A 284988-nucleotide genomic window follows, 5' to 3' on the forward strand; every position below is an offset into this window, starting at 1 on the left:
GGAGGCAGGTAAATCCATAAACGGCGGTCCTGTCAGTTTCCTCGGCCAGGGGTGGGGGGAGAGTGGGCTCTTAAATTCAAATCTTCCTAGGCTCCATCTTTTCGTCTGCCTTCCTTCCTCTCTCAAATAATAATGTCCTTGTGAAGAAAGACTTAAAAATTTTTTTCCTTTTTGCTTTTCTTTTATTGATTTTTGTTTTCTTTGGCCAGGGTTGAGGGATCTTAGTTCCCCCGAAGCAGGGATCAAACCCTTGTCCAGGCAGTGAAAAACCCCTGATTGCTAACCACTGGACTGCCAGGGAATTCCCAAGAAAGGTATTTTAAAAATTAAAGAACAACAGACAACAACAACGAAAATCTCCAAAAAAAGGGGGGGGAGTGGACTTCCCTGGTGGTTCAGTGGTTGAGACTTTGCCATGAAAGACATTTTAAAAATTAAGAAACAACAGACAAAAAAATCTCAAAAAGAAAGGAGGGGGTACTTCCCTGGCAGTCCAGTGACTGAGTCTTTGCCTTCCAATGCTGGGGTTGTGGGTTCAATTCCTGGTCAGGGAGCTAGGATCCCACATGCCCCATGGCCCAAAATCCAAAACATTAAAAACGAAGAAAAGAAGAAGCAGCAATATTATAACAATGAAGAATTTAAAAAATGCTCCACATAAAAAAATCCTAATAAAACCCCAGCAGAGGGTTCTGGATGCCTGTCTCACACTCCTGCAGGCACCTCCTACCTCTCAGAGCCTGCCTGCAGTCCAGGGCTGGGTGAGCAGGAGATTTAAGGCTGTCGGGGTCGGGCTGCAAACCTGCTGGCACCCTGGCTGATGAATCAGTAGTAAAACACGGTTCGGTAATATTTGTACGGAAAATGCAATGTTTGCACACTAAAGCTCTCCAGATTTTTAAGCCGTAGGAGCGAAGCCAGTTTACAATCAATGATAACAGGTTTCCCTTGTTGCCATTACCACAAATAGTATCTGATTTCGGTGAAATGGTGGCGGGCAGCAGGAGACCCAACAATGCAGATTTTAATCAGAAAATTTAATTTTATATACAATTCACAGTCTGTGCACGGTGAGAAGTGTTTCTCACTGCATGAACTTTCAGGACTCGGCTCCAAGCAAAAGGGAGTTTCAATTGATGTAACGCCTTTCGCAGCACACAATACCCCCAAAGCACTTCCTGGTAATACAGGCTGGTGCTGCTGCCATCCACATCTTTCTGAAAATCACCCAGCAGATTTATTCAAAGCAATTAAAAGAAGCGGCTGCTCCCCACGCAAATCCATGGTTAATGTAGATATTAAGTTGGCCGAGATTTCAAGGCTGCGTGGCCTCCCTGGGTTCTCTCTGGGCTGAGTTGCTCCCTGGTAAAAGGCACCTTTCCGCCTGGGCTCTTTGTGTTTCCCAGTTGACTTGTAAACTGAACAGAAACCTGAATTGAAAATGCTGATGGAGCCTTTAAGAGAAGGGCAACGGAGGAGCGGCCTCTCAGGCTGAGCTCAGGAAGAGTGGTAGGTATGGGGTGGAGGGTCTGGGAGGCTCGCTCCTGATTCACTCGCTGGACTGGAATGCTGGCTGGGTCCTAAGGAGTCGAGGCTGGTTTTTCGGATTTGGGGGTGGGACCAGAGCAGGCCCTGTGTGATGGAGCGGGGTGGGGGGATGTCACACCCACACTTGGTAGGGCTGTTGGTAAGAGTCAGAGGGAGGAGGCAGAGGCAGAGTGGGGGAGGCAGGAGATGGAAATGGCCCGAGGCTGAGCATTGCAGGGAAGTTCAGTTCAGTTCAGTCGCTCAGTCGTGTCCTACTCTTTGTGACCCCATGAACCGCAGCACACCAGGCCTCCCTGTCCACCACCAACTCCTGGAGTCCACCCAAACCCATGTCCATCGAGTCAGTGATGCCATCCAACCATCTCATCCTCTGTCATCCCCTTCTCCTGCCGTCAATCTTTCCCAGCATCAGGGTCTTTTCAAATGAGTCAGCTCTTCTAATCAGGTGGCCAAAGTATTGGAGTTTCAGCTTCAGCATCAGTCCTTCCAATGAACACCCAGGACTGATTTCCTTTAGGATGGACGGGTTAGATCTCCTTGCAGTCCAAGGGACTCTCAAGACTCTTCTCCAACACCATAGTTCAAAAGCATCAATTCTTCAGGGCTCAGCTTTCTTTATAGTCCAACTCTCACATCCATACATGACCACTGGAAAAACCATAGCCTTGACTAGATGGACCTTTCTTGACAAAGTAACGTCTCTGCTTTTTAATATGCTGTCTAGGTTGGTCATAGATTTTCTTCCAAGGAGTAAGTGTCTTTTAATTTCATGGCTGCAGTCACCATCTGCAGTGATTTTGGAGCCCCCCAAAATAAAGTCAGCCACTGTTTCCTTTGTTTCCCCATCTATTTGCCATAAAGTGATGGGACCAGATGCCATGATCTTAGTTTTCTGAATGTTGAGCTTTAAGCCAACTTTTTCACTCTCCTCTTTCACTTTCATCAAGAGGCTCTTTAGTTCTTTTTCACTTTCTCCCATAAGGGTGGTGTCATCTGCATATCTGAGGTTATTGATATTTCTCCTGGCAATCTTGATTCCAGCTTGTGCTTCTTCCAGCCCAGCGTTTCTCATGATGTACTCTGCATATAAGTTAAACAAGCAAGGTGACAATATACAGCCTTGACATACTCCTTTTCCTATTTGGAACCAGTCTGTTGTTCCATGTCCAGTTCTAACTGTTGCTTCCTGACCTGCATACAGGTTTCTCAAGAGACAGGTCACATGGTCTGGTATTCCCATCTCTTTCAGAATTTTCTGCTGTTTGTTGTGATCTACACAGTCAGAGGCTTTGGCATAGTCAATAAAGCAGAAATAAATGTTTTTCTGGAACTATCTTGCTTTTTCGATAATCCAGTGAATGTTGGCAATTTGATCTCTGGTTCCTCTGCCTTTTCTAAAACCAGCTTGAACATCTGGAAGTTCACAGTTTATGTATTGCTGAAGCCTGGCTTGGAGAATTTTGAGCATTATTTTACTAGTGTGTGAGATGAGTGCAATTGTGCAATAGTTTGAGCATTCTTTAGCATTGCCTTTCTTTGGGATTGGAATGAAAACTGACTTTTTCCAGTCCTGTGGCCACTGCTGAGTTTTCCAAATTTGCTGGCATATTGAGTGCAGCACTTTCACAGCATCATCTTTCAGGATTTGAACTAGCTCAACTGGAATTCCATCACCTCCACTAGCTTTGTTCATAGTGATGCTTTCTAAGGCCCACTTGACTTCACATTCCAGGATGTCTGGCTCTAGGTGAGTGATCACACCATCGTGATTATCTGAGTCGTGAAGATCTTTTTTGTACAGTTCTTCTGTGTATTCTTGCCACCTCTTCTTAATATCTTCTGCTTCTGTTAGGTCCATACCATTTCTGTCCTTTATTGAGCCCATCTTTGCATGAAATGTTCCCTTGGTATCTCTAAGTTTCTTGAAGAGATCACTAGTCTTTCCCATTCTATTGTTTTCCTCTATTTCTTTGCATTGATCGCTGAGGAAGGCTTTCTTATCTCTCCTTGCTATTCTTTGGAACTCTGCACTCAAATGGGTATATCTTTCCTTTTCTCCTTTGCTTTTGACTTCTCTTCTTTTCACAGCTATTTGTAAGGCCTCCTCAGACAGCCATTTTGCTTTTTTGCATTCCTTTTTCTTGGGGATGGTCTCGATCCCTGTCTCCTTTTCAATGTCACGAATCTCTGACCATAGTTCATCAGGCACTCTGTTTATCAGATCTAGTAAATCTATAGATCTATTAAATCTATTTCTCACTTCCACTGTATAATCATAAGGGATTCGATTTAGGTCATACCTGAATGGTCTAATGGTTTTCCCCACTTTCTTCAATTTAAGTCTGACTTTGGCAATAAGGAGTTCATGATCTGAGCCACAGTCAGCTCCCAGTCTTGTTTTTGCTGACTGTATAGAGCTTCTCCATCTTTGGCTGCAAAGAATAAAATCAGTCTGATTTCAGTGTTGATCATCTGGTGATGTCCATGTGTAGAGTCTTCTCATGTGTTGTTGGAAGAGGGTGTTTGCTATGACCAGAGCGTTCTCTTGGCAAAACTCTGTTAGCCTTTGCCCTGCTTCATTCCGTACTCCAAGGCCAAATTTGCCTGTTACTCTAGGTGTTTCTTGACTTCCTACTTTTGCATTCCAGTCCCCTATAATGAAAAGGACTTCTTTTTTGGGTGTTAGTTCTGAAAGTCTTGTAGGTCTTCATAGAACTGGTCAACTTCTTCTTCAGCATTACTGGTTGGGGCATAGACTTGGATTACCATGATATTGAATGGTTTGCCTTGGAAATGAACAGAGACCATTCTGTCATTTTTGAGATTGCATCCAAGTACTGCAAAGGACCCTCCCAGTTGAAGAGGAGACAGGAGCTCATAACTGAGTCATCCATACTGAGGTCTAGTTGGAGGAGGTAATGAGAGACTCCAGAAATAGACGGACTTGGTCTGAATTAGGGGCTTCTCTGGTAGCTCAGACAGTAAAGAACCTGCCTGCAATGCGGGAGACCCAGGTTCCATCCCTGGGTCAGGAAGATGCCCTGGAGAAGGGAAGGACAACCCACTCCAGTATTCTTGCCTGGAAAATCCCATGGACAGAGGAGCCTGGTAGGCTACAGTCCATGGGGTCACAAAGAGTCAGACACGACTGAGCAACTTCACTTTAAATGCTTATTCTTTTCCACAGACAGGAATCTTAACTTTCCTTCTCTGAGTAACATGAGCGAGTCCATGGTTTTGGAGTTACACCCCATCACAAGTCCTATTAGGGGCGACTCATCAGGCATGCACAAAGAGAAAGTCAAACAGAGTTCTTAATGAGAATGTGTTTCTTAGAACACAGGAGAGTTTAATTTATTTATATTCGGTACTTAGTACAAGCTTGCTTGTAAAAAATCCTGAGTTTTACAAATGTTAACTCATTTACTTCTCATAACAACCCTAGAAGATAGGTTCTAGCATTAAGCTCATTTTACAAATGGGAGAATTAAAGCCCAGAGAAGCTAAGCAACTTGTCCAAGGTCACATAGCTTTGTGAACTCAAGCAGCCTGATGCCAGTCTGCATGATTAAATCAACTGAGTCCACATTTCTGTTTTGCTTTCCTTGTGGTATTGTGCCTTCTATGCTTCATGTTTGTTTTCCAGAATAGACTGTGAATTTTGAAGGAAGGGATCACATTTAATTTAATTTTTTTTCCCCCCACACTGTGCAGCATGCAGAATCAAAGTTCGCTGACCAAAGATTGAACCCTCATAGTAGAAGGATGCAGTCTTAACTGCTGGACTGCCGGGGATATCCCTTAATTTTTTAAAATTTAATTTGTTTTAGGCATGACATTTTACTGTGTATAAGTATCTGACACACAGGAGGAGCTGAAACATGTCTACTATTAGTGGTATGATTTTGGGAATCAGTCATTTTGAATTTGAATCATTTTCTATTAGTGAGTCTGGTTCCACCACTAGAGTGAGTTTCTGGGGGTGGGACTGTGAGTTATTTCTTTCTATATCCCCATGATCTAACACAGTAGAGAGGGGACCCTCTCTCATTTGTTCATCAATCCATTCAACAAAAATTGATTAAGAACAAGCATCATACTTAGTGCTAGGAATGAACAAAGTAGAAGAAATTTCTGTCTCCGTGGCTTAATTCCACTTGATCTTAGCCAAAAGGCCGAGAAGCGATCCGTGGCTTAATTCCAACCTCGCAAGAACAGATATTAAAAAAATGATGCCGACATTCCTTAACTTTGACACGTTTGTGCATTTTGCCAAAAATAATACTAGATTATCTGTCGTGGCAACTTACAGTTCCTTCCTTTCCACACTGCGTGATGAAGTCAAGTCACCGACAGCTGTTTACTTCCTCTTTTATGGACCAGCAGCACTGGTAGCCCACTGTTAGTCAGATCTGATGTTTAAAGGTAAGAGCGAGCCCTTTTGGTGTAGGGCCGACGAAGAATGATTGGGTTCCCACAAGGCGAGGGGGAACCGCGTCATCCCCTTTTGTTATATGAAAAGCTTCAAGCCTTATTAAGTGATGACAGAGAGTGCACTTGGCTTCTGGTATTTCTTTGAAGGCTTGCCTGTGGCCTGCTGCCTGGAAGCAGGAATGATTCCACAAATGGTCTGGGAGCCACCCTCCAGACCGCCCTTCGCACCAGGTCCAGGTGTGTAAACAGAGCAGAGGGGCCCTCCCCCCGGGAGAGGGAATTCCGAGGGTGGACAGCTGGAAAGAGCGGCAGTCGGGATCACTTTTCCTCCCGCAGTTTCTCAGACATTCCCTCGACCGCTTTGCCAGTTCTCTGAGGCTGCTAACGGCATCACGATCCTCCTAATGGAGAAGGAGCAGGCTTTTTCCAGAACTCACCGGGAGTGGGTGGCCAAGGCGGGGGCGGGGATCAGGTTCCTTTCATGCCAGTCCTGGGCACGGTCCATGACTGGCCGGAGCTGAGTCCATCCTCCCCGTGCCCGCATCCTGGCAGCAGGAGGTTCAGACCCTATGAAAACTTCCTGCCAGGGACTCTACCCAGGGCCTTCTAGGCCTTCTAGGTGACCGCAGTACCATCAAAAGCGGTGTTTCATAGATTCTGTTTGTAATTAGCTCCAACTTGTGTTTTTTTAAAATTTTTGATATATATATTTCATGAAAAATTTGGAAACACAAAAATGTAAAAAGAAGTCAAAATGAAAATCAGCAATAGGCTCTACCTCCAAACACAGTAATTGCTAACATTTTGGTGGATTTTCTTCTGTTGTGATTTCTTATTAACACTGTTAGAGAAGGAAATGGCAACCCACTCCAGTATATCTCGCCTGGAGTCAGACACGACCTAGCGACTACACACACACGCAATCACATTGTAATAATAATAACAGCTAACACTTGTTGAGGGCATACTATGTGTCAGGTACTCATCTTTATACGTACTAATTCAGTTAAGTCTCATAGCCATCCTATGAGAGAGGTACCACTATTACCCCCATTTCATAGGGAATAAAACCGAGGCACGGAGAGGCTAGTTTCTTGCCCAAGGTTCCTCACATGTAAGAAGTAGGAGTCAGACAGTTCAGCTCCAGACTGCATGTACAGCTTGGTATCTGTTGTGAAATGAAGCTTTTCCTTATTTTCTTCAGAAACACAAGCTTTAAGTGGCTGCTTAATATTCCATCATGGTTGCCATACTTCTCTAATTTGATTGATGCAACTGTGACTTGAGTTTGTGAATGAGGCTTTTTCTATATTTAGGATCACAGAGTTTCCCAGATCCAGATGTAAAAGGAATAAGTAAATGACAGTAAGTCTGTGGACACACGTCGCCAAATATTTTCCGGGAGGACTGTACCTAGTTACACTGCCGCCAGCCTTGTAAGTGCTGGCCTTGGAGGTCTGCCCTCAAAAAATGATTTAGTTTGCTAGTCAAAAAACTTATTGCTTTAAATTTTCTCTGGTCCAGTTTCTGACTACTCTTGTAATAATAATGAACTTTCTCTCTCATCCAAATTTTGATTTTGGGAGCCTTCCCTGGCAGTCCAGTGGTTAGGATACCATGCTTCCACAGCATAAAGTGGGGGCCTGGGTTCGATCCTGGTCTTGGAACTCTGATCCCACTAGCTTCGAGTGGGAAACAAAAAACAAAGCAAACAGAAAGAAACAAAAAACAAATTCTGATTTTTGCCTAGATTTATTTTGCTCACCTCTGGTCATCCTTACTTAAAACCACAAAATTAAATGCTAACAAACATTTTTCTGTTTACAAAGCTTCCATCTATTTTAGAAAATAAGGAAAAATCCAAAGTCCCACATTTGGGCTTCCCTGGTGGCTCAGATGGTAAAGAATCTGCCTGCCAACGCAGGAGACTAGGGTTCAATCCCTGGGGAGGGAAGACCCCCTGGAGAAGGAAATGGCAACCCACTCCAGTTTTCTTGCCTGGGAAGTTCCATGAAGGGAGGAACCTGGCAGGCTACAGTCCATGGGGTCACAAGAGTTGGACGACTGAGGGGACTGAACAACAATTTTATCATTCATCTTACTTCTTGTTTATCACAGTGATATGAGTTCATTGTAGCCAATTTGAAAGGTACAGAAAAGTGTAAAGGGGAAGAAAGTAACCGAGCAAGGGCAAATGTTTCACAGTTCTTGTCATTAAATGTTTTAAAAATCTTTTCATACACATTCTTTTTTTAAGGTTGCATGAGAATCTACCTCTAAGATACTCTTGATTTCTTCCTTACTTTTTGGTCTCAGGCCTGGAGCTATGATCTTGGTGCACGTTTGTTAGAAAGGATAGGAGGAGTAATTAGAACAGGATGGGGGCCGGGGGGCCAGAATGAGACAGGCTTTCACCACCCACGTTCCTTCACTCTGATGGATCTATTGGACAAGACCTTGGGGCCAGCCTCAGGGTGACCCTTCGAGCCCATCACTGACACAGTGATGTCACTTACTGCAGGCACACCATAGAAGCTCGATTAATATTTGCTGGAGGAGTGAATTACTGAGCGTATTCTATGTAGGTATGCCTCATATTAACATGCCATCTCCCCGTAACTCTATAGCTTTAATCATTGCATCTCGGCATTCCTTTCGTTTAAAAAAAAAAAGAAAAAAGGTTTGCCTCTGGGATCCCAGGTCCTGGCCTTATTAGGACCCTTGAGGAGTGGCCAAATAGAGGTCTTTCAGCCCAAGGCAAATAATTGAGATCAAAGCTCCCTGGATCTCTCCTGGGAGGTCCTTGGCCCTCTAGTCCAAATGACTGGAGCGCCCCTTTTCCCTTGGTGACCTGCAAGCATGCCACCTCCGATGCATGGGGAAGGGGGAATAGGAGGCAGCTAAGGTGTGGGAAGGGTGAGGGGGTGCTCTACTTGGGGGAGGTGGGGTGAGGGCCAGCATTGACCAAGCTGGCTCAAAGGGCCGAGGAGACCCCAGCTGAGACTTCTTCCTAGAAGGAGCCCTTGCTCTCAGCATGGTTTCCCTCGCTCTCTTGAGGCCATCAGAGGTGACAGCTAAGCTCACTGCTGCCTTCGAAGGACCCTGGGACTCACTCAGATGAGCTGTTATTAGACGTCCCTTTGCTTCTGTTTTTATAAAACCAGTACGTTGTAAAGCTCTATGGTTTGAGTGTTTTGAGATCGTCAGATGACACTGGGAGAAATACTGCTTTTGCCGAGATATTTTATATATATGTAGGAAACATAAATTCGCAGAGTATCAGTCATGGAGCATGACATTGCCCCTGAAAAGCCAACTTAATTGCGTTCACAGGAAGGGCAGACATCCACACAAGTGTACCTTATTTCAAAAGTTAGAGTGAGACATCTCAAGACTGTGACCCTTCCAACCTATTCTGTGACCAGTCAGGGATGCGAATGTGGATAAAATTCCAAAGTGTATCATGGGAAGAATCAGTCAACTATTGTTCAAGTGGTGTGGCCCAAAACGTAATTACGGAAACCCAAGTTTGCCTTTTAAAGTTTAGCATGGCCAGGAGTTGCCGAATCATGTTACGATGTTGTACCTTAGACCTCGAATGGAAGAGCCATCATAGTTTTGTTTGGCTGTTTCTCTTTTTAACCTGCAAAATGATGGGTTCGACTGGGGTAGTTACTAAATATTCACCTGATAATTCTAATATGTGCCAGGGTCCAGATCTTTGGCTAAGGTGATCTTAAAAGTCCTTCTTTGACATCAAAATGCTGCGATTTCTACAATTTTAAGTCATAATAAATAAGAGAATCAGATTCCCCTAGCAGATAATTCTGCTTGAAAACATCTTCCTAAATTCAGAGGTCTCAGAAATCCTAAAATGAAACTTACTTAATAAGTGGTCCAACCCTCATGAAATGTTTTAGGCGGAGCTTATGAATTTGGCAAGTTTATGTTTGTTCCAGATTCCAATATGCCTATATGAGTTTTAAGTCATTACCAGAAAAAAAAAGGTATTTTTTGTCTTTGAGAGTCAGAATGTGGTCAAAGTGTTTGATTTCCAAGTGGAAATCAGAAGGCTCAAGTGAAGCTGTTTATGGATAAGAAGAGAGGAGAAAAGAAGATAGTGAATCTTTGCCCTTAGCTCGAGATGACAACTCTGTGTGTGTGTGTGAGAGAGAGAGAGGGAGAGAGACAGAGTTCTGGGAGAAGCAGCTGATGCTGGGGACTATGTCAGAGAAATATAGGGACAGATGGTGGCAAACTACAACCGTGGGGCCAGCATGCTACTGGTTTCAAACTAGGAACTTTCAAACTTTTCATTGAAGACTATGTCCCCAGAACCATCAAGTTTTAAAATGTAGTTCAACTGGAGATGGTTTTTATTTTCTTGCTATGAAGCCTGGGGTCCCATGTTCAAGACTCAAATGACCATATTCCGTGTCTACCGGAAAAGAGTGTCTGTTGCAAAGACATGTGACATTGAAGCCTCTCCATGAATAAGTCGGGAAACAGAACCATCGAAGTCTGGTATTTAGATTAGAAATACAAGTGAAGAAGGAAGGTTACCGTCAGAAATGTGCATTTCTAAAGATATTCATTTGAAAGTTTTGAAAAAAAGTAAAGCTCAGGCCCTGAGGCTTCTGGGTGTATGCACAAAATACAATAATTAAATTAAGTCCAGCAGTTAAAATTCCTCATAAAAAGAAAAAGCTGGAGCACTTCCCAATGGGGAATGCTTGACTTAAAAGGAAGGTTTTACTCTGTGGCCTGAAGGTCAACAAACTGCGACTCTGTGGGAATGTATAAAATTTCTTACAGGGGTTCTCCTGTCTTTGTTTTGTTGAAAGAAAATAAAAGAGCAAAAAGGGACAAGTTTTGAAAATTCAAAAAATGAAGGTGCAGTCCTAAAATCATCACAATTTTTATAAATGCAGCACTGGAGGCTATGAAAACACGCCCTTTTCTGACTAATGCAACACATATGCTCTCTGAGAAGTAAGGAAAAAGGCCAATGGCGCCTTTGGAGCAAACTGCTTTCAAATGTGCTCATTTTCAGAAGCGGTGCATGCAAATTCATGACCCATTTATTTGCTACTTATTTTGAAAATATTCACCTGAAATAGTCTCATAAATATATGTCACAATTTAAAATTCCTTAGATGATGCAAAGACGGACTGGTTTTCACAAAGCTCTTTACAAAGCCAAGTTGTGATAAAGAAAATGATTTGGGGGGATTCCACCCTCAGTCATCCAACGTGGAATGTTTATCATAATTTGAAAATAACCTATTTTTTTTAAATAAATAATCATTTACTGTTACCTTTCTGTCAATGTCCTCCCCCGAAGAAATAAAGTTAAGAACGGGATAGAAAGCAGATTTTTATCTCTTTAAGCTCTGTTATTTGTCAGCAGCCTTCTGGGCTCCCATGTGAGTTGCAGGCTGCACACTCAAATGATGTCTCCTGAAACATAAAGAACTAGTAACCAGTTTGCCAGATCCGCATCTTCTTGATCGCTTAACGGGAATCTGAATGTTGGCCCTGCTTTAAGAGCACAATCAAAATGCCGGACATGAGAAATAGCAGCTTTGGCAGCAGTGTTTAATTTACTGAGTAATTAGCAGCCTCACTGACATTTCTCCATGGATTTCCAAAGTACAGTATTAGCTCTCCTCTGCACTCCGGCTCTCTGCAGTGAAATGGGCCAATAAACTCCCCTTGCCAAGTTCACAGTAAATGAAGGCCCACGGAGGGTCCTGGGGGGGGAGTTCACAGCTTAAGGACACTAGACTTACTATTTTCCAAACACAGACACGTCATTGGAAACATTAATTTTTACCCATTTTGTTTTCTTCCCTACGTTTGTCGATTATTTTTTGGTTTGAGAATTTGCTATAAGAAGGAAGGTCAAAAATTATAAGGAAAAGGGAAATAGAAGGAGAAGAGGGGCTGGATGGATTGAGAGGTGATGCACAGAAGGGTGGGGGCCACGGGGGGCTGCAGGAGTTGGGGGCGGCCGAGAGGAGGCCTCATCCTGGAGTCCGGGTCCAGCTCCTTCAGCCCTCTCCTGGAACCCCTTTCCTTATACCAGCCAGGACACCGTCCAGCCGTCGGACCCGTCCTCCCAGGGGGCCATCCTGGCAAAGTGTGCGCAGGGCTCTTTAGTCTGGGAGGGGCTGGGGGGGGCAGGAAGCCTCCCTAGAGGAGCTGGCTGCACTGGACGACTGGCTGTTTGAACTCTGAGGACCTGGCACACCCTCGCCAGGGTCAGGCACTGTCTCTGAGGGAGGCAGCTGTTGAAAAAGAGGCTTCAGCTATGTTCTCGTTGCTTCAAAAAACTCTGGTGCGTCCTTTGTGGGGAGCGTAACGTGTCAGTCGGGGGGGTTCACGTCTGTGCACCGTGTGGTTCAGCAATTTCAATTCCAGACTGTCGACGTCTTGGTTTCGCCAGCTGTGTGACCTTGAGCAAGTCCACTGGAAGGGCCAATATTTGTACACATCTGGGAGGCAGGATGTCTGATGGAGGAAACTGAGGTCTCGGGGCCTACTTTTAGTGAAAACACCTTCCTGAGCTCCTGTGGGGGGGCCCGGGGGCTGAGTGATGGGCAGGAGAGGGATCTGGACATGCGTGGCAGTGTCCTTTGTTCAGCGCCCCCACGCTGTTTCCGGGACACCCAGCCACCCCTGTATACAAAGTATTACGACAGAACTCTTGACCCAGTGCAGTGAAGAACCAGGGGAGGGCCAGCACCTTGTCTCTGGGGAGCTGGGCAGACTTCACACAAGTGCTCTTTAAGCTGCGTCCTTGCAAAATGGTTAGGAGCTTGTTGGGTACCACGAGAGGCAGGAGTGACGGCTTGTGCACAGCGCACCGCCTTTGCACTGCAGTGTCAGGCCCTGAAACCAGACAGACCGAGTCCAGCTGCCCAGTGGCCAGGGCCCCCCCGGGGGGCAGGCAGCATGTCGCTGGGCTGGCGTGGGAATGCCCGAGAGGCTCCTGGTGGCTGGCGCTCCCTCGCACCACGCTGGGAAGAGCATCACAGAGCCGCCCTGGAAGCCGCTGCCTGAATTCCAGTCCCTGGAAATTCCACGGAGGAAACGAATGTGTTCTTCTCCAAATTCGGGAGTTTGCATTATTAACACAGTTTTCCCAGAGATTCTAAGCCAGAAGTTCATGCTGGTTTAACGCTCTTCCTTCCATGGAACCCAAAAGAGCCCATTAAAAAAAAAAAAAATTAAGATGCCTAGAGTGGGTAGTCTCCTGAAGGAAGTCTCCACACCACAAAGCTATGTCAGATGGAAAGTTCATTTTTCTCTGGACTCTTTTCTGTGTCTGAATCACCAAAGCAACTGGATGCATTGTTTCAAGTCAAAACAAAACCCAAACCAGCTATGTGGCACTGTGTAGACAACAAACAAAAACAAAAAACACTCAGCTTTCTTTTCACTGGATTCACCTCCTTAGCTAGGTAGTTTTTTTAAGAAATGTATTTATTTTTAATTGAAAGGTAATTGCTTTACAATATTGTGTTGGTCAGCATTAGCTACATATTTTAATGCCAGGATATAGTCAGTGTTTGGTCTTCTTTGGTGTTCAGTGTATCGACTCTCTTACTGATGTAATGAAGGGGATCTGTGAAGTTCCTTCTAGGGCTTAGACTAACCTCTGGGACCATGTCCCGTTTTCTCTATGTCTACATGCTGCACACAGCGTGACAGAGAAATTGATTCTGAGCAACCGAGAAGTCTGATGCAGTTGCAGGACTCCCCCCTGGGTCAATAGGTAGGCACAGGTGATCTGAGCGTGGGTGGTTCTTCCTGGTGATGGGAAGCTTTGTCTTTGACTCAGGGTTTGGCGGTGATACTCCAAGAAGTCTGGTCCCCTCTGCCCTTCCTGAACGTCTGTCCTGATTCCCGAACAAGAACTCCTATTGGAGAAAAACACCCTGAGTTGGCCAAATTCGGCCCTAAGACCGAGCGCAGCTTTCCAATTCCCGGTGTCCGGCCAAGGGCAGAATGGGGCCAAGACCCAGTGTGTTTGATCTCTTAGCAAATCTGACAAGCTGTTTACAAACACGCAGAAAGGCTGACTTCATTCCTCAGACCTCAGGCAGGACTCTGGTGTCAGGACTGCAGCCTGGCTGAACTCGTAGGGGCCAAAAGAATTGGGGAGAAGGAGATGAAATAGGTGGGAAAAAAAAAAAGTGGCTGGTTTTCAAAGCATATGGCGTGTAGTTTTTCAAAGGCTTCAGATTCTTAATTCGCACCTCTCTCGTTACTGTCGCTGCAGTAGCCAGTGGCGCTTCTTTTTGTTTTGACATTTGACATTATTTTATGCCTTTACTCCTCTTTTCACTTCACAGAAGGACATTTTAATTTTAAAAGAAAAGTGCGCCCGGAACCAGTCCTGCGGCTTTCAGACTAGCTGTCTGGCATCCAGTCGGGCTCGAGAGGTGTTTGTTGAATGAATAAGGGAATGAATGAAGTGATTCTCTAGAAAAAGTTATGAGCAATCTTTACCTTTAGCAAAGGTTGGGTTATTTTTCTTCCAGAAACTCGGAATTATCACTTAAAGTATCCTCTATGGAATCTGATAAGAAAATTTAAAAAGAGGCTTTTCGAGCAAGTCACTGAAAAGCTCTCTGAAATGGAATGTTCTTTTTTCTCTTGATTCTAATATCGTGCTTGATCAAGAGGGCAGTGCCCCCCACCCCCTGCAATGACTGAAAAGCAAGGGGACCCCGATCCGCCACGGGTCCCCCGGTTAGGGATGGGCTCCGCGCTGGGCAGGCTCAGGGCTCCGGGCTTCGGTCAGGGACCCCTGGACCCAGGGATGCGCCTGGCGCTAGCAGGGACTCCAGGGCCTCGTCCCGGCACCCGGCCGCGGCGCCGACCTGGGAGGAGGACACAGGGGCCCGCGGGTCCCCGGGGCGGGCGTGAGGGCCCCGCGCAGGTGTCGGGCCTGTGCGCGGGGTGCGGCGGGGGTGCGCGGGGGCCTGGGAGACCCGAGAGAGACGTTATTGTTGCACTGTAACGAGTCTGATTAACATGCTCCTGACACTTTCTCTTAGTTTCTCGGGCTCCTAGCAACAGCGCACAAAGGCGCGGGATTGTCCGGGCTCCGCGGGGACACGGGGCAGCCTTTGATCTGCCTCCACTGCAGCGGGGCTGCGCGACGGGCTCGGGGCGGCCCGCGGTCCCGGCCCACTGCGCGCCCCCGCCCGCCCGCCGGCCCGACGGCGCAGCCCCGGGAGCGGCCACCGCGCGGGCCGCCCCGAGCCGGCCGGGCCCCGCGCCATGCGCCCGGACCCCCGGCTTGGGGAAGCGCGGGTGGCGGCGACGCGGACTCAGCGCGCGGTAGCCCCGCGCACGCAGGTCCTTCCGACGGGGCGCGCGGTCCCAAAGATCGGCCGCCCTTCCCGTCGCAAGATGCAAACGGTAAAACCTAGCGGGTCACTTAGAGTAGAAGAAAAAAAAAAAAAAAAAGAAGAGACAGGCGTGAGCAACAAACAAATCCTCGAAGATTTTGTAAAACATTAAAAATTGTAAAGAAACATTCTGCAGGCTTCAGCCCGTTTAGCTAAATCTGCGCTCGATCGGAAGGCGCTAACGATGATTTCGGTATCCTCCTACAAATCACTTTCTTTTCGCCGCTGGCAGTTCTTATAGATTCGTAAGGAAATGTGCTGCCAAATAATTGCTGGAATTTAAACCAACTAACCACCACCACCACCATTCATCACAGAGCAGTAAAAAGCAGCCCGTTCCCACCGCGCCGGCTTTCAGGTACTAAGGTCTTTGCAAGTCATTTATTTTCCGTTTTGTTCATTCTCTTAACCCCCCACCCCATCCCGATTTAAAATAAAGCGCGGAAAGAAGGACTAAGGTTTTAACATTTCAATGCTGAAGTCTGCTAATTACTTTCCCCCGAAGTTGCCACGTGGAAACCTCGCGGGGGTGGGTCTTGCGCCGGGAGGACAGTGTCCCCCAGCCTGGGGCTCAGGCTTTGCGGTTACAGAAGGTTCGGTGGCCGTCCGCAGCATTAGCAGGCACAAGATCCTACTGTTACTCTCAGGGTCCCTTTTGTACCATCAACTGCCTTCCAAGTGCCAGAAGTAAAAATCAAAATCAAAACGGAAGACACTTAGCTTTCCAAGATAAAAAAGCAGAATGCCCTTCAAAAGAAAAAAACGTGTTAACTGCTCTCAAGACATCACTAGAAAGTTAATCTTCCCTGTTGAAGATCATTTTCCTGACGTCCCAAAGAATTACTAGGGGCTGAGGTGTCATGATAACAACACGCATGTTTTAGGAGAGAAAAAGAAAACCCTACATGGTTTGTTCCATTTATTCAGCAAAATATGCCAGGCAAGGAGTTACTTTGAAATTCAAACTGGAGGCGGCAAGTCTTGGTTCTAGAGGACACTTTTCCCTAGTCAGTCCCTGAAGGAGAGGATATCCAGGCGGTTGGGGATTCAATACTTGTAAATCTGATGTCCAGGAACTTCCCAACTTGTACTCAGGACAGTACCTGACTCCGCTGGAGTCCCCTTCACCATTTCAATAAAACATGATTATACTGATATAATCCTCTATACATTAAAATGAGGTTGTCACAGATTGTCATTAAGACCTCAGTAAAACAATGAAGACATTATTGGGCACCCCCCCTCAGGCAAGGTATTAGGGGATAAAACAATCTACACCACGCGGGTCCTATTGAGATTAATGAAAAAATTATGCAAAAAAAAAATCTCAATTTCATTTCCCCGTGACGGGGCTTTGCATACATACAGTCAGTCTTGCCTTACACCTGATGATTTATTAAACTAATCTGTGGTGATCACCACTGATGTTCTCAACTCAATCTTGTCCTGGCTCATTTTCTAAGTAATTGTTTCTCATTAGTTCTGATAATGTTTTAATAGTGTTACCCATAATTTAGCCCCCAAGAATTAATAACAGGGGGGTAATATGGCAAAGCAGCTTGTGATGAGCTGCACAAAATAGAAACAGGTATGGTTTTTAATTAATCAAATTACTGCAAGTTTCTCTTCTGATAGCCAGTCCACGCCTAGCTGGGAGGAATTCCCAGGTTGGACGTTGTCATGTGCCAAGTGGGGTGAGCTCACCAGCTCCCATTACCCACCCTGGATGACCTTAACCCACAGAGGCACCAACGAGAAGTAGGTATGGAAACAGTGGGGATACCTCTTGCCTCCCAACATCTTTGTTCTTCTTTGACCCTGACTCAGCCCTCTTCTGCGTCTCTCCTTAAGGTATGTGCGCAGAGAGTGGGGACCTTGGCCCAGATTTTTGACTCGAGTGGGTCCTAATGTCATGAGCTTACCATGGTTGGGACCCTGGAGCTATGACAAAGATGATAAATCTGATCCTTAGGGAGACTTAAACAGCAAGGTGGTTTTGTTGGAACACAGTGTGGTTTGAGATGAAGGGTGTGGTGACTAGTCCAATATGGCCCGAATTCTGGGAACCTGTAGGGATGGCAGTGGGGAAGACCTTGCCAGGCCCGGCTCTCAGGACCACCTGGAGATCCTGCTGAGAGCATTGCTTTTCTTGAGGTCCGCATGCCTTTGCCCTGGCCTCTGGGGTCCCTTAGAGTGAGGGCCTTGGCTCTCAGGAACCCCCAGGTTCCAGGAGGTCCACCAGTCAGGTTCGGGGGTTGCCTGTGTAACAGGGGTGAAAATGAGGATGTCTCCCTTTCATGCTGTCAAAACCTGGGGCTGGGGGGAGGTTAATCTGGACCAGCCTGTGAGGATGGGCAGGGCGGCTGCATTGAAATGGGGGCTGCCTGTAGAAAGAACGAAGAAAGGCTTTTATTACCTTCTTTTGTTTAAGATAGGCTCTGCCTATGCTTCTGAAAACTAAGATCATGGCATCCGGTCCCATCACTTCATGGCAAATAGATGGGGAAACAAAGGAAACAGTGAGAGACTTTATTTTCTTGGGCTCCAAAATCACTGCAGACGGTGACTGCAGCCATGAAATTAAAAGACACTTGCTCCTTGGAAGAAAAGCTATGACCAACTAGACAGCATATTAAAAAGCAGAGACATTACTTTGCCGACAAAGGTCCGCATAGTCAAGGCTATGGTTTTTCCAGTAGTCATGTGTGGATGTGAGAGCTGGACCATAAAGAAGGCTGAGCACCAAAGAATTGATTCTTTTGAACTGTAGTGTTGGAGAAGACTCTTGAGAGTACCTTGGACTGCAAGGAGAGCAAACCAGTCAATCCTAAAGAAATCAACCCTGAATATTCATTAGAAGGACTGATGCTGAAGCTGAAACTCCAGTACTTTGGCCACCTGATGCAAAGAGCCAACTCACTAGAAAAAATCCTGATGCTGGGAAAGATAGAAGGCAAGAGAAAAAGGAGACGACAGAGGATGAGATAACCAGCGGATGGCATCACTGACTCAATGGACATGAGTTTGAGCAAACTCCAGGAGATGGTGAAGGACAGGGAAGCCTGGCATGCTGCAGTCCATGGGGTCACAAAGAGTCGGACACACCTGAGCGACTGAACAACAATAAATGCTTCTGATATCCTGATGGTGTTATATTGCAGGACAAAATGAGAGGAAGCCTCCCTCTGCCTCCAAGCAGTCCTCCTGGATTTCAGTGTTCTGAGAAGCGGGGTCCAGCTGCACAAAAACTGTGGTTTTTAAACCACAGGTCGTGATTTACCCTGCACACACCGACAGCCAGCCTCGGTGGGGACAGCTGCTTAGTAGGTTGGCGGGGAGGGGGGTGGCTTCTTCCGTGACTGCTGCCCACTGCCACTGTCCGAAGTCCTGAAGCCCAATTTGGCTGGAGGCTTGTCACCTCCAAGTTGGCTGAGACCCCACCTTCATCCTTGCATCCCCTCTGAGGGAGGAGGAAGCAGGTTCCCACCTTTTTTTTTTTTTTCCCCAAGTGGACACCAGCCAAGCACATCCCATCTCAGTTAAGAAATGATGTCTCCGCCCGTCCCATGTTGGGGAGAATATTAGTTCATGTCTCAAGCCTGTGTTTCCCAGGACTTGCCCAGCCTGGATCACGTTCCTCTGCGTGTCTGTGGCAACCGCCCTGCCCAGGTGGGTGGGTGCTGCGTGACCACTTGTGGGCCTCTCCCACTTCGCTTGGGCTCCATGGTGCCTTTCCTTGTATAAAACCATCAGCCCTACTCCCCTCTCGGGCTTCCTGGAGTGCCTGGAAGAGGTAGGAGGAAAGCAAACCTCCGGTTGGGGCACAAGGTAGCGGCCACGTAGTAGATAAAAAGGGCATAGGAGAAGGTGAAAAATGAAAATTAAAAAAAAAAAAACAACTGTTTTCTATTTACAAATTTAAATAAACAGAACAGCCTTCCCCGCGGTGTTTGTCTAAGAGTGGCAGCTTTGCTGCTGTGTAGGTCATGAAAAGGTTGGTGTAGAGTTTAAAACTTCCCATTCTGTTAATTTCTTAAAGAACAGTCGTCCGGAGTCTCCACACAAAAGCTCATGATTTAATGAGGAGCAGAAACAAAATCTCTGATTGTTGGTGTTTCAAATTTCATTGGCGTCCTCTGGCAAACACAAGTTGATCCTTCGCGGCTTCAATACCCTTTAGCCTTCAATATAAGAGCACATGCTGAATAGGGAAGAATGGGTGGTTGTTATGTTTATTTACCCTTACTACAAGCTGGGTTAACCTCTTCAAAACAGCTTTACTAAGCCCGTTAACCACACCACCCATATGACCTGTAGCCGCATCTCTAATGTGATGCAAATCTCACAGGGGACCATATGCACCAGCTCGGAGGCATTGTGTCTTCTCAGAGGCTACAAGTTTATTGCTGAGGAGGCCCTGTCCCAGCCATACATTTACCGGGGGGAGATGGCCTCAGTGACAAACAGTTAAACAGGGAAATAAAGGGAGAGAATGGATGGTCTTGAGTTTCTGCACATTTATATTTTAATTGCTGGTAACAGTTGACCCAAAAGCATTCACCCAGGATGAGGGCTTTCAGAGTCATCACCTAGCAGCTTGAGGAGAGGGAGGTTTCATTTTGGGGGAGAGGGTGGAGGTGAAAGCAATCAGTTTTGACAATTTATTTTTACAAGGTATCTATATAAACCTGTATGGTCCTTAACTTTTCTATGCCATCTCTGTTGTTTTACCAGGTTACTAGTGAAATAAACACCATCCCTTCATTGAGTTGTAGTTTTTTAAAAGGTCGGCCTTTCTTAAAAATTATTTACGGTGTCATGTGAACAATGAACAATGTGGGAAACATCTAACATCAGCAGGGTGAAGGGAGTTTACGTATTCAGGAAAAATATGTTTTGTTAAAGACTTCACTTTCACTCACAGCCCATTTCTCCCCACTATTTTATCTCCCTGCGAAATCAGAAGTCCAAACTTGGAACACATCCGTGAATAGTAAAATCACACGCGTGGAACCAAAAAGAAGAAAGTTCATTTTTAGAGGAATAACTGGCCCCAGTGAGATAACCAAAAAAAAAAGAAAAAAAAAAATGTGATTAACATGAACTGTAAATGGGGAAAGGCTCCAATCCAGCATACTAAGAAGTTGCCTTGAGTATAGTGGTTTGTCTTTAAGAAAAACCACTGTATATGTTCGGCCCACCTGATGAGAGCTTCATTTAGCAGATCATTTTTCCTTGATGGATGTGGCAAGCGTAACAATGTTCTGGGCCTGCTTCAGTAACGGCATGTCGATCATACTCCCTCGGAAAGTAAAGGCTCCCTGGAAGACAGAGAATACAAACTTCCTGAGAGAATGCTCGGAAATTATAGGCTTCCTTTCTGTGCACACTTGTACGACAAGAACATTTCAGATTCCACCTGAATTATACTGACTTTCCTACCCAACTTTTGAGAAAGCCAAAGTAAATTACAGGGGACAGACTTCTTTTCTTCCTCCTAAAGAGGGGGAGAAAAAAAAAAAAAACCCTTCAGCATTTTAATGGAGAGGAAAAACCATCAGACACAAGATATTGGAAACTGTTCATTTAAATCTTGAAATCAAGCAGAAAACAAGGGTGGAAGGAAAATGTAAATACTTCCTTATATGCTTTTTGAAATATTGCATAGAAGTGTGAAAACAGTAATACACTCTGGCAACTGATTGTTGTTGAAGTAAATAATTGTATGGTCGGGTTAACGGGAGAATGCTTCCTTCTTGCTGTAACCTAATTGTGGGGTAACACTATCGTGTGATGGGAAGATATAAGGTAGAAATACACTGAGTAGAAAGAGATCCCTCTGTCTGTCAGTACACACTCTGCAGGAAAGGATTAAAGTGACAGGGGCCGTGAGTACGTAACAAAGAAATCATCGCTCTGTTGAATGGTGAGCCTGGAAAGAACCTGCAATCTCTTGGTTTATCCCCATTTTAGAGACTCACTTTTTAAAATCTGTATTCTTATTTATTTATTTATTTGGATGCACCGGGTCTTAGTTGTGGTCTATGGGATCTAGTTCCCTGACCAGGGATCAAACCCTGACCCCTTGTGTTAGGACTGTGGAGTCTTAGCCACTGGACCACCAGGGAAGTCCCCCAAGGCTCCCCCTTTTTTTTTTAAACCTTTTGTAAATACTTATTGAACGTATCACATGATCCCAGTCCTGTTCTAGGTGAGGACTCTGAGGCCCAAAGAAGTTAACACGATTTTCCAACGTCACTTCACTAGGAAAAGTTAGAGCTGGGGCTAGTACTTGGGTCCCAGAACCCCAAGCCTTTGTTAGAGACTCACACGTTAAGAGGACAAAGAAGTTTCTTTAGTGCCTCAGAAAAAAGAATTAAATGGACAGAAGCAGCATGCCCAGAGTCTGAAGTTAATGTCTCGTTATCCATGTTCTTTTAATCACTTCTTCTTGCCTTTTACAATCATAGCTCTTCTTTTTCCAAAAATATTCCCTGATGGCTCTGATGGTAAAGAATCTGCCTGCAATGCAGAAGACCTGGGTTCAATCTCTGGCTTGGGAAAATCCCCTGGAGGAGGAAATGGTAACCCACTCCAGTATTCTTGCCTGGGAAATCCCATGGACAGAGGAGCCTGGTGGGCTACAGTCCATGGGGTTGAAAAGAGTTGGACACGACTGAGCAACTAACACTTCCACTTTCACGTTATTTATTTGGCTGTGCTGGGTCTTAGTTGCTGCATTTGGAATCTAGTTCCCTGATCAGGGATGGAACTCCAGGGCCCCCTGCATTGGGAGCACAGAGTCTTAGCCACTGGACCAGCAGGGAAGTTCCGTGATCGTCGCTCTTTTTAATTCCTTTTCTTTCTAACTGTTGGTAAGTTTGTGGGTGTGAGTGGGGAGCAGGTAGTCTTTTGGGACCTGGAGGTGTTTGGAGCAATCACAGCCCTCATGAGTGGTCCATTTGTATATTGTTGTTGTCATTTATCGCTCAGTCATGTCCGACTCTTTGTGACCCCATGGACTGCAGCACAACAGGCTCCTCTGTCCTTCACCATCTCCCGGAGCTTGCTCAAGCTCATGTCCATCGAGTCAGTGATGCCATCCAACCATCTCATCCTCTGTCGTCCCCTTCTCCTCCTGCCCTCAATCTTTCCCAGCATCAGGGTCTTTTCTAATGAGTTGGCTCTTTGTGTCAGGTGGCCAAATTATTGGAGCTTCAGTTTCAGCATCAGTTCTTTCAGTGAATATTTAGGATTGATTTCCTTTAGGACTGACTGGTTTGATCTCCTTGCAGTCCAAGGGACTCTCTAGAGTTTTCTACAACACCACAGTTCTAAAGCACCAATTCTTCAACGCTCAGCATTCTTTATGGTCCAACTCTCACATCCATACATGACTACTGGAAAAACCACAGCTTTGACTATACAGAACTTTGTTGGCAAAGTAATGTCTCTGATTGGTATATACTGCCATTCATATATACTGCCTTCCAGTTGTGGATTTTACAAGTATCACACCTCAACAGTCAGTATTGTCATTATTCAAGACTTTGGGATGGTCTCTTGGGCTCCCTGGAAACCCTCACCCCTTATAATAATATAGAGTTATACACAGAATGAAGGTTAAAAAAAAACTGGCAGGGACTCCTTAGCAGTGACTCTGAAATTTATTTACTTATCAAAAATTATAATTATATAATATGGAGAAATAGAAAACAAAATAAAATTATTGGAGGACAATTGCTCTACCATATTGTATTTGTATGAAATTTATTTTTTAATCAAGAGAGATTTAAAAGTCATTAGGATTAGAATCCTCCCCAGTGCCTAACCTTCTCAGCCTTGGGATGAGAAATCTGATTCAGATGAACACCTGCGTGGCCAAAAATCCTACACCGTGAAGTCATCTTCCAACCTGCCCATTTTACTATTTGTACCCCAGATTTGGTCTTTGCCTGATTTCATTCAGCCTGGAGCTAATTTTTATCATTTCTGTGACCGTGATGAATTGGGTGACTTTGGTTAGAAGTTGTAAGATACTCTGGGTTAGTGTGACAGGTGGAGTCAGGGCGTGGGGCTCATGCTGCTTTACACGCCAATCGTCCGGTTTTCTTATTGGAGTAAATGATGAAGACCAAGGGCCTCCTGGTTACCCGCCTACGGAGTGGATTACGGCCCTGTAAAACAGCACATCTGTCCTGCGAACGCTTCAGTAATAGGCTGGAGAGATGAAATTAGCATAGATGGACATGAAATCAGAATGCTGTACAGAGAATCAAGGTGATGGCTTTGGGTCTACGCCATGTTCCCTGAATCTGCTTTGAATTTCGTGTGCACCTTGGAGATGCAAAATATTTCACATAGAGTTTCAAGACAGGGAGATCATTTCATTCTTTTATGGTGGCAGATTTTGCTTGACTTCCTTTGTTAAGCTTAAGCTGGAAGACAAAAGTTAACATTTTTGTTCTTTGTGTCCTTCATCTCTGCAAATTGAGGATGTCAGTGTTAAGAATCTGGCTTCCTAGTATGAATGTCCTCCTGCTTTCGTGTATCAACCTAGAAGATGGTTGGTCTTTTGTTTTTGTCTTTTTAGCATACCGGGCAGGCACGTGGGATCTTAGTTCCCTTACCAGGGATTGAACCGTGCCTCATATAGTGGAAGTATGGAATCTTAACCACTGGACGGCCAGAGAAGCCCAGGGTTGGTTTTTTTTAACACAGGGATCCACAAGTGAAGTTGAATAGTCTGCTGGTCAAGATTCAGAAAACTGAAGACTGTCAAAAGCTATTTGCATTTGTGGGGAGGGTTTGAAACATTCCTTAATGAGTGATTTTAGATAAGTTTTGGTTTCACAGCTCAATGCGTTTCTGAGAAATTGGTGGACCATTCTGGAAAGAAGAGGTGGGGCTTCCCTGGTGGCTCAGTGGTGAAGAGTCTGCCTGCCAGTGCAGGAGACATGGGTTCAGTCCTGATCTGGGAAGATGCCACGTGCCAAGGAGAAACTAAATCCAAGCGTCACAACTACTGAGCCTGTGCTCTCGAGCCCAGGAGCTGCATCTCCTGAGCCCACCTGCCGCGACTGCTGAAAGCTCTGCAACAAGAGAAGCCGCCGCAATGAGAGGCCCCGTGCACCACGAGAGTTGCCCCCACTTGCTGCAACTAAAGAAAAGTCTGCACAGATCCAGCACAGCTATAAGTAAATATATAAGTAAAAAGAAGAGGGAACTTCCATCAGCTTGAAGTGTTGGGCTAAGATTTGGTTTAAAAATGCCTTTAAGAGTCAGAAAGAGAAACTTCGTATTCTAATGCATATATACGGAATCTAGAAAAATGGTACTGAAGAATTTATTTACAGGGCAGCAATGGAGAAACAGACATAGAGAATAGACTTATGGACATGGGGAGAGGGGAGGAGAGGGTGAGATGTATGGAAAGAGTAACACGGAAATTTACATTACCATCTGTAAATAGATAGCCAACAGGAATTTGCTGTATGGTTCAGGAAACTCAAACAGGGGCTCTGTATCCACCTAGAGGGGTGGGATGGGGCAGGAAGTGGGGGTGAGATTCAAAAGAGAGGGGATACATGTGTCCCTATGGCTGATTCATGTTGAGGTTTGGCAGAAAACAACAAAATTCTGTGAAGCAATTATCCTTCAATTAAAAAAACAAAAAGCCTTAAGTAGTAAGTCATTCATGGTAACCTGGTGTGCTGCAGTCCATGGGGTCGCAAAGGGTGAGGCATGACTTAGCAACTGAACAACACTCTTGGTTAAAAACCTTAATAACCATCACTACAGCAATAAGAAAGAAAGAAAGTGAAAGTGAAGTTGCTCAGTTGTGTCTGACTCTTTGCGACCCTATGACCTGTAGCTCACCAGGCTCCTCTGTCCACGGGATTTTCCAGGCAAGAGTACTGGAGTGAGTTGCCATTTCCTTCTCCAGGAGATCTTCCTGACCCAGGGATCAAACCCGCGTCTCCCACATTGCAGGCAGATGCTTTACCATCTGAGCCGCCAGTGATTCGGTGCAGCAACAATAACAGCTCTGATTTCCTGAGCAGTTCCTAGCCCAGGACTGCGACTTGCTTTATATCATGTAACGCTCTCAACAACCCCGTGAGGTAGATACGATGACCCACACACATTAACAAATTGCTTTCCTTTTTCTTTTCAATTATAGAAAAAACAAATAACCTAAGTTCACCATCTTAACCATTTTTAAGTGTGCAGGCCGGTAGTGTTAAGTAGATTCTATGCAATAGACCTTGAGAATTTCCTCAGCTTGCAAAAGTGAAACTCAGTCCCATCAGACAGCTGCTCTCCATTACCCTTCCTCCATCCCCTGGCCACTCTGGTTCTATGAGGATGTATCCATTCCCATATTATAACTGAGGAAACAGAGGCACAAAGAAACTTCTATGAGTCTGCCCTGTAGCTCTTAAGCACAGAACTGGGATAACACCTAGCTCTATTTGATGCAAAGTGTGAGTTCCAGGCCTGCATCCTGGGTTTGTGGATTGTTCTCTGGGTGGGTTGCCTGGCCACCCAAATCAGAATCATCTGGTGGGGAGGCCGCTTGTTAAAATGCAGACTCTTGGGCTCCATCCGATGAGGTTTCATGCAGAAGGTTCAGGGGTTGGCAGGGAGCCCTCTGATGATTTGAATGCTCACTGAAGTTTGAGAAGCTCCATGTTTTAGCTCTCCTGGGTAGCAATAGTTAGGCTGGCTTCAACATGGGTACAACTCCGTCTTTGCTCTCAAGAGATGCAGGTGCCATACAATGCAGCAAGAATTAGAGAAAAAGCCAGTGTGGTCCGCAAAGAGATTCGAGGCCTGGAAAGGCTGCCCTTCTCCCCGGTCAGGACCACGTCTGCCAGTTTGCACTGCTGACTTAGATGTGATGCTCTGTACCTAGTGACTCCCCCCAGTGTCTTCCCCCAGTGCCTCGTACTTCCCCCTAGGGCTGCCATGGGGCTTCAGCTCCGTGCACGACAGCTTTTGTTCAGCCATTACCTACTGAGTTATTTGTTGTAATAAATCACTAGTCAGCCACTTTGGCACATCTTTCTATACTCACGTAAACGGCTTCAGCCTCCTGTAAGTGAAGAGCAGTTATCACCTTAGCATAGTTGTTATCTGCATAGGAAGGGAAACAATTATTTATTGGGCTGTAGGTTTTCTAACATCTGGGTCATTGCCTGGTGGTGAGATAGGCATTGAAGTAACATGAATGTTTTCAGACCCTGATGTTCCTCAAGGGGGGAGAATCTGACTTACAATTTGTTGGCAAAAGGATGGGTGACGATGGTGGTGACAGTAGTAATCACATGTATGGGAAATAGTCACATGTTTTGCATTTCTGGCACTTAGCACTTGCAAATTTTTTCTCTGGAGTACTAAAAGAGTAATTTTCTAGCATCCATAAATGAATATTATTCTTTCCCTACTCGATGTATTTTCCAACAACATCTTCGGGCATTCAGGGAGTTCTCTTTGGCACATTCCCATGATGGTGTTGCTTATGTCAGAATGAATGATAGTATGTGAGCACAGTTGTTACAGTCCTTTTTTCAGAGTAACATTCCCTTTTTTCCTCTATGATGCTGTCTCTTATTTTAAATTAACTTTTATTGGAGCTTAGTTGCTCTACAATGCTGTGATGCCTTCTATGGTAGGCTAAGTCTTATGCCCAGTGAATTATTTACCTCACTACAGTTCCTAGTGAATTCCTAGAACTTTTAGTCAGCGTTGACCACTATGGAATTTGTGGTCTTGTTTGTGTCCTCTTCTTGCCAAAATCTCTTAGGCCCAGCCCTGACATCCCGTCACATAGCTCTTCCTTACTCCCAAACTTAGCTGTTCCTGATATCCCTCGATGGGGGAAATGATGCTCTCACAGAGACTCTGATGGGCAGTTTCATTCTTTCTTCCCCGCTTTCATCCTATCACACTTGGAGTCCTTGGACAGGTCCTAGGATGGCCTGGGTCCCCTCACAATTTGGTTAATGGTTAAGGATTTGAGCTTGGGTACCAGGCACCCGAAGTTCAGTGGGGAGGCTGTCAGCCCCCAGGCTGGCTAGCAGGGGTCTCACTGAGAGAGTGCTGGGACATTCACAGGGGAGCTGCATCTTCCTAACTGGGACCACGAGGTTATTTTTCTAGAATATCAGATAAGATCACCTACTTCCTTAAGCCTTGCTTTGTCTCCCTTTGGACTTACAGAATCAAGTGCATCCTCCTTAGCAGGGAGCCCAAGGCTCCCTGTGATGAGACCACACCCTGCCTCTGCTCTCTGCTTTGTCTCCTGCCAGTCCACACACACACACACACACACACACGCACACACACGCACACGTGCGCGTGGGCTCATGTGCACCCCTCCCACAGGCTCTGCTCTCTGATCTGATGGTCCCTTCCCTGACTGTCCAGCAAACTGCTGCTTATACTTCAAGAACCAGAAAGATATCATGTCTGTGAAGCCCTGGTTGGGCTCCTTTCTCTCCCTCCTTCCCTCACACACCCCCTTGTCATAACCCTTGTCACGCTCTACTGTGGAGAAGGAAATGGCAACCCACTCCGGTGTTCTTGCCTGGAGAATCCCAGGGATGGGAGCCTGGTGGGCTGCCGTCTATGGGGTCGCACAGGGTCGGACATGACTGGAGCGACTTAGCAGCGGCAGCGGCACGCTCTACTGTAATTATTTGTTTACACTGCCTTCTTTCTCACTGAGAAGCCCTTGAAGACAGGGTCTCCTATATCTTTGAATCCCCAGCATCCAAAACAAGGTTTTGAGCAAAGCTTGGCTCTTTTGTGGGGCCCGAGCTGGGTGACGGAGGGGAGAATGACTTGGGAAGACAGGATCAACCTTACCTTTCTGCTCTCCTTTATCTGCAAGTGTCTTTGTTCCATGTGATCCTTCCCTGGCCTGGTCATAATCCCTGGTGAGTTGGCTGAGCCTCCAGTAGGACACAGGGATAGACCAAAACAAATGCGATGCTGGGTTGGGGTCAGGTTAACTCATACAAATGACTTAACGGTTTAAAGTGCAAGCAAGTCCATCTGTAAGTGGTGCTTAAGGAATTAGAAGCTACAGAAAGAACCATCACATGGGGTGGTTTGGCCTGGGAAAGGCTTTGGGGGACCTGGAACTTTGAAGGTCACCTTTAGAAGGTTAGGGATGCCCACTGAAGGTCAAGAGAGGGGCAGGGGGAATGGAGCAGTGCATCCCCATGTGTGAGTGGGGTTGGCCTTCTGTTCTCTGCCTCCTGTGCCTCTGGTCACCAGTGACTCAACAGATCAAGCAATATGAAGGACAGCGGTATAAGCTACTGGCTCAGTCTACTGAGGAAGGGGTTTCTCCAGGGCCTGAGGAACCAGAGCCTACTTTCGCATCAGTGAAAGCCATCCGGAAGAGGGATAACAGACTTCCCCTAGGACAAAGCGCATGGGACTCCATCTCTGCTCGATTCAGTGAGACTGCAACCCACAGGACTCCCTCTGTTCTCCCTGTCTGCCCTGGCAGGCCCGAGACTCACTCATCCCTGGACCCCAAGGAGGGGAAGTTAAAGCACTTGTTTTTTCCTTTATTCTGAGTAATTTTTCCTCTGTTCTAGGATAGTCTGGGGATCCAACAATTTGATTTACAGATACAAAGGTAAATCTTATGTATCCGTAAAAAATATATATCTTTTTAAAGGAACTCCTTGGTGGCTCAGGTGGTAAAGAATCTGCCTGCAATGCAGGAGACCCAGGTTCTCCCTGGGTCAGGAGGATCCCCTGGAGAAGGAAATGGCAACCCACTCCAGTATTCTTGCCTGGAGAATTCCATAGACAGAGGAGCCTGGGGGGCTACATTCCATGGGGGTCACAAAGCATCTGGGTGACTAACACTTTTGTATGAGTAGGACAGGACTAGAATCTAGGGTTTTTCACCCCAAATCCCAAACTCTTCCTACTAATCAGTATACTTCAAACTATGACTGGTAACTATGGTACTTAAGATGATTATAGAAAAATTAATATCCAAAACTTTAATATATATTATTTTACATATACTGTATTTTAAAATTTTATTTTGATGTGACATAAAAAATGTCTAAACTGTTATTTCAGAGATATCATTACTTGAAATGAGGCTGAAAAGATTAATGCTATACAGAGAAGGTCCAGATAAACACATATGTTAAAACATGATTTTAATAACTGACTTGGGAACAACTGAAATATAGTGTGCTTTCATTCAGAGTTCCCACTTGGAAGCTCTTAACTATAATTATTATGACGGCAGAAACACCAAAGGATATTTTCAGTGAGAAAAAAATTCAATAATAAAAATGTGAATGACATTTTAAGTCCTCAAAATACCCAAAGCATTTGTAAGAAGGATTAAAGGAGGTGACATTTGATCCTTGTATGTGCTTCTGAATATCAGTAACCCTTTGTGTTATGGATAAACATCTTTTAAAACTGCCATGGACAATGAAAGAATACTATTGAAGACTTGGGAAATAGAAAACATGTTTTTCTTTTATTAAACACTTTAAATTGGAGTGCTCACTTGATAGGTATTTTAATATTTTGAATTAAAATTCAATGGCCATTTACTCCTATGACCAGAGAATTTGCAGATGCTCGTGTATCTCCACGTGAAATTTCTAAAAGATCAACTGAAGTCATTCAACATGGGCAATTCACATTGGGCTGATCTGTCATTACTCCTGGCACCCAGATTCTGATGGGTGATGTTCCTCAGCCTTTGATGGGGAGGCCCTTTAAATGATTCATAAAAATGTAACAGTTGGAATATTTGAAAGGGGTTCACTTTGTTCCTGATTGGGGAATACAGTGACCATTTAGGCCTGTGGAACTGGTGCAAGAGGATCCCTTCTGCCCCTGCCTCGGAGCATGGTCTCAGAGGGGGTGTCCGGAGCTGGCAATCGTGCGCCCTGGGCAGCCTGTCAGGTTTATCTTCTATGTTCTAAACGGTGGAAAAGCCTGGAGAAGCTCCATCCTTAGCCCTTGCATCCTCCCTCCTGTCTTTTCCCCTGGAGCTGTCTGGCTTGAAAAAGAGAGCACAGAACCCTCCTTGGAGAATGGGATGAAGGGGTCTGTACGCCGCCCGTGCAGGTCCACAGCCAGGTCAGTGCTGCCCAAGAGGGCATGCGGGTCGTCCATTCAAGCAGCCCTTCTGTGACTTTCTACCAAGCAGAGAAATGGGCAGCTCCCCAGGTGAGGGCATTCTCAGCGGCACAGGAGCCTGCGGCTGAAACAAACAGCCATGCACAAAGACACACTGGAGAAGGGACCTGCTTCTCAGGGGTCTCTCACTTGGGGCAGTGGCTAGGAATATGGGCTTTCTGCTCAGCTCCACCTGAATTTGTTTTTTTCCCCTGCACTGGGTCTTTGTTGCGGTGCACAGGCTCTTCCTTGCAGTGTGAGGGCTTTCTCTAGTTGCCTCCAGCAGAGGCGACTCTCGAGTTTCGGCGCCCTGGATATAGAGCATATGGGCTTCAGTAGCTGTGGCCCGTGGGCTTCGTTGCCTTGCAGCAGCATGTGGCATCTTCCCCGATCAGGGACTGAACCCGTGTCCCCTGCACTGGCAGTGTGCGCACGCTAAGTCGCTTCAGTCATGTCCGATTCTATGTGACCCTGTGAACCATAGCCCACCAGGCTCCTCCGTCCATGGGATTCTCCAGGCAAGAACACTGGCATGGGTTGCCATTCCACTCTTCAGGGGATCTTCCCGACCCAGGGATCGAACCCAGGTCCCCAACATTGGCAAGTGGATTCTTAAGCACTGAACCGCCAGGGAAGTCCTCCAACCTGAATGTGAATCCAGGCTCTGACTTTTTCTAGCTTTGAGCGATCAGAGCATCTGTAAAATGAGGATGATGATCCTACCCCTTGTAGGGTTGTTGTGAGGATTAAATAAAAGAAGGTACATCACTTGACCGGCTCTCAGTGCGTGGGAGCTGCGACTGCTACCACCACTACCATCACTGTCACCGCGGCTGTGGTCCTGCCCCCAGCGAGTCGCTGCCACTCCCACTATCAGGGCGATCACCTCCACCTGCAGCTGTTTCCACCACCAGGACCGCTACCACCACACTGCCGCTGTTACTGCTACTGCCGTTGTTGTCAGAGAAAGTGTCATCCGGTTTATCCCAGAAAGGGCCAGGGAGAAGCAGCGCATCGGATTATGACCAGATTTGAAGATTCCAGACTAGCTTTAAGGGTTCTGAGAGTCATCCGCATTCTAGGAGATGTCTGAGTACAGGATGACTCCCTCCTCCCCAAGGCTTCCTGTTCCCTCTGCTGCTGCTGCCAAGTCGCTTCAGTCGTGTCCGACTCTGTGTGACCCCACAGACGGCAGCCCACCAGGCTCCCCCGTCCCTGGGATTCTCCAGGCAAGAACACTGGAGTGGGTTGCCATTTCCTTCTCCAATGCATGAAAGTGAAAGTGAAGTCGCTCAGTCGTGTCTGACTCTTAGCGACCCCATGGACTGCAGCCCACCAGGCTCCTCCGTCCACGGGATTTTCCAGGCAAGAGCACTGGAGTGGGGTGCCATTGCCTTCTCTCCTGTTCCCTCTAAACGCTTCTAAATCACAGATTGATTTGTCCCTGTAAGAAATGAGACTCAGAGCTGCTATGTATTTGACCCAGCACCAGTATTTGAAAACAAATGCATTATATAGAATTAAAAAAAAACAAACTTGGAATATCTGCTGGAGGAGGTTCTAATCAAAGGCAAGTGACCAGAAGTTGGGAGCCAAAATCAGGCCAAGTATATACCACATGGAAAACTACCTATCAAAGGAAGCAACTGGATTTCTAAGCATATATTTATAAGCTTGAGGCATCGGTCAAACAGTACAGTTTTCAGTAGCCAGTAAGCAGGAAAAAGGAAAGGTATAGAATAAAAAGAGGAAATTCTTGGGAACATGGGAACTGAGTGGATGTAAAATGAAGATTATCATTAACATTTTGCTTCTTAATAAGGAAGCATGAAATCATTTAGCTTGAGCTCTATACAGGAAGTAGAAACACTCATGTGTTGGACACTAGTAAGATTAATTTGAGACTCTGCCATAATTTTAGGAAACTGGTGAAGTAAAGGAGAATTAGCAGAAGACCTGGAAGATGAATGTGGAAGGGAAGGTAGAGGTGGCTGAACAGTAGGGAGGAGAGCTGAGGTGAATGTTTGGGTCAATTATCTTAATACGTGACCTGTCCTGAGCTGTCTACTTGCACAGATGCAGTGTCTCCATGGACCAGAGCCTCTTTACTTCACAGACAGACAGGGAGACCAAAGGTGCCTTCTAAGATTCTTCTCAGAACCCACTAAATGTAGGCAACAAGCTTTACCTTTTAAAATATTCAGGCAGAATGATCAGGACAGGAATTGAGAAGGCTTTAAATATCTTTTGATAAGGAAATCTGGAAAAATCAGGCCAACTATGCCACATGGAAGGCTACCTACTGAGGTGAAACAATTGGATTTAAAAGCATATTGCAATCTAAAGGAGTTTCAGCATTTGCCAGCAAATTAGAGGGTGTGCTTAATTTTCTGTTTTTTAAAAATAGCTTTATTGAGGTATAATTTGCATACCATAAAGTTCACCCATTGTTAAGTATATAATTCGTTGACTTTTACTAATTACATAGAATTCTGCAACTATCAATGCTCAGATTTTTTTGAAACTAGAAATCTTGTTGGAAAATATTTTATTTTTTAATACTGAGATAAATGTGTAAATACCTTGAATTTAATATTTTATGTCAGAATATTTTATGTCAAATTTAAGCTGATATTACTATGAGAAAAGCAGAGAATGAAGGCCATTTTATAGCAGCTTGAAGCTAAGACCAATAATTTTAAACTTCTTCTATTTTATATGTTGTAGTCTTATTCTTTCTTTGGAAAATACATCTAAACAAACTAACATTAACTAGAAGGCACTTTAAAATTTTTTTTTGGCACTTTAAATTTTAAAACACTAAAATATAAATGATGAATAATAACTAATGAAATAATTAGTGAAAATTTTTTTCTTTCAATTTTTCTAGAAGGGGAAAAATTTCAGTATCATATATATTGTTAAAAAGTACAACGAATAATTTCTTTTTAGCACTGTCAGAAATTTAGAAACCAGCTAGCTAAATAGTATTTACTAAATGTGTATTGTGTACTGATTTCTAAGATGCTGCAGGAGGATGTACAGTAGGGAAAATTCTTTACTCTCTGGGCTAGAGGTAGGAAATGCCCCCACTTTTTTTTTTCCCATTGAGGTCCACTAACTTAAATGGAAAAAAATAAGAGAATTCTAGAAACTCTTGCTTTGTATTTTTTAGTAAAATAAAAGCTCCATTTGCCTGCTTTTAATATTAAAAAGAATTAAAGAATTCCTTAATAAGCACCACAAAATATCAAAGGAATGCTCTGAGCCTCTCTAGTATAATCAGCAGAAGGAGAGAAGGCAGGGGACAGGGGTGCAGTGGTGGAGATGATGTGGTAAGAAAGGAAGAGAGAGAGATACAGAAAAAGAGAAAACCAAAAAGAATCCATGGAAATGGATCAGGGAAGGCAGAGGAAGGACATGTACAGAAACACACGCAGACCCATGCATCCTGAGAGGGAGAAGTCCCGTAAGAGGGAATGAGAGAGAAAGATGTCTGAGAGTAAAGCCACCCTTTCATGGCCCTTGCTTGGTTCTTGCTCTTAAAGGAGCTAAAAGGCATGGTGTATTTCTGCAACCACAGGTGTAAGTGAGAACAGGACTTTGGGAACTTGTCCTTTGAGTGAGATGAAACCCAGCTCGGGGTCAGACAGGGCCTCTTTACCAAAGGCCCCAGACTAGCTCTGAGAGTTTCCAACTTAGCTTAGGAGGTCGAATGACTAATAAAACAGAATGAGGTTTGCAGTGATCAGAGCCAAGATGTCTTTCTGGGGCAGGGCAGGTGGGCAACGCCAAGACAGAATTGAGAAGGAGGGAGCCACGTGGGGAAGAATAGCTGGGAGGTTACATGGATTTTCAGTTTTCTTTCTTTTCTCATCATTTACTGCTCATGCAAAAAAAAAAAAAAGGTGTATGATGAAGAAAAAGATTCTAATCTGAAGTAATCAAATTCACATTTTGTTTCTGAGTGAATACTTTTTAAGGCTCTATCTAGTTTTGGTCATTAGCGTGCAGATTCATTGAGACCAAATTGAAACCAGATTAAGTTAATTCTGCTCATATCTTTAGTTACAAAGTGAGCCCCGAATTCTGGTAGGGGCTGGATCACCACCTTGGGTGTGAGTGACCTTGGGTAACTTCCAAACCCTTGTTGGGGCTCAGTGTATTTTTTAAGTTGTAAACTGAAAGGATTTAACTAGAAGATTTTCTGAAATTTCATCCAACAGAATTACATTGTTTTCAATTGAAATTGAGCAAGGAAAAAAATCCTGATAAATATAAGACAGAAGAGAAGTATTTTGATTAAAATAACTTTAGGAATGTGTTATAAATTAAGAATGAAACAACTTTAAAAATTATCAGATTTAATCTACATACAAAATCTCTTATCCTCTAACACTAAGCCAGCCACTTGCCACTAAACCTGTGTGAAACAAGGATATGATTAGCAGTAAAACTGTATTGCCTTGATATAAATGCAATTTGTTGTTAATCAGATCAACCTTAAAGTCATCGTTGGCAGACTCAATTTTCTAAGAATTTGACTTTTTAAAAGTCAAAAGTATGGCATATAGTTCTAAAGATTTTTATGAACAAGGAAATAAATGGAGAAATGCAGTAACTAAGCATCTCAAAAGAAGAGTGATGTCCCTTCCTCTCATTTTCACGGGCAGCCTCTCGGTTCTGATTTCGAGTGTTTCTGCTTACAAATAAGTGGGGCAGGCTGTGGGTGGTGGGGTGCAGGAGTGCAGGAGGGCACAATGCTGTCTATTAGTGGAATCAACTCTTTCCTTTGACAAAGACAACAACCAAATCTTTGGATGGTTTATTTGATCTGCGTGAAAGAGTGGCAGTGGGATTTCTGGCACTTGAATAAGCGGAAACAATATTTTTGGCTAGAGAGACTTCTGAGTTCTCTCAGGGAGCCTTCTAGAAGGCCATCTGGACCAAACAGTATTTCTTTTGTAAAGCCCTGCATTTGGAAACACAAATGAAAGGTGTGTGAGCCACAATCAGATACCTATGAAAATAACTTGCTTTCAATATTGGGGAGGGGGTATACTTTTTGGATTTTTCTAGATCAAAAGACTTATATGAGGAAAAAAAACCTCTTTTTTCTTTTTTATTAAGATATAAGTTCCCATTTATATTCCTATAGAGAATTTGCTTATTTATGTAAACATATTAATCTGTATTATTGCTCTCTCTGGAGTGAAGTTAGAATATTTCAGTCATATGTGTTGTTTATAGTTGTTATGTCAGCTAATGACCTTGCTTTTGACCTTTATAATTACTAAAGGAACCTAGATTTTAAAGGTGGAGACTTTTCCTTCCTTGGTTTTTAGCCAGCTTGCAAAGCTATAAGAAACAAAAAATACTGAAAAATTTAAACAAAATCCTTCCAAAAACCAAACAAAGCATTTAAAGATTTCATATGAATAAAACAGAGTGCTTAGAACACTGAAAATGTAGCAAAGTCATATTGGTAGCCAGACACTGCAGAAATATGAATATTCTAGCAAAGAACCTTTAAAAATCTATCTCATCTAATACATGTTGCTATTCTTAATATCTTCTGCTACTTTTTCATATTTTTTCTTTTTTTTTTTTTCATATTTTTTCTGTAAGAGCCTCTATACGGAAAGAAACAGTAAATTCTTAAATTAGAATTTCCTGGCATTATCAATCATTTTAAAAAAGCAATCGACTATTTCCTTTAGCTGTCATTTTTGCTCAAGAAGTGATGAAATTAACACTGTGTTTAGAATATAGACATGAAAAAATACACAGTATCATACATATATGAATGTATATTTAGTACAAATATGTATATGTGTTTATATACAAATTAAGGTTTCTATTAATATTAGCTAATTATTTTCTTGAGATGGTTTCAATTATCCAATTTTCATACTATACATAATCCTTAGTTGACAACAAAAGAACTGTGAAAATCATATCTTAAAATAAATAATACTAAATTCAGGTCTAAATGGAGAATTTTCAAATAGTGAAATCATTATTGTAAAAAATGACATAAAAAATGATGTAAACTTTTAAGAAAATATAAATTTAAGACAAATCACATGGGAGTGATTTATCCTGGCTAAAATATTTCACCAATTTGGGGCTAACATAATTAATGACATGTATCTCAAAATGTATTTTTCTAGAAGGATAGAAGAAAGACTCAAGTTTGATTAATAGTGTGGATATATACCTCACAACTGATGTCAGCTGAAGCAGAAATATTTTAGCTTATGGGAATTAAAACAGGAGCATAGAGTATGTGGAATGTTTAAATTACTTCCAACAGATTTTAATGAGTCCCCAGTATTAATCTGTAGTTCTAATTCTTATGCTGGGAGCTGTTACTATGCCAGACAAATTTTTTTAGCTTGAAAATATCTTTAGTTTCCTTAAACAAAGCAGTTATAAGTATCATTACCTGCCCTACAGTGACAGATTATATAAGCAGATTATTTTTTATTATTTCAAAATTATTTTTAATGTAAAGTATTTTTTATCCAACACTAGGATGAAGTGTATGAAACTTTATTTCCTTAGAATTTTCAATTAATATAAAATAAAAAAATTTCCCATGATACTAAAGACTAAACCCCAATAATTTATCTACTTTGGATCTAAGTATTCTCATGAATTTTGTTCTTTGGAGGGGACAGGAAAAAAAGATAGAACTTTAATTTCTTAATAATATTATTATTATAACTACTATAGAAAATATAAATGACTCAGCACTGTGAACTTTAGCTATACCTTTCGTCTTAGGACAAAGTATAGTTTAAGATAGGAGTAGGAAGTAGAGAAAAGCAGTGATACATAATTTTGCCTTCTTGGGTCATTTCTACTTGAAAGCATTACTTGAATGAAATTTTCATCAAAGGGTGAAAAAAATATCTTTTAGAAATTTTAAATATCTCCCTAGGACACAAACCATCAGCTTCCCATTCGTTGAGAGAGTCACCTGTGCTTTGGACAAAGTATCCGAGGGTTTATGTTTTCATCAGTGAATCACATTTGAAATAAAACAGATTAGATGTTTGTTGGAAGCAGTAGTTTATACAACTGAGCGACCTATTTATACTAAGTCTTTACAAACAAAACCTACATTATTTAAACCCCAAGACCCCTCAAGACCCAGAGTCACCTACCTGGCAGACCCAATTTTTGTGACCAGTCAATTTATAGGCAAAGCGAAAGAAACATGCGAACTGGATAAAATAACCATATGTCCCCACTGGAAGCCCCATTACTTGAATCATTTAAACCTTGCTGGACAAAGCACCAGGAGAATTTGCTCTAGGAAACAAACCTACACGAATGAGGCAGGGAAGAAATGACCTAATAGTAAATCTCCCTTCTGCTCTAATTTCTATGGTTCTGTGTTAAGACAGGCTGTGCTACCACAATGTTGTGAAAGCTTATGCCTCAACAAGAGGGCATTTCTTATTTAAACAACAACAACAAAAAACCCAACAGTTCATAATTTAACATGTAAGTTGCCATCATCAAAAGGCAAGAACACTTTAGGGCAATTTTCCCTGGGAACAGCACTTTCACGATACAATGGAGAAGTGTTGCTTTTCCCCTCGTTCAAGAACTTAAATGCCAGTAAAAGAGTGTGTTTCTAGTTTGAATTTTGTTTGCTGGCAACTGAAACTTAGGGAAGCCTCTCCCATACCGCTAGCTGCTTATAATGCCAGTGGCATCCTTTGATTTTACTCAATGTGAAACCCAGGATAGACAGTAAAGGGAGGCATTGTTGGCCCAGACTGGAAGTCTACTTGGTCTGCGTTTTGATGGTCCCCATCCTGCCTCAGTTTATGTCAGGAGGAAGTACTTAGCAGGTGCATATCCTTAGCTGGCATAAGGTACACTGAGGTAGAGAACTTTTAGTCAGTGTGTGCACAGGCAAGCAGGCAGGAGAGGGGAGTGGATGGAGTTATTTTGCATATATAAATGTAAAAGTACATGGCTCTTCTCTCTAGAGAAATGTATTTATTCATGGAGGAACTGAATTGGGGGGTCAAGATATAGAAAAAATATTTTTATGAACTGCAATTTTTTTAATGGTTATTATTGATTTCAAACAAAAGGTTGCTATTTATCCTGAAAGTGGTGTAAGTCCTAATGGGATGTTTCCAGTGTCACATTTTCTGCCTTTTGATTTTAAGTGCAAGTTTGTGCATAGAGGAGCCTGCAAGTGTGTGAGGGCAAGCATGCGTGCATGGTTGGGATTGAAGACAGGTAATGAGAGGGAGGGAGTGACCCATTTAATATTGTTACCTAGTTTTGAAAATCTTGGGATTTTTAGGTGTTTTTAGTCTAATGAAAAGTATAAGCCACACGTTTCACATTGATGTCACCGGTTCACCACTGAAAACGAATTTTGTTCTTTTTTGGGGGGGAGGGGAGGGGGGTACTATTTAACATTTAGAAACTTTATAATGTTTCAACACTCTTTCTCCCCTGAGTAGTTTTGCATGCTAGGCATCAAAACTTCACTCTTTATGTAAGTAACAAGGCCGAGTTTAGACGTAACCTCTAGGGTAGATTTATAAAGGCAACTTTCCTCCCATCCCCTTAAAAAGAGGCAAACGGTATTATTGCAAATAACCTTTAAGATAATTAACTGACAATGCTGCAACTAGCATAAAATCTTCCTTCGGGCGACACCTCATTTAAGTGTTACTGGCACAAAGTGGAGACAGATTGTGCATCACCACTGCAATATTTACACAGCAGAAACCCACAGAGCAGGAAACGCGAGGCTCAATGATGCACTAAATTAGGAACAACCGTACTCCAGTGTTAATTTGCTTTCCATTCGATCCAAATCTCAGGTCCAGAAATTGGTACTAACACACAGACAACCTCCCACTCTTAAATGACTAAACCGGAGGAGATTTTTGTACTCCCCCCCCCAAATTAAAATAACCTGAAATTTATTTCTTCTCTCCCCAAGAATCATTTGATCAAACTGTGTTTATTTCGTTACAACTTGCTCTCATTTTGATCTAAAATTATTTTCATATGAATGCCGCATTGGAGTCTGTAGAGTAAAACTAAACAGACTTCTATTTTCTCAAAGGCTGCCAGTATAGCTTATAAAAAGAATAAAATGGGAAACTTAAGAGCCAGTGAGTGAAATATTTAGGAATGAGCAACAAATTTACCTTAAATGGATTTCTCACTGATAAATGATGTCCCCGCCCAAGCCCACACAAATCCTCCTCCCCCAAATAGGAGTTTTTTTAGAACCACGCAAACAATATATATTTTTTCATTCTTCCCCACAGTATTTTAAACATGAGTTTCACCCACCGTTTTGGGGCATTTTAACACAACGTTTACCTTTCCTAATTGTTGATGTTCTTTAAAGGCAGCAATCAATTCTTCAGCCCACTTAATTTTTTCAGCAGAAGGAGAAAACTGCTCCTGGACCACCGCAATTTGATTCGGGTGTATCACCTGCTTACCTAGAGAAGATTAATAACACCAGAAACACAAAACAACAAACAGATGTTCAAACAAAATGTCTCACCCACGCCAGGCTCCTGAATGCCTGCCTTACAGACTGTATGTAAAATAACTCATTCTGTTTAGAACTTTTTAAAAAGAAAATGACCACAATCAGGCAGGCCTTTCCAGAATGCCACAGAAGAACAAATACAACAATGGCAGTAATTGTGTTTTGGATACTATAGAAATGTCACCTTAGTGCAGATAATCTCTCATTTTTAGTTACAGGTGGATTGACCAGGCAGCTCACTGATTGACTGCTTTGGCTGGAACTTTAAAGGATAATGTCTGCAAATTAGAACAATTATTTTGAATTAAAGTAGAAAAAATTACATGTTAATTCTTTCCAATTCTGTAAGTTGTCTTTGGCTTTTTCTGTACCATTATTCCACCTTCCATGATTTCTTTTAAAAGCAGTCTGTTGGTTTTCATAGCGCTTACAGAAGCAGGTGTTATAACTACATTAATATCAAATGGTGTCTTACAATAATACATTTAATTTTCATCCTTTCAGATGAATATGGTGCATCTTGTCTAACCACTAATAGAAAAGTGGATTTCAATTAAAAAATTTTATCCAGTATAGTAAAAAAGAAAGAAGAATTGAACACTGCAGTCTCTAGATTACCACATTTTAAAATGTCTAAATAAAAAATTACAAAATGTTTTTCTAACAACAAAAAAAAAGCCCCAGATTTTCCCTTTCTGCTTCTGGAATGAAGATTGGATATTTCTCCTTTATACAGATTCTTAGACACTGCAGAAGAAATCTTATTTCTACAGCAATGGCTTTAAAAAAGCTTTAAGAATCTTAAATAAAAATATTACACAAGAGTCACAGGATTCTATGAAATCATGTAGTCATTAAAAAAAATAATTTAACAATCAGGGAAGACTGAAATCTAATCAGGTCATTAATAAAGTGCAACATAATTTAATGTTGTAATAATGATAAGATTATATTTTATTACATGATAAAATTATAGACATATTTGGTTCTTTAAAAATGAATGTATGCTTAATGATAATTAACTCTGCCAAGTATATTTGCTGGCATATCAATTTGCTTTGCTTTTGAAATAGTTGTTTTAAGTACAAATTATATCCTTGATGTTTTAGAAAAGTCCATTCCTGTTACCGTCATTATTCTGTCGAATAGGAAAAAGAACAATGTTTCTAAAAAAAAATATTTTTAGCATTTCATGAAAAAGAGTTTAAGTGAATAAATATAACAATATCTTGTCTTCAGAGCAGCTTAATTAAAACATCCTCACGTGTTTCATTCTTATTTGAGAGCATACTAATAAAACATTAAAATCTTATATAAATAAAGATGTTTTAAATTATTTGAGGGATAATTTCTGGGAACAAATAACATCAGTGATGACAAATTAGAGTTTTTTCAATATCAGATACTGAAATTATATTTAAGTAATCTAACAGTTGTTACAATGTGATCAATAAAGGATGTTAGTCTGGTCATCATTTTGTACTAATTGTTAGTCCTGAATTTTATAATTTATGTACATAACTTACACTGATGGGTAAAAAGTCAGATTTCAGGGGAACTTCTTGGTACAGATACCATAAATTGAGAAGCAAAACATAAGCTATTCACAATGCTGTGAAACTAATGGCGGCTTTCAAGTAGCCATATTTTGGTAATGAGGCTAATTTTAAGATATGTGTTAGGTTTTAGAAATTTATGAACCTCCATATGTGAAGCTACCTTTCGTTGATCTTATATACTCCAACAACTGAATGGCAGACTTTAATGCCATGTGGGAGCCAAGCAAATATTTTATACAGAAGAGTTGTTATTGACAAGTTCCTGAGAGGGTGCAAAATCGGAAGACATTAAAATTTATGACCATGAAATCCTTTTTACAGTACCACTTGATATATCGTGCTTTAAATCAATACCTGTCAAGTCTTTTAGGTAACTGTATGATGGTGTCATTTTTGTCTTCTACAAAAGACTGCAAAAAAGAAGAAAACCCATAGTGCTTCATATTTTTAATCTTTCTTCTCAGCATGTAGTACTGGAATAACTATGATGCCTAAGTCGGCTGTTAAAGCTTTATTCCAAGATTTATTTTTGGTTTCTTTTTATAAAAATAATTCCTAAAGTTAATAGTCATTTATACAGCTAATGCATTGATTTAAAATCAATCTACATGGATTGTGGCCCTGTGAAACAATGATTACAGAAGAGAAGCTGTAACCTGCTGTCTGAGGCATGGTTAAATGTCACAAAAGTACAACTCATTAAAAAAAAAATCTAATTTTTTAAAGCCCGGAAAATTCTTATAGCATAGATCCTTATCAGTGTTATAGACAACACAATACTTCATTGAATTTTAAAACTTTCAATCTTTTGTTTCAAATAGGGTATGCAGCTCTCTTTTCCTGCCCTCCCTCCGTCCTTCCCCTTTTCTTCCTTCTTTCCTTTTCTCCCTTTTTGTGTAAAGCTCAAAGTATGGCAATTACATGACAAATAATTAGGACAAACAGATCATGAGTGGTGTAAAATGCTCATTAAAGCATTCATTGTTTAAAAATACTACCAATAATCTCTTATCTTATTATCAGACCAATCACCTTTTATTGGTGTAAAGTTGGGACAAGAAAGACCTTTCTTTCTAAAAATTGCAAGATGGCTCTGAAGTTTAGCTTCCTACTTTCCTGACGTGTTCCCTTGAATGTATAATGGGCACTGTACCCTCCCTGCCTCCCCCTCCCTCCCACTTCCATTTTTGTGTGTGTGATTTAATACTCCCTGTTGTTGAGAAACAATGGTGCCAAGTCCATAAGCTCCTCACACTGAGTTGGGCACAGTCTAGAAATTTAAATCTGATTTGAAATAACTTGCCTGCTACGATTGAATTAGGGACCCTCTCTCGTGGAGAAACTCGCGAACTCTCTTACAAGTTCTGGAGTAAACACTTGCCCTGGAGGAAGCAGAGGACACCCAGGTTATCCTGAGTGATGATCAGAGAGGCCCCATCAATTTGGTGCTTTCTATTTTTTTATTGCATTAGTGCCCATTTCAGAGCAACATCTGGCTGCTTGGCAGCCAATGCCACATAGTTTAGACCAACAACATCAGGGTCTATTAGATAGATTTCATGGAGTCTTTCTCCAACTTTTCCATTTGGGTCACATCCTAACAGGTCATTGGAAAGAGGCAGGTGTCACAGGTACAGAGACAAGGACAATCAATGCCAGCGACTCTTTCCTTCTGGGTCACTATTAAATGTAGGGGCAATTCATTTATTAATAGTTCAGATGATCGAGAAAATAGTTCTCTGTAACAGACATCTTATTTATTTAGCAGATTTGGGGGAATCACATTTTTAACTCTTTGTGTTAAAAACACCAGCACATAATATTTGTTTTATTTAGACGGAAAGATTTCTGGTCAGGCACCTTGCCTATATTATGCACGCTCTCAAATGCAGAGTGTTGGCATTACTCCTACTGCCACAGTTAAAGCAAATAATGATGCTCTTTTAAGTAAAAAGGCCCCTGGAAACCCTAAAAAATAAATAAAAACACAAATGCAAAGGTCAGAGCTTTATTTAAGTCTCCTATAACACTAACTTTGTTTCTTCAGTCTTTCCATTTTACTTTGGGTTAAATTATCATCCATTAAGGTATCTTTTATATTGAGAGTCATTTTATGAAATGTTTCAGTCACCTCTACACAAACACATTTCAAAAATACTTACAAGAAGAATAGCATGGATGCTTGTCTCTTTTATTTTTTTTGGGTGCATTTCTGATCACGATATTCTTAGAACTTGCAGCAGAAGAACAAATAAGAATAAAAGAGATTATGGTGCTTTTTACCCACAGTTTTGTGTGTGTGTGTGTGTGTGTGTGTGTGTGTAACTGCAGACATGTTTGTGTATAGAATCCTATTGTGGTTTTTCAAAAAATAGATTCTTATTCCAAAAATACAATTTTCGGTTGCTCCCTGGGCTCCTGGGTATGAGTGACCGGACACACCAGTCAACAGATATCTATCTGCCTGCGCTCCGGGACCGGATTTCAAGGACCCGCTGATCTTAATGCCAGCCAACGCCCGTAGGTGTCACCCAGTGCACAGACGCTCACTGGGTGGTGGAGGGAAAGGAGGGACTTAAAGTAGCAGAAAAATAAAAAGCTGGTTACAAGTGGAAAAAAAACAAACAAAGAAGATATCCCTAAATGTTTTTCAGAAATAAATTAATATTTTGGATATTTGAGTACATTTTCTTTTCCTACCCATCAACTCAAATTCTTAAGGCAATTCATTCAGAAACACTGCTATAACGGCCTTGCTCTTCCCTTCACATCGGCAAGCAAAAACTGCACAAGAATTATTATTAAGAGGACAGAAAAACTGGTAGGTGTTATCAGGAGAAACTAAAATGAGCGCTTTGTTTTTTGACTTGCAGAGCCAAAGACAGATGTGACCCTTTGGCAGCTTCCTGTTGTGGATAACTTTTTCATGTTTCATACAGTGGGATAAGTATATGAATCACCTGGCTACATTAAATACACCCAGTTCTTGGTTACATTTCTATTTTTCTGGAAAGTTTGCATAATCTAGATACTGCTTTCTAGGGTATTATCGAGAATCATACCAGTAAATCCCATTGCAGCTCCTTCTCTTGACTGCCTGAGGAGCCCCTCTTCATCCCGGAAGTCAATGTACACCAGATCTATGGCCTGTAGACCGAAGGCCTTTGCTACAACAATAATCTTTTGTCGAGCGTAGAGGATATCTTGGGTTTCCTTACTACTTGTTGCACCTGAAGTGTTGACAGAGAAAGCAGATGTTAACTTTGGAAACTGGACCTAGACGCCTAATATTACAAAAACTCAAGTGTGTAAAGACTTCTATATCTACCTGGGGATTTCATCCTAGCAAGAGGATGATGCAAATAAAAGAAAGAGTTCTGCATAGGCAGACTCTCACTTGTGTCTCTTTATTGTGCAAGACATCTTTTCAAGTAATTACTTGCACATGCATTAAGAGAAGGCCCCTCCCCTATCCCACAAGCTGGACACAAATGACTCAATAGGTCACAAAGGACTCCTGGTGTATTCTTTTCCTTCTTGCCATTGCTCAGAAAGTGTCACTCCAAAGTCAGCACTATACAAGGTGGCCAAATAGCTGTGCGTGGAAATAGTTAACTCCCTTCACTGAGCACAGAATTTGGGTGCTGTGGCTGCAATGCTGTGTCATAACCGAGGTTCTGAGCCAAATACGGCAGCTTTGGGGTGTGGATGGGGAGCTGGGGGAAACGAAAGGACACTCGTTTTGAGGGAGGCATAAAGTGTCCACTGAGCTGTTGGATACACAAAAGTCTCCTGGAAAGAGTGGTATTAAAACAGGTTCCTTTCTTTCCCCCCAGGAAGGGGGGCAAAGTGTGTTTATATCTGGACCATGACACTGCTTAGGGAATGCTCTAGTTTTCAGGTCACTGGGACTGGGGTTCCGAAAACGCTTTGTGGCCGAGGCCCCTTTTCTAGACACATTTACGGCCTCTAGTGATACTGCCCAGACCAAAGACATAGTGCCCAGGGGAGGAGGAAGATCAGTGAAAACCAGCATACTATCTCAATAAATATTTCATAATAAAGGAGCTCAGAAATATATTTTAGGGTGGATTTGAGATCTATGTTAAATATTTACATACTACATTCAGTGTAGAAAATGATTCATTAAAGCAATGTGAAATTGCTTTAAATTTGTGTTACAAGTCTAGACAGCCCTCAGACTAATGGGAAAACAGCATGTTTAAACAACAGAGAAGTTGTTCACATACTGTACTTATTATGAACAACATAGACGTCATATAGACCTGAACACGTCTGAGGCTATGACATGCTTTTTATTAGTTATTTTATAAATGAATGGAAGTGTTGATGTAGGGTTCTGGAAGCAGGACAGCTATGAGGTGCCCTAAATTATCAGAAAGTGTTGCCCGTGGTCATGGTTGGCAAATTGATATTGCCATGTAAATGCCCATTCTTGAAGGGGCAAAGAAAAAATATATACACATAAACACAGCGAGAATGAGAGGAGAAACGTGTCTTTGACACCTATGCTGGCTCGAAAGTCTTCTCCTCCAAAAACTACAGCATCTAGAAAAAGACCCACTCGAGGCCCGTTCCTTACTGCTTCTTCACACACTGCCTGTAAAAGAACAGAACAGAACCATACAAACACACATTAGAGAGAAGCAGCATGGTATATTTAAGTAACAGAAAGATGCAACTCCTAACACCATTTGGCTGAAAGCTGTCCTGAAAATGCAGCCTCAATTCACCCCTTTCAAAAGTACTTAATATTGTCCAATGTAAGTTATGTTGCACATATTTGCTTTACTTAATGGATTATATTAATATAGTTGTAAATATGTTATTAATATTGATATAATGTTCACATTTTAGTTCATCCAATCTTTAGAGAAACTTTGAAGTTCACTCATTTTGATGGTACTAGAAGTTACTTCTGTTCTTCCAAAATTTGTTTCTGCTTTAGGAGACCCTCCAACAATAAACATAAAGCCGCAGGAGAAAATGAAAGAATTTAAAAATCAAACTAATTGGATTATTTACATTGGGATCAAGATTTCTCATTAAATGGTCTCAGGATTAAAAACAAACAATACAAAACTCTACAACTCCAGAAGAGAAAATAAAAACGCAGTAAGTCATCCAAGATGTATTAATAAGCAACTTGGACATTTCTTGGTGAAAATAAAGATGAATAGCACTCATCTTAGACACGACTGTGACTCTGGAAAGGTGAAGAGTCAGCATGCTAATATATGTGGATGGGGAAGACATGAGGAATGGGTGAGAGCACTGTTGATCAGTTTCAGGGGCTGTGAGCGCTTCTAAGTATATTATAAATAAAATGGCAAACCAGTGCTTCAAATGAAATCACTGTATGAATCTAGTTGCATCTAGGAAATATGCATCGATTATATTCTCAGAATTCTAGGGCAGGCTGGGAGAATTTGTGGTTCCTGGTGTAAACGTGCTGATGCAGCTCCCCAAGCGTCTGCACTCTGCCCCTCCTGCACGGGCCAGCAGGTCTCAAAGTTTCCTCTCCGAACACTGGTTCATATATTCCCTCCCCAGTACAGCTGGACTTTCTCTTTTTATTTTTAGGTATTTCTCCTCTCCTGCCCTCTGAGATGGGGTGCTACAGTGATGTTCACAGGTCAGATGGAACGTGAATGAGGCATATTTGGATAACAACTTAGATGGCCACTGATAAACAGGAAGAAACAAGCTGGCTATGAATTTGTTAAGGCATATAGTTCAATGCGATCATACAATGCTGAAAAAGCTTGGCTCAGCTAATCTTCTTGTATGTACATTAGGAAGTATTTTACATTCTAATGTGGCAAGTTGAAATAACATAGAACAAATTAGTGTGTACACTAACTCAAAAATGGTAATCTCGGCTATTAGACATTATAGTTAATGTTGCTACAAACAGGCCTGAAAATTTCCCAGTAGATGGCAATTGTCACAAAAGAATAATTGAAAGTTAATTCATAAGGGTGACATATGTTCATGTACACTTACTCTATAAATGAAATAATTCACAGCAAAAATTTACAGTGATTAATTAAAATTAATGCCAAAAATATATAAATATTTCATTTAAATATTTAGGACTAGGAAGTTTTTTCTTGCTACTTAGCCAGTTCCTTTGTTTTCTAAGATGCTCACAATCTGGTTTTTGGTTGTTACAGATAACACATGGTGGTCAGGTTTTACTGTGCTTTATAAATCTTTCTAGAAAAATATTTTAAGCAGATGTCAAGATTGAAAACCAAAGTTCTTTTCAGGTAATAAATAAAATACAAACTTATTAACCACATTATGGATTTCTTACCTTAAAATTGAGCAAACCCATTGCAGTTTCCACAAAAGGGATTAAATTCATAGGTAGTTCAAGTTTTCGGTCTTTTAAGTAGAACGAAAATTTGTCTGAAAACTAAAATAAAAAGTGTCATAGGTGACTAGTGGGGGCAAAAATGTACAATCATTGAACTCTAGAATAGAAATAGTATTTAAGTCTTTGACCTGAGGAAGTAATAATACACAAAAGAATTTAAAAAAAGAAAAAAAACGGAGGAAAGACTAAGGAGAAAAGGTAATAAAGTTTCCACCAAATGAAATAGTAAAACCCCAACAGTATCATATATATTTTTTTTTCCCTGAAGGAGCAATTTGAGGCCTAGGAGTTAGAGGTGGAAGGAGAGATTCTTGAGTTTAAATACTTTCCTTGAAAACATATTTACTTCAGACCTCGCGCCTCCATTTCGTCCAGTGCAAGTGTCAGGCCCCTAAAACAATGAAGGCTCGCTCTACCTGCCATTCTGGTTTCGCTTCCAACCCAGAAGGACATCAGTGTGACTGTTCAGCAGCCTTCTACGTGGAATCCATGTTATTCATTATAGCGACACTACCCTTTGTTCTGAGGTTTTTCTCCATAATTTTTTAGCTTACCTAGGAAGACCTTAAAAAGGAAGTTTAATTCTTTGAAGACCAAAGCTCGCCAATTTTTTCCATGAGACCAGTTCACAGCTAGCTCTGTGCTGTCAGTGGGGTAGCCCAAATTCCAAAATCTATCATCTGGAAACATACAAAAGCTCTCACACAGATCTCCCCCCACCCCTTTCAAAGGGGGGAAAAAAAAACCCCACCACACTCTAAATTGTAAATCTATTATGTCCATCTAGATCTAATAAGATGTGGGAAGATATAAACACACACACACACACATACAGGTATGATAAAGATATTTTTGTAAATAAAGATAAAAACATATATATCCATTTTAAATTTAAGGAATATTCAGCCATTAATGGATATCAAAGGAAAAGGGAATTTTAATCATCTCTCCATTCAGTCTCAGTTGGGTAAATCATATCTAAGAGATTTGCATAAATATAAACCATCAAAGACTTTTCATCTTCAAAGGGGGTTTCAAGACCCTATAAGCTTTGTACTGTAATCATCGCAGGTCACCGCCCTGCAGGAACAGGGCTGCTATGGCAACATAAAAAAACTAATGCTTAAGGCTTAGCATAATATTCTGACTAATAGAAAGGAAACTCATTTTAAAAGCTGGCAGCCTATTTACCAGAAGCAGGATTAGAGGTGTTATTTCCCCTTTTAGCTGCCCCCTCCTTGCCTATGCAGCGTCCCTCCCCCCCACAACCACCAAAAAAATCTAATCACTGGGATCTTTAAAAAGCTTTTGAGCAATTTGCAGTAACTTTACAATTAGGCTAAAATAAATCACAGCTTTCAGTAATGAAGAATTATTCCCAGTTGCACCCACTGCCCCTCCCTTCCTCGACACCATCATCATCACCTCCTTAGCAACTTTACAAGGGAAGGAATAACTCAACCAAAATAGCAAGGAGGAAGCGAAGCCTACAATTTCAGGGGACAAATGTATAGTATTCCACGAGAATGGAAAGAAAACATAATTTATGTCACATTTAAGCTAGAAAATGGGTGGTAAAATATTAGTGGCTTTGGTGTTACCTGTGCAGCCAAAAAAAAATTTTCTTTTCTTGTTAAAAAAAAACAAAACAAAACCTTGAAATGTCACTTGTCCCATTCTTGGTGATAATAGTTATAACTACAAAACCCATAAAAAACTGGGTAAATCTTTTACAACCCCTTTCCTGGTTCCTAGTGAGAAAAATCTCTAATGCCTTTTGTTTTTAAGCCAGGAGGGGCATTTAAAAATTAAATATTCTAGCCCATCCTCCTCCTCCTCCTCCCCTTCTTTCTTAAAAAATTGCATTAAGTACTAACACAAAAGGTAACTAGTGGAGAAGTTTCAATTAATTTTTTCAAAAGGAGACGATTAAATGTTTCCGGCCTGGTAAAGTGTTCATTTCAGCGAGGTGGAGGGGACTGGGGGGGTGTGGGGGGGGAGGGAAAGAAGGGGGAAGATCACAAAGAGACTGGGGAGGAGATGAAGTAGCCAGGCTCAGCGATTCTTTCAATTCCAGTGCACACCCAATAGTGTGCTGGAAGAATGCACCCCGTTCGGGATTTGTGGGAGAATTGTCCCACCACAAAGGAGGCAGAGTCACGCTTGTTATAGTCCAATAAGCCGTGCCAGTCAAACAAGAACCCACACTAGCGACAAAAGGCCAGTAAGAGATTCTCACACAAAAGAAAACAAGGAAGCCCATCTTTCAGTTGCGCATCAGGCTCTGGGTTTTATGCTTCACATAAATACAAACGGAGAGCAAAAAATAAACAGCCCCAAAGACTTCTGTTAACTAGAAATCCTATTTAGATTTCGGTACTTTCCTCACAAGCCAGGGATTTAAAACAGCGAACAGAGGCTGTGGCTGAAGGCTGGGGTGAGCACTCCCCTCTCAAATGAGGGCTAATAATGGTGATAAATAGGCATTAACTAGGAATCCAAAAGGGAGCAGTGACTTCAGATTCCATTTCAATCAACCTAGGACCGGATCGGTCGAACCTGGAGGATGTGAACCTGCTCTCACCAGCACCTCCCAGCTTCTGAGGGGTGACCTAGCCCAGGAAAACTCTAGTTTGGAAAGTAACCGGGGGCCCTTGAATGCAGGTATTCAAGAAGACGCTGCACGGAACTGTCCAACAGAAAAATAACGGCAGCTGCGATGTCATTCTAAACTTCGCAGTCGCTGCATTAAAAGAGTAGGATGAAACAGGTGAGTTTCATTTTAATAAGAGGTTTATTCAACCCAGTGTGTCTTAAATGTTATCATTTCAACATGTCATCGACATTAAAAATTATTGAGATGATTTACATTCTCTTTTTTGCAGGGGGGTGGGTGTGTGGGGAGGGTGCTAATGAGGTCTTCGAAGTCCCGGGTATATTTTACACTGACAGCACATCTCAATCTGGACTGGCCACACTTCAAGTGCTTCCACCCACGTGTGGCAGGCAGCCACGGCACTGGAGGCACAAAGCCGACACAGCTACGAGGTTGAAAAGGTGAGCGGTGTTTGGGTGTCATGCCTAGGACGCAGTCATAGCCATCCCCTTAGAGGTCACCTCGGACATGGCATCAAGCCGCTGCCCGCACGCCCTTACCATGCCTCCAGCACCTGGGTGCCATGGGCCCCCACCCCCGATTGGCACAATGGAACCGCCCTATATTCAGCAGAGATCTGCCACGTCACAGAGACCCCTAAATAAAATCTAGCCCCACCCAACCCCCCAGCCCGGGTCCTGCTTTAACAATGAAAACAATCATAGTATAATTAGGCCCATTTCAAAGTTTTCTTAAGTAATTTGACATGCCAGGGTTTTATTGGCTGAAAAGTCTGTCATGAAACAAACACACCTGTCAGCAATTTAAAAAGGATGAACTAGGGGACTGTTCAGGAAATAATATCTCTGCTAATTAAAACCACTAGTTAAAAGCTTCCTGTCTCTTCCTCCAGTTGCCCTAAGGAGTGACCTTTTCCTCTCCTTTAGGCTCATTTTTTTTTCCTTCGCAGTTAATGTGCTTTCGCCGTCCACGATGACTTCAAATCAATCTGCCCGAGAGCCACGCACGTCTCTGCTCCTCCAGGTGCAGGGGCAGGGCCGAGCTGTCTGTGGTCCCGGGTAGGCCGGTTTCCCGCGTTGCTCTAGAGGAAGCTGTTCTGTCTACACCACATATCTGTGCAGGCAGCAGAAGCATCATTTCAAGTGTAGAGTGTTTTCTGTTGAACACTTAGGGCAAAGCCAGGTTCTCCTTGGATACTGAAAATGGTCTGTGTGGTTCCTTTTTCTCGGTTCCATTTTCCTCTGCTCTGGGTATACATTTTCAAAACCTGAAGGATCCAAACCCTTCCTTTCTGCTACTCCTTCTTAGCCACTCCCCACTTAATTGAAGCCACTTAGTCTTTAATTAAAGCAAAGTATATGAGCTACTCACCCACTGGATTTCTTCAGGACCTTCGACCTTCGGGAGCATGAGGCTGGAAGGAAGGACCCGAGACTGCAGGATGGCCTCCAGGTCTTCTTCGGCCAGACCACTGGACACCGAGTTGATCCTCACACACTTTTCAGTTGGGCCCAGGTCAAAGTCTTCAAGAGTTTTTACTATTATCAATCTAGCTTCATCCTATAAGTGTAGATAAAATGTATCTCCTTAGCGTATGTACCACTGAGGGGAAACACAATCCATGAAATTCTTATGTGGGTTGAGAGTCTGAGCACCTATTACAGTGCCTACTATAGCCACCAAGTAAATGATGTTTGAAATGATGGGCAAGTGATTGATTTCCAGACTTTATTCAAGTTGACTATAGCAGAGATGAGAACCATTGTAATGCATGCTGGTGAAACTCTAAATATTTAATAGTAGTCTCATCTTGCTCATTAGGGCTTCCCCTGTGGCTCAGCAGTAAAGAAACTGCTTGCAAAACAGAAGATGCAGGAGACGTAGGTTCGATCTCTACGTTGAGAAGATCCCCTGGAGGTGGGCATGGCAACCCACTCTAGTATTCTTGCTGGGGAAATCCCATGAACAGAGGAGCCTGGCGCATGGGGTCGCAAGGAGTTACACATGACTGAAGTGACTGAGCATGTACGCACGAACTTGCTCATTAGCATTACTTTTCCATTGGAAAGATAAAATAATTAATAGGTCACATTTATTGAGCATTTACTAAGCACTAGGCATGGTACTATGGAGAAGGCAATGGCACCCCACTCCAGTACTCTTGCCTGGAAAATCCTGTGGACGGAGGAGCCTGGTAGGCTGCAGTCCATGGGGTTTCGAAGAGTCGGACACAACTGAGTGACTTCACTTTCACTTTTCACTTTCATGCATTGGAGAAGGAAATGGCAACCCACTCCAGTGTTCTTGCCTGGAGAATCCCAGCGACGGTGGAGCCTGGTGGGCTGCCGTCTATGGGGTCGCACAGAGTCGGACACGACTGAAGCGACTTAGCAGCAGCAGCAGGCATGGTATTAAAGTGCTCTACCTGAATTTTCTAATTTAATAAATACAAGAAACTAGATAACTTATGGACTAATGGTAGTCTTGACTGCCAGCATATTCACATTAGGGAAAAAATAAGTTGGTTTTTTTTTTTCTATACCTACAGGCTTCATGTTTTTTATTCGCTTAGAAATTATTTTGCAACTGTGTTGAATCTTGACATTCAATTAATAAGGCACTCACAGGAAAATGACACTCCCCACTACAAAAAAGCTCCAACTTCTTCACATGGAAGGCAATAATATCACCAAGAAGAAATCCCTTCATGAAGCAGTAGACAAATACATTTTTTTCCCCTTTGATTTGACAGGCTTTGCTCCACAGTTAAGTAAAGCTGAAAGGTTGAAAATCTGCTTCAGTATTTGAATTGTCCACAGAAAAACTGTATGAAATGAAACATGTTATTTACTGATTTGGGGTTGGAGGTGATGAAGGTGGGGTAGGGGGTGGGGAGAGAGGAGTGCATTGAGCCCGTGGGGGCTGAAATCAAGAGGAAGAAAGCATTTGGGGTCATTACTTCCTGCCAATTTCAGTTTCAAAAACAAATTCCTCCCACTTGCCAACAGCCCTCAACAAATTCTCATTGTCAGAATGAACACTTATCAAAAGTAGTTTCATTTGAGAAGGGTTTTTATGATACTAATAAAACTTTAAAGCTTCTCACTGCTGATGAATGTAGCGTGGGGGAAAAAAAAGTCTTAACAATATATGGTCATTTGAACAGCCATAGTTATCTAGGAAAATCACAAACCAAAGCAGAGAGAAAAAAACACTTATTTGAGCCAATATTGAGTCGAAGGCCAATCAAGGAGACCAGCCGGGACAGTAGATTTAAACCAGACGGATGTAGGTCTGCGACTGGGTGGAAGCAGGGAAGACCTCCAAACGTGGTCTGAGTTAAACTAGGAGGAAACTAGCTTAGGCTTGTCAGCTCAGAAGCAGAGTCCAAGGGAGCAGTTTAAGACAGCTCCGTGCAGTCCTGATTTACTGAGCTCTGACTGCTAATAATTACGCCGAGCTTAGACGAGAGCTCGTACTAGCTACTGTGGAGGAGGACGCAGTCACGGTGGCTGGGCTCCACCACGCTGTGGGCTGTTCCGCAGGGACAGAATGTTTCCACTTGCTCTACCGTGCCCTCTTGCTACGATCACTGAATAAGAAAATCCTGATGGTGAAGAGCAGAAAACTCATTAGGATGGTTCCAAGGCTGTCTATGACTGTCGGGAGAAACGATGCCTGGGCGTATTTAGATCCACGGCCTCAGAGAACCCAGGATGTGCTAATGCTCCTTTAAGCCTGGTTCAGCTCTAGAACTCAGGATGGCTCCAGCTCAGAAACGTTTCAACTTCTGGGTTTTCCCAGGGCAGGTCGGGTGTGGCTTTAAAGGGTCTCCTGGGACAGACTGAATGAAAAACGGGAGGGAACTAGCCAGATTGTTTAGGCTGCAGTGTGTTTCATTTACTTATTTATCACTGTTGGGTTTTTTGGGTTTTTTTTAACTTTTTACTTTGTATCAGGCTATAGCTGATTAACAAACACAGTTGTGATAGTTTCAGTTGAATTGCAAAAGGACTCAGCTATATATATATGTGTGTGATCCATTCTCCCCCAAACTCCCCTCCCATCCAGACTGCCACATAACACTAAGCAGAGTTCGCTATGCTAGACAGTAGGTCCCTGTTAGTTCTCCATTTTAAATATAGCGGTGTGTACATGCCCATCCCAAACTCCCCAACATCCCTTACCCCTTTCCTTCCTTCCGGCAACCATAAATTCATTCTCTAAGTCTGTGAGTTTCTTCCTGTTTTGTAAGTTCATTTGCATCATTTCTTTTTAGATTTCACATGGACATAGAGAGAGTCACACTGAGTGAAGTGAATCAGAGAGGGAGAAACATCACATGAAGTGCAGATCTGAATTATCACTGCCACCCTCCTAGTTTAATCTGTACGTGTGCCTGAGGACGTAGGATCCCCGGCAACATCCGCTTCCTAAATCGTTAATGTTGGGGTCAAACAAAATCTGACCTCTAAGCTGTTTAGTCATTTCACTTGGATTTGAAGGGGACTGTTTGTTCAAAGCTCATGTTTTAAACCTGTCTGTGATTTTTATCTAAAGTCAGATTGCCATGGTTTCAGCACATTCTGGTTTACTTAGTAAAATTCAGCCCTTGTGAAATTGGCTGCAAATGAAGTAACCCATTCCAATTTTAGGCATAATCTGATTAGTACTTTTCATGCTATAATAATGAGCAGTGAATACTCAGCATTTTATTAAACTCTTTTTTTTTTTTTTTCCTGTTTCTGGCTTAGAATTCAAACCAAGCTCTTTCCAGTTCATCATTCTATACCTTTCCAAAAAAAGATGGTCGCTTTGGAGGTATATTGCCACACAACACCCTTATTAACAGGCTGTTGCTTGTGACAATTTACATAAACCAAGTGTGCATCCCTCTGCTATGTATCCTAAAATATCCAACAACTTCCCTGAATTTACACCAACCAACAACCATGTGGATTTTTTTTTTTCTTTTTGGTATTTTAATGGTGAAATATGTTACTGTGCTAGCAAACACACCCATGCCATCTGTTGGGTGAGAGGAAGGCAGTTTCTAAGAACAATTAGGTTTAGTTCTGGGTGTTTAGCTAGAGAGAGCCACAGTCCACCAGTTGTGAAAATAAAGAAATTCTGTCTGTGCTATTCTCTCTCCCTTTCTCTCTAACACAGACCTTACCTCTTGCTACCAGCTCTCTTACATCTCTCTCATCTCCATCACCTCGCTCCCTTTTCACTTGCATTCTCTTTCCCTCTCTTTTTCCTGTTTGGCCCTGACCATCCTTCCAAGTTCCATCTCATTAGGGGGATTAGTAAAACTCGGGCTGGCAGACACTACCTTCTCGGAAGGGCTATCTGGATGATCTGCTGAGATTCCTGGGAGGTAAGTGGTCCCTGGAGAAAGGAGGAAAAGGAAATGGAGGCAAAAAGAGGCCACTCAGAAATGAAATTTTTGGCGGGCTGGGGGCCTGGGGGCAAGGGTGGAGGGGGGTCTTACATTCTGGTAACAAAACAGGTCTTCCAAAATAAGGTTTAATAGGAACTGAATTCTAAATGTGTGAACGCTACAGGACGGCCTTGGTCAGCATTTCTCAGTGTAGGATAAACTTGTCCTTCTACAACCTGAAAAGAGGGAATAATGAATGTAAGGCCTTGCTCAACAATTACATTAGATTTTTGCAGAGACTTAATTAGCATCGTGCATTTGGAGTAGATCTGATTCCAGAGGTGGGGTCTGCAAAGGTCACAGAGCAAGCTGGCACAGGTCAGAATGTTCACAGGCCCCAGGTCAAAAAGGTGATGTTACCAAAGTTCCCATATTTCAATCGATATTTCGTGCCATGGGCTGCTCAGTGCAGTGGACCAGGGGCTAATAAACTTGTCCTTATACATAAGCCACCGGATTATGTGACTCTGTCTGGGCCAGGAACCAAGGCGTGCTATGATTTCAGAGACCGGGTTCTTATCACCTGGGGAAGAGAGACACGCTCTGCTGACGTAAGAAAGCGAATAAATCAACCATCCCGGAGACCTGCAGACTTCGAAATGAAAGGAGAAAATATGCGTGCAGTTGGTTCACTTGGCACCCATTAGAGCTAATAACTAATCATCCTCGCAAGTTTCGAGCTCAGAATGATCAAATCTGCAAAGAAAACAACATCCGTCCACTTTTACACTCCAGTGGAAGAGGTGGTCCCTCGCGGCGGGGCGGCACAGTCTCGCCATCTGGAGAATAAATCGAGTGTGAAGTACAGTATAGTTTGGGACCAAGCTCCGTGGCGGGGGCTCAGCAGTCAGTTCATTAGTTCCAAACTTGCAGGGATTAGAGCGGCGTCACTTCTACTGTCGGATAGGAAGAGACAGACAGGACCCAAGATGCAAGGAGGATGCTGACAACCAGGAGGAGCCCCTTGGGGTTATTTATAAAACTACAAAGTATAAACATACCCAAATAAGTGTCTTAAATAATAGCATTATCACTGTTTCATAACATCTGAATTAGCACCTTTCTCTTCTCCGACCCGCCCCCCCCCACCCACCCTCTGAACCTTGTCTGTTAACCTATAGTTTGTTTTCAGAGGAAATCCAAGACAACCCTGAATGCAACAGGAGCAGAGGGAAAGCCATGTGGTCAGAAGGAGATTTGGGAATTAAGAAATACAGAAGGGTTCCCTGCTCCAGAGAGATGCTGAATCTGTGAGATTTTTTAAAATGAGCAATTAATATTCTTATCCTACAAAAGGCAAATCACCACGCCACATACCCAGAAACACTAGTGAATTGTCTTTTCTGAATTTGTCCAGTTCACCTCACTTCCATGTTACCTAATTCATCAAATGATGTCATAAGCATGGCCTGGAACAAATTTGGGGCAGAAGGCCCTGATATCAGCATCTATATGAAATGATCTTTTGGAAAATTTTGAGATCGGTTGGTTTAAAATAAAAGGTTCTGATGCATTGTTCCATTTAAGGATGTTCTTTTCCATGTAAGTTCTTTCTAAACATTAATATTAAAAAACAGAAGTGCCTGTGACATAAACAAGTCATCATTAGTAAATTATTGTATTTCTCTGATAAATGTATCATAATCACAGAGACTGTTGTAGTGACTGTATTAGAAAAAAAGACAAATTTTAATTGATTATTGCAACCTGGTTGTGTTTCTTCAGGTAAGGTGATAGTCTTGAATTTTCTGGCCCATTGTTTTTCCCACATGGAAAAAAATCTTGGTTTACCTGAGTTTTATTTATTTATTTATTTATTTTGAGCTGCACCATGCAGCATGTGGGATCTTAGTTCCCTGATCAGGGGTTGAACTCATGCCCCCTGTGATGGAAGCACAGAAACTTAACCACTGAACTGCCAGGGAAATCCCATGGTTTGCCTATTTTCAAAAAAAGAAAATATACAGCAATACTGAACATACTATAAGTTCTCTGGCACAACAGGGAAGCCTGGTGTGCTATAGTCCATGGGGTCTTGAAGAGTCGGACATGACTAAGTGACTGCTGAACTGAACTGAACTGGCTTAAAATTTTGTTCATTGATAACGCCAAAAGCACAGGTAACAAAAGAAAAAACAAATTGAACTTCATGAAAATTTTTAGATGTTGTACATCAATAGAATAAAATCAATATTAACAGAATAAAGACGCTATCAATAGAATAAAAAGGCAACCCATAGAATGGGAGAAGATATTTACAAATTATATATCTGATAAAGGAATACATATTCAGAACATATATGGAACTCCTAAAACTCAACACCAAAAGAAACCAAACAAGTCAACTCAAAAACAGGCGAAGGACTTGAACAGACATGTCTCCTAAGATGTACAAATGGCCAATAAGCACATGAAAAGATGGTCCATATCATTAATCATTAGGGAAATGCAAATTAAAACTACAATGAGATACCACTTCATACCCATTAGGATGCTACTACCAAAACACCACCAGAAAAACACAAGTGTTGAGGAGGACGTGGGGAAACTGGAAGTCTAGTGCGCTGCTGGTAGAAGTATAAAATGGTACAGCCGCTGCAGAAAATAATACGGCAGTTCCTAAAAAAATTAAAAATAGAATTAACATATGATGAAGCAATTTCATGTCCGGGTATACACCCCAAAGCACTGAAAAAAGCAGATCTCCAAGAAATTATTTGTACATCCATTTTTATAGCAGCATTATTCACAATAGTTAAAATGTGGAAGTAACCCAGGAGTCCACTGACAGAAGAAAGTGTGTTAGTCACTCAGTAGTATCCGACTCTTTTCAATCCCATGGACTGTAGCCCGCCAGGCTTCTCTGTCCATGGGATTCTCCAGGCAAGAATATTGGAGTGGGTTGCCATTTCCTTCTCCAGGGGATCTTCCCAACCCAGGTATCGAACTTGGGTCTCTGGCATTGCGGGCAGATTCTTTACTCTCTGAGCCACCAGGTACTCAGAAAAATGGACAGCAGAATGTGTTGAATGGAAATGTGCTGAATGTGTACAATGGAATGCTATTCAGTTTTATACAGGAAAGAAATGTTGACACATGCTACAAGACAGATAAACCCTGAAGACACTGAGTTAAGTGAAATTAGCCAATTACAAAAGGACAACAATGTGAATGTACTTAATAATCACTTAACAGTGCACTTAAAAGTAGCTATGATGGGGCTTCCCTGGTGGTCCAGTGGTTAGGAATCTGCCTGTCAGTGCAGGGGACACGGGTTCAATCCCTAGTCTGGGAAGATCCCAGGTGCCACGAGGCAACGAAACCTGTGAGCCCCAGAGCCTGGGCTCTGAAACAGTAGCCACCACAATGAGAATCCCGTACACCACAACTAGCAAGTAGGCCTCACTCACTGCAACTAGAGAAAGCCCTCACCCAGCAACGAAGACTCAGCACAGCCAACAAATAAACAAATAAACTTTTAAAAAAGAAAGAAACACACAGTTTAAAAATTGTGTATGATGGTAAATTTTAAGCAATGTGTACTTTATCACAATAAAAAAAAATGAGGAAAATGTTCATTTACTGATTTCATCCCATAAGTTATTACATTCTAGGCACTCTGCTCTGAAACTGTAGATTTTGGTACAGCAAAGTTTCTGATGTGTTTATTATGAGAGATTCTTTAAAACACATGTTTTCTAAAATGTCAAATCAGCTTCCATTCAAAGGACTGAAAAGGTTGAGGATGTGTATGAGAGCATACTTTGGCATACAAGTAGCTCTTTAGGTCTCTGTTCTTAATTCTTCTGGGTATATACCTAGGAGTTGAATTGCTGGACCATTTAATAATTTTATGTTTAACTTTTTGAGGAACTGTCAAACTGTTTTCCATAGCAGTTGTACATTTTACATTCTCATCAGCAATGTAGCAGAGTTCCAAATTCTTCCACACCCTTGCCAACACTAATTTTTCATTTTATTTATTTGTCTGTTTCTGATAATAGCCATTCCAGTGGGTGTGATAACATATCTCATTGTGGTTTTGATTTGCATTTCTCAAATGATTAATGATGCTGAGCATATTTTTATGTGTTTACTGGCCATCAGTACACGGATCTCCCTTGACTTATGATGGAGTCATGTCCCGATAAACCCATTGCAAGCTGAAAATATTATCAGTTGAAAATGCATTTAATACACCTAACATACTGAACATCAAAGGTCAGCCTAGCCTACCTTAAATGTGCTCTGAGCACTTAAATTAGCCTACAATGGGGCAAAACCATCCAAACATGATAAAAAGTGAAAACTGAATGGTTGTCTGGGTAGAGAAGGGTTGCAAGTATATCAATAGTTGACCTCAAGCCCACGTTGTTGACTGGGAGCTGTGCTTCACTGTCGCTGCCCAGCATCATGAGAGAGGATCAGATTATGTAACACTTGACCAGGGGAAGATCAAAATTCAATATTCAGACAATGGTTTTTATTGAATGTGTATTGCTTTCCCACAAGGTGGACCACTGTAAGTCAGGTCCCACCTGTACCTTCCTTGTAGAAAAGTCTATTCTAGTCTTAAATTTAAAAACACGGGTTGTTCGTCTTTTGGTTGTTGGATTATAAATGTTCTTTATATAACCTAGGTATTAAATCCATATCAGATATCTATGATTCACAAATATTTTCTCCCCGTCTGTAGGTTGTCATTTCACCTTCCTGATGGCGTCTTACAATGCACAAGGTTATAATTTTGCTGAAGTCCAATTCATCTACTTTTCTCTTTGGCAGCTTGTGCTTCCGTGATCATTTTGTGATCATTGCCTAATCCAAGGTTACGGAGATTTACACCTAAGTCTTCTTCTAATAGTCTTACAGTTTTTACTTTAACATTTAGTCTTGATATACTTTCAGTCTACACATGTGTATACAGTGTGAGGTAGGGAGGCTTGTGATAGTTTTATTCTGTGGCTTCGGTCCTCATCGCTTAATAAAATACAATGAAAATTCCCTGGAAAGAGAAAACTCCGGTGGAAAGAAGGGGCCTACTCGCCTGGGACTCTTCACTCAGCTCTGCCCTCGCCCCTGATTGGAGAGTGGCTGGTGCTCAGCCTTCCCGTCCCCAAGGCCCTGTCCACTCCACATCACCATCCTGCTAGCTCTTCGTCTTGCCCTTTGCCCTGTCCCCACCTGATAGCTCAGTTGGTAAAGAATCCGCCTGCAATGTGGGAGACCCCGGTTCAAGTCCTGGGTCAGGAAGAGGGAGACCTGGGTTCGATCCCTGGGTTGGGAAGACCCCCTGGAGAAGGGAAAGGCTCCCCACTCCAGTATTCTGGCCTGGAGGATTCCATGGACTGTATAGTCCATGGGGTCACAGAGAGTCGGACACGACTGAGTGACTCACTTTCACTTTTCCCCACCTGCTCCGAGTGGATTTTCCTCAACTCTGCGTGACAGGCCCTGTGTGTGTGTGTGTGTGTGTGTGTGTGTGTTTCTGAGGCCTCCCCAGACCGCCCCATGAGCCTCTGAGGGACCTTAAACCCACACCCACAGGGAAATGTCGAGCTAGTCCTGAGAAGGTGTCCTGCATGGGCAGAGCGGTGTTTTTAACGTTTCTTGTTAACTTTGTGATTTAATAGTGAGGCTTTGAGGTACACTTTGCACACGACACTCTGAAAAGACAAAGCATTTGCTTACTAAAGGCTGGCATAGCCTTTCTCAATGTCAAGAACAAAGACCACACTCATGTGGCTGGAACTCTGGAGTCTGCAAGTTCACGGCTCTCTCCACTCATTCTTTTCTTTGTTCTCACTCACTGCTTGTTCTTCGCCTCAGAGGGGCAGTGGTATTTCTGTCTTCCAGCTGGGAACACAGGGAGCCATGAGATTTGTTCGAAGTGGACTACTGGAGGGAGGAACGGGGGGCTGTGACTGCTCTCTCCTGGGGGGTGAGCGTGGGGGACTGGGCAGCAGCCACATCTCCATGATGGGAAGGATCCGGAGGAAAACTGAACAAGGTCTCATACGTGAGGTGTTTTATGTACTGAAGACCAACCTTATAGGTACTTGGAAACATTTCAGTTCAGTTCAGTCACTCAGTCATGTCCAACTCTTTGAGACCCCATGGACTGCAGCACACCAGGCCTCCCTGTCCATCACCAATTCCTGGAGCTCACGAAACTCATCTCCATGGAGTCGGTGATGCCATGAAAACATTTAGATAACTGATAGGGTTTGTCCTTTTTAAAAAATGAGTGCTTGTGATTCTGAAAAGAACATTTCTTGAATACTATTCTCACATTTCTGCCCGATGTCCGTGATCTGGAGCAATTAAAATTTCTTAACAAGCAGGATAGGAATCAGTCAAATGTTATCCACCATGCTGTGGACAAGTGTGGAGGAATGCAAAAGACACATGTCACTTTATACATGCCTGCCAAGTCACTTCAGTCATATGCGTTCTGTGACCCTGTGGGCTGTGGCCCCCAGGCTCCTCTGTCCATGGGACTCTGCAGGCCAGAGGACTGGAGTAGGCTGCTGTGCCGTCCTCCAGGGGATCTTCCTGACCCAGCGCTCGAACCTGCGTCGCTTCCTCTTTCGTCTAACCTGCTTTGATAGGCAGCTTTTTTACCACTAATGCCACCTGGGAAGCAAGTCACTTTATATTGACATGGAAATCAAGGGAGGAATGTATCATCCAGTTGCAGAGTCACAAGGCACATTGGATGAGAAGTGAAATAACAGTTCGAGTCAGTGGCACAGACATTAGGACGTGGGACTCAGAGGCAGGAGGGAACACGGCGGGCTGAGAGCGAAGGCAGGGGCACTGAGGATTTCTGTAGGTGCAGAGGAGAAGGGATAACCCAGCAGAGAGCTGGCAAAGGGCAAAGGCAGAAAGAGTGAGTGAATGAAAGGGCGGATGATCAGTATCTGTGACGTTAGGGAAGGGAGGGGATGTGCCAGGAGATGGACAAAAAGCCAGGAGATTCCCAAGCTGGCAGAGGAGAGCCCAAGATTTAGGAGGCCCTGTTCCACCGGGGGAGGAAAGGGTGATGGGGTGGGTTGGACAAGGGTCACAGTTCAGGGGGGACTTCCCTGGTGGTCCAGTGGTGAGGACTCGAGCTTTCCGCTACAGGGGGTGTGGGTTCCATCCCTGGTCAGAGAACTAAGATCCCCACGTGCCGCGTGGTGGGGCCAATAATAATAATAATAATAATAATAGCAGTTCAGTTCTGCCTCCACAGCAGAAGCTGTCTGGTGTTCAAGCCTGGATTGCCAGAAGGTCCACCCTGCAGCTCCTTGAGCACTAGGTGGAAAAGGGTCCTGCTTGAGGCTGCCCTGGGCATGCTCGGTTTGGGGGGCTGGGGCACACGCTTCCAGGGAGAGAGGGTTTCCAGTCCCAGAGCCACTGTTTTTACCTTCGAATGGGTGTTTGTACCCATTCTGGGATCTGAGTCACAGTACCTTGAGAGCCCTCGAAAGCGAAATGGAAAGTACATGTGGGGCGGGAGGGCCAGCCCGCCACCCTCCCCGCCCCTGCTAATTGGTGTCTCCCCACCTGGCCTCCTTCGGCGGAGAAGGTGGCCTCCTGCCCACCTTGTGCAAAGCAAAGCTGCCCTCTCTCTCTCAAGGGGCTCTGTTTGTGTTGGGCTGGAGGAGGTAATTAACTGTTTTGGTTTAAAAGCCCTCCTGCTGGGCTGCAGTCTTCGTGGGAGAATAAAAGTAAACAAGTGAAAGGGGAGTGTGTCATCAAAGGACTCTGCCCTTACCTGGCTTCATCATAAGGGTGAAAACCGTGCCGCTTGCCACAGGTGTCACCGATTCCCCACGCAGGGCAGGGCCACGGTTCTTTCTTTTTCTTTTTTTAAACAATAAATTGAGAGCGATCGGTTCATAGTTTAATGAGGCAGCCTTGCCCTGGTTCCACATCCGCACCAGGTAACAGCCGTGTCACCTGAATCCTGGCTGAGCAGTTGTACTGTGATGCCAACATATTCTGGCTGATGAGTTTCTTTACCTCTCAAGCCAACAGTGAGATCCATGGTTAGAAAGGGATCCAAATGGTCTGCATGCAAATATGAAGAAACAATTTTTTATGGTCCTGATGAACCTATCTGTAGGGCAGGAACAGACGCAGAGGAAGAAAACGAACTTGTGGACGTGGTGTGGAGAGAGAGGGTGGGACAAATTGAGAGAGTAGCACTGACATATACACTACCATGTGTAAAGCAGACAGCTAGTGGGAAGCTGCTGAGTTGCAGGGAGAGTTCAGCTCCATGCCCTGTGATGATCTAGAGGCATGTGAGGGAGAGCAGGGAGGCAGGCTCCTGGGGGAGGGGGTATATGTAATACATAGGTTGATGCACTTTGTTGTGCTGCAGAAACTAACACAACATTGTAAAGCAACTGTTCTGGTTTAGTCGCTAAGTCATGTCCTTCTCTTGTGACCACATGGACTGTGGTCTTCCAGACTCCTCTGTTCTTGGGATTCTCCAGGCAAGAATACTGGAGTGGGTGGCCGTTTTCTTCTCTAGGGAATCTTCTCGATCCAGGGATTAAACCCAGATCTCCTGCGTTGCAGGCAGATTTATTACAACTGAGCTAGGAGGGAAGCATGCTCCAATTTAAAAAAAACATTTAAAAAAAGGATAAATGGAACAGAATAAAGAGTCCAGAAAAACACCCACAACACCCAAACAAATATAGTCAACTAAACTTTGACAAAGGAGCAAAGATAATTCAATGAAGAATGCTTAATCTTTAAAAAGAAAAACAAAAAGCAGTTTTTTCTTTCAAGCCAAGTTTCTTCAATTATGGGGCTTCCCTGATGACTCAGTGGGTAAAGAATCTGCCTGCAATGCAGGAGACCAGGGTTTGATCCTTAGGTCAGGAAGATTCTCTGGAGAAGGAAATGGCAACCCACTCCACTGTTCTTGCCTGGGAAATCCCAAAGATGAGGAGCCTGGTGGGCTACAGTCCATGGGGTCGCAAGAGTCGGACACGACTTAGCAACTCAACTTCAACTTCTTCAACTCTGTTCAATTATATGGAAGAAAACATTTGTTTCCCTGTCCATCACCAAATTTTGGAGGCAGGTGGGGCTTTTTCTCTCTGAGGCCATGCTAAGGTAGGTTAGGATGGAACTTGGCTGCAAAACTTCTGCCTGAGTGCCAAATCCTTCAATATCACTTTGCTAAGGTGCTGACACAAAGGATCTTGTCTCCATAAATAGGAAGTTATAAAAGCTTACAGACAGAAGTATAAATGTCTAATGATAAGGCACAAACAACCACACAATGAAACAGACTAAGCTAACGGGAATTTGAGCTGGCTAGGGGTTCAAGGTCTTGACTCCTATTTTGGGCAGGAAGCTCTACCCCTGTGGCAGAAGAGCATTCCCAACAGGATTCTTTCCATTCCTTAGTGTTAATTAGTCTTCCTGGCAACTATGAGTGAAGAAATCAAGTAACTGAATAAGCTCTGGGATGGCAGAAACAGAATGTAAAGAAGTCTTTCTTGCAGTACGTTAAACCCATTCTTCTCACAAACTGCTTTTAAGGTAGTGAGGCTTCACAGCTAAAAGGAATTTTAAAACTCCTCACACAATATCACCAATTGGTCCTACCTTTGTTTCTTTTGATTTCTGTTGCTCAAATGTATACTCGCAACCTCATTTTTCAGTAGCCAATCATTTATTTTTCATGGCTTGTTATTGTTGCTTGTCTCGCTTCCTAGTTATTTCCCAAAGAAAGTGGTAATTCAGAAAAAGCTTTTTTCTTTTAGGTAGCAGATGTAAAAGTACTATGTTTTAAAGGGTAGAACTTTCCCATCTTATTCCTTATACATTTTATTTTATTCTAAAATCAATGAGGAAGGGAATTCTCTGGCAGTTCAGTGGTTAGGTCTCTGCACTTTCACTGACGGGGCCTGGGTTCAATCCCTGGTTGGGGAACTGAGATTCCAAAAGTTGTGAGGCACAGCCAGAAAAAAGAGAGAGAAATCAACAAGGAAAGAAAAAGAAAAGAAAAATACAATGTGCAAACTGGAAGAATGGAGGGTGATGATAGCCATCAGAAGATTCTATTTTTACTTCTATAGTTTTGTTTTTATTATTTTGCCACACTGTGGGGCACGCGGGATCTGAGTTCGCCTTCCAGGAATTGAAGCTGTGCCTCCTCCAGTGGAAGTGCAGGTTCTTAACCACTGGACCACCAGGGAAGTTCCAGAACGTTCTGTTTTTCAAAAGGCAGATTCCGCCCTATGAAAACCAAGCTTTGGTTACAGTGAAGAACCTTTCTTCAAGGACCAGGCTGCACGGAGGCTTCTCAGAAAATGGCTACCATGGAGAGAGTGGCAGAGCCCAGCGTCATCTTCCCTAGCTCATGGACACCAGATCTTCTATAATTAAATGTTTTCCTCGAGAAAATGCTAATAAAACAATGCAATGGCTGGCATTGCCACACTCGGTTTTCATTGCGTTTTACACCTTTTCCTCTTGCCAGCTCTTCACGTTGACTTTCATTCCTTCACTGGTGCCAGGCAGGCTCACTGTGGAACCACTTGGGTTTTCTTCCCTCTTCCTGCACCCGGTGAATTTTCATAAAGCATTTAACGTGAGAACAAGCAGGTTAATCTGCTGTGCCGGTGAGCCAGGCTCTCGGAAGGCCCCCTGCAACACTGCCATGTTTTGGCGTCAGAGTCAGAGGCCTGGGTCCCAGTGGCAGGGACGCTTGCCAGAGCCTTCTCTGTGCAGACACCAGGTGTGATTTAGCATAACAGATTGTGCGGACTCTCAGCGGCTCCTGTAACCCGTGCATCAGAACCAAATCGCAGCCTTCGTGCAGGATGAAGATGAAGAGTCTCATGGGCTAGAAGGTCTGCCAGGAAAGGCTTCTGGATACAGAGGAAATGGAGAACCAATCCCCCTCCCTGCCCCTGCCCTTGCAACAAATGCCTGGTCTCAGGAACACTGATATTCTCCTTCATGGTGTCAGTTCAAATCCCCTGTCAAATCACAATGCTATTTTCCTCTACTGACAGACAGGCAATGAGAACCAAAGATCGTTTTCATATATCAAGAGAATACGCAAAAAACAGAATTATAAGGAAATTTAAAAGCTCACTGAATGCAGGAGACTTCTACGGTGGTCCAGTGGTTGAGATTCTCTGTTCTTGATGCAGGGGCTTGGGTTCAATCCCTGATTGGGGGACTAGATCCCACATGCCGCAACTCAAAAACCTGCATGCTACAACTAAAGATCCGACATGGTGCAATGAAGACTGAAGATCCTGAATGCCACAGCCAAGGCCTGGCACAGCCAAATAAAGAAAATAATAAATTTATATTTTAAAAAAAGCTCACTGAAGCCAGCCTTTGCTCTGTATCAGTTGACACTGACTCCCAATGCTGATGCTCTAGGTGTCAGCTCTCGTGGCAATAATGAAGGCGACTGAGGAGGACTCCCAGGGAAGAGAACTTTCGTGGTGGCTCAGACGGTAGAGTCTGCCTGCAGTGCAGGAGACCTGGGTTCGATCCTTGGGTCGGGAAGATCCCCTGGAGAAGGAAATGGCAACCCACTCCAGTATCCTTGCCTGGAAAATTCCATGGACGGAGGAGCCTGGCAGACTACAGTCCACAGAGTCGCAAAGAGTTGGACACGACTGAGCAACTTCACATCACTTCCCAGGGAAGAAGCCAAGCCTGGTGGCCAGCACAGTGTAGATCCCAGGGATGAGAAGAAAGAGCTCCCTGAGGACAGCAAGCACAGGGGGCCTCGAGAAAAGGACTGGCTCAAAGCAGAGGCACAGGCTGCCCCCATAGGGAGAGTGGCTGCAGCCACCCAGAAGACAATCTTAGGACAAACTTAGCAAACACAACTGCTGGAACTACCTGCCGTTTTGTCCAGATCACTGCCACCAGGCAACTTACTGCTCAGCAACATACAGTGAGTTACTAGAGAGATCCAGTGTGTTCCAATGCTGAGCAATATGGCTTTGGAATGATGTCTGTGTGCTCAGACATTCAAAGTCCCTTGAAAACAATGATGTAGGGGCATACACAGTTCAAAGGACTTGTCTCTCATTTTCCATCACAGCACCCCTGAGGTGTAGGCAGGGCAGGTAGTATTACCCATGACCGTCTGAAGAATGTGGGACTTATCCAGAGAGTCCACACTAGTCAGCAGTCGAGATGAGGATGAACTCAGATGCCAGGCTTCTAATCTTGTGCTTTGTGTGTAGAACTCCTCTTTGCATATTTTATAGTCTCTGATTTACCCAGTAGCCTATAATCAACTATTTGTGTTCTGCTCAAACTCAGTTGATTCTGTAGTTGGCTACCGGGAATCCTGGCCAATACAGGGATCATATACACATGCAAAGATCTCATGTCTTTTTCACACGACAGGTAGGGAATACCTTTTGTACAGGACAATCTACATAATCATGTGTAATGACTACAGAGTCTTCTATTGCATGGGTATGCTATAATTTATCTAATCAATCCCCTTATGATTAAGATTTAAATTTCCCCCAACTTTTTCCTATTAATTCACTCATTTTATTCAACAGATATTTACTGAGCACTCTTCATGTGCCAGGTACTATTTTAGGTAATGAGGACAACAGCTCCCTGTCTACACAGAACTTACATTCCGGTCAGAAAACAACTAATAAGCAAGTAAACTAATAAACAAATGCAGGCTATGAAAAGATCTAGTAAGAGAACAGAATTTAGTAATGGGAGAGCTGTATATGAATATCAGAGAACATTCATCTTAGAGCATTTGTCTGAATAGTCCCCTAGGATAAATCCTAGAAGTGCCAATGTAAGCTCAAAACACAGGCTCATTTAGATACCAAAAGAGGGTCATGAAGTTCTGTCACAATCCCCTTCTAAACTGGCTTTGAATCCAGCACGTCTAGGTTCCAGTCCCAGCTGGGCCGGTGACTGACTCTCTAAGAGACTGGAGAGGCTGCTATCCACTGCACATCTCTGCACTTCAGTGTCCTCATCTGAGAAATGGGGGCAATAAAAGTGCCTGACTCAGGAATTGGTAAGGATTGAAAACGATGTGATATAAGTAGTTAATAATGTTAGATGGAAAAAAAAAAACATACTCATTTAAACATGTACACTAAAATTGCTTTTTCAAAAAGGGGTGGGCCTACACTGGTGATCCAATGGTTAAGAATCTGACTGCCAATGCAGGAAATGCAGGTTCAATCCCTGGTCCGGAAAGATCCCACATGCTTTGGAGCAACTAAGCTCATGTGCCTCGACTACTGAAGTCCACACTCCAGAGCCTGTGCTTCTCAACAAGAGAAACCAGCAAAAGGAGAAGCATAGGCACTGCAAAAATAAATAAATAAGGGGCGTACAAATTTAAACTCCCATTTCCGGGGTGCCCACCAACTTTGGGTTGGCTCTGAGCTCAAACTAGCTTGACCTGTCTGTTTTCTAGAACCCAGCATCCACACACCAGACCTGCAACCACGTGAGGACTGGGATGGGATCTTGTCCCAGTGGCTGTCATGTCCCTAGTGCTCAATCCAACGGGAAACACAGGGCACTGGTCTCTTGGCGCTGAAGAGAGTCTCCAAAGAAGCCAACATATTCACGGATGGTTGGGCAGCCTGCCTACCGAATCTTAGACCTTTAATTTTGTAAGAAATCACATCTTACATACCAAGTCTACTTTCCTACAAGTGCCATGGCCTCCTGTTGGCTGGATTCTTCAGCAGGGTGGGTAGGTCTAGTGTGCTCACCGCTACTTGATAAAAAGCACAAATAGCAACCTGCTGAATGCCTTCGTTTCAATGTAGAAACCCCAAACTGGAATCTTGAACCGGTGCCTTGGCAACACTGGAAGGCCACAGGTTGCAGATGGCAGATGACTCACTACTATCTGAAAAGGTTGATGCCGTTGGTCCAAAATGTGACCACGTCCCACTTCTTCCTTTGTCCATCTGTTGTGGTCTAGGAGTGACAATTTTAAAGTTTCAAATTTGGACTGTATATAAGCTGATTTCTCAAGCCACATCCAATAAGGTTTGGCAACCAGTACTATTCTGGTGTGGTTTGACTAAGAAGGTAGTAAAGAACATGAAGGTGTCTATCTTTTTCCAAGCTGTATGCATAGGTCACCTCTTTGAATGGAGGTGATCGGGATGAAGGTGGCTGGCCATGTGGTTGATTCATAAGAAGGCTGGTAAGAAGTTTTGCTTGATTATGACATTAGACTAATTCTTCACCTGCTCAGTGTGAACACTATAGCTTTCATTGTTGTCTTCTTAAATCCAGCTATTCTTAATACCAGCTTTTCAGTTTTTCAAAAGCATGTTAGAATGTTGTTTAATAACATAGGAAGACGGAAAATCACCATATATCATAAAAGTCAGGCTTTGACTTCTTCCAAAGCCAAACAAGATATGTATTCAGAATTTTTTTTTTGACATTTCACCCTTTTAAAAAAGAATGTTTAGACTTTTCTCTTTTTTTGGCCACGCCATGCAGCATGTAGGGTCTTATTTCCCTAACCAGGGATTGAGCTCTCACCCCTTGCATTGGAAGGAGAGTCTGCCAGGGACCACCACTGGACTGCCAGAGAAGTCCCTGACAACTCACGCTTAACTGCCATGGAACATATGCCACAAATGGTAGCATTCCTGAAAAAAAATTCTATGTGTTTAGGGCCTGAAAAATTGGTTTCTGGGTTTCTATCTGGCTTTAACATTCAACATTCTCTATATAGCCCAACTCTGGTCAATTGTCTAAGAGAATCCCCTCCCTCCAATAGTAGAAATATGTACACTTATGACTTCCTTTTGGATAAAAATAATAACATACTGCTGGCCTAATATTTTAATGGCACAAAATACCTAATGTTTGAGTATTCTTTTGCTTTAAATATAAAAGCTTACAATCTTTGTCATTTTAGATGGAATAGGTTTTTTAAATTTTGCTGAAATTTATTATTTACCTTTATAAATACATCTAAAGTGCTGCATTCAATTTGCCAGAAAATTTGGAAAACTCAGCAGTGGCCACAGGACTGGAAAAGGTCAGTTTTCATTCCAATCCCAAAGAAAGGCAATGCCAAAGAATGCTCAAACTACCACACAATTGCACTCATCTTACACACTAGTAAAGTAATGCTCAAAATTCTCCAAGCCAGGCTTCAGCAGTATGTAAACCATGAACTTCCAGATGTTCAAGCTGGTTTTAGAAAAGGCAGAGGAACCAGAGATCAAATTGCCAACATCCACTGGATCACTGGAAAAGCAAGAGAGTTCCAAAAAAACATCTATTTCTGCTTTATTGAGTATGCCTAAGCCTTTGACTGTGTGGATCACAATAAAATGTGGAAAATTCTGAAAGAGATGGGAATACCAGACCACCTGACCTGCCTCTTGAGAAACCTGTATGAAGGTCAGGAAGCAACAGTTAGAACTGGACATGGAACAACAGACTGGTTCCAAATAGGAAAAGGAGTACGTCAAGGCTGTATATTGTCACCCTGCTTATTTAACTTATGTGCTGAGTACATCATGAGAAACACTGGGCTGGAGGAAGCACAAGCTAGAATCAAGATTGCCGGGAGAAATATCAATAACCTCAGATATGCATATGATACCACCCTTATGGCAGAAAGTGAAAAACTAAAGAGCCTCTTGATGAAAGTGAAAGAGGAGAGTGAAAAAGTTGGTTTAAAGCTCAACATTCAGAAAACTAAGATCATGGCATCTGGTCCCATCACTTCATGGCAAATAGATGGGGAAACAGTGGAAATAGTGTCAGACTTTATTTTTTGGGGTTCCAAAATCACTGCAGATGGTAACTGCAGCCATGAAATTAAAAGACGCTTACTCCTTGGAAGGAAAGTTATGACCAACCTAGACAGCATATTAAAAAGCAGAGTCATTTGAATCAGATCTAATGAGATGGATGAAACTGGAGCCCATTATACAGAATGAAGTAAGCCAGAAAGATAAAGACCAATACAGTATACTAACGCATATATATGGAATTTAGAAAGATGATAACGATAACCCTATATGCAAAACAGAAAGAGACACAGATGTACAGAACAGAATTTTGGACTCTGTGGGAGAAGGCGGGGGTGGGATATTTCGAGAGAACAGCATTGAAACATGTATATTATCTAGGGTGAAACAGATCACCAGCCCAGGCTGGATGCATGAGACAAGTGCTCAGGCCTGGGGCACTGGGAGGACCCAGAGGGATCGGGTGGAGAGGGAGGTGGGAGGGGGGATCGGGATGGGGGATCGGGATGGGGAATACATGTAAATCCATGGCTGATGCATGTCAATGTATGACAAAAACTACTACAATATTGTAAAGTAATTAGCCTCCAACTAATAAAAATAAATGAAAAAAAAAAAAACAAAAAAACCCAGAGACATTACTTTGTCAACAAATGTCCGTCTAGTCAAGGCTATGGTTTTTCCAGTGGTCATGTATGGATGTGAGATTTGGACTATAGAGAAAGCTGAGCGTCAAAGAATTGATGCTTTTGAACTGTGGTGTTGGAGAAGACTCTTGAGACTCCCTTGGACTGCAAGGAGATCCAACCAGTCCATCCTAAAGGAAATCAGTCCTGGGTGTTCATTGGAAGGACTGATTTTGAAGCTGAAACTCCAATATGTTGGCCACCTGATACAAAGAGCTGACTCATTTGAAAAGACTCTGATGCTGGGAAAGATTGAAGGCAGGAGGAGAAGGGGACAACAGAGGACCAGATGGTTGGATGGCATCACCAACTCAATGGACATGGGTTTGGGTGGACTCCGGGAGTTGGTAATGGACAGGGAGGCCTGGTGTGCTGCGGTCCATGGGGTCGCAAAGAGTTGGACACGACTGAGCGACTAAACTGAACTGAATGTATAATTGTGTGTTTTGTGTGTGTTGGTTGTTCAGTCGTGTCCGACTCTTTGTGACCCCATGGACTGTAGCCCACCAGGCTCCTCTGTCCATGGGATTCTCCAGGCAAGAATACTGGAGTGGGTTGAACTGAACATCTAATTATTTATCCATAATAAAAGAATATATAGATAATGCCTATCAATCTTTATTGTTTGTTTTTAAAATTTTTTGGCCATGCTGCATGGCATGCGGGATCTTAGTTCCCCAACCAGGGATCGAACCCATGCCTGCTGCACTGGAAGTGCAGAGTCTTAACCACTGGACCACTAGGGAAGTGCCCTGCCAACATTAAACTGCATTAAAGAAGTGTTGGGCTTCCCTGGTGGCTCAGTGGTGAAGAATCCACCTGCCAAAGTAGGAGATGTGAGAGACGTGGGTTCTAGCCCTGGGTCGGGAAGACCCCCTAGAGTAGGAAATGGCTACCCACGCCAGTATTCTTGCCTGGAAAATTCCATGGTCAGAGGAGCCTGGAGGGCTACAGCTCATGGGGCCGCAGAGAGCCAGACGCGACTGAGCAGCTAAGTACACACGCACAGAAGCATTAAAGGGAATAGAAGCACTGGCATTTTGAGGACTTGAAATCAGTTGATTTGGTGGAGGGCAAATCAGACATATCAAGTAAGAAAAAACCAGTAAGTAGTTTTCAGGATCAATTTTTCATTCATAGTTAAGAAGCTCTATGATAAACCTTTCCAAGTATTTAGCAATGTATTTCTCTGCTCTTCCTTGAGTGGATTGGTTTGGGTGGGGCATAGATGGGTATTTTTCAAGGTTCCCCTGGTGATTCTGATGGACAGTCAAGGTTGAGAATCCTTTCCTAAAGGCATATGCAAATGTCTTGCCTGCTGGACACACAGCCCTCAAAGGACAGGTGAAGAATAGCCTGCTGGGGAAGTGGAAAAACAGCAGCCTCTTAGCATTTGCCAGAAACCTTCAAGTAGCATTTTATTTATCACATGAATCCTCACAAGCTAGTGGTGAAGAACCCATCTGCCTAATGCAGGAGACATAAGAGATGTGGATTCGATCCCTGGGTTGGGAAGATTCCCTGGAGGAGGGCATGGCAACCCACTCCAGTATTCTTGCCTGGAGAATCTCCATGGACAGAGAAGCCTGGCAGGCTATAATCCACAGGATCGCAACACGACTGAAGTGACTTAGCATGCACACAATATTGTCACAAACACTGTGAGCTATTCACCCACAACTGTGAGCTAGCAAATTGACTATAATAACAATAACAATATAATATAATAATAATATATAATAATAAAATATAATATAACAATATAACATCATATTCTAAATTTGAAATGAAAACTATATTGGAAAACAGTTATTAAAAGATGTACTGAGACAGAGCTCTGAGAATATGTCAATAAATTTGGGCCAAATGACCAGAGAGTCACCTGTTTGATAAATGTATACTAAAACAGCAGAATTTTACTGATACTATTACTCCATGAAGCTGAAATACCCTAAAAAAGAAAGACTAACAAAGAGCATCAATCTGGTTCAGAAATGAAGATACCAAAACAAGCCAGGGGTGGAGGGCTGCAGCTCATTTCTCCGATACTGGGGTGTTTTTTTTAAAAAAAAAAAAAAAACCTTAAGAAAATGGTTCATTCAGAAGGTGTTATTTCTACACAGCTATTACATGAACAGAAAATGTTAATCTCTAAAGAGATCCAATATTCCAATTGAATAATACTATTAATATTAATGCTGTTTTAAGTCGGCATTCTTTGATTTTTATTATAGTAAAAGTGACCACGATGTTACTAGAAAAAGAGAGGTCATAGCTCCCAATTAATGAAGTCCATCCTTTGAAATATACTCTTCTGAACTGTGTTAGTCCCTAAGGCTGCCATAAGCAAATCACAAAGTTGGCTGCTTATAACAATAAAGACTTCTTCTCTCACAGGTCTGAAGACCAGAAATTTGAAATCAAGGTGTCAACCAGGCCATGCCCCTCCCTGGAGAATCCTTCCCTGCCTGTTCCAGTTTCCTTGGGCTGTTGGCATTCCCCATGGCTGAGTCAGTCTCATCTCTGCCCATGTGGACTTCTCCTCTGTGTCTCTGGAACTTTGTTCCCATCTGGGTGATCTAGGATGGTCTCATTTTGACACCGTAACTATATCTCTGAGAACCCTTTTCCACATAAGGTGGCCTTTATAGGTTCTGGGGATTAGGATGTGGACACATCTTTTGGGAAGCCACCAATCAATCTGCTATGGGAAGCATATTCCATGAATAGTGGAATGAAAGGTTCTTCAGAAGAGCCACTACCAAGTCGGGTGTTAATGAAGAAGAATTCTCCCTTTCCCATTCTCTCTAAATTCTACACTAAAGATCACAATGCTGTCTGGAGCCATATTCAGGCTTCCCCTTTGTCCTGTGCATCACTGCCTGTTCTTGTCCTTTTTGCTTCTAGCTTCCACTGCAAGAGTACGTGGTGAAGGAGAAGAGGATGAGAGTGTAGTACTTCTGAATCACTGCTTTTTGGATGTGTGCTTGGGTTAATGCTTTCCTCCAAGAAAGCTGACTTTTAAACTTAGGTCTAGTAGAGATCATCCAAAGAACACACTTTTAGATGATTGGTTCAGGTCTGGAATCATAAAAAAACACAATTGTGAGGATGAAGGGAGTTCAGTAATTATCCAGTTATTTTAGAAACAAGGAGACAAGAGTCCCAAGGAGGTCAATAAATCACTGAAAGGCATCAATGCCAGGGGGACAGAGCCGAGACTGTAACTCAAGTCCTCTGACCCCTGCTTAAGCGTCGTCTGCTTAATTCAGGGTGTGATGCAGAGCTCTGTCCTCTGTGGACTGCTCAAGTTGGTGCCTCACGGGCGCCACCCAATGAGACCATCAGCCTTCTGTGAGCTGAACATCTGTTCCTCTAAAACGGTTCTGCTGAAGCCCTAACCCCCAAACATGATGGAATTCGAGAGAGGGCGGTAGTTAGGTCCTTAGTGTAGAGCCCTCGAATAGGATGAGTGCCCTCATAAGGAGAGACACGAGGCTTCCCTGGTGGCTCAGATGATAAAGAACCTGCCTGCAGTGCCAGACATCCTGGGTCGATCCCTCGGTTGGGAGGATCCCTTGGAGAAGGGAATGGCAACCCACTCCAGTATTCTGGCCTGGAGAATTCCACAGAGGAGCCTAATGGGCTACAGCCCATGGGGTCGCAAAGAGTTGGACACGACTGAGCAACTAACACTTTCATTTTCAAGAAGAGACACGAGAAAAGATGTTTCTCCCATGTGTGGGCATAGCAAGATGCTAGCCATCTATGAGCCAGGATGAAAGCTCTTACCAGGAAGCAAACTGTCCTGCACCCCTCGATCTTGGACTTGCAGCTTCCGGACAGTGACAAATAAATGTCTGTTATTTAAGCAACTCAGTCTGTAATATTCATTATATCAGCTAGAACTGATGAAGTCACAACCCAGTGAATATATTCCAAAATATTTACTGAGTGCGCACTATGGGCGGAGCTTGCACACTCAGGTGAGTGAATGACTGACAGCACCTGAAAGGCTGCAAGGTTCTGATGCAGCTTTCACATGAGGGTGTTGGGATGACTCTTCACTCCACTCTTGGAAGAAAAGTGAAGTGCCTAGAGTTTATGTCCACACTTAGAACTGCCTCTTAACTTGGCAGGTATTGTTGTTTGAGTCAAAAGAACCTCTTGATCTAGAAAATAAGTCTCCTGATTCCTCTCTAGTGCTCAACTCTAAGAAGAAGCAGGATCCTAAGGTCAACAGCCTAAGCTTTTTTTTTTTAAATTAAAATACACCACTGTCCATAAAATAAAGTATCATCTCTAGGGAATGGTAAAGCCATCAACTAGCTACTCATAAATGAAAGAGTCATTTTCTGGTGGACACAGTGAGCAAAAAAAGACCCAGATGGTGGATCCTTTTGGCATAGACTTATCTGCTCTGGCTGTCTAATACATTTCTTCACTGTGTTAATTCTTGCATCAGAACCATCATGGCAGTGTGCTTATTTCCAAGGAAGAAGAAAATGGAGAGATTTTTGTCTGTAGGATTCTCGCTTTCCTCCTTCAACATGGGGGTGCCCTGTTCACTGCAGCAGGGGGCAACTGAAATGACCTGGATCGTTTGGTGTAAAATCTCAAAGCTCTGGCCCATGCAAGACTCAACATAATCTCTTCCCCATGAAACAGGAAAGGGGATTAGACTTTTTGGGGGTAGGGTGAGAGGGTGGGGGGGTAGTATTTTACCTGGACTGGACCTGAAGCCTGAGGAAGATTCAGAATTTATTTTAAAATGAATTTGGCTGCCTGGGTAGAGCATGTTGCATTGCTGCTGGCTGGAGAGTGAGTCCTGCGGGCTTGCGGCCCTGCCTCCTTTCATGAAGAATCCCTGCCAATCCAGGATCTGTGAACTGCTTCTGCCAGCCAATCTCTAATTTAGCATATGCACAAAGCCAATTTTTGGACACCATGATGGTGCCTGGCACCTCTGCGGCCCACCATGTTTGCAGAGCTCACAGTGAAATAAGTAGCTTTCAAAAGAGAGGAAAAAACATGCCATGCAAAGGCTTTTGAAATTCACAGATAAATCGCCTATGTATTACACATGTATATGTGTCTCTCTCCTGCTTTTCCAACATAGACTTCCCCCACGCCTTTCCTTGTAGTTATTTCATTTAGATTTTCAGTCTGGGATGCACTTAGCAATAGTCAACACTGACAAAGATAAAACCCGGCTCCCCGCTGAGAACATCTGATTTTTAAAATGTAGAAATGCTGCTCTTTACAAAATAGGACATTTCCCTCTTAATTAGCTTCCAAATACACCCAAATAATTTGCAACTAGGAAATGATGCCATTTTCGAATACTTAAACGATTCCGAGGCATTGCACCACCAATCTCATGAGAGGCACAAGCCAGTGAAACCTTCCATTTTGAGATAAATTCAACTGTTTCTTTGGGAACAGCTGTCACAACCATGGGCTCATTCACCTAACCCTCTGGCTTTGATCATTGTTTTTTCTCAGAAAACCCTAGTGTCTAAGGTGTACTAGCTGAAATATTTGGGAACAAGTAATAGAGGCTCAAGTGCACCCATGTAGATCTTCCTGCCTCCCCCCGTTCCATAGATTTCCTTGCCAATCCTCTAGTTTTCAAACAGTTCTTCAGGAGACAAGGTAGGCGCAAAAGCTCTCTGGTGTCACATCATGCTATCTTTGAAAACAAATACATGGACGGTGCTCATCCTGCGATGTGCTGGCTCTGAGTCCCGAGGAGGGGCTTTTGACTTTTCCCTGTGCGTAGGTGACACCAAATCTCTGGACAGAAGGTAGGGGAGAGCCGTTTGATTTTCTGATGTGTCTCTCTCCCAATGCTTAGACGATGACAAACGGCCAACGTCTGGACTCTTGCTAAGTGACGTCCATGCTCTTTTGGCCAGGTAAGCCATCGCTGATAGGTTTGCTAAGTGTGGGATGCACGAGCCCTTCCAAACTACACCCAGACCTTACCTGCTATGGTTTCTGTTGGTTTAAATAAAAAAAAAAAAGTCTGAGCCCTGCCAGTATAAATATAAATATTTCAGGAGCTTGGCTGATGGCAAGCCTCGCACGACCGTGTGGAAGCCAGGCGTGATTGCCCTGGCCTGGTGCGGGTCTCCCCAGGTGGCAGGGGCTGCCAGCGGGCCACGCCGGTGGTGGGGGGCAGACCTGAGTGCCTCCAGTCATTCCGAGTAGCCCCTGGGCTGATTGGTGACGAGGGCTGACAGGCTCCTGAGGGGAGGTCCTGTCCAGTTTCTCTCTGAAGCAGGCATGATGGGCCAGGCATGGGGTCCTGAAGCCGAGACTGGGGACTTTCTCGTGTGACTGTGTGTACATTCCTCCTCCACGAGGCCACACTCATGGTCTCTTTGGAGGCCCTTGGCTCGCCGGAGGATTACCATTAAGAGACGTCTGCTCAGCGGCGCCAGGTTCTTTCCCCACCCCTCGGGGGCCAGCATGGTGCCTCCATGCGGCTTCACCCAAGCCAGACAGAAGGGCAGGCCACCAGGTCTGGGAATTAGAGAGGGCGATCGATATGTGTATACGGAACACAGTCACGGACAATTGAAAAGGCTTACACGTAACCCCACTGGGAACGGCTTAAAACTGAAGCCTGTGATAAGTGACTCACAGAACCCAGACCCTGACGAGGATGCCTGGGGATGACCAGAGGTGAGGTTCCTAACATCTGTGATTCTCGGAGTTCAAATGGCTGGAAGTATGTAAATGATTCTAGGACTGGTTCTGCGAATAAATACAACTACTTAAAACAGGGAAGCACTTTTCACTCCTGAGAGATCCTGAAACCTGGAAATACGTGATTATCACTTCTCAAGTTTCATGTCAAAGGCAAGACTCCTTCACTGAAATATAAAGCTTACAGTCCCACTAAGTGCCACCTCAGAGGTATACTGAGGTTCTTTAGTGATGGGCACGTGTTCAAGTGGGGAAACCACCTAAGGGAATAATTAAGGATTATAAAATTATGATAACAAAGGGAGATAGGGGATTCAAATACAGATATTTTGAACTTCAAACTTCTGATAAGATACAAACAATAAGGATTTTTGAAAGTGTGCTTTAGTTCTATCAGGGTTTAGTAGATTTTAGGAAGATCTGAACTGGATTGTAATTTGGGATTAATTTACATAGCTTGTTGTTTTACTAACGCAGTTGATTTTCCTAGTGTAAAGAAAACATCTTGTATCCTGGACCACTGACAGCTGGGTTTATAATAGAAACCAAAAAAAGGCAAACTCAAAATAGAAAAACGTTGTATCGATCAGGGCTCTCCAGAAAAACAGAATCAAAAGGAGATAGAGAAGTGACAGACAGACAGATAGAGAGATAGACAGATTTATTTTAAAGGATTAGCTCATAAGATGACAAGTTCCAAATCCATCAGGCAAGTTGTGGGCTGGGAACTTGGGCGGAAGTTGATGCTGTAGTCTTAAGGCAGAATTTCTTTTTCAGGAAACCTTAGTTTTTGCTTCTAAGGCCTGCAATTGATTGGATGAGGCCGACCAACATTACCCAGGGTAATCTAATTTGTGTAAAGTTAACTGACTGTAGATGTTAACCACATCTACAAAACATAGTTCCAGGAACATCGATATTCGTGTTTGATTAAATAACTGGGTATTATAGCTTAGTCAAGTTGACACATAAGGCAGATCATCACAGTAGCTTTCTTCCAAACTGTGAAGAAATAGTAACTGCCTTCAGTCCATGAAGATTCAGCCTTCTTTCTCCCCTTTGGGAGAGTCCAAGCAATACCCCATTATATCAGGTATGATCACTAGTGATCCGTAACTCTACTGTCTTCCTCACCAGATACCCACTGGAGGAAGGTCACAGATCCTGAGCCTTGAATAGATGAGGCTCAGAAAGGGGACTGGCAAACAAGCTGAAACGGAGGGAGGAAGATCCACCTGTTCTGCTTCCACCAGCATCTCTGAAGGAGGTCCTCCAACTACAGCCAGCACACAAGTGGTTGTCTGTGCTGCCCACCTGACTGGTCCCTGGCACATGCCCTCCATTACCATCACTCTCACATAGTCACTCAATATGCCCTTTGAACATGGTGTGCTCTTGACGTGTGAGATTATGAACATACTGTATTGGGTCAGCAAGCCATGGGTAGTCTTATCCCGGAGAAACATAAGCTTCCTTTTCTGCTAATTATACCCTAAATCTTTCCTGTCATAATGTTTATATTTGTAAAACACTTTAAACACAAAGCATCCTTCGTCTGTATGTGCTTAGTTGCTCAGTCGTGGCTGACTCTTTGAGGCTCCCATGGACTGCAGCCCACCAGGCTCCTCTGTCCATGTGATTTCCCAGGCAAGAAGACTGGAGTGGGTAGCCATTCCCTTCTCGAGGAGATCTTCCTGACTCAGGGATCAAAACCAGGTCTCCTGCACTGCAGGCAGATTCTTTACCATCTGAGCCACCAGGGAAGCCCTCATCTAGAGAGGACTAAATCAAAAGCAAAAACCAAAACAAAACACGGAATAAGAACGCATCCTTCTGGGACTTCTCTGGTGGTCAGTGGCTAAGACTCCAAGCTCCCAATGCTGGGAGCCTGGGTTTGATCCCCAGTCAGGGAAATAGGTCTCACTTGCTGCAACTAAAGATCCCACATGCCACAATGAAAATCAAAGATCCTTCATGATGCAACCAACATCCGCGCAGCCAAATAAATAAATAACAAATTCTAAAAGAATGCATCATTTTGATCTCTGAGGTCAGACAATAGTAAGTAACATTTACATGGTACTTTGTCATTTGCTAAGTGCTTTCACATACATTTATTTTATTTTTATCTTGGCAGCAACCTTGGGAGGTAGATGGTATTACCACCATTTTATAGATGATGGCACCAAGGCTCAGACAGGTTAACAGACTTTCCTGATGTCACCCGGCCATCAGGCTATGAGGTAGGGACAGGAGCTGGGATCTTCTGCTCCAAGCTCCATGGTGGGCTGCCTAGACTATTTTGGGGTTTGTTGCTGGTGACCAACTCAACTCACAGACCTTAGTTTATGGGGTTCCATAAATGTGGCCAGAATCTGATTGTCCGATAAATCATGAAGTGACTATTTACCTTTGGAAAACCGTTGCTGGAGGCAGTGTTCCCACATATGGCCAGGTACCTTTCCCTCCAGGTGTCTTACTTGGGTGCAGAAAGTTCTATTGGAAATTAGTGGGAGCCTGCACAGTGAAGAGTGGGGAGTGAGAAGGGGGATGTGAATCTATTTCATACAGTGGAAACTTATGTCCTAACAAATAATTAAGAAAAAAACCCGAGGTTGTTTCCTCAGCTGATCATCACCAGCAGAGCCAACTTTGGATTAAACACTTGTGCTCAGTGGTTTTGACATTCTCAGTCAGGCATATCTTGATGAAATTAGAGATGCAGAAAATATTTTTTGATGGAGTGCAGGGGGAAAAAATGCTAGAAGGGAAGCCAAATCTGTGTGCAAACTTGTGCAGACAGAGATAAAGAGAAAGTAGGAGAATGAGAAGTGTGTGCGTGTGTGAGTGTGTTTGTGTGTATAAAATAAATGAAGGAAGATGAAAGCAAGTGACAGAAGAGGAAAGGGGAAGCTGGGGTGATGCTAATTAATTAAACTTTAAGATCTTGGCAGCAAGAGGTGTGTTTATAAACAACCTTCACTAAAACATACCTTTCCAACTATTAACTGTTTTATTTGCCAGAAATAGTCTCTAATTATTCTCTGCTTGTTTCAATCCAAAAGTGGAGAAAGAAATGTTAGTAAGTGAACATAGCCACCCTTATGCTATAAAATATACCTCTGCACGTTAATGTTTCAAATGCTCAAATAATGAAGTGTAGCTAATTCAAACTATTAAAAAAAAATTAAGTAGAGGGGGCTATTAGTTTGATAGCTTTTGAAACAGTAGAAAAGAAAAACTAGACCAAAGATACAAGAAATAATAGGTTAACCATTTCAGAATCTCTAAATAACATGCTTATACTAAGCCAACAGCAAGTCAACTTGTTTTCCTCTTAGGATTTAAGTCTAGAAAAGTCTGATTTATGAGGATAGAATAAAGACTTGCAGACATGTCAAGTGTTTTTAAAAACTTCTCTCTCATGTATCCTATCTGAGGTAGTTAATAAAGGATATACCATTAAAATAAGAGAATAAATCAGGAAAGAAAAAGACATGAGATCCAGTAAACAGAATATTCAACTCAGAAATTAAGTCAAAGAACTTCCCAGGAAGGAAGGGAAGGTCCCAAATAACAATCTAGTGAGCAATCGACTAAAGACTGGAGCAGTAGATGGTGACTCTGTTAGAGAGTTTGTGATTCAACTAGGTGAGAGAAATGTAGAAAATAAAGCAAATTTCATAGGTTAAGGGATAAACTGTCACACACTCACACAGTGGAATACTATTCAGCAGTAAAAAGAAAAGCCATTAAACCACAAGAAGACATGAAGGAAACTTGAATGCATGTTGCTAAGTGAGCAAAGCCAATCTAATTCCAACTGTACGACATCCTGGAGGAGGCAGAATTCTGGAGACAGGAAACAGATCAGTGACTCCCAGGGATTCCCTGGGAACAGGTGGAATACAGCAGAAGGGATTTTTTAGGCCAATAAAATAGGATTGCCCTAACCCTAACTAAATGGATCCAGTAAACAGAATTTCAACTCAGAAATTAAGCCAAAGAACTTCCCAGATAGGAAAGGAAACTCCCAGATAACAATCTAGTGAGCAAACTGGCTCAAGACTGGAGAATAGATGGTGACTCTGTTGGAGAATTTGGGATTGAATTAGGAGAGAGATAGGTAGAAAATAAAGCAAATTCCATCGGTGAAATTAACTGTGGACTATAGTTAACATCTATGGTATCTGTTCATTCATTTGTTCACAGAATAATGTGAATTAAACCAATTAAGTGCCAGATATTGGGTTAGATGCTGAGAATCCAAAGATGACTACGTTATAGTGCCTATCTTTAAGGTACTCAGAGCCTAGTAAGAGATACGGACAAACAGAGATATACTTCAACATCCGAAATCTAATCCATCCCTTGAAAATGGCCAGATAGCAACTTTTAGGAGCGCATGAGCCTATATTCCATCATTATGGATAGAATGAAGCAACCCAGATGCCCATCAGCAGACGAATGGATGAGGAAGCTGTGGTACATATACACCATGGATTATTACTCAGTCATTAAAAAGAATTCATTTGAATCAGTTCTAATGAGATGGATGAAACTGGAGCCCATTATACAGAGCGAAGTAAGCCAGAAAGATAAAGACCATTACAGTATACTAACACATATATATGGACTTTAGAAAGATGGTAATGATAACCCTATATGCAAAACAGAAAAAGAGACTCAGATGTATAGAACAGACTTGTGGACTCTGGGTGAAGGCGAGGGTGGGATGTTTTGAGAGAACAGCATTGAAACATGTATATTATCTAGGGTGAAACAGATAACCAGCCCAGGTTGGGTACATGAGACAAGTGCTCGGGCCTGGTGCACTAGGAAGACCCAGAGGGATCAGGTGGAGAGGGAGGTGGGAGGGGGGACTGGGATGGGGAATACATGTAAATCCATGGCTAATTCATTTCAATGTATAACAAAAACTACTGTAATGATGTAAAGTAATTAGCCTCCAACTAATAAAAAATAAATAAATAAATAAATGGGAAAAAAAAAAAAGTATTATATTTTCAGCCCACCTGAAAACCTTTAGAAAACATTTTTGACAGTTTAATTGCCCACATAACCACCCACTATTCTACACAATGTAAAGGATTTAAAACATTGATTACAATTATTTAACAATGAATGAGTACTCATGGGTGCATTTTTTACAGTACATGAGACTATATAATAGCAGATACAACTTATGTTTTCCTTCTATACCATATTAAACATGTATGGTAATGTACTTAAACAATGTAACTACATGCTAACAAACCTCTCTTGGAAGACAATAACTTGAGATGGATTGGATGTTAGTGATAACATACATATTTAAATGACATGCAGTGTGATTGCAGCAGGAATACAGCTGAATACACTCTGATCTGAATCCATTCGAAATCCAAACCTTTTTTGCCAGTACACACATACAAACCCACGTTGGAATTTTGATCCAGATGGTAAATGCTGGGTTAAAAGTTTCCGCAAGTTGTGACTTACAAGACAGTTCTGCAAGACAGTGACTACTTCAATGGTGAGAGGTTAGACAGTGCAGGAATTTTATACTAATATTGAGACTATGAAACAATGTGAGGATGTCTAGGGTTATTTGATGGAAGTAGGAGACAAAACTGAACTCAGGTGAAAATAAGTAGGCATATATTATGTGTGCATACGGGCATGGTAAATAAAGGGTCTTGAAGTAGCACATCCGCTGTTACGGAGATGAATTTCTGAGTGATGTTCTCCTTTTCTATTATTCTATTATTGCTGTTAAACTGCTGTTTGCTGTTGTATTGTTGTTTTTGCAGTTAAGACATAATTTTTTAAACATGGGTACATGCAAAAACAATGGATGCAAACATAAGCCTGAGCGCCCATGAATACACCCCCTACCCCATGATCTTCAGTGCCTGGTCAGACCATCAAAAGTAGAGGAGGTCCAACACTCAGGAAACATCACCCAGATCAGGTCTGCTTTAGGGAACCTGCAACCAGCAGCCAAGAATGCACGTGTCAACAATTGTATAATAAAATACAGGTATCTTGCTTTGCATAGTAGGTGGCTGAGGGTATATTACATGTTTGTAATTTAAATTATACCAAAGAAACAGAAGGGAACTCAGTATTTAAAAGTCCCTTGCAGAGATTTCTTTTGATGAGTAAAAATGTCTTTAACTTTAGTACTCACCCCCCTGATTTAACTGTTTTGATAAGCTGGATTGTTTCAAAGCAGGGTATAACAGCAGCATCTCACACTTGTTTTAGACAATTACGGTACATCAGCTTGATGGAATATTAAACAGTCATTAACATTTATAATTACGAAGACTGCAGCGATGCAGAAAAATGCTTGTGGTGTGCTAAGCAAAAAAGAGCTAAATATAAAATTATATTGAAACTATTACTGCAACTAAGTAAAAATGCATGAGGAAGGGCAGGAAGAGAACATGGAAGAAGAAAAATATTTTTACACACGTCACATTTTGACCTTAAGGGGATTAAGTGGAGCTTTTCAAAAAAGTAAATCCTACCTTACAGCTATAGTGATTGAAGAGGGCAGACCTCACATTTTAACTACAGCAGGATGAGTTGCTATAACAGATACCCACAATCACGGGGGCTTACACACTAGTAGTTCCTTTCTTATTCTTGTCAAAACTAATCTGTGGTGGGGTGGAGTTGGGTGCTGTGTCTCCTGGGACCCAGTGTATCAGTGGTTCTCATCTTAATCCACAATGTCCAAAGTCTCTTATCTGGCTGTTAAATGGAAGATAGAGAAAAGGTTCTGTGGGTGAGAGTTTTCTGGGCTTTGGAGGTGGCACAGTGGTAAAGAATCCGCCAGTAATGCCAGAGACTCAGGTTCAACTCTTGGGCTGGGAAGATTCCCTGGAGTAGGAAATGACAACCCACTCCGGTATTCTTGCCTAGGATATTCCATGAACAGAGGAGCCTGGTGGGTGACAGTCCATGAGGTCACAAAGAGTCAGACAGGACTGTGATTGAGCATGCATACACAGCTGGAGGTATACATCACTTCCATCCACATTCTGTGGGTTCAAAGTTCACATGGCAATATGACACTGCAAAGGAGGCTGGGAAATATCATCTATGTACCAGAAGGAAGTAGAAGAAGGTTTTGCTGACTAACTGGCTGATGTCTACCACACAAATTCCCACATCTAACAAGAGGGAGGGCAAGAACTGGAACCGAGGTCTTCCTATCTTAGCTCAGCACTTACATTTTTATCTCTCATTCATATTCTCTGTGTGCGTCACACACACACACACACAAAGGAAAAGACTTATGTGTTGAAATCTAAGCAGAAGACAGTGCAAGTTGCTTAGCAGTGTCCAACTCTTTGCAACCGCATGGACCTCTCCATGGAATTCTCCAGGCCAGAACACTGAAGTGGGTATCCTTTCCCTTCTCCAGGGGATCTTCCCAACCCAGGGATCGAACCCAGGTCTCCCACATTGCAGGTGGATTCTTTACCAGCTGAGTGACAAGGGAAGCCCAAGAATACTGGAGTGGGTAGCCTATCCCTTCTCCAGTGGATCTTCCCCACCCAGGAATCCAAATGGGGTCTCCTGCATTGCGGGCAGATTGTTTACCAACTGAGCTATCAGGGAAGCCCAAGCAGAAGACAGCTGTTTCATATTTAAGTACAACCAATATAGAATCTAATTCTTTTTAGGAAACACACTACATTCTCAGTGAAAATCAACCCTGGGAAGGAAATACCAGGGATGAACTCAGGTCCTTAAGCAAGAGAATCTGGTTAGGAGCTGACCTAAAATAAGCAAATGCCTAGGTAATTACGTGGCCCTTACATTTCCAGTGTCACTCACATCTTTGCATAAGCATGATCCCATTGTAGATGGGAAGGAAGAAAATCCAATCCTACCTGTTGTATACATTAAGACCCCCCTGCCACTTCCTACAAAATCCCAGCCAGAAGGCATTAGGGGAATACATGTAAATCCATGGCTAATTCATTTCAATGTATGACAAAAACTACTGTAATGATGTAAAGTAATTAGCCTCCAACTAATAAAAATAAAAGGAAGAAAAAAAAAAAAAAAGAGTTGGCATATTTATCTTCTTTGCGGCCTTCTTTTACTCGCCCTTGCTCAGCTTTTCAGGTCTATTCCACTGTGGCCGTGACCGACAAACGTAAGGGCATAGTCACTGGGAGTTATTTTTGAGCAAAAACATCTTCAACAGTACATTAAAGTATTATTTGGGGTTACATCCTGAAAAACAGATTTCTGTCCTAAATTTGGCATTTTAAAAATTTATTTATTTATTTGGCTTCACCAGGTTTTAGTTGTGGCATGTGGGATGCAGTTCCCTGATCAGGGATCAAACCCAGGCCCCCTGCATTGAGAGAGGGAAGCCTTAGCTACTGGACCACCAGAGAAGTCCCAAATTTGGCATTTTTCATATTAAATGTTTTCATTTGGTGAGAAATCAGTTCAAACCAGGACGAGTTGCCAAATCTTATTGGATCCTGGTGGAGCTTGGTGAGTGCTATTTGTGTCAAACAAGCCAGAGCTTAAACTGGACAATGAGAAAAATAAAATGGCTATTTTATATTCCTCTGTCCCCTGCCAAGACTCACCAGTACAATGCTTTGAACATTTATGCACTTGGTAAATACTGAGCTAATCATGATGAACATAATTATTATGTTATGCTGTTTGACTACAGTTTAGAAATGATTGAAGTAAGAATGGATAACCGTACCTACAGCAAATGCTGCCAGGCTGCTCTGCTTGTAGACTTCCTCTGAACTACTTTTTTCTTTTTGGCTGCATTGTGCAGCATGCAGGATCTTAGTTCCCCAACCAGGGATTGAACCCATATCCCCTGCATTGGAATCACAGAGTCTTAACCACTGGACCCCAGGAAAGTCCCTGCTCTGAACATTTTAAGGTTCACCCATTCTCTCATTTACACATTCCCTCATCACCCACAACCTCTACATACTCTCCCCCATGTATCTACACACCCATCCATCCACACCATCCACACACAAACATATCATTCTCCTAGAGACACAACACACACACACACAACTCTACACACCCATCCACACAAACACATCTACATACAGCATCTGCATAAACACCATCTATACACACACACACACCTGTACATACCCATCCACACACAAAAGTTGTGCCCTGAAGCTTGTAGGGTTTCAGGCCTCTTTTGGAACTGTGACTTCTAACCTTTATCCCTGGGAATGCCACTCCTCACAGGTCGTTCCACGGGGTGATTCTACGGGTCCTGGTGAGCAACTGGGGCTGAAGTGTCACCCCGAGAAGCAGAGCGGGATGACCCAGGCCAGGCATGCTACCCTGGGGCCACTAGAGAAACTTGTGCTTCAGGAGCCCCACCTTGGCTCTCTCCCAAATTATTTTTTTAATATTTATTTATCTGGCTGCACCAGGTCTTAGTTGAGGTATGCAAGATCTTCAGTTGCAGCATGTGAACTCTTAGTTGAGGCATGTGGTATTTAGTTCCCCGACAGAGGATTTAACCCAGGCTGCCTGCATTGGGAGTGTGGAGTCACAGCTGCTGGACCACCAGCAAAGTCCCTGTCCCATTTTTTCATTTCAGTGTTTGACAAAACCTTGCCTTTGGGATAAAGAAACATCTAGAAGTCTTAATTCCTATGCTCTGAATTCAGTCTCTGTTTCCGACTCCAAGACCTGGGTAAATTCCTTACTTTTCAATGGGTTTGCCAGCCCTTGAACCAGGACTTGCAGTAACCCATAATATCTAAATGCTGAGGAGGAGGAAAGGGTAACTTAAGAGCTGGTGTCAGAATTCTTCAAGGAGAAAACAGTCTTTAAAAATTTTTTTATTTTAATCATTGCCTTTGATAAAGTTGGTATAGAAAGGCTAAGGGTAGAAAGAACTGTTTCTGTTTGTTTAAAAACAAGCAAAAAAAAAAAAGTGGTTAGGCCATTTGCTAGTGGAAAGAACCCTCAGGGCAAGGTGGGGATGAACTAGGAATGAGACAGGAAAACCAAATTTCTCTGCAAAATAAAATAAGAATGGAGAGGAAGCAGGGAGGGAGTAGAAAAGGTGGAGTGATTTTGGCCAATAACAATGGCCTATGGAGTTTTCTGTGATAGGAAATTTTGTGCTCTGATGTGATTCCCAGGAGCTGGAGGATCTGGGGACGGCAAAGTGTCAGTCATCTAGTTTCAGGTTAAGATATACTGAGCACTTACTGTAGGCCAGGCACTAGGTTATGATGTCAATGTGCACGTTCTTTTTTTTTGGCCATACCACTTGGCATGTGGGATCTTAGTTCTCTGACCAGGGGTCAAAACTGCATCCCCCACACCGGCAGCATGAAGTCTTAACCACCAGACTGCCAGGGAAGTCCTGACATGCATATTCTGATTTAATCTTCAAATCTACTCTGTGATAAGCCCAGGGCTTCCCTGGTGGCTCAGCAGTAGAACCTGCCTGCCAATGCGGGAGATGCAGGTTCGATCCCTGGGTCGGGAAGATCTCCTGAATGGAGGAAATGGCAACTCACTCCAGTATTCTTGTCTGGGAAATTCCATGGACAGAGGAGCCTGGCGGGCTACAGTCCTTGGGGTTGCAAAGAGTCAGACACGACTGAGCGACTGAACAGCAACAACAAATCCTCATTTTACAGAGGAGAACTTGGAGGCTTGCCGAGAGACAGATACCCAGTAAGTCAGAGTCCAGTCTGAGTTTGACTGATTCTAAAATCCATCCCATTTATTAGTCACCGGAGCATGCTCTCCTTGTGAACGCTGAAGACTATAGCACTAAACTATGGAGCAGAGATTATTTGTGGTTTACTAATTAAGGGTGATAAAAGCATCCCAGAAATGGCAAGCACTGAATAAGTACTAGTATCATTGTCTTGGAGCATGACCACTGACATCTGAAGGAAGCACTGTCATCTAAAATGGAAACATGACAAGCCAACAAGGGCTTATTAATGTCACATGAAAATGACACAGTTAAATACTCGTGTTTGCAATCACTGGATATTTACATTCTGACAACCATGCTTTCAGGCACTGGGCTCTTCATTAAAGTCAGTCAGGAACGTTTGCAAACCCAGTAGAAAATACCGCCATATCACTTCTTTTTTTTTTTTCCCTGGGACAGTAAGAAGGAAAGTGGTGCATCATTTTGGCGCAGATCTGTAAAGCAGAAATCATGGTGCCTTTACCACTCTTGCTTCAAAGAGAAGAAATTATAGCCTTTCGTTCTCCTAGCAGCATGTAACTAAGGTTTAGATGAGTGAACAGATGCATGCAAAAATCAGCCATGCACATAGAAAACATTCATTTTCACAATCTGGTAAATCTGCTAGGTACGCATGAAATGGAGCCAAATTGATTTCAGCAGAACGCAGTGTCACAGCCCCGACACGACAGGGATCCTCCTCAGCCTCACTCCTTGCCAGGCCCGTTGCCATCCCAGATCCTGGGTGTATCGATCACCCAGCACCAAGGATGTATGAGCGGTTCCGTACATGGTGGCATGCTTTGCCCAACCCCAGCTGACCGGCTGTGTTATTTCCATCCCTAGGAATGGACTGGAACAGGCACCTTTGTCCTTGCTTTCCCCACTTTGAGGCCTTATCTGAGCTTCTTGCTACCCAGCCCCTCATCCCTCCTGTAGGTAGCTCATAGAATTATGGAATATAAAAACCTAAAGTGTCCTTAGGGACCATCCTGTCCACGTCTTTCATTTTATGGATGAGATCCAGGGAGGAGAAAAGTCTTGCCCAAGGCCACATGGGTCATTAATAATGGCCCAGGCACCTTCTGACTCCAAAACCCATGCTTTTTTCACTGCATGCAGTCTCCATTGAAATTTGGACTCAGACTATGGAAGAGGGAATTCCCGCAATTCCATCAACCCCAAACATTTCTATGGACATTAAATATTTATAGCGCAAAGGGCTCTATTTAGTCTGCCCTCGGGTTTCCTAATTGTCCACTAGACCACAAGTCCTCAAACCCATAACAATGCAAGTTTACCATCACAGGTTAGAAAGCCTGGGAGACAAAGGTATTTTAGAATGAAGAATCTTTTGGGAAAGCCAAAGGTTACACAGGCAGTTTATCTTATGTCACCCCACCCAGAAACCTGGAACAAAATGTAGGAGTAGTCACACACAGTGGATGGAGTCGACCAGTTGCCCCAAGTCAGTTTCGGGCAGATTTTGCTCCCAAGTGAAATCAGCTGAAAACTTATAATAAAATTTTTTGGCTTTCAGAACTCTTTGAATTTTGAAATATGAATCATATAGGTTCTGGCATTAGCCACATAATTAATATTGTTCATATTTAAATATGAATAATAGGGTTGTGGATTCCTATTAGTCTCTTCACACAAGTGGCCTTAAATAAGTATCATGGACCAGTCGAATAGCATCACTCTATCCACAACAGGGTGGTTTGTCACTAGAATTTTCATGGCAGGACTTCGGTTTCTCTGTAGGTTTCAGTTATGCCAGTTGCCTCTCGGTTAAATCCCAGATATTAACAGAAAATGGAATGGCCCTACACTGGCCAGACCTCAGGGAGCTCGGGTTCAGACGCTGACGGCCCCGTTGGTTTCTTGGATCTTTTATAAAACAGATCCAGCTGGGATCACCGGAGGGGCAGGCACGTTACAGGCAGCTGCGGAGGCCGTATGGGGACTGGCAGCAGCAGCACCTGTCCTCTTGGGCTTCGGTAAAAGCACAGCAGAGCCGACTTGCCACCGGGTCCCCAACGGGCAACTGATCGCGCCTGCATCCCGGGGCTTTCTCGGGCTCCAACCGCTTCTCAGCTTCCTCCTTCTCATCAGATGGGCAGGTTTCCAGAGCTGTCAGATTTTCTTCTGCCCAAGTTAACAGGGACATTGATTTTGGAGGAAGGGAGGCCCTTCTCCGCCAGCCCGTCCTTGCCTCGCTCCTGGCTCAGCCACGCCAGCTCCGTGGCATTGTCCGGTTTGATTAGCGCTGCCTGGATGAGGCCCCCTTTCCCAGGCGGCCCCGGTGCTTCCCAGAGCCTCTCTTCCTGGCATGTGGGCGCGCACTTCTGCTCTCCCATGGAGAGCCCGCTTACCTGGGTATAATGGGCACTTGACCCCCTGGTTTCCAAAGTGGACTTCTGTACCACAGCAGGGCCTGCATCTGTTTTTATTGTTTTCTGGACGGTCGCTGGGAGGGAGTCCTGTAAACGTGACCTTGCTCGGCTGGCTTTGGGATTGATGGAAATCAGATCACTTTGGGGGTTCAAATGGGCCTAGGCAGGGGGCTCTCGGGGTGGCGCAGGAGGGTCTACTGCATTTATGAGGAAGCCCTTCACTCCTTCAGAACTGAACATGGCTTTTCTAAAATCTTTCCTCTGGCAGAGAATTGTAGGTACCTGTTTCTTTGAGGAAGTTCCCCATAAAGATAGGAAGATGGAATTTTACTTGAAAACTGTAAAGATCTTCTAAGAAAAAGAGTCCATTTCTGTCTTTTGGAGCAGAGAATGTGGATAGGTTTGGAGGGAAAGGAGGGAAGAAAGGAAGGAAGGAAGTGGGGGGAGAGGAAGGGAGGGTAGGGGACTGGGTTTCTCATATCCTCTGCATCCCTCATCACCTCCATTCTTCCCACTCACCATTGTGATGGCACACGATGGCCTCACCAACCACTCCGATCCATTCCACAGCATCCGGAATAATATTTTTATAAGACTCTCATCTCTGCTGCTTAAAGCCCTCAGTGTCCTTACTCTCTCCTTAGAATACTTGTGTAGATCTGACGGTCGTACCCAGGTCTGCATCATCCCGTCCTGCTGCCCCTCAAGCCTCATTCTGCATGACTCCTGGGCTCTGGGCATTCCAGCCACACAACCTTCTCCCAGGCTTCCTGCTGCCCCTGGGCCTTTGCACATGCCTCTCCTCTGGCCCCCAAGGCTTTCCACTCCACTCTGCCCCATATCCCACTCTCAGTCTAGTTATCGCTGTTGGATCCTAGTGCAAATGTCATTTCCATAAGGACTCCTCTCCAGCTTGTAGTCCTGTTTTATATGCTCACAGCACGTGCACTTTGTCTTCCCATCATTTATCACAACTACACACCAAACATGGTGGCCACTGGTTTGATGTGTGTGTCTTTCTCCAGCCCATGAGTTCTGTGAGAGGAGGGACCGCATTTTCTTTGTTCACTTCCAGCATCAGTCTTCCCTTGCCAAACAGTGTTTTCTCAATAAGTACTTGATGAGGACTTCCCTAGTGGTCTAGTCATTAAGAATCCGCCTGGAAATGCAGGGGACATGGGTTTGATACCTGATGTAGGGATGTGAGAGTTGGACTATAATGAAAGCTGAGTGCTGAAGAATTGATGCTTTTGAACTGTGGTGTTGGAGAAGACTCTTGATCATCACTTGGACTGCAAGGAGATCCAACAAGTCAATCCTAAGGGAAATCAGCCTTGAATATTCATTGGAAAGACTGATGCTGAAGCTGAAACTCCAATACTTTGGCCACCTGATGTGAAGAAGTGACTCATCTGAAGACTCCAATGCTGGGAAAGATTGAAGGTGAGAGGAGAAGGGGACGACAGAGGATGAGATGGTTGGATGGCATCACCGACTCAATGGACATGAGTTGGAGTAAACGCTGGAAACTGGTGATGGATAGGGAGGCCTGGCATGCTGCAGTCCATGGGGTCTCAAAGTCAGACATGACTGAGCGACTGAACTGAAGCAGGAAGATCACACATGCCGTGGAGCAACTAAACCCACACGCCACAACCACTGAGACTGTGTGCTGCAATTACTGAAGCCCGCTTGCTCCAGAGCCTGTGTTCTGAAACAAGAGAAGCCACTGCAATGAGAAGCCGGTGCACCATAACGAGAGAGTACCTGCATCTAGAGAAAGCCCGTAGGAACAACAGAGATCCAACAGAGCCAAAAAATATATAAATAAATAATTTTTTAAAAAAAGAATCTCAGTTCAAAAAAATAATGCCCTGATGAGTTACTGAGTGAATCATTTTTCTAGCCGGTTTGACAACGTCACCAGCAACGCTAGGCCTATCTAAGAAAAAAGCCCCCTTGTTACTCGAGTGGACCATGGGAATTTCCACTCGCTGACAAATTCAGGGATGGGATATTCTTGAAAGGCAGTGGATGAGCCTGTGTCTCTTACTCCCTGGGGACAAGTCTGCTATGGTGGGTGGCTACACCCAGCTTCACGTTTCCCCCCAAGGGCCCTCTCTCATGGCAGACTGGCATGTCTTCCCTGAGTTTTCGTGTCGGCCAAGAAGAGCATGCCACATTTGTAATGATTTCAGTAAACTCCGAAGCTGCCAAGGAGAGCAGCAAGCGAAGGCCAAGAGGAAGCCGGCAGAGCTTTAAACACGAAGCCCTGGAAATCATCTCATTACCAGAGGTGCCAGCCGTCACACCCTGGCTGGAAGGGCATAATTGCTGAAAACAGCTCGTCACTAACAGCCTGACAGCCAAGGGCCCACCGCCGCCCCTTTCTTCGCTCCCGGATCTGCCCCACCACGAGGGGAAAGGTGCCAAAAGAGGAATCCATGCGTGAAGACATGGCTCCCGCCTTGAAGAGAGGACATTTCTGCCCCCAGCTTTCTCAAGATGCTTTGGGGGCCCTCTATTTGTTCCCTAGCTTGAATCCTTGATTCTTGTTGTTGTTTAGTCGCTAAGTCCTATCTGACTCTTTGTGACCCCATAGACAGTAGCCTGCCAGGCTTCTCTGTCCATGGAATTTCCCAGGTCAGAATACTGGAATGGGTTGCCATTTCCTTCTGCAGGGGATCTTCCTGACCCAGGGACTGAACCAGCCTCTCTTGCACTGGCAAGCAGATTCTTTACCACTGAGTCACCAGGGAAGCCCTGAATCCTCGATGCTTTTGTCCAAACACAGTGCCTCTGGATTCAGAGATGTGATCACAAGTTCAGCACAGCAGAGACAGTCTTCTGTGTGACGTTGGCCATCCAAGGAAGGGAGTCTCACAGAAGCAACATTTTTCTCTCGGGAGGCTATCGGGCAAATATGGATCAGGAACTCATTATGTAGACATGACTACATAAGATCCTTAGGGGGAAAATAAAAATAATAATCCAGCTGATGCGAAGAGCCAGCTCACTGGGAAAGACCCAGGTGCTGAGAAAGATGGAGGGCATGAGGAGAAGAGGGCAACAGAGGATGACATGGCTGGATGGCATCACTGACTCAATGGACATGAGTCTAAGCAAACTCTGGGAGATAGAGAAGGACAGGGAAGCCTGGTGGGCTGCAACTCATGGGGTCACAGAGAGTCAGACACAACTTAGTGAATGAATAACAACAGAAAAAATAATAATGGTCCTCATAATTTCTTTGTCCAGTTATACTTGTTATAATGTATTTATAGTAATCCATTAAAGTAAGTAGACAGATTCATCTAGCAAACATCCACGTAGATATCAAAACAGAAGTTATTGCAGGTATCTGGGCAGGTAACTGCTGCAGGTTGTATGTGTACAAAATTAGCAAGCATAGCGCTTGGATAAATTCAAGCATCTCTTTTCCCCCTAAGCTACCTCCTTCAACCATCTGTTGGGCACCTTTTGTGTGCCTGGCGCCATACTAGGTGCTTAGGACACAGATGTGGTTGTGGCCTCAAGGAATTTGTGTACTAGTGGAAAAAACTCACAGATAAATGAGCAAGTGTGCTGTGGAGTACAAAGTTCTAGAACTGACTGGAGCAGTCAGTATAAATTTTTTAAATGTCTGAGGGTAGCTTTTGTGCACAGAAAAGACCATGTAGGTAACTTTGGTTTTTAAAATTACCATCTTAAAACATCTATCTTCTTTAGGCAGTGGTGTTCAGTCTACAACCTTATTATTCTATTTATAAAGAGAATGGATTAACTCAAGTTGACTAGGTTTAAACAAGTTCAAATCTCAACTGGTACCATTAACAGCTTTATTAAATTCCCTGAAACTTTAAAAACCGTATTTATGAATTTAATACATTCAATACATTCAATTTCTTTTTAAGTGCTTCAAATGCTTGCCCTAACAAGCTGTGAGATGTGAGAGTTGGACTATAAAGAAAGCTGAGTGCCGAAGAATTGATGCTTTTGAACTGTGGTGTTGGAGAAGACTCTTTGAGAGTCCCTTGGACTGAAAGGAAATCCAACTAGTCCATCCTAAAGTAAATCAGTCCTGAATATTCATTGGAAGGACTGATGTTGAAGCCGAAACTCTAAAACTTTGGCCACCTGATGCAAAGAACTGAATCATTTGAAAAGACCCTGATGCTGGGGAAGATTGAGGGCGGGAGGAGAAGGGGACGACAGAGGATGATAGTGGATGGCATCACTGACTTAATGGACATGAGTTTGAGTAAACTCTGGTGATGGACAGGGAGGCCTGGCGGGCTGCAGTCCATGTGGTCGCAAAGAGTCGGACATGACTGAGCGACTGAACTGAACTTAACAAGCAAAACCTTTCCAAATACTTCAGCAGTGCTTGCAACTCTTAAATTACTGATACTATCTGTAGGGACTGACATTCCCTGCAGGCCAAATATGACCTCTGGGCACATAGATGCCCAGGTGATTCTTTGCTAAGAAGCTCCCGACCCCTCTTAGGGTTGCTGCGAAGATGGGGAATGTCAATGTCTACCCTTCCGACAGAGTTGGTTTTCTTGAGTCTAATTTACAGTCTAACTCAATTCTTTCCTCTCATTTGAGCTGTAGGCTTCTCACCCAAGTTGCTGCTAACTTTTTTCAATGAACCTCTTTTCATGTTCTTCATATTCTTGGTTGAATCCTGATTTTTTTTTTTCTTTGACAAAGTATTTTATTGTGGTAAAATATACCCAATGTAAAATTTATCATTTGATCCCTTTTAAAGTATATAGTTTAGTGGTATTAAGTAAATTCTCATGGTTGTTCAGCCATCACCACCATCCGTCTCCAGAACTTTACTCATCTTCCCAAACGGAAACTCTGTACCCATGAAATAAGAACCCCCTATTTTGTCCTCCTCCAACCACCATTCTACTTACTATCTCTATAAATTTGACTACTCCAGGTGCCTCATATGAGTTGAATCATATGGTCGTCTGTCCTTTGTGACTGGCTCACTTCATTTAGCATAAAAACTTCAGAATTCATACATACTAAGCATGTGTCAGAATTCCCCTCCTTTTTAAAGGCTGAATACTATTCCATTGTATGGATATACCACATTTTGTTTATCTATTCATCTGTCATGGACACTTGGGTCATAGCTATAGTTTGGCTATTGTGAATCATGCTGCCACAAACACGGGCGTGCTGGGTTCTGATTGTTAGAGACACTTTAATGCTACCCAACTGGACTTTACATCAAATCAGACCTCTGTGGCTGAGTCATACTCATGCCAGGGCTTGAGCCTGATTCTTGGGAGCCTAGAGGAGAAGCACCTAAATCAGAGTGGAACCCTGAAGCTACTGAGAGTCAGTCTTCATAAAAACAATGGGGCTGCATCAGCAGACGAATGGATGAGGAAGCTGTGGTACATATACACCATGGAATATTACTCAGCCATTAAAAAGAATTCATTTGAATCAGTTCTAATGAGATGGATGAAACTGGAGCCCATTATACAGAGCGAAGTAAGCCAGAAAGATAAAGACCATTACAGTATACTAACACATATATATGGACTTTAGAAAGATGGTAATGATAACCCTACATGCAAAACAGAAAAAGAGACTCAGATGTATAGAACGGACTTTTGGACTCTGTGGGAGAAGGCGAGGGTGGGATGTTTCGAAAGAACAGCATCAAAACATGTGTATTATCTAGGGTGAAATAGATCACCAGCCCGGGTTGGATGCATGAGACAAGTGCTCGGGCCTGGTGCACTGGGATGACCCAGATGGATCGGGTAGAGAGGGAGGTGGGAGGGGGGACTGGGATGGGGAATACATGTAAATCCATGGCTAATTCATTTCAATGTATACAAAAACTACTGTAATGATGTAAAGTAATTAGCCTCCAACTAATAAAAATAAATGGGGAAAAAAAAAAACAATGGGGCTGGACTCAAGTCAAAAATATGGAAAATCAAAAATAAAAAACAAAGGAGACAAAAGGAAAGAACGAGAAATAAGTACTCATGAGAAGGAATTTCTTTCTACTATAAAAATATACACTGTACTATATCTTCAAATATCACATACATGAAAGATGACTAACATGCAGATGAGCTATGCAGTGGAGAGTGTAGGCCTTGGAGTCACTCAGAGTTCTTAGGGCAAAGCTGCCGGACTTCTTGCACATCTCAGTGAGAAAGCTTATATATAAAGTGCCTGTCGAGGATTAGGTGATAAAGACGTGTGGACTGGACCTCCTGCTCCTTATTGCTGTCTGAGGAGAAACAGCAAGCTGTGGTTTGCAACTGCGGCAGCAGAGCCTGAACCAGCGGGAGGTGAGGAGGCTACTTTTCCCCACAAACATCCTTGCCTGATAGGGGCTTCCCTGATAGCTCAGCTGGTGAAGAATCCCCCTGCAACACAGGAGACCCAGAGATTCTTGGGCTTCCCTGATAGCTCAGCTGGTGAAGAATCCTCCTGCAACACAGGAGACCCAGAGATTCTTGGGCTTCCCTGATAGCTCAGCTGGTGAAGAATCCCCCTGCAACGCAGGAGACCCAGAGATTCTTGGGCTTCCCTGATAGCTCAGCTGGTCAAGAATCCTCCTGCAACACAGGAGACCCAGAGATTCTTGGGCTTCCCTGATAGCTCAGCTGGTGAAGAATCCCCCTGCAATGCAGGAGACCCAGAGATTCTTGGGCTTCCCTGATAGCTCAGCTGGTGAAGAATCCCCCTGCAACACAGGAGACCCAGAGATTCTTGGGCTTCCCTGATAGCTCAGCTGGTGAAGAATCCTCCTGCAACACAGGAGACCCAGAGATTCTTGGGCTTCCCTGATAGCTCAGCTGGTCAAGAATCCTCCTGCAACACAGGAGACCCAGAGATTCTTGGGCTTCCCTGATAGCTCAGCTGGTCAAGAATCCACCTGCAATGCGGGAGACTTGGGTTAAATCTTTGGGTTGGAAATGATCCCCTGGAGAAGGGAAAGGCTACCCGCTCCAGTGTTCTGGCCTGGAGAATCCCATGGACTGTAGAGTCCATGGGATCGCAAAGAATCGGACACGACTGAGTGCCTTTCACTTTCCCTTTCACCTCAACAATCCCAGGCGAATGCCAGCTCTTGTAGGAAGCCCTGATGAGAAGCACAGGGCACTTGAGACGGGGTGTCTGTACATCCTTCCAACTCAGCAGTTCCTCTATTGACCATCCACCCCTCAGAATGGAGACACAGACAACCGGAGTGACAAAGATGTTCAGTCAGATCAGGTCATGTCTATGTGTGAACATGATGGCAGGGCTGGCCCTGTACAACCCGTCCACACTTACCTGTCTCTCAGTCACTCAAAGGTGGGAGGTAATAGGGAAAAAAGGAAATATAAGATGATAAAGAAGGAGAGAGGAAAATCAGGTAGGGGGATAACTTGAAGCAGTGAGAATGAAGATGGTTAAAATTAACTGAGCATATTCAATGTACCAGGCCCTGAACTAAGGTGATTCATATACATTAGCTCATTTAATCTTTGCAATAATCCAAGGAGGTAGGTACTATGAGTGTTTTTGTTTTTGAAAATGAGAAATCTGAGGTTTAATGAAATTAAATATAACTTGTCCAAGATTAAGAAGTAACCGAGGTAAGAACTGAATTTATTTTTGCTTCCAGTTTCTAAGGTGTTCATTTTAAAGCAAAACTGCTAAAGTCACATAGGAGATAACTGGGCAAGGGGTGTAAAGAAGCAAAATACAGGAAATTCCCTAGCGATCCAGTGGTTAGGTCTCAGTGCTTTCACAGCTGTAGCCCGAGTTCAATCCCTGGTTGGGGAACTAACATCCCACAAGAAATAAGTCTTAAAAAAAATGTCTAAAAGGAAAAAGTTACATAGATGAAGCACTTTACTGCTAAAATTATAAGATGTTAAGCTATATAATAATTACACAATAAAATTATATAATAACTATTATAAAACTGCAGTGAAGAACTGGAGACCATGTACATTTTTAGCAGTAGGGGAATGGTTAACTGAATTGAAATGAAACCACTTGATGCATATATACATCTATTAAAATAATAAACACAAAGATTTCTATACCAATAAAAAAACAGAATAGGAAATTATAACTATTCAATCATACAGAAATTATGGCAAAGCCTGAAAAAGAACAGGGAAGTATTAGAGTGAATTTTGTGTGAGACAGGTAGATTCAAAATGATTTCTTCCCTTTTAAAAATATTCTCTATGGCTGTTAGAAGCAATAAAAATTAAAAATTTCAAGTAGCTGACAAGACTTGTCCATAAAAATAAGAGCACCTGCTGAGTTGTTTTGATGACTAAATAAGTTAATGGATGCAAAAGCTCCTAGGAACAGCCCCTGCAGCACTCCACAGGTCTCCCTCCCCACCCTCTTGACCTCACCTTTCCTTCCTTCCAGCTCCAGCATCCAGAGGCTGCAGGATCAACTCTGGGCTCAGGGCACCTCTGCACTCTCTTTCTCAGTATGAGAGCTTCTTTCGATTTCTTATTGCTTTTATCTGTGACTTCCAGAGCTCAAGAAGATCTGGTCACGTAACACTTTCTGATTTTCTCATCAAAATAAACTTCTTTTCTCTTTGGTTAATATATATATATATATATTTAAGCATTTAGTATTTAACAGTCTGGGGGTTCTCCCAAAAATTAAACATACAGTTACCATATGATCCAGAATTTCCACTTCTGGGTATGTATTGAAAAGAAGTGAAGGCAGGGACTTGAACAGATATTTGTACACTCATGTTCATAGCAGCGTTATTCACAACAAACAAAAGGTGGAATAATCCATGCCCAATGACAGATGAGTGGATAAACAGAGTGTAGCATATATATATACAACAGGATATTATTCCAGCCTTAAGAAGGGAAGAAATTCTAGGGTCTTACTGGCTCCGTGGCATGTGGGATCTTGGTTCCTCGACCAGGATCAAACCCATCTCCCGTATATTGCAAGGTGGATTCTCAATCACTGGACCCCCAGGGAAGTCCCATGGGGGAGCTTTCGGGCTGGCAAAGCCAACAGCTCAGCAATGTCGAGGATGCCTGTTTCTTCTGTACTCCCTTTCCACCCACAGTGTTGGCTTTGTCCTCAGGCAGACGGTCCTTAGCAGTAACTGCTGTGACACACCCCGTTGTTGTTATTAGCAAGCAAGAAAGACTGATCTTCTCTCTTTAAAAAAATATATATATATTATTTATTAATTTGGTTGTGCTGGGCCTTAGTTGCAGCACGTGGGATCTTCTATCTTTGTTGCTGCATGTGAGATCTAGTTCCCTGACCAGAGCTAGGACCCATGCCCCCTGCACTGGGAGCGTGGAGTCTTAGCTGCTGGACCACCAGGGAAGGCCCCTGATTCTCTTTTAAGAGGAAGCAAAACTTTACTAGAAACCTTTGGCAAACCATTCCACATACCACACTGACAATGAGTAGGGGTCACTGGCCAGGAGACTTAATTAGCCTTCCCTGGCCTAGCTGGGCTTAGCCCTTGAGTCGGGGTGGGTTCCGCAAACTCGTTTCCTGATGCTCAATGTCAGAGGAGAGTCTACCACAGTCATACCTGTCCCACCTCCACTGAGACCAACAAAGAGCACATGCGGAAACACTGCTGGTTGCTAAGGATCCAGGCTGAATTCCTGCCCTCATGGGGCTTCCAGTCTAGAGACAAAGAGAAGCACTATACAAGTATTACAGGGGGATGCACGTTACAGAAGCGAAAGTACGTACGGGACGTGGAGCCAGGGAAATCACCGAGTCTCAGTGGTCCTGGAAGGCCTCTAGTTCAGATACTCCCTGTCAGATGCAGAGAGGATGCTGAGCAGAAGGAAGGGCACATGTGAAGACTGGAGTGGAGAACAGACTGTACAGCACTAACCCTAGACCTTAAGTCCTGGGCACACCTCCCGGCCAGGGGCCAATTGGTCAGTCTTTCATTCATGCATGCATTCATTTCATGAATATCTACCTGCAGCATATGAGAGAGACCATGTGTACATCACTGGCAAAAAGGAGTTACTTAAAAGATGATTAGTCTGTGAATGAGCCAAGCCTTTCCCCCTCATTCTCATTAACCATCAACTGTTTATTTGAACTTTGCTTGGAGTCTACCCGCTAAAAATGTGAATTGGACTGGCTAATGTCAATTGGACTGGCTAATCCCCCTGAGTCAATCACCGTGGCCAGTGGCATGTCGCTGATTGGTTAGTCTTGAACCCCAGATTCCTTGGGGGCTGAGATCACACGTAGATAATCTGAGCTGGAATAGAAATGAGGAGCTGACCTTTGAGGAAAGAAAAATAGCTGCTTAAGGGTAAACCACAAATGCCCTCTACACTGGTTCACATTCTTCCTGGGGAATGTTTCCACTCTTGCAGGAGACAAAGCCTTAAGACAAGAGTCTTAAAAGGCTCTTTTACCATGGGGTTTCTGTGCTCTACTGGGGAAGCCTTGTGGACGGCGCTGTTTCCTCACCCCCCCAAGCCACCAGCCCTGGTGTGTGCCCAGGACACGGGTCCTCCTTGCCAACACAAGCAAACATATGACACGATTGCTCTGCATGTAAACCTCTACCAGAAAACCAGCGTGTTGACATGATTGATATCCACATAATTATCCACATTAGTACATGAGACGGATATGCACAGGATTATCTACCTCAATACCTAAAGTGATTGATACCCGTGTGATTATCTGCCATGAAGACACGCCCTCCCCTGCTTCTAATGCAATTACCTTTGTCCTGATACATGGAATCGATGCCCACGTGATGACCTGCTTCAGATACACACATGATTGATGCCCGTGCAATTATCTCACACAATGATATGCCACTGATTGATGCACATGTGATTATCTGCTAAGATGATACCCATGCAAGTGAAAATTGGCAAAACCTGCCAGCTCTAATAATAACCCTCACCAGCAAGCCAAAACCAATGGCTAAGACTTACAGAAGTTTCTTCTTTAAAAATAAAAAAGCCACTCATCCACTATTAAGTATATGTTTGTATGTGCGTAAGAAAGAAAGATCCATCTTCTTGTGGTGCTTATAGCGAAACTTGGACTAGGACTACAAAAATTAAATAAAATAAATGCCAAAGTCCTTCCCAGCTCTAAAATTCTCAGATTCTCAGGGTCTAAAGGTAACTGAAAAAGTGTTGGTGATTTTGCAAAGTAGCAAAACATTTCTTCCACCGCCACTTTGTGCTGTAATTCATGGATTCTTTGTGCCCTTTAGTGAACATATAAGGAAACCAGGAGCAGGGAATCACTGATGCAGATAACCATCCACAGCCAAAGCTGGGGCGCTGACATGGGAATCAGCAGGGCCACACGTCCAATCCGAGAACGCGAGCCAGGATTACAGACACGGCCACGCTCAGCTTTGCCTCCCAGCCTCCACTGCTCTTAGCGAAAAGGAAACAGTCTAAGTCATGGCACGTTTGGTCATTTATCGTGTTCCCTTTCCCCAATTCGCCGTTCTGACTTTTGAGAAAGGCATGTAATATCCCCATAGAATGTGATGATTTTCTTTGTTATTGAAAAAATGCTAATCCATGAAGAGAACCTTCCTGGGTAATGTTAATTCAGCTGCCTGTTTTATAATAGGATTATGTTTTCCAGGATTTAAAAATCCCACTTGTTAGCTACCAAATAGACTTCTACAACAGCTATAAAATCTAATTTAATCCCTACTGGCATGAACGAAAGAGCTGAGGTACAATTTGTGTCTAACTCCACTTAACACCCTACAACCTCCAATAAATATGTAACATTGCTTTTGAAGTTATAAAAGGAAACTGTTCAGTGGGATAACGGGAGTCTCGTGGGTCCAATCATGCAATATCTCTAAGGCAGAACAAATGTTGTTTACATATGGTGAGGATTATGGGGAAAGTTTATTTAAACAGATTAATCCATGTTTACATGTATTAATGCTCCCTTTTCCATCATGCAAATTCAAGTTAAAATGATCTTCATTTCTTTCATTTGAAAATAATTATAGGGAGGGAGTCAACTACTCGGTCTCTTACCATTTAGTTTAAGATCCTAATTAAGTTAGAATAAATTTCAGAACACTGTACCAAACTCAAGGTAGAAGGCTAATACTGTGTTTCAGTTTACAAAGGTGGAGGGCATTTTCTGGAGGATAAGTGAAGATAAGAGAAAGACAGGGGACCCAGAAATGATCCTGTGGGCCAGAGAGAGTAGTGATCAGATTCCCTTTTGTCTTTGGCTGTTCACTCTCCTATCATCCTTTCTTCACAAGTGCAGTAGAGTCGGCATTAAAGGGCCTTCTGGGAATGTAAAATTCAAGGGCAGTGAAACGGAGACATATTTCTTCTCCTGCCCCTGCCCACCCCCTCCTCCTTCAGACAGGTGACTATCGGGAAGCTTATGGTAGGCCAGATGGGACCAGAGATGCGCTGGCAAATATTGTTTCAAGATGAAGGAGAGGAAAACAAGGAGGCTGGCATGTAACATATCAAAGACTATCCAGGCACGGGGAAGTTGAACATGCATCTCAGGGCAACCCAACCTCTTTAAAGATGCAAATTGCAGTCAAACACAGAAAACAGTAGGGTTCTGTTTATCCTTTCACAAAGGGTGCAAACTGCTAATCAGGCTCCATTGCTGGGCTGGCCACTTTGTTTATCAATAAACAGGAAGACAGTTAGACTATAATTTTCTTGCCTAGCACTGGTAGCCAAAAGGAAATGCTGGCAGCTTGGTAGTACTGAGTTCCAGTTGCATCAAAACCCAATTATTATTATAATAATGTATGGGTGTTTGCAAGTTGCACAGGCGTGCTACACATGTCCCCAGAATCATGTGAAACATATTGGCAGAGAACAAGCTTGGTGATACACGGACTAAGGGGAGCTGTCAAAATAGGCCGGTCCTCCAAGGGCTCAGCTGCGGAGTGCTGTTTAAAAACACACACACGCTGGAGTGAACGTGGCAGATATGGAAGTCTTCTACATGTAAGACAACACAACAAAAACACGGTTTGACAAATATAAAACTACACATAAGCTCTGAAATGGGAAATTTGATTGGAATATGCTATAATTGCTACTACAAACTCTGTTACCACAGAACAGTACACCCTTTTAAAGAGATGTTCAAAGTTACTTTCATGTCAGTGGAGCTCCCTGCCTAAGATACTGTAAAATCCCAAATCTAAAATATAGCGCAAGATCTCAAATCTAACATGCAATAAAATTTAATCACACATGTGTTTAGGCATTCAAACTGCCTAAACCATGACCTTAGATGTTTGCTTCATGTTGTCTGTATAGATGCTCTATAAGAAATTAAGAGGGCACCTCCCTGGTGGTCCAGTGATTAAGAATCCGCCTCACAATGCAAGGGATGTGGGTTCAGTCCCTGGTCTGGGAACTAAGATCCCACATTCTGTGGAGCTACTACTGAGCCCAAGCACTCTAACTCGAGTTCATGCACCACAATGAAAGATTCCACGTGATGCAATGAAGACCCCACGTGCCGCAACTAAGATCAGATGTGCTCGTCTTAAAGGAAGAAGGAAATAACTTAAGATACACTTAATTAAATAAAGAAAGAAATTAAGATACACTCCAAGGTTCACATAGCTTGCAAGACAGGGCATGTCAAATATAAAGTACAAAGGAACTATAAGTCCTGTAACAATGCTTCTACTGATGTTGAAATACTAATGATACATGGGTTAATAATAGTTAATATTCTATTGATCACGTGTAACTCACTTGTTCATCAAATGTTTGCTGAGCACCTGCTACATACCAGGCTCTCTGGTAAGCTGGGGGAGGGGATACAGTGACACCCTCTTCACAATGCTGACAGGGAAGCCGACACGGGACACGTCATTACATTAAGGGGTGATGACTATTATAACAGGGTGTGTGAGCCACTCACTCTTATATGCACCCAAGCAGTCTTCACTGCTATGCCTGGCTCTCCAGGGTGCCAACCCACAGCTACCTACCTTGGCAACTTGAGGTAGGAAACTGTGACTCAATTCTGTCAGGGCAATACTTGTGAAAATGTAGCAGGTTCTCTGTGGCTCTGTTCATAACCCTCATTAGCAAGTATGTGACCAAAAGTGCATCACAGGGTATGAACTGACTGGCCTCCCCATTCCTGAGCTGTGTGCCTTTGGCTAAGTTTGCTAACCTCTCTGTATTTCACTATGCTTGTAAGTCAACGGGGACAATAACACCTCTTTCACAGAGTTTCTGAGAGCATGAAATAAGCTACTCCATGCAAAGCAGTTAGGAATAGTGCTGGCACACAGAAAATACTACGTACTCAGTGCATGCATCCTCAATCGCTTGGTCACACCCGACTTTTGCAACCCCAAGGACTGTAGCCCACCAGGCTCCCCTGTCCATGGGATTTTCCAGACAAGGGTACCGGAGAGTGGGTTGCCATTTCCTCCTCCAGGGGATCTTCCCAACCTAGGGATTGAACCCATGTCTCCTGCATCTCCTGCATTGGCATGTGGATTCTTTTGTCACCAAACCACCTGGAAAGTCCATATGTACTCAGTAAATGTTCTCTTTCTCTGGGCTGTGCTCAGATGCTCAGTTGTGTCCAGTTCTTTGCGACCCCATGGACTATAGCCTGCCAGGTTCCTCTGTCCATGGGATTCTCCCAGCAAGAATACTGGCGTGGGTTACCATAGACTTCTCCAGGGGATCTTCCCGAGCCAGGGGTTGAACCGGTGTCTCTTACATCTTCTGCACTGACAGGCAGATTCTTTACCATTAGCGCCACTCTTTCTCCAATACTGTTCTAAAACCATCTTCAGCACCTTGGTCAGCTCCAAGAGACCTGTCTTCCTTGTTAGAGCAGAGCTGGAAAGAATGATTGCGGTGAACTGCCTTTAGGCCCAGGAATGGCTAAAGTTGAAAGTATGTATACAGTATGTCTCCAGGGGAGATATGGAATAACCCGGTCATGGCTCAGTCCAGAGAGGCGTGACTGGTCTGACCAGAGGCAGTTCTTGATCTGGTTCCCCCTAACCTTCTCATGACTCCAAACTTGAGTTCATACCCACTTCAAGCTCCCTGTGCTCTCACAGGCTATTTGGAATAGTCTTTTTTTTTTTTTTTTACATTTATTGACTCTGTCTACTTTGCCTTCTTTCAAGCATTTATCCATCCACAACTCTAGGGAAAAGAAGCTCTTGACATCCCCTATGCCCTGACACCTGCACCAGATGGGTCAGACCATCAGCCTTCCCCTGCTGCTAGGGAAGGGGGGTTAGACGGTGTGGATAAAAGGCTTAGCGGAACAGCCTCGTGGTGCTCAGCCCTAGCTTCACTCGTCTATGACGTACTGGGAAAGCTTGAGGAGTCCGACAGAAGCCCATGTTGATTTCAGGCCAGCCTTCTGGCTCATCTTCCTCTCTTGACTTTTTGCTCTTTTGACCAACGTCTAGGGAGTTCTTTTTGGCCCTGTTATGTGGAGCCAATTAATACTTTGCCCAAGAATATGCTGCTGTTTAGACTAGATCTGGCCGAGAATTCAAACTCAAGTGCTAACTTTTGGAGGTTAATTTTTCACCAGTGAATGGGGAGTCCAGTCACATCAATGGGAAAAAACTTCAAAAACATATCTGAAACAGACAGCATATCTTCAGTAGAAGGCATCCTTGAGTTAATTCATGACTTGACATTTGCTCCTGACTAATCCATACTTTCCTTTTTTTCTCCCTTAAAACACCATCTTTCCTAAGCTACAGAGCAGGTATAGAATAAGAATGAAACTACGACCACCCTGGGAAGCTCTAATGTACTTATATCTGGCAAAAAGTAGGATATTATTTCTTTTAAAAATTTTTATTGAAGTACAGTTGATTTACTACATTGTATTAATTTCTGCTGTATAGCAAAGTTACTCAGCTAAACATACTCTTTTTCATATTCTTTCCCATTCTAGTGTACAATAGGATACTGAATATAGCTCCCTGGGTTATACAGTTGTTGTTGTTTAGTTGTATCTGACGCTTTGCGATCCCATGGACTGTAGCCCAGCAGGCTCCTCTGTCCATGGGATTTCCCAGGCAAGAAAAGTAGAATGGGTTGCCATTTCCTTCTCTAGGGGATCTTCCAGACACAGGGATCATTCCAAGTCTTCTGCATTGGCAGGCAGAATTCTTTACTGCTGGGCCACGAGGGAAGAACCATGCTAAACAGTAGGGCCTTGTTATTTATCCATCCTATATACACTGGTTTGCACCTGTTAATCCAGGCTCCCAATCCTCCCCTCCCCCACCCACTCCTCCCTGGCTCTCTACGCCTGTGAGTCTCTTGGTGTTTCATAGGTATGTTCATTTCTGTCATTTTAGATTCCACACATGAGTGATATCATATGGTATTTGACATATATATATATAATTTGGAATCAGTCCATTGGTTCATGTCTGGTTCTAACTGTTGCTTCTTGACCTGCATACAGATTTCTCAGGAGGCTGGTAAGGTGGTCTGGTATCCCCATCTCTAAGAATTTTTCACGGTTTGTTATGATCCACACAGTCAAACGCTTTAGAGTAGTCAGTGAAGCAGAAGTAGATGTTTTTCCCAAATTCTCTTGCTTTTTCTACGATCCAACGGATGTTGGCAATTTGATCTCTAGTTCCTCTGCCTTTTCTAAATCTAGCTTGAACATCTGGAAGTTCTTGGTTCACATATGGTTGAAGCCTAGCTTGGATAATTTTGAGCATTACTTTGCTAGTTTTCTGAGGAACCTCCACATTCTTTTCCATAGTGACTGCACCAACTTACTTTCCCATCAACAGTGTAAGAGAGCTCCCTTTTCTCCATACCCTCTCCAGCATTTATCATTTGTAAACTTTTTAATGGTGGCCATTCTGACTGGTGTGAGGTGGTACCTCGTTGTAGGTTTTATTTGCATTTCTCTAAAAAGTAGCAATGATGAGCACCTTTTCATGTGCCTATTGGCCATCTGTATGTATGTCTTCTTTGGAGAAATGTCCATTTAGGTCTTCTGCCCATTTTTTGATTGGGTTGTTTGTTATTGAGTGATTTGAGCTCTTTGTGTATTTTGGAAATTAAGCTGTTGTTGGTTGCATCACCTGCAAATATTTTCTCCCAGTCAGTAGGTTGTCCTTTTGTTTTGTTTACAGTTTCTTTTGCTGTACAGAAGCCTGTAAGTTCGGTTAGGTTTTATTTGTTAACTTTTTTTTTATTTCTATTGCCTTGGGATACTGACCTAAGAAAACATTGGTACAATTTATGTCAGAGGATATTTTGCCTATGTTCTCTTCTAGGAGTTTTATGGTATCATGTCTTATACTTAAGTCCTTAAACCATTTTGAGCTTATTCTTGTGTATGGTGTGAGGGTATGTTCTAATCTCATTGATTTACAGTCAGTTGTCCAACTTTTCCAACACCGCTTTCTGAAGAGACTGTCTTTTCTCTTTGTATGTTCTTGCCTCCTTTGTCGATGATTAATTGTCCATAGGTGTATAGGGATATTATTTCTTGTCTCCCTAAATCAGAATTTTAAATTCTGCCTTAAAATACACCCGCTAATTCATTATTGAAAACACAGTGGTATTTAATACTTTGATATGACCTGCTATTGTTGTTCAATTGCCCAGTTATGTCCAATTCTTTGCAACCCCTTGGACTGCGGCACGCCAGGCTTCTTTGTCCCTCACCATCTCCCAGAGTTTGCCCAAGTTCATGTTCATTGCATCGATGATGCCATTTAACCATCTCATCCTCAATGCCCTCTTCTCCTTCTGTCTGTCCTCAATCTTTCCCAGCATCAAGGACTTTTCCAATGAGTCAGCTGTTTGTATCAGATGACCAAAACATGGGAGTTGCAGCTTCAGCATCAGTCCTTCCAATGAGCATCCAGGTAATATGACCTATGGCCACTTAAATACGAAAACCTGAATAAAACACTGTCCTTTGAAATCAGGCACTTGCACTGCAAGACTTCCAGCTGTGTCCACTTTCCGGCGGTGTCCCCGTATGCTGGTGGGGGCTACGTATGCTTGGTTCTTTGGTCACTGAGACTCAGCAAACTGAAACATCGTGGGCTTATTTTGTGAAAGTCACCTGTGGTCCCCTGATTAAAAAGAACAGACTTTGACTGGTAACCAAAGTTGGAATAAATAAGTCTACTGGTTTTCACTCTAGTCTCCAAGCTATTTCTTACTTCATTTCAGAGGAAATGGCTACAGTTCCCACTTTGATCAAGTTTTGGTTTATTTAAGCTAAGTTCCTTTCTTTCAACTTTAATTTTAGACCTGGGCTTTCCACAGTCAGGTCTATCATGTTATGGATACTCCATCTTACCTAATTGGATTTTTATAAATTGCTGGAAAAGATATAACCGGCAACTTGAAGCCTGTATCTCTTTGTATAAAGAGATTTTGCTGAGCTTATGAAATGGAAATTGCTGACTATTATGACTGTAATAAAGGTATTTGAATCTTTGCATTAAGAAGATGCCCAGTTTGAAGAATAAAACAATGGGGGTAGAGGGAGGTGAGTTTTTGTTGTTGCTGTTTTACCAATTACTCCACAAAAGGGAAAGACTATTTAAGGGTACAAAGAGATTAATAAAAGACTGGAAATATTTGACTGCTTTTATGAAAACTTGGATTGGTTTTTATATCAGAACCTTTAAGGATCAAAAAGACCTTGCAGAGTTCCTAAGCACATTTCATCTCTCCATACTGTTCCCAAAAGACTCACAGACACCAAAATTCCTATTGAAGAATCTCCCAAGCTCTCAAGTCTTTTAATAAAAGCAAGGTCCCTGGGAGAGGAACCTTCCCATCCTAATTTCACTCCCCTATTGAAGAGGCGTTGGCTCCCCACGCCTTGTATACATTGAATCATTCACTGAATGTCAGTTAGCTTTCTCCCTGTTGGGACAACACACCTCCTTGCTACTCTACTATTTTATTTCAACCAAAGTGAAAGCATTGGAGTATTTAAAATTTAACCCAGTAGATTTGTGTATGCATATAGTAAGTGTAAATGGGGGCTTAGTGTCTATGTACCTATGTGTGAGAGCACACACACTTGCAAAAAAGGGAGCCAAATGAGAGAGCACAGATTAGAATACATAAGCTCAGGGAAGGAAAAAAAGGTTAGAAAAAAAAAGCAATTAAAAGTTCTACAGAGGAACTCAAGGGTTAACTGATTTAACATGAAGAGTGTCAGGAACTCATATTTATATTACTTGAAGATTAAAGATAAGTCAACAACTTTGATTGATATTTGATATTGATATTTGCATTTTGTTTTTGTTTTCTTGGCCAAGCGGCATGTGAGAGCTTAGTTCTCCGACCAGGGATGGAACCTGTGCCCCTTGCAGTGGAAGGGCAGAGTCTTAACTGCTGGACTCCCAGGAAAGTCCAATATTTCGTGTTTCTTAATGAGGAACTCATGACTGCTCCCCTGGTGGCTCAGACAGTAAAGAATCCGCCCACAGAGCAGGAGAGCCAGATTCGATCCCTGGGTTGGGAAGATCCCCTGGAGAAGGAAATTGCAGCCCACTCTAGTATTCTTGTCCGGAAAATTCCATGGATGGAGGAGTCTGGTGGGCTACAGTCCACGGGGTTGCAAAGAGTCAGACACGACTGAGTGACTAACACTTTCACTTTTCACACTTGCAAATGGGCTTCCCTTGTGGCTCAGAGGTAAAGCATTCACCTGCAGTGCAGGAGATGCAGTCCATGGGGTCACAAAGAGTCGACACAACTGAAGAGACCCAGCACGCACGCACACTTGCAAATGCGATGACCCCGGGGTTCTGCAGAGTCTGACAGGTACAGGAGTCCTGTATAGTCCGTATACAGGCATATAGTCTGACAGGGCCATAGCAGTGCTGGTGACTCCTCTGTAACGCTTTTAATGGCCTTTTTTTCTTCCCTGAGCTTATGTATTCTACTTTGAGCTCTCTCATTGGCTCCCTTTTGTGCAAGTGTGTGTGCTCTCAACACAGGTACATAGACATAAGCCCCCAGGGTACTTAGAAAGTGGCTTATTGTGGGGAACAAAGCCGCACTCCCCTCCTCTCCATGGTGTTATTTCCAACTGCCTCTCTCCAACCACAGTCCTTCAGGCCTTACAGAGGTCCTTGTATCCAGGATGGATGGAGGGAGCTGAAGCAATCAAATAACGTGGCCTAGGGCTCCCTGGTGGCCCAGCGGTAAAGAATCCGCCGGCCAGTGCAGGGGACGTGGGTTCGACCCCTGATCCTGGAGGAGCCCCACGCCGCAGAACAGCTAAGCCCGTGCACCACAGTTGCTAAGACCCTGCTTCCTGGAGCTCGTGGCTCTGCAACAGGAGAAGCCACCGCAACGAGAAGGCCGAGCTTCGCAACTGAAGAGCAGTCCCTGATCACTGCAGAAAGCCTTGACAGCAATGAAGACCCAGCACAGCCGGTGAGAAGTCTTTAGAACAAACAGGAGCAACAAGGAACATGGCCCCGGGCGGGGGGCAGTGTCTTCTGGGGTTTCTGCAGCACTGCTGGTTACTTAGGAGGCAAATAGCTTCCCCTTGCTTTTCACAAGCAAGATAGCCCTCCTGGCAGCCCAAGGGAGTAATTCTCCAAGCCCTCACCGACCAGGGGCTGCCCTCGACAGCTAAGCGCACCCCTCCTCCAACACCCCAGCTCCAGCTGGGGCTGTCCTGGTCTGTTCCCATAACAGAGAAGGGCGCTGTGCACCAGCCCCCAGCCCCCAGCCCCTTGCTTCCTTGCTCTGAGCTGCTGGGGGGCAGTGGAGTTGGGGAGAAAGGCTTCCAGAGTAGGCCACCTGCCTCCACCCTTCTCTTACTCCTTTCTGTTAAGGACCCAGCACAGAGATGCAAAGTGAAAATCTACTGCTTAGCTGCTTGTGAAAGATAATTTTCTCTTTGTTTTCCTGAGGGAAAAAAAAAATAAGTAAGATCTTTCTAAGATAGGTGTTTCGAGCCCCCTAGTGTTAAGAAATCTGTGAAGGAGCTTGAAAGAAAAGGTGGTTATTTTGCTGTCCTAGAGTCTTTTCTTTGTCTATCATAGTGGAGAGAGAGGCAAAAAAAAATAAGCAAAACTGGCAAACTCTGCAACGTTTAGAGCAAAAACTTACCTGTGCCAAAATATTACCCCGTGAGAGTCAGGAATCTAGAGTACAAACCAATACCAGTAACCCTCGACATTCTAAGCAAACATCAATGACTTGAGTTAATGCATCAGACTCGGCCAGTGTTGCAGCTAAGACAACTGCTCTGAGGTATTTATCAACTACTCATTCAACACATTATGTGCCACGCACTGTCTTAAGCACTTTACAAGTACCCACCCACTTAATATAATTCTGTGGGGGTAGATACTATTGTTACCATTATTGCCTTCATTTTACAGATGAGGACACGGAGGCACAGAGAGATGGGCTAATTTGTCCAAGGTCACACTGTTAGGACAAGCTCATGTCAGACTCCAGACACCAGAATCCAACAGTCTGGCTCCATAGTCTGTTCTTGACCATCAAATCACTTGAAAGAGACACCTTAAGGAATATGCTAAATATCCATTCTCTTAAGTCTTCTAAGCTTTATTATTTTAAAAATGACATCGAAACTTCTTCTTTAGAAAAGCAACATTTATCTAGCACTTGCAAGTTTGCAAAATGCTTTTTGAAGCTGGCCCTGTGGTGGGTAGTACAGGATTCATTATTACCAACCTCACGGGACAGATAAAGAAACAGAGGCTCAGAGCTTACAGGACTCAAGTTCCCTGGATAAACAGTATTGAAATGGGGACTGTTAAGTGGGTCGTCTGTTGCCAAGCCCTCTGCCCTTTCCACTGAACTGGGCTGCTGGTCTCAAACCAAGTTGCCTGTGAGTGACAGCCCAGATTTCACTAGCTCTGGCATAGAAAAGCCTTCCTCAAGTCACAATTCAGCTCCTCCTTTGGCTTCCTGAAGGATCCATGTAAGACCCTCATGATCCTACTCCCCAAACATACTCCTGCTCTTTACAAATCAAATTAGGAAAAAAATCAGACTGTACGTAAGTCGCTTCTGTCCTTCACAGGGGAACCTCCTCTCAGAAACTCCCGGAGGATGTCCTCACCGAATGGTACTCAGATATAAAAAGTCAGAAAACAGGATATCCAACCCAGCTGAGAGGAGAAGGCAATTCCCAGGGTGGGGGAAGGGTGAGTTTGGGATTGCAACTGTGCTACAGGTCTGAAGGACAGCTACTTCAGACTTGAGGGGATCAGAAGAGGAGAGAGTTCTCCAAGAAGATGAAACTGAAAAAATGCCAGATGCTTTTAAACATATTAAGAGGAGATTCAGACAATTAGGAGGACGCGGGCTTTGAATTAGCGACAACTGAATAGAAAAATAAACCAGAGGGAAAGAAGATAACTACGAACTCCAGGGAAAACAACAGGCTGGCAGAAAAGGAAAGGTGATCAGTTTATTACTATGTAACTCAACTCTGATACTTTTTACACTGAACACCAATCTCATCAAAGTTGCATATAACTGTATTAGGACAAGTGAAGAATGATAAAGGTTCACACGTAATGGGGAGAGAAATAACTCCCGTAGCACAGGGGCAATATCATGCCTGAAATTGAAAAAATAATTCAAAAAGTGTATTATTTAGAGACATGGGAACTTGCAACTCTCTGATCTCTTCCTGCTTGCCGTGGTGACTGGTTGAGTAGGTACTCAATATTTACTGAGTATTTCAGTTTACACATTGTAACGTTAAACAAATTCAAATATTTACTCAGCTAAAATAGCAGCCCAGGAGCCCTGCCTCTATCTATTTCACTCCTACCTTCTTGGCCTCACCCAGCGTCATGGAGATTCACCAGAAATCTGTGCATTACTTGGCTTCTTTTCAGTGTGTCCCAGCAAGCAGTGGCTTAGACAGCCTTGTATCTCCTCATGTATTTAAGAAGGAAAAGGAGAAGATAAGAGGGGAGTGGAGATGGTCTTTTCATCATCCATGCTTGGGAAGGTGAGCTGGTAGGCCATCCCTGACATGAAGGAGCTGCTTAAACACAAATTGGATTAACAGGACAGGATTAGAGACTGCTGGAAGGTATTATATACTTATAAACTGCTCTGCTGAAGTGCCTCTTGTTTTCATTACAAGCCCACACTCCACAGAACCAGTCAAATGAAATATGGAATTGGTCAATTACTAAAAAAAGGAAATAAAATGAAACATATAAAATGAAGTGACTAAGCTTTAATAATGCCAAAAAAGTTGAATTAGGCAATAAGAGTTAAGTTTAGCAAAACCATAACTAGATCATTTGAAAGAGTTTTAACATGGCAAGAAGTAAACATTAAGATGGTCTCTATCTCCTCCATCAAGAGGAACAATATTCAACAAGAAATATGATTAAAAGGTGACTTCAAGAAAGGAAAAAGAATAAGAGCTATATGAGAAGTTTCAGACTTATCTGGCATTTCAAATGAATTTAAGTTACCAGGTCTAAATGCACTAAAATCCTAAAACATTGGAAGAATTTTCAGGTGTGAATATGATGCTTCTGTTGGTAATCTTTGAGAAACTGCAGAGTATACAAAGGTGACAAAAGATAAAGAGAAGCCAGGTACTAACTTTCAGAGAAAGGAGGAAAAGGTTATATAATATAAGCTATGTAATATGCCAACAAGTGAACTTCAGGCTGATTCCTGGCAAAAATTCAGGAGGTTCAAATCTTGGTTCTGCTATTTAATGGCAGTGCGTCCCTGGACCCTGGACAAAACTTTGATATAAGGAGTAAATAAGATAATTAAGGTATTTATTATAGCACCTCTTACATTCTCAGTACATGGGAGCTATTACCATTTTTGTATTTCCAGCACTTCAAAGTGAAGGTGGTAACAACTCGGTAGTACTGACACGGTTCTTCAAGGTCAAGTCTCATCTACTTAAACTCATTTTTCTGGAGAGATGGGGGTACAGGGAGAGAGAGGGGGCATTGCTAGATCAGAAAGGAATCTTGATCTTGAAACGCACTAGGTAAAAATCTCTTATCTATTCTTGTGAAAAGACTGGATTTTACGAATTAGGTGACTGAATAACCGTATTCACAGAACTGATTCATGACCCTGACCGCTCCACGGTTCAGCTTTCTTATACGTGCTGTGCTTAGTCACTCGGTCGTATCCAACTCTTTGCAACCCCATGGACTGTAGCCCACCAGGCTCCTCTGTTCATGGGATTTCCCAGGCAAGGATACTAGAGTGGGTTGCCATTCTCTTCTTGAGGGGATCTTCCCAACCCAGGGATTGAACCTGAGTCTTCCGGGTCTCCTGCATCACAGGTAGATTCTTTACCCGCTGAGCCATTAAGGAAGCCCACCTTATCTGTATATGGAGTATAATGATACTAACTCATTGGGATGTTATGCAAATTAAAACCTTTAGAACAGTGTTTAGCATTTAGTCACCACTATATAAATGCTTGTTAAAGGGACTTCCCTGGTGGTCCAGGGGTTAAGGCCCTGCACTTCCAATGCAGGGGGTATGGGTTCAATCCCTGGTCAGGGAAATGAGTCCACATGCTTCCTGGTGTGGCAAAAAAAAAAAAAAACTTTGTTAAATAAACTTGAACAGAAGTTTCTAGCAGCATGCTTGCATAGCACTTGGCTCCAACCTCTTCAACATCTCTATCAGAAACTTGTCAAATTTTTGTACACTGCGCTGGTCAAATTCTCAGATAACATAAATGTTGGACAAGGAAATCAAAACCCAAAAAGACACTGACAGACTGGGGCTATGAAATGAAATATATGAGAAAAAATTAAGTCCTGGGTAGAAATTTTAAGGAAAAAAATGTGTTTTACAAGTACTGGCCTGGCTTGCCAGAACTCTCTGTGGACAAGAAAAGGAAATTTGGTTGACTCCAAGTTCAGCATGTGTTCATCATGTTAACATGATTAACATGTTAACATTAACAATCATGTTAATCAGTGTGTCTGGCAGTTAATGCAAACTTTAGGTGCACTGAGAACTGCAGAGTTCTGACTGTCTGGACATCTTCACCAAGCTAGTGGGCACAACTTGCCCATCCTAAACTCTTCTCCCGCCACCCCTCCTTAGGTTCCTCCTAAGTAGTGGCTCCAGGTATTAGGATGCACTTCAGAACACAGATTAACAGTAAGCAAACATGATGCAGGAATGAACTATATTTCCAACTCATCTGGGTAGCTGGAAACATCCTTGGGTGGGTAAAGGAAGATAGCCTCAAGGCTTGTGAAGAAATATAATTGGAAGTTTATCAGAGCACCAAATGGCTCACTGTGCTACACGCTAAAATAAATTCCTCTCTAATCATGATTACTACAGGATTTATCTAATCTATTTCCTATAGGAAATCAAACTACTCGAGGGCATTTTATCAAACTTATTCCTTGCTATAATCCCTGTCCCTGACAAAAGAAGATTTTTGTCATCCCACAGTACAGATAAGACATTGAGGCAAAGAAGTAGAGTGAATTGCCCTGGGTCACAAAGAACTAGAATTAGTTTAGTATCTAATCTTAGAGTGCGCTATGTGAGTTTTGGAAGGGAGAATACTGGAATCATATTACATCCTTCAAGAAAAGCCCTATTTACCTTAATCTGTGGGAGAAAGAAAATTAATTGTATTTTCTTTGGTGCATGCCAAAGATGTTGGGTAGACGCTTTTAGATTCCACGTTTATTCTAATCCTTTACCATATACTTGTAAAGCCTTGGTTTCACCATTAGAAAGATGCTGGAAACTAACTTAAAAAAAAAATAAGGCCACTATTTGCTAGAATCACCAGGGAAAGCAATTAATCAAGAAACTTGTATAGGACAAGCATGCTGTTTTAGATCACCAAGGAAAAGAAACTATCCACATAGATAAAACTTCAGATGGCCAGCTCCTCTGTGCCTCCAGCCCCATAGTCTATTCCCAACCCAACCTCACTGTCTAGGGACTGGACAGAGGAAGGTCGAGGAAAAACATGTTTTTAATTTAAAAAGTTCCGTGCCAACATCGGTTATTATAATGATTTATGTATTTTACCCAATTATTTGAACAAATCTGTGTTCATTATAAAAACCTAGAAAATGAAGATAAGCAGACCAAAATGAAACAAAAAGCACTCATCATGTTACCAGCCAGCAAGAACCTTTTGTATCTGTTTACAAACTGGGTGTTTTTTAAGACACATTTCTCTGATCAGGCCATGAGAAAATCAGCTAGAAGCAGCAAGTTTGAAGTTCTGTGTGTAGTTGCCCTTTAAGTATGGAGGGAAAATAGTGACTTATCCATTGAAGACTATTAGTTATTGGCACTTGCCCCAGAAGAGATAAGGTCACTCACTACACTGTATACCTAGCGGTAAAAAGAAAGAAATTCCTAATTTCATCTTATTGATCTGAAAAATTCATACCACAAGTCTAGGATTAACTGATTTACTTAAACCAGCAAACATCACAGCCAAAACAGATTGGGAATCTAATTCTCTTTCTTTTTAAGCATATATCTCTTTATCTATACACACATACATAAACATATATGCTGAAGATCACAGTTTTAAATATATTTTGGCTAGATTCCTCCTGTCTCTTGGAGGAAGGAACCATATACATTCAGAACCCACACAAGGAGTGGTCAAGAATATAACGCGTGTTGATATATTGTGCTTAGTTGCTTAGTCCTGTCCGACTCTTTGCAACCTCAAAGACTGTAGCCCACCAGGATCCTCTGTCCATGGGATTCTCCAGCCAAGAATACAGGAGTGGATTGCCATTTCCTTCTCCAGGAGATATTCCTGACCCAGGGATCAAACCTGGGTCTTCTGCATTGCAGGTGGATTCTTTACCATCTGAGCCACCAGGGAAGCCCATGAATATATTAGTAATCAGTAAACGATGAATATGAATATGATTCTTTCCAAATAGTGAGCAATGCTACCAAATTTCAATGTATTTCTTTGTCCCACCGTAAGGAAAAATCATGCCGTTACCTTTTTGTTCACAGCCACACCATCTTCACAGTCAAGCACCGCACAGTCTACATTCAGGGAGGGAATCTTGTTTATCTTCTTTTCATCATTGCCAGGTACATACAGCACAGCCCTCCGGGGGATGTATTTGTGGCTGGGTGAGGAACCGCACCCAAGCCTGGACACCTCAGCTGCCAGGGACGCTTTCCTGTGGGAGACATAATTCGAGTTAGTCCAGAATAGAATTTACTTACAAACTTACTGAATTTACTTACAGACTTATAGAACTTACTGAAAGACCTTATTTAAATGCAAAATTAAAAGAGAAAACATGAATAGTTTTTTAGAATTACTGCAGAACATAATCACACATAACGACTAGGAAAATAATAATAGAAATAATCAAGAAACAGAATGTCATTTTTGCTGAGGTCTAAAAAATACACAACACAGTTTACTGACACAGCCTTCTGAGAAAAGAAGGAGGGTGTACCTATCTCTTGTTGGAAAAACCCTTCCAGCATTAATATACTGTCCAGGTGGCATCCATGGAGAAAAAGTAAGGAAATTTATATCCAAAAGCTCACAAAGAGCAAAACTACAATTATATGAAAGTAAAAAGTAGAAAATAAACAATCTAGGGACTTCCCTGGTAGTCCAGGGGCTAAGACTCCACGGTCCCAATGCATGGGGCCCAGGTTCGATCCCTTGTCAGGGAACTAGATCCCACATACTGCAACTAGAATAATCCCACAGGCCACGCAAAGATTGAAAATCCCAAGAGCAGCAAGCAAGACCTGGAGCTGCCAAAATAAATTTTTTTTTTTCTCTATTTTATCAAAATAAATATTTTTAAAAAGGAAAAAGAAAGTAAAATATACATGTAAGCAAAATCTATGGCTCTCTCCCTGATAGTGAATCTTTTTAAGTTGACAAACAAGTGATTCACGTTCAATTTTAACAACAGACAAAGAGGAATGGCTATTTCTTAAGTCAGTAGAAAGGTGAATAGGGAAAGACCATGACTATTAACAGTTCTATAATTATGGGCAACTTGACAGCTGAAAACTTCAGATTCTTCATGTGTAAAAATAATACTCATGTTGCAGTTTGTTGAGAGAATTCAGTGAAGGGAAATAATGTACCAGAAGCGATCAGTTAGAGCCTGGGGGTTATCAGCTTCATGTGGGTGTGGGTGTGGCAGGCATGGCAGCCTTTGCTACTGCTCTTCCTGGAGAAACTCCAGTTCCAGCAGCCTGTCTGCTTGGAAACCCTGCTCTCTCCTCACTTCTCCTACTGTACTAAGTTTAGCCTCCTACGGAAATGAGAGGCGTTGGCCGAAGGCTCCTGTAGCTCACCGCAGCCCTCACCCCTAACTTTAGTTTGGTCCTGTGGACAAACCATGTTTTAGCCCATAATATACAGCAAGAAAAGATGAAATCAGCTTTCACCAAGACCGGTTAGATCATTTGAGGGACCCTGTGTAAAGGGCTTTCCTGGTGGCTCAGTGGTAAAGAATCCATCTGCCAATGCAGAAGACATGGGTCAGGATGATCCCCTGGAGAAGGAAACAGCAACCCACTTCAGTATTCTCGCCTGGGAAGTCCCATGGACAGAGGAGACTAGTGGGCTACAGTCCATAGGGTCGCAAAAGCAACAAAACAACAAGAATCCTGTTTAAAATGAAAATGCAGAGCCCTTGTTCAAAATGTATGTGGAATTTCAAGATGGAAAGAGAAGAACATCACACGAAGCACCAGACCCTTCTAAAGCACAGGGCCTCTGTGACCACGCAGGTCACACACCCATGAAACTAGCCCTGCCCATGAGAGATGGAGTTATACATCTTGAAAACTCCGGTTAAGGAAAGGTTAAAGCCCCAGCAAACTTGGGAACACCCTAATGTGTTACTCCCCCAGGGTGAATAGTATCATCCTTTTAAAAGTATGTCAGCTATACGCTCCATGAAAGCTCTTGACACTTGATAGTTATCCTAAGTTAATTCCATCAAGTATTTTACACAGTTGTAACATTTTGCCATATTAGTGCAGCTTGTGACAATGTACACCAAGAAAAATCAGCATCTCCTTGGTAGCCCATCAGTTTTGTGAGGGCCCCCTTATTTGCTTTTTTAGCAGATCTGAATAAAACTTGAGTCTGAGTCTTATTTTTCTATAACATAAGCATTGTGCTATATGAGGTATGGTGACATATAGATGAATTTCAAAAGTGTATGTGTATTACAAAAGTGTATGTGTATTATATGGTTTTAGAAAAGGCAGAGGAACCAGAGATCAAACTGCCAACATCTGCTGGATCATCGAAAAAGCAAGAGAGTTCCAGAAAAACATCTATTTCTGCTTTATCGACTATGCCAAAGCCTTTGACTGTGTGAATCACAATAAACTGTGGAAAATTCTGAAAGAAACGGGAATACCAGACCACCTGACCTGCCTCTTGAGAAACCTGTATGCAGGTCAGAAAGCAACAGTTAGAACTGGACATGGAAAAACAGACTGGTTTCAAATAGGAAAAGGAGTACATCAAGGCTGTGTATTGTCACCTTGCTTATTTAACTTATATGCAGAGTACATCATGAGAAATGCTGGACTGGAGGAAGCACAAGCTGGAATCAAGATTGCCAGGAGAAATATCAATAACCTCAGACATGCAGATGACACCACCCTTATGGCAGAAAGCGAAGAGGAACTAAAGAGACTCTTGATGAAAGTGAAAGAGGAGAGTGAAAAAGTTGGCTTAAAGCTCAACATTCAGAAAACAAAGGTCATGGCATCCGGTCCCATCACTTCATGACAAATAGATGGGGAAACAGTGGAAACAGTGGCTGACTTTATTTTTCTGGGCTCCAAAATCACTGCAGATGGTGACTGCAGCCATGGAATCAAAAGATGCTTACTCCTTGGAAGGAAAGTTATGACCAATCTAGGCAGCATATTAAAAAGCAGAGACATTACTTTGGCAACAAAGGTCCGTCTAGTCAAGGCTATGATTTTTCCAGTGGTCATGTATGGATGTGAGAGTTGGACTACAAAGAAAGCTGAGTGCAGAAGAATTGATGCTTTTGAACTGTGGTGTTGAAGAAGTCCCTTGGACTGCAAGGAGATCCAACCAGTCCACCCTAAAGGAGATCAGTCCCGGGTGTTCACTGGAAGGACTGATGTTGAAGCTGAAACTCCAATACTTTGGCCACCTGATGTGAAGAGCTGACTCATTTGAAAAGACCCTGATGCTGGGAAAGATTGAGGGCAGGAGGAGAAGGGGACAACAGAGGATGAGATGGTTGGATGGCATCACCAACTCTATGGATATGGGTTTGAGTGGACTCTGGGAGTTGGTGGTGGACAGGGAGGCCTGGCGTGCTGCGGTTCATGGGGTCGCAAAGAGTCAGATACGACTGAGAGACTGAACCAAACTGAACATTTCCTTTAAAATGGCAAAAAATTCAATCAAAAGAGATAAAATTTTTATTAACCAGGAAATTCTTAGGGCAATTCTCAGGAGGATTTACTGTAACTGCATGCATAAAAGCCAAAGAGACCTTCATTTCATGAAAACTGAGATTTCCTCCGTGTGAAATAGCTTCTGACTGCCAATGTGGATCCAGTCACTGTGGTCTCCAAGCCACACCACCTGAATGTAAAAGTCTGAGCCACACAGATGGCTGACAGGTCATACTACTATCACATGCTAAACATCCTTAGGGCAAATCATTCTTAGGATGTTTATATGATGTATAACTTTTAAAACAGATAACCATTTCAAAAAATCTTCTGCTACTGCTCAAGGTGTTTCTGGTTTCTCAGATAAAGACTACTATGATCACTGAAACATTGTTTTCCTCTTATCCCTGCTCAAACACTGTCAACAGCTCCCCATTACCTGTAGAATTCAGCTCAGTCTCAACTGACAGCCCTTTTCTGAATTTACATCCCAGGCTGCAACTGTCTACACTAGGAAAATTAGGTTATGACTGTCTCCACAATATGCTGTCTCATTTCCACTGTACCTGTGTTCCTGCTGGAAGTTTATTTGAAACTTAGGGATCCTTCCGGCTTAGCTCAGGGTCCATCTGACTGCAGAGCCTTTTCTGACCATTCGTTTTGAAACTCTCGCAAGTTCAAAAACAGCATTTATCATTGGTAACCGAACCGGCATCAGCAAAGGACTGGCTCTGTTATCATGGCTAAAGTTAATCAAGAGGCATATGCTTTCTGGAAAGCCAATGGATGCTACAAACCAAGAGACTTAAAAAAGGTTCCTAAAAAAAAAAAAAAAGGTTCCTGCTTCTGATCCAGTAATTTCAAGTAACTCAACCCAGTTCCTTCTGGGAATTGCTGTAGGTTAAATTCTTGTGTCCCCCACTCCAAAATTCATATATTGAAACATAATATCCAATATGATGGCATTTGGAAGGGGGGCATTTGGGAGGCAATTAAGTCATGAAGGAGAGAACATAGGAGATTAGTGCCCTTACAAAAGAGACACCAGAAAGCTCCCAAGCTGGCTCTGCCATGGGAGGACATAGTGAAATACGTGCCATCTACTAACCAGGAAGTGCATTCTTGTCAGACACTGACTCTTCCAGAGCATTGATCTTGGACTCCCCAGCCTCTAGAACTGTGAGAAATAAATTTCTATTGCTTATAAGCCACCCAATCTATGGCAACTTTTTACAGCAGCCCAATTGAATTAAGACAGAAATTTATTTTTTAAAAAGATCAGAAATAAAATTAGATATATATAATATTAAGAACTGAAAACAATCTTTAGGTCCATCAGCAGGATAAATTATGAAACCTACAACCAATGACATATTATGCCATCATTAAAAATTGTGTTAAAAACGTTTAATGTTATGTGAAGATTGTTCTTTTTCTAAACAGAGAATATAACATTATATATGCAATAACATCTCAACTTTATAAAAACTCCAAAGAAAAATGTCTGGAAGGAAGTACATCAAAATGTTCTTAGGGATGCCTCTGAACTGTAGAGTTTGTGATTAAGATTTCTCTGCTTCTGCACACTCTTTTCCTATTTTTACAAACTTAAAGCATCACTTGGAGAAGGCAGTGGCACCCCACTCCAGTGCTCTTGCCTGGAAAATCCTCATGGATGGAGGAGCCTGGTAGGCTGTGGTCCATGGGGTCGCTAAGAGTTGGACACGACTGAACGACCTCACTTTCACTTTTCACTTTCATGCATTGGAGAAGGGAATGGCAACCCACTCCAGTGTTCTTGCCTGGAGAATCCCAGGGACGGGGGAGCCTGGTGGGCTGCCGTCTATGGGGTCGCACAGAGTTGGACATGACTGAAGTGACTTAGCAAAGCATCACTTTATTTTTCTTACACAAATTTATTTTCTTAAGCCTTTAGTTTTGGTTGCTTTGATTTTCATGGGCTTTCTCTAGTTGTGGTGAGCAGGGGCTACTCTCTAGTTGCAGTGTGTGGGCTTCTCATTACAGTGGCTTCTCTTGAGGAGTGCGGACTCAGCTGTTGGGACACACAGTCTTAGTTGCCCTGTAGCATGTGGAATTTCCCCGGGCCAGGGATTGAACCTGTGTTCCCTGCATTGGCAGGTGGGTTCTTATCCACTGTACCACCAGGTAAGTCCAACCATCACTCTTTTCTAAAAAAATCCTTTTATAATAAGCTTGAAGTAAAGTGAAATGAAAGTCACTCAGTCATATCTGACTCATTTGCAATCCCACGAACTGTAGCCTGCCAGGCTCCTCTGTCCTTGGGATTTCCCAGGCAAGAATACTGGAGTGGGTTGCCATTCCCTTCTCCAGGGGATCTTCCCAATCCAAGGTCGAACCCAGTCTCCCGCATTGCTGGTGGATTCTTTACCACCTAAGCCACCAGAAAAGCCTTCAAACAAACCAGTAAAATCACTTTAGAGGCTTCAAGTGGCAGCATAATATTGTGGAGAGTGTAAGAACCACCTATATGAAATTGCTGGCATCTGACCATTTTGGCCACCAAAAATGCTAATTTTGTGTGGTTCAAGCCCATATTGTGACTGGCAGTCAGAAGATAGAGTGAGAAGCGCCATAATGGCCGGCTGCCCCATACAGGGGAGAGCCACGTAGGATGTCTGTGCCTAGCTACTATGATGATCTGACACCCGTCACCCCTGGGTGGTGCTGGTCAGCACAGCCCCGCGTCAGGAATCTGGTTGGACACCAGAAACCCTCGGTTAGATCACAAGCTTGCTGATGGAAAGGCAGTCTTTGGACTCCCCACCCTTGCTTAGCACAGGGCCTTGCTTACAAAAGGCACACAATTCCTGTTACCTCATTACCCACCCAAAGCCAGCTCTCCAGGAAGTGGGACTGATCTGTGACCACACTGTCCTTACTCTTCTTGGGCAAGAGTCAAGCTTAAGTGTTGATTACAGCTAGGAGGCCGTTTTTTATTCCTTCTCTCCTTTGCCATTCTGGGAGCTTGAACCCAAGCCATGGACTGTTGCTTCTTCTCCCTTGTTTACTCCTTCTATTTATAATACAGTGGATGTCCTCATTTGGGGCCTTCTTCACCTTTACCTAGAAGACTGTGGAAGCATCTTATTTACCCTCCCAGCATCTACTTTGTTCTTCTGTTCATACATTCAGCGAGCACTTGGCAAGCACGCACTGGGTGACCTGCATCAGGTCTCTGCTCACACCCCTGGCAGGTCCCTTTGTGCAAATTAGAAGAAGGTGCTCCCTGGAGCCTGCCAGCAGGTGGAAGGGCCAAGAGGTGCCTCCTGCTCCCGAGGCGGCAGCTTTGATGCATAGAGATAAGCTGAAACTCAGCCCCACGCATGACCTGTTTGGTAGGCGCCTTGATCAGGGCACACCCTGCACAACCGCTCTGGGCGGTCCTGACCCGCACTGTCCTGGGCACTGCAGGGAGGTGGCACAGAAGATGCGGGTCAAGTCCAGTAGGTCCAGGGAGGAACACCCAGAGGATGGCCCGCGAGCAGCTCTGGAAGACTAAAGGCCCGTACAGAATGAAGCGTCAGGGAGAAAGTTCACAGGTGGTTAAGACTGTCTGGAATAATAAGGAGGAGAGAGGTGTAGGGGGCACGGTTCAGGCTTCGGGTTATGTCGCAGACTCTGAGGTCCCGGCGGGGGCTGTCGCTGGGCAGGTGTGGCAGGAACCTGTCGTGGCTTCCCCAAGCCTCCCTCCTCCTGTCCTCCTGGAGTATCCTCTCCTTCCCCCACCTCCGGCTGTTTCAAAATCTGTTCCCAACTTCAGTTGTGCTCAGCACAGACTACTGCGTGTGAACACAATTGCGGTAGGTGCAAGATCCAACTTATTTTATTTTATCTTACATATTTGGAGTTAGGGCCTCCTGATAGTCAACATGTAAATGTATTCAAACAATATGCAAAACAAGGGCATAAGATGAGTGGAAAAAAATCTGGTGGCCTTATGGTGAGTTCTTTCTACAGAGGGACCTTATTTTAGATAAGACATCCCTTGGTAGGTTTAGGAGCTCTTCTGGCCGGAGGGGGCTCCCTCCTGGTCTTGTTTTGGTCTTCTCCCTTTCCTCCTCTAGCAGATACCATTTATTAACCATGTATCTCACAGGAGGCATGAGCCAGTCCCCAATGCTGCTGGGGTTATCCACCTAGGACTCAACATAACCATCACCTGAGGAGCTTGTAAAATTTGTCAAGTCTTGGACCCCACCCAGTGCGATCAAATCAAAATCACTGGTAGTCTTCTCAGGTTTAGAATATATCTCTCTCTCTCTTTTTTTAAAGCTCTCTAGGTTCTTGCCACTGAAGTGAAGTGTTACTACAGACCAGCACCACTGACCTCTTATCTGTTCTCCCATCAGATAAGAGACTCTCCCATCTTTCCTGGAAGCAGGTACCATCACCATGTTTGAACCTGTAAGAAATGCAGAATCTAGAGCCCCCACCCCAGCCCCACTGAATCAGAAGCTGCGTATGAACCAATCTCCAAGGGATGCTTATATCATGAGACTTTGAGAATGCTGTTCTAGGTTGACTCAAACTCAGGGGCATTGTGGAATCACTGGGGCGCTTTCAAAGAAGCTGACGCTAAAGCGCAGTCACAGAAAGTTTGAAGTCATAGGTGTCGGGTCAGATTGAGCCTCTGGAACTTCTAAAAGCCCTAGGGGTGATTCAGTGTACAGCCAAGCTGGAGGACCACGGCCCTGATGACCCCAATGTATAGCCATTGCCCTGATGGAGGAAATTTTCCTCCAGAGAAGACTTCGCTTCAGTGACTCCTGTGCTACCATTATATACAAGTGAGTTGTGCGCGTGCATGCTCAGTCGTGTCCGACTCTTGGCAGCTCCGTGGACTGTAGCCCGCAGGCTCCTCTGTCCATGGGATTTCCCAGACAAGAATACTGGCGTGGGTTGCCATTTCCTCCTCCAGGGGATCTCCCCAAGCCAGGCGTCCAACCCGTGTCTCTCTCCTGCATTGGCAGGCGGATTCTTTACCACGGAGCCACCTGGGAAGCCCACATATACAAGTAGATGCTGTGAAAGTAATAAAATCATAACTGAAAATGCAGCAACTTGAAAAAAAAAACACAAAACCTATGTTTAAAGAAAGTCTTTCTGATAAAAAAAAAAGATAGTGTTTGAAATAGCAGCAATTATCAACTAAGCTAACGTCCATTTGAGGCTCTGCAGCTTGGTATGAGACTTCCCAACCAAGTTAGTGGTTTCTTTACTTAGCTGACAGCCAGCACCAAGGTTTCTACTTTGGCTGCACGATACAAGCTGGGGAACGTAGAAAAAGAGAAAACCCAAGGCCACAGTCCAACCCAATTAGATCAGAGCCTTGTGGTGAATCCCAGGAATCAGGTTTTTTTTTAAAGTTTCCAGGGAGGTTCCAAGGTGCAGCCAAGGATGAGAACCTCTGCATCACGGTTTCAGAGTACCACCAAAGTGTCTTATCGACCCTAGAAAGGATCGGGGGTCACTGGACTTTGAAAGTGGCCAGCATGTAATCCTACCTGCCCTTAAGCTTCTGCCCAGACTCCGCTCATCTCTTCTGGCCCAGGTAGCTGAGAGTCTGGAGGGCCCGGATGGGGGCTCCACGAAACTTACAGCAAACGCAGATAGAGAAGCAGCTCGCCAGAGCCCAGGCAAACATCCGGATCTGGTTGAGTGGGCAGCGTGGGACTGCGGGTAGAGGCCTGGGCTGAGCTCTCTTCACAAGCAGCAGAGCTCTCTGAAGCCAAGGCCAGGCGGAACATGCTGATCAAAGTCCAGAGACCCTAAGTGAGGATCCCACATCAGCCTTGACCTTGAAACCTGGCTCAGAGATGCTCTTGCTTCACCCGTAGGTGACTCTTAGCCAGCAGTGTAGGCTGGAGGGCTCAGATGCAAGCAGGGAAGGACACGGGATTCCCACGCTGTTCCCCTTGTTATACAACGCTATCACTTCACGAACAAAAATGTATTGATCCTGTAAGCTTTGAACCTAATACTTTTTTTCAATTATCTCAATGGCAGTCCAGACTTAACCAGGTGCAGAAAAGAACTTGATTCAGGACTTTTCATAATGTCACTCAAATTCAAAGCTTAGTTAAAGAGCAATTTGGACTACAATAATGATTTGGGCAGCACAATTAACTCTAAATTATTTGAATAGATAATACCTTTATGGTTAATGTTATGTGTCAACTTGGCCAGGCCACAGGGTGCCCAGACGTTTGGTGAAACGTTATTCTCGCTATGTCTTGCAGACATATGTGGATGAAATTAACATGTGAGTTAGAAGACTGAGTAAAGCAGACTGCCTTCCCTAGTGATGGCGGGCCTCATCCGAACAGTTGAAGGTACTGAATAAGCCAGTGGTGCATACATGCCATGTCAACTTACTCCCCCAATTAAAAGAAACTCTTCCTACCCGAAAGCTTCCAGCTAGGACATGAGGTCTTTTCTCCCCCTGATAGTTCAGACTTGAACTGAAATACTGGTTCTTCCTGGTTCTCAAGTTTGCCAGCTCCAGATGGGAACTTACACCAATGGCTCTCCTGGGTCCCCAGCTTTCTGACTGCCGCTCTTGGGATTTGTCAGCTTCCACAATCATGTCCATAATCATGTCAGCCTCCACAATCTTATTGGCCTTATAATACATCTCTTATGTATTACACACTCACACACGTACAGATGTGCCCTATGGTTCTGCTTCTCTGGAGAATCCTGACAAAGACACTTCACATTACTAACTAGATAGTTAACACATATTGGTCAGGTGCTTTCCACACACCTCCACACCGCGCCTCCCTGTCTGACCCAACACAGCTGTGTGCAGCTCTGACCCCTGCCCACCCAGCACACTGCGGGGCTGGACTGGACTCTCAAGCAAAGTGGAGGAACAAATGAACTCAGGGGTAGATGGGTGGTGGACTGGCAAGCTTTTAAGGAGAGAGGGCCACATATTTCCATTAGCTGCTGTCCTCAGAGGGTAGATGTGGTAACCACCATGCTCTTCACAGACTTCCCTGCACTGTCTTCCCAAAGGGCTGTGCTAATTTACTCTCCCACCAGCAGTGCATGCGGGTGCTGAGCTGACCAGGTGCTCATGCAAAGCCTGGCACTCCTTACCCCAGGCTTTTGGACATTCCAAAGGAAGAGGCATGATGGAGTGAGTGAAGGTGGCCGTGGAAAGGGGCTGGAGATCTGAAGCCCTGGGTCAAGTTTTATAGCGGCCTTATTTGAGCAATGATGAAACAATCTATTTGGTGTTGTTCGGTCACTAAGTCAGGCTTCTCAGGTGGTACTAGTGGTAAAGAACCTGTTTGCCTATGCAGGAGACGTAACAGGCATGGGTTTGATGCCTGCGTCGGGAAGATCCCCTGGAGGTGGGCATGGCAACGCACCCCAGTATCGTTGCATGGAGAATCCCATGGACAGAGAAGGCTATCAGCCATAGGGTCGCAACGAGTTGGACACAACTGAAGCGATTCAGCACACATGCACAGTCACGAAGTCGTGTCTGACTCTTCTCAACCCTGCAGATAACAGCACGCCAGACGCCTCTCTCCTCCACTGTCTCCTGCAGTTTGCTCAGACACATGTCCATGGAGTCAGTGATGCTATCTAACAATCTACTGGCCATGTTAAACCTTCAAGATTTAGTATTTGGGAAAGATCAGTATTTCCCACCTTGAACTGATCTGTATTCCATCGTTTTACATCTCTGCTGGTCAAATATTACTTTTTTATTGTGGTAAAACAAACATAACATAAAATTTACCATTTTAACCATTTTTAAGCCTACAATTCAGTGGCATTAACTACATTTCCATTGTTGTATAACCATCACCACCATCCGTCTCTGGAACTTCTCATCTTCCCAAACCGAGACTTGCGTGTCCATGAAACAACCACCCGCCATTCTCTCTTGTCCCCAGCCCCTGGAAACCACTATTCTACTTTCTGTCTCTATGAATTTGACTATTCTAGGTACCTCATGTAAGTGAAATAATATAGAATTTGCCCTTTTGTGACTGGCTTATTTCTATTAGCATAATGTCCACAAGGTTCACCCATGTTGTGGCATATGTGGCATATTCCTTTTCAAGGCTAAATAATACTCCATCACATGTACATACCAGATTTTGTTTATCCATTCATCCACTGATGGACATATGTTATTCCCACCTTTTGACAATTGTGAATAATGCTGCTATGAACAAGCGTCTCTTCAAGGCCCTACTCTCAATTCTTTTGGGTGTATCTCAGAAGTAGAACTGCTGGAACATATGGTTATTCATTCTTCCCCCCTGAGGCTACACTGCACGGCATGCCGGATCTCAGCTCTCTGACGAGGGGCCAAACCCCTGCAGGGCGAGTGCAGAGTCTCCCACTGGAAGCCCCTAACCGCCAGGGAGTCCCTCACTGATGGCTCTCTGTTTAACTCTTTGAGGAAAAAACCACACTGCCGTCCATACTGGCTATACTACTTATATTTCCACTCAAACATTATTTTAAAATACTTTATGCTGCAATCAAGTCCAGTTATCCCTAAAAGGGTGTTTTTGAAGCAAAAAGCAAAAAGTAGTAATAATAATCTTTCATGTGCCTTTCCCCTTTAGGAACTATCTTCACAATTTCTAATAAATTTTGGTAAATTCCCATTTGTTCATTAACATAAAAAATAAGAAAACAAATAAAGCATCCCTTTAAAGTAATATATCAATACATTTCTATTTAGGACAGCACACAGAAATCATACAGCCCTTTAAGTTCTTTTCCAAAGATTATGACTCTAAGAGCTGATAAGGTTGAAAATAAAAATTTCTCACAGTAAAGTATGCACAAATCCTGATTCTTAAAGGACTCCTCTATTTGGGGCTGTATCTTCAATCTTTTGAGGGGATTGGAGGAGCATACCTACACTCTGTCACTGACTAGTCTATATATTGGGAATATAAGAACTTGGAAAAATTGAGTTCTCTCTCGTAAAATCCATGGCCTGATCTTGTATGACAATTCTGATGCTCATGGAAGAATGTGTGGGACTATAGTGAAGACAAGAGCCCATTCCTCCATCCTTTGCAACCCACCCCCACAAATGACAGTAAAATTCAGCTACAAACTGCAGCCGTGCTTATGACTATTAATAACTAGGTGTTTACACCAGCATCTGTAATAATTGTGGCCTACGTATGTTCTCACTTTGCTAGGTTCCCAACTGCCCAGAGAGATTCCTTCCCTGTTTTGAAGAACGATGTTTCAGTTACTATGGCAACAGGGCAAGGAGAAGTGCGGAGATTTGCATGGGCACCAGAGCAAAAGAACAGCTATTTGTCCCCCCACCAGCAGAATAGGGCCATTCGTGAGATTAGCATGGGCGCAAATACACACAAGCGTGCGGCCCGCTTCAGAAACGCCAAGACACTTTCAGGGCAAACTCTTTCACAAAGCAATTATATCACACCTTAATTGAGTGCTCCATTTTGCACTGAAAGGAAGAGACAGTCTTTTGTGTCCAAAGCAGACACACACGCACAGGACTGCCGTTTGCGGCCACTGTGGGTTCCCTTCTAAGGGAGGAGTCGGGGCACACAGTGGGGAGACCCACGGGCTGTGGCTCAGCCTTCAGCCACTGTGGGGTGCATGGGGAGAAGGAGGGATGCTGGTGAGGGACGTCTTCCTGGCCTACCCCGGAAACCCCAGGGAGAGAAGTGAGTGTTGAATAAGGGACAGATTTATCAGAAATGGAGAAAAGAGCGGAAATCTTATTTTTGCTCACTCTGGTAAAATGGGTGTAATTCTGTTTCACTGCAGATCTCTTCCTCCTTAGACCACCAGAGCACCGAAGGGCAAAAGCAAGTGACCCCAGTGATGGAAGTCTTTTTTTTTTCTTTCACACAGAATAAGAAAGCAAACAAACATCCAAATCAAAAATTATTACTATCCTAAGTGAAATAAACCAGACATACAAGGGCAAGGGTTGAATGACTGCACCTCTGCCAGGGAGCCGGAGCAGACAATTCAGAGACAGGAAGTAGAATGTTGAGGGGGGAGGGGAGTCATCATTTAGTGAGTACAGAGATTCAGTCCAGGAAGATGAAAAAGTTCCGGAGATGGATGGTGGTTGATGGTTGCACATACTTCATGCCACTTACGCTTTACATAGTTAAAATGGTAAATTGTATGCTATGTACATTTTACCACAGTGAAAAAAATGAAAAGTTAGCAAATCTGTTTATAACATATCTGTTATATCTGTGTTATTGTTTCATAAACACAAATGTACTGATCCAAATAAATACGGATAATGTTCGGAGTCTACCATGAGCTGACCCTCAGATCAGCAAATATGAATAAGAAATTATGTGCCCAGAGACCCTCACTGGTCACTGAATCCGCTTATTTGTCCACAGAACTGTAGTTCTCCAGGTAGGTGAACGGGTGGGGTATGTCCCAGAAACTCGGAAAACACCATACAACTGGGTGACCATTAAAGCTTCCCACGTGGCACTAGTGGTAAAGAACCCACCTGCCAATGCAAGAGACAGAAGAGATGTGGATTCCATCCCTGGGTCGGGAAGAGCCCCTGGAGAAGGAAATGGTAACCCACTCCAGTATTCTTGCTTGGAGAATCCCAGGGACAGAGGAGTCTGGTGGGCTACAGTCCATGGGGTCGCAAAAAGTTGGATAAGACTGAGCAACTAACGCTTTCAATGGGTCCCAAAGAAGAGAGCAAGTTTTCCATGACAACAGAGATCCATGTTTATATCCCAAACGCATTAGTCTTTCTAAATAAATGTGGCGGGAGCACCACTCTGCCAGGAGGCACCTGGGAGCCCGGAAGCACTTGGAAGGGCAACACTGCCATTTCACCGAAAGGCAAATGAAGAGTTTGACGCCGGCGAAGGCTGAGTCAGCGCAGTAGCCTACGGGGAGGGAGAGAAGGGCAGGGCTGAGGGTGTTTGAGGGAGAGGAGGAGAATGGGGGAAAGAAAGGGAGGGAGGAGAAAGGATGGATCCTGGAGTTAAGCAGGCGGATAAGAAAGTGGGACGGGGGGCGGGGAGGCGGAGGTGAGGGCCGAGAAGGAGGGTGGGGGATGGGACGAGTGGAGGGGCGCGGAGCTTTGTTTTGCGGCAAAGCCCCTTGATTCCTGTTGAAGAGGGGACGACAATAGAGCATGTGCCTGCTAGTGGGCATTCACCGTAATCCCACTTTCTTGCTCTACTTTTGGTGAGAAGAGGAGGAGCAGAGGTTTTATCTGAACGGAAAACTGGAGGGATTTTTTTTTTTTCCCTCCTCCCGGAGTGACACTGAGGTCAAGAGGGAAACCTGCTCTCCTTCACTGAACACGTTTAAGAACACAAAGCGATTAGCATCTCTTCTGTTTCTGGGCTGCTTTTCAAGCCGGGGCTTCGGGAAACACAAAGAAGTCTAAAGGATGTTGTTTATTAATAGTTAACTGTCGATGTCGCTGAGAGCTTGGTCCAGGAACGATGCTCAGGACCCTCTACCATAGTGATTTGATAGATGGATTTCCCAGTGTTGGGAACCCTGAGAGGAAGCAACTGTCAAGCACAGAACGTGGAGCTTTCCCTAAATTGTAATTAAAATTTAAAGGACACGCCAGCCGACTTCCCTTAGCCTCTGTAGAGACGATTTGGGGCTTTGGATGGTGAAACTCTGATTGTAAGGAATAAACAGCTTATTTGTTCCACTCCTGGCCAAAGCTGAACACCCAAGAACAGAGCCTTATGTTTAGACTGTTCACTGCTGGCATTCCTGCCAGAGATCTGATTCCAAAATGAGTTGCAGAAAAGACAATATTTAGTAGTTAATGTATCCATATTAAAACAGGCAATGGAGAGTATAGGAAATATTATTACCACCAGGTCCATGAGAAAACAACATAAAAAAGGTCATTTACAAAATTTCTCCACTTTGAGATTCCATTAGTACTGGGTTATCCTATCTCAAAAAATAATTTAAAGCTGAGATGACTATTTCCTGGCTTAGGCAGAACTTTAGAGGTAACTGAGCAAACGTGAACTAGACAGATAAATTTCTCCTTAACTTTTTTTCAAAGGTCACAAAAGAAGACTGTCAACCTGACAGATGTAACCATGGATTCATTTACAGAGTCCTTCAAAAGCTCAGAGGCTGCTAAAAGTGTCAAACGAGGCATCTCCCCCATGCCCCGGGTTCTTTGGTATGAAAGTAATCAAGGGAGAATTTCTTTTTTCTCCAGAAAATGAATCACAGTTTTGAGAAAACATTCTCTCCGCATCTTATGTATTTTATTTTTTTTAATTTTTTTTTTTGGTAGCTGTCATGAAAATCATTTAGGTTAAAGGAATCTTCGTTTTCTCCCTAAATTCTCTCAAAAATTCCTTTCAACTGTCAATCACAATGAAATGAGGGCAAAATGTTATACAGCTTAGAATTTTGGTATTTTGTAAGCTATCGTCCTCTGATTATGCTGATTTGTAGATTTTGGGAAATTTTAATATTGATCTCTCTCTAGCACTGAATAATTTTTAGAAAAAACCCAGTCTGAGTCTAATTGCAAGACCTGTACCACACACACGAAAGCTGTGAATACAAGCTGTGATCACGAATCACGTGTATGTGGCTTTGATTGTGTGGGACCCACAATAAGATTAAGATTGCTTTTTTCCTTCTTAATTATTCAGAGCTAAGTGTGATGAAAATTAAAACTAAACATATGGATGTAATCATGAATGCGTTCTCTAATATAGTTGTTTTTTCTTTTTTTAAAATATGTTTAATGTGCTACAGGGACTAACCCCTTTAAATATTTAAGGAAGGATTTTCTAGAATTTGTTCTAATTTTAGGGGAGCTTACAATTTTTTTTCTTATTCAATGCCACACTTTGCAATGCACCAGCCCCCCTCAAATGCACTCTTACTGAATATGTATTGTGACTTAGTTTTCTGTGGAATGAACTGGTCAGACTCAGACAGTAATAATACTTTTTATTGTAAATATAAAAGGAACAAAATTTAAAATTAAAGGTGAATCTTTTCTGGAAGCTATAGGCCCATAGCAATCTATGTTATAGTTTATTTGTGACTTGATGCAGGGGTTTTTTATGATAAAGGGAAGAGAGATGGAATAGGTTATCCAAAGACCAAGATAAGGAGACCATTTTTCATGTTTGTCTTTGGAACGCACTAATTTCAAAAGCGAATTTAATCTTATTTCTATCTAGAGCAGCACCGATATTTGTCCCCCACTGGTATGTGTGACTGATATGCTAAAGGATAGGTGGCTCAGAAGTTGCTTGGGTGACAAGGACAGACCACTCGAGACTGAAAAGTTGTTGCAGGTTATCATGGCACCATATGGACTGTCTCCAAATGGTGCTTCCTCTGATTCTGGCTTCAGAAATGCAAGCAGGGGACAGGGGAACTCTGAGCTACAAGTTAGGAGGCCTGAAACAACCATTTGTAGATAAACTGACACTGGATTTTGGCCTTTGCCTGCCTGGCACAGTTCCCTGGCACCCTGGTTGCCTTCCTCCCTAGCTCTCTCACTGACTCCACATTTAGCTGAGCTCACATTTCCTAACTAACCCCAAACTCCTAGATGCACTTCCACGGGGAATTCAACTGCAGTCTACCTCTCTAAACTGGTCCTTACTCCAACAGCCCCTTCTGTCTTCCTCCTGGTTCTGCTCAGCTAGGTTGAGGCTGGGGGGCTTAGCAGGATGCTGACTGTCTGTAGGAGCCAAGCAGCTCCCAGTTACTTTAGTTTGACTAAGTTCCCGCTTGCCAGGTCTCTGACTGTAGCTCAAACGCTCAACACAAGAGGATCTATTTCGGTTCAAAAACCAAATAAGAGAGCAAACTTAGTCACAGTCCTCCATGTCATCCAGCACTTTAAAGAAAACGGAGCAAAGGAGGAAAACTCAGGAACTCAGTTTATCTCATCCCCTGCAAGATCAGTAGACTGCAATAACAACCCAAAGGCAGCAGAAAAAAAACATAGGATATTAAATTACAAAACACCAACATTTACATAGTAATTCCCGCTAATTACGAAAGAAAGATATAAGTTGTTTGTTATAAACATCACCAGGTCTTGAGCAAACACCGAGAGCTCACCACAGAGCCAAACCAAGCATTTGTCTAATCAGAGCCACTTCCCCAAGCGTTTTATTGGTGCAGCTGCAAAGCACACGTTTGATCACACATGCTAATAATCCCAGTTATGACGCCGACATTTTAATCATTTGTTCTGGGCTTGTTTCTCAAACAATTAGCACTAATGAATGGTCAGAATACCTCGGATCATATATGTCTAATTGCAGTCAAGAGCGGTTCTCGTCTGCATGTACATTTCAATTTACCTCTGGGGATAATGTTTGTTAATTGTATTTCTTTATACGCAAGTGAAGAAAAAGGCAGCTCAGGCAAAAAGGGACTAAGTGTTCTCCTCTTTCCCTTTGTTCCCACAAGAAGCTAAAGTCACTTCAAGAGGCACTTAATCCCATCATCCCCGGTTACAATTGCCTTGCAGCATCAATCAAAAAGAATCTGAAGTAAAACGATGCAGCTATATTGTGTAATTAAAAGCAATTCAGGTACTTATTGCTTGGGGCCCTTTACGGGTCCAAATACTTAAAATGGCCCTGCAGGGATCCTAAACATTGTAGTGTTTTAAATTTGGACTGCAATAATATCCAAAGGAAAGGAAGGAAGATGAAAACAAAAAAACCTGAAAGACACAAACAACACAAAAAGCCCACGACCCTGTCCTTGTGTGACTTGTAAAGAAAAAGATCAGCAAAAGTCTGAAGTGAAAAAACCCATGAATCACAACTACAAAGTGAAATAAATGTAGAAAAAAAGGAAAGAGAAAAAAAAAGAATTGATGTTTTCCAAATTCAACAGTCCCTGTGCCAATTCAACTTTTGTATTTAAGGGAAAAAAAAAACGTGTCATAATATTGGTTGGGTCTCTTCAACCTGAGATGAAACAGCCTTTGACGATCTGTAACAAATGGATCTATATTATAACAACCAAAGGCTGTCTGAAAACTCAAAATACAAAGTAAATATATGGTGTGTCTGATGCTAGTCACTTATAAAGGCAACATGTTAAAAGTACTTTTTTAAAGTTTGGCACAGATATGTAAAAAGTGATTTATTTAAGTCATTTAACAAAACTAAGTGCCTTGGCTTTTAAGGCTTCATATATGACTTTTTAAGCCAACAAGAGTTTAACATACTATTTTCTGTTGTGTGCTTTTAACAGAGAGCCATCACTGACAGGAGGCTGGGAAAAGGCATAATTCTCTGGTTTTGATTCTTGGCTAAAATATATTTAAGTAAAAACACAATTCCTCAACAGATGTAAGACTAGATGTTAAAATAACAACGTATGTTTAAGTTTTACCATCATTTCCCCCTTTATAATAAAAATGGGAAGGAAGGCTTCCTGTTGATTTATGAAAGAATTTCAGGGGAAAATGCTAAGTCTGTGCCAGAGTGAGCTATTGGATATTAAGGAACTTTTCATGAAAGACACCAGTTTACTCCCAGGATAAGGAGCATTCTGGAAACAGATGACCAGAGGAAATACTCCACACCACCAGAACACAGCACTTCACAGCAGCATCTATAAATACCAAAATAGAGCTTAGTGGCAAATGTAACTGTGGCCTGAAAACCATTATGTGTGCATACACGAGGGTTGTATGACTTAACATTCACATCACAAAATGATCGTCAAGTAAGATATCTGACAACAGTTCATTTAAACATAGAACTGACCTCATTTTCCACACAAATATTCTACCAATTTGAGTGCAGAAGTCTACAGCTGAAAAATGCAAAAGTACTTCCACAAAGCTTAACCTTACACGAGCTACTGGTGCCAAATGGCAGAATGGAAAGGATTCTGCTTCCCTGTTTAATAGAACCAAACTTTAAAACAAAAATCTGTCATTTAAAAGTCTGCTGACCATGCTTATTCAATTATATTGATCATAGTGTTAGAGATGCTATACGTGCTCAAGCAGTTTCATGCCGTGAGTTAAGTGTCTCCTATAAATTTAAATCAATTTATTATTATTTAGCAGTCTTCACATATCCATTCAAAATCATTACCCTCAATGGGTGGTGAGGGTTTGGGGGGTCTGACACACCCTCTTCACTGCAGTATTCTTATCACCTCTGCCTTCTACTTGCCCTGGTGAGGTGGCACACTCCAAGGGAATAAGAAGAAAATGTGGGTGACAGAAGGGCCCTGGGTTTACCTGAGCTTGGTTCCCTGTCTTTCCATCACCACCAAACTGCCCAGGTAATTTACTTCATAATCAGGTACAAGTGCTTCTTTGTCACAACTGTGTTGCCCTACTTGAAATGGGCTTCCCAGGTGACGCTAGTAGTAAAGAACCTGCTTGTCAATGCAGTTGACATAAGAGACTCTGGTTCAATCCCTGGGTCAGAAAGATTCCCTGGAGTAGGAAATGACAACCTATTCCAGTATTCTTGCCTGGAGAATCCCATGGACAGAGGAGCCTGGCAGGCTACAGTCCATGGGGTTGCACAGAATCGAACACGACTGACGTGACTTTGCACCTGAAACAAACTAGAAAGTACCTGAAAGACAGGCACCAAGCAGAAAAAAAAAAACAAAAAAAAACTTTTATTTTTGATCCACCAAAGTATCTATTCATGTCCTACAGTTTTTATTTCACTAGCCTTTGGATTAGGATAGGCAGGTACCTAATCTTAGGAAAATGAAGTGTAAACTTTTAACGAGGGACATTTTAGGAACCTAAAACTGCACTAAGGAAGGAGGAGAAAAACAGATTCATTGATAATGAATATCAGGCAAAAGTCTGCACTGTGATCTATCTCCTGTAACGTTTCCCACTGACAGGTGCTCATCAATATCATATTTCTTTCGTCTCGCGCCCCAGGTCTGTTCACAGCTCCCCTGTCCCTGGTGCTCCCCTGGAATTCCCCGGGGATGGTGCCCACCAAGGGTGCCAGGAGGAGCCCTACAACCGGCCCTTCGATTCTGGCCATTGATCCAGCTGTGCGCATGCTGGCTAAAGGCTACCAGGTTCAGGCTGGAGAGCAGGATTTGAAAATTCAGTGCTAATTACTGTGATTACAATCTGTGTCTCAAGCAGCCAGAGCCTCTGGGAAGTTGTCTACAGGAGACCTGTCTCTGTATCCAAAGTCTCAGTTTGAGAGATGAGGAATCTATATACCCGAGGACTTTTCTAACTCGTTAAGTTATAACATGGGCATCAAGTTGTTCATGATACCTTCTCGTGCACCGTATGTGACTGAAGCAAGCCCAGAAAGCGGAATGTAAGAGACACAGAGGGGAAAGGACCAACAGCAACCACGGAGCCACATACATCGCAAACACCGGCCCTGCAACCTGATGCTAGGATGCTGATTCTCTTGAGATGATTTGAGATTCTTTGAACTCACTGAGGCAGTGAGTGGGGACTTAAGGAGCACGCTCACAGGCATCCTCCGTCCTCCAAGAGCCGGGGCCCAACTTGTCCTGAGAATCCTGAACCTCTTAGGATGCACATCAGTTGTGTATTTACCACTGAACTCCCAAAGGCAGATGTACTAGAGTCAGAGAAAGTGATTTCATGAAGATATTTATGTGACATTAAAGAATCCAAAAAAATGATGTGAGAGCATGCTAAGATATCAGTTCATTTTCCTGGGCTCACCAGTGTTTCTTTACATACACGTGACTCCTTTGGAAATAGGCTGGGGAGCAAGGCAGCTAGTTCTTCTCCGGACCACGAGGCTCATTTTCCTTTCTCCACAGATGATGTGCAGATATGCTTGTCCCTGATCAAATGTATACAAATAGAATTCTTCCCGGGGCATGAACATTAGAACAGAATTAATTGCTCTGAATCCTCTGAATTCTAAAGGGATTTCTATTCTTGTGGTGACATCACAATGCTAGGTTTCTAGATGCTGCCAAAGAGCTGAGTGTGATTTCGCCTCTAACCCATCACGGGGGCCCTTGTGCAGCTGGCGGGCACCACACGGGCTTTCTGATATGTGCCCAAAGCAGGGCTTCTGAGAAAGAGAGGTTTTTCAGGGGACACTCAGGCGGCAAGTGGGGCCCCAAGACAGTAGGCAAAACCTGAACTGTCATTTCGAGCCTGCCCTGAATCAGCCAACACATGTCAAACACTGCAGGGCCTTTATGAAAATGTGACTTCAAATATTTTTCTTTCCTCCCCTCATTTCCTTCTTTCAAGTACTCAGCTCACAAGGTGTGTCTGTAAGTGTTTATTTGGAAATGAAACCGCCTTTAAAGGGCTCAGTCGTTTAACATCAAGAACCCTGAAGATAGAACATAAAATATTCAGTATGAACTCATTCTATAGAACACCATTATTTGATGACTTCTTTGCTGATTACTCAATCTACATACAATTTTAAAAACAGAAGTGACTGCATGTTTTAAATTTTTGGTAACTTCAAATGGGTGCTTTTTCTCCTTTTAAATGAAGTCACAGTGTTAGCAAAGCAAACCATTTCTGCATTTAAAAAATTTACTTAGCTCTATGTCAGGAGCTCCTGCCACTCAAAGTGACCAATCCTGTTAGTCAAAATTTGGGAATACTTTAAGTTTTCATTTTTTTGTTGTTTTTTCTGTGTATCATGAGAGAGCAAGCAAATCTCCTTAGTCTGTTTCTGAATCTGGGTCTGTTTAGTTAGCAATAAGAACTCAGCCCTTTGATTAATTTCTAAAATACACAACAGCTCATATAGCTCAATGTTCAAAAAAAAAAAAAAAAAGCAACCCAATTGAAATGTCTATTTAGGGCAGAACACCTAAATAGACATTTCTCCAAAGAAGAAAAAAAGATGGACAGCAGACATGAAAAAATACTCAACATCCCTAATTACTAGAGAAAAACAAATGAAAACTACAATGAGGTATCACTTCACACAGGTCAGAATGGCTATCATCAAAAATGGTAACGATAACCCTATATGCAAAACAGAAAAAGAGACTCAGATGTATAGAACAGACTTGTGGACTCTGGGAGAAGGCGAGGGTGGGATGTTTCAAGAGAACAGCATCGAAACATGTATATTATCTAGGGTGAAACAGATCACCAGCCCAGGTTGGATGCATGAGACAAGTGCTCGGGCCTGGTGCACTGGGAAGACCCAGAGGGATCGGGTGGAGAGGGAGGTGGGAGGGGGGACTGGGATGGGGAATACATGTAAATCCATGGCTAATTCATTTCAATGTATGACAAAAACCACTGCAATGATGTAAAGTAATTAGCCTCCAACTAATAAAAATAAATGGAAAAAAAAAATCTACAGGTAATAAATGCTGGAGAGGGTGTGGAGAGAAGGGAACAGTCCTACACAGTTGGTGGGATGTAAATTGGTGCAGCCACTACAGAGAACAATATGGAGGTTCCTTAAAAAACTAAAAATAGAGCTGCTATATAATCCAGCAATCCCACTCCTGGACACATACCTGGAGAAAACTCTCATTCAAGAAGGTACAGGCATCCCAATGTTCGTTGGAGCAATATTTACAATAGCCAAGATATGGAAGCAACCTAAGTGTCCATCAGCTGATGAATGCATAAAGAAGATGTGGTACCTATACACAATGGAACACTACTCAGCCATAAAAAAAGAACGAAACAGTGCCATTTGAGCAACATGGATGGACCTAGATATCACATATTAGTGAAGTCAGTCAAGAAACAAATCTATGATATCACTTACATGTAGAATCTTTAAAAAATGATACAAATGAACTAATTGACAAAACAGAAACAGACGCACAGACATAGAAAACAACACATGGCTGCCAAAGGGGAAGGCGGGAATAAATTAAGAGTACAGAATTAACAGATGCACACCACTATGCACAAAATAAACAACAAGGATTCACTGTATAGCACAAGGAACTATATTCAGTATCTTGTAATAACTTAACATGGAAAAGAGTCTGAAAAGGAATATACGTGTACACACACACACATATATGTGTATAACCAAATCACTTTGCTGTACACCAGAAACGAACACAACATTGTAAATCAACAATACTTCAATAAAACAATAAAAAAGAACTCAGCCCTTTGGCTTGTGGACACTAATACAAGTTGATTAGCATACAGCAAGGTGTGGCTTGGGGCCACACTCATGGGTGTGGACCAACTTGCTTACCATCTTCCTTCCTGGTTAATTGTGGGGACCATCCACGTCATCAGCACGGGGTTTTCTCAATGGCCAGGATACACTTAAATTTGTTCCCTTTCTCAGACAAATTTCTCTAACAACTGTCTGCCCCATACCATACCATACGCATAAATCTGTCCCCTGCAGGCTGAAAAACAGCTTACTCTACAAGCCCATTAAATATAAAATGCACCAAAAATAGGCTGTGATCAATACAAATAGGTCCAATGAAGACTGCTCCAGAAATAATTTCAATCAATTTCATACAATTGATTTGTTCTTTCAAGGAGCCCTTAATTTACTCAATCCCTGATTGAGTTGTTACATGAATCATGAAGGATTAACTATGAAGATAAAGGCAGATATTTCAATCAGGGAATACCCATGATGGTTTAATTAAAGAATTTTTGCATCTCACTTACAGAACAGTGCTGCTTAAGTACAGCGTGGCACTTATTTAAAGTGTCCCAGAGGTAATTAAGCCCTTGATTAACAATAAAATTTTCTTCCTTAACTTCATTCTCAATTACCATGAAGCTCATTTCTCATTGCCGGGAACTTCCAACACGTGGTACCCAGTGGCTTTAACTTGCATGTGATTCCACAAAAGCCATCAAAAACGGTGAGGAGGAACCAAGGTACATAGGAACCAGCCTTTTCTAAAAGTTGGAAGTTTTGTTTGGCCGCTTGCTCTCTCGCCTCCCTCAGCTTGCAGCCTAGCCACGTCTATGTATGTGTGATCCCCCTACTTCGAGTTATGGTAGCAACAAGGGAATGTGGTGACTAGGACGAAATTCCTCTAAGAGTTCAGCTTTTCTTGAACTCAGAGCAAACCTGAATCTGGTGACACCTTAAGCGTGTCAAGCACCTCGCACACACAGGAAGTCCAATCAATAATAGCTCCTGCTCAGACTTCCCTGGTGGTCCAGTGGTTAAGACTCCATGCTTCCACCACAGGGCAGATGGGTTTGATCCCTGGTTGGGGAACTAGGATCTCATATGCCACAAGGCATGGCCAAAAAAGAAAAAAGCTACTACTATGAAGGATAAGACACCCCCTGTCTCTTCCCTGACCTCCGTGAGCTAGACACGTGGGTCTGGGATAGACTGTCACCTAGGCTTCTACACAGGCATGCCATTCACACACCCACACAGACAGATGGAACGGGGCACTCTGTCACATCTGGGAAACACCCCTGCCAGGGCATGAGGGAGCCCGCCTCCATGCTAAGGGTTGGCAGCACAGAAGATAGAAATACCAGATTTATACCTCCTTTCTGATGCCCCTCATAGCTGGACAAGCTATATACACATTTGGGCTTATCTGTGAATTTGTCATCGGCTTTACAAGAATGTTTCATGATTATGCACATTAATTTACATCTAAAAGAGAGAAAAGTCAAAACGATTTGGCCACTTTTTATTTTAATGCTAGTGATATATATGGGGCTTCCCTGGTGGCTCAGAGGTTAAAGTGTCTGCCTACAATGCGGGAGGCCTGTGTTCGATCCCTGGGTTGGGAAGATCCCCTGGAGAAGGAAACGGCAACCCACTCCAGTATTCTTGCCTGGAGAATCCCATGGACAGAGGAGCCTGGTGGGCTACAGTCCATGGGGTGGCAAAGAGTCGGACACGACTGAGCAACTTCACTTCAGTGATATATGGAATAAAAATTTGTCTGACTCAACAAATAGATACTGGACACGTAAGCCAGGCAAAGAAATTCGAAAGCAGAGAAGAGGGTCAGCCTGGGAGAAGCTGAAGTCTAGCTAGGGAGTCTGGGATCTCTAAGGTAAGAGGGCAAATTCTGACACTAGTTGGAACAGTGGGAGGGGCGATTCTGAGAAAGCTTCTCAGAGGTGGTGACAATAAACGGGGCCTTGGAAGAGGGAGGACAAACTCCAGAGGCAAAAAGTGCCTTGTGGATGCAATACAGTGAGGAAGAATGAGACCACCTCCTCAAGAGTCACCAGTGACTTTCTTTCTTTGTAAATGCCACGCCTGCCTTTAATTCTTATCTGTTGCCCTCCTGCAGGTGGGGATGGATTTTCAGGTGTAAACACCAGCTATGTGAAATACTAAGACAGTGTCCTGTTTCCATTCCTGTAGTCTGTCACAGATGGTGACCAAAACACTGACACTCAATATCCTAAAATTTTCTGACCTAAAAATCTCCCTTTTTTACTCTCCGGTGAGAGAGATTTATGTTTTAAAAATCACCTTGGAATATACTGGACTTAAGTAATAATTCTTTTTTTTTTTTTCCATTTATTTTTATTAGTTGGAGGCTAATTACTTTACATCATTGCAGTAGTTTTTGTCATACATTGAAATGAATTAGCCATGGATTTACACGTATTCCCCATTCCGGTCCCTCCTCCCACCTCCCTCTCCACCTGATCCCTCTGGGTCTTCCCAGTGCACCAGGCCCGAGCACTTGTCTCATGCACCCAACCTGGGCTGGTGATCTGTTTCACGCTAGATAATATACATGTTTTGATGCTGTTCTCTTGAAACATCCCACCCTCACCTTCTCCCAGAGTCCACAAGTCTGTTCTATACATCTGAGTCTCTTTTTCTGTTTTGCATGTAGGGTTATCGTTACCATCTTTCTAAATTCCATATATATGTGTTAGTATACTGTAATGGTCTTTATCTTTCTGGCTTACTTCCCTCTGTATAAGGGGTTCCAGTTTCATCCATCTCATTAGAACTGATTCAAATGAATTCTTTTTAATGGCTGAGTAATATTCCATGGTGTATATGTACCACAGCTTCCTCATCCATTCGTCTGCTGATGGGCATCTAGGTTGCTTCCATGTCCTGGCTATTATAAACAGCGCTGCGATGAACATTGGGGTGCACGTGTCTCTTTCAGATCTGGTTTCCTTGGTGTGTATGCCCAGAAGTGGGATTGCTGGGTCATATGGCAGTTCTATTTCCAACTTTTTAAGAAATCTCCACACTGTTTTCCATAGTGGCTGTACTAATTTGAATTCCCACCAACAGTGTAAGAGGGTTCCCTTTTCTCCACACCCTCTCCAGCATTTATTGCTTGTAGACTTTTGGATAGCAGCCATCCTGACTGGCGTATAATGGTACCTCATTGTGGTTTTGATTTGCATTTCTCTGATAATGAGTGATGTTGAGCATCTTTTCATGTGTTTGTTAGCCATCTGTATGTCTTCCTTGGAGAATGTCAAAAATATACAAGCAACTCCTCCAGCTCAACTCCAGAAAATTAAATGACCCAATCAAAAAATGGGCCAAAGAACTAAGTAATAATTCTTAAACAGATAGGGTGTTCCTTTAAAATCAGAATCATGTTGAAAGGACCAGATTATATTTTGCATTATCTGAAGCTTATGAGAAAATTATTTGGGGGTTTCCTGTGGACAAGGGACAGAATGTCTGACACAGATACAAAATGTTTAAATGAAAGGTACCACGATTCATACATACTAAGGAAAACAAACAAGTTCTCTTTTGTAGACTTTGGTTTTGCTTTTTTCTTTTTAACATCTGTTGTGTCCTTTACTTGTATTATCTCACTTAATCCTTTCAAAAATCCTATGAAATAGGTCTATTATTGCCATCTATTTTATGTAAGGAAATAGGTTTATTTTATCCTATAGCCTTAAATTTTCAAACAGGCAGCAGCTGACACTATTTTGCCACATTTCACAACTGATACCAGTTTTTTCAGGGCATTGCACAAACCAAAGAATATTAATTCACACCCATACTGGCTTCATGCTTAAAAAGAAAACGGAAATGGAGATTCAAAGAATGACAGTGAAGATATCTTTTTCTCCCCTTCAAAGTTTCTCCGTGTGACAGTTCAGAACAGGACTCAACAAACTTTATCTGAAAAGGCCAGATAAATTATTTTAGACTTATGAGCTGAGAGATGAACTCAAGGGTATTTAACAGGGACTTGCAAAGAGTCAGACATGACTGAGCGGCTGAACTGAACTTAACCGAACTGTGTAACAAGAGGGAACCCAAATTTCCACACACTTGGTAATGACAAAATCCAAAATTAAATTGAGTACAATTTTTTGGTCATAACGTTCTACTCATGAGAAGAATAGCACTCCTTTGCCCGGAACGGGGGTGTGTGTGTGTGCGCACGCGGGTATAGTCAACTGAAGTTCAAAGGCAATGTTCCCTCTTCTCAATTCATTCATCTGGAAAAACCATTCTTAGTTTGAAAGCTGAACAAAAATAGACAGCAGGCAGAATGTGGCCCAATGACCCTGGTTTAGAATATTTCTCTGAAAGTTTAGCCACAGACAACCTCATATACCCTGGTGTGTGTGTGCTAAGTCGCTTCAGTCGTGTCCAATTCTTTGTGACCCTATGGACTATCGCCTCTGTCCATGGGATTCTCCAGGCAAGATACTGGAGTGGGTTGCCATGCCCTCCTCCAGAGGATCTTTCTGACCCAGGGATCGAATCCGGGTCTCTTAACGTCTCCTGCACTGGCAGGTGGGTTCTTTACCACTAGCGCCACCTGGAAAGCCCATATACCCTGGAGACTCAGAGTTTTAGAGACACAGGGCCCAAGTCACAGAGGAGTACCCAGCTCTGAATCGCAGGCCGGGGTACCAGTCCTGGTTATTATTACCCAGAGACATCAACAGGCAGAAAGCCTCCAGGGCCCCTGGCTCCCTTTGCACAGCTTCTCGTTTTTTAATATCACTTGTTAACTTGGGAGCTTTGGAGTCACTGCCACACCTACTAGGCTGTGCTGTCCTAAAGAGAGGTCCATTTTGTGTAAATCACAAATCAGTTTGGTGTATATTTATCTGTATTTATGGCATTAAAAAAACTCAATTTCTTTTATTCCCCTCATCCTGACACCAATAAATCTCCTTTTGGCAAAGTTTTAACAGATCAAATTTGTGTTCCTAAGTGTATGCAGCATTTCACCATCCTTTTAAACATAAACCCTAGAAACTTAGTCCTGTGTGGGTCCCCTGCTGTTTGTGCAACCACAGGGTAGGGGTAGGGGAGGAGAGGGGAAGGAGGTGAGGAGGAAAGATACTGGCTTACAAAGTCCAAAGAGTATTTGACTAAAAAAACGCAGATCAGGGTAGAAGACACGAATCAGAAATCCTGCAAACAGAGGAGGTTATTTTTCTTTGAAAGGATTAAGGATTGTAGGTTTGCATGCTTACTCAGATGGAACAAGAAAATATTGTAACTTCTTGCCTCATTCAGTTTGGGTCTGAACAAGATAAAGGTTGGGCCCATTCAAAACTCCTATTATAGTTACCTTCTTCCCTTTAAGATAATGGGACATTAGGTGAGAGATTTGGGGTTATACTCCACTCAGGAAACAACCACGGAGAAGAAAAGTGGGAAACACACCCAGAACTCGAGGGGAGACTGACCTGGTACAACTTTTCCCTGCCTTTCAAGGAGACAGACATTCTAGGTAAAGCTTGCTCACCCTTGAGAGCTAAATTCCAGTTCTAGCATCAAGCCAGACATTCTGATTCCAGTTGTTCAGGACAAACAGGGAAATGCACACAGCTAATTTATAAAAGTGTCCAAAGGAGCATGAGCTGTTTCTTTTGAGGAGAGGAAACATATTTTCCAAATTAGTCCAACTTCTATTTGATAGGCTGAACGCCCATATATCTCCATCCAGAAGGAACGAGGGCTCCTGATGATTAATCATGCTTTTAGGAAGTAGTTAAACACCACTGTGTTGCACACTGGTAGTGCCCAAGATAAAAAGCCAGGGCAACAGGCAAAGAAGGAGAGGGAGGAAGTTAGGGCAGTAATTTTGACAATAAAGTGGAAAGGGCTTCAAGGGTTCAAATTACAACAGGGTCCGTTCAATTCAGCTTGAGCAGCCCTCCTTGTCTACACCAGTAAGTCTGTTAATTCTCCTGATACAGCCAACTCCCCAGTAATTAAAATTTCTTAAAGATTTTCTCTTCTTTAACTATCCCTCATGCACAGTACATCACTGGGACTCCAAGGTCTTAAAGACTTAATCTAAATGTCTGGCCACAATGATAAGGAAGAACAGGAGGTAATATCTGAGAGGGGGAAAGAGAGACAAAGAAATAAGTTTAAGAACCACGATTTTAAGGAGTTGTGATTTTAGGAAGCAAAACTCTTTGTTTTGCTTCCCAACCCAAGAATCGAACCAGGGTCTCCTGAATTGCAGGTGGATTCTTTACCAACTGAGCTATCAGGGAAGCCCATACCTTGCATACAGTAGATGCTAATTAAACATATAAATGAATACAAAATGAATTTGTAAAAGCCCCACATCTTAAACTAGCTTTATATAAATATCTGCCCTTTAATCATTTAATAGTGATAATAATTATTTGTAAAGCATTTTAAAAATTAGAAGAGCAAGTGTAATTACATTGCCTACCTACTAACCAATGTACTCCGTTAATCATGCAAATGAAAACAGTGACTAACACAATCAGGAAATTTCTGAGGAAGTTGATGTGGTTTTAAATATCTTTGCGTGAAGTATAAAGCTGTCCTGTAGAAACTGAAGGGTGGTGGGTGAAGGCAATGAATGCCTCTTTGACTACACACTGTGTTTTTATATTTTAGCTCTATTTTTAAGCTCACAAGATATTTATAGCACTGAGTTTATGGGTATGTTCTCAGAAATCAAGAACAGGGGGTACAAGTTTTATTTAAAACTCACTTAAAATAGCAAAGTTATAAAACAGTGATTCATTATCATAATCCTCCTGTGGACATAGATCAAAATACACAGGAAACTGATTTCTCTCTGAAAAGTGAAGAAAGAAAAGACCTCTTTAAAAGACTGCCCTATAAAGCTGAAATCCTTAAAACAATTTGGTCTGAAAGATGTAGGCATCTTTACATAATATACTGCATCCAGAAAAGAGGGAAAAGAAAGAAAAAAAGGAATAGATATTCCCAGCAAAAACAAAGCCCCAGCAGAATATACTGCAAAAATGCAAAGCTTCTGATAGTGGTCATGCAAATATACATACACTTTCTATGTTTGAAAATGCATCAACCCCTTAGACTCCAACAGAGAAGCAAGTAAGTCACAGGTTCACTGAAGAATGGCGTAGAGGTTCCTGAAATGCTAAAGCAATGTGAAACCATTTCGGGGTGGAGTTTGGGGTGGAGTTTCCTTTTTAGCTAGAAAACAAAGAAGTCAGAAGTGACATCGCAGGCCTTCTGAACATCAGGAGAGTCTCAGGCTCCCCCAGGCCCTTCCCTCAGCATCACACCATCTGTGTTTCCCTACACTGTGTACATTAGACACGTCCATTACTGCTCTCCTCCAACCTTTTCCCACCTCACGGCCTCTCTCTCTTCACACTTCTGAAACCAGGGCGTGGCCTCCTCCGTCATTCGTCACACTGAGAGCTGCAATATTTCTGTTCTTTTGCTGGACTCATCAGTGGTTTGATGCTTTGAGGCATTCTCTCTTTTTTAAAAGCAAACTGGAGAGGGATTTCCCTGGTGGTCCAGTGGTTAAGACTCCGAGCTCCCAGGGCAGGGGGCTAGGGTTTGATCCCTGATCAGGGAGCTAGATCCCACATGCAGCAACTAAGATAGAAGATCCCATGGGCCACAACTAAGACCTTGGGCAGCCAAATAAAGTGAAAGTGAAAGTTGCTCAGTCCTGTTCAACTCTTCGTGACCCCATGGACTGTACAGTCCCCGGAATTCTCCAGGCCAGAATACTGGAGTGGGTAGCCTTTTCCTTCTCCACGGGATCTTCCCAACCCAGGGATCGAACCCAGGTCTCCCACATTGCGGGCAGATTCTTTACCAGCTGAGCCAGAAGTGAAGCCCAGTAAATTTAGTAATTAATTTGAAAAAAGCAAGCTAGAGAGTCATTTATTCTGCTGTGAGGCTTTTTCATTTAAGTAATTAAAGTCACCTCAAGCTTATAAACAAGGCTTGCTAGCCCCATTTTGACCATGCCAATCCCTCTAACTTTTCTACCCATGTTCATGTTTCTTTACAGAGTGTGACCTGCCTATATTGACAAAGTACAAGGTACAGAACCCTCAACGCCCCTCCCTGAAGCCCTCCAGTGACGCTCTCTGGGCCCCGGGGGGGGCCCCCTCTCACACACAGGTGCTGGGTGGACTCCCTCCCAGCCATGGTTCCCACGGCCCTCCCCTCCGTGGCGTCTGCCGCTTGGTGTCCTGAAGAAGCATCTGGGGCTGGTGCGCTGATCCCCGGGGCCTCTGGGCCCCCTGTGCACCACTCTCAGAGGCAGCCCTGACCCTGAGTCTCCCTGTCTCCACTTGGAGAGGGACCCACCTCGGCCCTCCTCTTGGGCCAGTTCAGCCAGTCCAAAGGAAAGACGAAGGGCAAGCATCAATTCTTAAAGTGGCAGTCCCGGGTTCTGATTAGCAAAGAGGTCAGTAAGGTGGCCAAATGCTTTCTGCCCAGACTTGACCAGTAATGGGGCTGTCCCTGGTAAGGCCCATTTTCTGTGCCTCCTGCCTGCCACTGGGCCTGCCACTCTGTCCTTGCACTTGCAGGCTGTGGTGGTAATCATTTCATGGATTGTAATCCGGCAGGCTCCTCTGTCCATGGAATTCTCCAGGCAAGAATACCAGAGTGGGTAGCCATTCCATTCTCCAGGGGATCAAACCCGGGGTCTCCTGCATTGCAGTCAGATCCTCTACCATCTGAGCCGCCAGGGAAGCCTATTTCTACCACATCTGCTAGTCAAATTTTAAAAGGCAAACTCAGATGCTGAATAAAGCCTATTAACGCAGGAATGAAAGGCCTCGGCCACCCACCTGAGAGGCTGGTTTCCTGAGCACCCGCAGGTGCACCCTGCGATCCGCGGCCAAGGTGACAAGCCTTGGAAAGATGGGCCTTAGAGCACCTGCCGCCTCCAGCCAGGGGCTGGTCTGGGAACAGCACTAACAGCGTAACCCAGCCCTGACTGGGGGTGGCAGGTGGGACAGCCACACGCTTGAAATTCAAGGATGGGCCGAAAGTGGCATAGGGTGTAGGGCTCCTCCGTCTCTATTCCTAATCCGTATCCAGGCTTCCCCGGTGGCTCAGTGGTCAAGAATCGACCTGCAAAGCAGGAGCTACTGGAGACACAGGTTCCATCCCTGGGTCAGGAAGATCCTCTGGAGGAGGGCATGGCAGCCCACTCCAGGATTCTCGCCTGGAGAATCCCATGGACAGAGGAGCCTGGTGGGCTACAGTCCATGGAGTTGCAAAGAGTCAGACACAACTGAAGCGGCTTAGATCATATGCAAACTGTATCCACAGATGAAAATCTCACTTTGCTAATTGACAGAGAAAGAAAAATAACCTTTTAACAACTCTTGAGTGCCCCACCAGTGGGCCAAAGGCCACCTGTAATTTCTCTGATCCCCTCTGGGGGAGGGAAGGAGTGATGATGTACCTGCTGGCCCCTCTTCCCATCTACATACATTTCCAAAGCTCATCAAACTCTGAAGATATTCAGCCCCAAACTGACCAAGGAGTCCAAAAGTACACACCTTACCAGATGGAACTATGTCTCAGAGAGACACTGATGGCTAGCACCACCAACCTCCACTTCCGGTGTCTTTTCCTTAAGCCTAATTGATACTCAAGCAGATGACTGACCAAGGAGTCTGAAAGGTCATGGAAGAAAGATTCAGTAGCTGACTTGTAAGTGGAGGCCCTAAGATCACATATACATGATTTCCTTAGAAACAGCGGAATACATCTGCTGGTCACCAACAGTGTGTAAGGAACACAGCAGCATGCACACCCTCCGCCACTTAGGGCTCACATGTTTATAAGACAGGAGAAATCAAGCAGAAACATTCTGCTCAGGGCTACTTGTCCTGAACTTACGATGAGAGAGAATGTTTAATGCACTCCTTAATCCTAATCTACAGGAAGAAGACAATTGGATGGCCTTTACCACTATGCTTTCTCAAGCTCTAAAATAACAAGGCCCCATAGAACTTCCGGTTCTATCACTTCATGGCAAATAGATGGAGATAAAGTGGAAACAGTGACAGATTTTATTTTCTTGGACTTCAAAATCACTGTGGATGGTGACTGCAGCCATGAAATTAAAAGACACTGGCTCCTTGGAAGAAAAACTATGACAAACCTCACTAAACAGCACATTAAAAAGCAGAGACATTACTTTGCCAACAAAGGTCCATCTAGTCAAGGCTATGGTTTTTCCAGTAGTCATGCATGGATGTGAGAGTTGGACTATAAAGAAAGCTGAGCGCAGAAGAATTGATGCTTTTGAACTGTGGTGTTGGAGAAGACTCTTGAGAGTCCCTTGGACTGCAAGGAGATCCAACCAGTCCATCCTAAAGGAGATCAGTCCTGAATATTCACTGGAAGGACTGATGCTGAAGCTGAAGCGCCAATACTTTGGCCACCTCATGCTAAGAGTTGACTCATTGGAAAAGACCCTGATGCTGGGAAAGATTGGGGGCAGGAGAAAAAGGGGATGACAGAGGATGAGATAGCTGGATGGCATCACCGACACAAGGGACATGAGTTTGAACAAACTCTGGGAGATGGTGAAGGACAGGAAAGCCTGGTGTGCTGCAGTCCATGGCGTCGCAAAGAGTGGGACAAGACTTGACGACAACAACAACATAGAACTTCCAGAACATACTTATCCAGAAAGTTTTCAGCATTACAAAGCAGAAGAAACAACTAACTGTCTTGGATATTAAAAATAATAAATAAATAAATAACTGCTATTTTAAATTAAATATTAAGAAAGACCCATATTACACCGAATGGGTTTTTAGAAACACTCACCAAACACAGTAAAAGCAGTATAATGGGATCTGTAATATTACTTCTAACATTCTCTGTAAATAAAGACCAAAAGGTATCATTTCCTGTGAGATCTATTATAAGGTAAAAGGACAATTTTCTTCAGCAAGCACTTTGTACAGTTAGCTGTGGGAGAGTGAACTGGGGCTTTTTCAAGCCTCGATCTGTTACCAGGCCTGTGTTTCAGAGGAAACGATTCACTTGCTCGGTGGCCTACTCCTGGTACTTTCTGGATCCCAGATCTGACCCAAGGGTGGTTTGGCAGAGGCTAAAACGCACTTCTGTTGACTCATTTTTGCACTTGGTTTCAGAAGACAAGGTGCCCAGATGACCACAATCATCCCATTTTACCAGTGACCTTCCACCCTGCCTGCCCTCTGATAAGACCTTTATCTGAAAAGAAGCTGTAGCCCTGGAAGAAATGTGGCGTGGTTTTGGTGAGAAATTAAGGCTGTGGCCTCTTCCTTCTCAGCAATCACCATGCTGATTTTGGAAGATTTCTATTGTACAGAAATATTTCAAACAATTATGCTTTTTAAATCTGCAATTATGCTTCAAATAAGCAAATGAGGCAGGTATTCCCTGGATCTGAAAAATCTTTGCGGTCTTTTCCACTGAATGAGGTTCTCAGTATACATCCTTGTTCTCTATCTGGTTGGGGCACAGAGAAGGAATGAGCAGGTAATTTCCTAGCTCCTGAGTGTGCATGATGGGAATAGGATGCTGATGCTTGAGGTCCTGTGGGTACCTCAGGGTCCCCTCTTTCTGGGGAATTAGGAGTGAGATTCCCTGAGGATTCCACATGGGACAAGCCATGCTAGCCACCCTTCCATATTCAGAGAACTTTGTTCATGCACCAAGCCCTGAGCTCCTGCCTTTCAGGTGAGGAAAAGTGCCAGCTTGTGTTCTTTCCGTGACACCATTCTGCCTCTAGGGCTCTCTCGAGTTTCAAATCTAGAGAAATCCATCAGTCAAGCAACATCAGCATTCCAAGAGCTATGGTCAGGCTTGAGTGATCTATTCATAGACAGGCTGGTGGCTCAGACAGTAAAGAATCTGCCTGCAATGTGGGAGACCTGGGTTCGATCCCTCGGTAGAGAAGATCCCCTGGAGGAGGGCACAGCAGCCCAGCCCAGTATTCTTGCCTGGAGACTCCCTGCAGACAGAGGAGCCTGGCGGGCTGCAGTCCATGGGGTCGCAAAGAGTCAGGCATGACTGAGCAGACAGCACGGACAGGCTTCAGAAAGAACACACTCACCCTCACAAGGAGTGTAAGCTTATGATAAAGAAAAACTAGGACACTTAAGGGTTTCCAGTATTTATAATAATCACTGTAGATATAAATAAAGAACCAATTACACTGATAATTATAATAATGTTGATACAATACTATGAGTCCAGCATAAAGCAGGAGTTTAATAAATATGTGGTGAATGAACAGGTTTGTCTTTGGGTTCTTAATCTGGGAACAATAGCCAAAAAAAAAAAAAAAAAAAAAAAACCGAGAGGGAGCTAACATCTTATTCATTTCAAAATAACAATTTTTGGGCTTCCCTGGTTGTCCAGTGGTTAAGATTTCACACGTCCAATGCAGGGGGCATGGGTTCGATCCCTGACTGGGAACTAAGATCTCACAGGTTGCGTGGTGCGGCCAAAACAAAACAAACCCCAGATAACAATTTTTAAAACTCTTATGACTGGCCATTAACCATTAGCAGTATCGCAGCAATGATCATGAAACATACTCTAAAATTAGTGGCCATTAACCATTAGCAGTATCGCAGCAATGATCATGAAACATACTCTAAAATTAGTTCTGAAATCTTGCCTTAACTTCTTTACATAAGCATATCTCACATATAAATTCATTAAAATAAGCCCAATTACCCCTTTTTCAAACGGAAAACCCAAAACCCAAGCAATTCTATCCCCCCAGACCCCAGACTCTCTTCTTAGCCAGGACTGTTAACCTGTTGCCTTCATGAGCATGTGCAGTGGCTGAATTAACAGGACAGGAAGCAGCAGCCCTACCAACCGACTCGGTGTATCTAGTGAGTAAACCACAAAGGAGAGGGGATTTAAACCATCACAACGAAGTTCCCCTGGGAGCCGTTCCAGGTCATCAGAACCCAAATTCTACATTTCAATGGCGCTTAAATGCATGCACACCCAGACTTTGCATTTGCAATAAAGAAAATTATATACCTTTCCAAAATCAGCTCATAAAATACAGTAAATACCTGATTGCATTTTTAGCTAAACACATCCTAACCTGTTTCTGGATCGCAACAGCCAAGAGAGTGAATGCCCACCACTGGGTTTCTATAGCACAGAACTCAAAGGTCCCCTTGCAGCTCTGATGGCCTCTTGCAAACAAAGCTGGTAAATAAAAGAAAGCGGATGACTGGATCTCTTAATCCAGTTTCCTACCTGATCCTGACCAGCCAGCCCAGGGCAGAGCTTCAACTCTCCCAGAGCAGCCTCGGGGAAAGCAAGCTGGTTGTCCTTACTTGCCTCTTTCTTGCTTTTGTTTCCTTGGAGAGTCATGCCTGCAACTTCCCCAGGATGTGAGTTTCTGAGTCAGAGGCAGATCCAGTACGTTCAAGAGAGTTCACCGTGGTAAGGCACCATCGTACTTACTGTTGGTTCTCTCCTTCTCTTACGTCAAGATTTCTTTCTGCCACCAACCTGACAGCAGGCTCTTCCCTGAGCCAAGATCTCAGATACCGGTCATGTTGAAAGGCTGGCCCTGCTCGACAAAGATTAGCGAGCTGTCTGCAGCAGTCCCTTCTCTTCACCATAGCCAAGTAGGCCCGATAAATGCTAATACTCAGCATGACGCATCAAGAACTTTAAGCCTCCGCAATGGCTAAGCAGAAAGTATCACAAATTTACTGAAATTATCTGTGGCACAAAAGAAAAGAGAAGGAATTAATCAAAGTCTCTCTCTTAATGCAATGCTTGATTGAACTACCCCAATCCCTTTTTAAATAGGATACTGGTGGCAAGTGACCCTGACGGCAGGCCCTAGTGAGACACACAAGGAACACTTGTTCCATTTTTTTCTTTTATGACCTCATTAAGGAGGATTTTGAAGATTGTTCCTGAATATGAGAACAAAGTGTCTTAAGACATCTCTAGCTTTTTATGTCTTTTAGCCTTTTACTGCTGGGATGGCCTTTAGGTCTGTGTTTATAACTAGGTACACTTATGCTCACACTCATCTCCCCCTCCTAAAACAAGAATCAAGTAAGAGGATCTGGAGGAAAGGAGTCAGAGCTGTACACCTCTAGATGCAGAGATGCACTAGTTTCTTACACCAGAAAGTTTTGCCAAGACCAACTTGGGATCCACTCTTTTTTCATCTCCTCCGAGTTGGAGATCCCATTAATTAGCCCTGGCGGCTGTTCGGAGGCTCTTACCAAGGGAGGGCACAGACTGCCAAATCTGCTGGTGTGAAAATAGTCCACCGCCAGCAACATTTTTTCTGCGTGTTTGTTGACTCCACGCTTCACTTTAATATGGAAGATTATATTTTAAGATCAGAAACAAATAAACAGATTTACAACCGAAGGCTTGAAAGGCAAACAGCAAAAAAGCCAGCCAAGGACTGAGCCTAAATGTAGTATTTTTATTGACTTCTTAGAAACCAAATAACCTGGCATATTAGTGTGTGCATTCTGCAACAGACATTCAGCCCCATTGTACTACTTAGAAGAGAATAAAAAGAAACCCTACTGTTTGAAACCCAGCGGAACATCCCCACAACAGGGCACAACTGTTCCCTCATGCATGAATGGGAAGGAGATGAAAGAAAAGATGGACTTCTGAGGTACAGCAAAAAACAAAGACAACAAAAGTGCTGATCGTGAGGGAATGACACAACCCATTGCAGCAGAAAGGATGAGAGAAAGGAGCTCAGACAATGGTGAGGACAGCTAAGTGACACGTAGGAGAACTGAAAAATCTACACAAGTGTCTTTTCTCTCCACCCTTGATGAAAACAATTAAATGTTGGTACATCTGGCATAGAAAAGATCACTGAGACCTGTTACCATCATTATGGACGGTAAACTCAACTGCCCAAACTGTAACTCTCCAATTAAACGCCGCCACCTCTGTCTCTCACCCTTGCTAAAATGAAAAGTGTTCACTTCTACGATGCTTTACAACATCTGAATATGTTGAAACAGATGATAAAGGCTGAGGGGTACTGAAAATGTGTATGTATGCATGTATGTGTGCATAGAGGTTTAAAATACTCTATGTAAAAGATGGGCTTCAGGAATTGGTATATAAACTCAGCTTTTGTTTGTAAAATAGTCTCTCCTTGACTCACATTATAGAGATATTTGCTCTAAATTTTGCATTGGTTTTCATCCAGTAGCAGCTCCAAATATTTTGGGATTAAGTTTGTTTGTTCTCAAACCCCACTACCAAGAAGATATTGTTTGTAAATGCCTAATATGAATGAAGCTCACAATTGAATGCTACTTTTAGGTAAATGCTGTCATTTGTAATGGGATGGGAATAATTACTTTGGGATGTTTCTGTTTTTCTTAGGAAACAGAGGCATACCTGTCCACACTTCACTCATGTGGAGCCCTCCTAATAAAGTGTTCAGTGAGAAAATCCTATCAACCAAATATATTATCAATTAAAAAAAAAACACCATATGAAATCCTCACACGATGCTCATTGCTCCGGAAGTCCACCAGCCTGGGAAGTCACACTGTTTTTAAGTGAGCTCCTGAGCATTACTCCTTGCTTGATAACATGCAGCCCCTCACAAAACCCCAAAAGCAGTTATTGACCCTGTCAGGATGCCTGATTAATGGACAAACGCAGTAATTGATTAGCAAAGAAGTGTGAATTAAAAGGGGGCACAGCATCAATAACCAGCTTCTAACAAAAGCGGTTGACGTAAAATGTAAAACAAGAGCCCTGGGCTATATCTCATCAAAGGCACACTTTCCTTTAAAAGGGGAGAGACTGAGAAGTAAACAGGCCTAGTGTCCTGCGCCCTGTGATTCTTTAATCCTTCCTCTTGGTGAGGATGCTGTGTGGAGTCAGCAAGCAGTTTGGGAACTGCCTGTCCATCCACTTTCAGTCTACCTTCAGATGTCGAGCAGATGAGCCAGTTAACTGCTCCCTTTGTCCCAAGACTTAAGAAAAAGCACATAAGAAGTCCTATTCTCTCTTTATTTTGTTTACTGCGACTTCTCTTCACTTATGTCCTCAGAGAAAAATAAATTCTGCTTGCTCGGGTGCCCCTGGACAGACAGGCAACATTACTCACTAGAATGTTGCTTCCACCTGCTTCTGAGCATGAAAAATAAATTTATTCAGTCAATCAGTCAGTCATCCAGCACCTGGTACAGGCCAGTTATTCCTCTGAGCTGGGTGGTACAGAGATGAATAAGGTTTACGGCAAGCTGAGTGAATGCAGACCCCGTTCCTGCTTAGAATGCACAGAAATATTGCATAACCTAAAGCAAAAGTTAAAGGGAACCCCCTGGTGGTCCATTGGTTAGGACTCGGTGCTTTTGCTTCTATAGTCTGGGTTCAATCCCCGGTTGGAGAACTAAGATCCCACAAGCTAAGAGGCACGGCCAAGAATAAATAAATACATAAAATAAAGCAAAGGTTTAACACAGATCTCAGCTTGAAACAGAAAGGAAATCTTCAAGTGCTGAAATAAAGCAAGAATTTCAGAGCCGGACTTCCTGGAGCTGATGCTGTGTCTACAGAGTGGCATCAGCCCTGGAACAAAGACTAGGGGCTGGAGTGTCAACACCCTTGTGGGACAGAAGACACCAACCTGGGCTTGTGCAAGGTGACGGAACTGGACAAACTGTACCCCTTTAAAAGCAATCTAATCCACAAATAGGGAACTAGAACCTAGACAGCATATTGAAAGGCAGAGACATTACTTTGCCGACAAAGGTCTATATAGTCAAAGCTATGGTTTTTCAACTAGTCATGTACAGATGTGAGAGTTGGACCATAAAGAAAGCTGAGCACCAAAGAATTGATGCTTTGGAACTATGGTGTTGGAGAAAATGCTTGAGAATCCTTTGGACAGCAAGATGTTCAAACTAATCAATCCTAAAGGAAATCAGTCCTGAAATTCATTGGAAGGACTGATGCTAAAACTGAAGCTTCAATATTTTGGCCACCTGATGCAAAGAACTGACTCTTTAGAAAAGACCCTGATGCAGGGAAAGATTGAAGGCAGGAGGAGAAGGGAATGACAGAGGAAACGATGATTGGATGGCATCACTGATTTGATGGACAAGAGTTTGAGCACACTCCGGGAGATGGTGAAGGACAGGGAAGCCTGGCATGCTGCAGACCATGGGATTGCAAAGAGTCAGACATGACTGAGCAACTGAACTGAACTGAACTGAGAAGAACTATGTCCACAAAGAAACAGCAAGCTAATCTGAGGTCTGGCTTGGGCTGTATGAAAATAAATAAAGCCTTTTATATGATCATCAAAATCATAATCCTGTGTTAACAGCAAGTACAGGCATGAAGTTTATACCACCTGGATGGGTTTGAAGTCACAGACAGAGAAATTAAAATTAAAAACTTGAGTTCAAGACTCTGAAACAACTGAGTCTTAGTCTGCAGAAAAGAAATGCAAAGCAGTGCTGCAAGAATGTATCCACAGTCTGGAGTACATTAACTCCCAGAGGCGAAAACAATCCCTGCTGAAGATGAGCTCACAATAGAGCTCCCAGCCATGGAAGGAAATAAACCACCAGGAGGGAGGATCACTAGGCACAACATAAGGGTGAATAGGTATCTGGCAAGAGTCCCTTGGACTGCAAGGAGATCCAACCATCCATCCTAAAGGAAATCAGTCCTGAATACTCATTGAAAGGACTGATGCTGAAGCTGAAACTCCAATACTTTGGCCACCTGATGGGAAGAACTGACTCATTGGAAAAGACCCTGATGCTGGGAAAGACTGAAGGCGGGAGGAGAAGGGGACAACAGAGGATGAGATGGTTGGATGGCATCACCGATGCGATGGAAATGAGTTTGAGTAGGCTCCAGGAGCTGGTGATGGACAGGGAAGCCTGGCGTGTTGCAGTCCATGGGGTCGTAAAGAGTAGGACACAACTGAGAGACTGAACTGGACTGAACTAGAAATGAGTGAAAAACCTGAGTAGGAATATGAGATATATATTTGAAGTTATTAAAAGTGACACAGGAAGGATTAGTAACCATTGAAAGACTGGGACAGTATTGGAAATAAAAATTAATTCAAAAGAATCAAATTTAGCACTTTTGAAAGAAAAAAATATAGTCACAAAATGAATAAGTAAAACAGTAGATTAGATATGCCTGAAAAAAGAATCAGTGAGTTCCAAGGTCACTTAACAGCACATGAAAGAACAGCGTAGGAAAAGGGCAATGAAAGGGACCAGGAAAACTGGCAGAGTTTAGAAAAGCAACATGCCTGGAGAGAGAACCCTCTCCTTTACCTCTCTCTCCTGCCTGGGTAAACATTCACAAATTCCCTCAAGTGCTGTGTTGACTTCGTAAGTCTCAATGACAAAGACCACTGACAAAAATGTGATGCAGTGTAAATAATAACAGCTTTATTATTCCCCCAGCTCCACTGGGGCAGAGAAAAGCAGCAGACGGTCCCCGGAAAGAACAAATGTTAGTACTGCCCAGTCCAGAATGCAACCCGCCACATTGCTCTGGGCCTCTGGAGGAGAAAAGGAGAAACACTGTCCAATCTCAAGTTTCTTAAAAACAAACACACAAAGAAAAACCCAAGCCACCCATTTAGAGATAGTTAAGAATGAAGTTGCTTACAGAAATGCAGTAGACTCTCTCCTCCAACTAGATCTTTCATCTTCATTTCATACAGATGCTCATCTGCATTTCTTTTTTATTGAAAGAACATACACATAAAAGCCTACAGATAAACTCCTACCTCTTGTTAAGAGTTTGGAATTGGGGCAATCTCTAGGAGTTACCAATTTATAAGGGATTGTGATCTTTCCAAAAAGAGAACAGTCAAGCTGAGAAGTTGAGAAGAAATGTGGGAAGAGAGAAAAGGAACTTTTCAGCTACAAATTTTTCGGAACAGACACAGGAGTGAAGGGCATGGAAATTTTCTTGAATACTTGTTCTTGCTATGAATTTTTTTTTTTTTTTTTTTTTTGCATGCTCTTTCATGAGACAGAAAGAAAAGGAAAAAACTACAAGCTGAAAGGGAGCAAATGGATTCCCCATTGGCCAGGAAATAGAGGCTGGTTCTCAGATCTGTGAGAGATACAGTAGGCAGAGGATGACATCAGCTGTATTCGCTAGCTGTGCTGTGTGCTATGAGCTAAGTTGCTTCAGTTGTGTCTACTTAGGTCCACATGGTGTATCTATGGGCTAAGTGGCACATGGCGGGGAACACATCAGCCGAGGAGTCTGACAGAACCTGTTTGGTGGTGGCAGACACAGACGTTGAGGATTTGTGTGTGCTCAGCTCTAAAGAAACAATTCTAAAATGATTTTTGAACATAAGGGAAATGATGAGTTTTGAGGAGCTAGCCTGGTAAAAATACAGCTTGGACAAGTACACACATCATGCAGCTCTATCAACCCCCTAATTCAAGGTCAACTGTCATTTCAACAGCAACAAGATTAACTGCCATTACAAAGAGAACTTTTTTAGTAACTAGTGTTTCAAACTTCTAAATCTGTTTTATCATAGATCATATCATTGTAAACGATCTCTCAAAATCATTAATCCAAAAATCAAGGCCAAATCTCTCTCTAAAAAAGTCAACTCCGTCTTGCACTTAAGTACTCAAGTTCAACTGCATGTGCTTGGAAGAAAAAAGTTGAAAGGAAATACTTTAAATAGTATAATTTATGCCTGGTTCCGCCAGCCACTTAACCCACTAAGAACAAAGATGTAAATCTGCCTATGAAAGTCCCCCAGGTTCCCTGAGCCTCTCATCCTGTCTTGGGGGCTAAGTGTGATGCCTGGGTTTAAAACTGAATTGCAAAATATTTATTTTTCCAAAAGTCTGCCTCTAAATGTAGCCACCCTCCCCTCTGGCATTTAGTTGAAGGAATGGAGATCTGCTCCCGTGCTAGAGAGAAAAATAAATCTGTGGTCAATTTAAAGACATATTATTTAACATAACAGCACAAGAGATTTGAACTTGACTGTATATGACTATCCCTTTTCCAACTGTTTTTAATGCCAAATACCCAAGAAAGGTGCAATTACTCCAAGTCACCCTTCACACAATGATGCCGTATTGATAGGTTTTTCTCTCAGAAGTGCAGGACACAGTCATCCAAAACTACTAAGAAACCAAAATCCATCTGCCATCTGCAGCCCCAGTGCGTCACCCACGAGAGCCTCATAATAACTGGAGCCATTCAATGAGGGACCTCTCAGGATGAGACCTGGCAAGAGACCTGGAGGCTGGTTGACAAAGCTTTGAAATGGTTTTATATTTTCTGGGCGTATTTAGCCCAGGAGCACATTGTATATTTTCCAGCGGCTTTGTCTTCCTTGTGTGTTATTCTTTTAATTGTGGTTAAATATACATAACATGGGCTTCCCTGGTGGCTCAGATGGTAAAGAATCTACCTGCAATGCAGGAAACCAGGATTGATCCCTGGATCGGGACGATCCCCTGGAGAAGGAAATGACAACCCACTCCAGTATTCTTGTCTGGAGAATCCCATGGACAGAGGAGCCTGGTGGGCTGTGGTCCATAGGACTGCAAAGAGTTGGACACGACTAAGCAACTTTCACTTTCATTCACATACATAACATACAATTTACCATTTTAATCATTTCTAGTTGTATGGTTCTGTGGCATTAAGAACATTCTCATTGTTATGCAAACATTACCACCATTCACCTTCAGAACTTTTATCATCATTCCAAACTGAAACTCTGTACCTGTTAAACAGTGCTTCCCCATTCTCCGCCTCCTCCAGTCCCTGGTAACCATTATTCTATGTTCTGTTTCCATGAGTTTCACTACATTTGTACCTCAGTTAAGTAGAATCATACAGTTTTTGTCCTTTTCCATCTGGCTTGTTTCACTTAGCATAATGTTTTTAAGGTTCATCCGTATTGTAGCCTCAGTCAGTATTTCCTTCCTTTTTAAGGCTAAATAATACTCTGTTGTACAGATACACCACATTTTGTTTACCCATTCATTCATCAGTGGACACTTGTGTTGCTCCCACCTTTTGACTATTACAAATAATGCTGCTATTACCTGGGTATGCAAATATCTGCTCAAGTCCCTGCTTTCAATTCCTTTGGGGCTATTTGGGGATATACCCATAAGAGGAATTGCTGGGTCATATGGAATCCCATGTTTAACCCCTTCATTAAACATTCAGGTAATGATGTAAACATGGTAAATGTTGTAAACAGATGCGTCCTTGCAGCGTGTGCCAGGTGCAGTGTGTGGTGAGGTTTCTAAATGTCAATTTTTTAAAAGCTCTGAATGAGTAAATTAAGTTAAAAAAGCAAATTTAAAAGACAAATGTGATGAAAACACTGCCTAACACATAACAGATAATCAATAAGTAGTTGCTGAATGAATGTGGAAGTGACTTTAAAATCTAACAAACCTGGGTTCAAGTGTTGGCTGCTATTTACCAGGGGTGTGACTGAGTCCTGCTTCACTCCTTTTGATAAAATGGGGATAATCCAGCACAGCTGCTGTTATGTTGTTGGAATTAAATGAGACACTCTATGTGAACTGGTGAGGATTCCCCATGCGCACTAAGTGCTCTATAAAAGGCTGCTACCGTTATTGCTGCCATGAGTATTCATGACCTCTAGCTACTTATGGTCACAGAGATCATTTGGAGATTTGGTTTCCGGACCCCACCTCCCCCCACCAAGGGCACCCACGGCTGTCACTGAAGCACCTCTAAGCTTGCACCACGCTGGGCTGAAGTGACAGCAGACACGGGCTTATGGCTGTCTTACAGCATCCTCCACAGCATCACCGAAGCAGCGTCAACATCCTCTGCACTCAGAAGGGAAAATACACACTCTGAAACCAACATCAACAAAGGAATCTTGACAATCAGGGTGAGAAAAAAAAAATCTGACTTTCCCGTAATGAACAGTAAATCACTTGTTTTCAAGTTCCTTCGTGCTGTGCTCAGAGACAAGAGAATATATTGACAAGATCCCACAAATACCTTCACACCGAAAAGAAGAGTATTACAGTGTTGATTCTTGAGGCATAAACTGTATTACTGTGCAAATATACATCTGGGTTCATGGAAACCTTGGTCGAAAGGCCATCCATAAAATGCCAAAAGCCAGGACCAGCCATGTCTTCAAGCATCACAGTGAAGAGGAACATAAAGCCTTCTGCACCCTCAGCTGCTGTGTAAAAGTTGTCTGTTGTGATTCCTTGTAGACGGGGGCTGTCAGAGCATTGAACAGGGAAGGAGTCACAACTCCAGAGTTTACGACGCCAATACAACGGATGGCAAGACTGTCACTCCTACACGGTGGGTCCTGTGCCCAACAAGGGGTGTTTACAAGTAACCATTTAGCACCTTCCTTGCAGTATTTTTACACCACGCTCCTGCCTTTCCTGTGGAGAAGAGAAGCAAGGAGAAGACACTTTCTCTTCAGTGCTGAAATTTAAAATTGGAAAATGTAATCACATGAGGGTTGGGTTTTTTCTTTTTAATGGCGATGCTTAAAATCTCTTCTGTGTCAATGATGCAGGGGAAGAAAAAATCTTACTCCTTAAAATGACTCTTTCATAGAACATCAGGGTTAGTTTGTGAGTGGCACGTTTTAAAAACATTTAATCAGTGATCTGAATATACGTCAACACCTTCTGGCGGCGTGCTATAAAACTTGAACCTTGTCAACAGCAACAGAAAAAGGTGACACTCTTGGGACACAGAGCTTTTATGCTGACACGCAGTAATAATATAATTTTAAAATTTATCATCTGTTTAGCTGCAAGCAACAACAATTAATCTTTTTGACAACTCATATAATGCTTTAAATAACACCTGGGAAGAAAAACAACGCATTCTAATTTTTACGTTCATTGTCTCCCAGGCCTTTGTAGCTACAAGTGCATATAAAAGCCATACACAATAAATTTTGTGATTAGGATTAAAATGTTAGCAAAAAGTATTTCCCTTGTCACCTCATGTCCCCCTTTGCCACGGTTAATAAAATTACTTAACACAAGAACCGTAAGTGAGAGCGAGTCCCAGGGGATGTGTGGGCCACCGAGGGTTCATTTCTGTCACGTCAAATGACATTTTATTCCCAAATCATTTAACCTACGACTTCACGTGACTACTTATAGCTTGAACGGAATTCTAGTGGGGGCCCAGAAATGACACTAATCCCTTTACTGGAAACTCCATCAGGGCCTGACAATCCCAAGCCCATCTGATACCAACAATTTAAAAACTACAGCCAGGCAAATTGTCTTCATAACGTTCAGAAGCAGGTGAACATATATGTGGTGTATGGTTTGGTCTTTTGCATGTCCTGTGAAGCTTTATGGAATTTAGATTAGACTACATTAACACCTTTAATTCATCTTATTTCTATTATACATTAAATCAAAGCATTTTTCCTAATATACCTGCTGACCCAGTGCCCTGTTAACCCTGAGATTTGAAGGTCTGTGGGTTAAAGCAAAGGCAAAAACACCACCACAAAAGAGGGCTGATGTTATTCTCACTAGTAAATCACAAGCTTGTGACATTTGCAGGTGAAATGAAATGTGAAGGTTGTTGCAAATCACCCCACTGTCCACACATCTCTTTTTTAAAAAAATATATTTTTATTTATTTATTTGGCTGTTGTTGCAAACCACTTCACTGTCCACACAACTCTTTCCTTTTTAAAAAAAAAAAATTTATTTTTACTTATTTCTTTGGCTATGCTGGGTCTTAGTTGCAGCATGCAAGATCTTTAGTTGTGGCATGTGAACTCTTAGTTGTGGCATGGGATCTAGTTCCCTGACCAGGGATTGAACCTGGGCCCCCTGCATTGAGAGTGCAGAGTCTTAGCCACTGGACCATCAGGGAAGTCCCCACACACCTCTTTCAACCAGTCTTCCAAGACTCTGACTGTACCCATTTAACAGATGAGGAAACCAGAGTGCTAAAACCCTAATTCAAGGATTTGCGAAAGCCACATCCCAGGTGTTTTCTATTGTCACACACCCTAAACTACAGCCAAGACTCAAAAATAAGAAACTAGCTCCAAGAGCTTGGCCAAATGGGTCTGGACACTAGAGTAGAATGGCTTATGCTTTGGGAAAGTACCGGCAGCAGAAACACAGGAAAAATATGAGCTCTCCTGCAAAGCAGAGAGAAGACAGTGTCAGAGGAAGACGCAGGTCACGAGACCTGTGTGCACGTTTGTGAAAAAATAAGAGGGTTGAGTATGTACAGCTCTTTGTCTATGGGTATTTTGTTCTTTTGGGGTCTTCACTTTCATTCTTTTCTTTTTCCTTCTTTCCCAAGTCTAGGCCTCCTAGGAAGTGATCAAACTGATTTTTACCATGTGCCGTGTGTCTTTTATGCAGGTTAGGACTTGAGCCATGGATTTTAGGGAAGCCCTAAGAGCTCAGTGGTAAAGAATCCACCTGCCAATGCAGGAAACACAAGAGACATGGGTTCCATCCTTGGGTTGGGAAGATCCCCTGGTGAAGGAAATGACGACCTACTCTAGTGTTCTTGCCTGGGAAATCCCATGGACAGAGGAGCCCGGCAGGCTACAGTCCATAGGACTGCAAAAGAGTCAGATATGACTTAGTGACTAAACAAGAAGTAGATTTTAATTCCAGTACTTTTTTTTTCCCTAATGAACGATCAGTGTTACATGATTTTGGTGCCAGACTTTGATATGCCCCACAACTTGCTTTACATGTTTCTTAGAAAAAACTGCAAATTCTTTTTCAGAAAAAGATTTTTCAGCAGAGAGCCTGCCAATCTACACAGAATGTCAGACTTTCTCTAATGGCTATGCTGACTTGGGGACCGTTACTCTAAATGTATATTTGGAGCCTCTAAGCAAAAAAACTTCATAAAGGCTTCCTTCATCCTTTAATTACTGATGAACTAATCCCCCATATGACATGTCTCCCTCTGTGTCTGAGCTCTAACCAGCTGCTTGTATAACATTTGAAACTGTAGCAGGAACTTCTAAACATGGACAGGTTATTTTGAAAGGGAGGATTCTGGGGTGAATTCTGGATCTATGAGGGGACCGTGGCACACCCAATGCACTCCACTCTCACTGAGGGGACCAGGAAGCTGAGACAGAGGGCTTCGAGAATTTGCTGACATCTGTGCTCCTAATTTCCTGACTTCTGTCCAATTTCCTCCTGGTGCTTAACCATTTTCCTAGCCCTGAAAGGCATAAAAAGACTTTCCCACCAAGGATTTCTTTCCCCAACTATTAAATCCCCCATACTGAATTAATTGATATACAAGTTTCCTTTTAACTATACCTAGTATTAATATTTAAGTCTCCGGCCTGAACCAGACCTCTCCAGCTAGTGGGAAAGGCACTGATGTCCTTTCCCAGTACATACGCAGGAGAACAACTCTTAAAATGTGTTTAATTACAGGGAGCCCCTCACAGCATGGAACCAGAGCACTGGGATCTCAGAAAGCAATTTTCCATTTAGTCAGTGCTCCTCAGCTAATTTAAAAAAAAACCAAACAGGCCAGCAATCTGGATAAGGAAACAATGCACACTCTACGTGTTACAACCCAGGTAAAGGTACATGTGAGCCTGAGTGGAGTGAGAGCCGCAGGAACCTAAAGGTGAAAAACAGCTCTTTATAGCAGTGGCCCTGACGGATGGGGACGTGCCTGGATGGCGAATGACACGCCGCCCTCTCACTTCCTGACTGAGACACGCGAACACTCCGGCCATCTGTTGTATCTGCAGAGATCCCCAACTCAGAGGAGGAGAAGAGAAACACGCTTCAGTTGCAGCTGGAACACACATGCTTGCCAGTGACATGGGCTCTTGGCACAGCCAGGATTTCAGGTTTGAGCCCTCAATGACTGGTTACTTTCCCCCCTCCTCTTCTGTTTAATCAGGTTCCCTGGGTCTTTGCAGGAATCTGTCTGGGGAGTGAGAGAGAGATAAGGGAGGGAGGGTACAGAGCAGCCACTGGCTTTCCAAGAGCTCAGTTCTCCTCTGACTATTGAAATGTCTCACGGAGGAAGGAAGGAGGTCCCAGAGACCTGGTGCAGGTTGCGCCCACCATAAATCCCGCTCAGCTTCCTTCCATTTACAGTTTATTGCATTAACATTTCTTTTGTGCTGGCTTCTGCTGGGAAGCTATTGTAAATTTGGGCAATTACAACTTTGGTTCCATCCGTCCCTCCCCTCCTTGGTAGGCACTGGAACATCAAAGGTGGCCGGTTCAGCAGAGGTTGGCCCTGTCTCTTAAATCCAACCTGAAATAGATGTTATTAGGAAGAGCAGGCTCTGGACAAAAGGTAGCAGGATGAATCATAAAGATGCTGCTCTGACCTTCTAAGAAAGTCTTAAAATAAGCTTTCTTAAACCCTGGGCACAAGCTGCCAAGTCAAAGCCTGGGCAGGCACTGGAGGGCCTCCTTGTCCAAATCCTCATAAAGCAGATGCATGAGTCGTGTCAGACAGGCACGGGCCCCCGAATGGCAAGGTTCTAGCAGCCCGGCCTCTGCTTGCGCCTCAGCGGTGCTTAAAATAATTTCTCTTTCAAAGCATCTGCGTAAGCCAGAGTGGGTCCCCACGGCTGCTGTGCGGCTGAGGCAGCCTGGAGGAAGCCCAAGACCCTGGTGAGGGCCCCAGCAGATAAGGAGGGTCAGTAAGCAGCTGGGAAGCTTGACGGACAATAGGGAGCTGCTTCCATTCCTGACAAGCTGTCACTTGTTACAGGGAAGAGAGAGAGTAAGTGTGTGCGTCTCAGGGGTGCTGGGGATTTCACTAGCCAGCTACAATCTCAAGAACTTTCTGAGAACCTACTGGGTCCCATGGTGCGTACTGAGCTGGGGGGAGTGGGGTTCAAGGATGAACAGCAACAACCCTTGTCTCAAGAAACTTAAAAGCCAGTGGAAGCTGCAGGCCTGATGATACTGACTATTAAGTTGCTTCCTAATGAGTTTCATAACATAGGCACAAAATGCCATGCATTCTAGTTCTTCAACATGTTAAAAACAGAGTCATTATATGACCCAGCAATTTTACTCATAGGTCTACCCAAGAGATATGAAAACATATGTCCACAACGTACATGAATGTTCACAGCAGCATTATTCATAATAGCCAAAAAGTAGAAATAACACACATGTCTATGATGCATGGATGGATAAAGTGCAGTATATTCCTTCAATGAGACATCATAAAAAGGAATGAAATATCAATCTATGCTACAAACAGGGAATGTAGTAGCGTTAGTTGCTCAGTCATGTCAGAGTCGTGACCCCATGAACCATAGCCTGCCAGACCCCTCTGTCCATGGGATTCTCCAGGCAAGAATACTGGAGTGGATTGCTACTTCCTTCTCCAGGGGCTCTTCCCAACCCAGGGAAGGTCTCCCACATTGCAGGCAGATTCTTTACTGTCTGAGCCCCCAGGGAAGCCCCGCAACAGGGATGAACCTTGAAAATATTACGATAGAGAGAAAGCAGCCGGACACGAAAGGGCACAACCACACAATTATATGAAATGTCCAGAACAGGCAAATCTAAAGGTTGGGAAAATGGATCCAGGGATCCTCAGGGAAGGGAAGAGGGAAATCTGACAGCTGATGGGTATAGGGTTTCTTCTCCGGCGAGGAAAACATTCTGGGATTAAGCAGCACTGATCATTGCACAACTTTGTGAATACAGTAAGAAACTGATTCATACATGTTAAGAGAGTGAATTTTATGGTATTTGAATGATATCTCAATAAAACTTCCCTCGTGGCTCAGACAGTAAAGAACCCACCTGCAATGCAGGAGACCCAGGTTCAATCCTTGGGTCTGAAAGATACCCTGGAAAAAGGAATGGCTACCCACTTCCAGTATTCTTGCCTGGAGAACCCGTGGACAGAGGAGCCTGGGTAGGCTAAAATCCAAAGGGTCACAGAGAGTTGGACATGACGGAGAGACTAACACATTCATTTTCAGTTAAACTTATTCTTTATTTTTTGGCTGCAGCACATAGCTTATGGGATCTTAGTTCCCCGACCAGGAATTGACCCCAGGCCCTCAGCAGTGAAGGCACAGAGGCCTAACCACTGGACCACCAGGGAACTCCCAAACCTTACTTTAAAATGCTATGGGAGTTTAGGGCTGGGAGTAACGTGACTAAGGGAAAAGGACTGTTACATATGCCACCTCTGCTTGTATTAAGAACACAGTATGGATCCTAAGCACTTTCCTAACAGGAAAGCATGAATGAAGGAAGAGAACAGGTTACTGGATTCATTGCTCACTTGGATACCTCCTGGTTTGAAGAATGGACACTGAGTTTCTACTTTCTGGATTATTGTTTTTGTGATACAGTCCGTAGAAATAACATTCTAAAAACACAAAGATTTAGAGCGCTCTGTGCCGTGTGAGTTTCAGGTTTTGAGGATTCTAGAAACTCCTGTTCTGTGCTCCCACCACCCTCCAGGATCTGTTTTCACCATCATGTGGAGCAGCTGATATTTATTTGTCTTTTAAGCAATTTGGGGGCAGTAACTATCCCTTTCATCCCTACTGCCAGCAGTATGTACAATAGAGGGGACTCAACAAGTGATCGTGGAAGAAGGAAGGAAGGCTGAAGGGAGGGCGGGCAGGGTCATTAGTTGCTCATAATGAGCTTATAGTCTAATTCCTCAGGCTTTCTTATTTGTCCATTTTCTTATCAGGAGGTGTTATCACACTAAAAAATTCTGGTACTCTCATGCTGTTTTTGGATGTCAAAAGCAGTCAAACAGCAGCAGTTTCCTATGGTCCCGTCACAAGAAACAGTGCCATTTCAGTCCTACTTCATTGCACAGAATGTGTCTTGAACTCGGGCTCTGGGAGCTCCTTGGGGAGCCCAACCGAGAGGCAAGGGGAGGTTCTCTGATCCCCTCCTTCCTGGTGCTGTTCTTGCTGCATCCTGACTCTGCGACCCCATGACTGAAGCCCACCAGGTTCCCCCGTCTTCCTCTGTCCCCTGGAGTTTGCCCTACTACCTCCTCCAAAAAACAAACCAGAGGCTCGATACTGAGTTGGTTTGAACTAAAGACCTAAAGACACGTGTCTAAAAATTAGTTTGCACAGTTTATTTACAACTCTAGACCAACTTGGTTATTCACTAAGAAAATGACCTTCAGGTCAAGAAAATAAGGAGTAATGCTTAAGCTCTTTGCTCTCTGTTCAGCTGAAAACCATAATGCTGACAAATTTTCAAGCTATCTACCAACAGGGGCATCTAAGGAGAGGCATCTGTAGGAGAGACAGCCATGCTAGAAATTCTGTATGGGGTGGTGACAGGCGTTAGAAACTCGAAGCAGTAATCCAAGGGTTAATCAGGAGAGAGACTGAATCCAGAAAGTGCTTATTAACCCAAGCTTTTCAGTACTGTCTATACCACCCTGCTGCCTCTAACCAAACAGGACACTAGGTCTCAGGATGACAGAAATCTTTTGTTGAAGTAGGAGGCTGACAGCTATCTGTGAGGAGGGTTTTTTGTTTATTTGTTTGTTATTCAAATAACTTTCCCCCCTGAAGAAATTCAAAAGGAAAATGTCAGAAGTCTGTGATTAATGATTTTTAAAAATAGATGGGATTTCCACACCCCACCCCCATTGAGCTGAAAAGTATGTATGGAGAAGGAATCCACCTCATTAAATGGTAAATCCTCATATGTAAGTTTGATATTGATTCTTTCAAAGGAGTTGTGCTTGCAAGTCAGATGAGTGACAGGAGGGTGTGTCTAAGCATCAGCATTCTCTGAAGGGCAGCTGCTCAGGGACGTTGTCAGAGAGTAATGACAAGCAGAACTGGAACTCTGATGATCAACTGGTGATGGGGAAGCCACCCAGTCCTGTCTTCTCCTCCAAGCTGTGCATTATTAATGTGCTTCCTAAAATACCTTCATAATAACTTTTTAAAATACGTGCTGTGGGGAAGGCTGGGGTGGCCAGGGAAGGTGGTCACAGGGGGTAGGGGGTTGGAGACAAGGGGTAGATTCCAGAAAGGAAAAACCTACACTAAAAACTACCTTCTTTGAATTTTTTTTAAAGGTTCCTTTTAATCAGCTCTTAAAGCAAAGACAGAAGCTGAAAACATTCCATGTAAATGAACAGCAAAGGACTCCAAATGCTTAGCAGACCAGAACACCGGAAAGAGCTCGCTTGGTACCGCCAGGCATGACCAGCTTTAGTGGATTTAACAATAAAAAAGAAGATGGCGCCAAATAACCAAACTACATGGGACCTGCCCTTCCAGCAAGAAAAGTGGGTAACACTTTCCACTGGGGGATGCGGGAGAGGTCTAGGGAGATAAACTCTACTTAACACAACAATGTGGCTAGCATTTAGGCCGCATGCAAATTTCATCTGCAGAGCTTGCAAATGGAATGCAATTTACTGCTCAAAGGATGTAACCTATTTGAGTTAGAGAGCTAGTTAATAAAACCTTCTAGAAAAGAATGCAGAGTTAATCGCCATCCATCTCCTGGGCTATTTCAACTTGGCTCTTTTTATTTGCTGTTAAGCAAAATTCTAAATATTTTTACAGCGAATCATGTTTCGATATCCTAAGAAAAGACAAGTTAGGTTTTGGTCCTTTTAATAAAACCCTTGATAAGTTTAAGCTGCTTTTCTCCTCAGAACTTGTTCTGTGGTGGATAAAATTTTCAACAACTACAAAAGTTTCAAGTAGGGTCACATCTAGAAAGTGATAGTAAATAAACATAACCACTCATAAATGGTGCTAGATCTTTTTGCATTACCAAAGTTGAAATAATTGAGTACAGTCTTCAAAAAGCGTTCACTTGCAGATATAGTTGGCACATGGGATGTAAACCCTACTGCTTCCTTGCTGTGAATAATGGAATTAAAGATAGAAATTATTTTTATCTCCAGTTTTCCTCCTGACTTTTTCTTCCCCTGAAGCATGCCTGCACGAAATAATTTTTGTTTTTCACTGGTAATAAGAGAAGTTTGCGCCAGACTATTCCTTTGGGACAACCTGTCAATGATTGCAAGGATCCAATTCAAAACTTCCTGCAAATGGTGCACTCACGGCTGATTCTTGGTTCTGTTTCCCCCTGAAGCTGGCTGAAGGAAAGCACGGTGCGTCTTCATCCTGTCTTGGTATATGTGCTTCTGAATTCTGAAATTGAGAATGAACCTTATCCACTTTTCAACAACTAGGCTTAAAATGTCAAAGACTTGATAAGTCGTTGAGTAGGACAAGATACTTGATGAATTTGTATTAAGCCCTAAGGGCTGGATGCTAAGATCACCTACACTTCAGTCAGAGTGTTGAGTTCAGCCAGCCACTTGCTAAGGGTGCGAGGGGCAGTGCTTGGGGTGTGAGGCTTACTTTATGGAGCATCCTTCAACACCTGAGTGGGCAGACCTGGAAAGTGCAGGCCTTACCTTGGCCACAGTCCCAAAAGCTACATCTGCACCACTGGCTTTTGTCAGGATGAATGATGGCGTTGAGACATTTTAGGAAAGCAACCCAGTTGCCAAAATATAACTGCCAAAATATTTGGAATAATGTAATTTAGCACTTTAATGTCATTTTACTTCCTGAGTTTACAAATAAGGAAAAACTTGCCTCTGGCCATTATAGCTTTTTTTTTGGCTTTGTGCTTTACTTTCCAGCATCAGCTATTTTCACTATACTCCATCCCATATTGAAGCTGGAAGAGATACTTATTGAGCACATTTCTTCTCTCTTTATGTCACCACTTCCTCATTCTCAGTTCACTTGTTATTCTCCTGGTAATGCTGAGTCTGTATGCTTAAAAAAAAATTTTTTTTTACTAAAGAAAAGCTTAAGGAATGATATCATTAGCAAATGCAAATATGCTAATTCACATAAAAAGATAAGGCTTAAAAAGTCCAACCTGTCATATGTAAAATTATTTTAATGACATATTCAAGAAGAATCTGGAGATTATGTTGCCAAGTAGGCAGTACTTCTAAGGCAATCTTACAAAGTATATGAAATCACAGACTGTAATATCCTGCAACTATTTTAATTTTAAAAGCTCAGTTTACAAATATATACCAATATTTTTCTCACTTTTAATCACTCCCCCACTGTTTTAGCATAAGAGCTAAAAAAACCTAAAACTGCCCCTTAAAACACACACAGCAAGTCTGTTACACAGATCGAGAAAACAAAAAATGTATGAAGGAAAGAATGTTTTAAATAATCTGAAACAGAGTAGCAAAAAAATGTGTGGTTTCTAGGTTTCAGCTACTATTAAAGAATTTTCCTGGGAGAATTTTACTTTAAAGCAACTCTAAATGAAAATGCATATAATTAAGGGAAAGACCATTGCTTCAAACAGATTGACTGTCTTTAACAAGTTTCTCTCTTTCTAGCTACTCAGATATGCTATATTTCCTAATTATCACCTTTTAAGGGCCATCTGGGCCCATTCCTCCCCATCAGGGGGCAATTCCATTTGCATTGTTCCTGGGTTTAGTCATGATCAAGTAGTCTGGTGGTAAAGTTCATTAGAAATCAGAACAGAAGCAATCAACCCAACACAGTAAAGCAAGTATCTGATGCTTAGGCACCCACAGGAGAGACGCAAGCCCTCCCGACCTATTCTCACATAGCTAACAGGTCTGCCATGTGCATTTTACCAATTGCTTAAAGAAACATTCAGCTAGTCCCTGGCCAGGTATGTAATGAAAATTTGATTAAGCCTCCTCACACTGCAAAATATTTCTCAATTAAAGCAACATAACGATGGTCCCTCATGTCTTCTGGTTCCAAAGTCTATTAAAAACCCTTTAATGATTCCCTCATTTAGCCTACCATTCACAAGCAGTATACCACTTCCTTCCTGTAGAGAACACACAAGAATTATCCTAATTGTGTTTTCTGTGAAACCAATGTGCATTGCAGAGAAGGCGTATCCAACCCACAGACCGACACTGACGGGTATGGGTTCCAAAGACATTCCCTTTTGTCCTTCAACGGATCACTCTATACATTCACACATTCCTTACAAACGTGTTTGTGTGCCAAAGGGAAGCTTGGCCCCTGGATGTGCTAGATGGTTAGGCAGCTGCCCTACAGCAGGGCTGACTGCAAATGGCGTGGCTAATTCAAGGCAGCCACATACAAGGGTTCCCGCTTCATACCTCGTAAGGTTAGATACATAAAACCCAGGAAATAGTTACTGCTTCATCTTGCAGTTTCTGAGCCTGGCTTGCAATGGCCATCTTAATCTGAAATGCCAGCCTATTGAGATCGAGAAGGGGCGCTCCCTGCTGAGACCCAGAGCCTCATCCAGCTACACCTTAGTCTTGCAAATGAAGACAGCTGCAGCAGGCCCTAATCTATGCAAGGCAGGTGTAGCCCTGGGGCACTCCAAAAGTGACCCTAGGAGCTCTTAGGGCTGTGAAGTTAAGAAGTTACTGTTATAAAAAGGCTTATTTCATAGCCTCTCATTATCGAGGTTACTATGCTTTTTAAAAGAACAATGGTTTATTTCCTCCCATTTGTACCTTGGTTTTCTCCTCTGCCGTTCTGAAATTCCCTTATTCAGACAGTCCCTGATTCTGACTCCAGCTGGGACACTGCAAATCGGTGGCCTCGCTCATGCCTAAACCATGCTACTCATTCAATGGGCTTTGTTGAAAAATTGGTTCTACATCAAGTTCCCCCATTTTAAAAAACCCACCCTAAAGTCTACTCTTCATAGATTAGTAGAGATTTCAGGAGAAAAGTATGCCCTGTAGGATCTTTCTGAGGTCTGATTCGTAAATAAAAATAATTCAATATTGCTTCGTAAAAAGAATCTACAGCAAAACATAGCATCACTGAAACGGAGCCAACAATAATTAACTCAAGAAGGAATCACTGAGCCCCCTTCCCTCTCTCACCCTCCCCTCTCTCTCTTTCTCTCAATGTGTTAAAACAAACATATCTGTCTCAGAAGCCAGCTCCTGGTCTCCAGCGTCCTCCCAAGGCTGAGGAAACAGAATGGCAGGGGTGCTTCTGCCCTGAGAGGGCCTGGGGTGCGCCTGGAGAGGACTTGGCTGGGTCACCAGCAAGGCCGCCACCTGCGGCTGGGCCAGGCCCCTGAGCTGAGCCTGCGTGGAGGGTCCCCGGCAGAAAAGGAGACTCGGCAAACCTTAAACCTCTGGGAAGACCCTTGCTCGCCACCCCCATTCTGAAGGACTGAAGTTTTGCTCAGATGATGCTTAAGTCACGTAGGTGTCACCAGTAGAGGCTGATGAAAACCCAAAACCTTACACATGATTACTATACTGAAACCTTGTCATCAAATGTCATTTTTAATAGTGTCACTTTGAGGCATACTTTGGCTTTCCAGGTGGCTCAGTGGTAAAGAATATGCCTGCCAATGCAGGGGACGCAGATGTGGGTTCGATCCCTGGGTCGGGAAGATCCCATGGAGGAGGAAATGGCAACCCACTCCAATATGCTTGCCCGGAAGATCCCATGGACTGAGGAGAAAGGCAGGCTACAGTCCATGGGGTCCCAAAGAGTTGGATATGACTTAGCAACTAAACCACAATAACAAAGGCATACTTTTAAAATCTGGGAGCTCATACGTGAATTTTGAAGTAAAAATGATAAATATTTTTAAACACTAGCATTTTCTTGAAGAATTATTTTACAATTTTTTAAAATCAGTTCTCTTTTAGTTTTCTACCCTTCACTTTAGGAATACACATAATAGGCTCCCCCCACCCCCACCAATTCCTATAGAACTGTTGAGTCTTTATAAAAGTATAAAATTTGAAACAAGTGCAGAAAGCCTGTAAATGTGCCAGAAATACTGGGCTACACTTCCACACCCATTACCTCTAACAATTTCACAAGAAGGGGCACATTTTCATGAGTTGTCTGATGTTTTAGCAACAAGACTCCTATGGGCTTTAATGGAAGTCACACAGCTAAAACTCCATGCACCACTTTGAAAATTTAAGAGTAATTGCTAAGTCCCCCTTAGAGGGTCATAGAAATATTAAAAACCAAAGTATTTTGCTAAGAACTCCAATTATGCCTGAAGGCTTACATCAGATTTTATAAAATGATTGGTCACATATATAATGTACTCTAATGCTGTTTTATTGGCTGGTTGTTTTCTTTATAAAAGAGGGTCTTTGTGAAGTCCTGTCTGAAAGGGAACATACAATACGGTGAACTGCCGATCTGGGGTTCACTTAAACCCATGGCTCAGTCTTACAGGGGAGGGATGTGTGAGAAATAAATGGACTTAGGAACATTTTACCTTGTTATTTATAGACCCAGAAGGGCTCGTTTAGCTCACTGTTCCATCAGGCTGATAGATTTTTAAGAAATATATTAAACTTTGAACAAAACCAGTCTGCTACCCTGGTGGATATTCATGTCCAGAATCTGTTTTGACTGAGTCGGTGCAACTGACCCTCCACATGTGACGCGGTGGCAGCCTTTGTCTGAGGACCCCTGTCGTAAGGAGAACTTCTGACCTCTTTCTGGAATCATGCATAAGAAGTTTTATTAATTTGAGGGAAGAATCCAACATTTCTATTTAAGTAATTTCAAACTAACAGAAAAGCTGCAAGCATAGCACCAAAAAACTCCTGAATACCCCTTACCAGATTCACCAAGTGTTAACATTTCGCCACAATTGCTTTATCATGACTTCCTCTCTCTATTGATTGATGTTCCTGTATGATACGTATACTTATATTTTATTTTGAGCCATTTGTAGGTTGTATTCATTGTGTCCCGTTACCCCTAAATACTCCCCCAAATCAAGGACACTCTCCTACACAATCACACCACAAAGTTCAAAATCAAGACCATCACTGGTACTGTGCTGTTATCTATTCCATAGACATGATTTAAATCTCATAAACTGTCCCAATAATGTAATTTATGTCCATTTTTTCTCTGGCCCATGACCCAATCTCAAATCTGTCACTGCATGTACTTTTCACACCTCTTTAGACTCATTAAACTCTTTAAACTCATTAAACTTCTTAAAGATTACTCACAGGATCTCTTTGGTAGTACAGTGGATAAGAATCCACCTGCCAATGAAGGGGACATGGGTTTGATCCCTGGTCTGGGAAGATTTCACAAGCCATGGAACAACTAAGCCTGTGTTCCACAACTACTGAGCTCGTTCTCTAGAGCCCATGAGCTACAACTACCGAGCCCAAGAGCCACAACTACTGAAGCCTGTACGCCTAGAGCCTGTGCTCCACAAGAGAAGCCACCGCAATGAGAATCCTGTACACTGCAACCAGAGAGAGCCCATGTGCAGCAACAAACACCCAGCGAAGCCAGAAATAAACAAACCTTTAAAAAAACTGTGGTATCAGATATTGTCTTGTACATGTGCGAAGGAAGACACTACTTTTAAAGAATGCCTTCTGTTTGTTGTTGTAGGCATTGCCATATTGATATGCTCCCATTAGAGGCCAACTTCTAGCTGCCACTATCCATAAAAACATTAGCCAGTGAAAGCCACTATATACCATTTTGATTTCCGTCACAGTCCTGAATGCAAAAGTTTCCCGAACGAATATTGAAAACTGCAGATTGAGCATCCTAAATTTTTATATTAAATATTGTCCCAGGAATCAAACATGGGCATTTAGATACTGTTATTTAAATTCTAAATATGTGCACTGGAGAATAATACACTTTAGGATGCCATTTCACACACCAGGACTTGACGGGTCAAATATTTTCTCCGAATGAAGTTGAACAGATTCCTGAAAATCTGAAGGCAGTTGCTGAATGTTGTATATAATCAATGGCTAGAGCAATCTGTCTTTAGAACATTTCTTTCCATTTCGAACAGACACCTCCTTCTCCGTATCTTCCTCCCATTTTGTAAGCAGTAGAATTATGGTTCATATAAAATGGGTTGTGGTTACTCATTACGTGACACCTGGACAGATGGGCCCTTTGCAGATACAACGGGTCTGCGCTTCACTACCACACCCACCCACACACAGTTACTCAGATCCCCATCTGAGGAGCTCTAAGAGTGACTCAAAAGGTAAACAGAAAGTCCCAGCACAGTGAACATCTGAGTTCCGCGCCGGTAAACAGATTCTTCACTCAGATCCTCCAAGTGAGGAAGGTGTAAGTAGAATGAATACTCCAAAAGGCCACATTGTTAAAGCGGAGTTCTGGGACATTAAAGAGCACTTCTTGAGGCTCCCCCCAAAATGCAGTCTCCCCTTTAAAACAGGTACCCAGGGCAGAGTTGAATTAGCTGTACAGTTTAGGTCACAAAGCTTTTTTCTAAAGGTGCAGCATATTAGCAGTACAAACAGGTTTAAACATTCTGAATGAGAAAACCCAATCACTGCAGACAGACTTGGTTTTTCACTGCCTGGAGCAAGGACCAGCATTTGGTCAGTCCTCATTAGATGTGTGGTGAGTGAATGAACGCTGGGAGAATTATCTTGTACTTTCTGTTTTTAAAGAGTTAACCTACATAAAAATATCAGGAGAGTGAAATATTTCACAGTAACCTTACTGCCTACTTCTTTAATTATACAAAAGATGACTGTAACAAACCTGCTCCTAAAACAAAAAAAGGATAATAATATTTTCCTAATTTTGGTTTGGTCGCAGAAAAGGCAAATTGGTGCATAATTAGCAGTTTGTTGGTGCAAATTTATCTACATCTTTTAATTGGTGTTAATTAGATTAGGACTAAAATTTCTTTAATCCTTTATCTTGCCTTTTTTGATGCAAACTAATTTTCTCAGCTGGATGTCAAAGTTTCCCATTAATTACACTTTTCTAACTGGAGCTTCTTCAACCACAAAGACTCAAACGTACAGAATGACGGCAGTTTTCAGAAGGCCTAGGGACCAACCTTTTGGAGAAAAGAAGGAACAGTGAGAACTGACACTTTGGAGATAAGCAGTGAACCCACCCAAATGCACTGGGGAAGCAAGGCTTCCACAGTTAGCAGATCCTGGCCTGTCTGAGAGGAGCCTCCAGCATTTGGTGGTTGTAAATGACATCCTGTGATGTGAGTCTGCCACACAAAGTAGGTGTTAGAGCAGCACAACAGGGACAAAATGCGTAGCCTTACAGTGAAGAAGATCATCTATTGTAAATGCCAAGAATAACAACACGCTGCCTTTTATGGCTACCTAGGAGCCATTCCGAATACTGGTAGACCCGTCCGATGCAAAACAAACGCAAAGGTATACCATCTTAGATGAAGTTCCCCATTTCATATGGCTTCCTCCAAATATTATAACCCTTCTACCATGGCTGACATGTTAGGGGGAAAGCCACAAAATACATTCAATATCTTTTATGACAAGGTGACCCGAAATAAAACTTTATGTAGTTGAGGACTTTTGATAGCTCTTTATCCATTGCTTTCCTCTCACTACGCAGCAATGATGATTGAAACCTGATGTGTACTGCAAAAAAAGGGGCTATAAAACATTTTATGTACAAATAAAACAGTAGCCATTAAGTTCTGGTATGATGTCTGAGTAGATATTCAGCATGAAAACATGATAAAACAATTGTAAATCGGTTGTGATCAAATGTAATTACAATGACTTGTCTCCAGTGAATGACATGAGCTAAACACAGTCACAGACTTCTCCAAAATTACTTTGGGCAAAGAACCAAGAGAACACTATATCCTTTCTTCACTAAAGTCATTTTGCCAAATAAATCACAAGCACACACGCTTTAATAACCACGGCCAAAAAAGCACTTGGGAACTCATTATGGAAATGTTTAAAACCATGTACACACACACGTGCACACACACACATGCAATCATATTTGATAAAACTCTTTCATATGAATATAAGTCCACTGAAAATGCCACATGTTTGAGATTTTTAACTGGTGCTCCCCAGAAGTAAATCCATGGATTGATAGGCAATTTACGAGTCTTTTTTTCTCTCCTCAAAGTCAATGCACTTGGCTGCCTTTCCTGTCATCTTTATTTTGAAGATGCTGTAAGAAGATCTACTTGAAGATTTTTATGCAGCTGAAAGTAATGACCTAGATTCTGGAAGTAACCATAATTTTTCAGTAAGTCAACGCAGGTAAACCCTCTCCCTCACTATCTACCTTTTCTGATGTGGCTTACTACAGTTTTATGTTCCAAAACAGAACAAAGAAAAATATCTATTCATTGAGCACTGCAGTAACTCAAAGTAATTGTTGTTTGAAAAGCTCTGGGAACTTAGGACCAGGAAAAGAAAGAGATGCATTCCAGGTCCTCCTTTTTAGCCCTGTCTCATTTCTTGACCTTGAACCCTGAAATGTGGCAGTATCAATACAGGCTAAATATTAGTGTTAGTAGGAAAGTAGAAATTTAATTCTACTCCTAAGAACATACCCCAGAAAACACATGTCCACATAAACACTTGTATTCAAAAAGTCATAGCAGTATTACTCACAACAGTCAAAAAGTAGAAACAACCCAAGTGTCCATCAGCTGATAAATGGTATTTACAATATGGTCTATCCACGCAATGGAATATTTTTTAGCCATAAAAAGAAATAGTCAATACTAATACATGCTAGAACACAGACGAACCTTGAAAACCTTATGCTGAGGGTAAGAACCCACTCACAAAAGACCCTATTACATGATTCCACCTATATGAAATATCCAGAAAAAGCAAATCTATAGAAACAGAAAATAAATGTGTAGATGGCTAGGACTGAGGGTCAAAGAGGCAATGACCACTAATAGGTATAAACTTTCTTTCTGGGGTGATGAAAATGTTTTAAAATTGACTGGGGTGATGGTTGTACAACTCTGTAAATAAACTAAAGGCCACTGAACTGTGCACTTTGAGTGGACAAATTGTACGGCATGTAAGTTATAGTTCAATAAAGCTGTTAGGTGTGTGTTAGTCGCTCAGTCATGTCCAACTCTTTGTGACCCCATGGACTGTAGCCCGCCAGGTTCCTCCGTCCACGGGATTTTCTAGGCAAGAATACTGGAGTGGGTTGCAATTCCCTTCTGCATGGGATCTTCCCGACCCAGGGATCAAACCCGGGTCTCCTGGATTGCAGACGGACTCTTTACCATCTGAGCCAGCAGGGAGGTTATACAAATATTTTTAAAGCAGAGATCATGACATTTCTGGGTCCCTTTGACATGTGTTTCAAAAGCAGCTCTGGGGTCAAGCATCAACATTGATGAGTGCTCCAAAAACACTTTTATTTAAACTTTCTCCTGAAGAAAACTACGAAAAACCCATATTTCCTCCAAATCTGCTCCAAAGAGACTACCAGTTACCACCGCACCCCCAACCCCCCCACCAAGTTGCCAAATTCAGTAAGTAGCCAATTCTCAGTTCCCAAGTAGCATCTGGCACAACCCCCACCTCCACCCCCTCGTGCTACACTGTTCTACTTGATTTCCAGGACACCTTCTCCTCAGTTATCATTCTCTCTCCTGCTTCCCTCTCACCTCCCGCATCCTGCCCTTTAATGTTGGAGTGTGTTGCTGGGTCTGGAGCCTTGCACTCACTGCCGCCCGGTCTTACTGCTTTAAATCCCACGTCTATGCTAGCAACGTGTACAGGCCGATCTTCAGTCCAGGCCTCGTTCTAAACGCCTGACCTATATATTCAACTGCTGAGTTGGCATCTCCATTTTGACTTTAATTGCTGCTGTTGTTCAGTTGCCCAGTCATGTCCGACTCTCTGTGACCCCATGAACAGTAGCCTACCAGGCTCCTCCATCCATGGGATTTTCCAGGCAAGAGTCCTGGAGTGGGCTGCCATTTCCTTCTCCAGAGGATATTCCCAACCCAGGGATTGAACCCAGGTCTCCTGCATTGCAGACAGACGCTTTACCGTCTGAGCCACCGGGAAGCATAGCAGATAATCTCAAATTCAACATGTCCAAAGCTAAACTCTGATCTCTCCCCTCTCCCTGTCCCCAAACCCAAGAAAATCATGCTATAGCCTCTCCCATCTCACTTGAGAGCAGCTTCAAACCAAAAATCTTGACAGTCATCCTTGTCACTTCTTTTATTTCCAACTGAGAAATATTCAGTCCATCAGGAGATCTTGTTGCTTCTGCTTCAGAATATATCTAAACTACCTCTCACCACTTCCCACTCCGGTTTCAGCCACCATCAGCTCTCACCTGGCTCAAGGCAGCCACCTTTGACTGGTTTCACTGCTTCTACCCTTTTTCCCTACAGTCAATCCTCACCATTGGTTCCAGAGGCATCGGCTTAAAATATGAGTCCTGTGATTTCTCGTGGGTCCAGTGGTTAAGACTCCACGCTTCCACTGCAGGGGGCACAGATTTGATTCCAGGTCAGGGAATTTGATTCCAGATCCCACAGGCCACAAGATGCAGCGAAAAAAAATAAAAATACAATAAATAAAATAAGAGTCCTACCAGGTCTCTTCTTTGTTCAACACTGCGAAGGTTTCCTCTTCACTAGAAGTAAAGGTGAAAACCCTTATGATGATCTGGCCCCTGTCACCTCTCCCCTCATTTCCTATTGCTTTTAACCCTTCTCATTCCACAAGCCTCCAGGCCTCATTGCTATCCTTGGACACACAGGACTCTTCCCTTTGCCTCGAGTGCTCTCCTCCCAAATATATGCATTTATATATAAGATACATAAGTCCCTCACCCCTTCAAGCCTTCGCTAGCATTTCATCTTCTCAGCTGGGCTTATCCTTACCACCCTATTTCATTATCATCATCATCATTATTATTTTTGGCCAAGCCTCAAGGCTTGTGGGATCCTAGCTCCCCAACCAAGGATCGAGCTCTCGCCCTTGGCAGTGAAAGCAGAGTCCCAACCACTGGATAGCCAGAGAAATCCCCTTTCCACCCTATTTTAAGTGGCAATTGGACTCCCACCTCCACTCTGACCTAGTTCCTTTGCTCTATTGCAACTTTTCTGTCACCATCTTCTAAAATTCTGCATGATTTATCTGTTTATTATCTCTGCTGTTTGTTGTTAGGCTCTAAAACATAAGTTCCAGGAGGGTGGATCTTTGTTCTGCTCACTGATGGATCTCAAGTACCTAGAACACGGTAGTTGCTCAATTCATATTTGCTGGATGACCAAATGACTGTTGAAAATCCGACCAGACCCATCAGCTGCCCATGTTTGTTTAATAGTGACTTTATGACTTAAGGGCATAAAGTTTTGTTACACAGAATTTTAAACAAAACAATAGCAGGGAAAATCCAGCTAAAGAGTTACTGCTGCTGTTTAATATTTATTAGAGCCCTAAAACATGCTAGGTAACACAGAGGAGATTCTCTCAACTCCATGAGTCTTCAATGAAATTGTGGATGATGAGATATTCACAGTTGTTTAGTTAGAACCCTGTATGGAACAACTGATTGGTTCAAGATCAAGAAAGGAGTACGACAGGGCTGTCTGCTGTCATCCTGTTTGACCTATACGCTGAGCACATCATGAGAAATGCCAGGCTGGATGAGTTACAAGCCAGAATCAAGACAGGCAGGAGAAACATCAATAATCCCAGATATGCAGATGATACACTCTAATGGCAGAAACCGAAGAGGAACTAAAGATGAGGGTGACGGAGGAGAGGGAAAGAGCCAGCTTAAGACTAAATATTAAACTAAGAACATGGCATCTGGCTCCATTACTGCAGGGCAAGTAGAAGGGGAAAAGGTGGAAGTAGTGACAGTTTTCCTCTTCTTGAGCTCCAAAATCACTGCGGACAGTGACTGCAGCCATGAAATCAGAAGATGATTGCTTCTTGGCAGGAAAGTGACAACAAACCTAGACAGTGTGTTGAAAACAGAGGTGTTACTCTGACGACAAATGTCCACATAATCAAGGCTATGGCCTTCCCAGTAGTCACATACGGTTGTGAGAGCTGAACCATAAAGAAGGCAGAATGCCAAAGAACTGATGCCTCTGAACTGTGGTGTTGGAGAAGACTCCTGACAGTCCCTTGGATTGCAAGGAGATCAAATCAGTCAATCTTAAGGGAGATCAACCTTGAATATTCACTGGAAGGACTGATGCTAAAGCTCCAGTATTTTGGTCATCTGATGTGAATAGGCGATTCACTGAAAAAGTCCCTGATGCTGGGCTAGATCGAGGGCAGAAGGAAAAGAGGGTGTCAGAGAATGAGATGGCTGGACGGCATCACCGATGCAATGAACATGAACTTGGGCAAACTCCAGGAGATGGTGGGGGACAGGGAGGCCTGGTGTGCTGTAGTCCATGGGGTTGCAAAGAGTCGGACATGACTGGGTGATTGAACAACAATAAGCAAATGGAAACTCACAGGTGAAGGAGAATAATGTAGTACATGTCTTCTAAGAGCTTGGAGCAGAGAGGAGAAAAGATTATGGAGAAGTCCATCTGATCTTTGAGGTGTTCAGAGGTGGTATTTTGGCCATGGTGCTCAGCTTGCAGGATCTCTGTTCCCTGACCAGAGATAGAACCAGAGCCCCTGGCAGAGGGAGCACTGAGTCCTAACCATTGGACTGCCAGGGAACGTCCTGTTCAGAGTTCTATGATGGTTCTTCTCCCTGCAATGATATATGAGATGGCCTTGAGATAGACAGAGGATCTGAAAATTGTCCAGGCTATAAAAGGAGAAAAGTTAGTGACCTACGCTGTTTATAACACTGGTCTTCTTGTAAGCAAAACGTGTTGTTGAGTTTAGAAAAAAAGAACACATTGATCTTACAACTTGCAATTTTAGAAATGCTATATGAAACTTTCCAATGAGACCATGGAAGCACTAGTATATCCTCAGTCAAAATTTTATATATTAAAAAACTTATCATTCTGGCATTTCCTAATTGACAAAAAACTCCCAAAGCAAAAGATGCAAAGTAGTTACTTACAGTGTGTTTGCTTTTGCTTGAGAAGGGCTCATACAGGGGCTAATAATAACATAGTTATTACCACTGATAACATTCTTAACAATAATAGCTAGCAGCTAATAATAATACAGCTCTATATTAAACAGCTATATCATCTTCTAAAAGACATGAGACAGATTCGACGCTGGAGGATCACCCAGGAGGCCTGCAGCACGTGCTCAGAGGTGACAGCTCCAGCACGCAGCAGTTCACCTTCCCTGTGTTCACAACCGCACTTCGCACAGGTGGCGCTTGGAGTTAAAATTAAAAAAAAAAAACACTAGTGACTGATGATGATTTGTACCTCTGGACCTTCAGCGTGGCTTACATCTTCTTTCCAAGCATCTTTTGTTTTTAAATGTTTTTTTAATCTTTCCTTCTTTTTTAACACAAAGAGTCCATATCCTGTCCCAAATACTAGGTCAAGAGGAGAGCAGGAATTCACCCAGGCTTCTCAGGAACCGCTGTAGTCTGTGCTGGGTAAAACCAGCCCACACATGAACATCTTTGAGTTTTACACTAGCTCTTTATAAATTTCTCAGTATATCCCACATGGCTCTTTATAATATACCTTTGGGCACACTGTGATGTTGCCCAGAAGCCTCATTTTCATACACAAATATTCAAAAAGATGAGTAGCCCCCATAGAATGTGAAGGATTGAATAAAACAATAATGCTTATCATTGTAAGTCCCAGTGTATCTGTTATGATCAGTAAACTTTGTATCCCAAATCTATCTGCACTGGATGTGGGGCCTTATTTCCCCCAACCAGGATCAAACCTGGGCCCCTGAACTGGGAGTGTGGAATCTTAACCACTGGACCACCAGGTACGTCCCCCAAATCTAAATGTATTAAATTGCTTTCATTATGACTACTACAAATACTAATTAAAATTATGACAAGCTATAATTAATAGTTACGTGGCTGAGTGCTAACCATGTGCCAGGCAATGATCTTAGTTTAGACACAGAAGTCTCATCTGATCACAGTAAAGCTATCCTCATTTTTCAAAGGAGAGAACTGACACTCAGAAAAATCAAATGACTTCTTTGGGGTCACAGAACAACAAATACAGTGACAGGATACTAACCTCTGGGGCCTATGCTCTTAAACATTAAGCTCTCCTGCCTTCAAATTAAAACCAGGAAGTGAAGGAATGTGCATTAACCACTTGGTTGCTGCTGTTGTCCAGCTGCTAAGTTGTTTCAGACTCTTTGTGACCCCACGGACTGCAGCACCCCCAAGCTTCCGTCCTTCACTATCTCCCAGAGTTTGCTCAAATTCGAGTCCACTGAGTTGGTGATGCCATCCAACCATCTCATGCTCTTTCACCTCCTTCTCCTCCTGCCCCCAATCTTTCCCAGCACTAGGGTCTTTTCCAGTGAGTCAGCTTTTTGCATCAGGTGGCCAAAGTACTGGAGCTTCAGCTTCAGTCCTTCCACTGAATATCCAGGGTTGATTTCCTTTAGGATTGACTGGTTTGGTCTCCTTGCAGTCCAAGGGACTCTCAAGAGTCTTCTCCAGCATCACACTTCAAAAACATCATCTCTTTGGTGCATGAATCACTCCAAGATCACAGTATAAATTACTGAAAGTTTGCATAGTAAGTTGCTCAGGTTTATTTGTTCAGAAGCATTTCTTGAACACTTATTATGTGCTGGCTATTCTACTAGACACTTGGAAGAACACAGCAGCCTGGAGGCTGCTGACCTGTGTGGGAATCACCCAAAGGTCAGGAAAAGCATGATTCAGAGAGGACTGCAGGCAGAAGAGGAGTCTCTCAGCGTGGCTTCCACCTACAAGCCTGGGTCTTCTCACCTACAGACAGGGCTTTCCCAATCACTTCCTAACGTAGGTGCTCTGTCTCCAGTCTCTCCCTTGCCTCCACCAAGCCCTTGAATCTACCTTGCTGACTGCCATGGATAAATCTTCCTAACATGAAATTGTACACATTCTTAGTTTGAAAATTCTTAGAGGCTCCCCCAGATCAGACCTAACTCCTCCAACTTGGTAGTCCAAAGTCCTTCATTAAATCTCCCATTCTTCACCGAGTGTGAGACTGATGGATGTCTGTTTTCAGAGCATGTGTCCAGAAATTGTGAACAAGTTATAGTTCAGGAAATAATAAAATGCCATGGGAAATTCCACATAAAATTGTTTGCATAGTGAGAACTTTCAATGCATCATTTATACGCAGGGAAATTTCTAACAGATCTTTCACTAAAATTAAATAATAGAATGAGAAAACAAGCCTATAAGGAAACTGAACAGATTGTCTAAGACAAAACTTGTCTTGCAGTTCCAGGAACTCTTTTTCTAATCCTGAGATGTGTACTGTGTGGGGTGTAGAATATTGTTTATATCTCAGTTGTAACAGCTCTTAAAAGCTAAAAATAGGGGCCTCTGTGTGGAATGAAAAGGAAAGTTTATAATATCCATGCAACTGAAGCTGGCTCTCAGTGAACTAGGAAATCTTTCAGAGGTGAAGAAAACAAAACAATAATTTTTAAACATCATCCAACTTTACACATCCTATTTGCAAACTAGGGTTCCTGGGGATATCCAACTTTGTCAAGGCTTACAACTCCCCTACCTCGCTGCTGATTCTTAAAGAATACTGTAAAAAGAGCCTGGATTTTTTGCACATGGTTAGAGAAGACTCTGGAAGGAAGTTAGAAAGGACAACTCACAGTTCTTCACAGTATCTTGAGCCCTTAATACCTCACTCTCCATTCAAAGCTGAGGCCCTGGGACTTCCCTGGTGGTCTAGTGGCTAAGACTCCAAGCTCCCAATGCAGGGGGCCTCGGTTCAGTTCCTGATCAGAGAACTAGATCCCATATGTCACAACTCAGACTTCACACATCTCAACTAAAAGAGACTGTGGGCCACAACTAAGATCCGGTTCATTAACAGTGAAGTTTTATTTTTGTTGCTCATTGTTTCATATGTATTTAGCTAGCATAATTGAAAAATGGGCTTCCCTGGTGGCTCAGAGAGTAAAAAAATCTGCTTGCAATGTGGGGAAACCCCGGTTCGATCACTGAGTCGGGAAGATCTCCTGGAGAAGGGAATGGCTACCCACACCAGTATTCTCCCTGGAGAATTCCATGGATAGAGGAGCCTGGAGGGCTACAGTCCATGGGGCTGCAAAGAATCAGATATAACTGAGTGACTAACGCTTTCACTTTTCACTGAAAAATCATGGGCAAAAGCTTTGTTTCTCAAGTGGCCACAGAATTCTACAAATTATACACACACACACATTACATTCTTATCCTTTTGTTCTGAAACAGACCAACTGCCAACTGAAATATTAGGGAGAATTTAATCTTTAGAGGAAATCAGGTGAATGTGCAAAGAGTTGACTGGTAAAACTTAAGAGAAAATGTGTGACTATTAGGAATATCTACTCTAGTCAAAAAGGTTTAAAAAAAAAAAAAGCTTTTTAGGTAATACCAAATACATTATGTGACTTCACAAAAACAATTTTGAATGTGGGCATTAATTGGTTCCTCTAAAATGTTCAATTTTATTCTGTAAAGACCGAAAGACCATCTAGGAAATTGAGGCCAACAGACATACACACAAAACTGTGTCTTACTGATCACTATCGAATCCTAAACCTATTGTAGAATTAGACGCAGGGTGGCCTCTCCAGACTTCCAGTGGCAGTGTAGCATCTATAAAAAGCAATATCCTTTAAGCAGGACTATACTTCAATCCTTTCCATAATCTGACTGTGGGTGTGAGAGAGAGAGAAGAGGAGGGGGGAGAAACAGTGACAGGTAAGATTACAGTCAATTTAAGATGAAAACAATGGATTATGTGCTCAATATTCCTCCTTCCACTCTGTTCAAAACTTACCGAGCTTCACACTCAGGGATTGACTGCATGTGGGGGGTTAGTTGCAAGTGTCAGCACTACTATATTCTGCCAGGGCAATGATTTCTGACAATCCCTGAATCCAAAAGCTTCTAATAAAACCTCCCAACGCAACTTGCTTCTCTGCTTGTTTTGGGGTCTACATGAAGGTCATTTAGCTTAGGCTGGAAACCCTCCAAGCAGAACTGGGACACGTCTTCAGCACGCAGATACTCAGTTGGGGCCCAAGACACCGAGATGCCACTTCCATGTGCTCTGCCACTCTCAAGGCTGAGACGCACGGCCTTCTAACAAGACCTCCCAAGTACAGGCAGCACCGTGTGACAAACAGGAAAACCACCGCGCAACGGCCCTGAAGATCACCAAGAACACCCTTAAAGTCAGCAGGTCACTTTAAATTTTGTCAATCTAAGTGACTTTGGGGTCCGGTGGCTTTGGGGGACAATGGAAATTTTCACATTAATGGTGTGAATTCTGTACTGTATTTTGACACCTGCTACATCTGATTCAAATGCGGGGGGGAAAAAAAAGAGTCTGCATAATGAAAAGCCATTCATTTTTCCGTTTCCTGTCTCAGCAGGAATAGAAAGCAATTCCAAGTCACTCTGCAAATATATCCAAGGTTAAAGATTTTGGAGGGAGGAGCCTGCCAGCATATCATGCCCTCAATCACTGAAGCATTTCAGTGAACTAACTGATTCAAAATAATAACTGAAGAAAGAAGGAAGAAAAACCCTGTGAGATTTGCAAAAGTTCTGGTGAAGAACAAGTTCTTTCTAGAACCATTTCAAGAGTGGCTGGTCATGTTGGACTCTATCTCTGGGGTCTGCTCCTAGATGCACCATGGTGCACCTTGGATTTGGTAAGGGTCAGACAGCTCAAAACCACCCTGGATTGGTCACAGTCAACACTCGGCCCAGGCTGGGGTCTCAGCTTCACAATGCAAGAGTTCTCTGGGTGACAATCTATTTATCTCCACCCCCTAGACCATTCTCAAATGTCCATCCCTTCTTCCCTTAATCCCCATTGCTACCACTCTCCATGTGGCCTTCTCAACCGTGCTGCCTAGAGAATGTCCTGGAGCCCATCATCATCCAGGCCTCCCGTTCCGAGTTCCTTGGAGCAGGTAGCCCTGGATACGGAAGTCTCATCTCTCTTATCCTCAACTCCTCCAAATGAAGCCTGCAGTAAATCCCTTCCCAGACATATCTTGGAAATGATTAATCTCTCAGATTAACTGAATGGGCTCAAATATAAAAATATTTTTAAAAAACAGTAGGGTCGTTAAAGAGTGACAGATTTAAGCGCCATCTGGGCTCGCTGGTCAGGGTGGCGCGAATTCCATCAAACGGCTGAACGGTGCATGATCTGGGAATCCCATCTGTTTTATCTAACATGAATCAGTCCAACGGTTTGGCCATTTTGATGTTAGAGTTGATTAAAGAAAACCCCAGACATATAATATCAATAGTTTTTTCCCCCTCTAAACTTCTAGAAGCAAATTACATGCTTGGTTATCACAATTAAAGTAAGAAAGGAAGCTTAATTTGATTCTAAGAACAGCCCTGGTGAAATTCCAAATAGCTTTTTTTTTTTTCCATAAAATGATTATTTTCCCTTTTTTTTTTTTTTTTTTTTTACGCTTTGGGACCATATGTGGAGACTTTTCTTAGGGTTATCATATGAAGTTTTTTAAAAGTTTAATTTTTTTCACTGAAAACTATATTAATAAGATTTTGGATCTTACAGAATAGCAAATGTTGAGGTCTTCTTTCTCATTTTAATTCTTCCTTCTTTGCTCCCCTCAACAAAAATATTTTTTTTGTTTTTTTTTGAAAATATTTTTAATGAAAATAACATGAAAGTACTATAACAAAAAAGTAGTCAGGAATATCGCTTAGACAATTTTAATTTTTCTTAAGAAAATTTTTTTTAACAAGTAATGTTTTCCTAGTTTTTATAAATTGCTTTTAACCTTGCACTTCAGATTGCTTGCCTGTCTTGCTGTGCTATATATAATAGTTCTTAGAAACACAAATCAGATTTTGCTGCCCAATAACATAGTTGTTTCTGAACAGTAGCAATAAACGTCTCAAAATAAATATTCTGAATACCTAGTCTTTAACAAGCAGGGGAAAATATTATTATTAAGAGTAAATATATTTTGTCTGTTTTGAGATAAGAAAGAATTTATAGTCAACTACAAATCAGACTATCCTTTAATGGGAAAACACTATTCTGCTATGATGTTGTGATTATAATTTTTATCTTTAAAAATATGAGGGATACTTTTACTATTTTTCATATTTTAGTATTATGCTATAATATAGCATGCTATGATATAGTAGATGTGACACACATGAAAACAAAGCAATCATCCAACAAAAATTCAGATAGCTGTGCATTCAAAGGGGCATTGCACATTATCACATGATTTTATTCCTGTTTTTGTCATCTTTTTAGCTACTATGTGAAACCAAAATAAATTCTTCAGTCCTAGATTTGTAGTTTTTAGCCATTTTACATACCAAATACATTTCCTAAAGCTCAGAATCCTCTGGAAATATAATGCTGGTACTACATGGTATGTTACATGTGTGTGCATTTATTGATTCCTCATCTATAAAACCAGGATAATAATATCTTCCTGTCAAACTCTTTCAAGAATTATGTGCAATCATGTTTGTAAAAATTCTAAAGTGCTGGGCAAATGTAAGGTATCATTAGTAATCATAATAACAATAATTCCATATTATTACCGAACAAAACTACTGAAAAATAAAACATCCTTTCTCTAAATCTCCCTTATGATTAAACAAAGAAGCACATTCATATGAACTCTTTCTAAAGCAGCATTTCACAACTGGCTTCAAAGCATTCACTTCAGGGAATTCCAAAGATTCAGAGAAAAAAATTTCTACAATTGACAAATTTTTAAATGCAGAAGTGAACAGTCAAATTATTGTGAACTTTATTTGTGTCCTTTACTTTCCTAAACGCTGCTGTGACCAGTTCAGAATTCTAAAAAGCATATGAAAACTTCTGGCTGAGGGTACTGGTCCAGAGCTCAAACAGGATTTATGTTGCTAACCATCAGTGGTCAAGAGTTATTCATTTAGATGAAGGCAAGTGCTGGGACCATAGACCTTTTCTCTTTTTCCTTCAAGTTTATAAAATCACAAAAAGAGGAGAGACTTTTTGGAGGATAAATGCTATGTACAAAGTCTTTATGGAGAAAAGCCCTGATTATTAAAATGTCATTACATTTGCAGTTCTATCCCTCCCTGTCTCACCTGAAACAAAAGTAATGGGTCCTAGTATCAACCCCAGGCTATTCTTCCCCTCCCTCCGTTGGGGCCAAGCCTGCCGCGCTCCTGGAATAGCAGGAGCCAACCAGATCCAGCCAAACCCAGCTTTCCCGATGCTGGAACAGTTCAGGTTGTCCCCGTGAGATGCCAGCTGGCTTCTGCACAAAGGTGTCAGGTTTGTGTGTTGATAATCCCTTTGGCTTTCTCAGCGTCCCCAAGTCACGCAGACACACACTGATACTTGAATCAGGTGGTCACAGTACTGACGTCTGGTCCCCATGACTGTGAGGTGCCCACATCCCTAGGCGTATCCCCAACTCCAGGGCCTGGGGCACTCATTCAGCGGGCATACCCCAAAAGAGCTCAGTTACACTTAGCTGTGAGCTGGTCCTGCTACCCAGCTGCAGGGTGTTAGGACACACGAGGCCGTGGGCTGGGGCGTGGACAACAGGAGGTGCTTTGGGTAAAAATGATAGCAGTTACAGTTGTGGGAGAACTACCACAGTAACATTCTTCCTTGGCCAGGTAAAAGGACCTCAGTGAGGCAGTGTGCATTCAAAGATGCCAACCAGAACATGTTATTATTGATATTATACCCGCACATGTGGCTAGTATCAAACAAAGCCCTGCCTGCTCCAGTTTCACAGACATACAACTTGTTTGCTCCAGTTCAATTGAAGGATGCCATTTGTAGGGTTTGTAAAGTATAAGAAAATATTCCCTTTGGGGATCGCCTATGTAGGACAATGTGAGCTAAGAGAAGTGATAAGCTAGTACTGCCCTGTTTTCTTCTAGCATATTCCTTGACAAAATAATCATTTTGAAACCAGAGGTCATTTAAATGTATCTCATTCTCCATATCTGGGTGTATCTGAGTGATTTTATTTAACTGTGGTTTAAAGAAAATGTTCAGTGTCCTGAATCCAGCCTGAGATGCTTTTTCTTTGTACCCACATGGACCGTCTCAGACCTCAGCACTGTATTTTGAGCCACTGAACAGTGGCCTGTTTAAAAGTAATGTAAACAGAAAAACCACACATTACAAGAAAGAACAATGCCAGTAAACGAATAAGTGGTTGAGTGACCTAAAAAATACTTAATTCTCAATAAGATCTCGTTATCCCTTACCAAAACCAGGGAAATGTGCCATGAGATTGGGAAATATTTTATAGATGTGCTGCACTTTATAGGTTATCAAGTCAGATGGTGGCAAAAGATAAAATGGCATGACCCATTTGTCAGGTTATCTCATAAATCTGTACTTTTAAATGTGACAATTTGTCAAATTAGCAATACAAATGAAAAAAATCAGCCTTCTCCTAAAAAAAAAAAAAATTCTATTCATTATGGTCATTGCCTAACATTTTATACAATTAGAAAGTATAAATCTATTTTTCAAAGAATAATTTCAACAAAATTAGGATGAATGGCCTAACATCAGTAGCTAATGATTCTCGATGAAAGCACAGCTATGGGGAAGGGACCCTGGAAGAGATTTAGAATCTACTTTGGCTCAAGATAATTGATGAAATTCTATTCCCCATAAGAAAAACTGTTAGTAGTTGGATCAGACTTTTAAAAATGATGTTGAGTGCTAACATCTAGTCCAATTATTAAGCACACACACATACACACAACACAATTAAAGCTGTGAGGAGAAGTATCTTAAATAATCCCAAACATCCACAACTTCTGTGGCTTTGGTAAAAGGATCGTAAAGGATGCGACAACCAGAGCAAACCTCTTTAAAGCGACAAAATGGCAAGGAAAGGTCAGGGAGCCAAGCAGGTCAACAAAGTCCTTCTTCCCCGTTTGGGGTCCTTCTTCCCTCCAGCACTGATTGGTCTCCCCGTAAATTCCACATTAGCTCCTCCCTTCAACGGTAGCAGAAACACTTGAACTGCCTTCTCTCTCCACAAAAGTTTAGTTTGCTGATTGGGGCTGAAACAAAGGGAAGACGGCAGGGGTGCGATTTATAAGGGGGCAGGCGAGGCTGACAGGCCATTGTGCTCTGGAGGCATCCACAAGCTGTTAATTCTATTTCAACATCGTTAATAAGACTGTTAACACATCAGACTTTGTTTAGAGACCTTGAAAGCATCAACAAACTATTAAATGACCCACCTGAAATAAAATAGTATCTACTTTGGAAGTATCAAAATCATATTTTCTTAAAAAAGAAAAACCAAAAACCCCTGAGATGAAAAGACTAAAGAAAGGAAACAGGAAATTTATTTCTGTAAAATGTGTATAAAGACCCCACATTCTTAGGTTTAATGCTCTTGAAACATTCTTTTTTATTTTGATATCATCTTCCATCTATGGATTTTGCAAATAAGGAAGTTAGATCAAAACACAACCATTTCCTTGTCCTTATGCAAAAAGGGATTAAGAATAGAGGTTTAACTAAATGTTTTAAATGAATAATTAGTCTTTCAGTTTAACAGAAGTTAATTTTGCAATAGAATAGAAAAATGTTTTGATCTCACTCTTTAAAAAATTAGGAAAACACCTCATTATATTTATAAGGGCAATTTTTGTGTAATTTCATGTCCAACTGAAAAACTGTTGAGTCATTTCAGTAAGAGTGAAAAGCTCCGATTCATGACTTAAAGAAAATAACATTCTCCAAAAACTATTTTAATTTTTTCTCTTTTTCTTCACTTATGTTAATTTTAGGAATTAAGACTATTCAAAGTGAAAAGTACTATGCTTAAAATCAAGGAGACTAAATAAGCAGTAATCTATATTAAAAAAAATGTAAAGAAAATATTTTCATTAGAACTTTTTGGTGTAAATTTATTTTTAAGGTCAAATGTTTTTCAATTAAGATAGCATATTTCTTATAGAATAGTCTAACCACTAAAATTATTATAATTGATATTTAACTATCTTTACATTCAAAGCAGAACAGCCCCAAATATATAGGAAATAATGTAGTGATTTTTAAAACAGTTTTTGGGCACTGTATATATCTGAAATCTATTTACAGAAAAAAATTTAAAGCATTCTGGATGTGACAAAGTATTGATTTTTCCAACACTCTGTAGTACAAAATACGTAGGTTTGTTAATTTTAAATATCCGTGCCTGTGATTTAAAAGAACCATTATTTCATACTCTGGCCAGCGTGGGAAGGAAAATCAAAAAGCATGAGAAATTAGGATAGTGTCACATTATGGAAAAGTGATAGACAGTTTTTGGAAAAGAGCAGAGAATCCTCGGGAATATTTAAGTATTTTGATTCCTTTGAGTCCTGCTGTTTGTTGGTGGGCTTGGGTGGGGGAGACAATGGATGAAAACCGGGAGAGAAAATTCACAAAACAAGGACATCAATAGGAGAACACAGACGTGCAAACTTCTGGGCAAATGCTGAGGCAACTCCAAATGCACCTTCACACTGAACACTCGTACGTAGGACAGAGTGTTCTCAACAGGTCAAGGGACCAGTGTGCAGAGGCAGCTGTGTGCAAGGCATGGCGACTTCGGGTGACACAGCCTGGGAAAGCATCAGTCACCACACGTTCTGAAAAGTGGAAACCAAGGCAGTCGCTCTGAATGATGACCGGCGGAGGAATCATATTTGGCTGCCACTGTTTAATCGCCTTGCCCACATACAATGCCGCGCTTCTTCCTCTAGCTTCCTGCAATCTTTCATGTTTCAGACACACATATTTCAACCCAAGTGTTTCAGTTGCCATAACAACTTCATAAATTTGTTCTCAGATGTCCCTTTTAATCACATCATTTACAAAAAGCTGGATGGGTCAGGACACTGCCTCAATTTATTCCGTTCACACCTGGCTCTTGAGGAGTCTTGTTACTTGTTCCTTTTCTCTAAGAAGCTCAAACACCTGAAAATAATGTCACTATTCCACTCTCAGGCAGTTTTTTTTTTTTAAATCAGTTTGTGTGTGGCCTTATCAAGCTTTTAAAACCCAGGCGACATAACGCCCAGGAACCTTCCTCTGCCTCGTGGAAGTACTGGACAGTGGTGCCTGTCCAGTGGTATACGCAAAGAGCGACTGCTTTATTTCCAGATATCAATTATTTATGCCACTAATAGGTTTTTGATAGAATCCTAGCCATTTTAATTGGCTTCTGGTGACTATTACTACCTGTACCTTTAAAATATTACCTACCTTGGGATGGGAAAATACAACTATGCTAATTTATAACAGTTCCAATGGCAGGCATTCATTTTTAAAATACTCGGGGATATTTTCAGGTTTTGTCCCAATAAAGAGTAAGGCATAATATCTCTGGCACCGTTAAATGAATGACTTTTGCCAACACCAACAACCAAACAATGGAAAACAAGATGCCACCAACAAACAGAGAGTTGGGGGCGGGGGCTGTGTCAAAAAATTCGGCCGGGCTTTTTGCATATGCAGAGAAACCGAAGGAACTTCTGAAATGCACAGATAAGAACACAAAAGGCCCTGAAGTGGTGTTGAGGGCCACAGTTTGCCATTAGACACCGCAGATGGAAACATGTGAAAGTCCACTTCAGTGAACTTTAGAATGAGCAAGCGTAAAATAAAATCAAGAGTAAGAGAGAAGTTAGGGCTATTTGATGGTTCTAGAGTTTTTAGGTTTAATTGCACTCTTGGTTGGTTAGAACAGAAATACAGAAATTTAAACTTAGAGGAATGAGCTAGAGGGGGAAAACATTGTTTATAACCCCATCTGTCGAAAATTAAAACGCAGGGTGTACGGTATGCAACTCAGGACCAGCAAAAAAAAAAGAGTAAATATTGGTTATATTTAGGAAAGAGCATAAGAACAGATGTTATATAAATAGTTAGACCTTTTACTTCAAAAATTACTACACATGACAAGTTCTTTGCCACTGGAAAAAAAACCCTCTTTTAATTATGTAACGAGTGAGAAGGTAGGATTCTTTACCTTTGAATACTAAATGAGGAAACAGCAGCATCAAAGGCAGGCTTGATCTGTTCTGCCTGAAAAATTAATAGGCTGGACAAGTGCTCTACGAGAGCCTCTCCAGTTGCAAAAAAAGAGGCTCTAGTGACACCCACAGTCCCGGGAACAAAATGCAGCTGTGAAGGAGGGTCTGGGGCTGGGGGAGGGCTTTTTTGTTCGTTTGGGGGCTTTGGGTTTGTTTGTTTTTTCTCTCCTCACGATGGCAAAGCCTCGGGCCACAAGCCTAAGCAGGCTCTGCCGGGCGCCCCCACCCCTTCGGCCGGCTTCTGCCCACTTCTCTGAGCAGCCACCGCCCCGCTGCCAGTCGGAGGGGGAAGCCTGCAGCTACAAGAGGGCCTGGTTGGGAGGCCCGGCCACCCCAGGCCTGCGGTTTCAAAGGGCAGGGAGTTGAAAGGAGGGGAGGACCGCGAGAGGGGCCGGGATGCCGAGGGAAGACATCAATTCAGCATTCCTCAGTGGCTTCAGATCTTCACCCTTGTTTTCTTTTCCCCTCTTCCCGCCTGGAAGGGTGAGGCGGGAACCAGCACTTCAAAGGGAAAACCTTCCCGGGGCTTGCGTGGAAGGATGCTCGCTCTGGTTCTTCCCACCGGTGTGATTAACACCAGAGGTTGTTATTATTTTTGACAAAAAAAAATGATCTCGCTTAAAGAAGACCACCTTTCATCTCCTGAGCCGCTTGTTGATGAAGCTGTTGGTGTGGGGAGGGTGGGGAGGCTGACAGCCCAAGAAGCCGGGCCCCCTTCAGAAAAATGGAAGGGCCACTTCTGCAGGGCAGGGGCAGGCAGGCGGCCTTCTGCCGGCGCGGCCAACTCTCATCCTCGTCTTTTGTCCTCCACCCCTCTGCACCCCACTCCTGTGGCAGGGCCGACGGGGGGCCAGAGCTTCAACGGAAAGGGGAGGGACGGAAAAAGATTGCCAATTCAATAGTAGGAAACCAACCGTATGGGGCAGGATAAGGCGGGCGCTCGGGCTTGGGCTCCGCGTCTGAGGCAGAGAGGAAACATGGAGGCTCAAGGCAAGGGCCTCCTAATGAAACAAATTTGGCTTAGTTACTGGGAAACGCTGATAAAGAAACTAGCTGAAGACGACTATTTAAAGATGAAGGAAAGCAGATCTGCTTAAAGCACTCCATAACAAATCTTAATTGCTCAAAACAAAGCAGCTGAGTTTCAAGAGCGCTTAAGAGGCCTTTCAGCTGTAACTTGCAGCACAAAGCCCATGCAATATTATCTTAAAAAAAAAAAAAAAAATTTCAGGATCAAGGATGGAGTTAGAACTTTACCTTTTTTGAAGGGTTTAATTTTTTCTATCCCGCCACCCTCCTGCAATTAAGTCAAGATTTAGATAACATTACTACTATTTAACTGCAAGTCTTTCTTTTACTGCCTTTTAAAAAGCAAATCTAAGGGAATGAGATCCATGTGCCTTCATTTCAAAAAGGCTCAATATGTGAATTTAAAAGAATAAAACATTCCTGAACAATTATAAAGTCAGGACGGATTCTGGAAAGAGCTATCAAAAGACAATATTTGTATAGAATTTGAGCATTAGTGGCTAGCCTGACACAGCAAAACCATTGTATTTTCCACTAGTTTTGTTTTGCTATATACAGCTGTGTTTTCACAGATGCAAAGCCATGTGTCTCCACCAAAAGGCCTAGCCTTCCCTTCAGATGTGAATGCAGATCAAAGGTTCAGACGCAGAAATACAAGATCCTTTCCCCTTTGGAACATGTTTTTATTTTTCTGCAGTGGCTGCAAACCAGAATTTCCATCTGTTGTCCTTCTGCAGTGTAGAGGTGAACCTTAACAGTGGGGCTCAGAGCCCTGTTATCTCAGCTAAGAAGTGCACGGAGGTAGCACGTCTGCATGGACGCTCCGGACGCTCCCCAAGACATCCACGCAGCTGAGACAGAACCGAGCCAGGCAGGGGCAGAATCCATTTAGTTGATAGGTTAGACATTAATTTTCTTATTTCTTTAAATATCAGAACAGATTACAGAATTTTTTAAGATGGGGCTTTGCAACATGCACTTTGATAACAATATCAACTGTGATTTCCTGCCTACTCCTTCTCTCCACTATCCCCAGATATTTTACATTTGAATCTCGGCTTATGGAAAATTCTCCAGCAATAAAAAATAATTTCATAAAATTAAGTGACTAAAAATTTCATTATAAGTCACTACCATGTAATTTTTAATGGAAATACTTTAAACATTTCTTGTACCTATTGTCTTTTTTAAAATAACTCTTTCCCCCTCAATTTCCATTCTTTTTATTGAACAGACCCTCAGGATGACGGAGGAGAAACGAATTTCCCTCTGTTAACTGCTCTAAAAATGGATTTACTGCCATGTAAATATGTGCTTAAAAGAACAGTAAAAATACAGCACAGTGGCTAAAAATGTGGAAGGCTTTGAACATATTTTTGGCAGGTTTTTAGAAAGACCGACAGGCTCATCCACCTATCTGTAGAAGATCAAGAGAGGTTAGAGGGGTGAATGGGTGGAAGGTTGGGTGGAGATGGCAGATACAAAGCTTTGGCTAGTCCCTAGAGAGATTTTACAAAAGCCCAAAGTGGAAACATGGCATGGACCAGTCCTAACGCCAGTGTGTGAGTGCCATCTAGTGGTCAGCCCAGAACTGCACCCTGGTCTACTTAACACCTACAAACGCTCCATCCTGTCTATGGCTCCCTCCCTACCCCTATTTCCTTGCTCCACTGTGGCTCATTCTAGCACTCCAACCCTCCTGTCCAATAACTGTAGCTTTTCTGCCCTGATATAAACAACAACAGCAAAAAAAAAAAAAAAGTTTCAGAACAAAAAAATTTTTTAAAAGATGATCCCAAAGGTTGGGTTGGGTCTGCCAGAAGCAAACCATGTTGTCACAGGGGTCCCCACTCCAAGGAGGAGGGGAAGCCACGTGAGAAAGCTTGAAGAGGCCGTTTGGACAATAAGGAATTTCTGCGGCCACACCTGACGTGCTAAGTTGCTTCAGTCATGTTAGACTCTTTGCGACTCAATGGACTCTAGCCCACCAGGTTCTTCTGTCTGTGGAATTTTCCAGGCAAGAATTGAGCGTGTTGCCATGCCCTTCTCCAGGGAAATCTTCCCCACCCAGGGGTCGAATCCATGTCTCTTATGTCCCCCACGTTGGAAGGCAGGTTCTTTACCCCGAGTGCCACCTAGGAAGCCCTGAAGGGCCAGACTAAATAAACAGCCCCGTTGTTTACACACCCACACTCTCTGGTTTCAGTGCATCAGTCTTTCTTGGAAGGGGGTGTGGGGAAACAGCTCTATGACTGGACATCAGTACTCCTCCACTGGTCCTGAGAGGTAGAGAAAGAGGTAGTCTGTTACGGCTGAAAAGTCCCTATTTCAACCCTCACTTTCCAGCTCAAGTGACTGAGACTGGTGAAGATGCTCCACAAGCCCACCACCAGGTGCCCCAGGAGATACGAACTACCTGCACCATCCCCTCCTGCTCTGAGAACCACTGGGCAAACCTGAAATGAGGAAGCTCGTCTTATGAATGATAGTGAGAGACAATAGTGCCGATATTAACCCTACTGGACAGGCACGGTGGTTACTAGCTCAAGCATGCTTCCTCACAGTGCCCCCGGCCCCTTGGGCCGCTGAGAGGGCTCCTCCTGCAGGACCTACACGAAGGCGGAGAGGCCCAGAGCCCACTCTCCCGACCCAGTCACTAGAGGTCGCTGTTCTGGCTTCATTCTGTGAGTCACGCCCCTAAAGAGCACAGCTATCCTGACTGTGTGCGTGTGTGCTCCGCTGTGTCCAGCTCTTTGTGACCCACCTGGACTGTAGCCCACCAGACCCCTCTGTCCATGGGATTATCCCGGCAAGAATACTGGAGTGGTTGCCATTTCCTACTCCAGGGGATCTTCCTGACTCAAGGACTGAAGCCTTGTCTCTTGTGTCTCCTGCCCTGGCAGGCAGATTCTCTACCACTCCGCCACCTGGGAAACCCAGTAACAAGAAGCAATACTGCACACTTGCCATACCCCCTTCCCAGCTTTACTGAGATATAATTGACGTATAATACTGTGTACTGTGTATGTTTAAAGTGTACAGTGTAATGATTTGATTTACATATACATGGCAGCATGATCACCACAATAAGTTAACCTGTCTATCACTTCACATAATTACTATTTTTTGAGTGTGATAAGAACATTTAAGATCTACTTAGGCATGGCAAAAAGGGTTCTCGAGACAGATCAGCCGTTACAGAGAAAGAATGGGCTTTGGAGTGAATCTGGGCAGGTATCTGGTTCTGCCAAGCATCAGTGTGTGATCTCAGCAAGACACAACTCTTTGGGTTTCGTGTCCATCCAGTATGAGAGAGGGATCACAACACCTGTCCTGCATCAGATGTAAATGAGATGATGAGTTCATGAAGCTCAGAGCCAGCCTAGGAGTGGGACTCAGGGCACATTTACTGACTGACAGAAAGGCGGGAGGGGATCACCAAGGGATGACGGTCATGTGCATCGCTATAGGGGTGTGTGTGTGTGCGCTCAGGCATGTCCGCCTCTTTGTGACCCTATGGACTGTTTAGCCCACCAGGCTCCTGTGTTCATGGGATTCTCCAGGCAACAGTACTTGAGTGGGTTGCCATTGCCTCCTCCAGGGGATCTTCCTGACCCAGGGATTGAACCCGTGACTCTTGCGTCTCCTGCATTGGCAGGTGGGTTCTTTACCTGGAAAAGTCCCCTTGGGAGCTATACTGAAAGGACCCAAAGCACTGTCCATGTTCCCTCTGCCCATGCTAAGCAGGCCAGCTGAGCACAGCTGAATGCTTACGAACACATTAAGGTTCTGAAGTTTCTTAACCTCAATGAACATGTTCCCTAATCTATAAAACGGGGCTGATAACAGCATCAAGCTTACAGGACTGTTCTGAGGCATAAAAGTGTAATAGGTAAAGCACCGAGTACAAGTTTGGCATATATGTGGCAGTGTAAGGTTTGAGATAGTAACCATTGGGTTTAATCCTGTAGGATTCATGTCAGCACTTTTATTTCTCATTGTTGTTAATAAGACTAGCTTCCTGTATTTCAGTTTTGCCTGTTGAACATTGACAGTGAGGACCTGAGACACTTTACTTTTATTAAAATACTACTTAATTTATGGGAATTCCCTGGTGGTTCAAAGCTAGGACTTCGAGCTTCCACTGCCAAGTGGTGAAGTTTCAATCCCTTAGTTCTTATGGGAACAAAGATCCCATAAGCTGTGTGGGACGGACCAAAAAAAAAAACTGTTTAAATCAATCCCCTGTCAGAGAACTAAGATCCCATAAGCTGTGTGGCACAGACAAAAAAAAAAAAGGCAAACTATTTAATTTAAAAGCTGTGACTTGGGACTTCCCTAGAGGTCCAGTGGTTAAGCATGCACCGTGCAGTGCAGTGGATGCAGGTTCAATCCCTGGTGGGGGAACCAATATCCCACATGCCGTGGACCAACTAAGCCCATGCACCACAACTGCTGACTGAGCCCTCACACTCTGGAGCCCATGAGCCACACCTAGAGCCTGTGTGCCATAACCAAAGATCCCCCATGATGCAGTGGGGATCTCGTATGCCACAACGAAGACTCGACACAGCCAAATAAACAGAGAAGTAGTTTTTAAAAAATAAAAGCTGTAACTCATCTCAGAACCTACTGGATAGCACATTGAACTCTGCTGAAAGTTATATGGGCAGCCTAGATGGGAGGGGCGTTTGGGGGAGAATGGATACATGTATATGTATGGCTGAGTCCCTTCAATGTTCACCTAAAACAACCACAACATTGTTAATCAGCTCTACCCCAATCCAAAATAAAAGGTTTTTTTTTAAAAAAAAGTTGTGACTTGTCTCAGTGTGGTTCACCACTGGCTTTGAGGATGGAGGCTCTGTGCTCCACGCACTTGTACCCACTGCTTTGTGACTGCTTTGAAGACGTTGCTAATGAGCAAGACTGCGGTGATGCAGAAGCAGCATAATGTAAATGGGTGGAGAAGACTCTCAGCCAGAAGACGTGGGTTGGCCCGGCCCGCCCTGCCACATGCAGGGTCGGGAGTGAGGGTGCACAGCCCAGCCAGCCCTTCCTCCTCTCGCCCCTGGCTCAGTCCTGCATGTGTGTGGACATGCCAGTGTGCGTGCCCAAGTTCCACGCCTCACGCCCCAGGCCTGCCCCACCCTTCAGTTACCCTTCTGGTCTGGGGTGCCAATGCTACTGCTGACACTGTCAGCACACTAAGATGGCATCTATTGATGCCCAGCTGACAATGACATTTCCCAGTCCCTCCTATGTCTGGGTATATTCTGGGACGATATTCTGGTTGGTAAGTTCTGTCCAGAGTGAGCAGAAATATGAAGCCCCCTAAAAGGAAGGAGGGGGGGCTTCCATTTCTGGTGTGATGAGCCGGGCCTGAGCAGCTGTCTTGGGTAAGGCATGTGGCGTGTGCTGAGGATACAAGAGCCACGGGATCAAAGGAACCTGGGTCCTCACTGAGCCTCCATGTGAGTCCTCCTCCACCTACTCCCAGTTTTAGTGACAGAGAAATTATCTTTGATAAAGTCTCCCTTTTGTGTGGCCTTTTTTTAAAATCACAATACCCAAACCTGTATCCTGACTGAAACTCTATAGTTACTGGATGCGTCCGAATGAAACGGGCACCGAGCCCATTGTGTCTGGCATGTTATCACTTGACTCAATCTAATTCTGAGCAGGAGGAACAAGTAAACCAAAGCTATTCTGTTGATCCACTTGGACATTGGATCATTGTGGGATTCCAAAGTAAATGAAAAGGTTTACCAAAAACTAGCAAGAGGGACTTCCCTGGTGGTTCAATGGTTAAGACTCCACACTACTTCAAGGGGCACTGGTTCAATCCCTGGTCAGGGAACTCAGATCCCACCACTGTGCAGCACGGCCAAAACCAACACAAAACTAGAAAACAAATGGAAAGCCAAGGAAAGGAGAAAATAATCACAGCAGCTTCATATGTGGTATTTTTAAATTTTCAAATAGATGTAGGTGATTAAGAAGATACTTCAAAATGAAACATTATCATTTCAGTTGGTTATAATATTGGCAAATGAATGCCATTACCCTTGGCTGAGTAAATGAGGCACAGACACGTGCAAAGGAGTTAACAGTCAGTGACTTAAAAAGTCAAGGTGCCAAGCTTTCTAGGTGCTCCCCCTCATAGATGATTTCACTGTTCATCTATTTTTGTCCCTAGATTATCAGCCTCATGAGAGACTCCCCAGTATCCTGTTACTGAATCCCGCTCTTTTAAAAACAGCACATATCACGATGCTTGCATTCTGAAACACCTGCAGGTACTCCTGCTGCTGCTGCTAACTCGCTTCAGTCGTGTCCGACTCTGTGCAACCGCACAGGCGGCAGCCCACCAGGCTCCCTCATCCCTAGCTCCTACAAAGCAAAGTCTGAAATCCTTAGCCTAGGGACTTCCCTGGGGGTCAAACAGTCAAGACTCTGCGCTTCCACTGAACGAGGCACAGGTTCAATCCCTGACTGGGGAACTAAGACCCTGCTTGCTCTGACCGTAGATAGATAGACTGCTGTTGCTGCTCAGTCACTAAGTCGTGTCTGACTCTGCACCCTGTGGACTGCAGCCTGCCAGACTCCCCTGTCCTTCAGCATCTCCCGGAGTTTGCTCAAATTCATGTCCACTGAATTGGTGATGCTGTCTAACCATCTCACCCTCTGTCACCCTCTTCTTTTGCCTTCAATCTTTCAAGATAGATAAAATCCTTAGCCGAGCGGTCCAGGCTACCCAAACCTGACCCAAACGTGACTTTCTGATCTCATCTCCTAATCTTCTCCCAGCACAAGGCACACCCTCGTGCCTCCATGACTGTGCTCACAAATTCCACCTCCCAGGGTTATCCGCCTTCTCCCATGTGCGTTCAAAGCCTACTCATCCTGGAAATGTTATTCTGTCGCCACCTCCTCGTCATCTTCTAGGTCGTGTCTCCCCCGGCTCGTGACTGCAGCTCCTCCCACCTTTCTCTCAGCCACCCCAGGTGGCCGCCTCAGCCCTTCCCACTTGGTTGAGGGGTAGCCACTGTTTCAACTGATTGCTTTATAGGGAGAAATAAACTTCAGGGGTATCTTCACCTCCAGGGCCCAACCAAGAACTCCATTGTCTCCACAGAGGCAAAGAGGACTTGACCCCGTTGAGCAGTCTCCCACGCACCTCACCCACCCTGCTTCCTCCACCCTGCACCCTTAGTTTCTATTTTTGGCAAAGTGATGCTGGCTGGCAGGGGCTGCGTTAGCAACCCCTCCTGGGGGTATAATGCATTTCAAAAGAACTTCCCTTTGGGGAGAAGAAAGGCTTGCTCAGACTCCCTAGAAAGTCACACAGAAAAGGCCAGTCTGGGTGCTCAAATGCTAGAAATGGAAGTGAGTTCCATGTGAACACATAGTGGTTACTGACTGCCCCGGATCCACTCCACCTCTTAAGAATCTGCCTCATCCCACTCATAGCTTAAGTACATGTTAGTCGCTCCGTCATGTCTGACTCTTTGCGGCCCCACAGACTGTGGCCTGCCAGGATTCTCTGTCCATGGGATCCTCCAGGCAAGAATACTGGATTGGTTTGCCTGTCCCTTCTCCAGGAGATCTTCCCAACCCAGGGATCAAACTGGGTCTCCTGGTTGCAGGCAGATTCTCTACCATCTGAGCTACCACCAGGGAAGCCCCAGAGCTTCGTCTGCTGGAACCATCATCAAGGCGGCCGGCGCTCTCAGAGCCAAGCGGTGGACACGGTTAGGCCGGTCAGACACTCCCGTCCTGGACCCCGCGGCCTGTGCTGGCAGCGCATTCACCCTGGTGGCTGAGCTGGGAAAGATGGGCGTGGTGCTGACGCCAGATGACTAAACTGCCTTCCCCGATTTGAGTGTCCCCATACTCTTCCGATAAATCCCCCTTTCTCCTGAGAGCCAGATTCAATCTGTTGCTTAACCAAGAACTCTTTTTCTTTTTTTTCCAGCCACACCTCCCTCGAGGCATGCGGGATCTTAGTCCCCTGACCAGGGACTGTACTTGTGCACCCTACAGCGGAAGCACAGAGTCTTGACCACTGGGCCACCAGGGAAGTCCAAGAATTTTTTTTTTTTTAAGCTAAATTTTACTGGAATATAGTTGATTTACAAGGCTGTGTCATTTCTGCTGTACAACAAAGTGAACCATTATACATATATATATATCCACTTTTTTAGATTCTTTTCTCATATAGGTCAATACAGAGTATTGAGATGAGTTCCCTGGGCTACACAGTAGGCTCTTATTATCTATGTTATATATAGTAGTGTGTACATGTCAATCCCAATCTGCCAATTTATTCCTCCCCCATCCCTCCTTGGTAACCATAAGTTTTTAACCAAGAATCTTACCTGATACAAAGTCAAAACCCAGAATTTCATTTCATTCAAAAAGTATTTATTCAGGTCTTGTCATGCACTCAGCACCAAGACAGCTGGCTTTTGAAAGCAGGTAAAGGACTCTCTCTCCCTCCAGGAGGTTTAATTTTATATGGTGGACAGGAGAGGGTGCACAGAACACAATCACACGTGAGCAAAGCCACAGGGGTGCAGGGGAAGGGTGTGAGCCAGCCAGGGTGGGCATGGGTGATCGGTAAGGCTTCACAGGAGCAAGGTGATATTTGATCTGCAGGATTTCACCAGGTGGAAAATGGGGAGAAGGGCCCTGCAGGCAGAAGAAACAGCATGAGCAATGGCAAAAATGGGGCTGCCTCATTACAGTAAGAATTTTAATGTGACTAGAGGATCTGGTACAAGGGGTGGGAAGGAGATAATTCTGGAAAGGAGATTTGGGGTCAGGGTGTAAAGGACACGGTATGGCCACATAAGGTCTTCAGTCTTCAGTGTTGGGAGCTACTGGAACTTGTAGACAGTACAGCAATGAGCTCTGTACTTAGAAAGCTCCTTCCGGAAGATGGACAGGAGGGAGGAGGGGCCAGCCAGAGGTCAACAGCAAGGGGCCAAGAAGCCGCGAGGAAGAGACGGCAGAAGCCACGGCCAAGATATAAAAAACCAAAGGAGTTGGCTGGAGTCAAGGGTAATTCCAAAGGTATCAGCCACAAAGCAAGGAAACGTGGCTTCAGAGCCAAGGCCTTAAGGGGTGGAACGGCCAGGACAGTACCCCCCCACTTACCTTACTCCTCAGAAGGGCACCTTCACCTTTGGCCAAGCCAAGATTCAACCTCACCCCTAAGTAGGAACTTAGTGATGCAGGTTCTGACTCCCAGGCAGACAGAAATGGTAAAAGTGGACCAACACTCTTCTCTGTTACTTCCCCTCTTCAAAAATTTTCTTCATAAAGATTTGAGAACATTCAACACATAAATCCTTCATCACGGTTTCAAAATTTCCCCCACCCCTTATCTCCTTTAATAACACGTAAGTTAAGATTTGCCAAAGAAACGATGACATTGTAAAGGTACATCTCACTGAAATCTACTTAATTGTTACATTTGTTTAGCTTTTTTGACACAATTTTTAAGAGTGTTTATATTCTTCACAGAACTGCATTTAGACTATCATATGAAAAATGGGTGCCAATTAGAAGTATTTTGGCTAAAACCAGTTCCTGCACATCATTGTCTTATGCTAGAAGTGAGCTGGCATGAACAACAAAGGGTTGCTATTAATAGCACAACACAGAACGCAAGCGGAAAACTTGAGTGAAATTATGTTTTTTAAAACCCACTGTTTAGTGCCCAGGAAAGGGACAGACTGTGCAGCATCTGTGCTGGGGGGATATGGAACTAATAAATCATTGCCATTTTTACTATGCATAGGCAGAATATGATAGTCTGTCCAAAGCCAAACATGTGCCGTCCGAGAAAAATGATTTACGTTCCAGGGCTTTTTTTTCCACTTGATTTGAAAGTTTATGCATTTAGGCATCTGAAATGATTTTATTAATTTAACTCTCCTGTAATCATTAACAGTTTATTTTTAATTTGAGAAGGGTTACATTTATGAATGAATATTACTATAAACATATATACATCCTTATGTTCAAACATAAAACATTCATTGCAAAGTCTGATGTAAAGCCACATACCTATGACTGAGCTGGAAAAAAATTGGACTTTGATGCATGTAAAAAATGACTAGTTTTTAGAAAACTCCTTGTGAAGCAAGATGGCTAACTTTCTACTATCAATCCAAGAAAGCCGTAAGAAAAGCCTCTTTTTGTGGAATTAATTTTGTCAGAATATCAAAGCAAGTTTATAAAAGACTTGAAACACTGACGACAGTACAATATCCTTCCTCAATAAGTAACTACCCAAGGCTAATTTCTTAAGCCTTAGGCACACTTGGCCATCCTATCTGCTCTGGAATACATTAATGTAATAAAAAGGCGCTTCTAAATAGTAACACAGGCAGCTCCACTAATCAGATTATCATCGTAATGTATTGACAGTGAGAGAAGTCACAGAAAACAAGGACTGACAGAATGCTGTTTCAGGATTCAAAGAACAATGGACTCCTTATTTTGGCATTCCATAATCATTTTACCTACACACTCTTTGAAAAAACTGGTAACATTCAGGAAGCAGAGCCTAGAGGGGCTAATACATATTTGGAGTCTTCTGAACAGTCAACGGCGTTCAGGTTTTTGTCCTGGGACTTGAAAAGTTAAAGGCATGGTCCTGCCAATTGTGAGATGCCCTCTCCACCACGGACCACCCACAACTGCGGATTTTCCATCTGGTGAACAAAACAGACAGCTCCCTAATTATTTTTAAAAAGGATTTTTTCCCCCTAACATACTTTCTTTATTTGTCTGTGACCTGGAACTTAATGGAAAACCTGGTGCATGCCAACTTCATTTCTTGTAATGAAACATCCTATTTTTATTGTTTTAACTAGGGTTTTTCAAAGGCTCTAAGATAGAAATTATTACCCCCAGAGCTAACACACCAAGTCACCAAGACAATTCCCATGAACAACTGTTTTCTCTGAACAGAGAATATCTTGTTTTAAATATTAACCACTAAAGTTTTCGCTTACAATCAACATGATGAAAATAGGAGGGAAATTCTTTTCAATCGTTTTCAACAGAGCACCCATACTGCTAGTGTCAAAATCGATGGCTTTTGAACAAGATGGCCACCTCTGCCAAAAGCATGCTCAGAAATGCCAACTGTAATTAAAATCTGGCACCTGTCTTGGGCACCAAATTTGCTTCTAATATCTCCATGTTGAAATGTGTCTCAGCTTTGAGAGGACGTAAGATGCTTCTTGCCCTCTGCCCTTTGGAAAAACACTCGAGCGGAAAAATTGACGGCTGTTTTCCCGAAAATTACATTTTTTAATCTGAGCTATCCTAAATTTTCTCTGCTTTCTTTCCTTGAATCTGTTTGTTTAATTAGTCCCAAGAGACTCAGCATACATTCCCTTCACACATTTTGCTTTTATAAACCTCAGGAAAAATGGGTAGTGAAATAAGTTCTTCCTAGTATGGAGCTGTGCTTGGGGGTGGTGGTGGTGGTGTGGCATGGACAGACTTCACAAGCATTACATTCTATGGAAGTGGGAGGCATAGAAGCGGTGGGGAGGGAGGCTTTCCTAAGAGGATTTTTCAGAGCAATAAATCTCGACGTGATGCACAATGTCCTCTCTGACCATTGTCAATGGACAAGCCTGTGCCCCAACTACTGTTTTATTGAGCTGGGGCCCCCAAAATCTAAGGCTTTAGTCCTTTAAAGTATCCACAGCATTTCCCCTAAAGGAAATCCCTTTTCTCTTCTAAGCCTGTCACACACTGGACACCTGGGTCCACCTAGGTGAGGCCAGAGTGGTCCTCAGGCCCCCACAAGCCCAGGGGCCAGGAGGCCAGACTATGCAATGGCCTGAAAGCAGGCTCAAGTCTGCCTTGCTAACCACTGGAGCACAAGGCCTAGCAGAGGGCCTCGTACGGAGAGGGCGCTCAACAAATGCTACGGAAAGAAGAGTGGGCGGATCCCCTGTGAATGCACCTTTGTAAAGAGCGCCTTACACCGAGACTTCATAAGGCCACCTTGGCTTCAGTAGTAAAAAGAACCTGATGAAGTGGATTGTAAATCCTTCAAGTGCAAGAAGATGCCCTTCTACCAAGACTTCTTGGGGGCACAGACAAACAGATGTTGTGACCTTGGGACTTGCCAGCCTCCCTCCTCAGCTGACCATCAGCAACGCTATGCACCCCAGACCCCTCCTAAGTTCCTGTAACACCTCACTCTTCATCAGAAGTGAGAGTTAAAGAGATAAGGGAAGTATGACAGACCACATAAGGTACAAACAGATTTTACTATTAAATAAAGCAGAAAGTGTATAAAAGTAGAGCCTAATGTATGACATGTCTATGCTCAAAAGGATTCATCGGATCCTTTTTAAAAAGAAATTCACCAAGAGGTTGCTTCTTTGGAACTGAAAATGTCTTTTTCCCAATGGTAAAGATATTACAAAGGATGGCCAGGCACTCAGGAGGACTCACAAAAGCCCACTTGACCCCACAATGTTCCAGAGTGCTGAACGACACCCGCCACTCTGCAACAGCGTGCCCATGGGAAGGGTGTGCTGAGTGTAAACTCGGGAACTCCACAGCCGCAGGAACAAAGACCCAGGACACGGCTCGGAGCCTGTGGATGCCTCACACTCCCCTAAACAAAGCCATCTCCCTGGATCAGAGATTCCCCTAAGGCAGCAATTAAAAAAATTCTTTTTTACTGCAGCCCACAAGAAAAAACATTTCCGATAGAGAGCCCATAAACACATACGTCCCCCACATATTAGAAGAAATAAACATTTTTATAAAATAAAGCTTAACCTGTGATGTACTTTGACTAGAACAGTTTCTACATTATCCTAGTTCATTTTTTCAAACGCTCGTCATGACCCAATAAACATATTTACAGCTCGCTATGGACTGGGATGGGCTTCCCAGGTGGCACAGTGGTAAAGAATCCGCCTGCCAATGCAGGAGACCCAGGTTCGATACCTAGGTCAGGAAGATCCTCTGGAAAAGGAAATGGCAACTCACTCCAGCATTCCTGCCTGGGAAATCACATGGAGAGAGGAGCCTTGTGAGCTACAGTCCATGGGGTCGGCAAGAGTCAGACATGACTGAGCGGCTGAGGACAATGATGGGTTGGGACCCCCGGTCTAAACCACCACCGCCCTGAACGGCCCCGGTGGAGAAGCAAAGGTGCAAAGAGTGGTGGCTGCTGAGTTCAACTTGTTATACCGTACGGTTACCTTTTAACGTGAGTGTGATAACAGGATTAAAATGAGACAATTTCCTGCAAATGTGTCAGAAATTCATGCGTCCCTTGGTTCAGGATCCCACCTGTTCAATTCTCTCCTTCTCCTTGTCTACCTTGTCAAAGATGTTAGGTGTTAGCAGAAAAGCTGAGGATACAGATAATTATAGATACCAGGTAACAAGGACAGAGACTGCCAATCACACTGATGAAAAGACAGAAGATCTGTAAACTTTAAAAGAAAGAAACCTGGCTATGCAGAACACTGGGCTACCATTTAATCAATGCTCAGGCTGCTGTCACCACAGCATTGCACACACCGTGGCTTGCAGCAGAACCAGTCGGTACCACCCACGAGGAGCTGCCTCAGAAGGCGGAGAGACGCATGGGATCCCGAGCCTTCTAGCCCTTTTGGTACAGACCTAGCAGTTTTCTCTCCAGAAAAAAGTCCAAAAATTTTGGATGAAGGAATGACCCTGGTGACCCCAGGGTCACATAAGTGCCCAAGAGGAGCCCCACGAGTCCCTGGGCAAAGGCCTCACGAAGGCCCAGTGAGCACTTGAGTTCAGGGGATGAGAAAGGAGGCAGTACTCTAGTCCTCACCTAGTGATGGATTCAAGCAACGCCCCCCTACCCACCCCACCCTCAGCCAATGCCATGACTGCTGCCAGCCCTCCCACACCAGGCTGAGGCTGATAATGGTGGGATATTCCCAGGGGTCAGGGCCACACTCACAAGATGTACAGGAACCAAAGCTGCGGTCCCGAAGGGTTAGTGTGAGGTTCCTGTGTGCGTGCTCAGCCGTGCCCTACTCCTTACGGCCCTGTGGACTGTAGCCCGCCAGGCTCCTCTGTCCATGGGAGTCTCCAGGCAAGAATACTGGAGTGGGCTGCCATTTCCTTCCCCAGGGGATCTTCCTGACCCAGTGAGCAAGCCCAGTATTTAAAAGTCGGTTCTTCACCACTGCGCCACCTGGGAAGCCTGTGAGGCCCCCACCCCTCCCCAAAGAGCGTGGACTTTCCAACCAAAATTGAGGATTCTTCCCAATGATCTGTCAGAACCATCCTGCACCGTGTCTGAGCCCTTGGGACCCTTACAGGCATTCCTCTAAGGGGGAAGGGTCCTCCATGAGATACGTCCTATGGTTTTCTTTTCTTTTTTTGAAATATGTCCTATGGGTTTTTATCACTATAGATATGCATCTTCTGTATTCTGTCACATTTTATTTTAAAATTCCATTCAAAAGATTGGGGAGCATTATTTCAAGATTAAATTTTAAATGGTTTAATTTGACATAATGTTTCAAAAAGGGAAATATACTGATGTCGGAAACACCTCACTCCACTGAATTCATCTTGAACCTTTTATTTCCGTGCTGTCTTTCCTTCTTCTGTTGTAGGACTTTTTAAATAGATACAGTGACGAGGGGCATATAATAAGTAACGTTAAGATGTATATAGCATCACGTGTCAGTGCATGCTAAGTCGCTGAGTCGTGTCTGACTCTGTGCAACCCTATGGACAGGAGCTTGCCAGGCTCCTCTGTCCATGGGATTCTCCACAAGGATACTGGCGTGGGCGGCCATGTCCTCCTCCCGGGGGTCTTCCCGACCCAGGGATTGAACTGAGTCTCTTATGTCTCCTGCACTGGCAGGTGGGTTCCTTACCACTAGCGCCACTGGGAAGCTCATGGTGGCTCCTAACTTTATCCAGTAACCACTCATTTAACCTACAGGTTGTAAGTGACTAGTCACCCACATAGAAACTTTTTAGTTGGAGGGTGACTGCTTCACAATGTTGAGCCGGTTCCTGCTGTACACCACGAATCAGCTATGAAAGCGAAAGTGAAAGTCGCTCAGTCATGTCCGACTCTGCGACCCCACTGACCATAGCCCATGGAATGCTCCAGGCCAGAATACTGGAGTGGGTAGCCTTTCCCTTCTCCAGGGGATCTTCCCAACCCAGGGCTCGAAGCCACGTCTCCCGCCTTGCAGGCGCATTCTTCACCAGCTGAGCCACAAGGGAAGCCCAAGATACTGGAGTGGGCAGCCTATCCCTTCTCCAGGAGATCTTCCCAACCCAGGAATCGAACCAGGGTCTCCTGCATTGCAACTGGATTCTTTACCAACTGAGCTATCAGGGAAGCCATATATCTCCTCCCTCTAGCCTTATTGTAAAATCAGCACAGGGCATACTGTGTCAACTGGGGTTACATCAGCTGCAAACAATGTATGATTGTAAGCTTACATTGGTGATCCAAGGAAAGACTCTCAGCAGGATTGAAGGCAAGAATTTTCAGAGAAAACGCCACAGAAGAAAATGATGTATTTCTTGTTTGGCAACATGGTTTATAAAGCCAACCAATGAAAATCCTAAGTTAGAAAGATGATAAACATGAAACAAAGTAAAGCTAGGCACTTGTTCTTTTTGTTAAGTCCTCTCATAGGGAAACATCTTCAGGAAACATAGCAGCGTGACTAGTTTGAATCAGTACCTCCCACCATACATTCCTATACATACATGTGTGTATGTCTATGTCTGGGTATGTGCATACCTATTTCCAGAGCAGTAACAATCCCACAGTCCTGAAGACAAAATAGCAGGGGGCACTGCCCATTAAGTTATCGGTTCCAGGCCTTCACTTCCTAATTGACAACTTCAGGGCTACTTTCATCACTTGTCAACTTCAAACCCACACTCAATTTTTCCTTTTAGATGATGTTGCATCTGTAATACAGCAGTGTTTCTGACACATTGCAGCATGTCTCCTATGAATATTTCTTCAGAAGCACAGCTTAATAAAGGGTGGAAATGGAGGAAACCTGCTAAATGTTTTTCACATCCATCAACAACTGAAAAGAACATGATGCGGAAAAAAACACATTTTTATGCCTAAAATATTTTCCACTAGTCAGCAGTAATTCAAGCTATTTAAAGCAAGTAGATATAAATTTAAATAAAATATATAAGGATATTTGATACAACCAAAAATACCTTTAGCCTAACATGGTGAAACTAGTGAAACATTAAAGGTGACAATTTATATAAAAAACAATAGTGAAGTATATTCAGCTCTAAGCTAAGTGATTTTTAAAACCCATAATGAGACAAACAAAATACTAAATAGTTTACCATGCAATTGTTCAGTCTATTAAACTGCCTTTGAAAAAATAATTGGTTTAATAGGTGCTTTAAGCATTATTTTCATGATTAAAAGAACACCAAAAATAAATGAACCAATTCAAATTTTACTTTTATAGTATCAAAAGCTAGATTAAAATCACACTGTTCTGTTTAATTAAACACTATAGTACACAGAAAATATAAAATTTCAACTAAGCATACATCAATCACACACCTGGAATTTTCCCAAATAATTTCATTTTTAAGTATTTTGTCCAGTTAGCCATTTCTATAAATGTACTCAAGTCACATGTGGTTTGTGGGAACCAATTTGTGATTCTAAAAATACAGTCACCTTGAATAAGCTAAAAGGATAGGTTTTATGTTTTCTTCTTTTCTTGTGGGCTTTCATATGTTATATATTGATATAAATGCATTTAAACAACTGCAAAAGCACTTGGGCACTCCTTTAAGAATGATTCTAATCACTTATGTTTCAGAACTGGCTTTGGCCAAGTATTTATTGTTATAGTCACCAATACTTGTGAAACAATGGATGATTAAAGCATAGTGGTTTCTGCATATCTAGAGGTTTAACGCTCCATATTGCCACTGTGACCATAATGAAGTGGGTAAGGACATGGAGACAATCCAGAATCATGCATTTTTCCTAACTGCCAGCAGAACTACCATTTTACCTATGCACTAGCCTAGAAAACAAGATCCAAGGCATGCTATACATGTTAACAAAGTTAACCACAACATTCTTCTCTAAACCCTGTCGGGATGATCCCTGGAGAAGGGAATGGCAGCCCACTCCAGTACTCTTGCCTGGAGAATTCCATGGACAGAGGAGCCTGGTGGACTACAGTCCATGGGGTCACAAAGAGTCAGACACGACTGAGAGACTGAACTGAACTGAAGCAGCTTCAGAAACAGGCATTTGGCTCCTACTCTATTCTTTAGTAGGTCTATAAATCTTGATAACTCACCTTACTTCTCTGCATCTCACGTTCTTTACCTGTCAAACAGCCAAAAGAATACTTTCCTCTTGCTAATGTTAACGTATAAAAGCAGTCTTTGCATGTAGAAAGAACTCAAAACAGTGTAGTCCTCGCCAAGAATAAGAACTGGATCCAGGACTTTCCCGGTGGCGCAGTGGCTATAAGAACCTGCCTGTCAATGCAGGTGACGCAGGTTTGGTCCCTGGTCGGGGACGACACCATATGCCATACGGGGCAACTAAGCCTGCGTGCCACAACTACTGAAGCCCACCCGCCTAGAGCCTGTGCTCCTCAGCAAGAAGTCACCGCAAGGAGAAGCCCATGCACCACGACAAACACCCAGCACAGCCAAAAATAAATAAATCAAATTACATTTTAAAAAGACCTGGATCCAAAAGAGGGCAGAGATGGAGTCAAGATAAAGAGAATAGTATACTGGGAATGACAGCTCCAGTGGGATGGGAGATCACAGAGGAAGGCGAAAGAAAAGAGGAGAGAAGGGGAAAAGAGAGGTAAAAAATAACAGGCCTCTGTTCAAGGTTAAGATTCCATCAAACATATCTCGTTCAGAACACTTCGGTCAACACTTGTGGAAGGCCTGCCCACAACTCTTCCACTTTTAAGAATTTCTCTGGCACTTCTGGGCTCTTACCAGCCTGGTCCCTGAGTTATTACTAGGAATTCTTTTCAGAGACTATACTAACCATCGGCCTTTCTAAACCTATTCCCAACCCCAAGAAGACCATCCTTACAAATACGTTAAGGTGTGTACTACAAGTGGCTCCAAGAGTAAAGAAAGGGGAGGAGGCATAACAGAAGGGGATGGCTTTCAAAGAGGCACTGCACGATTCAGCAGGACAATATCCCCCATCTTCCTTCTAGAAAAGGCAGTGCTTGGGTAGCCACATGATATTTACACTAGGAATGCCCCAAGCTGCTTCTGCAGGAGAGGATGGGCTTGTGTAGCCAGCATCTGAGCCTGTCTCAGCTTGATGGCAACAACCCATGACCAGGGTGGGCCCCACCTCACGGTGATGTGGGAACACAGGGGCAGCAAGCACAGCTACCTAAGGAGAGAAGGCACGTCCGACCACCTCCAGGCGCCTCTCACGGGCCGTGGGGGGAGGAGACGCTTTCCGCCACACCACGGAGACCACCTCGTGACTCCTAACAGGTACACCAGCAGAGATACCTTCAGGTGAATAAACAGAAGCTCCAAGCAGAAACGCACACACTAGGACATTGAGAGGCTCAAAAGAGGATCAGCATGAAATCTCCTCGGGAAAGGAAGAAGTCTTCAAAAGAAACCAGACTGAAATCAGGAACCCTGAGCCACAGAAACCAGAGGGACCAGTGGCTTCTCCCAGATAATTCTGGTGTCTTGGTGTGGGGCCACCTCACTGCAGCCCAGACCCATCTGTGTCTCTGGAAAGACCTAGGCATGATATGAAGGATGAAAATATTACTGAATATCTACAGTTTCCACTGTGTGAGTCCCTCCGGGTCACCCATGGGAAACAGAAAGAATGTTTCCTACTGGCTGGAGAAAGAGACGAGCTGCAGAAGGACCCAAGGCTCTCACTGTAACAGGACCCGAGCACAGGAGGGTGTCGCTGAGCACCAGGCACAGCTCTGAGCAGCCCGGGGCAATTAACTAAGTATGTTACTCCTGGAGGAGGGCAGGTGGTGGGGACTGGGCACACTGGGATTTAAAGTCATGCGCATGGTCGGGAGGCAAAGCCTGGAGCACCTTGGTCACACATCATGACATCCAGGAAGATTCTGCTGACTTTTCTCAATCAACAGGTTGTTGATCTCTCACTGAATCTTGTTTTTTTTCCTTGGTTTCAGTTAAAGAACTACTCTTAGGATGTTAGCAGGGATTCTGAAGCTGGGCCGGCCCATGGTGGGAGCCATTTGTCATTCCCACAGGCAGCCAAGAACCTGAATCCTGTCCCCATGTGGTGACTCTCCACCTCATGAGCCAATGGAAGCTGGAAATGGCTCCCCATTCTCCATGCGCCAAGGCCTCTATCCATCACACACACCTGCCCCAACCTGGGAATTCAGAGTCAGCCACACAAAGGTGCCAGAACTGTACAGGAGCAGCCGTTCCAAGGTAAAACCCCCATGCTGGCCATGACATGACTGTCATCAGAGCCCACGTTTATTTTTAATATCACAAAGAGTATTCAGTCACACTTGTTCCACTTGTAGCAGGGCCTGTTTCCCTTCCACCCTCATTCACGAAGGCAGAGTAAGAAAATGCAACTTCACAACAAGTAGGAAAGAACTGGCCATTGTCTCGGCCTTTGCAGTCAGATGTTTTATGGGATTTGCCCACAATGCTTAAAGGCACATTTGTGATTCTGATAACCCAAGACTTGAAGCTGTATTATGGACTGATCGCTGTCCAGAGCCTAAAGCGAAGGTTTACAAGCCTGTTCTGCCTTCCTTCAGGCCCTCCGTGCTTATAAATGACACCTTCCAGTGTCTTAAACTATGAGAGGAAGCTTGCCCCAAATTCTCAGGCTGCTAATGGTTTCACATAAAATGAGCTCCTACAATTTTATTACCAGCCTGGTGTGAACTCGCAGGTGAGGGGCCACCAGGGAAAGGATGAAGACTTGTCTCTCACTCCTGGCCTCCTGACTTTTCCAACTTTTCCACTCAGGGTTTCAAATGATGGCTTGAACGCCCAAGGCTGCTGATGAAGCCAAACAAGCTCTACTATGTTACTTAGAGAAAGCGGGAGTAAGCCACCAAGTCCCTCAGGACAGAGCAGGAATTTGAATTCATTTCCTAACTTTACACTTACGAAGCTGATAAAACCACTGATCCCATACATTTTGACATGACTATACATTTAGTGGGTATTGGTCAATCTGGATGTTGGGAAGTTACTAGCAGAAAATGTTCCAATTCACATTTCAATCAGGTAAGCCGGACACCCATTTTGTACATATCATATTGGGTTGTTCAAAAACCTCCTTCGGGTTTCCCATACACTGATACAGAAAATCGCAAATGAACTTTCTGGCCAACCCAGTTTATGCTGCCTGTGTCTCACACCGCCAAGATCACTCTACATAGAAAAGAGGTCGCGACAGCATACAAGTAAAACGTCCTGATGGGTACACTGTCCACTGCACAGTTCAGAACCTCTGCATTCATCTGAAGTTTCAACCACACACCACATGCCAAAGGCTTCATGATGAGCTGATTCTGAAAGAAACCTTTAAAACAGGGACGATTATCTGAAAATACATGAAATTCACATGTTCAGATATATCTAACTTTGTATGACTATTTCTTACCTCTGAAAGTGATTTATGACAGGCTAAACAGATAAATGGGTAGATGGTATTAATAAATCTAAAAATATTTACAACATTATTTCTCCTAGGGGAATTAAAAAGCCTAAAACTATACAATTAAGAATAATTTCTCAGTTTTCAAAAGCAGCTGACTAATAAATAATGAATGCTTAGTGGTGGGAGCTGAGGATGTTTCTCAGTACCTTTTAAAAAATAGAAAAGGCAAATTAACTTTTAAATGTCTAAATGTGAAAACAGTTCAATATGGCAGGCTCTAACTACTTTCAAAACTTTAAAAAAATGTCACATTCAAATAAAACAAAATTCCACATAAATGGCTTATATGTTAAAAAGCCTTCAAAAAACAGCTGAACTCAAAATTCACACACAAAAAGCTTCCCTTTTTAAGACCAAAGTTCTTCTAAGATCGTTTGTCATAGGCTTAGAAGTGGTGAAAACCAAACCAGCTGCCAAAAATTATTTACTTTGTAGCACAAACGACAAAGGATGTAACACCCACTAAGTGACCTGCAGAGAAAATACAAGGTTAATTTATTCTGCATGCTTTCCGTTTTACTTTCTGTTAAAATAATGCTCATCACCATATCCAACTCTTTCTTCGGGCATTTTATCCTAATCAAAAATAGAGGCAAAGGAAGGAACACAGTGGGGAAAATGCAAGTGGCAAGAAACAAACAGATCAGGATTTCTCAGTCAGAAATTTAAGATTAACCCTTTCATTAAGAATAAATCTATGACAAAGAACATCATGAATCCTCTTTTCTTCTCAAACGTGTAGGATTAAAAATTGGATTTATCGCAATATACTGTATTCTCAACACGTTTTTATATACACAGTGGCTTTTGGATCTTTTCAGACTCAAAAGCACCAGCCAAGACACAGAGCCGGAGCGACTGCAGTGAACCCAGCTCCTGCCAGATAAGCCAGAACTGCAGACAGTCCTCTAAGTGTAGTGACAGCAGACCCGGGGTGTTAGTCCTGAAAATGTATAAATTCTTTGTAACTGAAGCTCTGGAATGGCATCTGTCTTAAATTACATCCACCTGGGATTGCGTTCCAACAACCAATATAGGCAGATTACTGGAACTTGAAAACCTCACTTTTTTGGTAATTGACATTTAAACTGTTTGAAGTTTCTCATTAAGGTCTCTTAAGAAATTAACTACAGATGTTGGAAACGAAGTGTAGAGTGCTCAGAGAAATGAAGTCACCTGAAGGCTCCTAGTAACTAGGAATATTTAAATATAGTAAATGCCTTGGAAGGAGAGGATGGGCTGGCCTGCCTCATAGGCTGCAGAGCCTTGTCCCTTTTTCTCGCATTGGGTGTTCCAGCACATTTTGAATGTAATTAAAGGAAAGGAGAGAGGAAAGAAGTTGAAATGACATGGACTACCACCTAGACCAGAGCACAGAGTGAAGAACTCACTTGATGGAGGCTGAGAGACTTGAAACATCTCCATTGCCTCCGGGTTACCGACAGGATGTAAATCTGAAACCCCTGTCTGGTCTTCGAAGCCCTTCACAGCCTGACCCCAACTGGCCAGCTAGCTTCACGTCCAGCCCTGCCGCCACAAGGCACCCACACTCTTCAGGGACTCGTCTGACGTCCCCTGCTGGGCTCTGCACACGCAGTTCCTCGGCCAGGAAGGCTTTTCCCTCTCGTCACCCTTTCAGAGCTGCTCACAGGTCCACTTCCCTGTGAATGGACCCCAAGTCTTCTGAAGGCACTCCCCCTCTCTTCCCATTTAGACGATACACTTCTTAGAATGAAGTCCCTATCTGACATGAAATGTACCAAATAAAGGACCTCCAGGTGCCTGCCATGGAAAAGACCTTTGGGAAATTTTCTCCCATTCCCCCTTCTTAGCAACAGCCTAGGACTTAGCAGGGACATGGTTCTCATTCTTTTCAGGAGAAAGTATAAATGAATGACTGAATAATTAAAAGAGATAAGTTAAATGGACTTTTACTTAAAAAGAATACCATTAATATATTATAGAATTTCCTCTTGGAAAAACTGTTCTATGAAGGAAAATACCTTTCCCATTTACTTGCACAATAAAATCAATGAGCCCTGCTAGAAAATGCTTTTGTCCTTACTAAAATAAAAATCAAATTTAAAAACTGAGAGAGAGAGAGAGAACCACATCAAGCAATAAACCATATGGCTGTGGAGATAAAAAGATAAGTTTCCTCATCCCTCATTAACAACAATCCTGGAAATGCTAAGTTGTTACTAATTCCTCAAAAACAGTACACTAATTAGTAAAAGGCACCTGTGTCAACAGTCCTATTTCCATTTTTAAAAGTCCTTTCTTCAGCTGATGCCTGGGGTCCTCACTTAGCACATTAGACGTTTGTGGAGCCTAGAAACTGCTCATCACGGCTGGCCACTGGCTAGTTGCTAATGCTCTGCGGCTCCCATACACAACAGAACGTGTGGAGCCATCCAGCTGGTTTCAGAAACTTGTGAGCTAGCCAGTCCACTCCACCGAGGTGCTGCACTGGGACAGGAGCCCGGGAAGGTGGTCCCCTGTCCTCAAGGAGCGTGCCGCACAGTGGGTCTCCCGAATGGGGGGTTCTGCCCCAGACCAACCGTGAGTTCCTTAATTCCGGATGGAGAAGATGAGAGGCTCTTTTCCAACAGCAACTCGGTAATGCCAGTGCTGGCCAGAAGGAGTCCACAATCAAAGTGGGAGGTGCACGCTTTCTATGATACCTCACTCCAGCGTGACACCCCGGGGTGCCTGGGGAGGGAGAGGGGAATGATGAGGGGTAGGGGGAAGGAAACGGAAGCAGAAAAATTTCTGAATGAAAGCAATATTGTTTCAGATCCTGCTGAAGTTCCTCCATTGAGCTGAAAGGCCATGGACTTTTTTTTTAATACATCTTACTGAGGCTGAGTTGAAGAAAAGAAGTGTGAGAAATTTTCCACAGGTGAGAAATTCTGAAATAAACAGAATGTACCTGGGACAGAAACACTGGCTGAGGAGGCCCTTTCGACCCCACAGACTTGGACTGAGGGGGTTCTCCCAGACCCCCGTGCTGGGTCACAAGCATGGACTACCAGGCAAGATCTCATCTCCCCCTCCCCACAGCTCGCGCTGGGAAATGAATCCTGTAGACAAGCACACACTGAAGACACCTCCTTTATGCTTTCGAAAACTCTTTCCCAAAAAGGAGAATACTGAGGAGGCTGAAAACAGCCCTGGACTGTGTTCAAAAACTCAAGCCAAGAAAGAACCTTCAGATTTGACATCTTAAATTAGCAGGAATGTTTAGACAAATCTATAATCGAGGAAAACATACATACACCCACACTCACACCAAAAAAGTTTGCCTTTCCACCCTCTCATGTCAAGTGGATAATTAGTAATGAATTCTGTTTACTGTGACCATCTGATGATTTTTTTCACGCAGGAATTTTAAATTAAGCACCTACTATGTGTCAGACACTGCACAGGGCACAAGCACAGAGGGGTGAAGGCAGAGATTCCAGCTTCGTGGAAGAGACCAAACGTGAAGGAAGTGCACCCATCCACATCCTGAGACCAAACCGAAAGTGTGACAACGGACTAGAGGCCCTGAGGACGGAAAGCGGGGTACGGGCAGACATGCCTCAGCCAGTGGAGCCGAGGCGGTGGCTTTACGCATCTATCTTATTTCTTTTTCTTATGTCCCCTGTTTACTGGTGTCCTTACGAGCCAGGTGCTATGCCCAGCGCCCATTTCATTGCATTCTGACCACTCTCTGTGGTATCATGGGCCCCTCTTACAGATGAGGGGATCGGAAGGAGCTGGCTAGTCAGTGGCAAGGCCAGGGCTCTGTCTCAGGTCTGGGGTCTTGGGAAACTGTCTGAACCCCCCTGGTCCTCAAAGCCTTCCTTGCTTAAGGAAGCGAGAGACGGAAGTGATGCCAGGATGAGTGTGTGAGAAGGGTGGGAGGAGAGGAGAAGCGAGACGGAGAAGGGGTGAGACCAGACGCGCCCTGGAGGGCCACAGGAGGGCGCTTGAAGGATGCTAAGCAGTGAAGTGAGATGAACCAACTTGTGTATTTAAAACTAGTTTGGAGGAAACCACTCGGAGACACCACTCCACACCATGAGGATGGCGACAATGAAAACAGTGGAAAATAACAAGCGCGGGCGAGGATGCAGAGAAACTGGAACCCTTGTGCACCGCCAGTGGAACCGCCCAGTGGCCAGGGCAGCCGCTGGGGAAAATGGTTCGGTGGTTGCTCTAAAAGTTAAACACAGATTTACCACATGACCCAGCAATTATATTCCCAGGTATACATCCAAAAGAATTGAAAACCAGTACTCAAATACTTGTGTATGAATATTTACAACAGCACCATTCACAACTGTCAAAGGTAAAAGCAACTCAAATGTCCATCAGCCGATGAATGGATAAATAGAATATGGCATATACCTACAATTCTACAATTAGCATCTACCTACAATGCAATACTGTTCAGCCATAAAGGGGAGCCAAATACTACTCAGCCATAAAGGGGAGCAGAATACTGATACATGATACAGATATGGATGAATCTCAAATATGTTATTCTAGATGAAAACAGCCAGTCACAAAAGGCCACACACTGCATGACTCCATTTATATGAGATATCCAAAAGAGTGGAAAACAGACTAGTGGTTGTTTGGAGCTGGAAGGAGGAGGAATAGGGAGTGACTACTAACATACAGGGTCTTCCTTTCGGGTGATGAAAATGTTTTCGAACAGAGATTATAGTTGTACAACACTGTAAATGTATTGCACTGTATACTTTTAAATGATTAATTTTATATTACGTTTTACCTCACTTTTAAAAAATGGGTTGGAGGGTGTAAGTGGATGTACAAGACCCCCTTCACAGAGGTCCAGATGAGACAAGACCACCTGAATGGTGACACCGGAAACAAAGAGACAGAACCACAGGACGTTTTTAGAGGCAGACCCAACAAATCTTAATAACAGAATATACATCCGAGTACCTATGCAGGCGGCATGTAACATGGGAGGTGATGAGGGAGGTGAGACAGGCAATCAATCACATAGCTACTCCATGAGCTCAAGCCTGAAGCTAGGAGAGTGGACGTGGCAAGCAGAATAATGGCCCCCAAAGACATCCCTGGCCTAACCCTTGGAGCCCAGGAATGTGGTAGGTTACGTGGCAAAGTGGAATTAAGGTTGCTAATCATATGACCCTGAGATTGGGAGATTAGCCTGGATCATCCAGTAGGCTCAGTATAAACACAAACATCCTTGTAAGTGGAAGGATGAGGTCGAGGCAAGAGAACCAGAGAAATGGCAGCCTGAGAAAAATCTGACCCATGGTTGCTGGCTCTTGATGGAGGAAGGGGCCATGAGCCAAGGGGCCATGAGCCAAAGTATCTGGGCTGCTCTAGAAGCCGGAGGAGCAAACGGACCCTCCCCACAGGCCTCCACAAAGGGGTGCAGCTCCGCTGACACCTTGGTTTCAGCCCACCACAGCCCACTTCAGACCCCTTACTTCCAGAAATGTCAAGTAAAAACTCTGTGCTGTTTTAAGCCACTAAGTTTGTGATAATGTTACAACATCAACAGGAAACCAACACAGTGGGGAAGAGTTGACAGACGAAGAAGAGAATCAACAGACCTGGCAACAGATGGGGCATGGGTGGGAGGAGGGAAGAGGGCACCCAAGACGACTGGGAGTTGCACCAGAGATGCCCTTAATGAAGGGACTGGGGGGCGAGAGCTGTTAGAGGGGGCTGAGTTTCAGAGGGAAGCCATAGAGGGCTGCTGCCTTAGAGCCTGGGGAAGGGCGACTTCTAGGAGGAAGTGGCATCTGTGATGGGGCCTGAGGTGACAGGTGGGAGGAAGAGTGTGAGCAAATGAGAGCGGGGCGCGGGCTGGGCAGGTGTGGAGAAGGTGAGGGTTCAAGGCGAGCAGCGCTGGGAGGAACGCTGGCAAGGTTGGGGAGGGATGAGGTGGCTTGTGCCGCCACATCGGGGGTCCAGGCAGCAGACAGCTGGAAGGATCAGGGAATTGATGCTATCTGTGGGGGTGGGTAAGAGGACTGAGGCCAGCTTTAGGAAGCTAGGTAAGAAGCGGGTACATGAGTGTGAGTGTGGGGCTCCTGATTGTAAGGCTTCTCCCCAGTCTCAGGCACGTCTCCAGGCCCCTGGTGAACCCAGACTGTTCTGTAGCACAGGACAGACTGATGACCCAGGCTCACAGGCAGGACCTTTGTCCAGAGGATGGGGGAGGTGGGAGGGACACAAGCCTCTCTGATGTCCACACTTGCTTCCCTGGCAGAGGGAAGATTCTCTTTTCCGGCCGACTCTTGCAGGTAGGACATTTGTTAAAATGTACCACACCTGGGTGGGGCGACACACACAACGTTTGCACACTCTGGTTTTGTCAGTCTCTGAGCATCACCGGACTTCCCTGGTGGCTCAGATGGTAAAGAATCCGCCTGCAGTGCAGGAGAGACCTGGGTTGCATCCCTGGGTTGGAGAGATCCCCTGGAGAAGGAAATAGCAACCCGTCCCAGTATTCTCGCCTGGAGAATTCCAAGGACAGAAGAGGCTGGCGGGTTATAGTCCATGGGGTTGCCAAGACGTGAACACGACCAAAGGACTAGCACGTTCACTTTCTGGGCATCACTAGGTGAACAGCTGACCACGGGACCTGAGAACACTGTGCTTCGAGCACTGGGGCATTTGCGGGGCAGCCAGGGGCAGGAGGAAACTAGAGGGGGATGGGATAGAAGCAGAAATCACATCTCTACTTTCCCGAGTCATTCTCGCAGATAACACTAATTTAGCACACATGCCTCTTCTTACTCCTGAGTTCTTCTAGGCTCTGTATTCCCACTACACCCCAATTACTTCAGAATCACAGCCCCTCTGTACTGCTGCAGTCAGCAGTCACTTGATTAAGGGCTTGGACAGAGCACCCGCCAGAGGTCCCTACTGCAGAGAGAGAGAGGGAAATGGTGAAGACACCTCCTGACCTGAGGATCTAAAGGATGAGGATGAATAACGCATGAACAAACATCTCCCAAGATGGCAGGAGGGAGGAGTACAAATCAACTGGATGCAGGCTGTGCCCCTAAATTTAGGGGAAGCAGAGCTTTTATTATCCTCAATCTCTGGTCAAATTGAACTCAAATGGACCAAAATAACCCATAGCTCAAAAAAGCCGTGTATTTTATATTTCTGAATTCTCCAAAGTCCTCTTGCTTGAGGTCAGTAATTCCTTCCTAGATTACGGAATGTCAGTAAGCAGGAGGCATCTAGTGCACCCTCTTCATTTTAGCTGTGAGAAAATAAGGATCAGTTTAGACAAGGGCCTTGAACGAGGTCAAGGGGTAACAGCAGGGTCAGTGCTGGACTGGAACCCTAGAGGATCTATCCAGGGTCTTCCTGCTCATAACAGAGTTAGAAATCTGATCTGGTAAACTGCTTTTTCTTTTTTAACATTTGTAAGAAAACCCTGAATAGCACCAAAAAGAGATAGTAAACCAACTCCAATTTTTGGGAGCGTGAATACTTTCTCCTTTAATCTGAACTATTTTGTGAAGGCAGAAATCACCCAAGGGTGAACTGTGACTCACTTGTATAATTTAAAGATGTTATCATTGTTTCAAAGAAATCTACTTTAGACTCAAACCCTTAACACCGGGTTTCTGTGCTCGGTCTAAAACTAACAATAACCAGTGTGGCAACAGCCCAAAAGTCTACTGATGGATTCACAGATAAACAAAACGTGGCAAAGACACATAATGAGGTATTATCCAGCCTTAAAAAGGAAGGAAATTCTGATTCCCCACAATATGGATGAACCTTCAGGACATTATGCTAAGTGAAATAATCCAGATGTAAAGGACAAACATGGTCTGATTCCATTTACAGGAGAATACAGAATAGCCATTCATAAAACAGAACAGCCTATGCGGACTGGGGGTAGGGGGATGGGGAGTCACTGTTCAGTGGGTACAGGGTTTCAGTCTTGGATGAGGAAAAGATTCCGGAGGTGGATGGTGGTGATGGTTGTGGGGGCCGGGGGGGGGGGGGGGGGGGGGTGGGGGGGGGCGGGAGTGACTGTACTTAATGCCACTGAACTGTACACTTTAAAGTGCTTAAAATGGTAAATTTATGTTATGTATATTTTTACCACAATAAAAAAAGGCACTAATCTCCAGATTCAGTATCTTTCATCCAGCAAATCTGTATCGCGCATTTACTGTGGGCCAGGTACTGCTTCAGGGCCAAGGTACACAGCAGTGGGATAAATAGACCAAGTCCATGTTCTCAGGAACACGGAGGCTGCGGGGGGGGCAGACAACCAGCAGACAGACAAGCATACAACGGGACAGGTGGAAGTGAGTGCAATGGAGAATGACACTCAGCGGGGGCGGCGGAGGGAGTGTGGCGGGCGAGGGTGTGCTTCGCTGGGAAAGACCCCTCCGAGGGCGGCATCTGAGCAGACTTAAAGGGACAGTGCTGCGGGCTGACCCACAACCCCAAGCAGCTGGAAGGGGCAAGAGGAGGAAGGGGGCAATAAGCAGCCCAGAGCTACTTCTTAAATGTCTCATAAACTGTCAAAGGGACCGTTTATAGGTCAGTATAGAAAGAAATATGCCTTCTACATCTATGTGTCTTTCATTCACCTTAAAAGGAATTCTCCTATCTTTTACTAAAATGCATGCCTCTCAGGAGGCAACTTACATCGCTCATTGTTAGAGCGCCCTCCAGTGTCTCCGTATGAAAACAGCATCTGGCAAGGATTTTTTTTTTTTTCCCCTCCTAAATTTTGGTATTTGGCCAAAAAGTAAAGTGGGCAAATCATTCTGCTCACTAAGAATCTGTGAGATTAAGTAAGACAAGTCAAGTGGAAGTGCTTTAAAATAAGCCTGCTCTACCTGTAAGGTTGTGCAACGTATACATATGCATGATATGATGTAAAATGACTGTATAAACTTTTAAAAGGTTCATGTTTTAAAATACACAATTTTTTTTTTAAGCAATGTAGAACTTTCAGCTAAAAGGAAAACACAATCTACCATTAATTTTAACACTAATTTTACTAGGAGTGGCAAGTGCTATCTTTAAAATTTTTCAGTATTTTGGGGTTCTAAATATCAATATTTGAAGAGACCCGCATATACTTACAGAGAATTTTGGTCACTCTGCTTTCTCGGTCAGAAATACAGCATGGGGTAAATGATGGTTACATTTTACATCTTGGAGTATAAACTTTAGGAACTTTTACTTTGCATTTATGTGTATAGCTTGTATATTATATACAATCCCACACAAAGTTTGTCAAAGAGATTGAAATCATACTACATGTATAGTTTTATAAACTCTTTTTGGCACTTATCAATTTACTGTGGGAATTTTTTTTTGTTAAAAAAAAGAATATGGCATGGGGAAACAGTTCAGACAGACTTGTTTACATCAAGCAGCCTATTAAAATGGAATCCTTACTTTCTCATGGAAATTGGTTTTGGTTCCTTTATTATGGAATCAAGCACTTTGGTCAGTCTCAAAGCTTTAAGAGGAAGACATGCAGTGTAGTTCTGAAAAGAACTAGTAGAAGTTTAACTACATGGCCGTTTACAGAAACACTGGTAGGCTGGGTCAGTGTGACGCTGAGGCCACAGAGGGAAAAGTCTCCAGTGGTTATAGTCAGGAGGCAGGGTTCTTTCCAGACCTGGCACTGCCAGCTGTCTGACCAGTAACAGCCTGTTCATGAGGCTACTGATGCCAAGGAAAATAGGCAAGTAAGCCTCCAAAAGACATTGCAATCCTGGTATATCTAGCACCATTTCTGGAGGGCAATCTGACAACAAAGGCTTAAGCATCAAAAGGCTTAAGATCTTAGTCCATACTCTTTCACCCAGCAAGTTCACACACAGAAAATCACCTCCAAGAACTTAAGTAAGGGGAGCCACAGAGACCTGGATATAGGGACATTTATCTGTGCATTTCTTAAAGAAAAAAAAAAACAAACTTGGAAATAGATACAATGAACAACTGCAGCTATATACAGAGAAGTAAATATGTGATGGCTGTGGAACAATAGTAAACACCAATGCTCAAAGATTAGTGTGTGTCAGTCACATGCCCAGTCATGTCTGACTCTTTGCCATCCCAAGGACTGCAGTCCGCTGGGCTGCTCTGTCCATGAAATTTTCCAGGCAAGAATACTGGGGTAGGTTGCCATCTCCTACTTCAGGAGATCCTAAATTTTAACCAAAACATAAAATGAAAGCAACTAAATAAAAAGTCATCTTAAATCTGGCCTATAATTGAAAAAGGAAAGGAGGGAGGAAAGAACGGAAAATGAGACAAAGAAGGGAAGGAAAGAAAGAAGGAAGGAGGCGTGACTTCCCTGGTGGTCCAGTGGTTAAGAATACTCTAGGCAATGCAGGGGACATGGGTTGGATTCCTGGTGGGGGAACTAAGATCCTACATGCTGCGGAGCAACCAAGCGCATACACCATGACTAGAGAATCCTTGCACCACAAAGAAAGATCCTGTGCGCAGCAACCAATGCAGCCAAATAAAGAAGGAAGGAAGAAAGGAACCTCAATTCTGGGACCCACTTATTGTCTACATCATTCAAATGAGTTATTTAATTGATAAGGTATCTTCAAGTAACAACAGGAAATTAAAACTTTTATGAATTATAATGGACTTAAATGTACACCCAAGTGACCTATATGAAAACACAAGTACTATTTCTTTGGAATTTTCTTTATTGATTAGTAAAGTTTTAAACTGTCAAGATCATGAGCAATGCACAGAGGAATAAATAAGAAACATGTAACAACAGAACACAGCCCAGCTGCATTCAGAGGCAAGAAAGCAGTTTTGTTTTTACAATTAACAACTCTTCCAGTCTTAAAATGTTCATCAGGCCCACCAACAGCCACTCCCTAAGGAGCCCAGCTTTCTTCTCCAGTCTTCCTAAAATCTCAGCCACATGCACCTGCGGGCTTCCCCACAGGGAATCAGTCATGCATAAAACAGCAGCTCCTACAGAGCGGCCACTGCAACTTTTAGTTAAGGAAACTGTGACCAGAGGCTGTTTTCAGGAATTACATCCGTCAGACCTTGGCTGTTGCAAAGCCATCGCTGGAGAAAATAACCACTTCAGGTAAAGTGCCAATGCTCAGCAGTGTCAGCCACCCCAGATGCTACCTCACTGACCGAGTGAGGCTCAACTACAGCCAAGCTTACACGCTCACCTTCTCAGACTCCGATGTAACTTCAGAGAATACCCATCCTCAATGCCCCATTATGGAGTATTTCTAGAAGAATGAAGTGCTTAGAGCATTCAAACATTCTGCGAAGCTGGGGCACTCAGGAGAGTTCCCTGCGAGGACAGAGACTTCGGTGGCTACAGTTATTCAGAGTAGAATAAAGAAAAGCACATGTGATGAAAGTGTCCTCCACTCCTTTCTGGATCCACAGGGCCTGGGGGTGAGCAGGTGAAGGATTTTCAGTTCACCTTCTGATTCCAGCCTTTCCTCTCTACCCTCAGCCTCTCCCTGGGCCAACCTAGTGTCCTTCCTCCCAGTCTGCACCCACGCAGATGGTTCTAGCCCACAGCAAAACTCTATAGCAAGTGTACAAATGACACAATGGGAGTGGAAGCCCTACACAGCTGGAATGGGTCCACCAGCGAAGCTTATGCTAATCTGCAGACTTGGCACAGCCTCGCTGGCGCACAGCCCCTCGCTGGGAATTTCCCTCCAGCGACATCTGCTCCAGGAGGCACCACCCACGTGCATGTGCATCTTCCAGTACAGGCCGCCGAGCTACCACTTTCAGCTCATGCTCACCAGCTTGGTTATTGCCCACTCGTTCTGACTCTGGTTTTACCCCATTTCCCACCAACTCCTCTGTCTAGGCCACGGGCATGTCTCCTGCCTCCAGGCTTTGCCTGGTCTATCTACCCTCTTATGGTATTTCCTATTTCCTCAGAGATTCCCACCTCTTCTCTGCAGCCCTACTCCGTAGTCCACCCATCCCATTCTCTTAGGGGGCCATTCTAGAAGGCTCCAGCTCCAATTCTTGGACCTCTGGTCTACCATCTTAGATCATTTTTAATCAATCCTTCAGCCCTTCCTTTCTCTATCTCTAGGGTAAATAACCATCCTTCTTTGCCTGAAACAGAGGAGCTTTGTGGAATGTGGGACCTTCAATGCAAAAACCAGGACAGTAGTCCCAGGCAAGTTGAGACAGTTGGTCCCCCTATCTCCCTGAACTACTTAAAGTTTCTTTCTGCCTCATAACCCAAGACATCATTTTTTGTTTACAGCATCCCATTTAGCTTCTCACTATGCTTTCTAAAGTCAATTTCTAATGATGCCGACAAATATTTAAAAATACCTAACACTTCGCATTGAGCTTTTAATACCAAGTCAAGTGACAAAGTACACATATTCTTATTCTGAGTTCTTTTCAAAATGCTCATTCAAAAGTTGGTTCTTTCTAACCCCGCCTCCTCTTTACCATTCTTTCTACAAAGGCTTCTCCCCTTGCTCTCTCACTGCTTCCATTCTTCTATGCCCTACCATTTCTCCCCTCTGCACTCTTCTTCTCCCATCTCCACCCTCCATTCGAGTGGTTATTAAAAGGTCAAATTAAACCCAAGCTAAGCTGAAGACCTGGAAAAGACCCTGATGCTGGGAGGGACTGGGGCAGGAGAAGGTGACGACAGAGGATGAGATGGCTGGATGGCATCACCAACTCGATGGACATGAGTTTGAGTAAACTCCGGGAGTTGGTGATGGACAGGGAGGCCTGGTGAGCTGCAATTCATGGGGTCACAAAGAGTCGGACACGACTGAGCGGCTGAACTGAACTTGAAGACAGAACATAATAAATACTGGAACAGAAATCAATGAAATTGAACACAGAAAAACAATAGGGGAAAATCTATAAAACCAAAAACAGTTCTTTAAAAAGATCAATAAACCGAAAACTGTAGCCAGACTGATTAAGCAAAAAGCAGAGAAAAAAGGACTACAAATATCAGGGAGAGAGAGCAAGTCACTATTGACAATATGAACATGAAAAGGATGATAGGGTTTGAGGCAGGAGTGAGGGTTAATTACAAAAGGGCTCAAGAGAACTTGGGGGATGGTAGAAATTCGGGGGTGATCTAAAACTGGATCATGGGGATGGGCTGCACAATTCTGTATTCAAGAATTATTGCATACAATACTCTTACCAGCTGCTTTAGCTATTATCAAGATTCTGGGACATTCGAAGCTTGATTTTCTAGATGCTAGAGTAAATCTTGCTGATAATAAAGTAAGGAATGCTGCCCTTAAAGGGACCAACAGCAGCCAAACTTCTGTTATGATCCAAAGGGATATTTCCACAAATGATAATTTAGAAAAAATGGCTAGAGAAGCCCAACAACTGGCCTCAGAAAAAGGAAAACAAATCTGGAAATTACCCAACTGTTGGTTTGATAAAAAGAGAAAGCTCTGGTTTGGACAAAACAACAACCCAGTCCTACCAGAAACGGTAAAGTTCCCACTCCTCACCCCCATACATGCATTAAACCTCTGGTCTACTGACAAACGATGGAGAAGGAGATGGCAACCCACTCCAGTGTTCTTGCCCGGAGAACTCCATGGACTGTGGAGCCTGGGGGCTGCAGAGTCGAACACGACGAAGTGACTACACATGCAACAGCTGACAAATAGCCCTCATGAGTCAACACTGGAGGCGAAACAGTAACAAGGCCACAAAAGGTGTCCGCCTCACGTGTTACACAGCCCAAAGTACAACCCAGGGAAGCCGTTCTTACTGCTCCCAGATATCTTAACATGTTTAATGAACCATCTGAGGTCTGGTAAATGAATTTTACACATTTACTCCATCCAGTGGATATAGATGTGTTTCAGTCACGGCCTCTATGTTTCCCACTGGACCGAAGGCTTCCCCTGCGGGATTCCTCTCAAACTTCATAGCAATTGAAGAGTCCATTCTTACTGGCCACGCACTGCAACAAGTATGTGCTGTTTGTCTGGTTTTACAACACTTTCATCGTACTTGCCACCCTCAATCATCTTGTTTAAACACACTAACATCATTATTAAGACTCAACTGGCAAAATCTGTAGAGACTCTAACTATTTCAGCCAAAAGCATTCCATTGATATTTCTAAATCTCAGATCCACCCCTCTGGAATTCATAAACTCGCATCCTTTGGAACAGTCACAGGGTGTCCAATACACTTGACTCCTGCTTCTTTTAATCCACAGCTGATAAAAGCAGAGATACTCCAACATTGCAAAGGCCTAACTGGCGCTGTTAAAAGTGACCATGTTTTGGTAGAACAATCTCTCCACAGTGTGCCCTCAGGAAATCAAGACCTTAAGCACACACACTGATTCAACCTGGAGATTTCATCTTTTGGAAAAGACACCGCCAGAACTCTCTTCAATCTCACTGGAAAGGCCCCTATCAAACACTGCTAACCAACCACTGTGCCACCAAACTCCAAGGAACAGACTCCTGGATTCATGTGACACCCCTGAAGAAAGTGCAAATTCTGACTGGAATTGTGTGTCATCTGGTGACCTGAAAGCAAAGATATTCCAGAACTGAAGCAGATAACAACTGATGAGACAGCTTTCTATATCAATACAATACGTAAAACAATCATATCATAAAAAAGAAGAAAAGGGAACAGAACAATATAAATGTAACATTTCTTTTTTTTCTGGAGTTAAGTCAGTATAAATCAAAAGTAGATTCTGGTAAGTTATGTATGGTAATATACAAACAATTAAATATTATCCAGCCATAGGAAGGAACGGAGTTCTAATACATGCTACACCACAGAAGACTCCTGAAAACATTATGCTAAGTGAAATGAGCCAGAAACAAAATGACAAATATTGTGTGATTCCACTTAAATGAAATACCTAAAAGAGGCAAAGAGACAGAAAGTAGATTAGAGAATACCAGGTCCTGGGAAATGAGGAGTTAATGAGTACAGAGTTTCTGTTTGGACTGATGAAAAAATTGGGGGGATAATGATGATGTCTGCAAAGCACTGTGAATATGATAATGCCACTAAACTGTACACTTAAAATAGTTAAGATGGCAAACCTTGTTATACATATTATACCACAATTTTTTAAAGAGGCATATGGTAAGCCTGAGAGCAACCACTAAAAAAATAGTGAAAAAAAATCATTAAAGAAATAAAAAATATCATGTAAGAAAATATTCACTTAATGAAAAAGAAAGCAACAGTAAAAGAATATAAGGACAAAAAAGAGAGGAAACATATATTATAGAAACCAATACCAAATAAATACATTACAAGAAAGGAAAACTACAGACTAACATCACTCATGAATATAGATGTAAAACCTTCAAAAAATATTCACAAATCAAATCCAATAATGTATACATAAAAAGAACTATAGGCCATGACCAAGTGGGATTTATTCCAGGTATACAAGGCTAGGCCAATATTCAGAAATCAGTTAATGTAATCTGCCACATCAACAGGCTAAAGAAGAGATCATATCAGTTGATTACAGTAAAAGAATTTGACAAAATTCAACAATTATTCATGTAAAAAAAACCAAAAAACAAGCCTCAGTAAATGGGGAATAAAAACCATCTATAGAACATATACAATTAACATCAGACTTAACAGTGGGAAACTGGATGCTTTCCCCAAGATTGGGACCAAGGCAAACAGGAGTCTCATCACTCCTATTTAATGTCTTAGTAAAACCATTAGCTAGTGCAACTAGACAAGAAAAGGGAAAAGAGAATCTTACTGTGTTACAAATGTATGAAATCACCTCACTGAAGGGGCTGGGAAGAAAAGGTGCTAACCCAAGTAACTGTGGAAATGAGTGGAATCTCTATGACTAAAGAGAAAGGAACTGTACCTAAGCACTGGACTTTAGTTGATAAAGTCTTTTCCCAAGGAGTATGGTCTAACAAGTCAAATACTGCTACATGTACACTGAAATTTAATAACTGAGTGACTGGATAGCGTATGGTGGGAGCTAGGTTTCTCACTGTTGGGGTGAAAATTAACAAACAAGCCAGGTGAGGAGGCTAGAATGATCCATGTGGTAATGAATTAGAATATAGTATGAACTCACATTTAGCTTAATATAGATTAGATGGTTACATGAGAAATATTTCTAAATGTGTATATATGCATGGATTACTATTCATGTTATTTCTTTGCTCTGCCAGCTGAGAGGATTTAAAAGACATTCCTAGCAATAGCACACCTGCTCGTGGGCAGTCATATGCCCCCAGTATGAGGGCAGGGTATTTCTGTAAATTGGGAGGTAGCAGCAGAGAGCTGCTGGGCGGGAGACAGGAAGGGCAGGGAAGCAGCAGGGACACCACAGCAACAGAGGAAAACGCTGGAGGGTCGGGAAGAGGGTTCAATAACTGCCTATCAGCAACGCTGCTGATGCTCTAAAAACAGAAAAGAAAAGCCACCAGAAGCCAGCCCACTGGCTTGAAGCGGAAGTGCTAGACAACTGGGATACAAAGTAAAAAACCTCCAGGCAGACTTTTCTAAGCTGACCTTGGGCACGTTTACTTTTCCCATTGGCTTGTGTTCCAAAGGCGCCAGGACCCACAGAATTTAACCTGGGAAGGGCTCTACATGAAAGCCCGCTCCTGTGGCTTTGGTGGGGTGTCTTAAGAGTGCTGAGAATGGGCCAGTGTGCTAAGAGGAATGAAGTGCATTATGAGCTGAGCACCAGGAGCCTTAGAAGTCAGTGGCGGGGTGTGGTCACTGGAGGCCACAGAAGTTGGTCCCTTCATAGGCCAGAAAAGGACTTTCTGGAAGGGTCTGGGTACACCCCTTCAGAGGCTCCTCTGGCTTCACTATTGACCCCAGAACCCAGAGACATTACTGTTAGGGGAAGCACACTGATTGAAACCGCCCACCCTGGCCAGGCACCATAGTAACCATTTGCATGAGTTGTTTTATGACAGGAGATCCTGATAAGGAATACAGAACTAGTAAGCCACCACCAGCCAGAAGAGTTCGGGAAAGGTCGAGAGGAGACACTGCCTGTCCGTCCACTTCCCAGAACCCCTCTCGCTAGCATCCATCTTGGCTGAGCGATGCGTGCACCACCAAGAGAGACTCTGAATTAGAGTGATTGGCCAAAGACCACCCGGAAACTAATCCCATCACCATAAAACCCAAGACTGTGAGCCACGCGACAGAGCAGTTCTCCTGGGTACCCTTACCTACTGCTCTCCACCCGGGTGCCCTTTCCCAATAAAATCTCTTGCTTTGTCAGCACATGTGTCTCCTCGGACAATTCATTTCCGAGTGTTAGACAAGAGCCCAGTTTTGGGCCCTGGAAGGGGTCCCCCTTTCTGCAACATTACCAGCCCAGGAACTAGGAAATGGGAAGGTGGGACGCACAAACCAGGTGGCTCCTGGCATGGAACACCAGGGAGTCAGGAAGCACGGAGCAAGCAGATGTAATCAAGTTCCAGAGCAGGAGCCTCGATTTGGTTTCTGAACCCAACTCTGCCATTCTCTGCTTTAAGAGTCAGTCAGCCTCTGTGAGCCTTGGTTTCCTCATCTTTATAAATGAGTCACCCAGGTTCTTCCCATGGTGATCAGGGAACAGAATGAGGTCATGTATGTGCATGTAATTGGCAAACAAGCAAATCTCAACCAGCGGTTCTCAAGGTGTCATCTGAGGACACCTGGGGTGGGGAGGTGGCAACCTGAGACCCTGTGAAAGGATCTTCGAGGTCTTCCCTTCTCCAACTGGCTTCTGCATGAGCCTGGATATTTCTCAGTAAACTTTCTCCAAGCCAGGTGATATGCGACTCCAACTGTCCTTAATTAAACTGAAGAGATTTTTTAAAATATAAAACCACGCCACTATTCTTTTTTTAAATATTTTTCATTAAAGATGCAATCTGCGTTCAATTTAAATGGATTTGTGATTTTTAAATGACTAAACTTTTAAATTCCTCATGCCGTTAAAAAAAATCAACAGATACAAGCAAAAACTCTTCGGGGTCTTCAATAATTTCTCAGCGTGTAAAGGGGTCCTGAGACCGAACAGTTTGGGAACAGCTGCGTGAACCACCAGGTGGAGGCGAGCCGCCTCTCAGAGGCCGGCTCCCGGCCCTACGTTCAGGGCTTCCCTGTGTGGGGCCGCGAGTTTTGTTCTCTGAGTTTGAGAGGTGGGACGTTTGTACCCATTTTCCGGACTCAGGCAACGGCCCTCCCCCACTGAGGCACGGACGTTGTGGGGGGTGGGGGCGACCCCCGCGGGGCGTTGGCGACCTTGGCAAAGGTCGAGCACGCGCGCTCGGGAGGCTCATGGCGCTCGCGGTCCGCGGGGCTTCCCGCCAAGGGCAGAGGAGGCCGCGCCTGCGCAGCGCGGAGCCGAATGCCGACCACAGTGAGCACGGCCGAGCCCGGCGGGGGAGTGGGGACCTGCACTCACAGCCTAGGCAGCGCCGCCGCCGCCGCCGCCGCCGCCGCCGCTCCTCGCGCCGCCCTCCTCAGCAGACGCTGCGCCATCTTCTCAACGCGCGCGCCCCGCCCTCGCCCTGTCCGTCTCCACTTCGTCCCACCCCTCTCTCCACGCCCCGCCCACTCCCCAGCAAGCCACGCCCCCGCGCTCTGCGCACCTGCCCTCGGGCTGTCAGAGCTTCCAGGCTGAGTTCAGTTCAGTCTAATCGCTCAGTCGTGTCCGACTCTTTGCGACCCTATGGACTGCAGCACGCCAGACCTTCCTGTCCATCACCAACTCCCGGAGTTTACTCAGACTCCTGTCCATTGAGTCGGTGATGTCATCCAACCATCCCGTCCTCTGTCGTCTCTTCTCCTGCCTTCAATCTTTCCCAGCATCAGGATCTTTTCAAATGAGTCAACTCTTTGCCCTGGAGTTTCAGCTTCAACATCAGTCCTTCCAATGAACATTCAGGACTGATCTCCTTTAGGATGGACTGGCTGGATCTCCTTACAGTCCGAGGGACTCTCAAGTCTTCCCTTGTGGCTCAGCTGGTAAAGAATCCGCCTGCAGCGTGGGAGACCTGGGTTCGATTCCTGGGTTGGGAGGATCCCCTGGAGAAGGGAAAGGCTACCCACTCCAGCATTCTGCCCTGGAGAATTCCATGAACTATATAGTCCATGGGGTCGCAAAGAATCTGACACGACTGAGCGGCTTTCACTTCACTTCACTTCTGGTTGGATACTAACAGATTCCAGGCTGAAACGCAGGCAAAGGCTAAAGGGGGGTGGGGGGGCTCCTTCTTGAGCGGGTCTTTGGGTGACTGAATCCAACCCTCCCCGTGCTTCTGGGTTTTTAGGGTGGCTTTTGAGAGACCTTGCATATTCCCAGCCCAATGTAGCCAAATTTTCAAGGGATTTCTTTGTTGATTTTGTTTAAATACTACCTAACAAAGTTTGTGAGCCTCACCCTGTGTGTGCTTCGGTTAACAGTTAATCTTTTATGGGGCATTTATGCCTGTAATAGGGTCAGAATAGCTACTGCTGGCAGTTTTCTGGGCCAGGGAAATGCTTGTTGAAGACACCCAGCAGCACACACCACCCTTTGCTCCGACTCCTTCCTGCCAGATAGCAAATACAACTCTAGCTTCACAATCAGGAGAGTATGAAGGTATTAAACGGCTTACCAGCTGTGTGACTTTGGGCAAATTACTTAAGCTCTCCCTGCTTCAGTTTCCTCCTGTCAAAAGGAAATACAAATAGTACTCACCTCATAGGCTTATTATAAGGTATTATAAGGATATGTTGCCTTAATGTATATAAAGAGCTTAAAGCCTCTCCTGACTCAGAGCACATGCTCAGTAATGTTAACTACTTATTATTATTATCATCATCATACCAATTCCTTTCCTAAAACGCCTTAGTGACATCTGATGAGAAGTGTTAAAAAACAAATGAAGGCCCACCTTGAAAATTCTGAGTAGACAAACACAGTTTCATCATACAATCAAAGCCTAATTTGACTTATTTTGCAAGACAACTTGACCTAGGTTATTTCTTGCTTATGCATCTGGTAATCACAAGCAAAACTTGAACTACTTCCCAAGGTTGATATGAGGTAACTGCTGCTCAATTCCTAATCATTGAAGAAAAATCTAATACCATAAATATCGTAACTCATCACTTTAAAGAATAAACCATCACTACTTTCTCACTAAATGAGCTGCTCTGTAATAATATATCCCTGAGTCTCATTCCATGCTTTGGTTTGAGTGCCCCCAGTGTGCAAGACGTCTTTTGGTCTGTCCACAATAAACGTTTACCAATTACTACCTCGGGGATTCGTTGGTTTTACTTCTGTTACTCATCAACTTTTGACAGCTTTTCAAATAAAACCCCAGTTCTTCACCATGACTCTGAAGCCCATACTCTAATTTGGCCCCTTCCTGTCTCTTCAACTTTGTCTCAGCCCCACCTATCTTCTTTCTGTGGGTTTTTTTTGGGGGGAGGAGGGATTTGGTTTTTTTGGGGGGGGCATCAAGCCCCAGGGCATGTAGGGACCTAGTTCCCTGACTAGGGATGGAACCTGCATCCCCTGCTTTGGAAGCTTGCAGTCTTAATCACGGGACCACCAGGGAAGTTTTTTTGTTTTTTTAGCATAATAATCTCTCTCCCACTTCAGGGCACATGCTGTTTCTTTTCCCCAGAACTCTTATGGCTAGACTGTCACATCCTCTCAGACATTTACCCCACCTGTCACCTGCTCAAAGAGCCTGCCTGAGCCGACATCCCACACTAGAGCATCCTCCTGGTCTGTTTCCCTGGCACAGCCACCTGATTGTCTCCATCATAGCCCTCGTCACAATGTTTCTTTACCAACTTGTGAATTTACTTTCTTACTGTTGCCTTTCCTCCTGTGGTTCTCAAGGTGGAGGGGGTATGCCCATAATCGGGTGGGTTTTGGAGTGTGTGGTTGTCATTTAGAAAGTAGGGCTAGGAGATATTTAGACTTTCCCACCCATAGAAAGGCTGCTAGTGCTCTGCTCTAGAAACACTGTGTATAGAAACAGAATGTGACCTCTTTGAGAGCAGGGACCCAGTGTATCTTGTCATTGCTCTGTGCCTCCAGCACCAGGCCTTAGTGACTTGCTGCCTGTAGGTATTTAATAAATATAAGATGAAAATATTCCTCTAGCCTCATTATAATTCTGAGAACTGCCATGTGAGTTGTTGTCCTTCCTAAAAATGCCCCGGACCTTATGAATTTTTTAGGTAAAATACAACCTCCAATGAATTTTTTGCTGATTCCAATTTCTTTCAAATTCTGCTTGAAGAAATTATAGTTATGCCCATTATAACCAGGACTACTGTGGTTTTATTGAACCTCTTGTGAGATTACTAACTTATTCTGGGTTTTAAGGATTGTTTCCTAATGTTGGTAGACTTTATCAACTTCATCTACCTAGTATATGGATTCCTGGAGGAAACTATTTTTCCAGATATAATAGAGAAAGGGGTCTAGTTCTTTTCCTGGAGCTAGTCAAATCTGTTTTTACTCAAGCCTCCAAAACTGAAAGAAAAATAAAATTGTGTTTGCTCCAAGGGCACTAAAACTATGAAATTTAGCAGGTTGAATAATTCTGTGAGACCTTGTGGAGTTAAGCAGTCTGGTGAGATAAGAAGAAAGGCTAACAGAAGCATCACACCTCCAGAGCACAATGGGCTTACAGGTGATGAGGGTGGGTACCAGAATAACCAATCAACGATGATCACTGTTGAAGCTAAGAAATGGGTACATGGGTGGGAGTGGGGTTTATTATGTGTTCCTCAATTTACATATGTGTAAAAATATTCTTAACAAAAAATTAAAAATAAAAATCAATTCAAATAATGCCTTGCATAGAAAGAGCCAGATGCAAATTTATCCAAAGCCAGTTAAGCCTCAGGGCCACTGACTTGCACTGGTTCCCTCCAAGTTCCCATCAGGGCACAAGGGCATTTGTTTTGTAAACTGTACCAACTTAAGATATTTTAACTACCATTGGTTAAGACACTTTCTTCACCTACTCCAACTGTTCCTCTCTCAGGAACAGTTCCTTCCAACTGTTCCTCATCCTTGGTGTTGGATGGCGTTGGAATGGCTCCATGTATTTTGGGAGTCCAGCTAAGGAGAAACTGATTTGGGACATATTTGGCTTAGATTTAATAGAATACGTTTGTGTGATTTACAGTCACTTCCATGTTTAATTATGAACAGTTCTGGTTTAAGAATGACTTTCAGGAATTCTGCTACCCACTGTACTGACTCGTGTGCATAAAGATGCAAAGGTCAGAGGTCATATCCCAATAAGAATGTGCCCCTTGGGCACCTGGCCCCAGCAGTGTGTGCGTAGTAAAAGAGAAACAGAATTTGGAGGGCATGGAGCCAGAGACCATCAGTGGAAAATTCTTCCAGTCATCAGAAATGTAAAATTGTTGAGAGAGGGTTTGGTCCTTACCTCTATCTGGCCAACGTGGAAGCTCTCTCCCGTGTGGAATACACTCTAATAGCATCGTGTTGGCTCAGCTTGGCTGGGACCGCTTCTCCCAGAATTTCCTTGCCTGTGGGATATCGGGTTGGGGTTGTTCACAAGAGACATTTGCATGAGCTCTGGAAGGTGGAGGGGAAGCAGCAGGTCCTGTGGTCTCACTGTTGACACGGGGCAGTCAGTGTTTACTTCCTCTCTTTTGAGATTATCTACTTTCACTTTGGCCCACATCCACTATGGAGTACAAGTGGTAAAGCAGCTGAGCAACCATCTTCACATTTACCCCTCCTCACTGAGAAAACCAAATTCAGATTGACTAGGAGTGGAAGAAAAGAACGTTGGTCTGTAATCTACAGAAAGAAGTACTGTAAATAAGATGCTTGTAAATATTCATCCATCGCCGTTGAACTAAACTGATCCGCTTAACAGACATGGGAACTCCGTGTGTATGTGGTACTTGGACAGCAGGAATGATACATATCTGAACTTGTGGAATATTGGACCTATTAACTCCCAGCTTACTTTTTTATAAAACCATGTGTTGTTTTGGCTAAACGTAATAGCCCAGCAAAATGTTCCTTGTAGTTTAGGAGTCCAGAATGTTTTGGTTCATACAGAGTTAAAGATGCTTGGATTTTATTTTTTAAACCCTCATATTTGTTTAGGAACACTGATAACGTTCAGAGGACCCAATATGTTTTCATATTTGGTACTTAGTAGTAAGTCTTTTGGAGAAGGAAATGGCAACCCACTCCAGTATTCTTGCCTGGAGATTCCCAGGGACGGGGGAGCCTGGTGGGCTGCCGTCTATGGGGTCGCATAGAGTCGGACACGACTGGAGCGACTTAGCAGCAGCAGATTCCTGAGTGTTCATTGGAAGCAGTGATGTTGAAGCTGAAACTCCAACACTTTAGCCACCTGATGCGAAGAACTGACTCATTTGAAAAGACCCTGATGCTGGGAAAGATTGAAGGCGGGAGGAGAAGGGACGACAGAGGATGAGATGGTTGGATGGCATCACCGACTCAATGGACATGAGTTTGGGTGGACTCCGTAAGCTGGTGATGGACAGGGAGGCCTGGCGTGCTGCAGTCCATGGGGTTGCAAAGAGTAGGACATGACTGAGCAACTGAACTGAACTGAACAGATCTCATGACTTTACCTTCATATCCAACTCATTCTTTTCCAACTCAGACAAACATTTATTGACATGATTCCTGACCTCAAAATTCAGGCACAAGCTACAACATGGATGGACCTTGAGGACATTATGCTAAATGAAATAAGTCAGACATGAAAGGACAGGTACTATACATGATTTCACTTACATGAAGTTTCCCAGAGTAGTCAAATTCACAGAGACAAAAAGAGAACGGGGCTTGCCAGGAGCCGGAGGGAAGGGAAATAGGGAGCTAGTGTCTGATGGGTACAGAGTTCAGAAAGATGAACTCTGTCTGAAAGATGAACACAGGTCTAGGGATGGATGGTAATACGGTTAAAATGGTGAATTTTATGATGTTCATATTTTTCCAAACAAGAAGCAAGATTTCATTTACCTATGTTTAAGTATAATTGTTTTACAATGTTATATAGTTTCAGATGTATAAGATAGTAATTCAATATTTTTATATATTACCTGCCTTTTAAAGTTATTCATATCCATGAGTCTGTTTTCTTATATTCATTCATGTTTTATTTTTTAGATTCCATGTATAAGTGAAAACATCCAGTATTTACTTGTCTTTCTCTATCCAACTTACTTCACAAAGCATAATACCTTCCAGTCCATTTATGTTGTTGCAAATAGCAGTTTTTAAATTCCTTTTTTGTAGTTAAGTAATATTCCACTGTATGTGTACCCTACATCTTCTTTATCCAGTCATCTGTTAATGACACTGAGGTTGGGTCCACGTCTTGGCTATTGTGAATAATGCTGCTATGAACATCGGTGTACATGTATCTTTTCTAATTAGGGTTTCATTTTCTTTGGATAAATGCCCAGGAGTGGAATAGTTAGATCATATGGTAGTTCTGTTTTTAATTCTTTAGAAAAACAAAAGATTTAAAAAAGCAGCATGATGGAGAGGGTGTGGAGAAAAGGGAACCCTCTTACACTGTTGATGGGAATGCAAATTAGTACAGCCACTATGGAAAACAGTGTGGAGATTTCTTAAAAAGCTGGAAATAGAACTGCCATATGACCCAGCAATCCCACTTCTGGGCATACACACCGAGGAAACCAGATCTGAAAGAGACACGTGCACCCCAATGTTCATCGCAGCACTGTTTATAATAGCCAGGACATGGAAGCAACCTAGATGCCCATCAGCAGACGAATGGATGAGGAAGCTGTGGTACATATACACCATGGAATATTACTCAGCCATTAAAAAGAATTCATTTGAATCAGTTCTAATGAGATGGATGAAACTGGAGCCCATTATACAGAGCGAAGTAAGCCAGAAAGATAAAGACCATTAAAGTATACTAACACATATATATGGAATTTAGAAAGATGGTAACGATAACCCTATATGCAAAACAGAAAAAGAAACTCAGATGTATAGAACAGACTTGTGGACTCTGGGAGAAGGTGAGGGTGGGATGTTTCAAGAGAACAGCATCGAAACATGTATATTATCTAGGGTGAAACAGATCACCAGCCCAGGTTGGATGCATGAGACAAGTGCTCAGGCCTGGTGCACTGGGAAGACCCAGAGGGATGGGGTGGAGAGGGAGGTGGGAGGGGGGACTGGGATGGGGAATACATGTAAATCCATGGCTAATTCATTTCAATGTATGACAAAAACCACTGCAATGATGTAAAGTAATTAGCCTCCAACTAATAAAAATAAATGGAAAAAAAAATAAAAAATAAATAAAAAAGCAGCATGACCAGGGCAGCCAGGCAAGCGGGAAGAACAGGTGAGCTCAGTCTGCTGGTGCATGTGGGAAGGGGGATATGGAAACAGAAAGGCTGCTGCGACTCCTTCTGCATGAGAGGGGCAGGGAAAGCAGGAGGCTCTGCAGGGAAGGGATAAAACTCTGGACGTGGGGAGTGAGCCTGAGACGTCAGAGGAAGAACAGAGCAAGCAGAGAGGACTGCTCCAGACTGTAAGCCACAGGAGCGCCCAAGTCTCAAGCAAGGCTGCGCTCCAACATAAGGGTCTCCTGAATGGAAATAGGGCACATTGTTACCACTAGGTCTTTTTGTTTTTGTTCTGACTGCAGAGAATGCAGCATCCTAGTTCCCCTGACAAGGGATCAAATACCCTGGTTCCCTGCATTGGAAGGGCAGAGTCTTAACCACTGAACTGCCAGGGAAGTCCCACCACTTGGTCTTAATAATTGTCATGAAATCCGAATAACTCTCACTGTTAATCTTCGAGGTACTGAATTTTTGTATTGGCTCAGCTACACTTTTGGAAAACAGTCACACCCCAGGAGATACTGAATAACAATAATAATCAACCCATGGTTTACAGTAATCATTTCAAGCTTAAATAACTTAAATAACCACTTATAGCAGTACCGATTAGGAAAATGAATTATTATTCATTTTCCTGCATTATTCCTTTGTTATAAACACCAAAGGCTCTTTATCATAATCCATTTTCACCTTCCTTTGGGTGTCTGGCCCATGTAGGTTATTTTCACCAAAGTTGCGTCTCAAAGGCTGGAGGGCCAGTGTCACTGATTCAAGACTTCAGAATGTTGCACTTAGAAAGAAGCATATTAGAAGTTCTGTGGAATAATTTTTCAACAGTGGCATGGATAGAACTACACTCAGAAACCATCCAGGCCTCCTGCTGCTCTAATACAAAACCCTCCCAGCCTTACCTCCTGGCAGGCGCTGCCTTTGATAACGTGATGACTGTGTCTGGCTTTCTTGGGGAGAGAGGAGACTGTCTGTCAAATTTAGGCCAAATGCAAAATAACTAGAGACCACATTATGGACTTTCTGAGCCTCAGCTTTCTCTTTATAAGGTGGGGAAGTTAGACTTAGCTGGCCTCTAAAATTCCTTCTGGCTCCCAAATACTGATTGTATAACGAAGATTGTTTCTCATCTCAGCCTCTGAAACTGTGCTGCAGCGCCCCCTAGTGTCTCAGGCAGATGGTTTCCCGACCCACCCACCCCCACCCCCACCTCTCCAACCTCCCACACACTCCCTCTGGGACTCTCCGGGGCCCGTCCCCTGATCCACTCCCTTTATTCCAAAGCCTTTTGTTGTTCAGACTCTCATTTTAGGGGGAAAAGTGAAAGTGAAAGTCGCTCACTCGTGTCCGACTCTCTGTCCATGGAATTCTCCAGGCCAGAACACTGGAGTGGGCTCTTAACCTTCACCAGGGGATCTTCCCAACTCAGGGATCAAACCCAGGTCTCCTGCATTGCAGGAGGATTCTTCACCGACTGAACTATCAGAAAAGCCCTCGTCCTAGGGGACTGGAATACAAAAGTAGGAAGTCAAAAGATACCTGCCTTAACAGGCAAGCTTGGCCTTGGAGTACAAAATGAAGCTGGGCAAAGGCTAATAGACTTTTGCCAAAGCACTTGTAAATAGCTAGATACTATTTGTGATGCTGCTTATGTTGAATGTAAGCCCTGTGAGAACAGAGATTTTTGCCTGTTTTGTTCACTGATGTAGCCCAAGCCCCTGGAACACCGCCTGGAACCTGACAGATGTTTAGAATTAATTTGTCAAACTGGAAGTTTCAATCTTGAGGCATCCTCTGCTAAGATTTTTATCCTTTGCTTAATTTTCCCTGTTACTTTTTTTTTTAATTGGAGGATAATTGCTTTACAATATTGTGTTAGCTTCTGCCATACATCAACACGAATCAGCCACAGGGACACACATATCTCCTCCTTTCTGAACACCCCCCCCACCTCTCACCCCATCCCACCCCTCCAGGGGGTCACAGAGCACTGGCTTGAACTCCCCTTGACACACAGCAAATTCCCACTGGCCATCTGTTTCACACACGGTGATGTATATGTCTCCATACTGTTCTCTCCATTCGTCCCACCCTCTCCTCCCCCAACTGTGGCCATAAGTCTGTTCTGTGGCTGCTTCTCCATGAAGGCCCTGCAAATAGCTTCATCAGTACCATCTCTGTAGATCCCATACGCATGCATCAATATACAGTATTTGTCTTTCTTTTTCTGACTCGCTTCACTCTGTATAAAAGGCTCTGGGTTCTCTACCTCACAAAGAATGCTGGAGAGGATGTGCAGATAAGGGAACCCCTGTTACTTTAATTCACTTTTTATATTAAGGATTATCTTAATATATAATTCTTAACATATATTATCTAATAATATATAAGTATCTCAGCATATAATTATCTTAATATATAATTATCATAGTATATATGATATACTATCATATATTAATTAATTAATTTTGAAAAAATTTTATATTTGGGACTCACTTCACGGCACACAAGTTTAGTTCCCTGACCAGAGATCAAACCCTTGCCTCCTGCATTGGAAGCATGGAGTCTTAACCATCAGACCCCCAGGGACGTCCCCAGTTTTTCTTCTTAATTGCCTGTGCTGTGGGCTGCATAATAGCCCCCACGAGGTCTGCATGCTAATTTCTAGAACCTGTGAATATGTTACTTTGCAAATGTAATGGAATTAAGGATCTTGAGATGGGGCGATTATTCTGGATTGTGTGGCTATGCCCAATATAATCACACGGTCCTTGGGACAGAGAAGCAAGAGGGTGAGGGGCAGAACAACAAGATACGACATGGACTCAAGGTCAGAGTGATGAGGGGCCCAAGGCAAGGGATGCAGGCATCTTCCAGAGACTGGAGAAGGCGAGGAAGCGGCTTCTCCGCTCCAGCTGCCAGGAGGAACACAGCTTTGCTGACGCCTGAGTTTTATCCCCATGAGAGCTATTTTGGACTTGTGACCTCCAGAATTTTAAGATAATAAAGCTGTGTTGTTTTAAGGCACCAAGGTTGTGGCCATTTAGTACAGCAGCAGGAAGAAGCGAATACATCCAGTAAAAACACAACCTGCCCAAGCCCACTGCTTCGTACAAACCAACCAATTTCAAGTCCAAAGTGGCACAGTTGGTTCAGATGACCACAGACATCTCTGTCAGTGTCAGAATCATCAAATTCTCGCTCTGGCCAGAACCTCCTTGACTGAAAGTTTCTAAAGAGAGCAGCTTCAGTAATTTTTCAAGCCAGAATTTTGGGATCTTTTCTCTGTACATCATTTGAAAAGAACTCTCCACTCCTGAGCTGTTTAAATTGAGACCCAAGGCACTTATCACTGCCTGAAGTCACATCATACTCTTCAGTGCTTATTGCCTGTCGTTACTGTCATCACTTTCCTTTAGAACGTAAGCCCCATGGGGGTGGAAACTGACTTTACTTTGTTTGCCACTGTGTTTTCAATGCCTAAAATGATGCCTGAGACCCAGTAGATGCTAAGTAAATGTTGAGTGAATAGCTGTGTTTTCAATGCCTAAAATGATGCCTGAGACCCAGCAGATGCTAAGTAAGTGTTGAGTGAATAGCTGGGAAGGTGGCTTGCTAAGGAGAGGTGAGAAACCCTTCAGCACCACTTTGTCCTACCTCTGAGAGGGGACAAATGATAGCGGTTCAAATGCAGCTGAAAATGATGAGCTTAAAGCGGGGAGGGCAAATGCTGTGCGTGCTCAGACATGACCGACTCTCTGGACCCCATGGGCTGCAGTCCACCAGGCTCCTCTGTCCATGAAGTTTTCCAGGCAAGGATAGTGGAGTGGGTTGCCATCCCCTCGTCCAGGACATCCTCCTGACCCTGGGATCAAACCTGCGTCTCTTGCATCTCCTGCATTAGCAGGTGGATTCTTTACTACTGAGCCACCTGGCCAGGTTGTTAGTTTTGAGTGATGGGAGGAAATGAAGGAGTCACGTAAGGATAAGAGTGAGGATGGAGGAGGCACAGGACTTAGAGCCAGGCTTTGAAACGACTCCTTGCCTGACCCTTTGCAAATCACACGTTTAGGAAGTAAAGGAGGACGTTTGTTACCTATAAGAATTTACCATGTCCAGTAACCCCACTCCTGGAGCGGGATAGCTGGTGGTGGTTGTTCTGTCACTCAGTCGGGTTTGACTTTTTGTGACCCCAGGGACTGCAGTATGCTAGGCTTCCCTGTCCTTCAACATCTCCCAGAGTTTGCTCAAATTCATGTGCGTTGAATCGGTGATGCCATCCAACCATCTCATCCTCTGTCGTCCCCTTCTCCTCCTGCCTTCAATCTTTCCCAGCATCAGGATCTTTTCCAATGAGTCGGCTCTTCACATCAGGTAACCGTAGTATTGGAGCTTCAACTTCAGCCGAAAACTAATTCAAAAAATATGCACCACAGTGTTCGCTGCAGCACTGTATATGATAGCCAAGACATGGAAGCAACCCAAATGTCCGTCAACAGAGGAATGGATAGAAATGTGGTGCATGTGTATAATGGACTATTACTCAGTCATGAAAAGAATGAAATAATACCATTTTCCACAATGGGGATGGACCTAGAAATTATCAAACTAAGTGAAGTAAGTCAGACAGAGAAAAACCAAACTCATATATTGCTTATATGTGAAATCTAAAAAAAATGATAGAAATGTACTTGCTTACAAGACAGAAATAGACCCACAGATGTAGAAAACAAACCTATGGTTGCCAAAAGAGACTTGTGTTTACCAAAGGCCTTCCCTGATGGCTCAGTTGGTAGAGAATCTGCCTGCAAGCTGACTCCGGTTTGATTCCTGGGTCGGAAAGATCCCCTGGAGTAGGGGAAGGCTACCCACTCCAGTATTTTGGCCTGGAGAATTCCACAGACTGTATAGTCCATGGGGTCACAAAGAGTCGGACGTGACTGAGAGACTTTCACTTTCACCAAAAGGGAGTGGTGGAGGGATAAATTAGGAGTTTGAGATTAACATATACACATTATTATATATATAGATAACCAAAAGGGACCTACTATATAGCAGGAAACTGTACTCAATATTTTTTAATAACCAATAAGGGAAGATTATCTGAAAAAGAATATGTGTGTATATGTATGTATAACTGAATCACTTTGCAGTATACCTGAAATTAACACATTATAAACCAACTATACTTCAATTTAAAAAAATCTATTAGAAATTTTGTTTATTAACTTACAGAGCCAAGGAGAGAGGCCTCTGTCTTGGTCACTACTAGGTAGCCCTATGAAAGGTAAATAGTAATAACACATGAAAGAACTAATGTGCATGGTTATTCACTGTATCATGATCTGTTATTGCAAAATATTAGGGAAAAATCTAAATATTCATCATCTTGGGGCCAATTTTTTAAAGTACTCACATGAAACAACAGAAAAGTATGCAACCATAAAAAGAATTTCCTTAATAGTTTATGTCCTTACTCTTTTACTAATATATGAATGTACTAATACAGAAGCAGTTTCGTTACATACAATAGAATACATTGCAAGGGATAAAAAGACATGGCACAGAACAATTGTATTATATTCTATCTTTTGTGCAAAAAGAAGACTAAAATAAAAATATGGTTCACATTTTATTCATTTTTAAATTTGTTTTATTTTTGTCTGTGCTGCGTCTTCGTTGCTATGTGAGGCCTTTCTCTCGTTGCAGCAAGTTGGGGCAACTCTCCTGTTGCAGTGTGCAGGCTTCTCATTGTGAGGGCTTCTCCTGGTGCAGAGCTCAAGCTGTATTTTTTAAAATAAAAAGCACTTGTAGATATTTAATCAGTACTATATGTCTGTTTTGCAGAAATAAAATGCTGCTGAGAGATTCTCTTTAAATATTTCTTATTTTTGTGCTTTAACATATTTTCTGTTGATCTATGGAATATTCTGTACAGAGATGCATTGTTGTACTGTTGGGCTAGGCCAGTTTTTCAAAATCTGGAGTTATCCAAGTGTCTTTGACCATGTTAAAAAAAAATAGTATTTTTTGTTATTAAAATTTTGACTGCATAATTAAGCAAAAAACTCTGAAAGGAAAAATGTGTGTGTGTGTTAGTCATTCAGTCGTGTCTGACTCTTTGCGACCCCATGGACTGTAGCCCACCAGGCTCCTCTGTCCATGGGATTCTCCAGGCAAAAACACTGGAGGGGGTTGCCATGCGCTCCTCTAGGGGATCTTCCCGACCCAGTGATGGAACCTGGGTCTCCTGCATTACAGACAGATTCTTTACTGTCTGAACCACCAGGGAAGCCCAAAAGGAAAAATAATGCTTTTAAATGATAGGGGTTACCTGTTGGAGGAAGCAGGAACGAGGCACACAGAGATGGGGATGGGGAAGGTTTCCACCTTATCCCTTTGGCAGTTTTAAAACTTCTGAACCATTTACATGTATTATTTATTCAAAATGTTAAATTTAAATCATATGAACAAGTCAAAAAGAAGAAGAGAAACCAGAGTCTTACCCAACTAGACCCAGGTCCCTAACTCAGCCTGACACAGAGACCCCTGCATCACGATTGTATGTGGACAGTGGGATGCCATACACATGTCGGCATCTCTGTGGCCACAGAGCTCCGTGTCTCTTATGAAATGTTATGGTATATGAATGGTATATGGTATATGAATACCATATTGGGTTAAAAACTCCCAAAGGCCCAGCCTCTGATTCCCAGACACAGGGCCCAGCAACTTACACAGTTGACAGTCTTCACAGCCTCTGTGGACAGGAGACTTGATAAAATGTGTAACACTGAACCCTATGATGAAAGCTGGTTGGTTAAGACCCTCTGGCTTTTGTGGAATAATCTTTAATGCACCAGACAAGAAGACTGCTAACCAGCCTTATTACTGACAATTTCCTCATGTCCCTGGTAGGGCAGGCAGACGATTTGAGGATTATCCAGGCTCTGACAAATCCCCTGGGCCCTGACAATCTCGTTTACAAAAGAATCAAATCTGTTTATTGCTGATAATAGATGGTATGCCCTAAGGTTTGCTTGTAAGTAACATGTGAGTCGCTTTTTTTTTCTTTTCTTTTCTTTTAGCAACAGGAACCAAACTTAGATTCATCCTGATAAACTGGGCATTTGGGATTTTATGTGATGTAATTGCTCTGAATGATTTCTTAATCCCCCTTTTCTACACCTTTGCTCCCCAGCTCATGATGACATAAACAGCCTTGATCCAGAGCAAAAACGGTCCATCTAACAAAAGAGCGTGTTCTTGTGGTAAATATTCACTGGTCATGGTGCTTCATTTTAATCTGTTGCTCTAAGAATTATTTAAAACAAAGGACAAAGCGCATCTTGAACTTATATGTCTGATAAGCCGAGCCCTCTGAATGCAAAGACCATATCCTCATTCGTCTCTGTATTTCTTGCCATAGGTATAGTAGCTCACACACTGTAGATTCTCAAAACCAGTTGTGAGATTGCCTTGTTCATAAACTACCATCATTTCTCCAGTGACATGTTCTCCAGTGTCTAAATGTTAGCGAACTACATTTGAAACCCAAATAATGAGTAATTTTTATTAGCTCTGTCCTTCCTCTTGATTTCTGAGAAGTAAAATGCCCTGACGAATTCTAACCTATGCATATTATTAGTATTTAATCTTATTCATAACGTCTCATTGAACGTGGCTATTTTTTCAAGTATTGCTGCATAAGGAAAATTTCCAAGCATAAGTTAATATCGCTCTTAGATATTAATAAATGTCTAAGGGATATTAATTAATGTCTAAGGGATATTAATGTTAATATCCCTTAATATTAATCTGTGTGACTCTGGTCTTCTGACTATTTCCCTCCAAGTTGCACCTGAAACTGATGCAAAAGCCTAGGCTTGGAGGGAACTCTGGGCTCCTATGTTTTTTTTGTTGGGGGGCAGGAGAAGGGGGCACTTACTCTTCTGTACTTTGTACACTAGTCTAGGGATCAATGAGGACCTGTGTGGTGAAGAGACGATCATTGGTACCCAAATTCATCCTCTTCCATCTATAATAGTCCTCATTCTAATTTTCTGCCTAATGAAGCAATACAGCTAGCCAGATGATTTCCAGCATTCAAAATCAAGGCTTCTTCTGAAGGTTTTGTCATTAGTTTTCTCCAATTTAGAGGAGTTTTAGGACTCCAGAGTTTGAAAAGGCCCACCTGTTACATCTCTCCCTATCTCTCTTTTTAAAAATAATTCATTTCCTTCTAGTTGGCTGTGCTGGGTCTTCACTGCTGCGCGGGTTTTCTCTAGTTGTGATGAGCTGGGACTACTCTCTGTGGCTGTGCGCAGGCTTCTCCCTGCAGTGACCTCTTGTGGAGCACGGGCTTCAGGGTGCAGACTTCAGCGGTTGCAGCTCCCAGGTTCCAGCGCACAGGCTCAACACTTGTGGTGCATGGCCTTAGCTGCTCCCTGGCACGTGGGATCTTCCCAGACCAGGGATCAAACCCATGTCTCCTGCATTGGCAGGTGGATTCTTTACCACCGAGCCACCAGGGAAGCCCATCTCTCTCTTTTAAAATCCCATCTAGTATTCAATATATATTCATTATAGACTGATTGAAACATATGGAAATAAATCAACAGGGGCATGGGGAGAAAGTTAGCATTCAAAGGTAATTATTATTATTCTGATGGTTTCCTTATGGATAGGTCCTTAGGCATTTTTCTATTGTGTGTGTGTATTTCTCTCTGTCTCCATAGATGGATAGATAATTCACACACACACACACACATATCCATGGGGTTGCAAAGGGTCGGACATGACTGAGTGACTGAACAACACTCTTAAATACATATACATACTACTTTGAAACTTGTTTTCTTTGCTCTCAATAAATTACTAAAACATATATTTAAGGTTATATTGTAACACTCCAACACACATGGAAATACTCATATATTTTCTTCTGTGGAAGCAAAAAGGAATAAAATACATATATAAAAATACTGAAAACAAATCTAGTGAAGGGGCCTATGTAAACCATGAAAATGAGTTCAGAGTATTAGGAAATTAATTTCTTTTAATTCAAATTTTTTTCTTTACTCTGGTAAACTTTGAAAAATATTTTTCACACCATAAACTTTTTGTAGGAACACAGCTAGGAGATTCTCCTATTGTCATGTAATCCTAAGCTTAAAGTTTGCAAAGTCTAGTTTTTCTTCTTCTTTTTTTATTTTAAGCCTTTTAATTTAACTTATTGACCCCAGTATTTTTGCTACATCCATTGCTAGGATCAAATCTTTATACTTTTCAAAAGCATTCCTTTAACCTGAAAGGTCAAACAAATGTGAAATATGAGGAAGTTATAAATAGACTGAAATCTAGAACAACCATAACCCTGATATCTAAATTTTTATATCTTTGAAGTACACTGAATACAGAAAGAATGCAGACTTTTTCTTTTCCAGCCAGAGAAACCACACACACACAAAAAAAGAATTTAAAAAATGGTTTCTTTCTCATTTCTGTAGTCAATCTCTCAATCCAAAAAAAGAAAGTGGGGGAGGATTTAAGTCAAGCCAACAAAAATAAACTGTTGCCACTGTTTATTGAGAAAATAATTCCCTGAAATTTTGTTTTTCCCCAAAGAACTACCAAAAAAAAAAAAAAAAATCATAAAGAAGATCTCTGGCTTAGTTTATTTCCTAGAGGAAAAAACTGTTAACATTTGTTTATTTTGTAAAGCCTACCAATAACAAGTGGGCCCATAAAATTCCCCTCTTTTTTGTGTGTGGTGGGAAAGAAGCAGGGGGCAGGCTAAGTTTGGCCTGCAGTGTGAATATAGTTTGCTGTCTGGAATTGCCCAATCTTGTCTGGCTTCTATAAGATTCCCAAGGTCCATGAATCACGTCCCAGATGAGTCACGTCCCAGATGGATGGATGATTGGAGGGAGACCAGACAATGGAAGACTCTGAAATCCAGATGGTAGAGTCTAGAGTGGACTCTGCGGTAGATGGGGTTAATGACTCCAGGTCTCCCCTTTTCTTTGCGTCCACACCCTTTCGCAGGCTCAGCGGAGGTCGAGCATCTCTCCTGGTCCCTTGACTTTGAGTTTCGCCAATGATAGTGTGGCAGTTTTCAGCTCTAGGCCTTGGGAAGCCTCACGTGTTCCTGCATCACCGTGAGAACACCCCCTGGCAAAGCCCACCGGGGACAGGAGGCGGGGGAGGAAGGTCCTGGGGGGCAGAGCTGCCCCCTCAGACCTGCAAGAGAGACAAAGCTGCCCCAACGGGAAGCAGAACCCCCAGCTCAGTCCAGACTGGCTGAGCCTCAGCTGACCGATAAACACTCGCCAATAATAAATACGCATGTGTTAAGCCCCTGAGTTTTCGAGAGCTCTGCTGTGCTCCATTTGTATTACTGTATTTGTATTACTTCTGTGATTGCAGTAATACAAACTGAGACACACTTTTAACCACCCTCTCCCCCCAAAAAAATCATTAAAAATTTTTTTAAGAACCTAGGGACTTCCGTGGTGATCCAGAGTTAAGACTCCACGCTCCCAATGCAGGGGAACCATGCAGGTTTGCTCCCTGGTCAGGGACCTAGATACCACATGCTGAAACTAAGAATCTGCATGCCTCAACTAAGATCTGGTGCATCCAATTAAATATTTTAAAAGCATTTTTTTTTAAAGAAGCTATAATTTAGGGAGTTTCACATGCGGCTGTGTGCAGGATGGACTGGGATGGGAAAGAGACAGGATCGTCATCTGGATGTCAGACGATGAGCCCGGAGCAAGCGTGGAGGTGGCAGGCACAGGACGAGGGAAGAGACTGACGACTGGCCGTGAGGATGAAAGAGAAGTCTGACTCAAGGGAGAATCTCACACCTGCAGACCGGAAATGGCGGTATCTATGGGGGACTTGGGATGTGGTTTTAAGAAGAAGGATGAGCTCGCTTGGTGCCATGGTGGGTTTGAAGCGACAGCAATATAATCACAAGGCCGTGTGGGGTAGAAGAGAGACTAACAGGAACAGACAGACCGGCTTGCTAGTCCTGGCTTGACTTCTTGCTGATCGTGGGGCTCTTCCAAGTGACACAAACTCTTTGAGCCCGAGTGTCCTCCCCTGCAGCAGTCTTCAGAGTTGTCAAGATTGTGGAAATAGGGCAGGCGGAGAGGAGATGGACATCTTGGTCTGCCCAGCTTCTCTGCTTTTGGAAACGCCCCTCCCTTGAAATCCAAAGGGCTGTCATTCACATGACCACCTTCTCTGCCCCCATGACTCATCCAGACAATGAGAGTCCACTTTGGTGGGGTGGATATGAATGTTTGATGAGAAAAGTGTTTCTTCTAATATTAGGAACAATTAAGACACTACAAGTCTCGAATATTTTGAAGGTGGCTCAGATGGTAAAGAATCTGCCTGCAGTGTGGGAGACCTGGGTTGGGAAGATCCCCTGGAGAAGGAAATGGCAACCCATTACAGTATTCTTGCTTGGAGAATGCCATGGACAGGAGGACATGATGGGCCCCAGTCCATGGTGTCCTGAACATTTGGGCACAACTGAGTGAATGCTTCAGATCAGTTAGGCTGCTTTGGGGAAAGAAATTGCCTGAGAATGCAGGTAGCCAAGATGAGAGGTGCAGATGGAAGGAGAGAGAGAGCCCCAGTGATATTGCTTGAATGCCTAGATCTAACAGAGCCATCTATTGGACTTTCCAGTTACATGAGCCGGTATTTGCATGTGTGTGTGTATAATACATTTATGTGTATGTACTTTTTTTTTTTTTATGTGTTTGCCTGCACAGCTTACAGGATATCAGTTTCTGACTAGGAATTGGACCTGGGCCACAGCAGTGAAAGTGCCAAATTCTAACCACTAGACCAGGGAGGAAAAGGGGACGACAGAGGATGAGATGGTTGGATGGCATCACCAACGTGATGGACATGAGTTTGAGTAAGCTCCGGGAGTTGGTGATGGAGAAGCCTGGTGTGCTGCAGTCCGTGGGGTCACAAGGAGTCGGACACGACTGAGTGACTGAACTGAACTGAGCTGAGACCAGGGAACTCCCTATATATATTTATATATATTTTCCCCCCTGGTTAATTTATTTATTATGTAACAGTTAGTTCTGAGACAAAGATAATTCAAAATATATTATTGAGGACTCTGTCATAGTTGACTTTAGAAATGGCATATGCTTGTGCTCAATTGCTTCAGTTGTGTCTGACTCTTTGCGACCCTATGAACTGTAGCCCACCAGGCTCCTCAGTCCATGGGATTCTGGCATAATCCAAACCTATTTTTCCAATTAATTTCAGTTCCCCAACCAGAGATCAAACCTGTGCCATTAGCAGTGAAAGCATGGAATCCCAGCCAAGGGACCTCCAGGGAATCTCCTCCGATAAATTTTCTCATGTAACCTCCAAAGGATTTTCCACTGCCATCATTTGGCTCTGGAAATCCTTTATAGGCAATAATATTTTTACATTAGAAAAAAATTAAATACCGGTGTTAGGCACAGGTTAAAAGGGTGATATGTGCAAAATATAATAATTACAGATCAATACTGATCTGAACACACATTTGTATTTAAACTGTTCAAATAATCATTGTTTTAGATAAATTTAAACATGCTTCAAGAATCGGTTTTAACATCTCTGTTCTAATGCACTATGGAAAAAATTTCTTTCTTATTTCTTCAGCAGTAAGAGCCTCAAAAGTGGTGTTAGAAACCCAGATTCTAACCTTGTCCGCTCAAGAAACAAGTTGAAGGGGTTTTGGATCTGATTAAAAACATTATTCTAAGGGAAATATCTACAGAGAGAGAAACCCTGGGTCTACATTTTTAATTAATATAGTTTGAGCTGTGTTTGGGGCTCTTGAAACTGAGAGTCCTAAATCAGCAGGTATTCAAGAAATAGCAGCTGAACAGCATTCAGTAGGGAATTGACTCTTAGAGCTTGCCTGACTTCGTATTTCATGCTTCTTCCTATAAAGGCCTTGAAGCCAAATGGCAGCAGAAAAGGCATAAAGTCTGCATTGTTGAAATAGACGTGGATTCATGGGCTTTTGAAAGGAAACATGACAAGAATCACACTGTGAGATATGAAGATCTACTACAAAGCCATAGTGAAAAAACAAAACAGGACAAAGCCCAGAAAACAATGTGGTGTTGGCAGAGCAACAGATAATTAAGCTGGTGGGATAGAATGAAAACAGAGTCATTTATATATGGGAACTGATGTATGATTCTCAACACCACAAATTCGTGGTGTTAGGAAACCAATTTATTATATAGAGAAAAATAGACACCACACATAAGGGTCAATTTTGGATAGTCTAAAGTGCGAAAGATAAAAATATAAAGGGCTTCCATAGTGGCTCAGTGGTAAAGAATCCACAGGCCAATGCAGGAGACATGGGTTTGATCCCTGATCTGGAAAGATCCCCTGGAGAACGAAATGGCAACCCACTCCAGTGTTCTTGCCTGGGAAATCCCATGGGCAGTGGAGCCTGGAGGGCTACAGTCCATGGGATTGCAAAGAGTCAGACATGACTTAGTGACTGAACGAATGAATGAAAAACACAAAACCAAGAGAAAAAAAATCAGATACTTTTGCTATCTTGAGGTTGAGAAGAACTTCATAAATTCTAAACTGTGAGACAAAAACAGATGGATTTGAACCCATCAAAATGAAATAATCAACCAAGGACACCACAGACAGCAGGAGAAGAGAACTGTGATGTCAAAATCCAACAAGGAAGTCATATCTAGGACAGAGGTCAATAAAACCGTGGTTCACAGGCCAAATTCAGCTTTGCCACCTGTTTTGTAGGCAAATCTTTAGTGGAACACAGCCCCACTCATTCACCAGGCACCATCTATGGCTGCTACATGCTACGGCAGCACAGTTGGATTGGTGCAACAGAGAGCATATGGCCGGCAAAGCCTAAAATACTGTCTGGGACTTTACAGTAAAGTGTATTGACATCTTATCTAGAATATACAAGGAAATTAACCAAAAAAGTCAGAAATCCGGTAGAACAATAGGCCAAGGATATAAAAGAGGAAATATGATGACACATTCAATCTCACTATTGTTAAGCTGCTAAGTCATGTCCAACTCTTGCAACCCAAGGACTGTGGCCCAACAGGCTCCTATGTCCATGGGATTTCCCAGGCAAGAACACTGGAATGGGTTGCCATTTCCTACTCTAAAGGATCTTCCTGACCCTGGGATCGAACCTGCATCTACTGCATTTGAGGGCAGGTTCTTTGCCACTGAGCCACCAGGGAAACCCAACCTCACTGTTAGAGAAATGCAAATTATGTAAAAGGAGAATCCCTCTGTACACCCACACCATAGGAAAAATTAGAAAGTTAGATGATTGAGATTGTTGAGAAAGATCTAAGGGGGTGGAAATTAGCATGCAACGCAGATGGGCAGGTAGACTCAGCTGTCTTCTGGAGAGCAGCTCAGCAGAGCTCAGCAAACCTCCTATGTGTACACCCCATGAGCCTGAAACCCCACGCCTGCGTGCAACTCAGGAAGTTTACCCCGGTCTGCAAGAGAAGGTGTACAAGGATGCAGCCCAGCAGTTTGTGGAAGCAGGCTGTTGGGTGAGACCAGTCACATTGAAGGGAAGGACAGACCAACTGTGCTGGGTGCACGCGTGGGGGCTGCAAGGCAGTTAGCAATGAACAAGAGGTTCATACAGATGCATGAGTAGGTCATGGTGTGGAGAGAAACACAAAAACAGAATGAGACCCAGAGCCCAAAACTCTGTATTGTTGTTCGTTGTTCAGTCGCTAAGTTGACTCTGCCAGGCTTCCCTGTCCTTCACTGTCTCCCAGAGTTTGCTCAAACTCATGTCCATTGTGTTGATAACACCATCCAACCATCTCATCCTCTGTCTCTCCCTTCTCCTCCTGCCCTCCATCTTTCCCACCATCAGGTTTTTTCCCAATGAGTCAATATGTACTGAGTTGGCCAAAAATTTCATTGTGGCCTCTCTGTAAGATGTTACGGAAGTGAAGAAGCAGCTAGAAAGATTGGTAAGTCCCTTAAGACAAGGCTCTGAGCAGATGGCAGCAGATTCAAGCCTTGGTTTTCAGACAGTCGGGGAGCTTGAGAGTCACCTTGATGGCTCATTTAACCTCAGCTTCCCGGCTGGTCCTCAACCCCCTGCAGAGTTTCCAGTCCAGTGGGTCTGGGCCTGGGCCTGAAAATGTGGGCTTCTAACAAGTTTTTAGATGCTGCTGCTGGTGGCCTGGGAACCAGGCTGAGAGCCGCCAGAGCTTCAGGAAGAAGTGAGAGGCTAAGAAAATCAAACACCGCAGAGGCTTGGCAGGAAGTACTGGACAGACTGAGAAAACATCTCTGCTGTCAGTCCAGATAGTAATTTCCAGAGAATAGTAGATTGGTGGCTTCCTGTCCCCTGAAAAAATACCCCCCAAAAGCTCTTCCTGTCCCCTGGGAATACCCCATGGTCAAAAGCTGCAGGCAGCACAGACAAGTCTTCTTCACTAAAGCTGCCATCATTCACACTGGCCCAGCGCCCAGCCCTGGCCAGGACGGTCGCAGTGGGTTAGCAGGTCAGTCAACGTCTGTCGCCCTCAAAGTCCTGCCCTTTTAACCAAACACCTCGGGTCAAAAGCCTTCCATGCGATAAAGGCACTCGTGGTCTGAATCCATATTTCAGTAGCACAGAAACTGAAAATAAGTAAAAGCATTTTGAAAGGTGCTTAAGAGAGTCACCCCCAGGAAAACAGCTATTATTCATCCCTCATCTAGGCTAGCGTCAAAATAGGAATGAGGGAGCGAAGGCTCTAGAGCTCCCTCAGGTGGACATTTTAATTTCAATTCTGTTCCCACTTCATTTTTTTTTAATTTTTTAATAACTTAAAAAAAAAAAATTCTTTTAGTGGATCTGCATGGCCTGTGGAAGCTGAGTTCCCCAACCAGGGATTGAACCCACGCCTTCTGCCCTGGAAGCACAGAGTTGCTTCCCCTGGAACACCAGAGGGCATGTTTCATTACCTGCTGAATATGGGAGGTTACTGGGTGCCAGCTGTTTGAGTTTCCTAGAGCCGCTGGAGCAAGTCGCCACAAAATGGGCAGCGGGGGTTGAGGGGAGGCTTAAAATAACGGAAACATGTTCTCTCACAGTTTTGGAGGCTAGAAATGCAAAATCAGGGCGCCTCTGAAACTGCGGAGATGGGTCCTTCCTGGGTCTCTCCAGGCTTCTCGGGATTTGCTGACCGTCCTTGCCCAGCAGGGGCCTCACTCCAGGCGCTCTTAGTTGTGACGTGGCATCTCCCGTTTGATCTCTGTCCTCACGTGGCTCTCTCCTCTTCTAATGAAGGCTCCAGTCATGTTGGAACAGGGCCCACCTAACGCCAGTATGCCCTTAACTTAGCTAATTCTGTCTGCAAGGACCCTATTTCCAAATAAGGTACATTGTGAGGTGGGGCCAGGGAAGGGTGGAGGGCAGGGGTAGGATTTCAACACATCCTTTCTGGGAGGACACGATTAACCCTTAATATCACCCCAGGACCCTGTGCTCTTTTCTCCTAGTCAAACCCAGGTTTCCCCCAAAAGCACAGTAACTGACACAACTATGACTCACAGAATTTCCAGGCTGAGACTAGGAAAAGCCTGACCATGTGGCAATGGCCTGTCCCAACAAGTCCTTACTGGGCACAGCAACAGGTGTTCAGGTAACTCAGAGACTGTGCTCTTGAAGAGCTTCTAGCTAGGGGGCATCTGGGCCAAGGGACAAGCCTTTAAAAGATGGGATATCAGAAGGCCATGCATGGCAGTGGCCCATCTCAGATCATTAGTTTGCTAGTTATCTGCTTTCCTGGCTATTATCCCCATGAGAATGGGAAGGTTGACCCTTTTAAAAAAAATATTTATTTGGCTGCACCGAGTCTTAGTTGCTGCATGAGGACTCTTAGTCATGGCGTGCAGGATCTAGTTTCCTGGCCAGGTATTGAACCTGGGCCCCCTGCATTGGGAGTGCAGTCTTAGCCACTGGACCACCAGGGAAGTCCCAGGTTGACTCTTAAAAAAAAAATCTATCTAAGTTCTTACTGTAAAGCTGAACATATAAAAGGCACTCAAGTTGAATAAATGTTTCAAATATTGTTAAATGTCTATTCTGCTAAATCCTCTTTCTGCCCCATTGTGAGCTGTTATCTGCCTATGTCATAGAAGGAGCGAGGAAGTATATTACTAAAGGAGCAGATATTGGTTTTCCCAACTCGGAACCAAGGAAGCGGATGCGGAGCTTGAGGGCCAGCTGTGGGTGATCAGTTACCACATTCAGCACTTTCACAAGTGCATTAAATAAGACCAAGTGGCGAATGCTGAGAAGGAGAATGCTGGAACCATGGCAGAGGGTCTGTTCCCTCCCTCAGGCACCAAGTAACTGTAGGTCCCCAGGGATGTAGATGGCAGGCTTCCCAGGTGGTGCTAGTGGTTAAGAACCCGCCTGCCAGTGATGGTAGACGTGAGAGGTGTGGGTTCGATCCCTGGGTCAGGAAGATCCCCTGGAGGAGGGCATGGCAACCCACTCCAGTATTCTTGCCTGGAGAATCCCATGGACAGAGGAGCTTCAGTCCATACTGGCGCACAGAGTCAGACACAACCGAAGCAACTTAGCATGCACTTAGGACGCGTGGAGGGATGTAGATGTGGCTCAAGTGGGGCTCAAGTGGCCTTGCAAGGAGGTCAACTCGTAGGATGAGTTTAGCTTGGCCCATGAGAGATAGGCTGGACCAGACCCCAGGTGAGGTCAGGATTGAGTGAGTTTCCTCCCCACCAAGTTGGGTGTGAACTCACTCTCAGGGACCCCCTTACACATTGCAAAATAGGTATGCTAGGAAAATGGCCAAAGGTTTGGAAATGGGCAAAAGAGATTATTAGTATCCTTCCAATAAAATGCTGGTCTGTTGTCCCCCAGATCATTCAGGAGTACCAGATCCTATAAAGGTGTGTGCACCTCTGATTGCTTTTGATCGGACTAGTATTTAGTTTTATACAGATAGAAGTAAACGTGTAGAAAATGGAGAATCAGGCAAACATTCTCTGTCTTGAGCCATGCCAGTGAGTCCTGTTCATAGTAATGCAGAAGAATCTTATCCAGTGGAGAATATAAATCCCTGTAAGTCTAAATCTCATTTGACCTGGTTTTAACCTCTTACTCATTCTCTCATTGATTAATAAGTTAAATAAAATCTTTAACAAGCAAGAAGTGTAGGTCTGTCTGAGAGTCATGTTTTACCTTCCAGGATTTTATACTTTAACAGGTAAAGAGGTAAATAGGAGTGAAGTGGGGGACAGCGAGGATGCCTGGAGTCTCAAGGTTCAACACAGAGGTAGGTAACTATGGAGAAAATCAAGGCAGGGTTGGGGACCTGAAAGATGGCCGCCCTCCAGCACACCTGCCTGAAGGATATGCCAAGGAATATTGCTACCTCCCCTCTCTCTCCTTCCTATTAGCTGGTATGTTAGTTTTGTAGGGCTGCCATAACAGTGTATCATAAACTGGGTGGTTTACAAAACATAGATTAATTCCCTACAGTTTTGAGGCCGTAAGCCCAAGCTCAAGGTATTGGCAGATTTGATATCTCCCGAGTCCTCGCTTCTTAGCTTGTAAATGACCATCTTCCCTCTGTGTGTGTCTGTGTTAAGATCTCCTCTTCTTAAAAGGACACCAGTTATATTGGAGTAGGGCCCACCCTAATGACCTCATTGAACCTGACTACCTCTTTAAAGCCCTTGTGTCCAAATACAGTCGCATTCTGAGGCACTGGCCATTAGGGTTTCAACATATGAATTTGGGGGGCGGGAAGGGGACAGGGACACAAGTCAGTCCTAAACACACCACTCATGCCCTGTAAGTTTTTAGTTTGCTGATTTGATGAAATTGGGTTTATGGAATAGGTGCTCACTATGTATTGACATAGCCTGGAATCTGTTTAGTGGACACCAAACCACTCAGAACCAGATCCAAACTGCAGAAATCCCTGGGAGGAGACTGCACTAACTCATTGACTCAAATGCATCCCAGGGCAGGATTTTCTGGCTGCTTCCTGAGAAGAATGCATTCTCCCTGAGCAGGTGGTGGGGGTACACGGGATGCTGCCAGTGAAGGGGGTAACGGGAGGGGAAAGAGAGCTGGTTGCAGACTTTGTGATTTGGGGTAAATTGTTGAACTTACCTGGGCCTCGGTTTCCTCCTCTGTGAGAGGGAGGGGCTCTTTAGGCCCTTCCTACTCAAACCTGGGCCAGGAATCAGGAGCATTGCACCACCTGGAGCTGATGGGAAGTGCAGACTCTCTGGACCCATCCCAGGCCAGGTGCATCTGAATCTGCATCTTAAGATCTCCAGGTGATTGACAGGCACGTGGAAGTTTGAGAGGCACTGATTTAAGTCTTGCTGGGTCTGGTGGTCACAGATGGAGATCACGGAGGCCATCATTATAAAACATGAAGCCCATCATTTCTCCCTTCCCTCATTGCCCCTCCTCAGAGAGCAGGTTGGAGGAAAGACGCTCATCCTTGCTTCTAAGCTGCTGTGAATGTGCCTCCTGTCACCCCACTGAAAGCAGAAAGTAGGGATCCAAATGCAAGTCCCTCACCCTACCCCCACCTTGCTAATAATCCTTGGCTAAGAGATCCAGGGGATGAGTAAAGACCCAACAGTTACTGGGGTTAATTTGAGAACTTCCCCCTATCTCCATCCTGCAATCCTTTATAGAAAGGGAGAGATGAACTCAAAGATCAAGACCAGACAATCCAATTAGAAAATGGGCAACAGACATGAACAGACATTTTGCCAAGACGGCAACTAAGCACATGAAAAGATATCCAGTAATCAGTAGGCATAAGGAAAATACCGATTAAAACCACAATGCCAATATGTACCTATCAGAACATAAAAAATAGTGACGTCAACGAAGGCTGGTGAGAATGTGGAGAAGTGGCTCTTTCCCATGTTCCCAGCGGGAATGTAAAATGGTGCACAGCTACTCTGTACAAGTTTGGCAGCTTCTTATAAAACTAATCATGGAACTACCATTTGACCTTGTGATTTCATTCTTGGGCATTTATCCCAGAGAAATGAACTCATGTTCTCCCAAAAATCTGTATAAAAATGTTCAGAGAGGCTTTATTCATATTTGCTCCAAACTGGGAACGATCCCAATGTCCTTCAATGTGGGAAACAAACTCTGAACACCCGTACTCTGGAATGTTGTCATCGATAAAAGATAGTGAACTGGTGCACGATACAACTGGGATGAATCTCCAAAGACTGCTGGTGAGTGAAGAAAGCCAGTCCTAAAGATCACATACTGCTTGAGTCCATTTAAGTGATATTCTTGAAGTGGTAGAATTCTAGAGATGGACAGTGAATTAATGGTGGGAGGAGGCTAAAGGAGGTGGGGGTAGCTATGAAAGGGCAACCCGAGGGATCCTTGTGATAGAGATGTTCTGTATCTTCATGAATCAGTGTCAATGTCCTGATTTTGATATTGTGCGATGGTTTTGCAAGATGTCATTACTAGGGGACCTGGGCAAAAGGTAATCTGGGGTCATCTGTTTTGTTTCTTAAAATTGCATATAGATTGACAATTCTCTCAAAAGAAGAGACAGAAAGAAAGGGGGAAGAAAAAAACCTATTCCTGTCATTAAAAAAAAAAAAAGCAAGTGAGCTGTGTCCCAGTCCTCCTTAGAGAAATGTACTGGATGCTTTGCCAGTTGAGGAATTCTGGTGCTTCTGCTGGATGTGAAGGGGGGAAGGGAGAAAGTCAGAGAAGGTAGAAAGGATATGTTTTATTTATTCCCTAGAAAGGCCTATGTTTCTATGCGAAGTAGACAACTGCTTGGAACATCTTCCTCAGGAAATAACTGGTCGCCAAAGCCCAGCCAAACCTTAGAACCTCCCAGAAATCCTAAGAAACTATAAAGTAGATCTTCCGTGCCCTCATGGGCACTGCATGTCAAAAGCCCTGTTTGCCAGCAGGATGGGCCCTGGGGGACCCCAATCTGCAGCTTCTGGCTGCGGGAGAAGTCTGTCTGGGGTGTCGGTCCAGTCACACCCCATCAGGAGGCTCAGCCTGGCTCAGCCATTCTTGAATCAAAGCCCTGCGTGCATGCTTAATTGTGTCTGACTATTTACAACTCCATGGACTGTAGTCCACCAGGTTCCTCTGCCCATGGGATTCTCCAGGCAAGAATACTGGAGTGGGTAGCCACATCCTAGTCCATCAAGGCCCTGAGCAGGTTCTAGAATCTGGCTTTGACTGAAAAGTGAAAATGTTAGTCACTCAGTTGTGTCTGACTCTTATCGACCCACGGACTGTAGCCTGCCAGGTTCCTCTGTCCATGGGATTCTCCAGGCAAGAATGCTGGAGTGAGTTGCCATTTTCTTCTCCAGGGGATCTTCCCGACCCAGGGATGGAACCCAGGTCTTTCACATTGCAGGCAGGTTCTTTACCGTCTGAGCCTCCAGGGAAGCCTGGCCTTTGACTGAGGAGCTCATCGAATCCCATTTGAAGACGAGGGAGTCAGTGGCACAGCTCCTCTCTCCAAGGAAAGCTGGTTGCCTGGTCTGAGAGTTCCGGAACTTCCCTCTCCCTACATCCCTCAGCATCTTGCCCGCTTAAGGCTTGCCTCTCCAAGTGTTTACAGGGTGCTCACAGACAGGTGGAACTTTGGCTTCCTGCCCTGCCTGATGTAGACAAGGACAAGGACAGGAAAGGCGTGAACCAAGGACACCTTGAGCTGCCCTAAGTGGCAGGAGGGTGGGAGTCAGGCTCGGAAACTGAACAAGTCACCGTCCTTCCTTCAACTCCCACCTTTTGATTCAAGAACAGTTATCATTCAACTGCCACCTCCTATTCTGTATTTTGTTCATGTTTTCTGTTCACAAGAAAGCCAGTGGATCTGGGCTTCTCAGCCAGCAGTCAACAAATACTTCTCGGTCAACCTCCAGTGGTTTCCACCTGCGTCCCATGCCTTGACTGGAGGGGACTGGGGCTTGCTTCCACCACCCGGTCAGCAGGTAAACACTCTGCTTGCACCACTGGTCAGCTGCTTCTTGGCAGAAGCCTCTCCCTCTCCCAACAATGCTCACATGCTCTAGCAATTCCTCTCCTTCCTGTATGGTCACACCAGGATTTTAAGAAAATGAATAATGCACTAGTCTTCATAATGCACATATAGAATATCTAAATGCTGTAGAAAATCGGATAAAATTAGGATGAACATTGCAATGCCAAACCATTGGATTTGTAACTAGAGCATTGAGAAGATCAGAGGTAACTGTGGTTTAATATATGATGACATCCGTATCCAACTCCCTTTGAGCATTTTGTCACCTGCTGGGAGACCTTCTCAAACGTTGACTCACACTTGTTCTGTCGCGAAGTCGTGTCCGACTCTTTGTGACCCCACGGATTGCAGTATGCCAGGTCTGTCTGTCTGTCACCATGTCCCGGAGTTCACCCAAGTTCATGTACATAGATTCAGTGATGCCATCCAACCATCTCATCCTCTGCTGCTCTCTTGAAGAGTAAATATTTGAATCTAAGTGTCAGTTAGGTGGGATCAAATAGTGTTTATAGATTTTTCATGGTTCTGGAAGTAGGCTACATCTTCCACTGAAAGAGGGCAGCTCACGGGCACTCAGGCGAGATGTCTCTCCTTGCTTTCCAGGGAGCACATTTCCCCACCAGTACCTTGGGCTTTGGTGGGTGGGGGTCTCCTCCTGGGACTATCCTGGTGGCCAGGGCACACACAGCAGGAGGTGCCTGGGGGATTGCCCGAACCCGGAGCCTGAGCCCCAAGTGTCTGAGGCTCCCGTGCGCCTGGGCTCGCAGCCACAGCCAAGCTGTGGACAGTGAGGGAGAACAAGGGGGGTCCCTTCATGCCCGGAGGGGCTGCTCGGGAGCGTGAAGCCAGCCACCTCAGGGGAGCAATGACAAGGGTGTGGGGAAGGAATGGCTCCCCATTTCTTCACGCTGATCCTTGGATTTCTTGCCCCCAGGAATCAAAGCTCATTTCACTGTTACCCATACGGTTAAAAATGCCACTGCCTTGACAGAGATGTGAAAAAAAAAAAAGTTCACACCTGAGGCAGAAATAAAACACATCGTGTCTTCTTCTGAAATTAACCTTTCACAAGGCTGGGTTGGGAGGGCACCCAGCTCCTGAGGCAGTGTGTGTGTGTGTGTCTGTGTGCATGTGCACGCATGTGCGAGCATCAAGACAAACTGCCAAGTGCACATTTTAGCCAGGCACCAGGTTGTTTTTAAGTTGCTTTTCCAAAAATCAGTAACAAGGGGCCACAGGAGCTGAGGTCTTTTTTTTGGGATTCTTTTAAACACTCATAAAATCGCCTTGTTTCAGAAGTCATTTTCTCTTAGGTACAGATTCGGTATCCAGGATGGGAGAGTTTTCTCCAAGGCACCCACGTGCTTCGGGGACTCACTCTGGTGCACAACCTCAACTCGTTATGAAACACCCTTTGTGAGCTGGGGTCTTTCATCAGATTGCTCGTCATCGTGTGGTCTCTGGGCAGTGAAGCTGTGGCAACTACCTCGCTATGGAGTAAGAATTTTCTCTTCAAGTTTCTCTCAGATTTCTTTCCCCAAACAAGTCCTAAGAGGTGGTTTATACCACCTTACAAATCTATTAAGTATCAATGAGGTGACTTTGTAACAGCAATGCTTTGTACTAATATATCAAACATACTCTGCCCAATAAAAATACAATCTCCACAGTTGCTTTCTTAAAACTCTCACAAGCAACTCTGAAACGGAATACTCTTAATACTGTCAGTTAAATAGGAAATAAAAAAAAAGGTTTCAAGTCGGTACATTAAGAACAAAATTTCAATTTCTGGAAAGAAATGGTTAACCATGACTGTCTCCAGGCAAGAGAAGTCAGTAACTGGAGGTTGAAAGTAGACTTACTTCTCTCTATATTCTTATACATTTTGAATTGTTAACCATGTGTGTGGATTACCTATTCCAAAGAAAAATTTGAATAAGTCAAAATTAAATATTCAGAATCTAAATTGTAACTGTGAATACAGACTATCCCTGTTAAAGTGCTTTTTCTTAAATCTTCAAAATAAAGGGACACAGGCTCTATTTAAAAAAGCCCTCCCTCCTGCATCCCCCGCCACACTTCCTTTGGTAGCTGCATGCAACGCCTTCAAGGAGCAGAGTAAGCCCGAGTGGGAGTTAAAAACACATTCATTTCCCTCCCCACCCACCCCAGATTTGACAGAAGTGTGGCAAGGAGGGCCATCTGTTTTATTTGAATGAGAAATGACCCAGCATTCTGATTTCAATTAGCCTCTTTGTAGCTTTATGTTTGAGCTGGTTCCATGGGTAACAGTTCAAACCAAGTGCAGAGAGAAGCTGGCCAAGTTCTGCCAGTGCTGATTTGTTTTAACAACTGTCAATGAACAGAGAACAAGTGTACAAGACAATGTGGCTGGACGCACATTAAAATGCAAAATTTCACAAGATCAAAACAGCACATTCTGGCATCTGAGAGCTAAACAAAACATTGAAACGGTGTCTTTCTATCATTGTATCAATTTAAATATTTAAAATCAGTATCACTTATCATTTAAAAGCCTAGTTTTGATTAACAAATATGTGCCTTGGTGTTGTTCAGTCGCTCAGTGTCTGACTCTTTGCAATCCCATGGACTGCAGCACACCAGGCTTCCCTGTCCTTCACTATCTCCCAGAGTTTGCTCAAACTCATGTCCATTGAGTAGATGATGCCATCCAACTGTCTCATCCTCTTTCGCTCCCAAACACACACCTACCAAATGCAAAGTCCTGTTACACTTGAGGCCTGAACCAAAGAAGCAGCAGTGGTTCCTGCCCTTGAAAGGCCTGTGATCTATTTGGAAGGATAAGTCTGCAAAGTTATATAATAATATTGAGTAATATTAATATTTAGGACCAGACATCAGTATTGAACAAAGTAGCGTGAGTTCTGAGGATGGAAAGGGAATACTTTCGTCAAAGGCTTTATATTGGAAGGGATCTGCTCATTAGTGGTAGAACAGGGCTGAAACAACCCCATCTAACACTTTGGTCCCTTCCGCATCACCTCTACTCCCCTTTTCACACAAGCGTGCATGCACACACACACTCAAAAGCCCAATGAGGCATCACTGCATTGGTGCCAGTTCAAAGCCTCTCCCGTGGCTCCACGGAAACCACTGCCTCCCAGGGTGTGTCTGTCAAAAGACACCAGATTCCGGAGGCCCCATTCCACACAGGTTGACTGCCCAGTTCTTTGACAGCTTCATGTAATGGGTCTCAGGAGGTCATATGAACCAGGAGGGCAGGGGAAGAGTCGTTTCTGATGGCAGCTGGTTTGCACAATCACACTTATTGAGTCACGTTTTCCCATGACACTCGGGGGTCCAATCCTTACTATCTGTTTCCTTGAAGTCCTGAGAGAAGAGTCTACGACCTTGGTTCTGCAGCTTCATCAGTTTCTCAACATGTCCCTCCTCAAGGGGTTGGCCAGTTCTCCAAAGCCACATCGTCCAGAGCAGAGGGGTCACGGTGGAGACAGCCACCAAGAGGGGACCCTGTGGCTGGGTCCTGGCTCAGCGGCAGTATCATGGGATAGATGCTGAGCGCCCAGCTCCTTCCAGCCCAGCTCTGCTGACAGGTGAATGTCCACAATGCGGCTGACCCAGCCCCACCCGCTTAGCTTCCCGCTGTCCAGGAGACAGTCCCAGTCAACACGGTGCAACACAGTGATTTCTTAATTTCAGGAAATCCAAATTAAGACAAACGTAATCATACGTCTGAAGAAGAAGAGCTGCTAGTCATTGTTAATGTATAGATCATAAAAGCTGATTTAAAAAAATAAAAAATACTGTATTTTGAAAAACAGGTAAAAAAAATATGAAATCCTTAACGGCAATGCAGTAGGCTCATATTAACTACTATACTTACATAATTCATCTGGTTAGATATGCATGACTAAAATTTCTGTTTCTGCCTAATAGTGAAAAGTTTAGTTTTGTTACAAAGACTGGGAAATTGGAATTTCATTTAGCTCAAAGCTCAGAAAGTATATTAGCAAAAATCAGTAGAATCTGATAAAACAGTATAAATCACTTAAAAACACCACTGGTAGTTAGATCTGTAGTTACAGAATCCCCATGAATATATAACAGGTAATGATGCAATGAAGGTGTTTTTACAATATTTATTAAGATAACAAATTTATAAATTGAAAGACTCAGAGGCACATAGTTTAAAAGGCCAATACCATGGGAATAATGAAGTCAACACAGAAAAGAAGATATGAACAGTTACAACCAATACAAGATTTTTTTAAAAGCAGCATCCCCCCCACCCCAATACACATCGTAGGAATCATCCTTCAAAATTACCATGATAAAAAGTTACTTCCTTCAAAGAAAAATAATTCTTTCCACCTACCGAGCCTAGAAAATCCTATTTACAATGAACTGTCCTGTATTTCATCAGTATTGTTTAACATGGCCTCTTCTATTCTGCCATTAGAAGTACTGAAAATTTTATAGCTATTATATTTACAAATGCACATAATATTTAAATTTGCTCTTCATCGAGAACAACTGAATATATACTTAATCAAATCACGATACAAATGTTTCAGTGTTGATAACACACTCTGCGGGGACTGGTGTGCCGGGAGAGGTGTATTTAGAATCATGTTTCTTAAGGGTTACTAGGCCAGTAAGTCTGGTAAAACTCAAGGCAGTCACAAAAACAGGTGTTTGTTGATGAAGAATTTAATTTATTTCTGTTTTAACTGGACACACTGGGCTTCTTCAGTCAACCTTCACCACACTGTATATTTTGGTAACAAACCAAAAGCATGCAAAGAAGCCAATTGTTCCTATAAAAGAAAAAACAAAAGTCAACCTCCTTTCAAAGGCAGCTTCATGATTTACATAAAAGTACAGGCTTAAAATGACTGGTTCCTTAAAAAAGCCATAAAACTATAAACCAAAACTATAAGCCATTACCAGGAATACACCAAACTTTTCTGAAAAATACAAAACTAATTCAAATCAAATTTCTTACAGAAATTGATTAAAAAAAAACTTTTTATGCTATAAGATTATCTAAAGCTTTCTATAATATATTCTTTTTCTTATTACATGGAAAAGGCTAAAATTGGAAGAGAAAAAGGATGCCAATCTTACTTTCCTATTTAAAAATACTTTCTTATCACAAAATGGAAAATGCTATTAATTCAACATACGATATGAACAGTTTAAAAACCAGAATGTCAGATTCACAGAATTAAAAGGGACTATTTTCTAAGCACAGTTATTGGGAATGATCAGTTTTCAAAGATTATTATTACAAAATAACTCAGAAAGATTTTACTAAGTGTTAACGTGATATGATAAAGAATAATAATAAAGACACACGTCCTCTGAGATGAGAGGTGGCATAGAACTGGAGGACACAGCAGCGCTGTCCTGAGCTGTGCGAATCCTCTTTAGATGAGTCACCTGGAATCTCCACCCCATTTATCTCATTAAAGAGAGAGAATTTTATCTGCCCTCCCGGCCTCCACAGACTGTTACACAGAATAAATGAGCAGATTCATGAAAAGATACAGGCCTTGATTTTCAGGTATTTTTATCACTTTAGAGTCCAAAAATTTTGAATGCCAGACAGTTGATGAAAGTGAGGCTCTGAGGGATTATGGAACTGTTTAGGGCCTGTAGCTGATAAGAAAGGCCAGGATTCAGATTTACTTCTTCTGATTGCAAGTGCAGCATCCTTTTAAACTGTACCATACTTACATCACTAAATGTAAATTCAGAGACCCTGTTTTGCAAGAGAATACATACTAAATTATGAAACTGCCTACCACACTTTAGAATTGATGCATAGCATTTTCCCCAAGATTATCCCCTAAGAAATAGTCAATAGGTAGGGCTATAGAATATAGAAGGGGATACACATGCCCCTTGTGGAAGTTTTAAAGTTCCAATGTTTTTCACCATTGTTTTAAGATTTTATAAGTCAAGAGACTATAGTTGGGACATAGCCACAGAAGTTATGAATGTTATTATACCCATTCTTACATCATACATGTAACCAAGCACCTGCTCTGCACATGTCATGCACTATGTGCTTTTTCGAGGACACACAGATATACCTTCTGGATATTCAAAGGGTCATTATTAAGGCTTGAGAAGAGGTTGGGGTTAATTCCAGAAAAGTAAAGGTGAGAACATAAATACACTGAAACAATTTTATGTGAAACAAGAACTTCAAGATAATAGAAGGCATTTTACGATGAGAAAAAACATTTTATCATCACACTAGCAACTCCAAGAAAGTTAAGTTTACTTTGTTCTTCAAGTACTTCTAGTATTTTATTTTGTTCTTAATACTAAATGGGTACAGTGTACATACTAAAAGTGGCATCTTTCCTAATGTGGCAGAATAATAATTATTGTTTTGTAAAACAGATTGACTTAAAAAAACGGTGTCAGTGTAGAGTCCTGAAATAAATGTGGAGAGAAAAATGCTAGACTCTCAAAGGGCTCAGCATGCCCATGCAGAGACCCTTTCCCACAAACTGAAGTACACTAAAAGTCACTGGCTTCATTGGTTGATTTAAATTTGATGTGGCTCCAGAATTTAGATTAGAAAATTTGTTTTATTCAAAATAAGTAAAAATATGATGCTTTAAAAGTCAAGAACAATAAAGTTGAAGTGATGGTTGAATGATCATGATAACATGTGCCTGGAAAAACAAGACATTCACCCAGACCATGATTTTTTGTGTGTAACAAGGAATAAACTGTATATGTATTCACAGACACGGATACAGATGCCCCCAAACAGTAATCCTCGTTTCATAGGCTATGACAGTTTTACAGATCATTTATGGAGACTTACGGCTGTGGATCTAAATCTATCACACAGAGACCAAGATACGCATCCCCCCAACACACACACACCTACACCACTATGTCTGACCAATGAATGACCTGATGTACAGAATTGATCTAAGTGCCTGAATCCTGTTATATACACTGATATAACAACAGGGGCACTTCAAAACTCTACCTAATTCTCTTAAATGCTAACAGATGAGTAGAAAGTAGAAAAGTTAATTTTTTAACAAGTTTTTTTTTCTTTTTGACTCCTATACTTCCTCACATAGCATGCAACACAATCTTAAGATAAAAGCAATGGTCCCTCCATTTGCTGTTGTGGTTTAAGCGTCCCCAAGCACCCAAGCACTGAGATACAGAGAACTTTCCTAGGCCGACAGAGAAGGTGTACATGCATAAATACCAGTGTAAAGCACGCTTTATCCCACTAGGTAGGTGTGCATGCATTAAATACCAGTGTAAAGCACACTTTACCCCACTAGGTAGGTGTGCATGCATAAATACCAGTGTAAAGCACGCTTTATCCCACTAGGTAAATGGGTTTGGAAGTGGAGATATAAACCTGCAGTTTAAAACTTCGAGAATAAGGCATGTCCTATGCTCATCTTTTCTTGGCATCATTTATTCTCAATCTCATCTTAAATTTCTAACCTCCAATTTCTACTTACTCCTCAATTTAGGTAGCTAGAGCTTTTTACTCTATTTTTGAAATGAGCAGAAGCAAGACTGTTCCATTAAGAGATGAACAGGGGCAAGCCTCGAGACGCTCTGCTCCAGGCGCCCCTGTACTTTCAGCACAATGGTCCCTGGTCGTCTTCTTCCCCTAGGTCCTGACTTCTCACCTTTGCTTGACCGACACTCACCTCACCCTCACCTACCCTCACGGGCAGACCAAACTACGCTAAGTTGCACTGAGAACTAAATATAGGAGCACTAAGTAGTAGATGCCTTCATGGGTTTTACAAAAGCAAAATAATTATAAATAATAATTATAAATAATGTTATTAACTAAATAAATCATTCTAATTCTTACCTGTAAAAAGAAAGAAGATCAAAACCATTATCATGGTATACCCGAAGTACAGGATCGTACTTGCGGTCCCTGTGATTTGCAGTTTTGAGAAGAAGTAATGTATAGCATATATTAAGAAATACACTGCAGTAAAGCCACTGGTGAGGAATGAACGCCACTGCCAATGATAATCCTGAGTAGAAGAGAAAAAAATTCAGGATCAAGAATTACTTTCCAATTAACAGATAATGCAGCTGAAGAAAGTTAATAAAGAGAACACAGCTAAATGGAATAGCCCCTCAAACCTAGTTTTTGCTATTGATTCCAGTCCCTTTCCATACTGAAATTTGGCAATTTCACTAAAGGTGCCGAGAAGCTCCTTCTATCTTTGATGGAGCTACTTAAAAGATTGGCTAAAAACATGTAGAAAAATCTTAAATGGTTTATGAATAATAAAGCATTAGGCTGTATTTTAAAATGTATGATTCCCTAAAAGAAAAGAAACATACAAAAACTTTGGTGCCAAACATTATTAAGAAAGTGAGAAGAAAAACTACAGAATGGGAGAAAATATTTACAAATCATAATCTGATAAAGGTTAGTATCCAGAATATAAAAAGAACTCTTACAATTAAACAAAATTATAAACCACCTAACTTATAAATGACCAAAGGAATTCGACATTTCTCCAAACAAGATACACAAGAAAATATGCTCATCATCATTAGTCATTGGGAAAATGAAAATCAAAACCACAATGAGACACCACTTCACACCCACTATGGTGGCTATAACTTAAAAAACCAGAAAATATCAGGTAACTGGTAAGGATGTGGAGAAACTGGAACCTTTGTGCATTGTTAGTAGGAATATAAAATGGTGCAGCCACTGTGGAAGTTTGATGGTTCCCCAAAAAGTTAAACAAAAAAAAAAAAGTAACTATATGACTCGGCAATACCACTCTGACATATATACCCCAAAGAACTGCAAACAGGTACCCAAATGAGTATTTGTACATGGATGTTCATAGCAGCACTATTCACAATAGCCAAAGGGTGGAAACAAACCTAATGTCCCTCAGTGAATGAATGTATAAACAAACTGGAGTGTAACTATATGATGGAAAATTACTCAGCTATAAAAAGGAACGAAGCACTGACACATGCTACAGTGAGATGAACCTTAAAACACTGCCAACTGAAGGAAGCCAGACACAAAAGGGCACACATATTGTGCACTTCCATTTATATGAAGTTTCCAGAACAGACAAATCTGTAGAGACAGAAGCAGACTGGTGGCTGCCAGGGTGTGATGGGGAGAGAGAACAGGAAGTAACTGCTTAGTGGGTACGGGGTTTTCTTTAGGGGTGAGGAAACTATTCTGAGACGGAGACAGTGATTACCCAATACTGTATATGCAGTAAGTGCCCCTGAATTGTTCCCTTTGTAATGGTTGATTTCATGTTACATGAACTTAACTTCAATTTCCTAAAAAAGCATAACAAATTTAACAGTTAAGATTTTATCTCCTAAAAAAAAAAAAGATTTTATCTCCTGTATAGAAATAACACAATCTAAATCTTTTAAAAGTCACCCAAGGACATCATCATTTTGTCTTGCTGCCAAGTATGTAACTCACTGAAACAAAATCTCTGATACGTTTTAATAAATTTTTCCACGTAAAATGTTTGCTCTCACTAAATTTTCAGTCTATAAGTGTCTGTATCACAATAAGAATAGTAATTTTAAAGTCCAACAGTTTTTTAAAAATTCAGCATAATGTGCTATTCTTAGGAAATTAACATTTTAAAAGTTAAGTTCTAAATAAATAATAAATATACTGCACTGGGAAACTATCTTAACTCAGTCTTAAAGATGGCTGTATTTGATTTAGGAATATAGGTCAATTTCTACCTTAATAACACATATTTACTTCAATTAATAGTATTCAAGGTTACCTTATGCCAAAATTATAAATACTGTTAGCAAATTAACATTAAGCGAATATTGCTAATCCATACCTCTGCACACAGGTGGAAATAGCAAAGAAGTATAGTTGCTTCGGAACAGGTAATAACCAAAATGATAAACACCAGGAACAGGAAGCCAAACATGTAATACATCTGGTGTGACCTACAATCAAACAAGTCAGAGGAATCGATCAACAGCTTCTTTTTGACACAGTAAATGACACACTCCTTTTTTTTTGAACTGAAAATGTTTGCTTTTTCTCCCATCTAATCGACGACAAATTCTCACAGGTTTAGACGGTGATGTATGCGGCAGGGCAGGGCAGGACACAACAATGCGCTGAACCGTCTTCCTGTTCCAGGAGGACTCGAAACTCTTATTTATTCAAATATGCTTAGTCTGTCTGCTATTGGTGAGTCAGAAAAAATTTGACACCCCCCCCCCCCAATTAATGTAAAGACAGAGCCAAACTAAGAAAAGGTTATATTGGGTACAGACTGTTTCTTATCATATATGATAGCATCAGCTGAATTTGGAAAACAGGAAGGAAAGACAGGCTCTAATAACTAAAAACATTCAAATTTAGTTCTGACAATGCTACCTGGAACCCTGATACTTTCTGTAGCATATGTCAATGTGATCAAATAAAGATCACAACATACTGCAGTGTATGAGCAGCTCAAAATTACCACGGTGCGTTTTTCTACTTGAACAAGAAACCAGAGAATGAAGGGATCCTGGGATAAGAAACGACTTTGAAGGTTGCCTAGTTCAACAATGCTTGCCTGAATTCCCTCCCATCAAGAGCTCAAAGACACTCCTCTGAAGCAGTACAGATTACTTATTAAAACATAGAACTGGAGAGACTTAGGTGAATTTTCTGTCACATGGTAGCTGGGTGACACAGGCAAATTACTTAACCTTCAAAATCTCATTTTCATCTCTGTAAAATGGGATAATATCCGCCTCATAGAGCTGTAAGAATTAAGTAATAAATTAATAATAATTATCACAATTCTTCTAACACTGAAAAGATAAAACAACTTTTTCTCTCTTAAGATTCCTGACTACTGGAGAACGGCTTCCATTTAAAGGTATAAACAGTAAGCCCTATGAACAAAAAGAGAAAGCTAGCAGTACATACAGTGGGAATGAGAGTAAGAGGACTCAGTGCTCAGCTTACCAAATACTATTTAGGATGAAGAAAAGCTGTATAAAGATGCACCCAAAGGGCAAAATCCCTCCCATGATAATACCAGGTAATGGCTTTGTGTAGAAAGACTGTTCAGGAATCTGACGTGGAATCTGATTGGTTCGAACTGGGTGTTCAATGGCCTTCAGTTAAAAAAAAAAAAAGAGAGAGAAAGGGTTAATAATTATTTATCTATTTAAGAAATTCTTCTCTGCACTAGATTATTTGTCAGTTTTTTCTCAGCTTCCATGCTGACACTAACGGCAATACAAGTCTACCTAGGTCATCAGAGTGAAACTTGTATTTAGAAGCCCCAAACCAGATACCACCAGGTACAATAGTCAGTCTGTCTACTGGAACAAGCCACCACCATTTCCAGCAGTGATCTAATGACTAGTGGCTTTAAACAAAATAAGAAACACACAGGAGGAAACAATATAGGACTCAGAAAATAGCAGTTAATACAAAGGTAGAGTTAAGCTCCTTTTAGTTGTATATTTACTGTAAGAAATGGGCTGGCCAGAGATAAATCCACGTACCTATGGACACCTTATCTTTGACAAAGGAGGCAAGAATATACAATGGAAAAAAGACAACCTGTTTAACAAGTGGTACTGGGAAAACTGGTCAACCACTGGTAAAAAAAATGAAACGAGAACACTTTCTAACACCATACACACAAATAAACTCAAAATGGATTAAAGATCTAAATGTAAGACCAGAGACTATAAAACTCCTAGAGGAGAACATAGGCAAAACACTCTGACATAAATCACAGAAGGATCCTCTAAGACTCACCTCCCAGAATATTGGAAATAAAAGCAAAAATAAAACAAATGGGACCTAATTAAACTTAAAAGCTTTTGCACAACAAAGGAAACTATAAGCAAGGTGAAAAGACAGCCTTCAGGATGGGAGACAATAATAGCAAGTGAAGAAACAGACAAAGGATTAATCTCAAAAATATACAAGCAACTCCTCCAGCTCAATTCCAGAAAAATAAATGACCCAATCAAAAAATGGGCCAAAGAACTCAACAGACATTTCTCCAAAGAAGACATACAGATGGCTAACAAACACATGAAAAGATGCTCAACATCACTCATTATCAGAGAAATGCAAGTCAAAACCACAATGAGGTACCATTATACGCCAGTCAGGATGGCTGCTATCCAAAAGTCTACAAGCAATAAATGCTGGAGAGGGTGTGAAGAAAAGGGAACCCTCTTACACTGTTGGTGGGAATGCAAACTAGTATAGCCACTATGGAGAACAGTGTGGAGATTCCTTAAGAAACTGGAAATAGAACTGCCATATGACCCAGCAATCCCACTCCTGGGCGTACACACAGAGGAAACCAGATCTGAAAGAGACACGTGTACCCCAATGTTCATCGCAGCACTGTTTATAACAGCCAGGACATGGAAGCAACCTAGATGCCCATCAGCAGACGAATGGATAAGGAAGCTATGGTACATATACACAATGGAATATTACTCAGCCATTAAAAAGAATACATTTGAATCAGTTCTAATGAGATGGATGAAAACTGGAGCCCATTATACAGAATGAAATAAACCAGAAAGATAAACACCAATACAGTATACTAATGCATATATATGGAATTTAGAAAGATGGTAACGATAACCCTATATGCAAGACAGAAAAAGACACACAGATGTACAGAACAGATTTTTGGACTCTATGGGAGAAGGCGAGGGTGGGATGATCTGAGAGAACAGCATCGAAACATGTATATTATCAAGTGTGAAAGAGACTGCCAGTCCAGGTTGGATGCATGAGACAAGTGCTTGGGGCTGGTGCCCTGGGATGACCCAGAGGGATGCGATGGGGAGGGAGGTGGGAGGGGAGTTCAGGATGGGGAACACATGTAAATCCATGGCTGATTCATGTCAATGTATGGCAAAAACCACCACAATATTGTAAAGTAATTAGCCTCCAACTAATGAAAATAAATGAAAAAAACAAAAAACAAAAAAGAAATGGGCTGGTTCTGAAACTGTTGTCAATGTGTTTTTTGGAGATGGACAATGGCATTTCTATTAAAATTGCTCAATTTTTGCTAAGACTTAAGAACACAAGGAAGATAATGAACGGTTATATGAAGCTTTATGATCATAAATTATTGGTGATGTTCTCAATGATTCTTTTCTATAACACACTACATGGTAGTATAAAAACAACTGGAGCCTAAAGCACCTAAATATAGTAACATGAGGGGGAGGGGGGGAGAGTACACATGTAGAAATTCACTTCCTTGTAAAAAAAGTTCAAAACCTACTTCTATAGTCTTTTGTTATGATACAGCAAAAGTTAAAACCTGATATTCTCATTGAGAATATACTTCTGTGAACTCAATTATTTCATATGTCAATGATGTGTATAGAGGCAGAGAGAATCACTATACCATTCTTCAAATTTTATATTTTTAGAATTTTAAGTACTTATTTCATCCGTGTAATTTAAAAATTTCAAATCATGTCAGTTTACTATTTATGCTATACAGATTTCAAGTCATAAACAAAATGTCAAAGAACTGAGAAATCTTTTAGTAGCCTGGCATGGTAGGTGCAGTGGAAACTCTGAAGTCTCTTAAAAGTAGTTTCTTCCAAGGTATTCCAGGTGCCCTCACAAGGTGTATTGAACTATGTAACTTCTTTCAACCTTGTGGAGACATTTTCAGAGAAGAGCAAAGATAGCAGAGTTAGAGAAGGACACAAGAATGAATTCTCAGTTTCCTCTTGGCCTGTGGGTAGAAAGCGGGCAGCAGACGTGGAGACAGACAGACTGGAGGGAGGGACTGAGCCTTGATTATAATCCTTCCTAAAATCAAATACTAGCAGCTAAGTATATAAACTTTATCCTAAAACTACATATTAAAAAGACTGCTATCCTTACTGTAAGGTCACTGATTTTTTTTTTTACAGCTTTACTTCCTAACCCGTACTCAGTTTTACCCAGTTTACTTAGTTAAGTTATATAGATTAGAAACATTTATTGCTAAGAAAAAAAGATACAGGTACTTTTTAAGTTAAATAAAGGAACAATTTATTTTTAATGTAATAAATTCATATTTTTCATTAGTTTAAATTAGCATTTCATTTCCTGTAATCTATTTTAGTTTCCATTTACATTTCCTTATGAAACTTTGAAATCTAAGTTTATATCCATAACCTCTCTCTAGCCACATATTTCTGAGTACTATTTCAAGAATGGCTGCAGTCAAATAAATCATCAAGTTTCTATGAAATTCAGATCCCACAGGACTAGTTTCTATCTTCTAGACACTTGCATCTTTAAGGTAGCATATGCTAATTTCCACAGCTGAGATTCATTCAAATAAGTTAACATCTATAAACTTACATTCTTCTTAAAACCAAAGTATGCACCAATAAATGTCAGAGGCACAGATATACAGAACCAAAGAGCCAATATGGCAACCAAGGTCCCAAAAGGAATAGCTGCTGAAGAGCCTTCTCCCCACAGAATCAGGTTCATTATGAAGAAGTCAGCAAACACAATCCTGAAAGACACAATAGGCCTCTGGGTAACATTTGAGGTAGAAGCAAAATGATATAGTGGCAATCATATGCAGTGAGTATCACAATTTCTGTGCTATATACAGTAAAGTGGAATTTCTGGGTCATTAGGGTATGTGAATTTAAAACTTCAGTAGATGTTGATGTTTGGTAGAAACCAACACAATACTGTAAAGCAATTACCCTTCAATTAAAAATAAATGAAAAAATAAAAAAACTTTAGTAGAAAACAGAATTGCTCTTCTAATTGGTTTTGCTTGACTTAAACTTCTATCAGCACCTTATGAAATTTACCCCTTAACATATTTTCATCATGCTCGGGATTGCTAGACTAAGAAACAGACTTTTAAGAAAAGGAATACATAAAAAACTCTCCTGTCTAAAGGCAATTTTTTCCAGGTAAAACAGGTAGTAGTCATTCTGCAAATGTTCACTGAACATTCATTTTTTAAAAATTAAATTCATTTTCTTGGATACACACAGAAAAGATTAGACTTACAGGACAGAAATTCTGGGAACTAAAATATAACTATGTTAAGCAAGTTCTTATTGAAAACTCCACTTACCCAGGACAAAGAAATGATGTTAATAAAACATTTGTTTTCCACTTCTCACCTCCAAAGGCTACAGGAGAAAACAAAAGTGGCATTAACACAAAGATGTACCTTCAAAGCAAACCAAATGTCCATACCTCAGGTCTGGCGCTGGACAAATGAACACACAACACTGGGTGCCTATTCCTAGAAAAATGACATAAGCAAAGCTCCTAATACTCCCTCATCAAATGATCCAAACCCAGAGACACACATCCCAGGACTGCCTGGATTAAGTCCCCCTCTAAAGACTTTTGTTTCAGCACAAAATAAATCTAGTATCAAAAGAAAGTCATCCGAACAATTTTCTCTTCTACTTTTTTTAACTTCAAAACAAAACAAACCCTTAAATTCTAACCCAGTTTCAATCACTGGGACTGGATCCCTGGAAACACTCATTTACCTTGAGGTCAGTTTCAGAATCTGTTATAAAACTAGGGGCCCTCAGGCTGACAGGCAGCACTGCTGAATGCCCACAGGAGGTCTGAATCGCCGGGGTACCTCCAGCAGGACAGCTTCTCCAGTCAGGGGGTGGGGAGGTCAGCGTGCAGGATCAGGTGGCTAAGAACAGAAGGGGTGCGGCCACCTGACAGAACAATTTACTTACCAACTTTTTATTCTTCTTTACTTCTAATTTTTTCCCCCACTTTAAAAACGTAAAGTATCTAGAGTAAAATAAATGAAAGTACTCCTCCACTCCTAGTTTAAAAGTTGGTGATAAAACTGGCTGAGATCTGAACACAGCTTTGATTTTTAAAACAAGTTTTAACAATTTATAAGTTTAAGTACTTCTTGGTCTAAAATAATTTTTATATATGATTTGAATTCATAGCATTACTGACAAGACTACTGTGAAATTATGAATTTTGGGGGTTTAATACAATTCCAATCAAAATTCAAATATTATTATTTGAAACATTAAAAATGAATATATACAATGAAGCATTGTGTGACAGTATGTTTCCAAATGTTCTGCCTGATGAATATGCTACTTAATCTGCAGCAAGGAGGTCTGAAATAGAGGGGAGATGAAGGGGAGGTGTGTCTGTCAGGCAGGGAGTATGGATGGGCAGTCAAGTGGAGGGAACAGCAGGTGAGAGGGTCACCCAGCAGGTGAGAGGTGTGCAGGCGCAAAGCCTGACTGAGGAACGGAAGGAAAGCGCGTGCACAGAAACTGTGAGAAAGG

General features: G+C 43.0%; 2 protein-coding genes, 1 long non-coding RNA gene and 1 other non-coding gene across 8 annotated transcripts in view; 1 reads left to right on the forward strand and 3 right to left on the reverse strand.

Moving 5' to 3' along the window:
• Positions 1–13452: 13452 nt before the first annotated feature.
• On the reverse strand, positions 13453–239640 carry CLYBL (citramalyl-CoA lyase). 4 transcript variants are annotated; one of them, XM_070471454.1, is made up of 9 exons: positions 239541–239640; positions 119530–119716; positions 52091–52279; positions 48040–48141; positions 46227–46320; positions 44762–44929; positions 39963–40087; positions 20609–20728; positions 13453–13907 (listed from the first exon to the last, which is right to left on the reverse strand). In XM_070471454.1, the coding sequence occupies exons 1-8, from the start codon at positions 239615–239617 to the stop codon at positions 20633–20635; spliced, it is 1038 nt and encodes a 345-aa protein (XP_070327555.1). In that variant the 5' UTR covers positions 239618–239640; the 3' UTR covers positions 13453–13907; positions 20609–20632. The 4 variants fall into 4 exon arrangements, 3 of the variants coding, with proteins under 3 accessions (XP_070327555.1, XP_070327554.1, XP_070327553.1); XM_070471453.1 differs by lacking the exon at positions 13453–13907 and adding an exon at positions 19462–19588; XM_070471452.1 differs by lacking the exon at positions 13453–13907 and adding an exon at positions 19462–19608.
• TRNAE-CUC (transfer RNA glutamic acid (anticodon CUC)) lies at positions 167047–167119 on the reverse strand. The gene has a single exon. It is a non-coding gene; the product is annotated as a tRNA-Glu (tRNA).
• LOC139036235 (uncharacterized) lies at positions 168896–174147 on the forward strand. The gene is made up of 2 exons (XR_011488943.1): positions 168896–169097; positions 173306–174147. It is a non-coding gene; the product is annotated as an uncharacterized lncRNA (long non-coding RNA).
• Positions 239641–272754: 33114 nt separating the features above from the next.
• The window catches only part of TM9SF2 (transmembrane 9 superfamily member 2), a 50679-nt gene continuing 38445 nt past the window's right edge, over positions 272755–284988 (reverse strand). For both annotated transcript variants that reach the window (XM_020898585.2, XM_070471455.1), the window contains exons 12-17: positions 283776–283833; positions 283034–283193; positions 279641–279792; positions 278508–278619; positions 276509–276680; positions 272755–273446 (exon numbers count right to left, since the gene is read on the reverse strand). In XM_020898585.2, the coding sequence (XP_020754244.2) occupies positions 273379–273446; positions 276509–276680; positions 278508–278619; positions 279641–279792; positions 283034–283193; positions 283776–283833 (722 nt within the window). In that variant the 3' untranslated portion in view covers positions 272755–273378. The remainder of the gene's footprint in view (positions 273447–276508; positions 276681–278507; positions 278620–279640; positions 279793–283033; positions 283194–283775; positions 283834–284988) is intronic.

This window comes from Odocoileus virginianus, chromosome 8 (genome assembly GCF_023699985.2).
Source record: "Odocoileus virginianus isolate 20LAN1187 ecotype Illinois chromosome 8, Ovbor_1.2, whole genome shotgun sequence".
In the NCBI taxonomy this organism is placed as follows: Eukaryota; Metazoa; Chordata; class Mammalia; order Artiodactyla; family Cervidae; genus Odocoileus; species Odocoileus virginianus.

What these genes read in the sequence shown, in the direction of transcription:
- CLYBL (XM_070471454.1), bottom strand. Translation starts at nt 239,617, where the DNA reads ATGGCGCAGCGTCTGCTGAGGAGGGCGGCGCGAGGAGCGGCGGCGGCG. An exon ending in TGGGTTTGCTCAATTTTAAG is followed by an intron (nt 46,321 to 48,039) that starts GTAAGAAATCCA and finishes GTTCTTTTACAG; the next exon opens with GCAGTGTGTGAAGAAGCAGT. An exon ending in AGCTGCAATGGGATTTACTG is followed by an intron (nt 40,088 to 44,761) that starts GTATGATTCTCG and finishes AATCTTCTCTAG; the next exon opens with GTAAGCAGGTGATACACCCG.